This window comes from Bos indicus, chromosome 21 (genome assembly GCF_029378745.1).
Source record: "Bos indicus isolate NIAB-ARS_2022 breed Sahiwal x Tharparkar chromosome 21, NIAB-ARS_B.indTharparkar_mat_pri_1.0, whole genome shotgun sequence".
Taxonomy (NCBI): domain Eukaryota; kingdom Metazoa; phylum Chordata; class Mammalia; order Artiodactyla; family Bovidae; genus Bos; species Bos indicus.
Window position 1 is genome coordinate 30,603,327 of NC_091780.1, and position 234,343 is coordinate 30,837,669.

General features: G+C 49.0%; 4 protein-coding genes and 2 long non-coding RNA genes across 17 annotated transcripts; 4 read left to right on the forward strand and 2 right to left on the reverse strand.

Moving 5' to 3' along the window:
• The first annotated feature begins 5,583 nt into the window (after positions 1–5,583).
• ADAMTS7 (ADAM metallopeptidase with thrombospondin type 1 motif 7) lies at positions 5,584–67,945 on the forward strand. Of its 2 annotated transcripts, XM_070775296.1 has the most exons (24): positions 5,585–5,928; positions 15,042–15,397; positions 17,468–17,633; positions 18,745–18,941; positions 24,259–24,342; positions 24,682–24,806; positions 26,146–26,295; positions 27,422–27,565; positions 51,202–51,346; positions 52,088–52,180; positions 52,569–52,714; positions 54,078–54,247; positions 54,483–54,616; positions 55,543–55,663; positions 57,005–57,249; positions 57,482–57,623; positions 59,666–59,792; positions 60,202–60,415; positions 60,704–62,101; positions 63,062–63,214; positions 63,670–63,843; positions 63,929–64,075; positions 65,088–65,250; positions 67,560–67,945. In XM_070775296.1, exons 1-24 carry the CDS (start codon positions 5,829–5,831, stop codon positions 67,709–67,711), a joined length of 5,046 nt encoding a protein of 1,681 aa, XP_070631397.1. In that variant the 5' UTR covers positions 5,585–5,828; the 3' UTR covers positions 67,712–67,945. The 2 variants fall into 2 exon arrangements, with proteins under 2 accessions (XP_070631398.1, XP_070631397.1); XM_070775297.1 differs by lacking the exon at positions 52,569–52,714 and having other exon boundaries at positions 5,584–5,928; positions 27,498–27,565.
• A 1,577-nt stretch (positions 67,946–69,522) lies between these two features.
• On the reverse strand, positions 69,523–159,663 carry TBC1D2B (TBC1 domain family member 2B). 3 transcript variants are annotated; one of them, XM_070775298.1, is made up of 13 exons: positions 159,271–159,657; positions 138,310–138,463; positions 125,942–126,107; positions 101,655–101,818; positions 98,001–98,233; positions 96,918–97,313; positions 91,865–91,975; positions 90,334–90,527; positions 86,999–87,493; positions 84,099–84,216; positions 78,302–78,487; positions 76,522–76,643; positions 69,523–72,741 (listed from the first exon to the last, which is right to left on the reverse strand). In XM_070775298.1, the coding sequence occupies exons 1-13, from the start codon at positions 159,625–159,627 to the stop codon at positions 72,546–72,548; spliced, it is 2,892 nt and encodes a 963-aa protein (XP_070631399.1). In that variant the 5' UTR covers positions 159,628–159,657; the 3' UTR covers positions 69,523–72,545. The 3 variants fall into 3 exon arrangements, with proteins under 3 accessions (XP_070631399.1, XP_070631401.1, XP_070631400.1); XM_070775300.1 differs by lacking the exon at positions 159,271–159,657 and adding an exon at positions 158,152–158,266; XM_070775299.1 differs by lacking the exons at positions 76,522–76,643; positions 78,302–78,487 and having other exon boundaries at positions 159,271–159,663.
• Positions 95,680–98,324, forward strand: LOC139178204 (uncharacterized). Of its 2 annotated transcripts, none has more exons than XR_011562623.1 (3): positions 95,680–95,965; positions 96,052–96,172; positions 96,897–98,324. It is a non-coding gene; the product is annotated as an uncharacterized lncRNA (long non-coding RNA). The 2 variants fall into 2 exon arrangements; XR_011562622.1 differs by having other exon boundaries at positions 95,686–95,965; positions 96,928–98,324.
• On the forward strand, positions 159,393–167,107 carry LOC139178205 (uncharacterized). Its single transcript, XR_011562624.1, has 3 exons — positions 159,393–159,510; positions 160,734–160,789; positions 165,884–167,107. It is a non-coding gene; the product is annotated as an uncharacterized lncRNA (long non-coding RNA).
• A 183-nt stretch (positions 167,108–167,290) lies between these two features.
• Positions 167,291–182,856, forward strand: SH2D7 (SH2 domain containing 7). Of its 3 annotated transcripts, XM_070775301.1 has the most exons (7): positions 167,291–169,495; positions 170,326–173,637; positions 175,039–175,128; positions 178,323–178,488; positions 178,762–178,947; positions 180,520–181,257; positions 182,674–182,856. In XM_070775301.1, exons 2-7 carry the CDS (start codon positions 173,462–173,464, stop codon positions 182,722–182,724), a joined length of 1,407 nt encoding a protein of 468 aa, XP_070631402.1. In that variant the 5' UTR covers positions 167,291–169,495; positions 170,326–173,461; the 3' UTR covers positions 182,725–182,856. The 3 variants fall into 3 exon arrangements, with proteins under 3 accessions (XP_070631402.1, XP_019839608.2, XP_070631403.1); XM_019984049.2 differs by having other exon boundaries at positions 180,520–182,856; XM_070775302.1 differs by lacking the exon at positions 178,762–178,947 and having other exon boundaries at positions 180,520–182,856.
• Positions 182,857–183,968: 1,112 nt separating this feature from the next.
• On the reverse strand, positions 183,969–206,706 carry CIB2 (calcium and integrin binding family member 2). Of its 6 annotated transcripts, XM_070775305.1 has the most exons (8): positions 202,525–202,630; positions 199,733–199,767; positions 196,157–196,229; positions 195,708–195,803; positions 190,999–191,110; positions 187,714–187,861; positions 185,024–185,219; positions 183,969–184,601 (listed from the first exon to the last, which is right to left on the reverse strand). In XM_070775305.1, coding segments are annotated over exons 4-8 (480 nt in total). In that variant the 5' UTR covers positions 195,710–195,803; positions 196,157–196,229; positions 199,733–199,767; positions 202,525–202,630; the 3' UTR covers positions 183,969–184,579. The 6 variants fall into 6 exon arrangements, with proteins under 6 accessions (XP_070631406.1, XP_070631407.1, XP_070631408.1 ...); XM_070775306.1 differs by lacking the exons at positions 195,708–195,803; positions 202,525–202,630 and adding an exon at positions 206,541–206,693; XM_070775307.1 differs by lacking the exon at positions 195,708–195,803 and having other exon boundaries at positions 202,525–202,629.
• Positions 206,707–234,343: the final 27,637 nt, after the last annotated feature.

The window sequence follows — 234,343 nt, forward strand, 5'->3', positions numbered from 1 at the left end:
TGACTCTCTAGTGAAGGGGAAGTGGCCTATTCCCACATATCTAGCCGTCTGGCAGACTTAGAAACAAATCCCAAAGGTGGAGCCAGGAAGAAGCAGATCCTTTGAGGTATAGAAGCTCAAACTGGCAATCCAGGAGGCAGAGGTACTCAGGGACTTGGGTGCTGGGACCTTCAGCAAACCACCTGACCTCTTCGTGCTTCAGCTTCTCTATCTGTAAAATGAAGATATAATAGTGTCCACTCCCAGTGCTGGGAGGAGGATGATGTGAGACCTTGCATGTAAAAGCATAGTGCCAACACATGGGATTCAGCACTCATTCACCATCACAATTCGCCTCTGTCTAATCATCCTTCTCACTGCCCAGATGGCTGCTGGCGAGAGTGGAAGCTGTTCTTGGACCTTTGTCCCCTGAGCTGACTGACAGTTTTGAAATTTCCATGTGGATAATGTCCATGACTCCTGTGATGTTGTCCCTCATGGCAGTGTGGGGTCAGGCCCCCCTCCTAAGCTGGGTAGTTGGCAGGCAAAGGCCACAGTGCTTTGAACTATGGGACTATATTGAGAACACCCATGTCTCCAGGGCTTCCAGAACAATGGCTAATCAGTCCCATGGCAGCAACTCAGCATCCTCTTTCCAAGTCAATCAACTTGTGCATTTTCAAAGCCAGTTCTTACTCAGCCCAGTTTTGCTGTCCCACGAAAGGATGTGCTTTTTTAGGCATCCCTGTTTAGCAATCTGTACCCTAAATTAGCATTTAAAATTGTGCCCTTAATTTGGCAATTCTTATCTATCAAAGTTACAAACACATATGCCCTTGACAGCAGCCCCAGTTCTAGGACTTTATCCAACAGTTGTACTCACCTATATGCACAGAGGATAGTCACAGCAAGAGAGGAGAAATAATCTAAATACCCACCAGTAGGAGATGGGTGACATACACACGTGATGAAATGTCAACCATCCAACGTTTATTTGGATAACTGACAATAGCTACTGAATGTGTGTTGTATGTCAGCTACTGTTCTAAGAGTCTATTAGTGAGCAAGACAGAGGTTTCCTGCCCCCATGGAGCTTACATTCTGGGTTACGTGCCACATGCTAACAAGCTATTAAAATAAGGCTGCTGCAGGTCCACGAGTAAGGATGCTGGCCCATCTCCCATCTCTGAGCTATGTGGTTAAATGAAAAAAGCCAGGTGTAGAGTGACTGTGCCACCATGTGCGCTCAATGGAACTTTGTGTTTGCCTAGAATTTTTCTCCGAGAAGGCAGTGGCACCCCACTCCAGTACTCTTGCCTGGAAAATCCCATGGACGGAGGAGCCTGGCAGGCTGCAGTCCATGGGTCTCGAAGAGTCGGACACGACTGAGCGACTTCACTTTCCCGTTTCACTTTCATGCATTGGAGAAGGAAATGGCAACCCACTCCAGTGTTCTTGCCTGGAGAATCCCAGGGACGGGGGAGCCTGGTGGGCTGCCGTCTATGGGGTCGCACAGAGTCGGACACGACTGAAGTGACTTAGCAGCAGCAGCAGAATTTTTCTAAAAGGGTTCAGGAGAAACTGAAATAATAATGGCCCCTGGGAGGGAGCACCGAGGGACTAGGGGTCAGTTTTGGGAGGGAAGAGTTACTCTTCACTGTTTGTAAAAGTGTGAATGTTTATCCTGTGCTTGCCTTACCAAAAAATGCAAAATAAAATACAAAAGACCTTTAACTTTGCCAGGTGTTGGTCTGCCCACTCTGAAGGCTGGGCCAGCTCCAGACAGAGTCCTCATGCACCCAGGAGTTGAGTTTCTCAACCTTGGCACTTTGACATTTGGGCTGGATAATTTTTGTTGCGGGGTCGGGGGGCTGACCTGTGCATTGTAAGATATTAGCAGCATCCCTGGCTTCTACCTGTCTGGTGCCAGGAGTACCTCCCCCAGTTGTGACAATAAAAACAAGACAAACAAACAAAAAACACCTCCAGACATTGCAAAATTCCTGGAATCAAAATCACCCCGAGTTGAGAATTACTGCTCTAAAAAACTTTGAAATACAGTAGCAATCACTAGGAAAAGGCAATGGCACCCCACTCCAGTACTCTTGCCTGGAAAAATCCCATGGACGGAGGAGCCTGGTGGGCTGCAGTCCATGGGGTCGTGAAGAGTGGGACTCGACTGAGCAACTTCACTTTCACTTTTCACTTTCATGCATTGGAGAAGGAAATGGCAACCCACTCCAGTGTTCTTGCCTGGAGAATCCCAGGGACGGAGGAGCCTGGTGGGCTGCCGTCTATGGGGTTGCAGAGTCGGACATGACTGAAGTGACTTAGCAACAGTAGCAGTAATCACTATCTCCGTTAGACAGATAAGTAGAAGCCCAAAGAAGTTTTATAGTATTTTTTTAAATTATATGCTTCATTTTAAAATTGCTATCTATTCATTTATGATTTTAAATACATGTGCTCTACTGGCTAATTTTTAAGTGATCTATTAATATATAAGTGAATATATAGAAGTAGAATGAGTCTAGTTTCTTATTTCGCTTGATCTGTTTCTAGTAGTGTTTTAGCTCAGTTAAATCTTACTGGAGATGTTGGGCTACATAGATAACAATCATTTAAAACATAAATTAATTCAGTCAAGATTTGGCAGGGGTTGGAGGGGACTCTAATAGGATACCTGACATTTTGAACAATTATATGTTGAAATATCAAATCTCTTGCTTTGTTCAAAATGTAAACTTTACGCCCCAGAGTTGGAGTTGGCTGGCCTTATTTTTCTGGTTGGATTGTTATTTGTGTCACGAGGGCAGGACTAAACCTCACAATCCTTTTGTATCCTGTGGTGTCCAGGATAGTTCCCAAGGAGGCTTAAAATGAAGGCAGCCCAGCAGGCTGTGGACAGAGTAAAGGCCAGGACCTGGGACACAGATGGAAACAGGTGAGGACTGTTGTTAGCTGACGGGTTTTAAAAACACAGGCTCCTAGGCTGCCTTTCAGAAAAGCCTCTAATCTGTGTTTGGCCTTGGCAGCTCCCCGGAGGAGCGAGGACAACAGATTGTGGTACTGGCCAGGGAGGACCCTGTGTCCTGCCCCACCCCCAGATCCTTTCCAACTCTGGGGCTTCCTGTGCTGGAGGCTGAGATCACAAAACAAAGAAGGCACGGCCTGAGCATCTCACAGTGTGGTGGGCTTGGCAGACATAACAGACAAGAGCAATGCAATGTGATTTGAGCCATGATGGGGGTTGCAAAGATGCTCTGGGGAGCTTGAGAAGGGAGTGGGGGAAGACTTGCTGAGAGGTGATGTGTAAGCTGAGCCTGAAAAGACAGGTCTCACTCAGATGCACCAAGTATGCATCCATCTCTTCCCTTTCACCCTCACATGACTGGTGAATATCACCTCCTTGGGAGGCCCTCCTTGACTGACCCCTTGGAGAGTAGACCCTCTAAACTCCCTGTTTTATCTTCTCCATAGCCCCTCTTAGCAGCTGGTCTTGTTTACATGTTTGCCTACGAGCCTGTGGCCCTCCTCCAGAGAGAGTTCCAGAGACTGTGACCCTCTTGTTCCCTGTGAATACCCAACACCTGTGGGAAGGCGGTCTGCCAGGCGGATGAGGGTGGAGTTGAGAAGTGGAGACGGAGAACACCTCTAGAATGCATTGGGCAGGTCAAGATGAGAAGGACTTGAAGGGTCCTGTGGCTCTGGCACCAGAGTGGAAGATGGTGGAGGGGGTGAGCCTGAGATGCAAACGAGAGGAGGAGAAATTTAGATAACTGCCTGGAGAGGTTAGATTGAGAAAGAGAGCAGAAATATGGGGTGGGAACTAGAGAGGAATCACTCATTTATGGAGGGGTATAATCCATATCTTTACTAGGAAGGAGACCAGAATTGTTTTAAACTAAGGGTCAGGAGCCAATGATGGTTGGATGGCATCACTGACTCAATGGATATGAGTTTGAGCAAGCTCTGGGAATTGGTGATGGACAGGGAAGCCTGGCATGCTGCAGTCCATGGGGTCTCAAAAAATCAGATGCGACTGAGTGAATGAACTGAACTGAACAGGAGCCAATGGAGACCAAGGAAAGAGAGGAACACCTAGAGCAAGGTCCTTGGAGAGGCCTGGCAGAAGCTTCGGTCTCTGACCGCTGGAAGGTGCCTGCTCCACTGTGTCCAGAGGATGGGAAAATGCATGGGTGCCAGTTATAGATGCTTGGTGCACAGCATGGGGGGGTGGGGGGCAGGATGTAGTGTGAATTGTCCCTGTAGCAAGGTCGATGGCTGTTAGGGGCAGGGGAGAAATGGAAAGTGGTTGGGTAAGGGCCAGAAGTCAAGCAATGAGTATAGCTAGGGAGGGAAGTGAGTGGAGCTAGGAGGGGCAGGTGGGGGTGGGGTAGGGTGGGCAGAGGCAGGTGACAAGAGACCGGAGGAAGAAAAGCACATATTGTTCCTGTGACTACTCAGGGAGGATGGGAAAGGCATCAGGATGTGCTGAGAGTGGGGCATCTGATCTTGAGACTTCAGAGTGGGCTGTCGGGGGTGACAGAGCCTAGGCTGTGGCAGTGGAGGGAGGAGGAGCCCAGGAGAGCTGGTGGCTAAGGTGGAGGGAAGGGCCACTAGAGATGAGGCTGTCAAGCAACTGGGTAGCCATGTGCTGCATTTGTCCCCGAGGACAGCAGGGCTTGGGGTGAAGGAGCCAGATGGGAACTTCCAGAATGAGGGAAAGTGCACGTGAGATGGAACAGCGGGGAGGTATGTGGGCGGCAGAAGGCTACACAAAGGCTGGTCCGGGGAAGAAAGCAGACCACCACTGAGAACAAGAGGTGAAGGTCCTCAGGGTAGGGCCAGGTTTAGTGAAGCAGAAGGTGGAGGATGGGAGTGTTCTTTGACATGGGGACAGGCTTCTAGGAGCAACGAGGGAGGGAGCAGGACAGATGGCGGGTGTTTGAGGCTGAGGATGCGAGGCTGGGCTTGGCTGATTTCCAAGCTCCCAGGAGGCCCCTGCTGAGTCTGTGGGCTCCAGCCCATGGGCCAAATGCTGTGCTTCCCTTCAGGCAAACACACTTGGAAAGGAGTCTGGACAGGAGAAATTGAGGGACCCTGCCCCAAGTAGGAAAGAGATGCTCCCTTGGGAAGAGTCTGGGCCTCTCTCCCCAGCTAGCTTTGGAGATCCTGGACCCTCCCGGGGCCTCTATGTCCCTCTTCTTTAGAAGGGCAGGACTGCCTAGCCCCGGGAGTGCACCGAAGGGCGCCACCTCGAGCACAGTTTAGGGACAAGGCAGAAATTCCAGAAATTCCAGATTCTTTGAGGGGCTCCGGCGGGCTCAGGACAGGAGGGCCCTGCTTGGCTCCACCGCCAGACGGCGCCCTCGGCCCGGTGGGCGGCCGATCGGCCGTCGGGGGGCGCTGCGTTCGCCCTGCCCGGTGCTCCGCCCCTGAGCGGTGGGCAGTCGGCCCCGGCCCGGAGTGGCCCGAGAGGGTGGGGCGAGGGCGGGGCGAGGCCGCGCCTGGGCTGGAGGGGCGGGCCGGGGGCGGGGGAAGGAGCCCGAGGGGCGGGGCGGGGGCCCGCGGCGTTTCTCCCTCCCTCCCTCCTTCCCTTTCTTTCTCCGCTTCTCACTCTCCAGTCTTTTCTTTTCCTCCGCAGCCGGCCGAGGGGGCGGGCCCTGCAGCCTTTGTTGCTCGCAGACTGAGCGCAGCCGCCCGCCGGGCGGCAGTCCGGGCCCAGGACGCCGGGAGCTGCACGCGGGTCGGGCATGTCCTGAGCCGGACCCGGGACCGGGCAGCGAACGGACGGGACGGACGAGAGCGTGTGCGAGGGGTCGCTTGGCGGCCGCCTGGCCCCGGCCATGCCCAGCGGCCCGAGTCCCCGAAGCCCCGCGCCGCTGCTGCGCCCCCTGCTCCTGTTCCTCTCGGTCCTGGCGCCGGGCGCCCACGGATCTGCACCAGGTGGGTGGCTGCCCCGCCCCGGCCGGCCGGCCCTGCCACCCCTGCCACCCCTCCCCGCTTCTCCAGCCTAGGTTCAGCCCCTTCTCACCTCTGCAGATTCCGCTCCTGCCAGGCTCTGCCGGGAGGGGTCGCCCCCCACTCTCCTGGTGTTAGGGACAGGGGTGGGCTTAGGGCAGCGAAACCGCGCCTTCAGGGAGCCTTCCCCAGCCCTCGACTCCACTACGCACCCTGCCCATAGCCAGAATAAGCCTCTTACACGCTCTTCGAGCTCCCGTTTCCCCACCTCGGGTGCAGCAGAGCGCGTCTGTCTCTCCCGGGGAATCTCTTCGTCTGAGCGACTGGACGGAGCGCGGCTTGCTCACGATGGATTCAGTTTCTCGCCCTCCCCAGTGTGCCTCGTCTGGAAAGCAGGCTGGCCAGGGCGCTGCGGGCGGAGTCGCGGGGTCTCAGGTCTACGCGGTTCCCTGCCGAGCCCCGGCCCCCCGCCCCGGTCCCCCGCCTCTAGGCAGCCTGCCCGGCCCTCAAGCTCCCCGGGCCGGGTCTTGCGCGGTCCTTGCACTTCCTGCCTCCCCCTCCCCCAAGTGTGAAGGCGCCGGGAGAGCAGCGCGGAGAAGGAGCTTCTTTCCCCGGCCCTGGGCTTGGCTCTCCCCGCCCAGCCCCGCCCGGCTGGCCTCCGACGAGCTTCTGGCCCGCGTCCAGAATCATGCTCCGTCCCGGTCCGCCGGGCCACGGAGCTCCTGGAGCGTCCGGCCTGGGAATTTAGGATCGGAGGGTGTAGAGGACCCCCTGGCCTTGCGCTCTGGAAGCTCCTGGTCTCTTGGGCGCGGGTAGAATAGTGGGAAGCACTGTTGAGGCGAGGCAGTCGGGAAGAAGGCTTTGTAGGAGAGGGGCCCGAGCTTGGAGGGACTGAAAGGATGGGTGAACTTTAGATGGGCTGGAAGGGGGTGTGTGTGTGTGTGTGTGTGTGTGTGTGTGTGTGTTGGGTGAACTTTAGATGGCCTGGAAGGGTGTGTGTGTGATGGATGAACTTTAGATGGGCTGGAAGGGGGAGTGGGGAGGTGGGGGGATGTGTGGGTGCGGATGGGTGCAGCCCAACCGGGCTTGGTGGAGCGGGTCGGGGTGGGGTGGCTAGATTAGGGCTTCGAGCTGGGTTTCGGGGAGACCTCCCTCCTCAGCAGAGGGATTGTGGTTGTGAGGCTGGAAAAGCATATGGGCCGGAATGTAGGGAGCATTTAAGCCAGATCTTAGAGGTTCAAGGAACCGTTGAGGGGTGCAGCTGATGAAAGCCGTTGAGGGGAGCAGTGTTTTAGGGAGGAAGCTCCCCGTCTAGCAACAATGTGTAGGGGACAGAGCAAATATTTAATGAGACCTACCATGTGCCAGCATCCCTACTTCTTATTTCTCATCAGCTCCACAACAACCCTGCAAGGTGTGTGATGGAAAGGTCTTTTATAAATGAGAGGACAGATTCAGAGAGGGGAGTGACCTGCGAGGTTAGACTCCTGGGCTACCTGGGTGAAGCCTGTGTTTTCCCACTGCCCCGGAGCTGGGGACCGATGAGGGTGAACCAGGTGATGGGAGCAGGAAAGTATTCGCCCCAAGGAATTGCCCCTGAAGCCTGAACTTGGGTCCAGGCTCCCTGGCAGCTGTGGGAGAAAGGTTATGTGTGTGTCGGGGGCCGGGGAGTGCCTGTGGTCAGGGTCTCCTACTGCAAGCCAGACACATGTATGAGCTTGCCCATGTTGTTAAACTGGGATAATGGTATCTACCTCCAAGGGTTGTTATGAGAATTCAGCGAGATGGTGAATGTGTTTGCTTTGCACAGAACAGAGAAACTGCCACGTGGTGGCCGTGGTTTTTATGAGTCTGCCAGGTAGACCCAATAAGATTAGGGAGTCCTTGGTGTGTCCTGAAACTTGGACCTGCCATTTGGGGTGGAGGAAAGGCAAGCGCCCCTCCTATCTAATCTGGGTCCCCCTTCAGGTGAGTGTCTGTCTCCAGTGTCCCTATAGATATGTCACATGAGGTCCTCCCCAGTCTCTCCCACTTGGGATCCCTGACACGGAGGCTGCTGAGCTCTTTGTCATTTTCTTCAGACCTGCCTGGGGAACCTAGACCAGGTGCTCTGCCCACTGAATGCGACCCAGTTAGAGGCCAAAGAAAACATCTTGGGCTCACTTTTAGAAAAATGTAACAAACCAAGGGACTTGGGATTGCTGGGACTGGCGCAGGGACCCACCAAAACACTGTTTCACACATGTGAGCTCTGTGTGCGTGTGCATGCACACACGTGCATGCAGGCAAGTGCAGACGGACTGGAGTGGGGGGGGGGGGCATGTGTCACACACACCCTGGTTATTTTTTCTCTTTGTCATGAGCTATGGGTCATTTGAAGAGCTGGACTGTAACTCAGGTACTCGATAAGGAGGTGAGGGTAAACACCATGTTGGCATTTCTCTGGTAGAAGTTCCAGGGTGACAGTTCTGTCACCTAGCAGTGATAGTCAAAGTATTCAACACCCGTTGTGGCAGGAACTCACTCCAATCACAACCGAATAACCTTCCTGGCAGGACAGACTCAGCCATGAACCACTGGCAGTCCCTGCTGCCATCTGCAGTAGCTTTGGCACTGCTGGCTCAGCTCTGATGCACCCACAGACCGGACTGGAACCTGCAATTACCCTTTGCTAGCACTGGGTGGTGGGAGTTTCCACCACCATGATCTCTACCAGCCATCAGCTCTCAGAGACACTGAAAGAGGTGTTTATTTTTTAACTTACTCCCCTCATCTAAAAATATTTTAATGGCAAAACAACACAAATTGACTATTGAATGCAGAATGCATTGACTAATTGACAAATTGACTAATGAATGCAGAATAAAGCAAGAAAATGAAAATTATTGCAGTAAAAATGGTAACATCCTGTAAGTACTAATATTTTTACATTATTAAAATATTAAGTCATTAAGCAAAAGAAGTTTTTAAAGACATAGCTAAGTATACTTGAGAACTTCTCTTGCTAATTTTCGGTCATAACTTAGTCACATTTGCTTTGTGTTATTATCTATTGAACTAAGCGCTTATGTATTGACGCACTGAATTCTCACACAACCTAAGGTATAATTATTATCATGCCCATATTACAGATGGAGGAACTGAGACTGTGTGGTTAGTTTACCCATGGCCTCACAGCTTTTGATGGCAAAGTTGTGATGCAGACCCAGGTGCTCTGACTATAGAGCACATTACTTCTAATGCTTTTTGCCTGCAGCATATTTCTGCTTAGCCCCGCCACATTTTTGAACTTAAGAGGATGCTTCTTTATAACTCACTTGAATTTCTATCTTGCAATAATTTCCCAAGGTCTAGCGCAAGGGTTCTCAACAGGACTGCATACCCCCAGGTTCATGGATCCCTCCCCAGGGACACTGTTGAACTCTTGGGGCCATCTCTCCCCAGGGGATCTGATTCCCCAGCCTTATACACAGTGCCCTCTCCCACCCACATACGGTTGAGGACACTGCCATTGCCTAGAGGTGTGCCATGTAGCTTCCATTTTTCTGGTACACTGAGCACTTCTGGGCTAATTGGCATCAGCACCCCACACCTTCAGCTTGTCTTTAGCAGCCTTGACTGTGATGGTTCATGCCCTGGGAACTGCTTTTAATATTCATTTAAAATAAAACCTTGGAGTATAACTGTTTTCTTATTCTCCATCTATTTGCTCCATGACCCTCCTTAAATTTTCTGACTTGGATACTCTGAGCAGATGAGGAAACTGAGGCTCAGTAAGATGAAGTGACTGTCCAGGCCACACAACTATTAAGTAGCCAAGTTGGCACCTGAACCCAGGTCTACCTGTGTTCAACGCTCACACTTTTGCATTATTTTCTAACTCCATTGTCTCTCATTCTACAAAACACGTGCCTGGGTCAAGCTTTTTATTGCTTGTTCCCCTCACCTGACTTCTTCCTATTTCTCTGGTGGTCTATCACATGATGCCTACCACCAAGCTGTCCTCATCCTCATGCTTAAATATGTACCCATATGTCAAGGGGACATGTCACATGCGCCCCTCTGACAAAGCTCTTCTTCATCCCCGTACATCTCTGGGCTGTCCCCTGCCCTCTCTTGGACTTTCCCAGCGCTGTGCCAGGGGTAAGGATCATGAGTGCCCTGCACCCATTTATTCTCAGGGCTAGGATGGTGTCTTGTACTTTTTCCTGGATGTTAGGGCACTTAGCTCTCCCTCACAACACCAAACGCCATGGGCCAGGCAGGTAACGTAACGAGGCTGATGGGAAGACATTTTTCTTGAATCATAGGGCCTCTTGGCCCAGCCCTTGTTTTCCCGTTGTTGTTAGAGATTCAGCTCTTTACTGAATGAAAGACAGCACAAGTGTGAAGCTGAGGGCAACCTATATTTAGCGACAGTGCTGAGAACACATAGGAAGTGGTGGAGACTGAGGCAGATGGGAAAGCACAGGCCCTCTCTAATGGGCCACTTCTGACAAGTGTGAATTTAGGCCTGACATGGATGGACGATAAGACTTTAAGCTGAAAATTGAGACTTTTGTACAAAATTATGTGATTTTTTTTCTTTTTTACAAAAAACACTGGCAACTGATTAAATACTGTTCAACATTTTTGCCAGTCCAACAAACCACTACCTGCCCCTAATCAATACACTGACAAACAAACAAAAAAAACAAGTCTGCAGGCTATGGTTGTGGAGTTGGCCTCCCAAATGCCCTTATGAGGATGAGAGAGCAAGAAGTCTCCTTCAACTATCCAGCCCAATGGCTTCCAAATGCCAGCCTTGAAATGGTTACTTCAGAATCCCCAGAAGGTTTGGAAAACTGCAGATTCTGGGGCCTCAGAGCCCTGGATCTAAGGAATCAGAATATCTGGGCTGGGTCCTGGGCAGCTACAGTTTTTCAGAGCTTTCCAGGTACTTCTGATGTTCAGCCAGGTTTATGTCCAGTAAGGAATTTCCTAACTTCCCTGATGACCACAATCCCTTGAGGCTTTTGGTAAAAACACAGCTTCCCAGTCCCATTTCCTGGACATGCTGATTCAGTGGGTCTGGGACAGGGCCTGAGAACTTGTTTTTAACAAATTCTCATCCGAGAAGTCTGGAAAATCCTTGCACTTGTGCCCTCCTGAAACTCAGAGACAAGGAAAATTTGCCTAAAGTCACTGAACAAGTCACTCCAGTCCACCCTATGTCCTGCCTCTTGGAGAATGCTCTTAGAGGACTGCCCTAATGGCTGGCCCACTGGGGCAGTTGTGGGCAGTGAGGGATGTCCTCAGCGGGGGTGCGGGGGGCCACACCATGCAGCGCACTCTTCAAGTGGTTTGGCAGGAGACAGATTGGAGGGTGAGTTGAGTTTTTGCAGCCTGGCCTGGAGGGAGCTTCAGGCTGGACTTGGCTTCTTTTCCCACCCCAGCAGCAGCCACACAGAGAGCTCTGTAGGACAGCTGCAGGGCACTCAGGCATTCTTGTGGCCTTGAGAAGTCTTTGTCTTGAGCAGCCAGGATCCCAAGAGCTGGGCATAAAGCCAGGACAAGCCCCAGAGCTAGGCAGGACCAGAGGCTGGGACAAACCTCAGATGGGCCAGTTTCCTACCTGCACCTTAGGGCCTGGGAACTGTGGAGAAGGAAAAGAGAGAATAAGAGCGTGAGCCCTGGGGTTGCTGCCCACTCCCAGCAGTGCTGCTCTTCTTTGTGTGTGTGTCCATGTGAGATTTCTTTTGAAGACTAGGTCTAGTGGTCAAAATAGTTGGAAAACTTTGATCGAGTCCAATTCATGTTCACTTGGTCGTGTCTGACTCTTTGTGACCCCACGGACTGCAGCACACCAGGCTTCCCTGTCCATCACCAACTCCTGGAGTTTGCTCAAACTCATGTCCGTTGAGTCGATGATGCCATCCAACCACCTTATCCTCTGTTGCCCCTTTCTCCTCCTGCCTTCAATCTTTCCCAGCATCAGGGTCTTTTCCAATGGGTCAGTTCTTCGCATCAGGTGGCCAAAGTATTGGAGCTTCAGTTTCAGCATCAGTCCTTTCAATGAATATTCGGAACTGATTTCTTTTAGGATTGACTGGTTTGATCTCCTTTCAGTCCAAGGGACTCTCAAGTCTTCTCCGACACCACAGTTCAAAAATATCAATTCTTCAGCACTCAGCTTTCTTTATAGTCCAACTCTGACATCCATACATGACTACTGGAAAAACCATAGCTTTGACTAGACGAGCTTTGTTGGCAAAGTGATGTCTCTGCTTTTTAACATGCTGTCTAGGGTGGTCATAGCTTTTATGTTAGCAATGGAGAAACTGAGACCCAGCAAGAGACAGACCTCTGAGAATGAAGAAGGACGTTACTGGGAGGTTGAAACCATTTGGGAGACTTTATTACTCTTTCTGTGTGCCTTTAGGCTAGTCTCTGCACCTCTCTGAATGTCTCTCTGCTTTCTCCAGGAGCAATCTGGAGACTCTCCTGCAGGTGTCCTAACTTAGAATCCATAGCCACAGGGACCTGGGTAGAATTCAGAGGATCCATGAACTTGGATGGGACTATATTACATCTTTAATTTTTCTAACCTTGAAGTGAAATTCAGTATTTCCTTCCATTACAAATATTAGCAACAAATCACAATAGTATTAGCAGCATCTCTGATTTAGCTACCAATTGTTGTTCAGTTGCTGAGTCATGTCCAACTCTTTGTGACCCCATGGACTGTAGCATGCCAGTCTTCCCTGTCCTTCACTATCTCCTGGAGTTTGCTCAAATTCATGGTCATTGAGTCGATGATGCTACCTGACTATCTCATCCTCTGCCTCCCCCTTCTGCTTTTGCTTTTAATCTTTCCTAGCATCAGAGTCTTTTCAGTGAGTTGGCACTTCACATCAAGTGGCCATAGTATTGGAGCTTCAGCTTCAGCATCAGTCCTTCTAGTGAATATTCCTAGTTGATTTCCTTTAGGATTGATTGGTTTGATCTCTTTGCTGTCCAAGGGACTCTCAAGTCTTCTCCAGCACCACAACCAAGTATCAATTCTTCAATGCTTAGCCTTCTTTAGGATCCAACTCTCATATCTGTATATAACTACTGAAAAACCATAGCTTTGACTAAATGGACGCAGTGATGTCTCTGCTTTTTAATACACTATCTAGGTTTGTCATGGCTTTTCTTCCAAGGAGTAAGCATCCTTTAATTTCATGACTGCTGTCACCATCTGCAGTCCACAGTGATTTTGGAGCCCAAGAAGAGAAAATCTGTCACTGTTTCCACTTTTCTGCCATCTATTTGCCATATAGTGATGGGACTAGATGCCATGATCTTAGTTTTTTGAGTGTTGAGTTTCAAGCCAGCTCTTTCACTCTCCTCTTTCACCCTCATCAAGAGGCTCTTTAGTTCCTCTTCACTTTCTGCCATTAGAGTAGTATCATCTGCATATCTGAGGTGGTTGTTTCTCCTGACAATCTTGATTCCAGCTTGTGATTCACCGAGCCCAGCATTTTGCATGATGTACTCTGCCTAGACATTAAATAAATAGAGTAACAATATACAGTGTTGATGTACTCCGTTCTCGAGTTTGAACCAGACCGCTATTCCATATCTGGTTCTAACTGTTGCTTCTTGACCTGCATACAGGTTTCTCAGGAGACAGGTAAGCTACCAAGAGGGACAAGAAAAAAAACTTTTTCTTCTTTTTTTAAAATCTCAACACAGTTGCAGGTATCTTGAAATAAGGCTGATGCTCTTCACTACTTTGAAATCATCATAGTTATTAAACTTGCCTTTGGATCTTGTTTAATGCATTAGGAAAGGAACACATGATTTCACATCTACTTTTTAAATTATTTTGACAGCTTTAATTCAGTATAATGAATTTCCTTGGTATTCCTATACATTTAATCTTACACACTTAAAAACATTTTTTTGAGGAGTCCATGGCAGAAAAAGGTTAAGTATCAAGACTTACTGGGAAATCAAGAAGACAGAATGACTAGGAGAGGATTCTGCAAATTTTTCCAGCCCTGGAATCTTTTCATTTAACTCTCAAATGTGAAAGAAATAAACTAGAGCTGCTTGGTTGAAATGGTAGTGATGAGGGGCCAGGGAGCCCTACCTGGGTGGTCCTTCTCTGACTCCCCATCTCAGGAGGCCTGGAGATGTGTGCAGAAGAACCATCAGGCACTTTAAAAAATCCATCAGGCTAATAATAATCTAATAATCATAATTGCCATCATATTCAGTCGTATTCATCGTATTCAGTGGGCCAGGCGCTGCTATATGTGGAGTAGATCAGTTCATTTAATCTTCAGCCCCCAAAGTGCAAGTTACGATCCCCTTTCTACAGATTTTACACAAATACTTACTGAGAAACTACTAGTTTCCAGACATTCTTGAACACTTAAAATCTTCAACAAAGACTAAAGATTCTTGCCCTCTCAGAGTTCACACTGGGAGGAGATGGAGAAAGAAAAATAGAAAAAAGAATGCAGATGTTAAGTGATACAGTATGTGAGACGTGCTATGGGGAAAAATAAAGCAGGGAAGGGGGGATAGGGAGAGGCGGGGAGTTGCAATTTTAAAAAGAAGTGAGTAAGCTTTGGGGAAGGACCTGAAGGAAGTGAGTGTTTTATTGTCATGTGGGAAACAGGGAAGCGTGTTCAGGTGGAGGGAACAAGAAAGCAAAATCCGGAGGCAGGGGCAGCAAGGAGGCCAGTGGCCGAATGGAGGGAATTCGGGAGGTGTAGCTGAGATGAGATCGGTCGTCCCTGGCCATCGCTAGAACAGTTTGCTGCTGTGTGTGAGGTGGGAGCCACTGCAGGGTTTTGAGCAGAGAAAGGCTATGGATCTGACAGCTCTGGAACGAGTCCCTAGGACTACCACGTGGAAAGCTAATCATACTGGGGGAGAGGGACCCGAGATGGTCACTAACGGAAGCAGGGAGACTTGTGAAGAGGTTATTGCGATCACCTGGGTGGAGACTGCGAGGCACGGAGCGGTGAAACAGCACAGGTGGTGGGTGTTTGAATCCCGGCACTCGGACCTCAGCGCCCCCTCGGCCGCTGCCCACTCCGTCTCGGCTCTTCTCCCTGCAGGGCACGCCGCTGATGGCCGGGCGGCGCTGGACATTGTGCACCCGGTGCGTGTGGATTCGGGGGGCTCCTTCCTGTCCTACGAGCTGTGGCCCCGCGCGCTGCGCAAGAGGGACTTGTCCGCCCGCCCCAGCGCGCCCACCTTCTACGAGCTGCAGTACCGCGGCCGCGAGCTGCGTTTCAACTTGACCGCCAACCCACACCTGCTGGCGCCCGGCTTCGTGAGCGAGACGCGGCGGCGGGGCGGCTTGGGCCGCGCGCACATCCGGGCCCGCGCCCCCGCCTGCCACCTGCTAGGTGAGGTGCAGGACCCCGAGCTCGAGGGCGGCCTGGCGGCCATCAGCGCCTGCGACGGCCTGGTGAGTGCGCCGGGTGAGCTGGCGGGACGTGGGCCCACCCCATCCCCATCCCCTGCCTGGGCGAGGACTTGTCTGCTGGTTTTGGCCCGTTGGAGTTCCCCCTTCCAGCCTCAGTATTAGCACCTGTAAAATGGGGTGGACAAGCTCAGGCCTCTTTGTTCTCTAGGGCAGCGGTTCTCAAACTTTAAAGCGAACCAGAGTCACCGAGGCCTAGTGGAAAACCTGATGCCCCATAGGGTAAATGGGGGGAGGGGGTGGGGAACTTGCATTTCTGACAATTTCTCAGATAGTGTTGAAGCTGTCACTCCAGACTTTGAAAACAGCTTTTTGTTTGTGGTGTGTGTGGACTAAGTAACTCAGAAAGCAGATGAGTCCCTCATCTTCAAGGAGTACCAGTTATGACTTTGATCGCGCAACCCCCGCCCCCACCCCGCTTCCCTGGAGAGCAGGCTTTAGCCTCCAGGTTTTTCTGAGTTGAGGTAATGCTGGCAGCCACGTGCAGCCCTAATTGCCTCCCTCTGCTTGAGAGCAGCTCCTCTCCAGGCAGCATAGGGCTCCTTTTGCTCCCAGCTCTGGAGGGTCGGGTGTGGGAGGAGTGGGGGTGGGTGGGGGGATGGGGGCACATTCTCAGCCATCCACTACTCCCTGCAGGGAGCCTCAGCTCAGATTGCTCAGGAAAAGCCATAGCTGTGGCAGGGCATGGGCTCATGACATATAGCCCACCTCACAGGCTCTAGGGCCGTTGGTCCCCAATCTTTTTGGCACCAGGGAAGGGTTTCGTGGAAGACAGTTTTTCCACAGACTGGGGGTAGGGGGTAGTTTCAGGATGATTCAAGAACATTACATTTATTGTGCACTTTATTTCTATTATTATTATTATTACATCAGCTCCACCTCAGATCATCAGGCATAAGATCCTGGAGGGTGGGGACCCCTGCTCTAGGGTATCTGGGCCTTTGAGAGCCCAGCTGCCTGGGAAAGTCTCATTTACAGGAGCCTGTACTTCTCCCTTTTCATATAGTTAAATTAATTTTGTTGCGCCTGAGCGACAAGTACACATATGGGCATTGTTCCCACTTTACAGATGAGGGAACAGGCTCAGAGAGGAACCTGCCCAAGGTCACTCAGTTATCCAGTGGTGGAGTCAACGCAGGCCTCCAGCCCCTAGAGCTGCACTCAGGGCAGTGACCCAACTGGCTGACTTGGAGCCAATGAAGAGGGGTCTGAGGGAGGAAAAACCTCCCATGTTGGAGTCCTGACCTTCCCTAGTAGGTGGTGGATTGCTCAAAGATACTTCCCAAGGCCCCTCCTTCCTCTGGCCTCTCTGAATGCCAGCAAACATCCCCGAGACACCCCTTTCAATTTCCCTTCTCTGGAAGATCCTGGGACCAAGGAAGAGGGTGTCCTGGTGGCAGTGGGTATCTCCATGGTCATCTTGTTAGATTTGGAAGGAAACCCATTTCTTCCTTCCTTTCTTTTTTTTTTCTTTTGGTAATCAAATTTCTTTTTATTGAGATATTATCAAAATATTAGTTTCAGACAATTTGACACCTATTTATTAATATATTGTAAAATGATCACAATAAGTCTAGTTACAAATTTATGTACATATAGTTTTTTTCTTGTGATGAGAACTTTTTATCTTTCTTAGCAACTTTCAAAAACACAAAACAGTGTTATTAACTATAGCACTGTGCTGTACATTACTAACCCAAAGCTTTTTTTCCCCTTGGTGTTAAGTTTTTAATTGTAATTCTTGCTCATCTTTGGAATGTGGGGGATGCAGACCTATTTTGTACTTATGGGCTAAGGGGTGGGCTGGGTGTATGGAGCAGCTTCCTGGGCTGATGGCTTCTGAGCTCAGCCTAGAAGCCTTTGGCTGGGTAAGACGGTAGGGAGGGATGTTCCAGCAGAGGATACAAAGCGAGCAAAGGTCTAGAGGGAGGAAGGCACGGTGTGTCTGGGGTCAGTTGGCCTGATGGGCTCTGCTGGGCAGGACAGGCCTCTGGGCGTGGGGGAGGGCAGCCGAGTGCCAGTCCTCCCCGTGTGACCCTGGTGCTTCTTTCCCAGAAAGGTGTGTTCCAGCTCTCCAACGAGGACTACTTCATTGAGCCCCTGGATGGTGTCCCCGCCCGGCCTGGCCACGCCCAGCCCCACGTGGTATACAAGCGCCAAGTCCCTGAGAAGTGGGCAGAGCCGGGGGACTCCAGGGCTCCAGGCACCTGTGGGGTGAAAGGTGTGTTTCTCTGCTATCAGCTCTGGGGTAGGGGATGAGTCTGGGACATGGAGGGGCCTTTCTAGAAACCTCTATTAACACCCCCACGCCCAGCTCCTCTTGGACTGAAGGGACACAGACAAACCAACAGCCGCATCATCATAGCCTGTGCCCTCTATGTGTGATGGGCCTGAGGCCTCTGCCTGTTGGGCCTGCCCCAGCTCATCCCCTGGACTGACTCCTCTCACCACCAGCTCATCTACCTCCCTACCTCAGGGCTCAGTCTCTCTGTGTCCCCTCCCTGCTCCCTGCCTGTGACACCTCTAGCTGTGGCAGCCATTCTTCCCTGAGTGTCCAGTCAAGGCTGGGCCATACACAACCTCAGCAGTTCAACTAGGCGGGAACCTCCCTCCCCTCCCCACTCTGGTCTTACCCCAGAAAAACTGACCTCTGTTATTGGGGACCTGGAGTGTGGCACCCAGCACCTCTTCTGCAGAGTGGCCAGTCTGTGCTGGGCCAGTCCAGGTAAGGAGCTGCCTGCTAAAGGCTGCTGGGGTCTATGGAATGCTCCAGCTTCACAAGCTGCCCACGGCTACGGACTCTATTTCCTGGGACAGATATTCACCGGGGCTTGCTTCTTGCCCTCAGTTTCCCCAGCTTCATAGATGTGCTTCCTCTTCTGATCTTGTGGGGAGCCTGGGGCAGTGGGGCAGATCTCCAGGGGGGTCAGCTGGCTGGGGTCTTGGCCAGCCTCCCCAGGCTGGGGGTTAGGTTGAGAGGTCTGTGTGTGCTGGGAGGTACTTACCCCGCAGCGGGGGTGGATCAGCATAGAGAGATACAGGCCCAGGAGTTCGCCTAACAGGCTCAGTGCTTCACCATGTTCATAGCCCCATCGAAGTCATCCTCTGAGGCTGCTAGGCTTATCTTTTTATTGTCAGGCAGCCCCAGGGTCAGACAAGGGAAGTGACTAGGTCAGGGCCACACAGCACAGGTCTGGGGCAGAGTCACACTGGGAGTAGGCCCCTTGTCTCCGATCCCGCTTACCCAGAGAGAGCTCACTGGAGAGAGGTCCTTGAGACGTGTCCTGGGCCAACCTCCTGGCAGCTAGCCCCCACCCCTTCTGGGCCCACAGAGTTTCCAGAGCTGGAGCCCCAGCGGGAGCATTGGGAACAGCGGCAACAGTGGCGGCGTCAGCGGCTGAGGCATCGATACCAGCGCTCGGTCAGCAAAGAGAAGTGGGTGGAGACCCTGGTGGTAGCCGACGCCAAAATGGTGGAGTACCACGGACAGCCGAATGTCGAGAGCTACGTGCTGACCATCATGAACATGGTGAGGCTGCCACAGGCAGCGTGTGGTGGGGGGTGGTGAGGGCTGCCAGGAGGTGGTGTTGGTGAACCCCAAAGGTATATACCCCAGGCTCCATGCCTGGTACAGGCTTCCAGCTCCTGAGTCACTGGGAGAGAACCTGGGCAGATGTGAGACACCACTGAAGGTCATGGCACCCCACTGGCTCAGCAGCCTCTGCCCGCTGCTAGGACCAGAGTGGGGGGAGGGGGGATGAAGCAACCTCGACCTTGTGCCTGCCCGGAGGAGCCTGTAGACTGGCTGGCCCATCCACACCACTCTAAACAAGCACCTCCCCACCCTGTGCTGGGACCTGGGCTGGTCACTGGGGATGTGGAAATGCCCAATCAGCCCAGCCCCTGCCTGAGCCATCAGCAGGCATTAGAGTTAGAAGGACCTGTGACCTTGGGCAGGCCACATTACCTGTCTTAGCCTCAGCTTACCTGTCTTAGCCTCAGCTTTCTCCGCTGTGAACTGGGGATGACGGTAGCACTTGGGTGGTACAACAGGGTTGGCATACTTCTCTTGATCCCATAGGACAGTCGAAATAACTAGATCCCATGAGGGTGAGTGACTTTCCCAGGTCACAAGGCTAGGCCAGGACAGACCTGGACAGGAGCCCCAATCTCCCAAGTCCTCCCTGGGGCACTGTGGCAGGTCGAAGCTGGTGATTCCCACTCCTTTAGTGCCAGCCAGCCCCTTCCAGCTGCTGCCCCAGATTGTGCAGGTGGGAGGCCTCAGGCAGCCAAGCTGCTTCCTGCGCCCCTGGGGAGAAGAGATCTCTGCCCTTGGCATTCTTAGCAGGCTACCCACTGAACAGCACGGTTTTCCCTCTGGGCTGGGTGAATGAGAGCAGGCCGGGTGTGTGTGCCCTGCAGCTGGTGTGGCCAGTGTCATGTGTTGTGACCTCCCCCATATCAGCCTTTCACCCCCAAAACACTCAAGGAAGTGTATGCTCTGGGTCATCTAAGGTCTGGCCACTTCTTGTATAGCCATAAAGCCAAGGGTCAGAGAAAGGAAGGGGCTCTGTCTGTGGCCATCATGCCCCCACTGCTTGAGTCTGCATTGGCAAGCTCAGCTCTGGGCCAGTTCCTGCCCGACTTGGCCACCCATGTTGGCTCCCTCCTCCTAATGGAATAAAGGCCATAGCCTTCTGCCTGGCACCTGAGGTCTCTTAAGGCCCAGCCAAGCCTCCATTTAGCCTTGTCTGCCCAGGGAGACAAGCCATTAGCCACCAGGGTTCCAGAGGGGTTGTTGCTGGACAGCAGGGCCCTGCTCCTTGGCTGGGGTGGGGTGGGGTAGGGGGGCAAGAGCAGGTTTCCAGGCCACGAGATCCTCCCCTTGCATGCTCAGCCTGAAAGAGGCCTAGGAGCTTGGCTGGAGTCATCAAGGCTGGGTTCATCAGCCTCACTTTTACTGAGTGTTCCATGTGGGACGGTATCAAGCCCTCCAGGCTCCCCCATGACATCCCCTGTGTGCCAGGGATCAAGGATTTGACCCCAGAGCAGGGCCCCTTCCTGCCTCCCTGTCTAGGCCCACAGGACACGGGCATTTACCTTGTGAGCCCCACCCTGGAGGAGGGAGGGCCTGGCTTTCACAGTCACATGTTCTGGACAGTGTCATAATTTTTGTGAGCTGACAAGTCCAGCATTGGTCTGGACAGGGTGGAGGCACCTATGAGGCTAACAGTGCTGGATACCCAACAGGGAGACTCCAGGAAATGATAGGGGCATGGATGGCAGGCAGCCAGCCTCCAAGGGGGGCTGGACTGGATGTTAGGGCTGAGGCTTCTGAACACCTGCTACTTGGCCAGTGTTCCACACCCAGAGCCTCGTCCAAGCCTCAGCCCCATTTTGTAGTTGGAGGAACAAAGGATCAGGCAGTCTAAGGAACTTCTCAAGGTCACAGAACTGGTGAGTGGCAGAGTTGGGACCGGAGCTCAGAGTTATCTGCTTCCAAAGCCCCACTCGGTCCTCTCTGCCTCTTAGCCTGCCCCAGAGAGGGATAGCTGGATAGCTGTGGTGTCCAGAGTGTGCTAGAAGGATGAGGGAACAGGTTGGTGGGAGTGAGGAGAACTTATCCCTTTTTTCCTCTGGAGCAGATGTTTGTTCATGTAAGGCTGACATGAGTGCTGAGTGTCAGCTCTGTACCAAGGACATGGTGATGGATGCACAAGAATAAGATCCCAGGCTTGGGAAGCTCTGCCTTATAGCATTTCTCAAAGAATATTCTGGAGAGTACTTGTTCCAAGAGATGCTAATAAATGTTCTGTGAAGAAAGATGGCACTTTTGAAAGTTTGGCAACACAGGGTTAAAAAAAAAAGTAACAGACTTTACTGCAGTACTCCTCATTGCCTCCAAAGCTGTACACATTTAGAATCCATCCACCAGAGAGGAGGCAGGCAGCACTTTCCAAACTTAAGAGCAGAAATTTGATGCAGTCAGATCTGGGTTTCTGATCCCATATTTAGCCTCTCTTGGAGCCTCAGTTGCTCCATCTGTAAGATGGCGATACTTATGCCTGCCTGAGAGGTGTGAAGATTAAGTGAGCTAAGGCACGCGATGCTCCCAGTGCGAGGACCATGTGTGTTAGGCTCGGTCAGTGTTAGCTGCTGCTCTTGTGGCTACTGAAGATCTGCTCTTCAGCCCCACAGCCACCTTCAGGACAGCCTCACCCTCTTTACCAGGGCCTCCTACAGGTTACCAGTTTGTCAGTGTGCCAGACCCAGGTCTGAGTCCAGGAGCTCAGGTAGGTCTATTCCAAGCATAACAAGAGAGGTCCCTCCATTTTTGCACCCCCAATTCTGTTCATGTCCTCTGAGGTCAGGGGCCCTTTTTGAATGAGTGGCTCTTGTCATACTGTTAGCTCACTGGGAGCTTGTAGTCACTGGTAACCCCCAGATCTTACTTTCATGAACACTGCCTACCCCAGCTTGCTTTCTGGGCCTGCACCAGAATAGGGGGACTTCCCTGGTGGCTCAGACAGTAAAGCGTCTGCCTACAATGCGGGAGACCTGGGTTTGATCCCTGGATTGGGAAGATCCCCTGGAGAAGGAAACAGCAACCCACTCAAGTACTCTTGCCTGGAAAATCCCATGGACGGAGGAGCCTGGTAGGCTACAGTCCGTGGGGTTGCAAAGAGTCGGACACGACTGAGCAACTTCACTTTCACTTTCCTGGGTATAGTTTATCTAGTTGAGATAACCCAGGCTGTACACCCTGACCTCAGGCTGTAAACAGACACTCACAGGTTGGTTTAGTCAACAGTTAATGACCCTGCCTTCCTCCAGTACCTCCCAGCGTGTTTCACCTCCGTACTTCTTGGGAGACAGTGAAAAATGTTCTAGACAGTGGGGGGACTTTGTGGTGGCAGGAAGCTGTCCTAGCCCTAATTCAGGACATAAGGTGGGCTAGTTGCTAGGACAGGTCTTAGCAGACCCTCAGGGGCTTCTCATCCTTTGGAGCCTCTTTGTTGGGGTCTGCTGCCAAGCTCACTTGCATGTTGTCTGCTGCTGCTGCTAAGTCACTTCAGTCGTGTCCGACTCTGTGCGACCCCATAGACGGCAGCCCACCAGGCTCCCCCGTCCCTGGGATTCTCCAGGCAAGAACACTGGAGTGGGTTGCCATTTCCTTCTCCAATGCATGAAAGTGAAAAGGGAAAGTGAAGTCGCTCAGTCGTGTCCTGCATGTTGTCTAGGAAAACTTTTTTCTTTTAATTTGATTTTCTCCAGAGGACTGTTTGCATTTTTATTTTTATTTTGAATGAGATAATGCATTGGAAAAAACAAGCGCTCGAGCTTCATTCATTCATTCAGCAACTGTTTCTTGAGTCCATAATGTGCTAGGAACCTGGGCAGATCAGAGGGAGCCCATGGAGCTTATGGTCTGGAGGGGAGAGAGATGTTACTGAAACTGATAAATGTGAGTGTGTGATGGAGGGGGTTCTAGAGAAGACAAGTTCATGGTGGTTTGGGAGTGTTGGGTAGAGAAAAAGCTCTCAGAAGACATGGTGGAGGGGTGAGAGCTGCAGAAAGGGTAAAAGATAACTTGGGAAGGTGTTCTAGGCTGAGGGCGCAGCATCTGCTAAGGCCCTGTGTAGGAAGGATCGTGGGATTTTGAGAGAAAGCCAGACAGAGTGGTTAGAGCCAGGGAGTGAGGGAGTTTGAGGAGAAGAGTGAGGCCATAGAAGTGGACAGGGACCGACCACACAGGCCTGTGTACCAGGCTTAGGACCTTCCCTTTACCTGTGGACAGTGAAGACCCACTGGTTTTAAGCAAAGACATAATGTGATTGGGTTTGCATTCAGAGACAAATGGCTGGGCTGCAGGGCTGCAGATGGGCTAGAGGACAAAATTTTGGAGGCAGAATTGGTTGATGTTGGGGAGGAAGGGGGGAGGAAGGAAGTGCAGAGGGGCCCCCAGGACCCAGCATGTGCATGGAGGTGAGGGAGGCACATTATTATATCACTGACTTCACCATTCCTGACCTTGAGCTCTGAAAGTATGATTCATCCCCTTATCAGGGGCTTTTGTGCCCTCTTAACAGTACATGTATTCTCCATTCCTATTTGAATATATTTTTCTCTATGGAATTGCTAAAAGCCAACTCAAAACTGATATGTCCTGACATCTCTGCCTGCTGGGAAATTGACCCCTGTCTCCACTCATGGGCTGGCTTCTTCCTTGTCCTGAGGGAGCTTTAAAAGAACAGACAGCTTTACCTGCCATTTCCCTGCACCTTGGCACACTGTCCATCTTTGGGGATGGGCTTCTGCCTTGGGGCTGAGTGGGGTTAGCTCTGGGGGACTCTGAGAGGCCTGCACACCTGCCCTCTTGGCCCTATGGCTGTCAGCCCCAGGGAAGATGGGCCTTGCCTGCCTCCATCCCTTCCCCAGGCTGTGCCCAGTTCCTGCCTCATGAGAGGGCTCACTCCTGGGATGCTGGTCCCAGCCTCCCCAGGGCAAGAGGGGGCAGCAGGGCCGATCCAGCCCAGGACAGAGGAGGGCCCTGAGATGGGCCAACCAGCCAGCATCTGGAGGTGCAAGCTGGGGAATAGGATTCCAAACAGGTGCTCGGGACCCCAGAGCCTGGGAGGCCCTCTCGTCCCCTCCAGGTTCTGCCGATGCTGGGCTGGGGGAGTGTGTGTTCAGGTGTGAGTACTTGCATGTATGGGATGCACGCACGGTGTGAGCTCCCCTGTGTATGAACGTGGGTGTGCATCCCTCCAGGTGGGTTGGAGGTGAGCAGAGGCTGCCTGTGTTGTATATCTGAGGTGACAGCCTGACCCTTATTTCTTGGGTAGGTGGCCGGTCTGTTTCATGACCCCAGCATCGGGAATCCCATCCACATCACCATCGTGCGCCTGATCCTGCTGGAAGATGAGGAGGTGGGAAGTCACGTGACCTTACACTGCCCCCTGGGATGGGCATCGCCTGCCAGAGTCCTCCTGCCACTCACCCGAGCCGCCTTGTGTGGAAGGGCACAGCCAGGGCCTCCTTGGCCCAAGCAGTGTCATCTGTCACCCCCACCCCTGGCTGACCCTCTCTTAGGTCCCTCTGGCAGGTGCCTCTGGGAGGGGTGGTCAGACCAGAGACTGGCCTGGGACCCACAGGTCTGCCCGCTGCCACCTCTGGGCCTCTGTCCCCTGCCTTCCTGTGGAGGAGAATTTGGCCTGACCCTTCAGAGCTCTGGGGGAGGCTTCAGTGGCTGTGCTCTCTGCCTGCAGGAGGACCTGAAGATCTCTCACCACGCAGACAACACTCTGAGGAGCTTCTGCAAGTGGCAGAAAAGCATCAACATGAAGGGGGATGCCCACCCGCTGCACCACGACACGGCCATTCTGCTCACCAGGTACTGGCAGCTGGGAGGGGAGGGGCCTGGGGTGCAGCTGGGAGAGCCTGCATGGGAGGGAGGTGCCACCTGACCCTTGGGGAGAAGCCCCAGGAGTGGGGCAGACATGGCCCTGCTCTCAGGAGCCTCATCTGGAGGAGGGTTTCCACACCTTTGATCCAAGACAGGATTTCAACAGCACTTGGGGAGAGCTTTTTACTGTAAATATTCATTGTGAGCTGTTCATTGTGAATTCTCATGCAGTTGTCAGAAATAATACAGGGAGGTACCATCTACACTTCATCCAGTTTCCCACAGTGGTAACATCTGGTGTGAAAATGAAAGTGTTAGTCCCTCAGTTGTGTCCAGCTCTTGGCGACTCCATGGACTGTAGCCTGTCAAGCTCCTCTGTCCGTGGAATTCTCTAGGCAAGAATACTGGAATGGATAGCCATTGTCTTCTCCATGGGACCTTCCTGACTCAGGGGTTGAACCTGGCTCTCCCCTGGTGGCTTAGGTGGTAAAGAATCTGCCTGCAGTGCGGGAGACCCAGGTTCGATCCCTGGGTTGGGATGATCCCCTGGAGAAGGAAATGGCAACCCACTCCAGTATTCTTGCCTGGAGAATTCCACGGACAGCGGAGCCTGGCAGGCTATAGTCCATGGGGTCGCAAAGCACTGGACACGACTGAGTGACTAACACTTTCACTCCTGCATTGCAGGCAGATTCTTTACCATCTGAGCCACCAAGAAAGCCCCCAACATCTGGCATAACTGTAGTTATATCCCAAGCAGAAAATTGACACTGATATGATCCACAGACCATACTCAGGTTTCACTAATTTTACATACACTTATTTGTGTGTGTATTTAGTCTTCTGCAATTTTATCACACGTGTAATTTCTGTATCCATTGCCCAGTCTAGATATGGAATGGTTCCATTAGAAGGATCTCTTGTGCTGCTCTTTTATAACCAGAAAATCTTACTGCCATACTTCCCCACTCCAACATGACCCCAACTCTGACAACTCCCAATCAGTTCAGAGGCAGTATTTTTGAACTTGAGGTGGAGTTATTAATATTTCCCTTTGCTGAGCTCCAGCAGCTTCTCACTGGGGTAGTAACCCAAATTGTCTGTGCATGGGTCTGCTCCCCAGGCCCAGAGAGGTGTCTTGTGTGAATAAGGGTCACTGCTTCCCCGAAGGCTCCTGGGCTGGTCTGAGAGCGATGGGAGGAGCATCCTTCTTGCTCCTGCCCTCCCTCAGAGTCAGCAGGGGTCCTTCTCTGGCCCCCTCAGCTTGGGAGGGCCTGGCTCCAGGCCAGGTCAGTCTGAGGGCCCCCCCCTCTCTCTGCATGTGCAGGAAGGACCTGTGTGCGGCCATGAACCAGCCCTGCGAGACCCTGGGCCTGTCCCACGTGGCGGGCATGTGCCAGCCACATCGCAGCTGCAACATCAACGAGGACACGGGCCTGCCCTTGGCCTTCACCGTGGCCCACGAGCTCGGGCACAGGTACCCGGCCACCCCCACTGCCACACTAAGAACCCAGCCTCACCTCCCAACCTGGAGGCACCAGCCAGCCAGGCTGATGGCCCATGCAGTCCCAGGGAAGGGAGCCCTGTCTTGAGGAACGAGCCCAACCTAGCCACATTCTGTCCTTGCCCTGTCCCCACCCCGCAGCCAGGCTGCTTCCCTGTTACACAGGAGAGGACTAAGCCTTAAGTGGGATTGAGACGGGCCGGAAAGTCACCATGGGTCTTTGTCCCTCCCTGTTGCCCTCAGCGCTTGCATCTTTGACTCTTGGTCCCTGCCACCTCCCACCGCATTCCTAAATACTCTGTGACCCTAGGCAAGCTCCCTGCCCTCTCTGGGCCTCTGTATGCTCCCTGTTGGTTGAGGGAGTTGGATTCAGGGATGTGAAAGGCTCCTTCTGTTGGACACTTCTGTGTAAGGCTGTTGTGCCTAAGCATGGCCCCTGCCCTCAGCCATCTGTGCCTGGACTGTTTAGCTGTGAGTATGGCAGCATCTTAGATGGTCTGGGAGCCCACGAGGGCAGGCTCACAGAGAGCGCTGTTGGTCAGAGGGGTTGGCTCGTCACTGAGGACTGAGTGAGATAGTGTTTCTGAAAAGAGCTTAGTGTGATGCCTGGCACATAGGAAGAACTCAGCACACATAATTGTTTTCGTGTCTTTCCAAGGATGGTCTCCGAGACCTTTCCTGTGGCGTGGCAGCTCGGACTCCCTAACTCCACTGCACAGCCTTGAGATAGGACCTGGGGTGGGGAGGAACCCTGTCAGACAGTTCTTGGTGCCAGTGAGGCTGCGGGGGCCACCATGGGCCCCCTGGGTGCCACCTGGCCGGCCATTGTTGGCCAGCTCAGTGCAGGCGCTGGGCTGCTCTGTGGTCCCTGGTGTTCAGTTCAGGATCAGCTGCTGGAGGGCCCCGGGCAGCTGGTTGTCACACTCACGTTTTACCTTAAGGAAACGGAGGCTCAGAGATGGGGTGTGACTTTCCCCCAGCCACACGGTGGTTTGGTGGCAGAGCCAGTACCCGGCACCTCGAAGACCCCTGAGGGAGGGAGTGGGCTGGCGGGCTTCCCGCCGGCTCACCCGCCCCTGGGGCCTGTGCTCTCACACAGTTTTGGCATTCAGCATGACGGAAGCGGCAATGACTGTGAGCCCGTTGGGAAACGGCCTTTCATCATGTCTCCACAGCTCCTGTACGACGCTGCGCCTCTCACCTGGTCCCGCTGCAGCCGCGAGTACATCACCAGGTTCCTCGAGTAAGTCCCTCCCAGCCCCGGGCCTCTTCCGAGCCGCTCAGGTCTAGGTCTGCCGGGGCAGCACCTTGAAGGATGCGCCGGAGCCCATAGAAGTATAGCGGGGAGAGGAGTGGGGTGCTCCTGGTACAGGAGGCATTGGTAAAGGCATTAGGACGCGAGGAGCGTGGGGTGGTTTTCAGAGCACTGCAGGATATTAAGTGAGGCTGCTGCTGCTGCTAAGTCCCTTCAGTCGTGTCCAACTCTGTGCGACCCCATAGACGGCAGCCTACTGGGCTCCCCTGTCCCTGGGATTCTCCAGGCAAGAACACTGGAGTGGGTTGCCATTTCCTTCTCCAGTGCGTGAAAGTGAAGTCGCTCAGTCGTGTCCGACTCTTGGCGACCCCATGGACTGCAGCCTACCAAGCTCCTCCATCCATGGGATTTTCCAGGCAAGAGTACTGGAGTGGGGTGCCATTGCCTTCTCCATAAGTGAGGCTACAGGAGCCAAAGCAGGACAGAAAAGGAAGGTGGAGGAGGCGCAGAGCTGGCCGTGTGGCTGGTGGGGGCCAGTGAAAAGCGGGAAAGAAAGTGCCCTTGAAGGCGCTGAAATTAATGGCTTTACCTTTCTATTGTGTTCTCTTAATTTGCTATGGTATTTCAAATTTTACTATTTAATGTTCTAAGTAAAGACAAATTAAAACATTTAAATGATTAGTGCAAGTTTTTTTTTAATTGAGATATAGTTGATGTGCCATATTATATATTTTCAGATGTACAACAGTGATTCACCATTTTTAAAGGTTATATTCCATTTATAGTTATAAAATGTTGGCTGTATTTCCTATGCTGTACTATATATCCTGGAGGGCATGGCAGCCCACTCCAGTATTCTTGCCTGGAGAATCCCATAGACTGAGGAGCCTGGTGGGCTACAATCCAGAGGGTCACAAAGAGCTGGACACAACTGGAAGCACCTTAGCGTGCATGCACACGCACAATATATCCTTGTAATTTTATGCATCGTAGCTTGTACTTCTTAATCCCCTGTCCCTAACTTGCCCCTCCTCCCTTCCCTCTTCTCACTGGTAACCACTAGTTTATTCTCTCATCCGATTCTTTTTTTGTTGTAATCATTATTTGTTTTATTTTTTAGATTCCATATGTGAGTAATATCATACAGTATTTGTCTTTCTCAGTCTGACATTTCTCTAAGCATAAAATCCGTGTTGTTGCAAATGGCAAAATTTCATGCCTTTTGTGGCTGAGCAGTATTCCGTTATCTGCTACATGTTCTTGATCCAGTCATCTGTTCGTGGACACTTAGTTTGTTTCCATATCTTTGCTGTTATAAGCAGGGCTGCTATGAACACTGATGTGCATGTATCTTTTCAAATTAGTGTTTTCATTTTTTCCCCCGTATATACAGAGTAGAATTGCTGGGTCACACGGTAGTTCTGTTTTTCGCTTTTTGAGCCATACTGTTTTCCACACTGGCTGCTCCAATTTACAGTCCTGCCAACAGTGCACAAGGGTCCGTTTTTCTCCTCATCTTTGCTAACGTTTGTTATTTGTGTTCTCTCTGATGATAGACATTGTGAGGTGTGAGGTGATGCCTTGTTTTGGTTTTAATTTCTCTGATGATTAATGATGTTAAACATCTTTTCATGTGTCTTCTTTGGAAAAATATCTATTCAGGTCTTCTGCACATATTTTTAATCTGGTTGTTTTTTTTTTGACAGTGAGTTGTATAAACTGTTAATATATTTTCAATATTAACTCCTTCTCAGTCATGTCTTACAAATATTTTCTCCCATCCAAAGGTTGTCTTTTCATTTTGTTGATAGTTTCTTTCACTGAGTGAAAGCTTTTAAGTTTAATTAGGTCTCGTTTGTTTATTTTTATTTACTTTGCTTTAGGAGACAGATCCAAAAAAATTATTGCTACAATTTATGTCAAAGGGTGTTCTGCTTATGTTTTCTTCTGGGAGTTTTATGGTTTCCTGTACTACATTTACGTCCTTAATCCGTTTTGAGTTTGTTTTTTGTACATGGTTTGAGACAGATGTTCTAATTTCATTCTTTTACACGTAGCTATCCAGTTTTCCCAGTACCACTTACTGAAGTGACTGTCTTTTCTATTGTATATTCTTGATTCCTTTATTGAAGATCAATTGACCATAAGTATGTGGGTTTATTTCTGGGCTGTCTGTTCTGTTGATCTGTATGTCTGTTTTTGTGCCAATATCATACTGTTCTTTAAAAAATTTTATTAAAGTATAGTTGATTTATGTGTTTAATTTCTGATGTATAGCCCAGTGATTCAGTTATATATATATTTTCTTTTTCTTACTTGGTTTTCTCTTACCTTGGGCGTGGGGTATCTCTTCATGGCTGCTCCACCAAAGCGCAGCCATTGCTCCTTACCTTGGACGAGGGGTATCTCCTCACCGGCGCCCTTCCTGACCTTCAACGTGGGATAGCTCCTCTAGGCCCTCTTGCACCCGCACAGCATCAGAGGGCAGACACACTGAAACTATACTCACAGAAAACTAGTCAATCTAATCACACTAGGACCACAGCCTTGTCTAACTCAATGAAACTAAGCCATGCCCATGGGGCAACGCAAGACGGGCGGGTCATGGTGGACAGATTTGACAGAATGTGGTCCACTGGAGAAGGGAATGGCAAACCACTTCAGTATTCTTGCCTTGAGAACCCCATGAACAGTATGAGAAGGCAAAATGATAGGATACTGAAAGAGAAACTCCCCAGGTCATTAGGTGCCGAATATGCTACTGGAGATCAGTGGGGAAATAACTCCAGAAAGAATGAAGGGATGGAGCCAAAGCAAAAAGAATACCCAGCTGTGGATGTGACTGGTGATAGAAGCAAGGTCCGATGACGTAAAGAGCAATATTGCATAGGAACCTGGAATGTCAGGTCCATGAATCAAGGCAAATTGGAAGTGGTCAAACAAGAGATGGCAAGAGTGAATGTTAACATTCTGGGGATCAGCGAACTGAAATGGACTGGAATAGGTGAATTTAACTCAGATGACCATTGTATCTACTACTGCGGGCAGGAATCCCTCAGAAGAAATGGAGTAGCCATCATGGTCAACAAAAGAGTCTGAAATGCAGTACTTGGATGCAATCTCAAAAACGACAGAATGATCTCTGTTCGTTTCTAAGGCAAAGCATTCAATATCACAGTAATCCAAGTCTATGCCCCAACAAGTAACACTGAAGAAGCTGAAGTTGAACAGTTCTATGAAGACCTACAAGACCTTTTAGAACTAACACCCAAAAAAGATGTCCTTTTCATTATAGGGGACTGGAATGCAAAAGTAGGAAGTCAAGAAACACCTGGAGTAACAGGCAAATTTGGCCTTGGAATATGGAATGAAGCAGGGCAAAGGCTAATAGAGTTTTGCCAAGAAAATGCACTGGTCATAACAAACACCCTCTTCCAACAACACAAGAGAAGACTCTACACATGGACATCACCAGCTGGTCAACACTGAAATCAGATTGATTATATTCTTTGCAGCCAAAGATGGAGAAGCTCTATACAGTCAGCAAAAACAAGACCAGGAGCTGACTGTGGCTCAGACCATGAACTCCTTATTGCCAAATTCAGACTTGAATTGAAGAAAGTAGGGAAAACCACTAGACCATTCAAGTATGACCTAAATCAAATCCCTTATGATTATACAGTGGAAGTGAGAAATAGATTTAAGGGACTACATCTGATAGATAGAGTGCCTGATGAACTATGGAATGAGGTTCATGACATTGTACAGGAGACAGGGATCAAGACCATCTCCATGGAAAAGAAATGCAAAAAAGCAAAATGGCTGTCTGGGGAAGCCTTACAAATAGCTGTGAAAAGAAGAGAAGCGAAAAGCAAAGCAGAAAAGGAAAGATATAAGCATCTGAATGCAGAGTTCCAAAGAATAGCAAGAAGAGATAAGAAAGCCTTCTTCAGCAATCAGTGCAAAGAAATACAGGAAAACAACAGAATGGGAAAGACTAGAGATCTCTTCAAGAAAATCAGAGATACCAAAGGAACATTTTATGCAAAGATGGGCTCGATAAAGGACAGAAATGGTATGGACCTAACAGAAGCAGAAGATATTAATAAGAGATGGCAATAATACACAGAAGAACTGTACAAAAAAGATCTTCATGACCCAGATAATCATGATGGTGTGATCACTCACCTAGAGCCAGACATCCTGGAATGTGAAGTCAAGTGGGCCTTAGAAAGCATCACTATGAACAAAGCTAGTGGAGGTGATAGAATTCCAGTTGAGCTATTCCAAATCCTGAAAGATGATGCTGTGAAAGTGCTGCACTCAATATGCCAGCAAATTTGGAAAACTCAGCAGTGGCCACAGGACTGGAAAAGGTCAGTTTTCATTCCAATCCCAAAGAAAGGCAATGCCAAAGAATGCTCAAACTACCGCACAATTGCACTCATCTCACACGCTAGTAAAGTAATGCTCAAAATTCTCCAAGCCAGGCTTCAGCAATATGTGAACCGTGAACTTCCTGATGTTCAAGCTGGTTTTAGAAAAGGCAGAGGAACCAGAGATCAAATTGCCAACATCCGCTGGATCATCATAAAAGCAAGAGGGTTCCAGAAAAACATCCATTTCTGCTTTATTGACTATGCCAAAGCCTTTGACTGTGTGGATCACAATAAACTGTGGAAAATTCTTCAAGAGATGGGAATACCAGACCACCTGATCTGCCTCTTGAGAAATTTGTATACAGGTCAGGAAGCAACAGTTAGAACTGGACGTGGAACAACAGACTGGTTCCAAATAGGAAAAGGAGTACATCAAGGCTGTATATTGTCACCCTGTTTGTTTAACTTATATGCAGAGTACATCATGAGAAATGCTGGGCTGGAAGAAGCACAAGCTGGAATCAGGATTGCCGGGAGAAATATCAATAACCTCAGATATGCAGATGACACCACTCTTATGGCAGAAAGTGAAGAGTATCTAAAGAGCCTCTTGAGAAAGTGAAAGAGGAGAGTGAAAAAGTTGGCTTAAAGCTCAACATTCAGAAAAAGAAGATCATGGCATCCGGTCCCATCACTTCATGGGAAATAGATGTGGAAACAGTGTCAGACTTTATTTTTCTGGGCTCGAAAATCACTGCAGATGGTGACTGCAGCCATGAAATTAAAAGACGCTTACTCCTTGGAAGGAAAGTTATGACCAACCTAGATAGCATATTCAAAAGCAGAGACATTACTTTGCCAACAAAGGTCCGTCTAGTCAAGGCTATGGTTTTTCCAGTGGTCATGTATGGATGTGAGAGTTGGACTGTAAAGAAGGTTGAGCGCTGAAGAATTGATGCTTTTGAACTGTGGTGTTGGAGAAGACTCTTGCGAGTCCCTTGGACTGCAAGGAGATCCAACCAGTCCATTCTGAAGGAGATCAGCCCTGGGATATCTTTGGAAGGAATGATGCTAAAGCTGAAACTCCAATACTTTGGCCACCTCATGCGAAGAGCTGACTCATTGGAAAAGGCTCTGATGCTGGGAGGGATTGGGGGCAGGAGGAGAAGGGGACGACAGAGGATGAGATGGCTGGATGGCATCACTGACTCGATGGAGTGAGTCTCAGTGAACTCTGGGAGTTGGTGATGGACAGGGAGGCCTGGCGTGCTGCGATTCATGGGGTTGCAAAGAGTCGGACACGACTGAGCGACTGATCTGATCTGATATTCTTTTTCATATTCTCTTCCATTATGGTTTATCAGAGGGTATTGAATATAGTTCCTTGGCCTATGCAGTGGGACCTTGTTGTTTATCTATCCCGTATATATGATAGTTTGTATCTGCCTATCTCAAACTCCCAGTCTTTTCTCCCCCATGTCCCTTCCCCTCTAACCATAAATCTGTTATCTATGTCTGTGAGTCTGTTTCTATAGATATGTTCAATTTGTGTTGTATTTTAGATTCCACATACAAGTGATATCATATGGTATTTATCTTTCTCTTTCTGTATCACTAGTGTAATAATCTGTAGGTATATCTTTGTTGCTGCAAATGGCATTATTTCATTCATGTGTTTAATTTTGCTTTTGTTTCCATTGCTTTGTAGACTGACATAAGAAGACAGTGGTAATGGTTTTGCCTGTGTTCTCTTCTAGGAGTTTAATGGTGTCATCTCTTATATTTCAGTCTGTAAGCTATTTTAAGTTTATTTTTGTGTATGGTGAGAGAGTGTGTTCTCACATCATTGATTTGTGTGTGGTTGTCCAACTTTCCCATCAGCACTTGCTGAAGAGACTATCTTTCCTCCATTGTATATTTTTGCCTCCTTTGTCAAACATTAATTGGCCATGGGTGTGTGGCTTTATTTCTGGGCTCTCTATTCTCTTCTGTTGATCCATATGCTATTGTGCCAATACCACGCTGTTTTGATTACTGTAGCTTTGTTGTATTATTCAAAGCCTGGGAAGGTTATACCTCCAGCTTTGTTTACACAGAATTGCTTTGGTAATTGAGTCTTTCATGGTTCCATATAAATTTTAGGATTTTTTGTTCTAGTTCTGTGAGGAATGTCATGAGTAATTTGATAAGTATCACATTACACCTATAGATTGCTTTGGGTAGTAGAGTGGCCATTTTAATGGTATTCTTCCAATCCAAGAGCTTGGGCTATCTTACCATTTCTTTGAATCATCTTCAATTTCCCTTTATGAATGTGTTTTAGTTTTCAGCATTTAAGTCTTTTCACGTTCTTGGTGAGATTGATTTTTTAAAATATGATTTTAAAAGAAATTTTTGTTTACATTCTTTTTCTGATATTTCATTGTTAGTGTAAAGAAGTGCAAACAATTTCCATTGTTTTCCATACTTTTGTATCCTGCTACCTTGCCAAATTTGTTTATCAGTTCTCATAGTTTTTGTGTGGATTTTCTGTATATACTATCATGTCATCTGCAGATGATAACAATTTTACCTCTTCCCTCTGAATTTGAATACCTTTTATTTCTTTTTCTTATCTGATTCCTGCAGCTGGATTTCCAATACTATATTGAATAGAAGTGATAAGAGTGGGTATACTTGTCTTGTTTCAGATTTCCATGGGAAGACTTTCAGCTTTTCACTGTTGAATATTATATTGGCTGTGGGTTTGTCATAAATATTAATAGTTTTATTATGTTGAGATATGTTCCCTCTATACCCACTTTTGTAAGGACTTGGATCATGAGTGGATGTTGAATTTTATAAAATGCTTTTTTTGCATCTATTATGGTGATCATGTGGCTTTTGCCCTCTGTTGATGTGTGTGTCACATTGATTTGCATGTGCTGAACTATCCTTGTGACCCTGGGGTGAATCCAACTTGACCTTGGTGCATGATGTTTTTTTATGTGTTGTTGGTTTTGGTTTGCTAATATTTTCTTGAGAATTTTTGCATCTAATATTCATCAAAAATATTGACCTGTAATTTTCTTTTTTGGTATTGTCTTTGGTTTTGGTATTGGGTTGATGGTGGCTTCATAGAATGGCTTTGGGAGTTTTCCTTCCTCTTCATTCTTTTGGAAGAGTTTGAGAAGGATTGGCATAAGTTTTTCTTTGTATGTTTGGTAGAATTCACCTGTGAAGCCATCTGGTCCTGCGCTCTTGTTTGTAACGAGTTGTTGTTGGTTTTATAGATTACAACTGCTATTTCACTTCTAGTGATCAGTCTATTCTGTTTCTTTTTGATTCAGCTTTGGTGGGCTGTATTCTTCTAGAAAGTTGTCTGTTTCTTCTAAGTTGTAGACTTTGTTGGCATATAACTGCTCATACTTCTGCAGTATTGATTGTGATTTCTCCCCTTTCATTTCTTATTTTGTTTATGTCTTCTGTCTTCTTGGTGAGCATGGCCAGAGGTTTGTTAATTTTGTTTACCCTTTCAAAGAAGCAGCTCTTGGTTTCATTGATTTTTTTTTTCCCCTACTTTAAAAAATTTTTTAAATTTTCTCTCTGACCTTTATTAGTTCCTTCCTTCTGCTGGCTTTAGGTTTTGTTTGCTCTTTTTCTAATTCTTTTAGATGATGAGTTACATTGTTTATTTGAGAATTGTCTTGTTTCTTTAAAAAGGCCTTTATCTCTATGAACTTCCCTCTAAGAACTGTTTTTTGCTGCATCTCATAGATTTATTATGGTTGTGTTTTCATTGTCATTTGCCTCAAGGTTTTAAATTTCCTTTTGATTTCATTGTTGACTTACTGATTTTCTCAGTTCAGTTCAGTTGCTCAGTCATGTCCCACTCTTTGCGACCCCATGAATCGCAGCACGCCAGGCCTCCCTGTCCATCACCAACTCCCGAAGTTCACTGAGACTCACGTCCATCGAGTCAGTGATGCCATCTAGCCATCTCATCCTCTGTTGTCCCCTTCTCCTCCTGCCCCCAATCCCTCCCAGCATCAGAGTCTTTTCCAATGAGTCAACTCTTCGCATGAGGTGGCCAAAGTATTGGAGTTTCAGCTTTAGCATCATTCCTTCCAAAGAAATCCCAGGGCTGATCTCCTTCAGAATGGACTGGTTAAATCTCCTTGCAGTCCAAGGGACTCTCAGGAGTCTTCTCCAACACTACAGTTCAAAAGCATCAATTCTTTGGCGCTCAGCTTTTTTCACAGTCCAACTCTCACATCCATACATGACCACTGGAAAAACCATAGCCTTGACTAGACAGACCTTTGTTGGCAAAGTAATGTCTCTGCTTTTGAATATGCTATCTAAGTTGGTCATAACTTTCCTTCCAAGGAGTAAGCGTCTTTTAATTTCATGGCTGCAGTGATTTTGGAGCCCCCCAAAATAAAATCTGACAGTGTTTCCACTGTTTCCCCATCTATTTCCCATGAAGTGATGGGACCAGATGCCATGATCTTCTTTTTCTGAATGTTGAGCTTTAAGCCAACTTTTTCACTCTCCTCTTTCACCTTCATCAATAGGCTCTTTAGTTCCTCTTCACTTTCTGCCATAAGGGTGATATCATCTGCATATCTGAGGTTATTGATATTTCTCCCGGCAATCTTGATTCCAGCTTGTGCTTCTTCCAGCCCAGCATTTCTCATGATGTACTCTGCAGATAAGTTAAATAAGCAAGGTGACAATATACAGCCTTGACATACTCCTTTTCCTATTTGGAACCAGTCTGTTGTTCCATGTCCAGTTCTAACTGTTGCTTCCTGACCTGCATACAAATTTCTCAAGAGGCAGGTCAGGTGGTCTGGTATTCCCATCTCTTTCAGGATTTCCCACAGTTTATTGTGATCCACACAGTCAAAGGCTTTGGCATAGTCAATAAAGCAGAAATAGATGTTTTTCTTGAATTCCTTTGCTTTTTCGATGATCCAGCGAATGTTGGCAATTTGATCTCTGGTTCCTCTGCCTTTTCTAAAACCAGCTTGAACATCAGGAAGTTCACGGTTCACATATTGCTGAAGCCTGGCTTGGAGAATTTTGAGCATTATTTTACTAGCGTGTGAGATGAGTGCAATTGTGCGGTAGTTTGAGCATTCTTTGGCATTGCCTTTCTTTGGGATTGGAATGAAAACTGACCTTTTCCAGTCCTGTGGCCACTGCTGAGTTTTCCAAATTTGCTGGCATATTGAGTGCAGCACTTTCACAGCATCATCTTTCAGGATTTGGAATAGCTCAACTGGAATTCTATCACCTCCACTAGCTTTGTTCATAGTGATGCTTTCTAAGGCCCACTTGACTTCACATTCCAGGATGTCTGGCTCTAGGTGAGTGATCACACCATTGTGATTATCTGGGTCATGTAGATCTTTTTTGTACAGGTCTTCTGTGTATTCTTGCCACCTCTTCTTAATATCTTCTGCTTCTGTTAGGTCCATACCATTTCTGTCCTTTATTGAGCCCATCTTTGCATGAAATGTTCCTTTGGTATCTCTGATTTTCTTGAAGAGATCTCTAGTCTTTCCCATTCTATTGTTTTCCTCTATTTCTTTGTATTGATTGCTGAGGAAGGCTTTCTTATCTCTTTGGAACTCTGCATTCAGATGTTTATATCTTTCCTTTTCTCCTTTGCTTTTCACTTCTCTTCTTTTCACAGCTATTTGTAAGGCCATTTTGCTTTTTTGCATTTCTTTTCCATGGGGATGGTCTTGATCCCTGTCTCCTGTACAATGTCATGAACCTCATTCCATAGTTCATCAGGCACTCTATCTATCAGATCTAGGCCCTTAAATCTATTTCTCACTTCCACTGTATAATCATAAGGGATTTGATTTAGGTCATACTTGAATGGTCTAGTGGTTTTCCCTACTTTCTTCAATTTCAGCCTGAATTTGGCAGTAAGGAGTTCCAATACAATATTGCTCTTTACAGCATTGGACCTTGCTTCTATCACCAGTCACATCCACAGTTGGGTATTGTTTTTGCTTTGGCTCCATCTGAGCCACAGTCAGCTCCTGGTCTTGTTTTTGTTGACTGTATAGAGCTTCTCCTTTTTTGGCTGCAAAGAATATAATCAATCTGATTTCGGTGTTGACCATCTGGTGATGTCCAGGTTTAGAGTCTTCTTTTGTGTTGTTGGAAGAGGGTGTTTGTTATGACCAGTGCGTTCTCTTGGCAAAATTCTATTAGCCTTTGCCCTGCTTCATTCCATATTCCAAGGCCAAATTTGCCTGTTACTCCAGGTGTTTCTTGACTTCCTACTTTTGCATTCCAGTCCCCTATAATGAAAAGGACATCTTTTTTGGGTGTTAGTTCTAAAATGTCTTGTAGGTCTTCATAGAACTGTTCAACTTCAGCTTCTTCAGCGTTGCTGGTTGGGGCATAGACTTGGATTACTGTGATATTGAATGCTTTGCCTTGGAAAAGAACAGAGATCATTCTGTTGTTTTTGAGATTGCATCCAAGTACTGCATTTCAGACTCTTTTGTTGACCATGATGGCTACTCCATTTCTTCTGAGGGATTCCTGCCCACAGTAGTAGATATAATGGTCATCTGAGTTAAATTCACCCATTCCAGTCCATTTCAGTTCGCTGATCCCTAGAATGTCGACATTCACTCTTGCCATCTCTTGTTTGACCACTTCCAATTTGCCTTGATTCACGGACCTGACATTCCAGGTTCCTATGCAATATTGCTCTTTACGTCATCGGACCTTGCTTCTATCACCAGTCACATCCACAGCTGGGTATTCTTTTTGCTTTGGCTCCATCCCTTCATTCTTTCTGGAGTTATTTTTCCACTGATCTCCAGTAGCATATTCGGCAGCTACTGACCTGGGGAGTTTCTCTTTCAGTATCCTATCATTTTGCCTTTTCATACTGTTCATGGGGTTCTCAAGGCAAGAATACTGAAGTGGTTTGCCATTCCCTTCTCCAGTGTACCACATTCTGTCAGACCTCTCCACCATGACCCACCCATCTTTGGTGGCCCCACAGGGCATGGCTTAGTTTCATTGAGTTAGACAAGGCTGTGGTCCTAGTGTGATTAGATTGACTAGTTTTCTGTGAGTATGGTTTCAGTGTGTCTGCCCTCTGATGCCCTTTTGCAACACCTACCGTCTTACTTGGGTTTCTCTTACCCTGGACGTGGGGTATCTCTTCACGGCTGCTCCAGCAAAGCGCAGCCGCTGCTCCTTACCTTGGACAAAGGGTATCTCCTCACCGCCGCCCCTCCTGACCTTGAACGTGAAGTAGCTCCTCTAGGCCCTCCTGCGCCCACGTAGCTACCGCTCCTCGGACGCGGGGTAGCTCCTCTTGGCCGCCTCTCCTTGTGCATGGGTCCTCCCAGCTTCTGCCCCTGACCTCGGACATGGGGTAGCTCCTCTTGGCTGCCGCTCCTCGGGCATGGGGTCCTCCCAGCTTCTGCCCCTGACCTCGGACGTGGGGTAGCTCCTCTCGGCCGTGCTTGTGCACCGTCACAGTCGCCCACGCTTAGAGATGTTTAGTATTGCTATATTCTTTTAGTTTTTGCTTGTCTGAGAAATTCTTTATCTTTCCTTCTATTCTAAATGATAATTTTGCTGAGTAGAGTATCCTAGGTTGCAGATTTTTCTCTTTCAGGACTTTGAATATATCTTGCCATTCTCATCTGGCCTGCAACATTTCTGTAGAGAAATCAGTTCACATCCTCATGGGGGTTCTTTTGTAATTTAACTCTTTTTCTCTTGATGCCTTTAGAATTCTCTCTTGAACTTTTACTGTTTTAACTGAAATATGTCTTGGTGTAGGTCTTTTGGATTCATTTTGTTTGGAACCCTCTGTGCTTCCTGAACCTGGATATCTGTCTCCTTCAGGTTTGGAAAGTTTTCAATCATAATTTCTTCAGATACGTTTTCAGGCTTCTTTGCTCTTTCTTCTCCTCCTGGGAGCCCTCTGGGAGTTATGTGTAGATTGGCACACTCTGTTTTATCCCATAGACTCTTATTATATTGCTTTCATTTTTTTCGTTTGGCTTTCTGTCTGCTGTTCTGATTGGGCGATTTACATTATTTTATCTTCCAGATCACATATTTGTTCTTGTGCATTATTCATTCTGCTACTCATTGCCTTTAGCTTAGCTTTCATCTTGGCAAATGAGTTCTGTATATTTTCCTTGATTCCTTTTTATAATTTCTAATTCATTTTTTACTGTAACTTGCACTTCTATCAATAATCCTTCTTAGTTCCTTCAATATTATCATTATCTTCTTTTTAAACTCAGTGTCTATTAGACTGAAGAAATCTGTTTCATTGTTTTTTCAGGAGAACTCTCTTAATTGTTTAATTTGGAATGGTCCCTCTGCTTCTTCATTTTACCTGTATTTCTCTTGCTCTATGAGTTTAGGAGAAACCATAATCTGTTGTAGTCTTAGAAGGCTGTTTTTGTGTGGGAGGCTGTGTAGCCTGGGTGGGTTTAATATTTTTGGTGCAAGGACTGTTTTTAGTATGGATCCCTACCACCTCTTTCCTTAGTATGTGCTGGCCATTATCCCCTTGATAAGAGGTGTGACTGGTGTTGTCTTCAGGGCCTGCACTGGATGTTGAGCTCCTCTGCTCTGTGTTTGTCACTGCCCTGTTCAACTACTCCCTAATTATTAGAGTAGAAGCCAATAATGTTTCTGAGCTGCAGTGCAAGGTAGGTGAGTTTGGAGCACTCGCACTGGCAGAGGAGCCACTGAGTTTTGCTCTGCCAGAACTGTCCACTGGTGGGCATGCTCTATCACGTCACCCATTGTGGGGGATCAAAAGTCCACTGTTGGCACTGCGCTTGGCCCCCCCTCAACCATGGGAATGCCAGCAGTCCACCCTGGTGTTTCTCAGGTGTTGTTTTCACAAGGCCTCCAGCGCAGATCCAAGAAGTCAGGTCCCAGGACTGCAGTAATCATGTACATGGACTCGCTGAGGGAGCTATGGAGGCAACTCAGATCCTGGCCCAGCCCAGCCCCACAGCATGTGCCCACAAAACCCACAACTCCTAAGGCCAGACCTCCCAGCCACAGGAGCACCCACTGTCTGCTTGAATGTCCTGCAGGTGCTGAATTTACCAAGCTGGCAGCAGAGGTGTAAATCTGCAGCTCACACAGCCAGGGAGAGATTTCAGCCCTGCTTTATAAGTTATGTGGTCCCTAGGGCTTACCTATGATTTCAGCCCCACCTCTGCACATGGGAAACTCACTGGCACCTGGGGTGTGGGAGCCCACTGAGGTGGTGGCTAGAGCATCGGAGCCAGCCAAGGCAGTATTTGGGTTATGTGGACTTGCCCAGGCTGGAGCCCACCCAGGTGGCAGCTGGGGCATGGAGAAATAAGCTGCAAGGGCAGCCCTGCCCCTCCCTTCACATGCCACTTAACTGTGGCACATTGCTTCTATGGTGGGCCCAGGCTTTTTCTGCAGACAACCTGGTTGTATCTGTACCACGCTCCAGCCACTTCAGGCTACTTCCACACAGCCAAGACCAGTCCTTTTTCCAGATCTGTCCTCTAAACCCCAAGTTTCAGCACCAGTCCCTGCCCATACCATAGGATGCTTGTCTTCAGGCTGGAGCATGCAGGCTGGTTGCATTGTCTATGTAGGTCTTTCTGTTCTGCCTGCCACAAACCAGTTGTTATACTCTCCTCTGAGCCTGCATAGTTCCCTTTCTGTCCCCATTGATCTTCCTGAAGGTGAGGGGGCTTCCCAGGGTGTGGAACTCTGTCCTCTTTTACTGTTCCCTCCCAGGGGTGCAGGTTGCATCCTGCTTCCTTTTCTCCTCCTCCCCCCATCATCTTACCCAGTTATGTGGAGATCTTTCCTGTCCCTTCAGGTGTTTGAGGTCTTCTGCTAGTGTTCGGGGGGCGGGGGGGCGGGGGGGGCTTCCCAGGTGTCACTAGTGGTATAGAACCTGCCTGCCAATGCAGGAGACATAAGAGAGCTGGGTTCAATCGCTGGGTCAGGAAGATACGCTGAAGAAGGGCATGGCAACCCACTCCAGTATTCTTGCCTGGAGAATCCCAACGACAGAGGAGCCTGGAGGACTATGGTCCATAGGGTTGCAAAGAGTCAGCCACAACTGAAGCAACTTAGCACAGCACAGCTAGTGTTCAGTAGGTATTCTGTGAGAATTATTTCATATGTAGATATATTTTTGATGTATTTGGGGCAGGAGCTGAGTTCCACGTCCTTCTACTCTACCATACTGTTTTGATTACTGTAGTTTTGTAGTATAGTCTGCAGTCAATGAGTATGATCTCCAGCTCTCTTCTTTCTCAAGATTATTTTGGCTATTTGAGGTCTTTTGTGTTTCCATACAAATGCTAAAATTATTCTAGTTTTGTGATAAATGCCATTGGTATTTTGGCAGAGATTGCATTGAATCTGTAGATTGCCTTGGATAGTATGATCATTTTAACAATACTGATTCTAACCTATGAACATGATGTATCTCTCCATCTGTTTGTGTCATCTTCAATTTCTTTCATCAGTGTCTTATTTTATGGGTACAAGTTTTTTACCTCCTTAAGTAGGTTTATTACTAGATATTTTATCCTTTTTGATGTGATGGTAAATTGCTTTCCTTAATTTTTTTGTGATAATTTATTGTTACTGTATAGAAATGCAATAGATTTCTTGATATTAATTTTGTATCTTGCAGCTTTACCAAATTCATTGATGAGCTCTAGTAGTTTATTTGGTGGCATCTTAGGGATTTTTCTGTGTATAGTGTCTTGTCATCTGCAAACAGTGCCTGTTTTCTTTTTTTCAATTTGAATTAGTTTTATTCCTTTTTCTTGTGTGATTGCTGTGGCTGGGACTTCCAGTACTATGTTGAATAAATGTGGAGAGAGTGGGTATCCTTGTTTTATTCCTGATCTTAGAGGGAATACATTCAGTTTTTCACCATTGAGTATGATGTTAGCAATGGGTTTGTTGTTTATGGTCTTCATTATGTTGAGTTATATCGCCAACTCGATGGACATGAGTTACAGCAAGTTCCGGGCATTGGTGATAGAGAAGCCTGGCATGCTGCAGCCCATGGGGTCACAAAGGGTTGGACACGACTGAGCAGCTGAACTGATATTCTCTCTATTCCCACTTTTTGGAGGGAATGTTTGATTCATAAATGTTTGAATTTTGTCAAAAGGTTTTTCTGTGTCTATAGAGGTGATCGGAGAAGGCAATGGCAACCCACTCCAGTACTCTTGTCTGGAAAATCCCATGGATGGAGGGGCCTGATGGGCTGCAGCCCATGGGGTCGCTAGGAGTTGGACATGACTGAGTGACTTCACTTTATTTTTTCACTTTCATGCATTGGAGAAGGAAATGGCAACCCACTCCAGTGTTCTTGCCTGGAGAATCCCAGGGACAGGGGAGCCTGGTGGGCTGCCGTCTATGGGGTTGCACAGAGTCGGACACGACTGAAGCGACTTAGCAGCAGCAGCAAGCAGCATAGAGGTGATCATATGGCTTTTATTCTTCAGTTTGTTAATATGGTGTACCACCTTGATTGATTTGCAGACATTGAATTATCTTTTCATTTCTGAGATAAATCTCACTTGATCAGAGTGTATGATCCTTTTAATGTATTGTTAGGTTCTGATTGATAATATTTTGTTGAGAATTTTTGCTTCTGTGTTCATCAGTTGTATTGGTTTGTAATTTTCTTTTCTTTTTGATGTCTTTGTCTGGTTTTGAGGTTAGGGTGATGCCTTGTGGAATGAGTTCAGAAGTGTTCTTTCCTCCAAAATTTTTTGGAATAGTTTGAGAAGAAAAGGTGTTAACTCTCCTCTAAATATTTGCGTAGTTCTCCTTTGAAGCCATCTGGTCCTGGACTTTTGTTGGTTGGGAGTTTTTTGTTTTTAATTACTGATTCAATTTCATTACTGGTAATTTGTCTGTTCATGTTTTCTGTTTCTTCCTGGTTCAGTCCTAGGAGATTATATATTTCTATATAGGAATTTGTCTGTTTCTTCTGGATTGTTCATTTTATTGGCATATAGTTGTTTGTAGTAGTCTCTTATGATCCTTTGTATTTCTCTGGTATCACTTGTAACTTCTTTTTCATTTCTAATTTTGGCCCTCTCTCTTTTTTTTCTTGATGAGTCTGGCTAAAGGTTTATCAATTTTGTTTGCCTTTTCAAAGAACCAGCTCTTTGTTTTGTTGATCTTTTCTATTGTTTTTATTTTCTTTTTTTTTTTTAGTCTCTATTTCTAAATGATTAGCCTAAGTTTTACCACTCATCTTTACTTTATGCAGTGCCAATTTTTAAATGCAGATATAGGCACATCAAACTAATATGTGGAGTCACCAAAATGACACAATTCGTATTTCATACCTCATATTTATTAGAACTCTTGGTATAGTGCACAAGACTTATTTGACTGGTTTTATTTCACTTGGTAACATGTGCACATTTTCCCAGAACTCTCTGCCTTGGCTTACTGATGTTTGAGGAAGAACTGAGAGGAAATGGATCCATCTTTACATTTCCTTCTAGCCCATCATTTTCAATGCAATAATTGGATGATACAAGGAAGCAACACAAATAGCAAAGATGATGGAGTTCCCTGGTCATTTGTGTTTCCTAAGACATCATACCTTCTTTCTGCATTTGAAGCAAGTTCTGGTTCAAGTGCCAAGTGTGGCCTCTGGGGCTGTCTTAGACATAATACACTTATCTTGCATTTTCTTAGAGTCTCAATGAATTCTCTGCATTGTGAATCCACTGGGACTCTGCTCATGAGGTGGCAAGGAACAGTGGACACGGATATCATGTATCTCCTCACGCAAATGCCTCTTGTCCCATTAGAACCTCCTTAACAAAACACAAGTTCAAAAATACTGAGTTCAAGATGGCAGTAGGAGAGCTTTGAACCACCTGCTGCACTCTTCCCCATCTATGTTCTTTGGGCAGCAACTTTCAACTTTTCATTCTTTTTAGCTTTTCTTACCTTATTTACTTTCATATTTCCAAAAGTCTTCCTAGAGTGCTGTTTCTTGATTTTTCAGTTTAGATATCATCTGATGACTTGTACAATGGAAGGTTGGAATTTAGCCCCTTTGTGTCACTTCCTGCCCACATTTGCTCCCCCACCCCTGCCACCACATCCCAATATCATGCTAGCATATCTTGATTAAATCCATGTCTACTGTTTTCTTTATTGTTGTTGTATAGATAATGCCAAACCAAGCGTTGTAACAAAATGATTTTCTTTTTAAGAACCACTGTATTTGCCTAGTTTCCTTTGCTTCTCTAAGTCTTCCATATCCTGCAACAATTCTGCAAAATGTCTGTGAATCCAGGTTTTCCAAAGGCAGTCCCTCCCGTGTCCTCTCACAGTTCCCTTCTTTCGTGGACATACCCCTCGACATCCCTCTATCCTTCTGCTCTCATCTAACCTGGATGATGTCTACTTCTCTCTTAAAATTATCGTGCAAGATCTTCCTGTTTCCTGGGTCTCATGCTACCTTTTTTAGAGGGGTTTACTTTTTTGTTTTGGTGGAGCATATCCTCAAGTAGCCTTCTGAGAAGAGATGTGTGGATTTGCTTGTCTTAAAATGTTTTCTTTTTTTTTTTCTTCCCTCATACCTGATTGATCTTTTGATAGCAACTTCCAAGTTAAAAGTCTTTCTCCCTCAGAATTTCAAAGGTATTTTTCCTTTGTTTTCTACCTTCCAACACTGCTGTTGACAAGTCTCATACCAGTCTGAGTCCCAAACCTTTTATGTGACCTGTTAAAAAAGTCTGGAAGCTTTTAGGATTTTCTTTATCTCTCTCTCAATATAGAGAATACTCTCTCTCTTTTTTTCCTCTTGGTCTGTGTCTCTCTTTCTTTCTCTTGGTAATCTGAACTTTTGCAATTATGTGCCTTGATTTACCTTGGGGTGGTGATGGGGGGCACTTGCTAGGCCCTTTTAATCTAAAAACTCAAGTCCTTCAGTTCTTGGAAATAGTCTTATTTATTTGATAGTCATCTCTCATTTTGTCCTTCTGGAACCCTTAATATTCAGCTGTTCTCTCCCTTTCCTTTTTTTTTTTTTTACACTTTTTAACTTTTTTTGACTCATTCTGTTTTCTGAAAGACATCCTTATCTTTGCCTTACAAGCTTTCTATTACATTAAAAAATGTTTTTCCTATTGTACTTTTAACTTCATGAAATTTCTTATTTGCTAAATATTCCTTTTTATTATCCTGTTCTAGTTTCATGGGTATAATATCTTACCTTGTTGAAGTTGTTATTTAGTTTTTTCTTTAACTCCCTGAAATATCTGTCTTTTCTTTGAGTTATTTTTTAGAACCTATCTTTCACGTGAAGGATTTTCTTGAGATGGCATGGCTGTATTCCCTCCGTGGAAGGAGGTGCTGGGCCGCCAGTCGGGAGGTCTGTGGACTAGGCAGCACTGTTTCAAGTCACCGCTGAGGGACTGGTTGGGATGGAGCAGTTTATTTGGGGTATCTTCAAACGTCAGTATCTAGGGTCATTTTTCTGAGTGATTTCACTCCAGAGAGGTATTCTCTAGTCTTTTCCTGGAAGGTGTAAGTCTGACTACAGCTTTCTGGCTCCCAGATGGGGAAGGAGCTTGGTGATTATCTCAGCTTTCCTTGTGCAGACTTTCACTTGTTCTTTTCTCTGTGGGCCCCTCTGCCTCGGGTCTTCCACCGTGCCTAGTGTTCCTGGGCCAGGTCTCCTGGATCACCCTCTCCAGAGAGTGACCCCAGTCCTCTGCCAGGCAGGGAGGTGGCCATGGCCCTGCTCTAGAGGGTTGGGAAGGGGATCTGGGGTCTGATGAAGTCTTACAGACTTTGAGCCAGGCTCTAGTCTTCAGTCTCCCTGGCACCCAGGCCTCCAGGGGTCCCTCAGGTTTCTTGAGCGTTTCCAGTGTCCCTCTTCTGGGTGGTCTCTCTCTGCATGACTGGCTGTCAGCATTCAGTGGTGTAGTAAGTCAGCTGCTACTTGATCATCTGCTTTCCAGCTTCTAGAATTTTGCTAACATTTTTCATCTGCCATCATCACCTCTCCCTTGCCCCTTGTCTTTGTGGATTTATGCCTTGTTTATTTCTTTCCTGTCATCTTAGTGGGGTTCTGGAAGGGCATGGAAATAACTCTATATCTGCTCAATGGGCCATGTTTTTCTAGAAGTCCATTCACAGGGGTTTAAGCAGGGACATGACCAGGTTCTTTGTGGACATGAGAGCGAGGACCCTGGCCTCTGATAGAAGAGGGATTATTGGGTGGAGAGGGGGACTAGAAGCAGGGAAGAGTTGACTTTGATGTTTAAGACCCTGGACTCTGACCCAGGCATCTACCCATGTTGGCAGACAAGTTACACTAACCCTTAAGCCTTAAAGACCGGGGATAATGATGGGACTGTGTCCCGGGTTGCTCTGAGGATTAAATGAGGAGGCATGTGACGTGTGTAGCACAGCGCTGGCCACATGGTTTGCATTCAGTGCCTGGTGACTGTTAGCACTGCTACAAGCGATGTGATAAGGAGCTGAAGCAGGAAAGTGGCCCGGCAGGGAGAGCCTGGTAGAAAATTATCCCAAGGGTCCGTCACCTCCCCACTTCGGGGCTGAAAATGAGAGAAGGGCTGGGAAATCAGAAGAGCAGCCACCCCTGCAGCACCCTGAGGGCTTTTTCCAGCTGTCCCCACCCATGGTGCTGCCCAGCACGCTGGCTTCAGGACAGACAGAAACAGGCATCTCTGTCTTCATTTGGCTGCTGGAATGCGTGAGGGACTTGCTTTGGGGCCTGGGGCGAGGGTGGGAGGAGAAGGCCAGAGCCTGAGCCAGCCAGGGCCTCCCAGAACCTTGGCACCAAGAAGCGCTGGACAGAATGCTGGCAGAGAGACAGACACGTGGCCCATGAAGGGAGCTGGGGAGGGAGGGGAAGTTCCTCTTCCCAAGGGTGGCCGCAGTCTCCCCTCTCCATCCCAGAGGGCCAGGCAGGAGAGGGTGCTGGGGTGGATGGTGTCATACCAACCTGACCCCCAGCCCTTCTGCCCTTAGTCTCCTTGCTGGAGGTGGACGGAAGACAGGACAGGCTCCACCTAGACAGGATGGGGGCCGGAAGGGCAAGATTCGCAGAAGGAAGGCACCAATCGGGGTCTGGTGGTGTTTCCAGTATTTGACGGTGTCTCAGAAGCACTGAGACCACCCCCATTCCCCACTGGACACGACATTCCTTTGCTTCCTGCAGATAGATGCTCATCAGGCCGCACAGACCCAGATGTTAGCAAATCCCACTTGGTCTCAAACTGTGCTAAAGGGAAAGTGGTAGAGGAGGCAGTGCCCCTGTCTTCAAGCCCCTCACCACCTGAGGAGGGCAGCCCTGTGGGGTTCTGTGGGAATCTGGAGAGACGCAAGACATCCTCTCTGAGAAGGCACACCAGAGCTGCTCTCTAAGGACTAAGGGAGCATCATGAGGAAGAAGGATGCTCTAGGTGGGTGCATGGGTGGTCCAGGGCTGGCAGTGGGGGAATGTGGGTGGGACGGAGAATCTTCAGGAGGTGGTAGTCAGACTAGAGGAAAGTTTCAACGAGACTGTGTTCAGTGGCCAGTCCAAGAGGTCAACCTGAAGAACCCGAAGAGCCTTTCTGGGCTGAGTGTCAATTTAAAGGACCCTGTGGTTTCATAAGGGACCTCTCTTTTCATGAGCTACTATTTAGACCTGGGGCCAGGGAGGGAAGGCCCTGCTTGCTCATGTCTTTGCAGCCGGGGTTTCCGCAGGGAGAGAGGCAGGCCTGATCAAGTATTGTCCCCAGCATCCGGTGACTCCCCAACCAGCCCCCAGCGGCGGGGAGGGGAGGAGGCACACAGGTCTCTCCCAGGTGATGGGTAGCTCCTTGCAGTCCTTGAGGTTGGAGTGGCACTTCCGACTGGAGCCATTCACTGTCTGCTCTGACCCCATGTGGGGCTGCCCGGCCCTGCTATAATTAGAGGGGAAGGGCTGACGTGTATCAGCAGCCTGGGGAGCCTGGCGGGGAGCCAACCAGAGGAAGGAAGGGCCGGCTGCCGGCCACCCGCCCGTGTAACTTTTCCCAAGTAGATGCTGCTATTTATACCTCTGTTGCTTGGGATCACATAGGCTGCCTCAGCCTCTTGTAGATGAGGTTGTGAAGGCTCAGAGAGGGTGAGGGATGGCCCAAGGCCACACAGCATCTGAAACTGGGCAGAGTGGAACTTGGGTTTCTGACTCCCTAGTCAGCATCTGGGCCAGAATGTGGCTCTGATTCTGGTGTGGGTCCTACAAAAACACCCCCGGCCCCGACCAGAACCCCCCAGCCATAAGATGGCCCTGAGAGGCTATTGCTGCCTGGCTTTCCAGCATCAGGCTCACAGGAGCTTGATACCCGGCACATCAGCACTGGGTGTTGGCTGGAAAACTGAAGGGCTGGGTGTGCCCCAGGACCTACTTGTGTGGAGCTGAGGCATGTTGGACCCAGTCAGAGGAGCCCCCTGGCTGGGTCTGAATCAGCGGAGTGGGTGAACCCCCCAGTCACATCTTAAATTGTGTCCTACCAGACGAAAAGGAGCCCCAGGGCCAGGTTGACCCTACACAGACTCACACAGACACACACACACACCACCCCCTACCCCTACACCCCCTCAGCTGGTGTTTGGCCCCAGGTTGTGGGTTCAGGGAGCCCCAGGATGAGGCTAGCAATCAGAAACCTCCTTGCTCCCTGCCACACCTCAGCTGCCGTGGTTTAGAACTTCTATTTGAGATGAAGTGTTTGAGGCAGGCTCATGATGGGATGGGAGGGGCTTTTCACTTAGGGTAGCCCAGCCAGTGGACACACGGGCTGGCAGCTGGCAGCCTGGCTGGCATCACATCCTGACCATCGCTGCCCACGCACATGACACAGGGCACATGGCGCACTGCCATGGACCCTGGATGTGTAAGGAAACAGTGGTGGTAGAGTTTTCTGCTTGGGGGTTGTAAGGAGCAGATAAGAGAGTTCCCGCTCAGGACCCAGAGCCAGCCTGGCCTGCAGTCATCTAGGGCAGAAGACTGGGTCCCACACCTGCTCGTATGCCCCATGTCCATCCTAGACGGTCTGTTTCCAGCTAACACAAAGGGTCCAGGTGGTTCTGGGTGGAGAGGGGCCCCCAGGGTCCTCAGCAGGAGTCTAGTCACTGAGGCTCTGGGTGGAGTCCGGGCCCTGCCACCAGCCAGGGGCCTTGGGAGACCACATTCCCTAGCCAGGGAATGTGGCTCCTCTGAAATCTGGACTCCTGGATCCCGGGGACTGACTGCCCCCCAGCCTCTCCCCATTCAGGCCTGCACGGTGGCCTATTTCTCGACCCCTCCATATTCTGCAGCCCCTCTGTGGCCTGTTGTGTCTCCTCCTTCCCACCTGGCCAGACCCCAGCATCTATCAGCTCCGCCCTTCTTCCCCCGCCTCCCTCCATCCTAACCTGGACCCTCTGCTCATCCTGGCTCCCTAACCCGGCACCAGCCACCCTCCAGCCTCCCAGACTGGAAGACTAGGGGGTTTCTGCCTCCCCCAAGCTGTTTAGCCTGGGACCCCAAGTCCCATAGATCCTGTTTTCCTCCTGTTGCTACCAGGAGGGGCACAGGAGAAAATAAGGGAATGACAGAGACTGGCAGGCAGAGCTGCCCCTGGGCTCTCTCCCAGGTGGGCAACCAGGTAGGGGCAGCCTGCAGGCCTTGGTCCTTGTACAGATCCCCTTGGTCCCAGCCTGGGGTGGAGGGCTGTCGTATCAGCTGTGATGTGATGCTCTGCAGATCCTAGACTGAGCGGGGGACTGAGGCACTCTGAGCAGGGTCACATGTGGGCCTAGTGTTCCAGAAGACTTCAGAAGGAAGGGCCTCTGGGCTGGATCTTGCAGGGGGAGGCCCCACGGTGGAGGAGTGGGGAGACTGTTGGGAGTAGAAGGGACAGTTTGTGAAGAGGCCTAGCCCTGGGGGGTGGGATGAGTTATTTAAATAGCTGGAGTGACCTGGAGATAGATGGGAAAGACTGGGAGCCTTTCATGCTAGGTTATGTCAAAAAACAGGCTGGATGAGTAAGGAGGCTGGAGTTTTCCTGTTCAGTTTAAAGCTTTAAGCCCCTTCCCACCTCTCCTGCCCTCCTGTACTGGTGAGGCCTCCTTGATGGGTCTCTCAGGCTGCCCCCTTTAGGGCCCCAGAGGACAGGCAGCCCCTTACCCCACACTTCTGTCCCATCTCTGCAGCCGTGGGTGGGGCCTGTGCCTGGATGACTCTCCCAGCAAGGATGTCATCGACTTCCCTTCCATACCGCCTGGCGTCCTCTACGATGTGGGCCACCAGTGCCGCCTCCAGTACGGGGCCTACTCTGCCTTCTGCGATGACATGGACGTGAGTGGAGCGGGTGGGGGGCAGCCCTCAGCAGCCTGCAGACCCCTCCCAGCCAGGCTCGGTCCACACATGATGCCCATGAGACATAAAGTGGCCTGTGGGCAAGGCCTTGGCTTGGGCGGCCCTAGACCCAGGTCTGCATTCTGGGTGGGCCATTCGCCAATGGTGGGACTTCAGGCAAGCCCCTTACCTACTGGGATTTTCTGGTGGCTCAGTTGGTAAAGAATCTGCCTACAATGCAGGAGACCCAGGTTCAACCCCTGGGTGGGGAAGATCCCCTGGAGAAGGGAACGGCAACCCACTCCAGTATTCTTGCCTGGAGAATTCCAGGGATAGAGGAGCCTGGTGGGCTATTGTCCACAGGGTCGCAAAGAGTCGGACATGACTGAGCGACTAATACTTACCTACTGAAGCTGGATTGTAAGAGATAAAATAAAACCTCTACTGTCAGGTCCTGGGGAAGATCGCCCGAAGTGGTGGCCACGGGCATGTCAGCTTCTAACAGGGTGTCTCCAGTTGAGGGGCTGTGGCTGGAGAGCTGTGGGTGATCTGGGGACTGTGCTGAGCCACAAATCCAGTGGTCTGGGGAGAGATAAGAAGGGACCTCTGGGGCTTCCACCTACAGAATGTGCCAGCCCCAAGGAGGGATTCCCAGGGCACTCGAGGAGGCAGCGAGGGGGTAGGGCAGGTGGAGGCGTAGGGGAGGAGGTGAGGGTGTGGCCTCTGTGCTCCTTCTTGCAGAATGTCTGCCACACACTCTGGTGCTCCGTGGGGACCACCTGTCACTCCAAGCTGGATGCAGCTGTGGACGGTACCAGCTGTGGGGAGAGCAAGGTAGGGGAGCCCCAGTCCAGCTGCAGAGCAGGTGAGACACCTGCTGTGTCCATGCTCTGGGCTCGGCCTTGGTTCACAGACTCACCAGTGTTCTTCGCCGACCCCCAGCCCTCTCTGGCCTGAGTCCCCATCTGCAGAATGGAGGCTTTGGGACAGAGCTTGACTGAGCAATTCTCCAAGGTGCCTCCACCTCGGAGAGTCAGCATGTGGGCTCTGTTTTATTCTTTGTTCAAGTCTACCGTGGGGCCTGTCTTGGGTGACTGGAAGGGGGCCTCCCCCAGCCCTTGGGGTCTTCCCCTCTGGGCCCTTCCAGGCCTTCCACCCACCTTGTTCTCACTAGGGTGAGGAGCTTGGAGTGGGCTTGCTCTGCATTTGTCTGTCTTGGTAGTGGTGTCTGAATGGGGAGTGTGTTCCCGTGGGCTTCCGGCCCGAGGCCGTGGATGGTGGCTGGTCTGGCTGGAGCGCCTGGTCCCTCTGCTCGCGGAGCTGTGGCATGGGCGTGCAGAGCGCCGAGCGGCAGTGCACGCAGCCTGCGTGAGTGCGGGGCACCTGGGGCAGGTGGGGTGGGGTGCCCTGAGCAGAGTCAGCGATTCAGTCTGTCCCAGTCTCCCGTTCTCAGAAGTATCCCCATGGAGGCCAAGCCCAGAGTGTCCAGAGCCACTTCGGGTCACTTCTAGGAGTGCCCTGGTGGCTAGTTGAGTCACCACTGCTGACGCTATTGCAGAGAAGGGAACACCAAGGCTTGGAGAGTGGAGCGACTCATTAGAGGCCACACCACAAAGCAGCAGCTGATGGGAGGGAGGCAGGGAAGACAGTGGCTCAGAGCTTAGACCCTGAACCTTGGATGGATAGAGTTCAAATCCCCTCTCCTCTCCTCATGCAGCGGCCCTCTCCACCCCTTCTCAGGGCCTCAGTTTCCCGAGAAAGTATATGATGGGCAGCAGCAGTGCCCATCCGGTAGAGTTGTCATCACGGATAAGTGCACTAAAGCCCTGCAGCTAGTCTGAGTAATTGCTCAGTAAATAGAGCCGTGTAGTGACATTGGAGGGCATGTGGGTCCAAGGTGAGACTGGGGACAGCTGGGAGAACTGGTCAGCCTGGGAGGGGTGCTGTGTCACCTGGGGCGAGTGGCTTCATCTCCCTGGGCCTCGTTTCCCCGTCTCAGAGGGGTGAGGTGAAGATTGAGAGAGATGCAGAGGTCTGCCCTTCTGTGGACTGAGCGGGTGCTGGCACCTTCACTAGGCTGCCTCGGGAGGGGATCATGGGATTCAGAGCCAGGGCCTTCTAGGGCTCCATGCTTATACCCTGCCTTGTCTCCGGGTCTCTAGATCTGAGCAGGGTGGAAGCAGATGGGGTGGAGTTGGGGGTTCAGGCTCTGGGCTGGGCCAGGGCCAAGGGGGCTTCCTTTTGACCTGGATGGGGTGCTGCCACCAAGATCATGTCTGCTGACATATGGGCTGTTAGGACGCTGGGTCTCACAGGCTGGAGATTTGGAGTAGCCCCTCCAGCTAGTGCCAGTCAAGTCTGTAGCTTAGCCCAGCTTCTCAGTAACCCTCTGCAGAGGCAACCCCAGTCCCATTTTAGAGATGAGGAAACTGAGGCCCGGAGGGGTCCGGAGACTTTGCCAAGGTCACATAGCAGGTTGGGGGTAGAGCCCAGGCCTCGTGCTACCACCTTCCCTGAGATCCTTTCAAACAGGGAGACCAAGTCTGGGCCGAGGTGGGGGCGAGGGGGGCAAGGGGGGCTGGTAGGCAGAGCAGTGGGAGCGGAGGTGGGAGCTGGGAATCTCCGGGTATCAGGGTGTGGGAGAAGCCCCTGCTCCAGGGGCCTGCTTCTGGATTCAGGTGTGCGGTTGGCTCCGCTGTCAGTGCTCACTCACCCCCACCCCGCCCCACAGGCCCAAATACAAGGGCAAATACTGCGTGGGTGAGCGGAAGCGCTTCCGCCTGTGCAGCCTGCAGGCCTGCCCCGCCGGCCGCCCCTCCTTCCGCCAAGTCCAGTGCAGCCACTTTGACGCCATGCTCTACAAGGGCCAGCTGCACACGTGGGTTCCTGTGGTCAATGACGGTGAGTCCGGCCGTCCGCGGGGACACTGAAGTCTGGGGGGCGGAGGTCCGAGGGCCCAAGGCTTGCCCAGTGACACAGGTGCCATCTGCGGGGCTGCCGCTCACTCCCTCCTGGCTCCTGGGGGCAGCCTTGCAGACACTACCAGCCCAGTGGAGCCCCCCGCCCGCCACTGATGCTCTTCCGGGTGTGACTCCTGCCCTGCCTGTCCCTCACGGCTCCTCTGCTTGGGCCCCAGTGAACCCCTGTGAGCTGCACTGCCGGCCCTCGAACGAGTACTTTGCTGAGAAGCTGCGGGACGCTGTGGTGGACGGCACCCCCTGCTACCAGGGCCAGGCCAGCCGTGACCTCTGCATCAATGGGATCTGCAAGGTGTGCCCAGCGAGGAAGAGGACCCTCTCTGCCTTCCTCCTGCTTCCCTCTGGCCGCCCTCCCCAGGCTGTGCCACTGGGCTTCCCAGCTCTACCAGTGAAGCCTTTTGAGGGTCTCCCATTACCTCTCAGCAAAGCGCCCCCCAATCCTCCTGGGACTGGACCCACCACACACACCATCAACCTCAGCCTCTGCGACTGCACCCGGCCTGCCTGCCATGGCTTCTGAGATCTGGCCTGGGCTGGCCTGGCCCCAGCCCGGAAACCAGAGCTCAGGCGGAGGTCCGACCTCCCGCTGGTTGAATGACCCCGGGCAAACGTTTCCTCTGCGATAAGGGGACTGTCCGTCCAAGAATCCACGTCACAGGGTTAAATGGGGTCACTTATCAGGGATTGCCGTGCAGGGGCTCGGCCCGGCAGAGAAAGCATCAGTGTGTGCTGACAATACTTAAAGACATTTCCAGCAGCAACAGCGGCGGCAGCGGCTTCCCCTGCCCGAGTCCTCAGCACTTTCTTTCCCCTGCTCCAGACAGGGGAAGCTCCTGGGCGTAGAGGCCAGGGCTCAGGACCAGCAGAGAACATTGATTCATATTTCGGGGAAACTGTTGTCCATGCTGGTCAGGAGCCCCTGTATGCCCGCTGCCCTGCCTGCTGGGGCCATTTACACAGCTTTTCCTGTCTCTTGTCTCGTTTGATCTCACAGCACATCTTCATGGTGTGGGTGGTTCCCCCTGTTCCACATCTGAGGAAACTGAGGCTCAGAGAGGTCGAGGGGTTTACTCGGGACTGGAGGCCACAACAGTGGTGGGCCCCTGCTCCGTGCCCCGTGCACTCTCCTCCCCACCCTGGCAGCCCCTGAGGTGGGGGCCAGAGAGGGCTTGCGGCCAGCGGCCTAGCACCAGGGGCCTCCCCTCCTGTGCGTTACAGAATGTGGGCTGTGACTTCGAGATCGACTCGGGTGCCGTCGAAGACCGCTGCGGGGTGTGCCACGGCAACGGCTCCACCTGTCACACCGTGAGCGGGACCTTCGAGGAGGCTGAGGGCCTGGGTATGGAGAGGGACCACTGGTAGCAGAGGCGGGGGTGCTCTTGGCCTGGTAGCCCTTCTTTGTCTCCCTTGAGCCCCTGCCTGCGTCCTCCTTGGTCCCCACCGAGGCTAGCGGTGGGAAGCAGGCACGCTGCCTTGCTGGGTCCAGGATCCAGGCAGGAGTCAGGGCCCCCAGGCCTAGATGCAGAGACCTGCCCTCCCAGGGAGTCTCTTGCCCCAGGGACTCCAGGCTGGGCTAATGAGTGGCCTTATGAAGCTTCAGAGAACCAACCCCACAGCTCTACTCCCGCACCCCAGGACCTGTTGTGCATACACTGTTTAAGTGCCGACTGTATGCTGGGTGAGGGAGACACGGAGGTGAAGAGCTTACAGTCTCATCTTGCAGTGGAGGGAGACCCAGAGGGGCTGTGAGAGCCCTGAGGAAGAAGGTCCTGACCTGGGGAGGTCAGGGAAGACTTCCTGTGGGGAGTAGAAGTTGAGCTGAATCATGAAAGACTCAGCGGAGATGAGGAAAAACATTACACATGCAGGAAAGAGCTTGTACCCAACGAAGCCTGGAGGCAAGGAGGAGTATGCTGTCTGGGGACCTGACTGTACAGAAGGCAGGGCTGCCATGGGGCTTTGAATGCGTGGCCAAGAAGCTTAGATTTCATCCCCAGAGATGCAGCCCAGCATGGTGGTTAAAGCTCAGACCTCAGAGCTTGATTCACATCCCAGCAGAGCCCTGGGGCAAGTTATGTAAGGTCTCTGTGCCTCGCTGTCCTCATCTGTAAAATGGGGCTAGCAGTAGTACCTGGGGGTACACAGGGTTGTTACACATGTAGGGTTCTTGGGATAATGCCAGGCACGGGTGTTGTGTGCTGTGCTTAGTCAACCAGTCGTGTCTGACTCTGTGACCCTGTGAACTGTAGCCCTCCAGGCTCCTCTGTCCATGAGGATTCTCCAGGCAAGAATACTGGAGTGGGTTGGCATTCCCTTCTCCAGACATGATGGGTACTACTTAACGAAAGAACAAAAACAGGCTTTATAGGCATGAGGAGGACGTTATCAGGAGAAAGGTCAATTGGGTTTTTTAGAAAGGTCATGCTGGCCCCAGGTATAGGGTTAGACCCAGCCCAGTGGTAGACTGACTGAGGTTTCCCAGAGAGGGGCCATCGGGCACGGGGCAGGATTGCAGGAGCCCTTCTGAGTGTGGTGACCTAGAACAGATCTAAGTAGGGAAGTCCGAATCTCAACGACGAAACCTTGGCATCGGCGGGTGGGGCAAGTGGCGAGAGCTGTAAGGGCAGACCACAGCTTACCCTCTTCTTTTCACAACCTGTGCTCAACCCCTGGCTGACAGGGTATGTGGACGTGGGGTTGATCCCGGTGGGCGCCCGCGAGATCCGCATCGTGGAGGTGGCGGAGGCCGGCAACTTCCTGGCCCTGCGCAGCGAGGACCCGGATAAGTACTTCCTCAATGGCGGGTGGACCATCCAGTGGAACGGGGACTACGAGGTGGCGGGCACCACCTTCACCTATGCCCGCACAGGCAACTGGGAGAACCTCACGTCCCCTGGCCCCACCGACGAGCCTGTCTGGATCCAGGTGACCGCCTTCCGGGGCCAGGCCCGGGCGGGGCAGAGGTGGAGTGCGTGGGACCCAGCCCCGTGGCAGGAGTGTGCCCTGGGGCAGTCGCGGAGCCTGGCTCTGAAACGGCCCCATGGGGTAGCCCCAGGTCCCGGAGGTAGCTGAGGTTGGCTCCTTTAGGATGGGTGTCAGGGCTGGGTTGCGGGAGAGGCCATCTCGTGCTCACAGGGCTCCCGCCTGCCTGCCCCAGCTCCTGTTCCAGGAGAGCAACCCCGGGGTGCGCTACGAGTACATCATCCACAGGGAGGCGGACGGCCACGACCACATCCAGCCGCCCGAGTTCTCCTGGCGCTATGGACCCTGGTCCAAATGCACTGTCACCTGTGGCACAGGTGAGGAGAGGGCTGGGCACGGCCGCTGCCCAGCGGGGCCTTTGTCTCTGGGCGGTGAGGCCCAGCTTCAGCCTCTGGCTCATTGCTTGTTTGCGGGGCCTCTCTGAGCTCGGAATGCTGCTTCTGGGCCTCAGTTTCCTCATCTGTATAATGGGGCTAGCAGTGGTCCTGTCTCATGGATCCACTGGGAGAGTAACCAAGGTGAGGCAGGCATGGCACACGGCACTTGGCCAGCCCGTGTGTCTCCCCCAGAGAGGCGCCAGCTGCCCCTCCCTCTTCTCGCTGCTCAGCTCTGACAGGTCCTGTGTGAGCACTTCTCCCCCACACCTGGGACTTGACCACTTCATCCTCCTGGAGCCTTACCTGCATCCCCCTCAGGATGGGCTCCTCCCCTCCTCCAGCTTCCCCAGGGACCCCTCCTCCATGGGGCGCTCCTGTCTGTCCTGGGAGCCTGGAGCCTAACTTGTCTAGGCTGCTGCCCCTCCCCATGAGGAGGGTGGGGGAGGAGGGAAAGAAAGGAGATGGGAGGGGGAGGATGGAGTCGGACAGGGACGGGAGGCCAGGACGCAGCAAGCATCTCCCCACCCAACTCTGAGCCTCTTACCCGATGGCCCCATTATTCACCACATTTATTTATTTCTTTAAACTCTTTCTAAAAGGTGTAACAACTTGACTCTCCCCTCCCCGTGGTTTCTTCCGTATCCCTGCCCATCCCCCCACCCTCAGTGTACAGGGGTCTCCATATCAGGAATCTGGGACAGAGAGAGAGGCGTTTGGACATTCTTTGAAATGCCGTTAGGATTATAAAGTGAACAGTGATGCACTGAAGCTGGAGAGAAACCTTCAGAAGCTATCATAATCATCCTTTCTCACTTAAGTGTTAAATTTACAAGTGCAAAAACAAATACCTTTGATGAACCAGACACGGGGGAACTGGTTTCCAGCAAATTGGTGGCTCCCCACGTGGACAGAATGGAATGTGTTGAGCAGCAAGTGGCAGGATCCTGACGAGGCGTGGCTGGAGCAGTAAGGGTTTACTTGTCTCCTCAGTGAGAAGCCCCAGGGTGCACAGTCCAGGCTGGCGGCATGGCCTGCCGTGTTTTTAGGGACCCCTGTCAGCCCCATCTTCCTCTTGTGTGTATCACAAGATGGCATCCTTGGTCCAGACTTCTTGCCAGCTCTAGGTGGAAGGGAGAAGGGGCAAAGGGAGGGACTTGTGCCTTTTTCTCTCTGGCATGACTGTCCCAGACCCCCAGCTGCCAGGGAACCGCAGTGGGGAGTGTTTGGCATCGTGACCTTAAACAAACCCAGCGTTCTGTTAGGCAGGAAGGAGAGGGTGGGGTGGGGCAGGGAGACCGGAGGCTCAGGGAAGGGGTGAGCCCCTCTTATGTGCTGTAGAGGGACAGGGGGCAGGCAGAGCCTTCTGGAGCTGGTCCTGTCACTGGGCCTCACAGGTGTACTGGGGGGAGGAGCACAGCCGTGCAAAGGCCCAGAGGCAGGCAGTACAGAGGGAGTGAAGGCCAGGAACCGTGACAAAGCTAATGGGGGGCCGTGGGGCCATAGGGGAGTGCCTGGCCGCGTGAACTGATGGATTTCTTCTTTATTGTTTCTGAGCACTGACCCTGCTGGGGGGCGGGGTGTAGACACAGGGTTGCACTAGGCTGTGGTTGGATTTAGCGCTAGTTGTGGTCTCACCAAGGCAGGTGTTATCGTTGCTCCCATTTACAGATGACGACACTGAGGTTCAGAGAGGCCAAGTGAGCTGCCCAAGGCTTCCCAGTTAGGAAGCTGCAGGGCTAGACCGCCCCCCCTCCTCCACTGACCCTGCGCACTCTGCTGCCTCTGCAGGGGTGGGAGTGAACACCAGGAAGGCAGTGAGCAGGGGGCGATGGGGGCCTGCCTTCATCCTGATGGAGGCAGCGAGGCCCAGTTCTGGAAGGGTTCTGAGCAGGGTGGGTGCAGCTGTGTCTTTGGGTGCAGGGTGGTTCGGGCAGGGAGTGCCGTGGGTGCCAGGCCCAGGCTGAGCCCCCATGGCCTCCCAGGCATGCAGAGGCAGAGTGTGCACTGCACGGAGCGGCAGGCGGGGCCTGTAGACGAGAGGCACTGTGACCCCCTGGACCGGCCGGATGACCGCCAGAGGAAGTGCAGCGAGGAGCCCTGCCCTGCCCGGTGAGCGTGCCGGGCGCCTGACTCCAGGTGTCCCTCACCAGAGGCCCTGGAAGAGCAGAGGGAGCTGGGCTCTGGGCCCCACCTCCCAAGGCTGGACCCAGCCTCTGGTTGCCCCTGACCTCAGCCTGGGCTCCTCCTCAATAACCAACACTAGCCAGGGACATCCCTGGTCACTCATGCTTGGGTCCCTGGATGTGGACACAGGCCTTGGGGCTTGCCCAGGTCTCCCAGGGGTGAAGGCGGCAGGAGCAAAGGGGACTGTGCCCGATTGCTGGGCTTTGGGCACCAGAGTGCCATCTCAGGCTTGGAGCTCCGGGGACTCCTCCCTTGGGCTTAGGCCTGACCCTGAGTCCCGAGTGCCTGAGAATGCCAGGCGGCCCCATGTTCATCTGCCCTTGTACGCCCCCAGGTGGTGGGCAGGTGAGTGGCAGCTGTGCTCCAGCTCCTGTGGGCCTGGAGGGCTCTCCCGCCGAGCCGTGCTCTGCATCCGCAGCGTGGGGCTGGATGAGCAGCGCGCCCTGGAGCCGCCTGCCTGTGAGCACCTGCCCCAGCCCCCTGCCGAAACCCCCTGCAACCGCGATGTGCCCTGTCCGGCCACCTGGGCTGTGGGGAACTGGTCTGAGGTGAGCATCAGCACGGGTGGGGTTAGCTCTGCCATTGGTCTTGGGCTACAGGGAGGCAGAGACAGTGTTCAGGGAACCCCTACTGCTGGGCACCATGGTGGGAGGGGGACTGGGACATCCCAGGTCTGGCCCCATCCCCAAAGCCTCAGAGGCTGGGATGTCCTGGGACGTCACAGCCACGGTCTCCAGCGGCCAGGGCGCTATCCGCTGACACTGAGCAGCTGGCCGGGTACCTTGCAAGGCCCTGGCTCCTCCTGGCCTGAGTCCCTCACCCAGCCTTCCCTTTAGTGCTCGGTGACGTGCGGGCCAGGCACTCAGCGCCGGAGCATCCTCTGTATCAACGACACTGGGGTCCCCTGCGACGAGGCCCAGCAGCCAGCACGCGAGGCCACCTGCCTCCTGCCACCGTGCCCCCAGGCCCTGGACACGCTGGGCCCTGAAGGCTCAGGCAGTGGCTCCTTCAGCCCCGAGCTCTTCAATGAGGTGGACTTCATTCCCAGTCACCTGGCCCCGCGCCCTCCACTGCCTTCATCACCCGAGCCAGCCGGCATGGGCAATGCCATCGAGGAGGAGGGCCGTGAGCTGGGCCTGCCAGGGCCCGTGTTCGTCGATGACTTCTACTACGACTACAATTTCATTAACTTCCACGAGGACCTGTCCTATGGGCCCTTCGAAGACCCTGACTCAGAGCCGGTGGGCACAGGGGATTGGAGACCCCCACCCCCGAGCACTGCTGCTGAGCCCCCCACGGGGACCCCCATTCCTCCCACAGAGCCTCCTGGGACTCGGGATGAGGGGGCACTGGGAGATGGGTACTCTGCCCCTTGGCCCAGCCAGGCTGGCCCATCCCCACCCCCACCCTCGGAGCAGACCCCTGGGAACTCCCTGGTCAATTTCCTACCTGAGGAAGATGCCCCCATTGGCGCTCCAGACCTTGGGCTCCCCAGCTTGCCTTGGCCCCCCACTTCCATCAGCATGGAGACGCCTGCTGCCCCTGGGAGCCAGAACCAGTTCCTGGGAGCAGAGGACAGCCAGAGCCTACCGCCTGCTCCCCGGTGGGAGAGGACCAATGAGGTTTCTGATGATGAGGAAGCCTTAGGCCGTGGAGCCCCGCTCCCGCCCCAGAGGCCCAGCCCCACGTCACCCTCTCTGTCCTCCGCTGGCACTACCCACTCCTCCCCTAGTCCCCGCACAGTAGAGCTGTGGACGAGTGGGACGGCGGCCTGGGAGCCAGCTCTTGAGGGTAGCCTGGGGCCTCTGGACAGTGAGCTGTGGCCCACCGTGGGAGGCGCCCCTCCACTTCCTCCTCCCACCACTGCCCTGCCAGACACTCAGGGTACGGACAGCCCCCTGGAGCTGGGGACTGCCACCTTCTCAACCCCAGGACCGACTCTGCAGAACCTGCAGACCTTGGCGATGCCAGGAACCTTCCTTCTCATGGCCCCCACTGGCCTGGGGCACATGCCTTGGGTGACTCCCCAGAGCCTGGGCCCCTTGGGCCAGCCTGAGCCCCCCAGCTCCAAGATGCTCCCAAGCCCTGGGCTGCTGTCCACACCAGCTCAGGATAGTCCGGCCAACAGCAGCAGAGCCCCTGGGCCTCTGGACCCCAGCCCGGTCGAGGAGGGGTTCCCTGTGGACCTGCTGCCTGCCAGGAATGCCAGCTGGGAAGTGGGGAACTGGAGCCAGGCAAGTGCTGCTGGGGTCAGGGCAGGCCGGTGTGTGTGTCGGGTGGGTGGTGTCCTCACTGAAAGTAGGCAGAGCCGCGTCTGTCCTGCCTTCTGGGGAGTGAGGGCTCAAGAACTGACAGCCTGTGGTGGGTGGAGCCTCTGTGGGTAGGAGGAGCATTGCCCTGTCTCAGTCACACTGCCCCCCATGTGCCTCTGGGGCCGGTCTGCCCCACGGGGCCTCAGTTTCCCTTTTGAGCAATACAGTGGGCTGAGGGGGCCTGGGGCCCCTAGAGGCTCATTCCTGAGTAGCACGGGGGCTGCTGGGAGGGCAGGGCCAGGCACAAGTGAGGGGCAGCCAGGGGGAGCAGCTCTCTCATATTCTGGCTTTCATGCCCCAGGGACAAGGAGCTCACCCCCAATAGTTGTGTTGGTGGGGAAGCTTCCTCTCATACTCCCCAGGCCCAGAGCGGCCCACCACGGTTTGCCGAGGCTCAGCCTGGCTCCTCCAGGAGCAGCTCGGTTCCTTGCCACCTGGCTGTCCCCTCAGTGGCTCCCCCTGCTTTGTCAGGGGCCTGTGAGGGTCTCAGCTGCATGGGAAGAAGCTGGCCTGTGTGTACCGCCCCATTCCACCCTCCCCAGATTAGCACTGGAGGGGAAGTGAGCTGCTTCTGCTCAGATCCCTAGTTTTGGTATGGGAGGGATGGGCTGAGGCTGAAGCGCCCAGACTTCCTTCTCCAAGTGACTTAGGGAAGCAGCGAGCCTTAGCAGGACAGCTGGGCCACCCCACATGTGTGAGCAGGAACAGTTGGCTGCCAGGGGATCTGACTTTTCATCTTCTTGGCCCCCTTGGGAGGTGGGTGGAGGAGCCCATTTTCAGATGAGGAAACTGAGGCAGTGTCTGGTCCCTCTCGCCTGGCTGGGGAGCTGGCGGGCATGGGGATCCGCCCACCCTCATGGCCACTGGGTCCCCTGCCCCCAGTGCTCCACCACCTGTGGCCTGGGGGCTGTCTGGAGACTCGTGCGCTGCAGCTCCGGCCGGGAGGAGGACTGCGCCCCCGCTGGCCGACCCCAGCCCGCCCGCCGCTGCCACCTGCGGCCCTGTGCTGCCTGGCACATGGGCAACTGGAGTAAGGTATGTGAGGGAGGCGGCTGGCAGCTTCAGGGCATGGGGCATAGCCCTAGGGCCCGCGGCCTGTGTTTGGGATCAGCCACAGCCACCACCGATCGGCGGGCCAGGGTCCGTGTGCACAGCTTTGCACTTTAATTTCTGGTCTCCGGGATGCCCCATCTGTGTGGGGGTCAGCCTGCCCCAGGCCCCTTCTCTTACTGCCTGTATCCTTTTCTCTGTACTTTCTATAACCCTCGGGATTTCATTTTCTCCTCTGTTCCTCTCTTTATCCATCTGTCCCACCCTGGGGCAGCCCCTGGCCACATCACCCTCTGCCCGAGGCTGGTCAGCCATGGCCTCTCCCTGGGACTCTTAAGGGACCTGCCCTGGCAGTGGGGGTGGTGTGGGAGGGGAGTCCGATGCTCACCCCCACCCCCGCTGGGTTCTGTGTGTGCACACACGGGACCCTCGGCCTCCAGTGCTCCCGCAGCTGCGGCGGGGGCTCCTCCACACGGGACGTGCAGTGTGTGGACACACGGGACCTCCAGCCACTGCGGCCTTTCCACTGCCAACCGGGGCCCACCAAGCCGCCCGCCCGCCGGCCCTGTGGGGCCCAACCCTGCCTCAGCTGGTACACCTCTTCCTGGAGGGAGGTGAGGCTCAGAGATCTGGAGATGGGAGTGAGTGGGGGTGTCCTCGGATGCTGGCAGCCCGCAGACCCTTCCCCTGCCCTCCCAGTGCTCCGAGGCCTGTGGCGGTGGTGAGCAGCAGCGTCTTGTGACCTGCCCGGAGCCAGGCCTCTGTGAGGAGGCGCTGAGACCCAACAGCACGCGGTCCTGCAACACCCACCCCTGCACACAGTGGGTGGTGGGGCCCTGGGGCCAGGTGAGCAAGTGCGGGGGTTCAGGGTGGGGAGAGGGCCTGTGGACAGGAGGCCCTGTGTCAGCAGGCATCCATCAGACCTTTTTCACGTAAAGAGTTGTTGAGTGCGTCCTGCATGCCAGGGTCCCTGTGGCCTCTGCAGATGGCAGTGGTAGCCTGACAAGGTCCATGCCCCACTGGAACTCACGGCCCACCAGGGAGACAAACCAAAAACGAACGGATGTGCGTTGTGATGTCAGGCAAGGCCTTCTGAGGAGGGGATCGTAGAGGAAGACCAGCGGGGTCTGTGCTGTCGAGGGGAAGCACGCAGGGAGCAGCACATGCTAAGTCCTGCGGCAGGAGTGACGGACACGGGGCTGCTTAGGAGACCAAACAAAGGCCAGACGGGCGGAGGGGGTACGGGAATGGCCACTGAGGCCTCAGCTGAGCAGGACCCTTCCTGCCAGGCCTGTTTGGAGCTCGCAGGTTTGGGAATCTCAGTCCTTGTCCCACTGGGGGACCTGCCGAGGGACCCTGGGAAGGTTGCTTCACCTTGCTGGGCCTCTGTTGTCTCATGTGTAAAATGGGGTTGTAAGGATTAGATGAAGTCACACGGTGAGGCGCTTAGCACAGGGCCTGGCACAATCTTGGCACAGATTTAATTCTAGGGCCTTTTAAAAATGTCAGACCCCGACTGACAGGAACAGAGCCTGACTGGGGACGGTGGGCCCTTCCTGAGAAGCTTTGTCTCCCTCCCTTCCACTACCCATGCAGTTCCCCCAGCCCCGGGGCATGTCCCATCCCATGTGAGGGGCCGACAGCTTCCCCCACCACCACCCCCCTGCCCCGTTCCTGCAAGTGAACACTGGTGGCCTCTGGGGACACACCGGACCCTCTGAGGAGGCCAGAGGGTTGGGGTTGGGAACCAGGAGCCAGGCTTCCTGGCGAAGGCAGCCACTGCCCTGGGGATGGCCTGGGATGCCCCCCTGCAGGGCTGGCCCAGGGGATGCTCACCCCCCGCCCCCGCTCCCCGCAGTGCTCAGCTCCCTGTGGCGGCGGTGTTCAGCGGCGCCTGGTCAAGTGCGTCAACACCCAGACCGGGCTGCCCGAGGAAGACAGCGATCTGTGCGGCCACGAGGCCTGGCCTGAGAGCTCGCGGCCATGCGGCACCCAGGACTGTGAGCTCACCGAGCCGCCACGTGAGTGCCCCACGCGGCTCTCTGCTGGGGCTGGGGGCGGGGTGGACGGTGGGGAGATGGGACTCATGGAGCTGTCCCCCCAAAGCACAGGCTGACGGAGGAGGGTGCCACGCAGAGGCTGGGGCAGTGCTGGGGTCAGAGCAAGGGGCCTCCCTCCCTGCAGGCAGCTCTGTCTAGCTCAGGGAGGAGTGGAAGCAGCAGCCTGGCCCCCAGGCGAGCTCCTTTTCCATCTGGGTCTCAGTTACCCCCTCTTCCTGGAGTGAGGCTAGGGATGTCCCTGAGGCTGTGGGGCCCAGGCCTGGGGGAAGCCCCCTCCCCAGCTCTGGCCAGAGGAAGACTGCCCAGAGCAAGCTGTGTGACCCTGGGAAAGGACCTCCCTCCTAGGGTCCTGCTCCCAGCAGCTGGTGGCTTCCTGGCCAGCTGGGTCCTCCTGGAGAAAGAGCCTGAGCCAGAGACACACACATATACACACTTGGGCGCACACACACTTCCTTCCTGCAGCCCAGCCGCCCCCTGCAGTGCTGAGCACAGGAAACGGTGGCCCTGTGGTCACACCTGGCCTCCTCTCACCAGCTGTGTGGCCTGGCGCTCCCTTCCCTGTCTTGTGCATAAAGGGGCAGACAACTCCCCTCCCCCAAGTGATGTCTTGGGCTGAAGAGCCCAGGAGGTGCTCAGGGAAGGCTGGCTTCTTCCTCTCCCTCGTGGACACTGTCATCCCTCACCACAAGGTCTACAGGAGCGCCTGGAACTGCCCCTGTCGGGAACCTAGCAGCTCCTCTACCGTCAAATGTCTGGCCCCTGATCAGGGGACAGAGCCCCCTCCCCAGGACAGACTTGGCCCTCAGCTGCCAGGGTACCTGGCCCAAGCTGCCTTCTGTACCAGCAACTGGCTCCTTGGCAGCCCTTGGGCAGGCCCAGCCTAGCCAGGGCCATGCCTTGCTGCCCCTGCCACTGGCAGGGAAGGCCTTGTTGCCCCATTACCTCGAGGCCCAGCAGAAATCCCACCCGCCCCGAGTGCCCTGCCCTCCGCATTCATCCAGCAAGCACCGCCCCACGGCATGCACACAGCCCTAAGGTAGCTGTTAGCACCCAAGTGAGCCGTTTAAGGGGGGAGGGCAACGAAGTGACCAGGATGCTGAGCCCCTGGAGTCCCCAGGATGTTTTGATGACTTGTCGGCAGGACGTCTGAAAAGTCTGGAAACTCCAGGGTGTGCGGTCATCACACCCTGTGAGGCAGCTGACATAGCAGGGCCACATCCGTTTGCCTGTGGAGGTGGAGGTTACTGGCAGAGGAGGGGACTGGGGCCCCCTGAGAAGTTCAGAAACTTGCCTGAGGTCTCAACGGTGGGAACAGGACGCAGGTTGGCGGATGTGTAGGTTAGAGCCGCTGCCCAGAGCCAGGGTGGGGGATCCAGCCTGCTGCCTTGTGCCCTCAGCTGGGCCCCGGGGATGTCCCAGGGCCAGGGCTGCCAGTTGCCTTCTTGCTTCTCCTCCCACGGGATGTCTGCTGAAGTGAGCAGGGCCGGGCGGCAGCTGGAGGCTGTCACCGGCAGCAGGAACGAGGCCAGGAGGCTGGAAGCAAGCTGCTTCCCTAAATAGCTCTGATAAGCATGGGGCAGGAGGGCCGGCCAAGCCTCAGCCTCAGCCTCGGACAGGCAGCCTCCATCTGTCCCTCCTCAGGAGGCCTGGGCTCTGCTGATGGCCTGACGGCCCAGGTCACACCTCCTCTCCTGGGGCCTCAGTGACTGGCCTGGCTGACGGGACTCTTCCGGTGTGCGACCTGGAGGCTGAGGCTGGGTACAGCCCAGGGGGCAGGGAGGTCTGGCAGGATAGGTGCCTTTGGATAGAGGGTAGGGGTGGGGGGCAGAGGCCACTGTAGGCTGGCAGGAGGCCCCTGGGACTTGAGTTGTGTGCCAGGCCCTTGGGGTCACTCAGGGTCCACAGAGACGGAAAGGGTGGCAGGCTCCTTGGCTTCCCACGAGCCCCTGAGGAGTCAGGGCTGGGGTCTCAGGGTCTTCCTCTGGACATCCGAGCCCAGCAAGCCCAGTTCCCCAGTCCTAGGGTGGTGGGTCCAGGCCAAGGGCAGGAGGGACAGGGAGCCACTGGAGATCTACTCCTCAGGCTGAGGGGAGCCCTTCCAGAAACAGCAGGCTGACGCTCTGGGGGTGGCTGCAGGTCTCCTTAAGGTCTTTGGGGATAGGGAGATGGCCCAGGTAAAATCTCAGGGAAGCTCCTCCCACCTGGCACGGGCAGGGGGGCGTCCGGGGTGCCCAGCCTGCAGGTCCTGACCCGCCCCCCTGCGCCCCTAGGCTGCGAGCGCGATCGCCTGTCCTTCGGTTTCTGTGAGACGCTGCGCCTGCTGGGCCGCTGCCAGCTGCCCACCGTCCGCGCCCAGTGCTGCCGCTCCTGTCCCCCGCCCGGTGTCCCCTCCCGCGGCCACCAGAGGGTCGCCCGCCGCTGACCCGCGCCCCGGCCCCCAGCGGCCAGGATGCACAGACAGACTGACGCACGGACCTCAGCGCCCAGCGTGGGCTGTGGCGGAGCCCCGCCCCTCAGGCCCTAATGGTGCTAACCGGGGATCCCACCACTGGCAGGCTGGGGACCCCTCCCTCTCAGAAAAGGTATTTTTTTATTCTAACAGTTTGCATAACATTATTATTATTATTATTGTCGTAATAAACAGGCATCTACTGTTTCCAAGTGCAGCTTGGCTTCCTCTTGGCTTGGGGGAACTCCCCCTTGCCACGGTTAGAGAGCATCTTTTCAGTCTGCTCCTCTAGGAGGTCTGCAGGGAGAGAGGGGTCCATGGGGACAGGAAGGCTCAAGGGAGTCAAAGCAGAGGCAGGCTTCTAGAGGAGGTGTGTGCTGGTAACAGGTGGTGTGAAGGTTTTTTGGGCACCGGGTACAGCCTGGCAGAGGCCCAGGGGGTGCTAGTCCTACCCCTTACTTCATGGCCCCTGCTCAGGCCCCCGACCCCGCCCTTTCCAGACCCCTGCATTTCACAGGGATTGAGCCACACCCCCTTAAGAAGCAAGGCCCATCTTGTCACCAGCAGGGCCTACCCCTGGAGTGAACCCCACGGACACATCCCTGGCCCCTCCGGCTTCACCTGTCAAGTCCGTCTGTACCAGGGTTGGGGGCAGGAACAGGCAGGTCAGACCCACCCTTGATGGCCCTTTCTTTCATCTTCTCCATGCTCAGGAACGGGGCTGGGCTGGCTCCTTCCTCACTGCCAGTCCCAGGTGCTGGGCTCTTGCTCTGTTGACACGTGGTCCTGCCACCCAGCACCTGCCACACCAGCCCCTCCCTGCCTGCCACACCTCGTTCCACGGAATCAGACTGTGGTGAATACACCAGGGAGCAGATGGGCACGAGGTGTTTTGAAGTGTGTCCTGGGCCCTGGTGAGGGGTGCAGAGGCTGGAGAAGGCCAGGAAGTGACCTGAACAGGCTCCGGCCCTCACCTCTGGCCATGAACCTTGGACTTGACCATTTTACAGTCTGCTCATGAGTGCTGCTCCTGGAAGGGGCTTGTCCCCTTCTCCACTCACATTCTGTTCTGTGGCTCCAGGGACCCCTGCTCTGAGGAATGGCTTCCCAGGGCTTTCTACTGCGGCAAGAGCAAGCCCTTACAAGGCACGGGGAGCAGGGGCCAGCGCTGGTCCCAGTCCCAGCTGGGCCACTGTTGTTGTGCTCTGTGACCCCAGGAGCACCAAGCCTCTCTGAATCCGTGTCTCGGGAGGAGGCAGACTCCCCAGCTCCTCGCCTGCTCTGTCTGGGAATCTCTACTGGAGCTCCCCCACACCGTCACACTGTGGCAAGACATTTGGTCTTAATCATTCTCGTGTGTTTTTCCGATGATGGGGGGTGAGGGGAGTGGCGTCCCCAGCGGCAGCTGGGCCTGAGCTGTCAGCCTAGGCAGGAGGCAAACAACCCGTGACTCAGGCAGGGCACGTCCCCGCTGGTGGAAGGAGGGGTGCCTGCCGCCCGGTGGTTTAGGGGCTGCTCCGGACACAGGGAACTCTGGCTCCTGATCCCTGACCCACCCTGTGCTCCTAGCCCTCAAGTGCAGCTTGGCCATGGCTTTGGGGCCTCCCAGGGCTGAAGGCATTCTGTCCCACCTGCTCAGAGCAAACCAAAGGCAGGGATGCAGAAATACACAGTGGAAGGTCGAGAGCCCCCCGCCCCACCTCCCACTTAAGCCCTGCCCCGCCTTTCAAGCCTTTGGGACTGAGTCCCTTCACAAGTGAATGTAACTGCATTTCAAGTCAGAATGTTATACAAATTAGTTTATTTTGCCTTTTAGTAGGACAATTCCAAAATTTAACTAGAAGATAAGCACAGAAGCTGCTGGGACATGGAAGGAAAAGTCACTTGGCAACACCCCGAGTCCTCCACGGCTGGCATCCAGCCTCCCAGAACACAGGCAGGAAGGCAACGGCGTGCAAAGTGAGGAGTAGGGACTTGTGCAGTAATACATTTAGTTAAAACAACAACAGCAGACTGGCTATTTGCCTAGAGTACTTCCTATATCGATGTAACGTAGAAGCCAGAGCCGTTCCCAGCAATCGACAGTCTTGGCTGGTGTGGGTCAGCTGTCAGCATGACTGCAAGTAGCCCCAAGGCTACCTGGGGTAAGAAGTGGGCCCGTGTGTACATAGGGGAAGTCAGTGATGGTCGAGGCTGGGGGTCAGAGAGGGTACAGACGTGAACAGTGGTTCTGGAGGCTCAGGTTTACATATACACGAGAGAACATGTTATACAAAATAGATGTACGTAATCTAGAAAACCTTGATAAAAATAGCCTATAAAAATATAAACTGTAGTGAAAATATACAAAAATATAAACAAATGTTCAACCCATAAAAAAACAAAGAACTCACCAACATGAAAGCTGGCAGTTCCCACCTGGTGTGATAAGGGCGGCTCCCCTGGCCGTGGTGTGCGCGTCTGGGAAGCTGGCTGAAGGCTGCCCCGCCCCAGGCTGGGATGGAGGCAGCGCCTGTCAGAAGGGGAGGATATGGAGCTACTCTTTCCTCAGCGGCACAAGGAGAAGGGAAGCACTGGCTCGAAGTAGTGGGAACAGCCCCTACAGTTGTGGAGAAGGAGTTGGCCACATCCTGTCCCCAGTGTGGAATCAGGTCAAGCCGTCCCTCTCCCACCGCTGGACACCCAGTGCTTTATTCCAGAAAGGAGAACTTCCAAGCAAGTGTTCCCGGCCCATTCCCTCCACGACCTCTCTCTGTTCACCCATACCCATTGCCTGGCCACTGACAGTGACAGCCTGGAAATACTAACACACCACTGACGCTCGGGGAACAGCCGGCACCAGGGGCTTCAGCCACACGCGGCAGGTGCCCGGGCCCACTTCAGGTGCTTGTAAGATAAGTCTTTTCAAGGCAGGAAGGACAACACAAGCCTATTGCTAAAGGCAGCATTTTAGTCCCCAGGGTGTGACAGTTCCAGGGGAAATCAACTTAGGGGAAACTAAAATCTCAAGGAAGTTGGCGCTGTCCAGCCCCACTCCTGCTGCCGTCCCCTAGGCTGGCGGCAGAGGCGGGAGGCGGTCTCCGCCAGCCCCAGTGGTCGGTCCTGTGGGGGTCTGTGCAGAGCAGTGAGGCTGCAGCCTCGCCTCAGAGTGAACCCACTCACAAGACGACTTCCTGGAGATGTCTGGCCTCAAACAACTGCTCCTGATGACCAAAACAATGATAAAATACATTTTGATACCCACATATAGAGGCCAGCTCCCCAGACACAGTGAAAAATCAAACCAACCAGCTTAACCAAAGACAGAAAAATGGAACTTGGTCTAATATGCTGAAATGCTGTCCTGGCTATGAGACTGCTAGAAGGGTGACAGTAAGAAAAGAAAAACTATGCTTATGAAAAAAAGCACTTCTTCAAGTTACAGTGCTTCAATAATCTGAGTGTGTTTAATATCCACCAAGGATTATTTCCAATTTTTTCCAGGTAGTGTAAAAAAAGAAAAAAAATCCACTAAAAACTTTTTCTTTCCTATTTGACTAATACTGTCCCGGAAAACAGTCTCACATTAATACATCAGGGATGGTCCACAGAATGATTATGCAAAAATAATCTTCCTTGCACAGAGCCTCTTTCCGGGCCTTCAGAAAGGTCATGCTCTAAGTCCCAGAACTCTCTGGGCAGCCTGACACCCTGGGGACGGTGGTGACCCCAAGAGGGAGGACAGCTGCTGAGTACAGGGTGTCTCAACATGGCAGTGGGGAGGGGATGCCCCAGGAGGGCTCACCAAAACTCTGACCTCAAGTGAAGGCGCCCCAGGCCCTGGCAGCTGGCCTCCCACCACCCCAGCCCAGCACACTGGCTGTTCCCAAGGAAGCCATGGCTTCCAGCTGCCCGACAGCAGTCACTCTGCAGCTGCACTGCCACCCTGAAAGCACCCCCGGAACAGCTCCCTGCACCCCTCCACCAAGGCCGGCCCAGGGGCGGGCCTGCTCTGTAGGACGATGATCCGCGGTTTCCTTGGAACCCTATGCACACGTGTAGAATGAGCCCAGGGTCAACTCTCAGATGGAAAGAAAGGCTCTGCACAGACCCATCTGGAGCAGTGTAGGCAGAGGAGCGAGCATGGGGTGTCTGGAGAGCCAGGCCTTCCACCAGCAGGTTGGGAGTTACTGTCTGAAAGGCTGTGCGTTAAAGGGCAGAAGCTATTCCAGAAGTGGGGCATGGCCAGCACCTTGAAGCCATCAGCATGAGGTCTGTGGGCTTTCCACAGGCCATTTCTGAACAAGGGATGTACTTGCTTTCCTAAGAAAATCCCTTCTTTCACACGAGCCTTATGTCACCCAAAGCAGTCAGACCCTGGCCCAAGAGTGTGCAGGCGTGGTGGGCGTCCTCCACGGCTACCATTCAAAACAGTGCCTACAACCACCTACTACGTACCGGAGCTACCACAGGGCAGACGGCACATGGAAGGTTTCCTAAGGGCAGAGACATCAACACGGCTGACAGATACTGTAAACAGGCTCTTGAAACTAGCCAGCTCTAAGCCTGGTGAGGTACCGATCAGGCGGAAAGCATGATGGGACAGGAGGAGCCATCTGCCGCGGCATGCAGACGGCTGTAAACAGAGGAGACCCGAGTGGAAACGACAAAGTGCAGTGTGGCTTTGGATGTCTGCCCAGCAGACTTGCAGAGACCCCGGATGTTACATTCTGGATGTGGAACGAGCGCAGGCGTCTCTGCAGTTCACCCTTTGGCACACTTTGGTTGCAAGGAGAGCAGCGTCCTGGGTGGGGGCGTGGGGCAGCACTCAGGTGTCCTCTTCCTCGTCACTGACCAGCTCGCCCTTGTCCGGGCTGGTGTCCCGTTCACGCAGGAAGTCCTCCCGGATGGCCTCCAACTCCGTCAGCTCCAGCCGGACCTTCTCCAAGTGGTAGGCCCGCCGGTTCCGGATCTGCCGCAGGGGGAACGGGTTCAGGTCCCCAAAGGAGATCCCGATGAGCTTCCTGGCGGAACACGGCAGAGACAGAGCATCGGGGGGTCAGGCGAGAGCTCAGCCTGGCCTGGGGGCCCGGGGGCGTGGGGAGGCGGACCCCAGACGCCGTGCAGAGGGCCTGACACGGGTATGTCACTCGGAGGCCAGTGCCCATGCAGAGGCGCAGGGCAACCCCAGATGACGACCTGGATCCAGCTCCACCACACGCTCCCTGCGTGACATGGACCGTGGGAAGCTCCCCCCTGTTTGGGCCCCCAATTCGTCATCTATACACTGAGGTAACAGCAGTGCCACCTCCCACATGGGTTTACTCGAGTTGCCGCCGGGGGGCACCAGGACTTGCTCAGCGGTGGTGGGCCTCTGCGTCCTCAGAACCGGCATGAGGCCTGGTGCGGGGCGCCCTCAGGAAGGCGCTGCTGCTGGACCGACTGACGGGGTGAACTGACGCACAGATGCCCCAGCAAACCTGGGGACAACTGTCAGGCCCAGTCAGTGGTGTGACAGGTATTGAGATGCAGCGTACAGAGAAGCGGGCAGTTCATAGGTTTCGTACTATCCTCAGGTCTAGAAACCCACCACAGTAAACATTTAAAAATCATGGGTTTTGCCCCTTACCATTGGCCAGCAGTTTAGTAAAAACGGAACTAGAAAGTGCCCAAGGCCTGGCTATGGACTTCTGGCACTAACCACGCCACGTCTCTGCAATTGTCACAGAAGCCAGTCGTCCATCCCTCAGCCCCTGCCCTGCTCCTGCAGGCCCCAGCAGGAGGGACTAAAGGCCTGACACTCTTACAGACCCCGAGAGAGGCTGTGATGAAACAGAAATGTCACTGGACTTCCCCCAGCTTCCTCCCCATCCACTCCTGCTGCTCCTCAGTCACGTGGGCCGTTTTACTGTAAGGTGTACACAGGTAAGAAGACACACCCTTAGCATCCCTCCCTCTTATATTTTTAAACACCCACTTCTTAGACATGCCTCACACCAAGCCAGACGATGCTCCTGCCAGAAGGTAAAGGGTCAGAAGGTCTGGCTCTCAGAGCTGAGCTCCCAGAGCATGTTCTAGAGCCAATGAGTAGGAGCGGCCTGAGCACAGCCACAGCTCAGTGAGGGTCTCGGTGAAACCAGATGCTGGCCGGGAACGGGGATCCAGATCTGCAGGGCCAGCCCCTGTCCTCTGACAGCTGTTAGTCGCGGGTTCCATACACCTGGAATCAAGGTGTCCAGGCCCTTCCTTGCTACAGAAAAACCAAATTAGACTGATACTGTCCGCTGCCTCCACCAGGCCGTCACTACCGCCCATTAATGCAGCCTGCAGCAGCACGGAAACCACACCCCGCTCTGCCTCGGGCCTGGAAGGTCCAAGTGAGAGATGAGAAGTGCCCTGTGTCAGCTAAGTTCAGAAGACGACACTTTGCACGTGAGAGGTCCCCAAGAGTCCTGACTCAGAGACTGGTCTAATCTTGTTTTACCCACCTCCCCTGACCACATCTGACTGGGAATTCCCTGCCTCCTCCTCTGTAGAACCAGTGTACTGCACAGTTGCTGCAACTTGGGACCGCTAATCTGGGGAGCTTATTAAGCACTGGGGCCCGACTACAGAGGTGGGGCTCCACTGCAGGCATCTGCAGTCCTAACAACACCCCCTGGGTGACCCTGCTGCAGTCAGGAACTCTGGGTCCAGGGGACCTTGACTTCCTGCAGGCACTCACCAGGTGGCGCTGCAGGAGCATGCACGACAGACCATGTCCCAGTTCCGCCTGTGTCTCTGCCACCCTGCAGGGCATCACCCACAACCCTCACAAGATTGTCCCGGGCTGGAGCAGGATGCCCTCCACATGCATTAGCTGTCGGAGTGAAGTTCACTTCACACCATTCTTGTTGTTTTGACCAGATGTGGGATTAACGAATACTCCCAAGGTTCACCCCTCGGATATCCTACTGTTGATATAGCAACAAGGCTGAATAAAATCTGAAAACCCACTTCCCAAGCAAAAGATCCTAACAGTAGTGGTGACATGTAAGGATGCCAGGTATGGCCCCAGCCAGTATCTTCTCCCAACATCCACCTCCCTGGTCCCCTTGCCTCACTCAAGAGAACCACAGGGGAGAATGGTCCTCAGGCCCCTCTCTCTGGCTCCACACACCCGCTGTCCCAGGACCCCTCAGCACTGGTGCCCTGCAGCTCCTCCTGGCTGATGCTGCCCAACCACTTCTCATGACATTGGCCAAGAAGAGAAGCCGCCTTCTCTTCTTATGAGCATCAGGAGGGGCAACTGGTGTTTGTCAAGGAGGTGGTCACCCATCAGTGGATCAAAGCGTCAGTTTATATGACGAGCATTTTAAATATGTGATACACAGAGTAATCAGAAAATATCAGAGGGTACAGCACAGGTCTGTACCAAGCACTGAACAACTTCAACAAACAAATTCTCTCGTTCCAGTTACAGACTCCCCAGTATGTGTGTCCCAGGTTGTGAGATAAAATGTTCTTATGGGTGGCAGTCAACAATTCGAAGAACATTAATACACTCCAAATGTTTGTCAGTGAAAGGACTCCTGTGGTTTTCATGAGGCCACAAGTCTGCTACAGGGATCCACTCCCATACAGGAAAGATGGCTCCCAGCACCTCAGTGCAGTGAACATTAACGGGGACTCGGTGGTTCACACGGAGAAGGCAATGGCACCCCACTCCAGTACTCTTGCCTGGAAAATCCCATGGATGGAGGAGCCTGGGGGGCTGCAGTCCATGGGGTCGCTAAGAGTCGCATACGACTGAGTGACTTCACTTTCACTTTTCACTTTCATCCATTGGAGAAGGCAATGGCAACCCACTCCAGTGTTCTTGCCTGGAGAATCCCAGGGACGGGGGAGCCTGGTGGGCTGCCATCTATGGGGTCGCACAGAGTCGGACACGACTGAAGTGACTTAGCAGTAGCAGTGGTTCACAAGGATGTGCACCCCACTTGCCTAACCAACAGCAGCTCCACAGAAACCCTCTGGCGAACACGCCTGGGCCGCCAGGGCCCGAGCACTGCGAACTGTGGTTCAGGGGACACAAGGACAACAAGGGTGGCCCAGACAGGCCCCTGTGTTTGTGGAGCGACGGGGATGCCGGACCACTCGCCGCCCAGGCCAGAAAGCCAGGGCCCTTGCAAGTTCAAGTTCCCTCTCCACTCCTTTCCACCTGCCCACTCCGATCTGCCTCTGGGGGCACCTCGCTCCAGGCTACCACTTCTCTCACCTGGAGCTTGGACCTCCTGCAGCCAGTCCTGCTCCAACCAGATATGCCTTGCTCATGTCCAACCTGCAGGGACTTCCCAACACTGAGGATGAAGCAGCCTCCTGGGGAGAGTCTACAAAAGCCTTAACAACCCTGCTCTGTTCAGGCCTGGCCTCAATCTTGCCGTGCCAACCCCACCCTGGCCGAGCCTCTGGGGCAGCTCCCTAAACATGCTGTACTGTCACGCCCTGCACACGGCTCCTGGGTGCTCTCTGCCCAGTGGGCCCAGGCCCTGCCCCGACCAAGCCCAGTTTACCCAGGCTCCCTTCACCACAGCTCTGAGCAAACCCTGCTGGAACAGCCTCACGAGCTCTCCGAGGACAGGACCTGCTCCTCACCCACCACCCTCTGTGCCTGGCAGAGGCCTGCTATGTGGCAGATACTCAGTAAGTGCTCCTGAGACAAGGAAGGATGTACTTTGGTTGCTAGGATTTATGTTTATTGGGTCAAGGATAAAAGCTCAAGGGCTCTGCTCTCCTGGACATCTGGGGGTCCCCCAAGGACTCACCTAGCATCCAGGATAGTACGTGTGAAGTAACGGAGGTACTTGAATATGGACATTGAATCCTGAAGTTTCAGGATCTCCTCTTCCTTGTATTTAAAAAGTGCCAGGGCAAAGCGGAAGATAACCTGCAGAAGGACGGAATCCATGAGGAGAGAAGCACCAAGCTCCAGGCACTAGCCCCAGGGACGGGAGACCTGCCGGAACCCTGGGAGCGCAGCCTGCGCCCGGGCCGTGGGGCAGACACGACCTCAGGTGCCTGCCATTCTCAAAAGAAAAACGTTTTCAACTCTCTGGTAGCGTTCAGCAACACTTCAGCCCAAACCAAAAATTCCCTTAAGGAGTAGAATCTTTGTGGACTCCTCCATATTCAGCTCACAGTTCTAGTCCATAAGCTATACGGGACTAGAGATACATGTTAAATTAATCAAAACCAGGGTCCTCTGATTTGGAAACTTCAAAAGATTTTGAAACTTCTTCAAAAGCTCCAGAGGTAGTTTTTATCTCACCTACTAAAATTAGGGTCTGAATTACTGACTTCTGAATATGGGGAAAGAAAATGAAAAAAAAAAAAATTTTTTTTTTTCTGATTTGTCTCTGGGTCACTGTGTTGAGAACAGAGGAAATGGACTCCGGGTGCTCCTGCAAGTTCTAGCAGCTCTGGAACAAATTACTTCACCCACATCTAAGGGTGTTGGCTGGTCTGCAACAATGTGAATTTTCTCTTATTCAGAAAACAATACTTATGGAGTTTAAATAGGTAATCCTTCTCTTAGCATCCCTACCTGCGGCCCAGTGGGAAACACTGTTTAAGCCCTGGTTGAGAACTCTTAATACTGACAGACTGAATTTAAAAGGTGATAATGTACTATGTTGGACACAGCAGGGGATTAATATACACACTCAAACTTTGCTGGTGGGAGCAGAAATTGGTAAGGCCCTTCTGCAGGCAATTTGGCATTCTCGATGAAAACTACAGGGTCTTTTGATTCTGGATTTACCCTGGACCCAGCACATCCACCTCTAGGACTAAACCTATGGATGCACTTGTACCTATAGAAAGACAGTTATAAGGAGTTACTGGAGCACAGTTTGAAACAGCAAGAGACTGGAAACAAGGTGAATGTCCATTATCAGGGGCCTATTTGGTAAATTTCTGGTTTATCTGGAGAAGGGGATACTATGCAGAGTTGAAAAAAAAAAAAAAAAAAGAGCCAGATCTATATACCCTGATATGGAACTATCTCCAATAAATAATAAATTGAACAATCATATTTTAGATATATATCAAATACCTTGAAAAAGAGATACAGTACATTGAGAAGAACAGTTAGGAGACTGGGAATCTTTCTACTGCACAATCTGAGTTATATGATTTGAGTTTATCATGTATTACTTAGTCACAAACTGATCTTTTTAAAAGCATACACAGTCTGGGTGGGAGGCCTGTGAACAGTAGGGCTCTGAAGCTGGCCCCGAGTCTGCCCCAATCATCTGCTCACTCTGGGCCTCTAACTCCTCATCCATACAATGGGATAATGCTGCCAGCTGTTTGATAGAGGCTGAGGCTCAGATTGCAAACCATCGAAGCCCCTGTGCCAGGCACAGGGTTTGGCACAGACTTGTTTCTGATGAACAAGCAACTGACTGCAGTCTCCTGGGACCCCTCCGGTGGCCCGCAGTGCTGGATCACTCTGCCCCTTGGTAATCGTCACACGTCCCAGCTAAGCCAACCACTCTGCTGCCTCTGCCACTGCCCACGGAATCATCCAGTGAGCAGACCCACCTTTGGTCCCTCGTAAAGGAACGAGTCCCATATTTTAAAGAGGACGTCGCTGACGACGCTATCCACAAACACCACCAGGAACCAGTTGAATGTGATGAGGGTGTAGTCAACTTTGTATTGTTCAAAGTGGGCGTGCAGTCGAGGCAGCTTCTCGCTCATGAGGTCTCTGAACACCCGCTGGTCCACCTGGAGAGGGAGCCAAGGGGAGAAGTGTATAGGGGCTGCCATAGCACAGAGTGGGTCATCCAGGGCCCCGGGGAGCTGCAGGCCCATCACGATGCACAGCAGCGTAGCCATTCCAAATGCGTGGAAGGCTCACCCCAGAGCGGAGGGCTCTGTGCCCCAGAAGCAGCTGACCCCACAGCAGGTGCTCGCCGAGTACCCGCTGACTGTCATCCTTTCCACAGGGCAGGGCGCTGGGTGCTATGGCCTGAAGCCCCTCATACACTCCAAATGCCCCATGAAAACAGCTGCTGCAGAGCCGGTGGAGCAGTCAGCCTTGCTAATCTGTATGGAAGTACAGAGGGTGCGGCTATACAGGGCCACAAACCTGAGTCCCTGGCCCAAGAGGAAGTGTGGCATCACCACATCCATTCACCAAGTATTTACTAGCTGGGTGGGGCAGTGAGGGAGCCAGGACTTGAGTCAGCAGCACCTGAGCTTGGCTCCCAGCTCTACTATTGACTCCAGAGTGGCCTTGGGCACACTGTATTCTGGAGAGTTGTTCCTCGTCTGGAAAGCAGCAACAGTCACTTTCTCCCAGGGCTTCTGTGAAGACTATAAGAGACTCAGGTAAATACCTATCAACATAGGTGGTTGTTATCTCTCCATTCTCTGTGTCAAGCTGGGGCCAGTGCTGGGCAGAGGCTTGAATCGAGTTCAGCCCTGACCTCTAGGAGCTAAAAGATGAGTGAGGAAGGAGGCGTATGGACTGTTATGCCAGCCATGGCAGGGCTTGGTAAAGATGTGTTTGCAGAGCATTACGGAGCCCAAGACGGGTCCCAGCCAAGTCTGGGGGAGACCAGCCCTACAGCGGGGAGCACAGGACTGTGAGCAGAAGGGGTGTGAGGGAGGCAGCCCGGCCTGGCAGAGGCACCACGCCCGAGGGTCAGACTTCAACTACAGGCCAGGGGCTTTTCCAACCTTTGTCTGTGACCCACAAGAAAACATACGTCAACATCACCCAGTCTGCATCGAACAGAAACAAATCTTTCACAAGCATTACTTAACTTCACACAGTAGGACATACTTTGATGCCTCAATTCTAGTCTATTCAACTTAATGTGATGAAAAACGCTACTGCCAACCCCATATACTGATTTCTCTACTCATGTTTGAAAAACGCAACAGGCAATGAAGGAGAAGCATCAAGAGGCTTTGGGCAGGAGAGTGATGGGGCTGGATTTGTGCTTTAGGTCTGTCTCTCCACCTGGAACAGGGGCTGAGCTAAAGGGGAGGCCCATGGAGGCCCCCCACACCCAGAGCAGAGGGGATGAAAATCTGAGCCAAGGAGAGGTGGTAGGAGGGGAGGAGCACCTAGATCGGAACTACATGGAGGTAACGTCTATAAACCATGCAGACCCTCTGCCGTCAGAGGTGAGGAGGAGGGGTGCTCGGAATACACAGGCCTCCAGAGGGGCGTGGAGAGGGCAGAGTGTGGTCCCCTGAGGCCGGATCACAGGAATGAGGGCTGGGGAGACTGAGACATACTGTTGCCGGGGGTTATCTTGAGCAGGACAACTGCAGCTCACCAGAGATCCGGGCCGAGGCTCCATGGCCTGGGTGCAGTGAGGTCACCGCTCCACCAGCGAGCAGTGAAGCATCAAAGAAGAAACAGACCCGCACAAGAGAGCAAGCGACCGTGCACAGCGGGCCACAACCAGGCTGTCCAGGAACAGGGCAGCTGCGCAGGAAATGTCGGCCTCATTAGCGTGCCCTGGCATACTGAGATGGGAGTGTGAACTGGTGCAACCCCCTGGGAGAGCAATCCGGCAACACCCAGGAGACAGGAAGACACCCTGCAGCAAGCCTGCTCCTAGGAATGGATCCCGGAAAACCCGCCAAACTTTCACCTGCGTTATCAGTCAAGGTAGAAGGTGTGGGAATTCTTGGGATGACTGAGATACTAAAACAACTAGAAACAATCTAGATCAATGTTAAAAAATGACATTTTAAAATATCCTTTTTTTAAGGAGAATCTAAAACTTTGAAAAACTCAATTGTTTACTCTTATGGGAAGGCTTTTTTTTTTTTTCTTTTTAAATATAGAAGTCATTATAGTAAAAAAAAATTTTTTTTTTAAAGAATGTTACACAGGTTAAGTATCACTGGTTGAAATGTAAAAATATTAAAGGCAAAGTAACTTATAAAACATTATTTACTACAGAAATGATTCTAAAGCATTGTAAAGTCACCTTAGGGTATACAAAGGATAAAATGCAGGAATCATGGTTGGAAACATACATTTTTGTCCAGTTTGCATTTTGGCTAGAAGAGACAAAATTTCAAAGACCTGAATTAGCTGAAGTGAATTATAATTAATTTTTCTTAGAAGACTTAAACAAAAGCACATATGTAGTTATAAAACCATCTCATGGTATGCAAAAGTATCACCTTCTCACCTACATCTATTCCCCACTGCTGTAAGATTCTGATAGGTGGACCAGCTACTGAAAAGCAAGTTGTCAAAACATCTTATGGGTGGGTGCGCGATAGCCGTGACAAGCCATACCTGGGCATCCGTCCTCTTTTGTCAGTTTCCCTGGAAGCCCAGACCCTCCCACAGGAAGGTCAGCATCACTCACTAGTGATGGTATTTCTGCTGATACTATTCCATCCCTCAGCATATAAACAACAACTACGCATCTGCACACACTTCACACTTGGCACTGGCCAGTGCTGGGGATGAGAAACAATAGGAGCAGGTGCTACCTTTGCATGCATACTAAGTCGTTCAGTCATGTCTGACTCTGTGACATCATGGACTGTAGCCCGCCAGGCTCCTCTGTCCTTGGGATTCTCCAGGCAAGAATACGGGAGTGGGCTGCAGTGCCCCCTCCAGGGGAGCTTCCTGACCCAGGGATCAAACCTGCGTCTCTTACGTCTCCTGCGCTGGCAGGCGGGTTCTTTACCAGTAGCGCCATTCACATGCATACACACTGCCTTTAAGAGGCTGTAAACAGCCAAGGGAGACAACAGCTGACTATTGGGCCAAGTGATGGAGATGTGATGCCCTCTGCCTAGAAGGACTGGGGTGAAAGTGCCTGAGAGGAAGGGACCAGTCAGCTGGCCTTGAAGTGGGAGAAGACCCAGGCACATGCCTTTCCTGCCAGGTAGGTGGCAGATGGTGCCCTGTTCTTGAGGCTGCCTGGGGCTTGGCAGAGGGCTGGTATGGGGAAGGCTGCCAGGGGACGCCTGCTCAGGCCTCTGTTCAGCTCTCTGAGCTCAAGAGGACGTGGAATGACTATATTCATCTCTGTGTCCCCAGCGTCTAGTGAGGTCCTGGCGCTCAATGTACACTCAGCTGAAGGGACAGATGGAGAAGCTGCTGAGTGTCTGGACCGCGTGCAGCATGAAGGGGCTCAGCACTCAGCTCTGGCAGGAGGCAGCTGACGGTGAGCTGCAAGGCACGGCACTGGGGCTGACCGCACACACAAGGCTATCCCCATTTGAAGAGTGGCCTTACACAATATCCATTACAGAAAAATGGTTCAACACCTCATGTCCAATCAACCGATGGAATATTACCAAATATGACATTGAAAACTAGATAACATCATGAGAAAATGCTCAGGCTATCATGTGAATGTGAACCAGCCAGGATAATCAGCTGTCAATCTGGATACTTGAATGTACTGGGGAAAAGTCAAAAGGAAATATATCAAAACGCTAACTGTGGTTCTCAAGTTGGTAGCGTAACAGGTGTCTTTTCATTTCCCTCTTAATATGCATTTCTGTATTACCTAACTTCAGCGAGCACCTATTGGGCTTCCCTGGTGGCTCAGATGGTAAAGAGTCTGAGGAAGGCTGTGAGAGGCCTGGGCCCAGTACAGGGAGGTCGTGTCTGAATCCGTGAGTGAAACAGATGGAAGGATGGGTGGGTAAAGGCAGAAAGAGAGGAGAGGAGTACCTGCAATGATGCAGGAGAGGGGACAGTGACCTAACAGTGGTGAGAGGACAAGGGAACAGATCTGAGCCACCTGGCAGATGGCAGTGATCAGAAACAGCAACTCCAGGGGCACAGAGGGACAGGAAGGGGGAGTGTGGGCTGACCCAATTCCTGGCCTGGGGTCTATGGATGAGGGAGCAGTGGAGGTGCTAACAGAAGACAACAAGGGGGATCCCTCCCAAGACAGAAATGCAAATAGAAAGTAAAACACAGGGCCCAACCAGGCCAACAGAAACCACATGAAACATTTACAACAGGGATTTTCCCAGGGCAGTGGTCACATTGGTAACAGAGAGGGCGAGAACCCAAATAGTTGATGGTGAGGTGGCCCAGAGGCCAGGGCAGGAAGCCACCCCTAGCCTGGAGCAGGGGGAACCCCAGTGGCACAGACAGGAGCTGGTGCCATGGAGGAGAGAGAGTCACCGGCAGGAAGTGCCCGAGACAGAGAGGGGAGAACGGCCCTCAGCTCTCTGCCCTCCTCCAGGCTCCCCACGTGCCTCTGCTGGCCACGCAGGGGCTGGGAGATGGCCGGAGCCTGCGGACCAGCTGTAGGAACAGAGAAGAGCAGGGAAGGGCAGGGAGCGGCCGTGAGCAAGCAGACCAACTACCAGCACGAGGCTTGAGACAAGGATGTGACAGCCCACAGGCCCAGCTGCAGTCAGGAGACACAGAGCTCTCAGGGAAGAGGAATGGACACAGGTCAGACACAGGAGGAGGAGGGCTGCCTGCTGGGGAGCAGAGAAAGTCCATCCAGAAGCCAACAACAGCAGAAGCCCCAGTCCAGCACAGGAAGAGATGCCCTGGGCTGCAAGGGCCAAAGGTCTGGTCCTGAGATGGGAAGTCACAAGTGGGACCAGAGCCCCTGGCCCTCCCAGCCCACATCATCCTACCAGCCCCTGGCTTCAGATTCCAGGAGCAGTGGGCAGGAACTGTGCTGTTCAGACCTCCTGCTGCGGGCAGTGCTCATGGCCCCAGCGCTGTCCCTCTGGATCCATCACATTGTTCACAGGAGATGTGTTGTCCCTGCTGCTTCCGCCAGTGAGTGAGCAGGGCAGGGGCACGGATGCAGGCGGGTCTTGTGTGCACTTTAACAGGTGACCTTGGCTCGAGGACTCCACACTGGCCTGACCAAAGCTTTCTGAGAACTGTACAGCAGGCTGGGGTCTTCCCCACCACCCAAACCTCCCTCTTTTCGCTGGTCTGGGGGTTCTCCTGGCCTTCCCCAGTCCCTCCCCTTGATCCTTCGTGGGTTTTCCCCTCAGTAGTCTCTGGCACGTCTGCTTCTGCCTCGGCCTCTGCCTCTTGGAGAACCAGAGCTAACACACCCAGGCTCCCCAGGCACCCCTGAACTGTGGCTTTGCCAGCCAGGCAGAGTCCAGGGGAGACAGTGCTGAGCAGTGACCACAGAGCAGATCTGCTGGCTTCCAGGGCACTGAGGGAGCCCGACCAGGCACTCATTGGCTTGTGAGCAGCCTGGCCCAGTCTGGGGGAGGCGGGGGCGGGTGAGGGGGCGGCCTCCGTGTGCACCTTGTCACGCCCATGGAGCCTCCCCGATCAACGCTTAATTCAGGTCACATTTCAGCTCTAATTCTACAAGCTGCTGACTGAAGCACAATATTTTTAGAGTACCTGGGATCCTAGAAGAGTCTTTGTGTAATAGTCCCGAGGCATGAAAACTTCCACTATGGTGACTAGACACCAGAAGGCATCTTCTTGTTCCAGGTACAGGAGGGCCACGGCCACCAGTCTGCAAGCAAACGCAGAACAAGGTGAGCGCCAGCCCCGGCCCAGACCCAGGCAGCACAGCCCATCCTCACAGAGGCCTCTCTCACACCCATGCAGCTGCTATTCTCCAGGAAATAACAATGAGTTACGTATCTTGTGGCAAGGGAAGCATTTCCTAGTTTGAAAAGCAAAGCCACATCCACCTTCCCTTTCGTTTGGTTTTTGTTTAAAGATGATGAAATTATTTCCCAATGATGTCGGCCTGATTTTTAAAAATGTTTTTCATGATAAGATTTTGCTAATGCAGCTAATTCTTTGAGTTTTTTGTTTAAGTTCCAACTAATCCTTTTACGCACAAAAAATTGAGGGGTGAATACAAGACAGAAAGAACATACGATGGTTTAAAAACAACTTTCTTGATACCAATCTACTTGAAATGGGGCTTCACGCAAATGAACCATCCTGGGGGCTTTCTCAAAACACGGCATCCACGGCATGCACGTGGGGCGGGAAAGGCGGCTGTGTGTATCAGCTGTTTCGTCACTCAAGAATGGAAACCTGGGTCACTGTCACCACCGAGAGGTTACTCACCCAGTAACTTCATCAGGTCTGGCTCTGAGCAGGCATTCGGGACAGAAGGATGGGAAGGAAAAGGCAACGGAAAAGCCCTTCTCTACACACCCGAGAACTTCTGCTTGTGCATCACTTAAGGGAGAGACCTGAAGTCATTTCTTAGAATTTGTTTTTGTTTTCTTCCTTGGATAAAATTATAATGAAATCTCAAATTAAGAGGTTAAAAAAAAAACTGGGAAGGGGACGCCTTGAGTCAGCATGAATGGGAAGGAGAGTAGAAAGGTTACAACGAGTAGAGATGGGTAAGGAGGGAGAAACAGGATGAGCTCAGCACCTGAGGATGCCACGAGAAGGGGCAGAGAGACTGAGATCCGAAGAGCCTTCGAAGACATCACTTTAAGCTAACTGATGTTCACGATGGTAGGCGAGAATCACTTAGAAAAGGCTGCTGCTGCTACTGCTGCTAAGTCGCTTCACTCGTGTCCGACTCTGTGCGACCCCATAGACGGTAACCCACCAGGCTCCCCCTGGGATTCTCGTCCTTGGGATTCTCCAGGCAAGAACACTGGAGTGGGTTGCCATTTCCTTCTCCAATGCATAAAAGTGAAAAGTGAAAGTGAAGTCACTCAGTTGTGTTCGACTCTTCGAGACCCCATGGACTGCAGCCCACCAGGCTCTTCCGTCCATGGGATTTTCCAGGCAAGAGTACTGGAGTGGGGTGCCATTGCCTTCTCGGTAGAAAAGGCTAGTGTTCTGCTAAAGTTGTGGGTTCTCAGAATGTGTGTACAAAATAATGTGGATGGAAAAAAATCCAGTAAAATGGTTAGAAGTCCCAATGGTGATGGTGCAGAGAAAGTCTAAATTAAAGCTGGAAGGTGTCCTAAAGTGGGGAAGAGCTGATTCTATACCAGTGTCAGATAAATGGGGTGCTATTGCACCCCTAACAGGCATGCTCAAGTCCTCACCAAGATCCCTTAAGTTTCAGAAGGTTTTAGCTTTCAGGAATTTTTAGACTGAGTATGCAATGTGAACTGTCCATTTAAGCAAAACAAGGCTGCTTTGTTAGGCAATATTTTATTTACAGCCTTTTTTTTTTTTATAAGGGGACCATTGAGGAGCAGTTGAAGTCCCTCTTACCTTCAGGGCACAGAGAGGGGACCCTAGCCTGACCAGCACAGAAACAATGACTTCCTGGAAACCACTGGTTTCAGGTCTTAACCAACTAACATTCCAGCTTAAAAGCTCTTCTTCCTGCAATGCTCTCATCTCAGAGGCAAAAGACAGTCCGTATCCAGAGGTCTGTATCCAGCATGGATGAGGATTAAAAAAGGCCCAAGAGCTGCTAGAATAAATGTCAGCATTCAAAACGCAATGCATGCACTTGACTTACAGGAGAACTGCTAAAGATCACACATGGGGCTTCTTCATTCTTTGTTCATACTGCTAGCAAATACAAACATAACATGAACATAATCCACAATGATCTAGTGGATTATCTACTTTGGGAGGGATACAAATGGACTCTACTGACAGCAGCAAGTAGAAGTGGCAGGAGTGCGCCAGCTAGGTAAGAGACAGACAGAGGCAAAAAGCAGCCACTAGCGTCACAGTCCAGCGACAGGAGCAGCTTCTCAGAGCACAGACCTCAGTGCCTCCCGTGGCTTCATGCCAGGGCAGCTCAGCTCGGAATGAGGGGCCTGGACTGTTCAGAGAAGGTGAGAGGCTTTTCAGTGTCCTTTGCCTATGGAAGCAGGGAAGCATGCCAGACCTGCAGAAGACGCTAGTCCAAAATAAAACATGTTTGGGCTCTTCAAGGGCTACATTTTGACCAGCTGCAAAATTGTTTGGGACAACCTCATGACTGACAAAGATCCTGTATAAACAGGGAGTGCCCTTGGTGTCACATCATGCATTTTAAATGAATGAACACAAACTGCAGATCAAAACCTGAGTGTGAGGACAGCAGCAAGGAAATCTAAATGAGAAACCCAGTTGTTTCAAAGAGTTTAGTGTCTTAAGACTTTTTGAAAGCATGCTTGTTTTTCTCAATTATTCTAGAATTGGTGATGGGGCATAATTAAAATTAGCTTACTGCAGCTATTAATACTTCTTTCCCTTAAAAGACTGGGTTTTCTTGGCTCACGGGGAAGGCAAGGGGGCTATCAGGCAGTCCGTGGAGCTACAAGTTATCTTAAGAACGAGGAGGAGCCCTCCATGGGCTGGGGACCCACCTGTTGAGACCCTGGCAGTAGCCAATGTCTGGATTCCGCCAGGAGAAGGCAAGAAGGACGTTGCGCAGCTTCTGTATGCCTTCCGAGGTGGGGCACGAGTAATGCTTGTTGTTGGGCAGAGTCCGCAGCAGGTCCAGCTCGATCTGCTTGGAGGCCGGGTTCTGTTTCTCCAGCGCCTTCTGAAGCAAAGTCTGGAAGTAACCGGGCTGAGTGCTGTCCTTGAACTTCTTGATGTGACGGTCTACACACCACTTCCACACCTTGGAACGGTGCTCGTGGGGGATGCCCGCACGGACCAGGTTCTTTAACTCCGGGGAACACGCCATCTCCCTGTTCACTGTGCTCGCAAAGTGGTTCTCCCACTTGACCCCAGTGGACACCTCCTGGTTTTCTGTGAGGTGCAGGGTCTTCAGGTCCAACGCCCGGACTCTGGCGACCAACTTCTCTTCCTCGTCATCCTCTGGGACAGTCTTAAACCCATAAATGTCGTATTCACTGTTGAGAAAAAACAAAACGAGAAGGTAAATGATGCAATCTGGCAAAAGGTCAGTGAAACATGAAAAAGAACCTAGAAATCTACTCATATTCAAATGGCACTGTGATACATGATCAGGCATTTCAATCCAGTGAGAAAATAATTAACTTCTCAATAAACAGGTGAGAATAACTGGCTATCTGTATAGAAAAAAACTGCTTTAGATCCCTTCTTGATACTACACGGGAAAAAAAAAAATCCAATTCTAGATGGTCAAAGCACTCAATGTAAAAGGCACAGAAAATACAAGCAAGACTGCAAACACAAGGCTGATAAATTTGGCTACATTAATATATTAATACATGTGCATGTATATTTATATAGCATACATATACACATGCATAACACTTATGCTCAAAAAATACCGTTTTAAAAAGTAGAAAGACAAAGGAGAAAACACTACATTAGGAGGATAGGATACTAGGGATGAAAAAGAATGAAGGCTGTGGTAGGCAGAATAATGGCCCCCAAAGACGTCCCTGGAATCTGTGAATATGTCACATTACGTGGCAAGAGGTAGAGCGTATGTGGAATTTCAGCTATGGCACTTAAGACAGGGAGGTGATCCGGGGTGTCCCAGGTGGGACCACAGTAATCACAGGAGCCCTTCCAGGAAGAGGAAGGTAGGAGAGTGGACCAGAGAGATGTGACAATGGACGAAGAGTCAGGGGGACGTGACGTGGGAGAGGGCTTGGACCCACGGTCGCTGGCTTTGAAGACATCAGAAAGTGGCCACAAGCCAAGGAAAACAGGTGGCCTCGAGGAGCTGGAAATGGCCACACCTGATGACCAGCAAGGAAACAGAGACCTAGCCCTACAACCAGAAGGAACTGCATCCTTCCAACAACCTGAGTAAGCAAGGACACAAACTGTCTCCCAGAACCTCCAGGAAGGAATGCAGCCCCGCTGATACCCTGATTTCATTCAGTAAGACCATGCTGGACTGCTGACCTACAGAACCGTTAGACAGTAAATATGTATCACAAACTTAGCAACTTAAAACACTGATGGTGATGGCAGTCACAGGAAACCAAAAGGAGGCCTTTCACACACTGCTGCTGAGTCTGTAAACCTGTAGGAGCACTCTGAAAATCGGATCCAGCAGAGCTGAAGATAAGCATATCCAACATGGAGAAACTCTCACGCCAACACATGGACACGTGGATACACACACCACGATGTCTACTGTATCACAGTTTGTAAAAAGAAAAAAGGGAACTACTCTTAAAGTGTCTACCATGAGATGGAGGAATAAAAAAGTGATATACAACGAAGCTGTGTAAGGCAGATAAAAAAGTTGCTCAGGAGCTATATAAATCCATCTGTATAATTTCAGAAAACAATGTTGAAAGAAATAAGTCACAAAAAGGTATGAATATGGTAGGATTAGCATATTAAAAAGTGTCTTCAATTAGAGGTGCATATTGAAGTGCTGAAAGTGGAAATGACATGCCTGGTACTTGCTTTAAAATATATCAGGAAAAAAGTTTCAGAGGGGAAGGATAAGAAGAAACAAGATTGGCAAAATGTTAATTGTTAAATTATTGGGTTACACTTACATACGGGGGTGTCATATGATGCTACTACTTTGAAATTCCGTAACGAAAAGTTAAAAGTAACTCAACATACACAGTTATCCTTCTACTTATACATAAAGTTTGAAAACATACAACGTAAACAGTGAAGTCAAACATGTGAAGGAAGACGACGTGGTGCCCGGGGGCAGACAGCTGGGCTCTGCCCTCACGGGAGTCTGTCCCTCCACCTCGCTCTCGGAACACAGCAGGAGTGCACGCGTGGGGAACCCGGCTGGCCAGGGGTCCTGTCCTCGCCACTCCCTGGCTGTGTGACCTGGGTGAGTCACACATCCCCTCCCTGACCCCAGCGTCTGCATTTGCTGAGGATATAAACACCCTCCTCACTGAGTGTCAAACATGAGCAGTGGCACAGCTCCTGGCACACAGACCTCAGTAGAAGTTTTGTGACGACGGCACTGGTTGCATTCCGATAGCATATTTTTTACCTGTCATCTGAGTAGCACGGACAAGGCAGGCCAGTGCTGTAGGCACAGAGAAGGGAAAGGGCGGGTCAGGCTGAGGCAGGGCTTCCCCTGGGACCAGGGCGGGGCAGGAGAAGCCACGCACAGTGGGGGCGGAAACAGGAGGAGACTGGACTGAGCGCATTCACAGACTTCTCCTCCTGCCAATGTTTCATGAATCTCATTTTTTAGAAACTAGGATATGAAGGTTCTTAATCCAAGATACTTTACAGGCTGCCAGACTCCGTGATTTTCTGAAAAACATATGCAATACTGTGTGTGTGTCCAACCGCATTTTGGGGCCAAGCGTGTCCATGGCTTGCATCAGACCCTCAGTGAGTTCTGAACCACTGGATCAGGTTACCCAAGTGTGCTTCCCTTACAGAGAAGGCCCAGTTACCCACTTAGGGGCTCCTTTGCTTTCAAACTCCCCAGGAGTGCAGCTGTACCCATGGGTCTCTGGAGAAGATTCTACTCCTCGGAGGACTGGCTCCTCTTATAGCAAGACCGGCAAGCATCCACGGTGGCACGGTACGTGCAAGAAAAGTCTTGAAATCAAAAGACCTGGGCTGAATCCCAGCTCTGTTACTTGATTATGACAGCAAGATTGATGAGCTTACCTGACTGACAGTCCTTGTTATGAGCATCGAAGGGGACACAGAGAACTGTGTAAAGTTCTTGGTGAGTGGCCACTGTGGTTAAAGGGGGGCTTGAGAAATGGGTCCCCCCACCCCGACCCCCAGCAGTCGTGAGCTCCTTTACCTGACAAGATGAGGTTTAATGAACGCTTGCTCTGGATGCTCTGGACTCTCAACCTGCAGAGCGTCCTCCAGCAGCTGGGCTATGACATCCCGAGCAGGCCCCTGTTCTTCTGAGCAAACTGGGGTCTTCATTTCTTGGAGCAGTATCAAGTATTTGCTTTCTATCTGGCAGAGCTTGGCTTCCAGGCTAGAATACTGCAGAGAATGTGATAGTTACCTCCGTCCAGACAGACACACGGGAAGAGCAATCCTCAAGTACCTCAAGCAATCAACGAATGACAAGCCCAGAACCACCAGGAAGTGAGCCAGAGAGGGACTATATCCCAGGCAGAGATGAATTTATGCCACAGGCCACTTGTCTTATCTAAACGGTCCACTGGGCCCCCTCTTCCCTCTGGGGGAAGTACTGGTAATAAAGTAATAAGCAGAGAAGTACTGGTAATAAGGCTTCTGCGTGTCAACACACGAGTTCTGGACAGCGTTGAGGTGAACAGCAGAAACCAGGCCACACACTCATTACTGAGGTCCAGCTGAGCACAGCTTGGCACACAGGCCCCAGGCAGCCACCTTATGGTATTTCAATACTTTCCTAGGATGCTGTGACCCAGCACCAGCTCCCATCTGCTACCTTTTCAGACAAATCAACACATCCCTTGAAAACATGCAGGAACAAGGCCTGGGAAGATGCTCTGAGGACTGTTCAAAAGGTATATGAGGCATTTAATAGCTGCTGACACAGTGTCACTGAATTTCATTTGATTATCACTGGAATATCTGTGATGTCTGTACACTTTGCAAAGCCCTCTTTGAAAGTGAAGTGAAAGTGAAAGTCGCTCAGTCGTGTCCTACTCTTTGCGACCCCATGGCCTATACATTGCATGGAATTCTCCAGGCCAGACTCCTGCAGTGGGTAGCTTTTCCCTTCTCCAGGAGATCTTCCCAACACAGGGATCAAACATGGGTTTGCATCAAACCCGCACTGCTGGCAGATTCTTTACCATCTGAGCCACAAGGGAAGCCCAAGAATACTGGAGTGGGTAGCCTATCCCTTCTCCAGCAGATCTTCCTGGCTCAGGAACTGAACTGGGGTCTCCTGCATTGCAGGCGGATTCTTTACCAACTGAGTTATCAGCATAGTCACATCTGACTCTCACACCAACCCTATCAGATTCAGAGAAGGCATCATGCTCACCACCCCCATTTATAGATATGGAACTGACTCACACAACTCAACAGCAAAAATCAAAAAATCCAAACAATCTTAATTTGGGGGACCTCAGAACTGTGTCTTTTTTTTCTATAAACTTCACTATCTGTGAATAAAACCCACATCTCAGGGAGCTTCTATTGTCTTCATCACACAAAGTGAAATTAAACAGTGCTATCACTACATTTTAAATATATTCTGGTATCAGTAACCACATCCCTTCAAGCATGGGGGTTGAACTGATTTGAAAGCATGTCCATTTCTGAATTGTTTCTGAATCACATCACTTCCCACCTGAGGACAGAATGTACCCACACTGACCCACCTTTGCCATCAGATCCCTCTCTCTTCTTTCTGCATTTCTCCGTAGAGCTGCAAGTTCCAAGATTTCCTTATTTAGAAATTTATTTTGGGTTTTGTACCCCTGTAGATTATCCTGTTGGAAAGAAAAAAGTTCATCAACTCACACTGGTTGAATGTTGATTATCCTTTATAATTAATATTTTGCTCCCTTACCAATCAAATAGCCCTTTCTGAAAGTGAAAGTTGCTCAGTTGTGTCTGACTCTTTGCAACCCCATGGACTATACAGTCCATGGAATTCTCCAGGCCAGAATACTGGAGTGGGTAGCCGTTCCCTTCTCCAGGGCGTCTTCCCAACCCAGGAATCGAACCTACATTGCGTCTCCTACATTGCAGGTGGATTCTTTACTAGCTGAGCTACCAGGGAAGCCCAACGGGGACGCTGTGGCTAGCCCTTTCTAAGTTAGACCAAGTTCTAAGGAACTGAAAATGATCACTAGGCACTTTCTTTCTTTTTTTTTTTTTTTATTAGGCACTTTCTGATTAAGCTTTATGGCCACCCTTGGCAGGGGAAGGAAAGTAGGGACCACTGCATAATGAAGGAGATGGGGAAATAAATTTACTTGATGGTGGTGATTTTTCTCAACTGACCTTAGGAGAAGTAAGTAGGACTTATGTCCTAAATCTATACAAATATTTTATCTACCCACATTCACTGAGGTGGTACAAAAGGTAATGCCTTGTATTCATCTTGTTTTTTAACTAGAGAAACTGAGCAAATTTTCTGTCCATTCTCATTTTTACTTATCCAGTTTATGTAGAAAAGGCTATACACATATACAATGTTCTTAACTAAAGAATTACACTTAATAATGAATACCTATAGCCTACAGTGTATAAAGCACTTAAAGAAATTACGTTCCTCAATTTTTTTTACATTAAAAAATTTCAAACTTATGGAAAAGTTGGAAGAAAAGTACAATAAACACAATATACCCTTCACCTAAATTTGCCAGTGGTTAACTTTTGACACGTTTGCTTTATGTTTTAAGAGAACATCACAAGGACTTTCCTGGTGGTCCAGTGGTTAAGAATCTGCCTGCCAAAACAGGGGACATGGGTTCAATCCCTGGTCCGGGAAGATTCCACATGCCACAGAGCAACTCAGCCTGTGGGCCACAAGGAGAGCCTGCGTGCTCCAGAGCCCACGCACAACAGGAGAAGCCACCACAGTGAGAAGCCCGCGCACCTCAACTAGAGTCGCCCTCGCTCTCCACAACCAGAGAAGGCCCACGCGCAGCGACCAAGACCCAGCACCGGCAAAACAAAGAGAACGTCACAAGCTCGCGACAAGTTCACCAGGTCCAACGAAAAGCTCAGGTCTGGCAGGAGCAGATGCTGTGTGTTAGCTTCAGCCCTTGACACTCGGAGCCAAGGAAGGGAAAGGTAATCTTTGAGACAATTAGGGCAGTGATTTCTAAATGCTCCCTACAAAATCCAGTCTTTTGCAAATGGGTTTGTCCCCTACTGTGTGTGAAGTTCCCGAGGAATCTCTGATCCCTCAACCTCAGGAGGAGCTAGTCACGATAGGTCCAAGGGTGGTCACCGAGCACCTTGGTCCAAGGCCAGGCAGTCAAGAAAGGCCCTGACCTCTGTGCTGTCCCAGGACAGAGACCACAGCCCTCCCCAGAGATGTGTCCAGAGATGCCCACATCTCCAAACTGGGAACCACTGTGGCGGCATACAATTTCCCTTGAAAACACAGAAGAACTGAAAATGTTCCCACAGTCCCTGTAATCGCTAACACTTACAGAGTCCCTGTAATCGCTAACACTTACAGACCAGCTAAGCATGGGAGAGAGCCTCAGTCTCACTTAAACCTCACAACTCTACTCTTTGGCAACTGCTCATCATCTCCGTTTCCTAAATGAAGAGCTGAGTCACAGGGAGGCCATGCGATGACTAAGTGTGGGTCTGGGAGCCAGGCCTGCTGGGCCCTTGGCCTGGGTGCTTGGCCCCAACTCCCACCTGAGCTCTGATCCGCATCACACGTTCTCGGTCTCAGCAAGAACATGTGTCATGACAAGGACTGGAGACAGCCGCTGTCAGACCCTGAATGAGGTCCACAGACTTCCTTTTCTAATCTAAATCATGATGTTCTCCTTTCTTCTGGTGTCTGGAAGCTCTCGTATTTGGAAACAATGAACAAACATCACCAAAAGGCAGGCTGACTGAAGGAAGGTGACCTAGAGGGCAACTGAGGAATACAGTGGACCGTGATGGGCAGAGACTGGGCACCACAAGGTGGGTTGGGGGAGCAGGACACGTCTTTGAGTTAAACTTCGTGCTTGAGTCTAAGGAAGTCCTGATAGTGCACCTCAAGGATTCTTTCTCTAGAATGACGATCACAGCCTTAACTTAGACTCTAGCAGGGGGACTTCCCTGGTGGTCCAGTGGTTAGGAATCTGCCTTCCAACACAGAGGATGAGGGTTCCACCCTTGTAAACAAACTAAGATCCCACATGCCGTGGGGCAACTAAGCCCACACACCACAGCTATTGAGCCCACTCTCTGGAGCCACGAGCTGCAACTGCTGAGCCCACACACTGCAATGAAAGATCGTGCACGCTGCAAGTAAGACCTGAAGCAGCCAAAAAAATAACGATTAAAATAAAACTCTATGGGATGCCAGGTGTTCTGTGAAGGCTTTACATGGACTACCTCTTTAAACCCTTACAAGACTATAAGGTAAGTGCCATTTTGCAGATGAACACTGAGGCAGAGAGGTGAACCAGCCTGCCTCAGGTCAGAGGTCATCAGTGATAAGGCCGGGTTTGAATATAGCCAAGTTTGGCTTCAGAGCCCATGCTCAATCTAAACCACCTCAACATACTGGGCCACACCCCCTTCCTCATTGGTGTTTATTACAGTTGTGATTCTGCTTTTTCCATTTTTGTGCTTTCTAAACTAAACTCTGCACTCCAGGAGGACAGAGACTGCCTACTTTGTGCAGAGTACAAAGCCCACCACATGGCTGGCTGGCTGGCTGACTGAATGAATGAATGAGTACTAAGCAGGAAAAGCTGTATGTATGAAGATATTCATGGAACAGCAAATCACAGGAAAGAAGAGAGAGGCTGATAAATAATGATGACAGAATCAAAAGATGAACAATCTGGAATCCCCCCGACACACACCTCGGTTCCACTCCCTGGTAAAACGTGCTCCCCTGCAGAGCACCACTCACTGCAGCCTGGAAACGAAACACCCTTGTGCTTCTCTCTAAATACTACAAAAACAGATATGCTTGCAAAACTTAAAATTCAGTTGAGGGACTTCCCTGGTGGTCCAGTGACTAAGACCCTCCCCTCCCAATGCAGAGGGCCTGGGTTCAATCCCTGGTCAGGGAACCAGGTCCCACATGCTGCAATTCAGAGTTCACAGCAGGCGACTAAAACCCCATGTGCTACAATGAAGGTTGAAGATCCCATGTGCTGCAACTAAGACCTGGCACACCCAAATAAATAAATACAAATAATTAGTAATTTAAAAATTCAGTTGACCTTAAATAACAGGCTGTAAAAAGGGATGTAAAAAAAGACTATAAAAAGAGACTCAAAAAATACTGTAAAAAAGGGATGTATATTTAAGGTTGCATGTATACACTCTAGCTTGCATGTATACACAAAACCAACTTTTACTGGCAACACTAACCAAGACCTTTTTTTTTTTTTAACACGGCTATTTTTGTAGCAGTTATAATTATAAAGTAAAGAGATTGAGGGCTGTGATGCTGCTGTTGCCCTTTAGGTTTTTCTCACCAATAAATCCTTCTGGCCTCACATTTCTACTGGGGGCTGTCCCTAAGAAGTGGTCACCATGGGAGACCACAAACATATTCCAAAAAAGTCATCTATTATTCCAGAGTTTTACTTTCCATTTAAGAATTATCTCTAAGGTCCAGGCATGACTATCAGTCAACCAGTCCACTGACGGTGCATGACAGGGACGGCCAGGCGTGAAGCAGGCTCAGGAACCATCTCAAACGCGCAAACCTTTGCCCTTCAAGGATAAACCGCATTTGGGGGACAAAATACCCTCGGTGCCACATTAACTGCAGCCAGGTGAGGAAGACTTTGGTGGGACTGATAGTTGCAGACCTGCGTGGGGACAGCTGGGGTCTGGGTTATACCAAATGCCTCTATCCTAGGGGACACTTCTCCACCTGAAACTTCTCCAAATCGAGAGCTGATGGCAGAAAAACTTCTGGGACCCTCTCGGTGGCCTGGCTGACAGTGGCCCAAGGCTTTTCGGCTCTCCCCTGGGGCCAGGTAGGTTTCTCCACAGGGCAGTTGTCTGCCCCCTGCCTCCCAGCGTTCTCTGTGCTCCTCCTACCTCATCCGCTGGTCACCGCCCCAGGTGTGACAGGGAGAGCCACCTCTGGTCAAGAACCAGCCTCCCATCCCAGGGGCAGCCCAGAGAGGCACACTGGGAGGAGACCCTGCCCTCCCTCCTGGGCGTCAGGACGCTCCTGCCTTAGGCGTGGGGGCAACTGACTCTGTGCAGGCCCTTCTCCCAAGTATGCTGGGAGGCAGGGTCTGCTTCTCTACCTGAGCCCACACCAGCTGTCAGGAACGCTGCTCCCTCACCTGGCCTCCACTGTGTGCCAAGGCAGCTGTGCCAGGGGTGGTCCATGCACAGAGGAGGCAAGAAACAGCTGCAGGAGGTTACATGGAATAATGAAGCTCTAAGGGTGTATGAATAGAGAAGTCACAGCTGCAAGGGAGGGGGAAGATCTGAAACTGTTCTGACCTATGGCGACATCGACGGACTCAGAGTTTCATTTTCCAAGGAAGCTTCTTAGGAAACTAATAGTTCTCTGACTAGAAGTCTTGTGACACTTGTTGTTTTTTTTGTTTTGTTTTTTTTAAAAAAAGGGGGCACAGCTGCTCTGCTGTCATGCCGAACTAGCTCACCAAGGCCAGGTGCTCTAGAGTGCCTGCCATCAATGGACAGACTTGTTAGAGGATTTGGGGTTTCTTGTTCCCATAACAGGAGCCCATGCTCTGCTCTTACTTTCAACCAGTCCAGTTCCAGCTGGTCCCTGCCCGCGGGGGCAGCCACGGGAGAGCCGGGAATGCAGGTGGGAGAGGACGCGCTGCCCTCACACTCGCTGAGCTGCCGGGAGAGCTTCATGATGACCTCGTCCTTAGCCTGGATGGTCTCCATCAGCATCCCCAGCCGCTCGCTGAGCTCGCCCACTTTGCTCTTCAGCATCCTCACTTCCTGCTGAAGACTGTCTTTCTCCTGGTTGAACCTCTCCAGCTGGTTGGTGAGGCCCAGAATCTGTTCGTCCTTCTGGTGCAGAAGCCCCAGTGTGTCCTGTGGGACCCCGTCGCAGAGGCGGCTGCTTGTGAAGTACTTGTCGTACTGGGAGGACCGCACCGTCTGCTGCAGCAGCCGCACGAGCTCCTGGGAGCCAGGGAAGATGGATCAGGGAGCAGGGATGGGAGGAAAAGCAGAGATCATGACAAGTCTACACGGAGCAACCATTAGAGTTTGAGCAAATGCAGAAATTTAATGGAAATACCTTAATACCCAACTTCCTCTTGAAGGATCTCAAAAAATAGAGAAGGAAAAATATTTGTTCCATAAAGGCTGTCTGCAGAGAACAATGATAGGAAGCAGGAAATGGTGGACAGCCAGACTGCAATTAGCAACGGTTCCCAGGGAACATTCATCCATATTAAAACATCTGAGCTCTAAGTTCACTGATCTGCTGAGGAATTAAGTATAATTAGGTGTGATCAGCTCAAAAAAAAAAAAGCTGCTGTTTAACAGGATGTGGAAACTCTTAAAAACTATTCACAGGGCTTGGGCTGGAATTACACTCAAAGAGAGTGGGCGAGGTGCAGACAACACCCTCCCCAACTCACTCTGAGGGTCTTCACTCTCCTCAGAATTTCAAGTATCTATGAATAAACGATCAAGCAGAGCAGCAGTGCCTATGTCAGTGGCCATGGCAACACAGAACTCTTAGGGGAAAAGCACCTTCTGGGAAATAACAGAGTTAGAGAAACAAGAAAGCCGGGTTTTTCTCCTCCGGTCCCTGGCCTGCTGATGTGAGATAAGATACAAAGGTTGAGGAAGGAGAATTACCTTCTGACTGGCTAAGTCTTTTCTTAACCTTTCTAGCTCTTCCTGCTGGTTCTGGACAAGCAGCTGCATCTCAGAGGCCGGCTTGCTGGCGCTGCCACTGCCCGATGGCACCTCGGGTGAAGGGTCACCAATACTGTGACGATTTTTGTATGATCCAATCATTTCTTTCAAAGGGCGCTTTCCTTTATAGGGAATACGTCCAAAATCAAAGGGAAATCCTGAGCCAGTTATTCCTACATTAAAAAAAAAAAAGCTTGTTTTAAGTTCAGCCCCGATCTTCCTTCCAGAAATTCCAGTAAAATACATTAAAATACATTAATATCATCGTCTAAGGAGTTCTGCGTGCATCACTGTGCTCCTACCTTGTTCCTGAAAACAACCAAACTTAGAACCAAAGATGATCTTTCACATGATCACTTTTAAGGAAAACTTTCTCTATTCAATGGCTCAATTTTTGCATTGAAAGAGAAAGTGTTAGTCACTCAGTTGTGTCTGACTCTTTGTGACTCTTTGTGACCCCATGGACTATAGCCCACCAGGCTCCTCTGTCCATGGAATTCTCCAGGCAAGAATACTGGAGTGGGGGTTGCCATTTCCTTCTCCAGGGGATCTTCCCTACCCAGGGATCGAACCTGGGTTTCCCGCATTGCAGACAGACTCTTTACCAACTGAGCCACCAGGGAAGCTAAGAAAGTTTTTCCTGACTAGAAACTGAACCTGGGCCGTGGTGGTGGAACCACTAAACCACCGGCGAGGTTTAATGTTTAATGCTCAATTTTTGCGTTAAGACAGGTGAAAAAAAAGTTAGACTGTACATCAGTACTAATGAGGAATTTATAACAAAACTGTACTATACGTCTCTTAAGATTCTTTTGTAATGTTAAGTTTGTTTCTCCTAAGATCCGTTCTAAGCCTGTATGTTCACATCACCATTTTCCAATTTCAGGTACTTTGAGGACCAAAGAGAACAGAAACAGACAGGGAAAAACCCGGGTGCTCCAAGTTCCTACAGCATCAGCATCCTGAGCACAAGGTATCCCTTCCCCTGGGTACCTCAGTGAGGACAGGGCCGACATCTACAAGGTTAGCGGCAGGACTTAGAGATACACTAGGGATCCCTGGCTGCTTGCTTTCTGCTCATCTGTATTTACTAAAAAAGAAAAAACAACAACAAAAAACCCCACAAAAACCCCCAGTTCATGTTTTCTTAATTGTAAATCCATTTTATTCTCTTTCTTAAAAATACTGAGATAGCCAAATAAATTTTAGTGTAGGTGGATTTGAATATATATTAAAAATGTAAAGAGGAGACACAGGAGTACATACTATACAGATTCCATTTATATAAATTTAGAAAGCAGGCAAAACAAAATCTACGATGTCAGGAGTCAGGAGGGTGATTGTGGGGTGGAGGGAGTGGGAGGTGATAAAGTGACGCGAAGGGGTCTGGGGACGGGGCTGGCCCCGGCACTGTGCTGTTTCTTCAGTAAGTGCTGGCTACATGGATATGTTCACTTTGCGAAAATCCATCAAGCTATACATTTCTGACTAGAGGGCTTCTCTGCATGTATAAAGATTAGCTTGTTGCTGCTGTGGTTGTCCAGTCATTAAGTTGTTTCCGACTCTTTGGGACACCATTGACTGTAGCCCGTCAGGCTCCTTTGTCCTTGGGATTTCACAGGCAAGAATACTGGAGTGGGTTGTCATTTCCTTCACTAGGGTATTTTCCTGACCCAGGGATCAAACCTGCATCTCCTACATTATAGGCAGATTCTTTACCACTGAGCCACCGGGGAAGCCCATGGAGATTAGTTTATTTCCCATGAATAACGTGGACAAGAAGCTGGTGGGCTTGATTCCTGATTCACAGGAAATACCCATGAATCAACAAGATAAAAATCAGAGCCATCTTTGTCTCTCTGTGTCTTTCACATGGGCTGCCTCTCAAAGGGCCAGGGGCTGAGCAGAGACTAAGGCACTGCCCCCAGCAGGGCTGGCAGTTCGTGCCTTGATCGAGTCACTAAGCTTCACTGATTCTTCCTTTCCAGTCTTCTACTGTGCACCCTTCCAGTTCATCCTAGAGTCTCTAGGGGAAATCAGAACCAACAATATTTACCTTCAACAATCCAAATCCCCAGCCCCAATCCCTGTTCCTCCAGGAGGCTTTCCCAGTTCACAAGGAGCCCCTCTACTGGGTGCCCCCCTAGCTGTGCCACACACTGGGTCACAAGGCATGCTCAGCTTGGCCATATCTTCACCACGTCACACTGGACCACAGGCTTCCATGTGACCATCCTGCAGATCACAAGTGAACTCCCCACCAAAGCAAGTCACGGTGGTCCTTTTCCAGGGGACAGAAAAATATTTCCTTTAGTGAACATGTGCTCTCAGTAAAGATTTCCTAAAACTCTGCCTCCTATTCCTGCCAGCCCATGCCAGAAGCGAGTACAAGGAAGAATTTCAAAATTATGTATTCCTATTTTTACATTTAAAACATTGATATTCCCTCAATGGATCCACGGCTGTGGGACCATGAAAGGCTGCTTAACAAAATGCTGATGGAGAAGTGTATGAATGAGTCAGGCTGACACCTTAAATCCTGGTGGACCTTAGTATCACAGAAAGAGGGAAAACCAGATATTACATCTTCCGGATGTGATTCAGCAAGAAATAAACAACATCCCCAGCCCCTACTCCACCCCAAAATATACTCTAGTCATAATTAAAAGTCAACCCTGAATCTGTGCAGGCCTCTGCTCTAGCGACCAGTGTATACAGGAAATACTATGTACAGTGTATACAGGAAATACTGTGTATAGTGTATACAGGAAATATTGTGTACAGTGTAAACAGCGTATGAGCAAATACAGGGATGGAGGAGCCTGTTACATGACCTTACAGAAATACAATCATCAAAATCCAGAATGTGGGCAATTCCTCAGCATGAAGACTGTTTCTTCAACAAGCAGAGCAAGGTAAATGGAAGACAAAAAGAAAACAGAGAGCTGTTCAGCCTGAAAGAGACCTAAAAAGACACACGACTAAACACACCTGGGGGCCCTGTTAGCACCTCATTTGCTCAGGCCAACTGCAAGAATTACAGAACAACTGGGGAAGAAGACGAGCAGGACTTACTGAAGCTGTATTTAGGTTTAATGCTGAAGCTATGGTTCTTTTAAAGAATCACCTCTTAGATATACATACTAAAATGTTTACAGATGCAGTGGATTAATATCTAGAATTTACTTTAAAATAACCCAGCTGGTGGTAGATGCCAGGAGGGGCAGGAGCTCAGAGAAGAAAGAAGCCAAAGCTGTGGAATATGATACTGCATTTTCTACTTTTGTGTGCATTAACACATCTCTATAAATAGAAAGTTTTCTTTTTTTTTTTAAATCAGTATTTCCGTAAAGAGCACCATGACTTCTGGATTTCCCATTTCCTGAAAAAGTCTCAGAACCCAGGACAGGACATTTACTTATTTCTTGTGACATCTCATTTTTAAGCTTTTATATTTTGTTTCCCACAGAGAGAACACACCTCCCATTGGGCCTCATGCTCCCAGCGATACCTGTGACCAAGGGTCTCCCACGGCATCAGGGATTAGCAGGTGGCAGAGGCGAGAGCGGCAGACAACAGGGACCACGTCCATACCTTTGTTGCCTTCAGGGGCCTGCTTCTTCCTTTCTTCCTGCACCATGGACTCCTCCAGTTCCTTAGGGCTTGGCTCTAGAAGCTCCCACTCTTCATTGGTGTAAAACACACTCCTCCGACTATCATTATGCCCTTTCCCGGGACGGAAAGAAGACATTGAATTTCTATGGGGAAAAACAAAATGTTTAACTTTTTAAAAAATGGCAAAGCAAAATGTAATGTCACATATGGGCATGAATTTAAGCAAACTCCAAGAGATACTGAAGGACAGGGAAGCCTAACAGGCTACAGTCCATGGGATAGCAAAGAGTCGGACACAACTTAGTGACTGAAAAACAGCAACAACAAATATCACATATATACGATAGGCAAAAACTAAAATACGATTATAGCAAATGTTGGTGAGGATATGGAGAAATGAGAACTCTCACACACTGCTGGCGGCACGTATAAATTGGAACTATTACCAGGGAGAACAATTCAGCAACATACAGATAAATTGAAGAGGTTTTGACCCGAAGGCCCAACATCTCAGCATGAAGTTCTTCAACATGTGCACAAGGAGACACGAGGAGGAACACCCACTGCAGCGCTGCTTGTATTAGCAAAACCCAAACGACCCGAACATCTACTGACAAGAGGACACATGAACCGGAGCGCATTCACAGAGCCAAATACTATACATCACAAAGTGAATCTGCTCATTCAACAAATACTAATTAAGTGCCTACTACGTGCCAGGCACTAAGTGTTTGGGATTTGCTAGTGAACAAATATTCTGGTCCGTGTGGAATGTACATTCTATCTCAGATTACATGAAGCATATGGACAAATATTCTTTAAATGCTGAACGAGAAAAGAAAGAAAACAGAAGCACGACATGTTTCATGTTATTTTTTTAACTTCAAGATAATACTACGAATAGACATCATTATACATACATATGTAGCAAAACTTTAAAAGTCCGCATAACAATGATAATTATCAAATACAGAATACTGGTTACTTCCATAAAAGGCAAGAGAAGAATGAGATCGTGGAGACAAGAGAAGGTTTGAACTGTATCTGTAATGTTTTAATTTGTGCTTTTAAAAGTGCAGCAGAAATATGACAATGTTACACAGTTTGGTAGTGCTACCCAGGTAGTCAACTCACGACAATCTACACTGGCCTGTATGCTACAATTATTTCATTAAAACTTCTAAAAACTAGGTTGGGATTTCTACTTCCAGTAAAGATGGACTAAGAGGAACTAGATTTATAGTCATCTGAAACAACTGACAAACTGAACAAAACAGAGGAAACAATGATTTTCAGACACGACATCAGGCTGCACAGGGCAGTGGCCCCTGAGCGGTGGAACGCGAACCAGGCAGGCCCTTCCCCTGTCCAAGAGTAGTGCCTAGAGACTTGCAGGCCGCAGAGCTGGCAGGGGGGACGCAGGGGTAGCTCTGCCATGAACTGATAAGACAGAGATGGGACTCCCAAGACAGGTGGAGTTCAGAGGGCATAGTATCGGCGAGAAGGCTGTACAGAGGGCTACAGAAATGTTAGAGGGTTCCTAGGTCTCCAGCTGAGTAGTATCAGGCTTGTGTGTAAAAAAGTTACTTGAAAATGGGGAAAGAACTCGCTACAGGAGCAGAGACTATCCCTGAGGCTCACACAGAGCCAGGAATACTGTAAAGCCCCACCAGCCAGAGTGGAATCTCCTGCAGCATCAGGTTGAGTACTCAGAAAAAGGTTACTGACGTTATCCCTGAGCTAAAGGCTGTTCTTATATTACCTAAAAAGCTTAAACGTGAACTTCTGAAGTTTTAAACTGTTTCTGAATAATTAAGCTACATTCCAGAACAAAGCTTAAGAATATATGTAGGACTTCCCTGGTGGTCCAGTGGTTAAGAATCCACCTGCCAAGGCAGGGGACATGGGTGAGATCCCTGGTCTGGGAAGATCCCACATGCCAAGGGGCAACAAAGCCTGTGCGCCACAACCACTGAGCCCGAGGGCCGAGAGCCTGCACTCTGCAGCAAGAGAGGCCACCACGAGGAGCCTGCGCACCACAGCTAGAGAGGGGCCCCCGTCGCCGCAGCCAGAGAAAGCCCACGCAGCAACGAAGGCCCGCACAGCCAAACCAAGTAAATAAATAAAAGACACATGCACGTAGGAACACATACACCAAAAAATCCAGCACTCAGGTAAAACTCGTAATACTGACATTCAATAAAAAAAATTATCAGGCCTGCAAAGAAGTAGGAAAATAGAACTCATTTTCAGGAGAAAAATCAATAAACAGACTCAGAAATGACAAGTAATAAAATTAATAGAAAGGAATTTCAAAAGTTATTAAAACTGTTTCCCCATGTTTGAGAAACTAGAAGAAAAGCTAAACAGTTAAATAGAGATATGAAAGATGTTTAAAAAATTCAAATCAAAACTTCTAGAGATAGAGGAAAACATAAGCAGAATACTCTGTGACATAAATTGCAGCAATGCTTTTTTAGGTCTGCTTCCTAGAGTAATGGTAACAAAAGCAAAAATAAACAAATGGAACATAATTAAACTTAAAAGGCTTTGCACAGCAAAGGAAACCATACACAAAATGAAAAGACAACTTACAGAATGGGAGAAAATATTTGCAAAGAATGAAACCGACAAGAGATTAATTTCCAAAATATACAAACAGCTTACAGTTCATACAGCTCAGTATTTTTAAAAGCAATAACACAAACAGAAAAATGGGCAGAAGACCTAAATATGACATTTCTCCAAAGAAGGCATACAGATGGCCAACAGGCACATGGAAAGATGCTCAACACTGCTAATTATTAGAGAAATGCAAATCGAAACCACAATGAGGTATCACCTCACACCAGTCAGAATGGCCATGAATAAAAAGTCTCTAGGTAACAAATGCTGCAGAGGGTATGGAGAAAAAGGAGCCCTCCTTCACTGTTATAGGAACGTAAATGGTGCAGCCACTATGGGAAACAGTATGAAAGCTCCTTCAAACACTGCAAATAAAGTGACCATACGATCCAGCAATCCCATCCCGGGGCATATATCCAGAAAACATGAAAACTTGAATTCGAAAGATACATGTACCCCAGTGCTCACGGCAGCACTGTTAATAATAGCCAAGACATGGAAGCAACCTGCTAAATGCCTTTCAATAGATGAATGGATAATGAAGATGTGGTGTGTAAATATACATACACACATCCACACACACACATACACGGGGCTTCCCCGGTGGCTCAGAGGTAAAGAATCCACCTGCAGTGCAGGAGCCACAGGAGATGTGGGTTTGATCCCTGGGTCAGGAAGATCCCCTGCAGGAGAGCATGGCAACCGGCTCCAGTAGTCTTGCCTGGAGAATCCCATGGACAGAGGACCTGGTGGGCTACAGTCCATGGGGTTGCAAACAGTCAGACACAACTGAAGCCACTTAGCAACACATACACATACATACACACACACAGTGGAATATTACTCAACCTCAAAAAAAATAAAATACTGTCACTTGCAGCAACAGGCCTGGACTTACAGATTATCACACTGAGTGAAGTAAGTCAGACAGAGAAAGACAAACATATGGTATCACTTACATGTGGAATCGAAGAAACTAACACAAATGAATTTATCTATAAAACAGAAACAGACTCACAGGCATGGAAAGCAAACTTACAGTTATCAAAGGGGGAAGGAGGTGGGCAGGGACAAATTAGGAGTTGGGATTAACACACACACACTCCTGTATATAGAACAAACAACAAGGACTGACTGTATAGCACAAAGAACTATATTCAGTATCTTGTAATAACCTAAAATAGAAAAGAAACTCAAAAGAGAATATATAACTGAAACACGTAGCTATACACCTGAAACACATCATAAATCAATTATACTTTAATTTTTTTTTAAATCTAGAGATTTTCTATGATGTCTATGGTGAAAATATACTTGATGGGCTTCATAGCAGACGAGACACCACAGAAGGAAAGGTTAGTGAATGTGATGACAGTGGAACAGAAACTATCCAAATAAAACAGAGGAAAGACGAAAGGAAGAAAGTTAACACGCATGGTACAATGTTAAACAAGTAATAATGTCAACTGATGTTCAACAAGGATGCCAAGAAATTCAATGGAGTAAAGACAGTCTTTTCAAAAAGTGGTACTACAATTGGTTATTTGTATGGGGAAAAAATGAACTTCAACCCTTACCTCACATAACACATAAAAATTAGCTTAAAATATATAAATGAGTAAGAATTAAAACCACTAAAATTCTAGAAGAAAAGAGGCAAGAAAATATTTGTGACACTGGGTTATGCGAAGACTTCCTATATAGAACACAAAAAACACAATGTGTAAAAGATTAAAATGACAAAATGAACTTTATCAAGATTAAAAATATTTTCTTCTTTGAAAAATATTTGCAAAACCTATATCTGATAAGAGAATTGTATTCAGAAAATACAAAGTACTCTTACAACTCAATAATAAAAGAACAAACAACTCAATTAAAAACTGGATGAAGGACCTGAACAGTCATTTCTCCAAAGATACACAGATGGCCAACAAGCGCAGGAAAAGATTCTCAACATTATTAATCAATAGGGAAATGCAACTTAAAACTGAAGCGAACCACACCCACCACAATGGCTAAGTTAAAAACACTGGTGATGCCAAGTGTTGGGAGGGATGTGCAACCACTGCAAAGGCCATGTGCTGCTAATGGGAGCACGGACGGTGCGGCCACAGGAGGACGGCAGGGCTGCTAATGGGAGCACGGACGGTGCGGCCACGGGAGGACAGCAGGGCTGCTAATGAGAGCACGGGCGGTGCGGCCACGGAAGGACAGCAGGGCTGCTAATGGGAGCACGGACAGTGCGGCCACGGGAGGACAGCAGGGCTGCTAATGAGAGCACGGACGGTGCGGCCACGGAAGGACAGCAGGGCTGCTAATGGGAGCATGGACAGTGCAGCCACGGGAGGACAGCAGGGCTGCTAATGGGAGCACAGACAGGGCAGCCACGGGAGGACAGCAGGGCAGCATCTTCACAAGCTGAATACACACTCAGCTAAAGAGCTCCACAATCCCGATTCCCCATATTTACCCAAAAGAAATGAAAATACGCCTACACATGGATGTATAACTGCAGCCATGAAATCAGAAGATGATCGCTTCTTGGTAGGAGAGCTATGACAAACCTAGACAGTGTGTTAAAAAGCCAAGATACCACTTTGCTGACCAAGGTTCATATAGTCAAGGCTGTGGTCTTTCCCACAGTCATGTATGCATGTGAGAGCTGGACCATTAAGAAGGCAGAGTGCCAAAGAATTGATGCTTTCAAACTGTGGTGCTGGAGAAGACTCTTGAGTCCCTTGGACAGCAAGGAGATCCAACCAGTCAATCTTAGAGGAAATCAACCCTGAATACTCATTGGAAGGACTGATGATGAAGCTGAAGCTCCAATACTTTGGTCACCTGATGCAAAGAGCTGACTCACTAGAAAAGACCCTGATGCTGGGAAAGATTGAAGTCAGGAGGAGAAGAGGGCAACAAAGGATGAAATGGTTGGATGACATCACTGATTCAATGGACATGAACTTGGGCAGACTCTGTGAGATGGCGAGGGACAGGGAAGCTTGGGTGTTACAATTCACGAGGTCACAAAGAGTCGGACATAATTTGGTGGCTGAACAACTACACATAGGACTTGGATGTGAATACTCAGAGCAAGCATTATTTATAACAGCCCCAAACAGGATATACACCAAAAGTCTATCAACTGGTGAATGCATAACCAAACTGTGATATATCCATACTTACTGCATACTATTCAGGAATGAAAAAAGAAGGACCTATAAAAACACTCAACAGTATAGATGAGTCTAAAAAAGATGATGCTCATGAAAGAAGACAAATACAAAAGACTACACATAGCATGACTCCATATACAAAAAATCCTTAAAAATTTCATACAAAGGGGCATGAGAGAACTTTATAGGGTTGTGGAAATGCTCTATATTTTGATTATAGACGTGTTTACATGACTATGTGTAATTTCTAAATTCCATCAGCCTGTACACCTAACATAGGTAAATTATACTTCAGTAAGGTTATTAAAATAAAGAAGGGGAAGAAATGTGCATCATTCAGAGTTTTCTGAGGCAGATTAAAAGTAAGGGGGGGATGTAGCTCCATCTCTAGTGTGAATCAGATGATATTCTCATGTAAAACAGTCATTTTTTCAATGTTTTACATTTCTGAAAGCATGATTTTTTTGCCTTGTCTGAATTTCATCAAAGCACTTTAAGAATTTAGAACAATGTAGAGAAATTACTTAATACACTTATGTTTCCCTCACTCTACTGAAATTCACAGACAACTGCATAGAGGAATTCCCCAAGAAATTCCCCACTATAACCCAATATGCAATGTTGTGGTAAAGTCCGATTTTATAAAAATTATACCATTGGGGAGAAAGCTATTTCAAAATAGTTGCTCAGAAGAAGGAGAAACTCTAACAAAAGCTGCGTATAATTTTTCTCATTTCTTTGATACAACTGCTGAGTAGAGGCGCCCCTGGACCCTCTACACTATAAAGTTTCCCTGGCCTTGCTAGAGCCAAGGTCTCACAGCAGCTTTCACTCACATGCCACATGTTACTTCCATCATCATCTATTTGAGGAGTTAAGTTCTTCTTGCCATTTGCCTGAGCCTTAGAACTATGCTACTCAGCTCTGGTCCTTAAAGGGATACAGAAGAAGGACTTAGAGAGCAGGAAAGAACTGAACTTGTCTGGGGAGAGAGAAGAGTGATTTACATGACTTAGGACTTCCTCAGCTTGGCCTTGTCATTCCTACCCTGTCTCGGGGCCCACATGTGCAAACACCATGCTCTCACCTGCGGCCAAGGGACTGAGCCTTGGTTGGGGGAGGTACCATCTGCCAAGCCTTATGTGATGAAGAAATGAGATCAGGCTCAAAACGAAAGCCTCTTTAAGCTGAAACACTAATTGCTGCTTTTTGATCTTACGCGGTGAAAGCCAATTCTGTGACCGTGCCACATGGGGGTCAGTAGAGTACACGCTCCTCAAGCCACTGTGTCCTCTCCAGTCAGCAGAGGCCTCTGCACAGTGTCCTGCCAGCGCACTCTTGCGAGTTCACAACCAGTCTAACAGGGTTCTGCTGGCCGATGCTCGGGGCCATTCTCGTTCAGCGCTTGTTCACCTCTGAGCAGAACTTCTGCGTCCTTCCAGGCACCGTACTAGGTGCCTGCTGTTTCATTCACTAAACACTCAGCTACTCTGATCTGAAAGGTAAAGTCAGGGACCACCGGGCAGCCAAATGTCACCTTGATGGCTGCAGTGTGCAGGCTGAACTTTTACAGACGAACACCAGCAACAACACTGCAAATCAACTGAACTCCAATGAAAGTTAAAAAACAAAAAACCCAAACAGCAGCAACTATATAATTAATAAGGAAACCTCTATTTCTAGGTTCACATATTTTAATTCGATTTTTCTACATACAGTTTAAAAGGTTTATCTAAAACGTAATAATTTCAATATTCATTTTGACTCTGATAATCAGCTAGAATTTTATAGGCTGACAGAATGGCTGGAAAAATACAGCATCAAATCCTTCAAGAGCTCAAAACTCCACAAACACCCTGCACAACCAAGCTTGGGGCTCTATCATCACCTTGTCTATGGCAGGAAGACAGCTGCAAAAGGAGGGCAGGCTACCTCCGGAGTGCCCAATCGGCTCTATCCCTCCTGACTACGAGCCCCATCAAGAGAAGGAAAAAGTAGGGGTGGAGGGGCTCTGACCGGCAACAGCTTTCCAATGCTGCAGTGTCTCCTCTTGTACACATCAATTATTCAGAGAGATTCTCACAAGGATATGGAGACATATGTACAAGGACACCAGGACAATGTTATTTGAAATGATTTATTTGGGAAAAGGAGTACATCAAGGCTGTACATTGTCACCCTGTGTATTTAACTTATATGCAGAGTACATCATGAGAAACGCTGGACTGGAAGAAACACAAGCTGGAATCAAGATTGCCAGGAGAAATATCAATAACCTCAGATATGCAGATGATACCACCCTTATGGCAGAAAGTGAAGAGGAACTCAAAAGCCTCTTGATGAAAGTGAAAGTGGAGAGTGAAAAAGTTGGCTTAAAGCTCAACATTCAGAAAACGAAGATCATGGCATCTGGTCCCATCACTTCATGGGAAATAGATGGGGAAACAGTGTCAGACTTTATTTTTCTGGGCTCGAAAATCACTGCAGATGGTGACTGCAGCCATGAAATTAAAAGACGCTTACTCCTTGGAAGAAAAGTTATGACCAACCTAGATAGCATATTCAAAAGCAGAGACATTACTTTGCCAACAAGGTTCATCTAGTCAAGGCTATGGTTTTTCCAGTGGTCATGTATGGATGTGAGAGTTGGACTGTGAAGAAGGTTGAGCACCAAAGAATTGATGCTTTTGAACGGTGGTGTTGGAGAAGACTCTTGAGAGTCCCTTGGACTGCAAGGAGATCCAACCAGTCCATTCTGAAGGAGATCAGCCCTGGGATTTCTTTGGAAGGAATGATGCTAAAGCTGAAACTCCAGTACTTTGGCCAGCTCATGTGAAGAGTTGACTCATTGGAAAAGACTCTGATGCTGGGAGGGATTGGGGGCAGGAGGAGAAAGGGACGACAGAGGATGAGATGGCTGGATGGCATCACTGACTTGATGGACGCTGAGTCTGAGTGAACTCCGTGAGTTGGTGATGGACAGGGAGGCCTGGCGTGCTACGATTCATGGGGTCGCAAAGAGTCAGACACGACTGAGCGACTGATCTGATCTGATTTTTTTTTAAAAAAAAAAAAAGCAGAAATAACCAAAAGGGACTTGCAGACATGACTGAGATCTTGAGATGAGTTTACACTGGATGATCTGAGACAGCCCTGAATGTTATCATAAGTGTCCTTATAAGAGGGAGGCACAGGAAAATACCACTATAAAAAAAGGGGCTGGGTAAGGGACCAGGGAGGAAGAGTAGAGCAATGTGGCCATGGGCCGAGGAATGCTGGCAGCTTCCAGGAGTTGGCAGAGGCCAGCGAAGTGTTCTCTCCTGGAGCCTCCAGAAGGAACCAGCCCACTGACACCTTGACTTTAGCCCAGTGAGACTGATTTGGACCTCTGGTCTCCAGAACTCTAAGAGAATGAATTCATGTTGTTATAACCCACCGAGTTTATGGTAATTGTTAACAGCAGCCAGAGCAAACAAATACAGCTGGTCTCCAACAAGCTATCGCTCTTAGAATCATAGGCTTTGCAAGACTACTTTTTGTTACAGTCCATATTTCAACAGGCATTGAAGTTTGGACCATCATGTCTAAAGTTAAAATATATTTACTGTTGATATAATGACTTGGGAAAGAAGTGTCATCAGAAAGGCCCTCTCCAAATCATCCTATATATTTAATATGGATAATGAGTTCACCAATTCTAAAGTCACCAGAACAAACATTTAATAAAATGTGCACTGCCTCATGTTTAAAAACAACTGGACTATATGATGATCTTTTACTTTTATCTAGTTTGTTTCACTTTTTCTATTTCATATTCAGTGCTCCCATTTCACTTAGTTTGTTTTCCAATTTCCCCATCTCTTCCTTTTTTTTTTTTTTTATGTTCTTTCTCAAGCCTTTACCAAGCGCAGTAGAAAAGCTTTTGTATACATATATATATAATATGCATAATATATACCCTACAGAACTTAACGGATTTTTGCCTAACTAAAAAATTTAAGACATTTTGATTCCACATTTGACTTAGTATGAACAGAATGCTAGATTTCTAATAAAAGTAAATTGATATGCAACAGTTCACTGTATAGCACAGGGAACTACAGTCAATATCTCATAATAACCTATAATGGAAAATAATTTCAAAAGTAATATACGTGTTTCTGTGTAGCTGAATCACCATGCTGTGCACCTGAAATGCCGTAAGGTATAGTTAAACCTGAATACAATACATAAAGTGAGGAAAAAAGAAAAATATATAAACTGGGCTTTCATATGGGAAAGACTGAAGGCAGAAGGAGAAGGGGACGACAGAGGATGAGATGGCTGGATGGCATCACCGACTCGATGGACACGAGTTTGAGTGAGCTCCAGGGTTGGTGATGGACAGGGAGGCCTGGAGTGCTGCAATCCATGGGGTTGCAAAGAGTCGGACACGACTGAGCGACTGAACTGAACTGATGGGGGGAAAAAATGTGCACTGCCTCCAAAAAAAAAAAAGAATCAAAGTGAAAATAATCTCATCGTAGAATTTCCAGGCAGGTACAGCTCTACTGGCTCCCTGCTGCCCATAGGACAGACACTACCCCATCACTTCACCCTGGGCCTCCTGGCCTCTTCAGCAACTCTTCAGTCATCACCTCCGCTCAGCACCCTCCGCTCCCAGCGCATGAACTGGTGAACTCATGAGACCCTGCTCTACCTTCCACACCTTTGCAAAGGTGTCTCTGCACTTGCTCTTTCCTTTGGCAGGTCCCACCTGACACTTCAAGTCCCAAGTTAAAACTCATCCTCCACGGCACATCCTTGCCCTCCCAAACATCTCCCCCGCCACCCACTCAGTGCCCCTAGGGAGGTTCATGCTAGGAGGACATGCCAGGTTCAGCCTTCAACTGCAGCCTCCAGTGCTTTGTGACAGGACTCCTTACCTGCTGTCTGTCTCCCCGGAGGACTGTAAGTACCTCAAAGGCAGGGAGGGACCACCTCTTATCCAAGGGAGCATGCATGCCACACAGGAAGAGGGGAGAAGAAAACACAAAGATGACTGGAGAGTGGGGGTACCCAGCCAGGGGCAGCCTTCAGAGCGGTGTTTCTCAAACTGTGGGTGGCAACCCATTAGCAGGTCAGGAGACTGAATTAAAGAGCCATAAAATCAATTTTGAGGGTCATGATGAGAACTGTTTTAATACACTGGAAGAAAAAACCTTAGCCTTACTAGATGTAATAGTTAAAATTTTATGAAATGTCTGTTTTGTGTGCTTACAAACACTATGCAGTTATGTATGAATAGATATTATTTGCTGTGGATTCCCAATCAAAAAGGTAAATAACGCTTCCTTAGAGAGAAAGCCCTTCCCAGGAGGCCAAATAGAAAATACAGCACCCGAGGAACTGCAGTGCCCAGCAGGAGGGTATGTGCCACCCACACATGTGTTCGGGGCTGAGGGCAGAAAAACCCTGAGGAGCAGGAACAGAGGCTGTTTCTGGGCCGGGAAGGGTACTGAGCCTTTCACTTACTCATCATTCCTTCCTCCAGCAGGCTGCAGACACCTGACACACACAAGGGCCCGTGTGCAGAGCTGGGGATACACACGCCAGGACAGACGGGTCCCTGCCCCTGGAGCTCCCAGCCCCCACCTGGGAGGTGGCCACAGACAAGAACGCAGAGAAACAGAATAATTATAAGTGGAAGTAAGGCTGTGAACAAGAAGCACAGGGGTGAGTAGAACGAGGCTCCTATGAAGGGTGACCAGGAGTCACTAGGAGGAGGGAGTCCTCCCAGCAAAAAGTCAGCCTGAGGCAGGGCCTGTAGGGAAGACAGCGTGTTTCCAGAACTGAAAGAGGCCAAGCAGGTGGGGAGGGGTGGGGGCGGGCGGGGAGGAGGCGGAAGGGGGAGATGAGCCCTATGGCCCTCGAGGCCACGTTCAGCAGTATGGCCTGCAGCCTAAGGCGAGGAGACTCTTCCTGCAAACCTTGAACTAGTGGTGAGAACTGACTGAGATCACTGAGAGTAGGGTTCCTGCCACAGGTGGGCCCAGGCCCTGCAGAGGGTAACAGGAGCTGGCAGCTTCCCCTTCCCAGCCCCCAATTCTAAATACCATGGCAGACGTGGGCCAATCTTGTCCTCCCTTGGTGGCCCTGAATAAGGCACCTAAGTTCTCTGTTTCCCATGTCAAGGAGGATGACCACACATCCCAGCCAGGGTTATATGCCACAGCCATGGCTCCTCTCACAATTGCAGCGATTTTCAGAGTGGTGTCACACAACCGTGCCCCTTCTGACGTGTGGGTTCCTGGAAGTGCGTGGCCAGTGGAGGTGGCGAGGACAGCTGGGACAGAGGTGCTGAGCGTGAACCCCACTCCCAGGAGATGTCAGCAAGGACTGGGCGCTGATGCAGCAGGGCGCAGACAGCCCGACCAGCTTGTGCAATCACTGAAATTCCACCGGCCAAGGAGTTGGCCACCCTCCTCCACACTCGCCTCTCTGGGAGGCCAGGCTTTAAATCATCAGTGTGGGGCAGCAGTATGGTGACTAAATTCTTTCTTGGTATAAACATAGCTCAGCTTTATAGGGAAAACCACAGATGAATACCACGTTACAGCTACTGGGCATGAATGACTTCCCCAAATTCACCAATCATCCCCTTGCTTTAGGCCCTCTGCTACAGACAGGGTGAGCCACCAGCCATGGTCCTAGCTAACCAAACCAGAACAGTCTCCTGAGAGCACCAGCCATTCACGGGAACAACTGTATCTACCTGGCCTGAGGGCTCAAGAGGGGAGCAAAAAACAAAGGGTCAGAGCAGGGCTAGCGGCAGGGCCAGCTGAAGACCCATCAGAGGCAAGACTGGAGGGATAAGGACGCTTTCTTAGCCAACCCAGTCTCCACACCCATCCTCCAGATAGACACCCTCTCCACTGATGGATAATAAAGACCCACATCACTTACTGGCTCAGCGGGGGCAGGGTAACGACAGTGGCAGCAATACCAGCAGCACTGGATCAGGTAAGCACTCTCCACTGAGCACTTACACTGAGTCAGACACTCAGCCAGGCAGTTCTTACTAATAACCTTCACCTTCACACCCAACCAATAGGGAAGGGTATTCACACACACACACAAACACACACACGCCAATTTACTAATGGAGAATATAAGACTCAGAGAACTTAAAAAACTGGCTCAACATCACACAGCTAATGAGTAGCAGAGCTGTGATTCCAAAACCCAGGCTGATTACAAAGAGCACGAGCCGCAGCAAGACCCGACTCCTGCCACTCACTCGTGTGTCAGGCACGGCTGAGCTCCTGGATGGACACCCAGTCCAGACCCACAGAACCACAGGGCCGTGCTCACCGTCATCACATAACCTGTAGCATGGCTGCAGCCCAAGCACCTCCCACGCATACCCACCTCACTCGAATTCTGCACAGCTCCAGGGCACACAGTCACACTCCCACCGCCGAGCATGCACACTCACACAAGGATCAGCTAGAACTACACACAAGAGCCAATTCTTCTACCTGAAGTGATCTGGACTGTTAGTAGATTAATGAAAACCCTGGTTAAAGCAGGAAACCATTTACCAGTAACTTAGACACATGGACCGGTGAAGGCACACAGAAGCGTGCACTGGCGTGCCAGCCCCCTAAGGGAGGCCGGCCAAGGCTTCCTCCTGAGTCTGGGGCTACTGACCATGGCTCCCTGGTATCTTTCCTGGATAAATCACACCCATAAGACATTATCTGACTTTTCTAAATTTGTTCTGCTTCTTTTTAAAAAGTAGTTTAGGGACTTAAAGTTGAAAAACAATCTAAGCATAGAATCTTTATAGGTTTTGAACAATTTTTTTTCTCCTATCTTTCACAACTGTGTCACCCACATCCTGGCTATTTTTTAGTGACTCACCTTTATCAAATTTCCCCCAAGCATTTAACTTGCTTTTTCACAGAAAAAGCAACTGATTTTAACATGTTATGGGTTTACTAAGTATTTCACTCAATTATATAATTACAGTAACATGTACAACTAGTTAGCATTAACTAGTTAGGAACAAAGTCAGCCAGCTCTTGGTAAGTTTGCAGCTGGCTGGTGGGAGTAGGGGCACAGAGTGCCCTGCAGTAGCCCTTAATCTCCTGCAGTCATTGAGGACCACGGCTCTATAGAGACAATTTAAAATACCAGGTAAACAGGGCAGCTGGTGGAAGCTGGTTAGGAGAGTTTCAACTGTATTGATAAACAGAATAAAAACACAGCAGACAAGCATTCAATTATCCCTTAAGCCCTGATGACACTCTAAAATACCATTTAAATTTATATAAAATATATGTAATTTTTAAGCCATTAGTTTATAATACAGAAATTTGTTTTAATATTTCTATGGTCATTAAAACCTCTCAAAAAAACAAACAAAAAAAATCTCTGTGCATCTAAAGCATTTTACTGGATATTTAAACCTTTTTTAAGCATGCTGCAAACAAAAAAAGAAAACAAAAACCATAAACACCTAAGATCCATATGCCAATCAACAAACATCAGGGTTTTTACAGAAAGTGGCCCCCTGGACCACCATGGAGAATGGCTTTGCCATGGGCTGTGTCCCCCCAACAAAGGCAGCAACTAACCCTCATCCAGTACTTAGTGAGGGTCAGGTGCTGCTCAAAGTAGTTTATATGCATTAAATTACCACCACTATCATGCTGATCTCCCAGAGTAAGTGTGATTATTACCCCCATCTTACAAATGAACGTTAAGTAATCTGCCCAAGTTATGCAGCTTCAAGTCATAGAGCTGGGAACTGAACTTGGCTGCCTGGTTCTTAATCACTGGGCTATGGTGGGAAGGCACAGCTGATAGAAGATAACTCCTAGTGTGACCTTCAATCCTGAATGTGAACTGTCGTTGTTAAGGCAAAGGTGACACGTGCTCACTTGCTTAGGGGAAACACACTCCGTAATCAGAAAGCCCCCAGTGTTACGAGTCTGTCTCCCCATTCCATTATCTAACTTTGAGGGCAGATGGAACTAGTCAGGCATGAAAATCTGGCACATCAATCATTTCCTAACTATGTTCTTACAACAAGAGGTGGAAGGAACACTGGGCTCCAATCAAGGCACCACGGTGCCTTTCAGATCTTCCACACACTTGCTATGTGTCTTGAGCAAGTCACCTTACTGACAGGGACAGAGAAAAGGGAAACAGTAGGTGATTGAATAGTTAATTCCAATAAGGGACAGTAATTAAAGAAAAAAGTATGGGAGATTCCTGTAAGTTAATGATCACTCAAGAAAACAGGTCTGCCTAGCAACAAAACCATGGAACAGAAGCGTAAGACACACCGCAAACAATATGTCAATGGTGGAATGAGACCCACATCCTACCCAGTGATGTCAGTAAGCTGCTGCTGCTGCTGCTAAGTCGCTTCAGTCGTGTCCGACTCTGTGAGACCCCTTAGACGGCAGCCCACCAGGTTTCTCCCGTCCCTGGGATTCTCCAGGCAAGAACACTGGAGTGGGTTGTCAGTAAGCTAATGACCCCTAAACATGCTCTCTGCACACATAAAAAACAATAATTTGGGTAAGGTGACATTTCAAAGTGAAAGACCCTCATTAAACTGAGATTTGAAATCATTTTTCCATAGCACCATGACAGTCCTGGATGGGCCATCCAGGGCCAAAAACTCCCCCACCCAACATGTTGGGAGAGTTAAAGACTCAAAGAATGAGGAAGAAGGTGGTCTTATTCCCCTCCCCTCTTTTTCTCTGATTATACAACTGCAGCCCACTAAGTTCTTGGGGTGGCACCCTCTTGCCTGCCTGCGTGTAAATCTCATGAGCATCCTGTTCCAATAAATCACTTCTTCTCTATCACTTTGCCTCTCAATGAATTCTTTCTGTCCTGAGACGTAAAGAACCGAGCTCCTCAGAGCCCCTGAGACACTTTTCTGAGGTTTCTTTACCTCTCTTAAGTGCCAACTTTTTAACATGTAAAATAAAGGGGTCATCTCTTGGCGACTTTCTAACCTTTTTAGGAAAGTAGAACCCTTTCTTTGGTCCAACAGGTTGAGGTCAGTGAGAGCAGTGCTGCTCTAGCTGCAGGCATCCAGGCAGAGAGCCCCGCCTTGCCTCCTCCCTCCCACCTTCCCCTCAGTGCTGGCTGGCGAGGGACTGAATCAGAGGAGATGGGGCACACCAGGCAGAAGGACACACCCTGAGTGATGGTCCTGGGTGAAGAGCAAAGCACAGAATGGCCAGAAAATAGCAGTTCAAGGAGTGAGAACTTGGGGAAACAGTGACTGAAGGAACAAGCCACTTCTTGGATCCATAAGTGAGGGGAGGACACAGGGCATGCCGCTACCCCCAATACTGGAGAGACAGGCCGATACAGGGAGTCACAGCTTACTGGAGCAGAAACTCAACTAGGGAACCAGTGCCAGGGGAGGAAAACTCACTGTAACTGCTGGCTTGCTGGAGGCTCAGTACAGACACCTCTGTGAGTTAAAAACTCCAGGGGACCCAGTCACAAGGGAGCTCACGGTATTGTGAGACTTACCTCCAGGGCTAAACAACGTTCCCACAGTGAATAGCAGAGAAAAATCCCCTCTGATTTCTGGCAGGGAGAGGTGAAAAGGAATAATTTTTAAATATTCCAGAGCTCTCTGCTCTTAACAAGGCCTGCCTTCCAGGAAAACTATTAACCAGAGCCTAACCTGGGTATTACTGGAGCCCAAATGACCTGTGGGAAGGGAAATACCCAACTCTAGCCCATTCTAGCCATCCTGCCCCATCTAAGGGGGAATAAAAATACTGAGAAACGCTTGTGAAGTTCACACTGCAGAGGCACAGGCTCACTAAGAGCCTGAGCCCTAATCACAGGACTATACAACACTTCCTCACCTCCCACACCTCATCACCATATTACTAAACGCCTATTTACAGCAGTTCCTTCAACCCAGAACACTATGTTCAGCTACAAGGCAAAACTGCAAAGCATATCGAAAGGCAAAAAAACTCCACAGTTTGAAGAGATAAACAAGCATCAGAACCAGACATAGCTGGGACGCTGGAGTATCAGACTGGGGATTTACAACTATAATTAATATGCTCAGGGCTCTGATGGATAAGACAGCATGCAAGAACAGCCAGCCAGGGCTTCCCTAGTGGTCCAGTGGATAAGAATCTGACTTGCCACGCAGGGACACCAGTGTGATCCCTGATCTGGGAAGATTCCCACATGCCACGGGGCAACTAAGCCCATGCCCCACAACTACTGAGCATGGAAGCCACAGTACTATGCCCGAGTGCCACGGCTACTGAAGCCTGCACACCCTACAGCCTATGCTCTGCAACAAGAGAAGCCACTGAAATGAGGAGCCCGAGGACCACAACAAACAGCACCCGCTCACCACAACTACATAAAGCCCGCACACAGCAACGAAGACCCACCACAGCCAAGACTCAAAACCAATGAAAAAGAACAGACAGCGTAAGCCAAGATAGAGATTCTAAAAAAAGAACAAAAAATAAATTCTAGAGGCAAAAACACTGCAAAAAAACGAAGAATGTCTTTGATGGGCTTATGAATAAACCGGACACAGTTAAACTGAGTATACAGATATCCCGATAGAATCCCCCAAAACTAAAAGGCAAAGAGAACAAAGGCTGGGAAAAAAAAGAAAAAGGAAGAGAGCACCCATGGGGCAACCACAAAGGGTATAACACACACACAATGGGCATCCAGAAGCAGAAGAAAGAGAGGGGAAAAGAAGAAGTACTTGGCACGATAAATGCCAAAAAGCCCAGGGCATGGCACACCATTTTCAAATTACAGAAAATCAAAGATAAAAAACTCTGGAAGAAGCAAAGGAAAAGAACTTCCTCACCTATAGAAGAACAAAGACAATTACATGTGACCTCTCCTCAGAAACTCTGCAAATAAAAACAGACTGAAATATTTAAAGTGTCGGGAGAAAAAAAATTATCCCACCAATCGAGAACTCTGTAAAGTGTGAAATTATCCTTCAAAAGTGAAGAAGAATTTTTTAAAAAGACTTTCTCAGGCAAAAAAAAAATTTTTGAGGGAATCTATTGCTAGTAGATTTGGCTTGCAAGAAACACTAAGTTCTTTAGAAAGAAGAAAAATAATATAGGTGAGAAACTCAGATTCAACATAAAGGAAGAGTACTGAAGAAGGAATAAATAAAATAAAAACATTTTCCTATTTTCCTTATTCTAATTGATCTGATAACAGTCTATTCAAAATAATAATACTAGGAATGTACACTTATGTATATCTGTTATGCGTATGTTCAGTTCAGTTGCTCAGTCATGTCCGACTCTTTGAAACCCCATTGACTGCAGCATGCCAGGCTTCTCTGTCCATCATCACCTCCCAGAGCTTCCTCACACTCATGTCCATCGAGTTGGTGATGCCATCCAACCATCTCATCCTCTGTTGTCCCCTTCTCCTCCCACCTTCAATGTTTCCCAGCATCAGGGTCTTTTCAAATGAGTCAGTTCTTCACATCAGGTGGCCAAAGTATTGGAGTTTCAGCTTCAGCATCAGTCCTTCCAATGAGCATTCAGGACTGACTTCCTTTAGAATGGACTGGTTGGATCTCCTTGCAGTCCAAGGGACTCTCAAGCATCTCCTCCAACACCACAGTTCAAAAACATCAATTCTTTGGCGCTCAGATTTCTTTATAGTCCAACTCTCACATCTGTACATGACTACTGGAAAAACCATAGCTTTAACTAGATGGACCTTTGTTGGCAAAGTAATGTCTCTGCTTTTTAACATGCTGTCTAGGTTGCTCACAGCTTTTCTTCCAAGGAGCAAGCACTTTTAATTTCATGGCGGAAGTCACCATCTACAGTGATTTTGGAGCCCAAGAAAACAGTCTCGCTGTTTCCATTGTTTCCCCATTTTTTGCCATGTATATGTTATGCTTATATATGTTTTACATATGTATAAACTTATTATGCATATATTGTGGATGCTTATGTATATATTTTTGTATATATGTGCTATTTATGCTTCATATATAAGTGAAATGAATAATAGCAATAATATAAGGAACTAGAGTGGATAATTAGGATTATTTTGTTGTTATAACATACTCACACAACCTGTAAAGTGGAATAGTGTTATTTCAAAGTGGACTTGAATTCATTGTAAACATATATTGGAAACCCTAGGGTAACCACTAAAAAGGTAAAAAAAAAAAACAGAAAGAAGTATAACTGATGTGCCAAGAAAGGAAAGAAAATGGAACCATAAAAAATGTTCAATTAAACTACAAAAGGCAGTAAGGAAGTGGAAGACAAAAATAGCAACAAAGAACAAGGATAACAAATGTTAACAGAAAACACCCTAATGAATGCAGTATACATTAATCCAACTAAATCAATAATCACTTTGAATGTCAATGGTGTAAATGTATCAATTAAAAGACTCAAATTGCCAGAACTGATCAAAAATCAGCTCACAACTATATGTTATCTGCAAGAAATCCGCCTTAAAATAAAGATGCAAATAGATTAAAGTAAATAGAGAAAAATATATTGCGCTAACATTAACCAAAAGAAAGTGGGAGAGCTATATTAAATTCAGAGAGAGTGGACTTCAAAGTAAGGGAAGTTATCAGGGATAAAGAAGGCCAGGACATGATGATAAAGGGGTCAATTATTCAAGAAGACATAAAATTCTTAATGTGTATGCACCTAACAACAGAGCATTTAAAGTATGTGAGGCAAAAACTGATAGCCCTGAAAGGAGAAATAAATGAATCCACCAACACAGACGGAGTCTTAAGTACCCCTCTATCTGACAGACAAATCCACCAGGCAAAAATCAGTAAGGACACAGGTGAACTCAACAACACCATTCATCACTTGTATAAATGACATCTACAAATCACTTCATCCAGCAAGAGCAGAAAATACATTTTCCTCATATGGAACACTCATCAGGACAGATTACATTCTGGGCCATAAAATACACATTAACAAATTTAAAGAACAGAAATCATACAATGTCTGCTTTTAAACCAAAGTAGAATTAAACCAGAAATCAGTAACAGAAAGGTATCAACAACAAGAAAATCAAGTATGTGGAGATTAAACAACACATATTCAATTGACATGTGAGTCAAAGAAGACATCTCAATACAAGTTTTAAAATATTTTTAACAAATGAACACATAAATTATCAAAATTTGCACAATGCAGCAAAACCAGTGCTTAGAGGGAAATTTATAGCACTGGATGTATATAATAGAAAAGATGAAAGATCTAAAATCAGTAATCTAAGTTTCTACCTTAGGACACTAGAAAAAGAAGAGAAAATTAAATCCAAAGTAAGCAGAAGAAAATAAATAATAAGAATTAGAGCAGAAATCAATAAAATTGAAAACAGGAAATCAATACAGAAAAAAATGAAAACAAAGCTGGTTCTTTGAAGAGATCAACTGGTGTGGTAAGTCTCTAGCTGGGCTAACTAAGGAAAAAAGAGATGATGCTAATTACAAATACCAGAGATCAAAGAGGGAAAATAACCACGGATTCTTTGGAAACTAAAAGAATAAGCAAGAAATACAATAAAAAAAACTCAATTCCCATAAATTTGATAACTTAGATGAAATGGACCAATTCCTTGAGAGGCACAATCTGCCAAAACTCACATGAGAAGAAATAAATGATCTGAATAGGATATACATGCTCTTTAAATGGAATAAATAATCTTCCAAAACAGAAAGCACAGGTGCAAATGGGTTCACTGGTAAATTCTACTAAACATTTAAGAAAGAAATTATATTAATTATCCACAGTCTCTTTGAGAGGATAGAAGCAGAAAGAATACTTCCTAACTCATTCTATGAGGCCAGTATTCCCCTACTAAAGACAGTATAAGAAAAGAAACTACAGACCAATGTCTCTCATGAACACAGATATAAAAATCCTCAACAAAATATTAGCATATCAAATTCAACAATGTATAAAAAGAACTATACTTCACAACGAACTAAGATTTATCCCAGGTAAGCAAGACTCATTCAACATTCAAAATCAATTAACATAATTCATCATATCACAGACTAGAAAAGGAAAACCACATAATCGTATCAATTCACACAGAAAATGCGTCTGACAAAATCCAACACCCATTCATGATAAAAACTCTCAATAAACTAGGAATAGAGGGAACTTTCTCAACTTGATAAAGACCATCTACAAAAAATCCTAAAATTAACATCCTATTTAATGGCCAGAAACCTGAAGCATTTTCACTAAGACCAGGCTAAGGCTGAGTGAGCATGTGCCAAGTTGTGTCCGACTCTTTGCGACCCCATGGACTGTAGCCCACCAGGCTCCTCTGTCCATGGGATTCTCCATGCAGGATTACTGGAGTGGGTTGCCATTTCCTCCTCCAGGGTATCTTTCCGACCCGGGTATTGAACCTGGGTCTCCTGTGTTACTTGCATTACAGGCAGATTCTTTACCACTTGAGCCACTGGGGAAGCCCCGACTAAGACCATGTACCAGGCAAAGATGCCTCCTCCCACCACTCCTTTTCAGCTCTGTACTGCAAATCTTGCTAATGCAATAAGGCAAAGAAAAGAAAGTACTGGTAAGGAAGTAAAGATATTGGTAAGGAAGACATAAAACTGTTCGTAGATGACACAACCATCTATGTAGAAAATCTGAAAAGATTAACCAAAACATTCTTGGGACTAGTAAGTGATTATATCAAGGTTGCACAATATGAGATTAACATATAAAATTCAATTGTTTTCCTACATACCAACAATGAACAAATGGAATTTGAAATTAACAATACAGTATCATTTACATTAGCACCAAGAAAGTAAAATACTTAGGTATATAAATCTAACAAAATGTACATATAAGATCTATATATAAGGAAAACTACAAAACTCTGATGAATGAAATCAAAGAAGAACAAAATAAATGGAGAAATATTCCACACTCATGGTAAGAAAGCCTCAGTATTGTCAGTTCTTCCCAATTTTATCTACAGATTCAATGTGTGCATGCATGCCAAGTCACTTCAGTTGTGTCTGACTCTTGGCGACCCTATGGGTCATAGCCCACCAGGCTCCTCTGTCCTTGGGATTCTCCAGGCAAGAATACTGGAGTGGGTCCCAGTGCCCTCTTAGAGGGGATCTTCTCACCCAGCGTGTTGAACCCACGCTTCTTCCATCTCCTGCACTGGCAGGTGGGTTCTTTACCACTAGCACCACCTGGGAAGCAATGCAATCCCAGTCAAAATCCTGGCAAGTTATTTTGTGATTATCGACAAAATGATTCTAACGTTTATATGGAGAGGGAAAAGACTTAGACTATCCAACGCAATAACTGAAGGAGAATAAAGCTGGAAGACTGACACTATTCTACTTTGAGACCTACTATAAAGCTGAAGAATTGATGCTTTTGAACTGTGGTGCTGGAGAAGACTCTTGAGAGTCCCTTGGACTGCAAGGAGATCCAACCAGTCCATTCTGAAGGAGATCAGCCCTGGGATTTCTTTGGAGGGAATGATGCTGAAGCTGAAACTCCAGTACTTTGGCCACCTCATGCGAAGAGTTGACTCATTGGAAAAGACTCTGATGCTGGGAGGGATTGGGGGCGGGAAGAGAAGGGGACGACAGAGGATGAGACGGCTGGATGGCATCACTGACTCGATGGACGTGAGTCTCAGTGAACTCCGGGAGTTGGTTATGGACAGGGAGGCCTGGCGTGCTGCGCTTCATGGGGTTGCAAAGAGTCGGACACGACTGAGCGACCAAACTGAACTGAACTGATAAAGCTATGGTAATCAAGACAGTGTGGTACTGGCAAAAGAAAAGACAAATACATTAATAGAACATAAGAGAGAATCCAGAAATAGAACCGCATAAATACAATCAACTGATCACTGGCAAAGAAGCAAAGACAATGCAACGGAGCAAAGACTACCTCTTCAACAAACAGTGCTGGAGCAACTAGACTCTCACCTGCAAAAGAAAGAACCAGACACAGAGACCATATATGCTTCACAAAAATTGACTCAAAATGGATCACAGATGTAAATGTTAAACTCAAAACTACAGAACTACAAGTTAACATTAACATGGAAGAAACCTACAGAACCTTGGGTATGGTGAAACCTTTTTAGATATAATAACAAAGACATGATCTTGAAAGAAATAATTGATAAGCTGGACTTGATTAAAATTAAAAACTTCTGCTCTGTGAAAGACAATATTGAGAGAATTAGATGATAGTCACAGGCTGGGAAAATATATTTACAAAAGACAAATCTGACAAAGGACTGCTATTCAAAATACACAGAGTCCTTAAAATGCAACAATAAGAAAACAAACAACCCAATCTTAAAAATGGCCAAAGACCTTAACAGACACTCCACCAAAGAAGATAAACAAGCGGCAAATACGCATATGAAAAATGGTCCACCTCATATGTCATCAAGGAAATGACAATTAAACCAACAAGCTACCACTAAACAACTACTGAAACAGCCAGAACCCGGAACGCTGACGACATGAAACGCTGGCAAGGATGTGGAGCAACAGGAACTCTCATTTATTGTTGGTAGAAACGAAGGCAAAGTGGTACGTTTCAGAAGACCGCCTGGCAGTCTCACAAAACTCAACATGCTCTGACCATAGGATCCAACATGTTCCTTGATATTTACTCAAAGAAGCTGAAAAATTATGTCTTCATAAAGCCTGCACACAGATGTTTACAGCAACTATATTCACAGTAGCCCAAAAGTGGAAAGAATCCAAACGCCCATTAACTGAAGGACAAATAAACAAAATGTGGTATACCCACATAACAGAGTATTATTCCACAATAAAGAGAAATGAAATATTGATGAAGTCCTGACACACGCTACAACTTGGATGAAAACCTTAAAAACATTATGCTCAGTGAAAGAAGCAAGATGAGGTACCGTAGGATGTCACTCCTAGGAAATATGCAGCATCAGCAAATCCACTGAGACAAAAAAGTAGATAAGGGCAGGATAGGAAGAAGGTGTTTGGGGGAAACAGGAAGGGATTGCTAATGGGTCCTGGGGTTTCCTTTTGGCATGGTGAAAATTATTCTGAAACTGACTGTGGTGATGCTCATTCAACTCTGCAGCCTGGGAGCCTTGTGACCATAGGCAAGGACTCCTCCTGAGCCAATTGTTGTCTCCATAAAATGTCAACCATATGACCATATGTCAATCACCGAGTATGGTAATACTCAAACAATTAAACCCTGAGTGTGAAAGCATCAGGCACTTAACAGGAGTCCCATACAAGCTAAAAGTATGTGAAAGTACCTTGTGACCAATACCTTCACAAATGCCAGGTGATTTTATAATCTCACATATAAAATTATACATTATCAGAAATAATCCATTTTCAGTTTCACATAATGCTTTCCAAAGACTCACCTGAGCTCCGTCCCCCACTGTTTAAAAGAGAAGTTAATAGAATTCGGAGGCCCTGGGGCGGGCTGATTTGCAGCTTGCTCTCCTACCAGCTCTCCAGGGGCAGCTTCCACAGCTAGGACATTTCTGGCTTTTTCTGCAGAAGCATTTGAGTGCAGGTTAATTAAATCTGAAAGAAAGGCAAACAAGGGTCAGTTATTCAACGATTCCACAGGGAACTTGATATCCTACATAATACACTATCTTGATAAACTATACAAAATTTTACATAATATATATTACAGTATTTTTAAGTGTTTGTTTTTGGTTGCGCTGGGTCTTCGTTGCTGCACGCAGCCTTTCTCTAGTTGGGGTGAGTGGAGGCCACTCTTCGTTGCTGTGCACGGGCTTCTCACTGCGGTAGCTTCTCTGGTTGCAGAGCACAAGCTCTCGGGCGTTCGGGCTTCAGGAGTGTGGTGCACAGGCTTAGTTGCTACAAGGCTCGTGGGATCTTCCCAGACCAAGGATTGAACCTGTGCCTCCTGCACTGGCAGGTGGATTCTTATACACTGTACCATCAGGGAAATCCAATATTACAGAATATTTTTAATGTGTACTACATACAAATACAATCTGTAGATGACTAGGGTGTTCTGTAAACATTTTCATCTAAAGCTGATCCACGTTCCTCAGAGGAAGGTTGTACATACTTCAAACCACCAAGTGTTAACAGCAAAAGCACAGGGAAAATAGCTAGAGCTCATCTCTGCTGTCTTGTAGATCAGTAAACCCAGTATAAAGCTGTGATCATGGTCCACTTACCTATACCAATAAGGAACAATTTCCAGGATAAACTGTTATGTTAAAAAAAAAACTGCAGACCAGATTACACTAATGCCCTTTTCTGTAAGAGGGGAATAGAATATATACATACTTGCTAATTGCAAATAGTGACACTGAAAAAATAAGTTTGTACACAAAGGCCAGCAGTTCAGTAAATTCACAGGCAAATGCATTGATGCTAAAGCCTGATCAAATCCGAAACTATATCTTAAAAATGTAAACATTTGAAATATTTGAGGTTGCAATGATATGCTGTCCAGAATTTGCTTCAAGATAACAATATTTTGTTATTTAACAAATAAATGATATCCACCCCAAACAACATGTTATTTGCTTCCAAATAATAAAATTAACTGGGTAAGTATATCAATGAAACAAAATGAGCCATGAAATACTAATCGTTCAAACTACCTAATAAACATGTGGGTAATATTATGTTATTCTCTCTGCATATGCTTAAAATTTCCCATAATAAAAACTTACTTTTCTAAAGTTCTGGTAAAATGTATCCAATAATAAATATTTTGTATTCTTCCCAACTGTATAATCTCTCTGAGAACATACATGTTTGTAAACAGAGTACATCATGAGAAACGCTGGACTGGAAGAAGCACAAGCTGGAATCAAGATTGCTGGGAGAAATATCAATAACCTCAGATATGCAGATGACACCACCCTTATGGCAGAAAGTGAAGAGGAACTCAAAAGCCTCTTGATGAAAGTGAAAGAGAAGAGTGAAAAAGTTGGCTTAAAGCTCAACATTCAGAAAACAAAGATCATGGCATCTGGTCCCATCACTTCATGGGAAATAGATGGGAAACAGTGGAAACAGTGTCAGACTTTATTTTTTTGAGTTCCAAAATCACTGTGGATGGTGACTGCAGCCATGAAATTAATTTGTAATTAATTTCTTCCAGCTCACTCCTTGGAAGAAAAGTTATGACCAACCTAGATAGCATATTGAAAAGCAGAGACATTACCTTGCCAACAAAGGTTCGTCTAGTCAAGGCTATGGTTTTTCCTGTGGTCATGTATGGATGTGAGAGTTGGACTGTGAAGAAGGCTGAGCGCCAAAGAATTGATGCTTTTGAACTGTGGTGTTGGAGAAGACTCTTGAGAGTCCCTTGGACTGCAAGGAGATCCAACCAGTCCATTCTGAAGGAGATCAGCCCTGGGATTTCTTTGGAAGGAATGATGCTAAAGCTGAAACTCCAGTACTTTGGCCACCTCATGCGAAGAGTTGACTCATTGGAAAAGACTCTGATGCTGGGAAGGATCGGGGGCAGGAGGAGAAGGGGACGACAGAGGATGAGATGGCTGGATGGCATCACTGACTCGATGGATGTGAGTCTCAGTGAACTCCAGGAGATGGTGATGGACAGGGAGGCCTGGCGTGCTGCGATTCATGGGGTCGCAAAGAGTCAGACACGACGGAGTGACTGAACTGAACTGAACTGAACCAGAATTTAACACTGTTTCATGATCATCAATTTGATCCATACTTCCCTGGAATAAAACATCCCTAGATTGGTAATGTCAATCATCACTTTCTGTGGAAACAATCAGAATGGAATGCTGGACAGATATCCAAGAAAACATTTACTTTCTAATCAGATGAGCACACAACCTGAGCTCACTCAGGACAAGTCCCTGTGAAGGTCACTGAGCACAGGAAGACAGAGATGGCAGAGCACAGGAAACACTGGAGTCAGGAGTCCTTGCAAACTGACGCTCCAAGTGAGAACACCTATCGGCGGGCTCGCACTTTGCTGGCAGGTCACTCACTTGACCGTAGTCAGTGTGGGAAGGGCTCCGGAAACACATTGGGAAAAGTAGGCTGGGTGTGACACGAAGTGACTGCTGTGTATCCCTCAGGGGAACTGGGGCCTGGCCAGGAGAGTCAACACCTGGCTCATAGTAGGGTTCTAAGTAGGAAGAGCAAGAATTTGTGTTGGGAGACAGAAGAACTATGGGCTTGGCAATGGACTACAAGATTAAGTCAAGAAGGCCAGAAATTACAAACCACCTGATTCCTGATTCAAATGACGACTGTGTATGAAGCATGAGGTGCTCAGGGGACAACAAACGATCAGACAGAGTTCTTGCCCTAAAGGAGAACACATCTAGGAGAAAGACATAAAATAATAAAATGTTAAGCTCCAAGTCACCACCGAAGGCATGGAGTCCCTGGTATCCAGACCTTCCTCTGGATTTTCCACAGGACAGAAGGAAGGGGTCCTGCCCTCAGCTTCAACGACAGTGGTTCCTCTTTTCACTCTTTTATATCCTGGAGTTCCCCTTGAGATTACATTTGGGGAAAGAAAAAAAGAGTTCCAAAAAACAAACGAAAAAAATCCAAGTTCAAACACCACTAATGGGGTCCAGTCTCCTCCACCTACTTCATCTGTCAGGACATGGAAGACCAGAGTCTCTGCAGCAACAGCTGCATGGCAGTGCAGTGACTGTACCGGGCAGAGGCGGACACCCGACATCTGTGAGCATGTGTCAGTCAGTGGGCACACGGGCACACCTCTTCTTTAGACAAAGGTAAAGTCAACACCCAGGCTTTCCAGAGGCTGGTCTTTCACAGACCCCTCGCAGGCGAAGCATCACAGCTCTAAGCCAAGCCAGGAAATAAGCACAGCACACTGCACCTGTTTCTGCTCGAGCCGAGTCCAGCCCCTTCTTCCTGTGTGGGTCGGCAGCAAGGTGACGCACGGCCCTTCTGCGGGTGAGGCTGTCAAGGGCGCTAGCACAGCCCAGCGCCCATGACCAGGACACCCAGCCCTTGCAGCAGCCCTGGGCTCACGCTGGAAATGCTTCCTGAGGAACTCGGGCCCTGGGGGTGGGGTGCAGAAACAGGACTGGAGCCAGGGAGGATGTTGGCAAAACAGACCATTTCTAAAAGTCATTATCTGACGTGAAAAAGAAGCCATTTCCCAGTTTCAGCTATTATTGTTTTGTCTGGTTTGGGGTTTTTAAAAGACCACGTGGAGGTTTCCTTAATTAAAAGCGGAGCTGCTGGCTTCTCCTCAATACACGTACCAACATTAGCATTCAGGGGACCACTTCAAGGAGGACAGAAACTAGGACAGGACAGTATTTCCTGGCAGCCCCAAGAGATGGACTGGGGTCACAAACATGTGCTTTCCCGTGCAGCTGCAGCGGGGGAAGAGTCTGTGCTTGAAGAGTTTTGGTGTTTAGATCTTTGTGATTTTTGAAAATTTTCAAATGCCTAAATGATACTCCTGAGCAAGTTTTGGACTACAAATTTTACATTCCTGGGTTCTGATTCCAGCAGAGCCTCTATCGTCCCAGTGTGGCCACTCCCAGATCTCCAGGAGTCTTTCCCACTGGACGCAGTCTAACACCGGGGACCCCACACAGGGGAGGCTCCTGCTCACATCTGGTCACCTCCGTGAGTCTTCCCTTCCTCTCCTGCTCCTAGCCCCCCGCCGGCCACCTGAAGAGGGCAGAACAGACAGCCAAGATGCAGCGTCATCCAAGAAATGAGGAAAGAGCTCTGGAGAAAGGCCATTCCCATGTGTGTCAAAGTTACTGCAAAACAGAGCCTGTGGGTCCCCACTGGGAGCTGGAGGAGGTCACTCAGAGTGGGGTTAACCTGAAAAAGCTTTTTTCCCCTTTATCAAAGTGAGTCTAACCCAGCTTGTGGAGGAGTGGTCGGAAGCAGCACAGGCACCTTCCAAGTGAGGGCACAGTGGGCGTCTACCCCCAAAGGAAGCAGAGGCAGCGAGCTGGGGTCTCAGAGGCCCCGGGGTGGACCAGCCCACGTGTCTGGTTAGTGACTTGTCCATCCGCTCTCTCCCCAGCCTCACCAAGGATGTAAATCTTGTGAGAACCGGACCTCTGTCTGATGTACTGATGGCCACATACCCCACAGCAGACTCGATAAACACTGGTAAATGGCTGAAGGAAGAAATGAAGGACGATGGTCGTGGTGTGGAGAAAGGGCCTGCTGCAGGCTGAGGACAGGAGGCAGCGGGCCCTGCCGTTCTCTAAGAATCTGTGCTCACCATCCCTCCTGACTCCCCCCCTCCTGCCACCTCGCCCCTGAGAGACCCCCTGAGTGACATGGGGGGAGCACACCCCAATCCAGGGCTTCTCTCTCTTGCCTTCTCACGCCTCCATGCACTCCTGCGTCATGCCCAGCGCCCCCATCCACCCCCCACACTCACTGACCCCACCCCACCCAAAGCTGGGCTCAGCCCGTCTCCACGGGCACCACGGTCCAGCCCACCGTGGACAGTCTCCTGCGGATCTTCTTCAGGAGGCTCCCATGGGCTCCCTCAGAGATACAGCTGGAATCTAACCCTGCTCGTCGTCTCCCTCCCTGTCACAGCCTGATGTCAGGAATCACAGAAACTCCAATCCAGAAGGAACCTCAGGGAGCATCTTGTTCCCAGGCGGGGAAATGGTGTGTGCCCGAAGTTCCATGCACTTTCTGCACTAGATCAGGCTGCCTCTCAGCCTCGAGGCTGATAATCACCATGACTTACACATCACAACACCACATAGCGTTCTGTAGAATTTTACAAACAGGATTACATAAAAGCACAGCTTCTTTGATGACTTTGGGGAACTGGGACATTAAATGAGTTGGTGGAATTCCTGCAGCTTTGCCAATGTGGGGTCTGCATCCTACCCTATGGTTTCCCTCCCTCCAGTCCCAGCACGTACACAGAGCGCCCAGCACACGCTGGGGGAGGACTGGACGCAGCGGCTACTTCCCTTCCCCTCCCCCGCTCCCACACAAGCCGCCAGCACCACAGCAGTTCCTCTCGCAGCTGTTTCAGAGGAGGAAACGTGCGGTCATCCCTCAAACTGTCCTCACCGTACCGCTTTCTGCAAGAAATACCCCCGAACTCAAACAGGCACTTGGGCACTGAAGCCTCCTGTGATGGTAAGGCCTTCTGTACTCCCGAATTCTCAAGAAGTCTTAAAAAACAAAGTCCTGTTTCCCCTCGCTTGTTCGCCTATTCGTTTAGATGGGAAATGGAGTATACAGAACATGCGGCACGTACATCTGGTAATTGGGTTCTGGCTACCTCTTTCCCAACAGCTCTGCAGGTCAGCAGGTTCTTGATTTTATCTTTGCAAATTATTCCTTTGTGTTGAAACTAGGTCTTTATCTATCCAAACGTGGAAGACATACAGAGAAGCGTCTGAGGCGTGGCATACTTTCAGAGGCCAGGCTGGAGATGAAAGGCGGACAGACCCGATAAAACGGTGACAAAGTCATCCCACTTTATAATATCTGTCTGACTAATATACGGCTGCAAATTTCAATCACACAGATGAACAGATTCTTCCTCTGGAAACATGAACCCTAGAAAACAAATTTAATGTGGGCAATTATGTGACAGTGCCAACTGCCTATCCAAACCCCGTTCCAGCTCTTCCTCACAGACCCTGGTTTTGACGGTGGCCACATGCTCAGCTAGAACACTTGCCTCCTCAAACTCCATTCCAGCGAGGGCTGGTCCTGGGACAGTTCTAGCTAATGAGGCATAAGGCGATAAGAGTTTCCAGGAAAGCTTTCTCCTATTTGATATGGGTGTCACTTCCAAAGGAGGACAGAATGGGTCCCTCAATGGCACTGGTGGAGGGGAGCTTTGCCAACCAGGGACTGCCATCGTGAGACACAAATCTCTACTTGTAAGTCCCTACTAGGTTTTCCATTAATTGCAGCTGAATGGGTCCCTAAGGGATTCAAAATGATAATATCATATATATAGGTATTGTTGTTGTTGGTTTGTTTCTCAGTCATGTCTGACTCTTTGTGATCCCATGGACTGTAGCCCACGTGGCTCCTCTGTCCATGGGATTTCCCAGTAAGAATACTGGAGTGGGTTGCCATTTTTTTTCTCCAGGGGTTCTTCCTGACCCAGGGATCAAACTTACATCTCCCGCACTGCAATCAGATTCTTTACCACTGAGCCACCAGGGAAGCCCACATATATGTACTTACACATGTGTGTACGTTGCTGTTGCTCAGTCGCTCAGTCACGTCCGACTCTTTGTGACCCTATTAACTGCAGCACGCCAGGCTTCCCTGTCCTTCACTATCTCCTGGAGCTTGCTCAAACTCAAGTCCATTGAGTCAATGATGCCATCCAAGCATCTCATCCTCTGTTGACCTCTTCTCCTCCTGCCCTCAGTCTTTCCCACATCAGGATCTTTTCCAATGAGTCAACACTTCACATCAAATGGCCAAAGTTTTGGAGCTTCAGCTTCAAACTTCAGCATCAGTCCTCTCAATGAATATTCAGGGCTGATTTCCTTTAGGATTGATTAGTTTGATCTCCTTGCTGTCCAAGGAACTCTCAAGAGTCTTCTCCAGTACCACAGTTCAAAAGCATCAGTTCTTTGGTGCTCAGCGTCCTTTGACTTCCCTGGTGGCTCAGACGGTAAAGCGTCTGCCTACAACATGGGAGACCTGGGTTCCCCTGGGTTCGATCCCTGGGTTGGGAAGATCCTCTGGAGAAGGAAATGGCAACCCACTCCAGTATTCTTGCCTGGAAAATCCCATGTACAGAGGAGCCTGGTAGACTACAGTCCATGGGGTCGCAAAGAGTCGGACACGACTGAGCGACTAAACTTTCTTTAAACTTTCAGCCTCCTTTATGGTCCAACTTTCACATCCGTACATGACTACTGGAAAAACCATAGCTTTAACTAGATGGACCTTTGTAGGCAAAGTACTGTGTCTGCTTTAGGTTTGTCATAGCTTTTCTCCAAAGAGCAAGCGTCTTCTAATTTCGTGGCTGTAGTCACTGTCCACAGTGATTTTGGAGCCTGAGAAAATAAAGTTTCCATTTTTTCCCCATCTATTTGCCATGAAGTGACAGGACCAGATGCCATGATCTTAGTTTTCTGAATGTTGAGTTTTAAACCAGCTTTTTCACTCTCTTCTTTCACCTTCAAACAAGAGGCTCTTTAGTTCCTCTTTGCTTTCTGCCATTGCTGCTGCTGCTGCTGCTGTTGCTTCAGTCGTGTCGGAATCTGTGCGACCCCACAGACGGCAGCCCACCAGGCTCCCCCGTCCCTGGGATTCTCCAGGCAAGAACGCTGGAATGGGTTGCCATTTCCTTCTCCAATGCATGAAAGTGAAAAGTGAAAGTGAAGTCGCTCAGTTGTGTCCGACTCTTCGGGACCCCATGGACTGCAGCCCACCAGGCTCCTCCGTCCATGGGATTTTCCAGGCAAGAGTACTGGAGTGGGGTGCCATTGCATTAGGGTGGTGTTATCTGCATATCTGAAGTTATTGATATTTCTCCCAGCAATCTTGATTCTAGCTTGTGATTAATCCAGCCCAGCATTTTGCATGATGTACTCTGCATAAAACTTAAATAAGTAAGGTGACAATATATAGTCTTGATGTACTCCTTTACCAATTTTGAACCAGTCCACTGTTCCATGTCCAGTTCTAACTGCTGCTTCTTGACCTACATTTCTCAGGAGGCAGGTTAGGTGGTCTGATACTCCCATCTTTGTAAGAGTTTTCCACAGTTTGTTGTGATCCACACAGTCAAAGGCTTTAGTGTAGTCAATGAAGCAGATGTTTTTTTCTGGAATTCTCTTGCTTTTTCTATGATCCACCGGATGTTGGCAATTTGATCACTGGTTCCTCTGCCTTTTCTAAATCCAGCTTATATATCTGGAAGCTTATATATACTGTTGAAGCCTAGAGCTTGAAGGATTGTGAGCATTACCTTGCTAGCATGTGAAATGAGTGCAACTGTGTGGTAGTCTGAACATTCTTTGGCATTGCCCTTCTTTGAGATTGGAATATAATGTATATTCCAGTGTATATTGGGATTGGAATATAATGTATATTCTAATGTATATTGGGATTGGAATATAATGTATATTCCAATGTATATATATAATGTATATCTTTACACTTAACAACGCAGTTTCCCACCTGATCCACATAAGAGAACTATGGCGGGTGGGGACAGGTGGGGGACAAGGCTATGGTGAGTATTCCTCCCAATCCCATCCAGCCAACTGCCTGGGCCTGGGGCCTGGACAGCACCCTCTGCCCTCTTGCTCCCAGAAAGCTAATCCCACCTTTAATCCTCTAATTCTCTCACTACACAATCTCCAACTCTGCACACTTTTTTCCATCTTTTCTGCTGCTACCCGCTACTGTGATTTCTAGGCTGGACCAGCCTTCCAACTGGTCTCCCTTCCTCTCCTCTTGCTGAGGAATCCATTCTTCCCCCTCTCAGCCATGGTTAATCATCTGAAATTCACATCCAACCCAATCACTGGTCGTGCTGCTGCTTTTCTTACAAGCCCCTCCAGGTTTAGTCCCTGATCATCCATCCAGCTTTCTCTTTGTCACTCCTGCCCACCCTCTCTACATGTGCATCAGGCCCTGATCTCCAGGGCCTCCAGGCCTTTCCACTCCCTGCTTCACCAGGCTGGCTCTTACCTGACTTCAGGACTCAGTTCAGTCATCTCCTAGTCCAGGAAGCCTTCGCAGACACCACCAACATCCTACCCTCCAACACACAAGTGTAGGTAAGCCTCCTGTGCCCACCTCAGGCCCCTACGCTTACCAGACTGCATTGTGCAGGCCTCTTTACCTGTCTGGGTCCCTCTCTAGACTACATACTCTCCAAGAACACGGCCCACAACTTATCTGTCTTTATATCCCAGGCAGTGGCACAATGCCTAGAATATAAGAAGGCCTGGAGTGAAAGACTGAATAAACAATCTCCATTTCATAGTTGAAAAAACTAAGGCTCAACAAGAGGGGGACGCTCAAGACATTACAGGAGGGGTCAGAAAAAAACTTCCTCTTAAAGGGCCAGATAGTAGTAGATATTTTAGACTGGTGAGCCAAATGCTCTTGTGACAACTATTCAATTCTACCACTGGTGTGCAAAAGCAGCCACAGACAATATGAAATAAATAAGTGGTGCTTTGTTCCGATAAAACTTCATTTCCACAGGCTGCAGTCCGCTACTCTTTACTAGAGAGAAAAAAGACTCACACTCATGAGTCTGACAAACAGTAAACATCAGAGACAAGACTCAAACCCAGGCCCACAGGGATTCCTCCACTAGCCAGAGCTGCTGTCCAGGAAACGTCAATTTCGTGTATCTTTCCCCGGTTTGACTTTAGGTGCTAGGCAAGTACTGATGGACCACAACATTAGCAACAAATGAAGACTGTACCAAAAACTGGGTAACATGGAGAGGAGAGTAGGAAAAGTTTCATTTTTTAATGCAAATCAGAGTAATAAAAACGTGTCTTCAATCTTAGCTAGAGTTAGCATGATTTAGGCTGAGCAGATGACTACTAGCATGGCTTCAGAAACATCACAGAGCACCATGACAAACCTTAACACATTTTATCTGTTAACCAATTTTATCTAAAATGATGATTAAAATGGGGGAGGGGGTAAAATCTAGCCTTTTCTTCTCGACTACCTCCTTTAGACTTTCTGTCTTCCTGAATAACTACAGTCTTCCAAATCACCTGGTCATCCAAAGTTTAACTATTTATTCTCAGAAGTTATCTACAAAATTGGCATAAGTTCAAAATTAGTCATTTCTACACATAAAATCTTCAGAGGCATCCCACTGCTCTTAGCAAAGTCCAGAAGCCCAAGCCCACGGTCCAGCCCTCCCCACCCTGGCCCTGGGTGTGCCCCCCAGCTTGGCTCCCTGCCCACTGCCTTCCTCCTCGAGCCTCACCTCCTTCTAGTCCTGGAGGGCACTGCGCTGCTCTTACCTGATCATCCTCAGGTCTCAGAGAGGGTCCCCACCCACCCCAAAGCTGTGCGTAAGCCATCCACGGCCCTTGGTACCCTGTTCCTTCCCTCTCATGTGATCTCACTTTTTTTTCCCTCTGCTGGACTATAAACTCTGTGAGGGGGATCCAGGCCTGGCATGAGCATCTACTTCCTGAATGAGTAAATGCCAGAGGATGCCAACTCTAAATTCCCACACTACAGTCCCCAAACCAAATGCAGAGAGCCAAGGGGGGCTGCAGGTGTTTTCTCCGGCTCCCCGGCCTCAGCACCTCAGCTTAAAAGAAGGCAGGTTGTGTTATGAAGGGATTGCAGGGCTGGGTGCCATTCCTGTGGCTCTCCTCTCAGTCTAATGCCTGAGTCTCCCTTAGATGGAAACACTTGGTGTCCTCAGAAGAAAGGAACCAAGGCAAAGTCAGGCTTGCCTGTGCCAAAGGCTACTGCCTTGAATACTGCCGGCTTCCCGGCAGGGTTTCCAAACATTCCCAGTGACTGATTCTGAGCTATGGAGATTCTTTTGATCTAAAGCTCTAAAACAGTGGCTTTTTAAAAAATTCAGTCATCAATGAGCAGACATGTGAACTAAACATAGAGGGGTTTTGGCCTGAAAAGGCAGGCATCCCTTCAGCTCCTGCTATTGTTGGTGTTAAGTCATCCATGAAAATGACCTAAGAACTCTTGCTGCATAGCATTTTAACAGGTGTGAAGTATACGGTAATTTCTCACTGACCAGAGGGTTAACCTGCTGACTGGTTAAAAACGAGGTAGGCAGTAAAACAGGAATTTGGAGGAAAAATAATTTTAAAAGTCCAAGAAGGCTTTCCACTAGTCAGCTGCACACGTTGCCAGGTCACCGGTAATCTACAGTAGCCTGTGCTCTCCCGAGTGAATGTCTCGAAGGTGTTAAAAAGTTCGCACCACACCTCTTTACAGGCCTGAGAACCACCCATTCCAGCTAAATTCCAAAGTGCACTCCTTAAGAAATGCTGGTGTGATGGCCTGGCCTTCTCACACCTTACCTCAGGGCCCAGGGGCTGGCTATTTCTGGGCCTGCCCTGCTCCCTCTATGAAGAGAGAGCCACAAGTACAGCACCCCCCATCTCCACTTCCACAGTCCCTGCAGGAGCCAGGTTGGACGGGTGGGCTTTGAATAACTATCCGCCTACTCTTCTAATATGGTAATCGCAACCAAACAGTTGTGAGAGGATCATGGGGCTTTAGTGTTTTTGATATTCAAATATAAAACCGCTTTATCTCCACACTGCAACTGGCCAGGGCTTAGCATGAATTGTGAAAATGCCACAGGTCCGAGATAAAACAGAACGAGAGTTTTATCGTCTGGTTTAACGTCTTCCCAAGAAGCATCGGTGAATCACAGTGAGAGCTCTGAGAACATCTTCCCAGTGGGCACACACATCTGTGCGCAGGACTGTGGGTGTTGGTGCTTCACCTTCAGAGGGAGTGGAGAGAAGGCTGGCCCTGGGGTCAGACTGGACTTCAGCACGACGGCGCACTGCCCACTGCCCTCAGCAGTACCATCGCTTTAGGGTGCCAGGCACCAGCTTTGCCTGACTCCTGAGGTGCTGTTGGGCTTGAGTACAGTCTGTACATGAAAGCAGAGGCCCTCAGTAACTACGGGATGCTGCCCTTCCTCAGGCATCATCATCATCATTCTCATTCTCAGTTCTTCTGCTAAGTTGACTTAATACATGGAACGTCAGTGCAAAAAGCACTGACACGGGAGCCCCCGTCCCTCACCCACCTGTGTTATCTCTGGCCACGAGGCCCTGAGAAAAGTCCCCAGGCGTCGGGGAGGTCCTGCTGTCCCACTTTACCACGTCGAGGCTGTTGCAATATTCCCACCTCTTCTGCTGAAGCTCTTGTAACCAGTAAGTCATGAGCTGACGATTAGGGGCCTACAAGAGGGAGTGGGAAAAAGTGTTATGGTCACCAAGAGCATAAACAGCATAAAAAAAAAAAAAAAGTTTTGTGAGGACAGACTGCACACCTTGACACATGGCAGGGAGAGTTAAGAACAACTCAAAGAGGGGTTTCCCTGGGGGCTCAGTGGTAAAGAATCTGCCCGTCAATGCAGGGGGACACAGGTTCCATCCCTGGTCTGAGAAGATCCCACAGTTGGAGCGACTAAGCCCATGCGCCACACTACTCAAACTCAAATGCCCTACAGCCCGTGTTCCGCAACAAGAGAAGCCACTGCAGTGAAAAGCCTTCACACTGCAGCTTGAGAATACCCGCTGCTTGCTGCAACTGGAGAAAAGCCCACACAGCAACAAAGACCCAGCACAGCCAAAAATAAATAAATATACAAAATTATTTTTAAAAAGAACAACTCAAAGAAATTTCAAGATCAGTAACTTTCGTTCACTACAAATGGTCAAGAAAACAGCAACTTTTACATAAAGAATTTAATCCTAATAATAAGAAATCTTTTTAAATTCTGAAATTACAGAATGATACAATTTACTGTCTTCCTCAAAAGGTTTTTGGAAGGCTTGATATTCTCAGTGCCCTTTCGTTCTGAGTACCTATGAATTCTATCTGAGGAAACCACATCTCACATAGGTATGGATGACATCCCTGCCAAATCAAATCTAATAACAGTATTTAAATCCTGTCAGCACCTAAGAAAGTGAGCAAAGAAAACTGCAGATTAAAAACTAGGTGGTGTGCTTCCCAGGTGGTCCAGTGGTTAAGAATCCACATGCCAATACAGGGAACACAGGTTCCATTCCTGGTCCAGGAAGATCCCACATGCCATGGGGCAGCTAAGCCCACGTGCCACAGCTACTGAGCCTGAGCTCTAGACCCTATGTTCCACAAGAGAAACCATCTCAGTGAGAAGCCTGCGCACTGCACCAAGAGAGCAGCCCTTCCTCGTCGCTACTAGAGAAAGCCCGCACGAAGCAATTAAGACCCAGTGAGGCCAAGAATAAACAAATAAATATAATTAATTAATTAAAAAGAAAAAAACTAGATGGAACATCTATGACCATGGCCATATTTTTAAACAGCAGACAATATCAATGGCTGGAAAGGGCACAGAGCAACTAGAACTTTCCTTCCTTGCTGGTGGGGATATACAATAGAGTAGCTTTCTGGAGAACGGGGTGGCAGTTCCTTATACACCTACCAAATGGCCTGGCAACCCCACTCCTAGGTGTTCACCCCAGAGGAATACAAAATACATATTCACACAAACCCTGCATGCAAATGCTCAGAGGCTTTATTCATAATCGCCAAAGACTGAAAACAAGCCAAATGTCCTTTATCCAGTGAACGGATAAACAAACTGTGGAACGTTCATACCATGGAATACTATTCAGCAGTAAAAAGGAGCAAACCACTGATTCACACAACATGGATGAATGTTACATGCATACATCAAAGAAGCCAGCCCCCAAAGGCTACATACACATTCCATTTACATGACATTCTTCTAAAGGCAAAATTATAGGGACAGACGACAAGCCTGTGGTTGCCAGGGCTTGGGAGAAAGGGCTGGCTGACTACAAAGGGGCAGCATGAGAGGATGTGGTGGGGGGAGGGTGACCTACTCTGCATCATGACAATGGGGGCAGATACCCGACTCTACTTATCTGTCCAAACTCAAAGAACTATATACCACAGTGACCTTCACTATATACGTTAAAAAAAAAAAAAAACAAGATATAGAGGGAACTCAAAATGATGAACCTAGCTATTAACTAACAAACTAGATGGCAAGTGTGGGTCACAGGTCTCCAGGCTGCCCCCACAAAGGAGCCCCAAGGAGAAGGATGCCATGGCACAATTATGGTGGCAACCACTGGCATCCAGTAAGGGGTACAGACATCAGACCCCATGGTTTTAGAACCTATAAATTCTGCCTCAGGGTCAGAGGCAATCTGGACAACTGCTCTATAGGCTTAAAGCAAGTGACAAGTCAGAGATCAAACCTCTACCGTCCACAAGCAAAGGACGACCTCCAAGTGCTCTGGCTACAACCTGGATTCTTTTTAGTGACACTTGCAGGCATGGCCCTAGGAAGGAAAACCACTCAGTATATGACTGCTGGTATCCTACAGAAAATCCCTCCAACTATCAGCCAAGTCATCATTTCATCCATACATTCAGTCAACATTTACTCTTAACATCTATCAGGAACCTGGAATCAGGGCTTGTGAGAAAGATAGGAAAAATAAATCAGTGATTTCAAGAGTGTTTTAAGTGCTATGACAGAGGTCAGAGAGGGTAAGGTGGGGCTGGTGTGACTGGAGATGCTGAGGGAAGATAATTAATCAAGCAGAGGAAATGGGACAAGGGTCAGGTACTGAAAGTTTAAGAAAACTGCTACCTATAGATTCAAAGGTTCAAACTGTGAGCTTAATGTCTTTCTTGTCCAATAAACATAAACTCTGAGATGTCTCCATTTTTCTAGCATCAAGCTCAGTGCCAGACACATTTTTGTTGAATAAATAAGTGAAGAAATGAATGAACAAACAATCATGAAGTGATGCATGATCTTGGTCTTAAAGGGGAAGCAGGTGGTGGCCAGAAGGACAAGATAGAAAGAAGAAGCTCCAGGCAGAAAGAAGAGTGTGTGCAAAGGCCGAGGAGAGAGAGCACAGACAGGGAGGCTGGCAGGGGAATGGAGGGAGGGGGAGGCTGGGATAAGCAGGGGGTGGGGCCAGGGTTCAGGTAGGGGAGGAGATTAGCTAGAGCCCAAGAGCCCTCAAGCTGGAGTCTGAGTGGCAATCTGGTCGCAGGGTGCACAGCAGGGGCTCAGCCTGGCTCTGAAGCAAGACAAAGAGAACGCAGCATTCCCAGAGAAGAGGAGAGAGTGACTGGAAGAGTAAGGGGCTGGGACAAAGCCCAGTCAGAGCCCAAAGCCCACCCAGCCCCTCCCCCTTCCCTCCTTTCACAGAGTCTATACTGAGCCCCTCGTCTCCCAGCCTCCAGCTTAGGGGAAAGTGTGTGTGTTTTGACAGTGTGTGCATGTGCATGTGTGTGTTCTGGTCCTCACACCAGTTCCCATGCCTGGCCCCCAATCCTGTCCCAGGGAGAAGTCAGATTAAGCACTGACCTCTCTGGCTGTTTCCTGAAATGCTGGCACCATGAGAAATATGCCTGTTACAAGAAAGCTTTTTCCCGACTTCCCTGGTGGCACAGCGGATAGGAATCCACCTGCCAATGCAGCAGTCACAGGTTTGGCTTGCAGAGCACCTAAGCCCGTGAGCCACAACTACTGACCCCGTGTGCTCCAACTACTGAGCGCACGTGCTCCAACCATGGACGCCAGCGCTCTGCAACGGAAGAGACCACCACAATGAAAAGCACACACACCGCAACCAAGAGTAGCTCCCTCTCTCCGCAACTAGAGAAAGCCTGTGCGAAATCAACGAAGACCCAGTGCAGCCAACCGATCACTCAATTAAAGTACAAGTTTTTTTAAAAAAAAGAAGAGAAAGCTGTTCCCCCTTTAAATCTCTGAGTATTAAATCTGACTGAGGAACAATTAGTAACCTCTTAATCATCTCTTACTAAATTCCTGGGGCTAAACTTTCAGATCACATGCTTTCAATATCTGGCATATTATTCATGTTACAGAAATCTAGTCAATAAGGCAATTAAAATTATCTCAAGACAAAGATTAACTGGGGTTTGTTTTCTTCAAAAAGAAAAAGAAAAAAACCTAGAAATCAGGAAAAGTATCTTGACTTCAATCCCCAAGCAGCTGTGAAAGGCTGCTGGGGGCACATGGCTCCCAGGCATGTGCCAAGATCAAGGAGGCAGAAAAGCCCCCAGAGGTCCTCCCCTCAGGGAGCTGAGGCCCAAAGACAGACGCACACACAGGTTGTAAGACAGGATAGGATTAAAAGTAAAACAGCAAAATCAGCAGAAATCCACAAAGCCTCTGTGTTTCCCCTTGATATCTTTTAAACAGACTGAACTGAGATTTGGCCTTGTTCAGTCCTAACTAAATGCAGAATCACAAACTAGTCTCTTCATTGCTCCAGTCTTAGTCGGTCATGCAAAGTCAGTCTGGTGATCTGCCCCGCCAACTCAGTAGCCACTAGTCACACACAGCTTGTGAGCATGTGAAATATGGCTAGTGCCACATGATAAAATATAGGTACACTGGATTAAATAAAGTATATTAGTTAAAATAATTGCACCTGTTAAACAGTGGAATTCCACTGTTTAATGTGATTATCCAAAAACTTAAAAGTATGTATCTGGCTCACATCGTATTTGTATTGAATGGGGCTGTTCTAGATAATGATGGCAAGTACCATTTGGGAGAGCCAAGGCTGGCAGGAGATCTGGCGAGGTGGGAAACCCAGCAGGTGGGAATGCCCTCAGGGATGGCCATGGGCATGGGGCTCCTGACAGTGGGGCAGCCAACATTCTTCAGCTCCCACAGAACTTTATGACTCAAACAACTTTCTTCTTTAAGTACCCCCCATATCCCCAACCACCTCCTGCTCTGTTAATATCCATGGAGATGCCAACATTATTTGGAGACCTAAAAGAATGAGTCTGGCTGGCCTAGCTGATGGCTCACATTTCAGAATCTTCCCTGCCCTCTCCCAGAGGAGGGCAAGTAGGACCCTCGAGGGATCTGTCTTCATTCACACAGGGCACCTGAAGGAGTCCATCACCAGAACTCCCTCCACTGAGCTATACCCACCTGGTGACAAATGAGCCGGACAGTGCTGAGGCTTATCACCACCACCAGCATGACCCAGAGAGGATCAATCGCTGCCACACCCTACCCAAATCACCATTTAAAATGCTTTAGTCCCACATTCTGGAGAACCAGACAGACATTCAACCATGCTGGAAAAAGCAGAAATGAGGCAAAGCTTCACAGCTCAGAAGAGAATAAGAGCAGATGCCAGACAAGCATCCAACAGGCCACATGTCACATCTGTTGTCTGAAGGCTCACCAGGGTCATATCCTGAGTCTCCCATAAACACTGGTCTCTTCATCTCCTACTCAGTCTGCAAAACCCAATTCAAAATGCAAATAAGGCTTACTGACCTGAGCCTGAATGTTCTCTGCACACTCAGAATGGGGAACTCAGAACACTAGACAGCCCAGGACAGCTTCCCACGGCAGTGGTGCCCTCCCTGTGTGTTCTCATTAGTCTAAGTTCCTTGAAGGCAGAGGCAAAACCTTCTGGCCTCAGTATGGTCCAAGATGCCTAGCACAGTGCCTGGAATACAGTTAAACACTCAAATATCTGACTCATCCTCTCCTACGTTCAGCTACTGCTACTGCCTCAAAACGGCTAAAACTCTAGTTCAAATATGGCACCAATCCCAACATGAGAAATCAAGCCAAACATATGGGAAAGCCATTCTGGTTGTCCCTACACAGCTGCAGGAATGTCCTGGGGAGCTGGGAGGGCAGACAAGGACTGCGTGATGACAGATTTGAGATGAAAGACATCTGCTGCATTTAGGCGCCATAACCTGAGATGCCAGTTCAGAGAATGGAAACCAGGCCATGCCATGTCCAGCTTGAGGTGGAATTCAGCCCTTGACAGTTGGCGAGGAGAACCATGTGATGCCCCAGCTGTTCCCACAAGCCTTTGTGCCCAGACCACCAAAAGCCCAAAACCCAGAAGTCAACTCTTGGGGAGATGGACTCCAGACACCTGTCCCTGCCCTTGGACCCCAGGGACTTCCCTCTCTCCAAGCCTAGCTCTTTCCTTGGTGCTCTGAAAAGTCCCACAATAAAGTTAATTCATCTCAAGATATGTTTATTAAGGGCCTACCCTGGCAGGCAAGCACATTACTGGGCACAGGGGCCAGAGCTGCAACCGTGCACATACACAGGAGTCAGGCCTCATCTCCTAGCTGCATTCTCACTGCACCACAAACTGACCCAAGCCCTCTTACCATCTGGGTCTCCAGCCCTTTGGTAAAGAACCTCCATCTACCAAGACTCAGCACATTTTAGAAGCTATAATAATGCTCATCTCCTTTGATCCAAAACTCCATTCCTAGGAATCTATCTAAAAGAATCCAAAAGAAGAAAACACCACATACATAGAGATGTTTATTCATTCACTTGGCAAATACTTATTAAGAGCCTGACTTAGGCCAATGCAGCAGTCAACATTAGGGGCAGAGTATTGGGTGAGACCTGGTCAATTCTTGGCTCTTAGACCCTCCCGGTGGGCAAATGGCTTCCTTTACACCTGCAGGAGACAGTCAAAAACATGTGCACAATACAATCAAAATGTAAAACGTGGAACTTCCCTGGTGGTCCAGTGGTTAAGACTCCAAACTTCCAGTGCAGAGGGGCACGAGTTCAATCCCTGGTCAGGGAACTAAGATCCCACATGCCACACAGTGCAGAAAAAATTTTTAAGAATTAAAAAATTTAAAAAAAAAACAAAACATAAAATGCATAGGTATATATTTAAGAAATCCTTATGTATCAGTAGAAAGTTAAAAAAAAATCCAGCCAAAATTCTAAAAAGTTCTTCAAAGCATACCAAAGAGATTACAAAATTAATCTGAAGTTTAACCTTTGAGAATTCTGAAAAAATAAACAAGTTGTGAGGCTTTGACCTACCAAATGGGTAAGCATATTATAAAGTCACAATAATTAAACCAGTACTCTACTGCCAGAGAATCAAAATACAGGGCTAAGTAGGTATAAAAATATTTATGCAGCATTTCAAATCAAATCAGTGGAAAAAGTATTAATTATTAAACAAAGGCATTATGACAATTGGCTAAAATTTTGGAAAGAAAAGTATTAAGAATTATGGCATAGGTTTGAAACCTAGGCCACAACATAAAAGAAAATAAAGTCAACATTGATTCAAGATTTAAATGCAAAATAGAAACCCTTTAAATTAGTAGACGATGCCTTTGTAATCAAAGTTTCTGTCTCTTTCTGTATCTTGTTAACAACAGGTGTGTAGATTTCTGCCAAATTTTCAAGCCACACAGGGATGATGTGACTTTTGATCCAGCCATCGGCACATCAGAAACTGACAAGGAAGATCTGTGCAGAGAACTCCTGAAGAGCTCACGCTGAAGCACAGCCAGCAGCCACGACGAATGCCGTGCGCCCTGATGCTGTGGACAAGGAAAACCAACGCCCTCTCAGGACTGAGCCCCACGTCCTCAGAGGGCAGAGCTTCAGACTGTAAGCCACACAGCTGCTTCCTGCACAGGCAATTCAAGGGACCTGACTCCAGGCTGAGCAGCAGCAGGGAGGCATTGATTTCTACAGGCTTGATCACTCACCCCAGCAACATGGAAATAATCCCTGCTGTAACATTTCTGTTCTCTAGGAATGTAAACACCTGTCTAAACTCCAAAAGAAAGACAGCAGCAAAAAATGTCTGTGTGTCCAAAACACCATACAAAATTAAAAGACAAAGTGAGAAAAAGACCAAACAGCCTCCAAGCTGCTGAGCACAGTGTGGAGTTCCATAGTCTTGCAGGGACACCTCACTCTGTTGGCGCTTAAAGAGCTCCTGTATGCCTGGGAGTGCCTCCGTAGCTTTAAAAAACAAAAACAAAACCCAATAACAAACCGTAGACTTTTATTTCAAATAATAACAATACCCACGTCTGCTGCGGAAAATCTCAAAAACACAGCAAAACAAAGAAGAAAATAAAATGTACATAACCATATCACCAGTAATAACCTCAGTCAGCACTTTGGAGTATATCCTTTCAGATACTTTTCTATCCATAAATACACATGGCAATTTTCTTTACAAAAATGGAAAAAAATTATATAGACTATTTCATAATGTTTACATTCATATTACTAACAGTATTAGATACTATTAAGTAAATGATTACTATGTGCCAGACATTGTACTAAACACTTAATACACGCTATCATTTAAAGCTCATAACAAAAAAATAAAGCTCATAGTAATCTCACAAGATGGTATCATCCACTTGCCCAAAGTATCACCTACTGGATTCTGGAGCCTACTGCTGCTGCTGCTGCTAAGTCGCTTCAGTCGTGTCCGACTCTGTGCGACCCCATAGACAGCAGCCCACCAGGCTCCCCTGTCCCTGGGATTCTCCAGGCAAGGACACTGGAGTGGGTTGCCATTTCCTTCTCCAATGCATGAAGGTGAAAAGTGAAAGTGAAGTCGCTCAGTCCTGTCCAACTCTGAGCGACCCCATGGACTGCAGCCTACCAGGCTCCTCCATCCATGGGATTTTCCAGGCAAGAGTACTGGAGTGGGGTGCCGTCGCCTTCTCCGATTCTGGAGCCTAACTGAGTTCAAATCCCAGCTCGGCCATTTGCTGGCTGTAATAGCCAAGCTACTTAATGTGCCTCAGATTTCTCATTGGTAAAATATGAATAACAGGAATCTACTTCGCGTTATGCTGTTATGAGGGTTAAATGAGTTGATGCGTGTTAAGTTCAGAACAGTGCTTGGCACACACTAACTACTCATTAGGCATCAACTGTCCATATTATCATGATCACTCATGATCTCACAGCCAGTTGGCACAGTCAAAATTCAAACCCAGGTCTGTGTTCCCTACTATCAAGGGGAAGAAGGAGAAGTGCATGTCCAAGACAAAGTCCATCCTCTCAACATTTCAGCAGAAATCTAGAAGTTCCTCTATGGTTTTTCTCAGATACTGAAATGCTGCTGACCTCAACAACAGCCAAGTTCAATTTAAAGTGTGTTGCCAGACTTCCCTGGAGGTCTAGTGGTTAAGAATCCACCTTGCAATGCAGGTGACACGGGTTCAATCCCTGGTCTGGGAAGACTCCACATGCCATGGGCCAGCTAAACCCATGTGTTACAACTACTGAGCTTGAGCTCTAGATCCCTTGAGCTGCAACTACTGAGCCCACACACCACAACTCCTGAAGTCCACGCATCCTAGAGCCCAAGCTCCACAACAGAAACCACTGCGATGAGCAGCCTACGCACAGCTTACTGCAGAGTAGCCTGGACTCACTACAACTAGAGAAAGCCTGCATGCAGCAACAAGGACCCAGTGTAGCCAAAAATAAATAAGCAAATAAAAATAAAGCTTTCCAGGTGGCACAGTGGTAAAGAATCCGCCTACCAATGCAGGAGACGTGGATTTGACCCCTGGGTTAGGAAGATCCCCTGGAGTAGGAAATGGCAACCCACTCCAGGATTTTTGTCTGGAAAATTCCATGGACAGAGGAGCCTAGAGGAGCATAGTCCATGGGGTGGTAAAGAGTCAGACATGACTGAGTGAGCACACATGCACACTAAATAAAAATAGTATGTTGGTTTCCTGGATAAAGACAACTCCCACATCAGAGGCTGGGCTCTCTGACAGTACAGGAGGTCCTCAGGACATCAAAGGAATGGGTGGGGTCAGCACAGTCCTACTGGGTTGGAGACAGCATGACCATCAATTGGCTATAAAGTTCTCCCACTGGATGCTCTGAGCCACAGTTCTGCTCTAAAGACATTTCTTTTAAAATAGACTACAGTGAGCAATAACAAGACTAAACATAAACAAATATGCAGAAGAAAGGAACTGTTCTCCAACATAAAAGGATCACAAGGTCTCTAAGTCTGAAAGACCCTTTCGTCAGTCTCTCAGATTCTCGCTCCCTGTCATTCCTCTGGTTCTTCAACCTCGGGCCTCTGCGAGACTATCCTACCTGGTCTTGCTGTCCTCAGCCTCCCTCCCCAAACTCTCTTACATGCAGCCAACAAAATCATATGTTTGTCCCAGGCTTAGAACTCTCTAGTGGCTCCCAAGTGCTGAGCAATGTGGCATGGTCACCTGATCCATGCTGCCCCACACTCCACGGGACGAGAGCCTTTCTTTCCCCACCCAACAGGCGCACAGAAGCCAGCTGAGCTTCAATGACCCCTGCTCCTATTGCACTAAACCCACATGCAAATGCCTACTCACTCCTCAAGATCTAGTTCACACATCCTATCTAGGAGGCCATCTGATATCTCTTACAGAACCTATCTTGCATACATGACGATGACACAGCACTTCAGTTGCCCACTTAGGTTGTGAACTCTGGGCTCCTCCCCAAAGGCTCAGGGCCGACTGCATAACCGACAGTCACCACGGAGTCACAAGGAGAATACAGACTAAGTCTGCTAAGTCGTATAAAGCAACTGAGACTGCACGGATAGTCTGACTCAGTCATATCTTAAAAGGATGTGCAATGCCTGTTCATAATGAAGGAATTTTCATTCCTTAAATCTAAAGAAGGGTATCTGGGGTCTCCCTGGCAATCCAGGGGTTAAGACTCGGCACTTTCACTGCCATAGCCTGGGTTCAATCTCCGGTTGGGAAACTAAGATCTGGAAAGCCCCAAGGTGCAGCAAAAAAAAAAAAAAAACAGAAAGACAGAAGGTTATTTTGGATTTCCAAGGTACTTCTTCCATAAACAATAAAAAGCACAAGAATATCATAAATAGCCTGATCATGCAAAACACATCTCAGATGAAAAAAAGACTACAATCTCATATCTGATAAATAATTTTAGGTTCCAAATTTTCTTCTGAACATTTCAATATCATAAGCTTGCAAACAATCTCAAGGGATCTGGCCCACTACCAATGGGGGGGGGGGGGGGGGAGCGGGAAGCAGTTTTTTTCAAAAACCCCTGGGAAGGTTTTGAAATCTCATTTCAGCCCAGCGACAGACAGTGAGAAGGGAAATAATACTGAGTCTCCTGGCTCCTTGGAAAACGAAGTGCGACTATAGGGACCTCCACTCTTTAGTAACACCCTAAGTTCTTACTGCTTTGTCTTTTTAAACTGCTATCCTGAAGTTGGCATTTTCATATAACTTATTACGCAAAATAATTACATGAATTCTCATCTAAAGAACCTAGACCTCCCACCATCACTTTCCCTAAACGGTCTGAGAGGGAGAGGGCAGCCTCTCCCCCGAAGCTGCCCCTCTTCTCCTGCATTCTGGGAGGTGGTAGTCTGAGGAGTTTTGCCATTTCTAACTCTCAAGCATCTTCTTTTAAAAAGCAAACACCCTGAGAGAACAGATACTCCTTAAACCCATCCTTAACAGTTTAACAGAGATTAAACTAGGAAAAGAGTGCCTACACACACACAAATGCGTGTTACAGGAAAAGAGGTCAATAAAGTTAACTGGGCTTGCGAGGGGCCTGGCCTAGATGACAGATTTCACCAAGACACCGGCAAGGACAAGGCCACTCTCGGGGCCTGTTCTTCCCTGCAGGAAATGTGGAAGCCTGTCAAAACGCTTTCTGTTTCAGACGGAAGGCGAGCATGTGGCCTCCGAGTGGCCACAGGGCTGCATTCCTACAGCTCCCTATCAGCTCTGCCATTGCACAATAAGAGAGTGCCAGGGTTTTATGAGCTCAGGATAAACAAGAACTCCTGTAGCAATGGCAAGCAAACGGGTGAACAGCCCCACGCCACCTCTGCCTGCGATGATTTCCATACACCATGCAACACTGCAATGTTCTGGCTTGATGTTTTTTAACTTAAAAGGAGGACACAGGAATGACTGACTTAATATGAAGTTTTATGATCTGGGGTTTGGGAGGGGCAGACTCCCAGGCTCCACCCATCGGAGATTACGGGGAACATGGGAGCCTGGTACCAAAAATCTACTTGAACTTTCAGTCAATTTACTGGAGTGTTTGGGAAGCATGTTGATTTCTAAGTCTTTTTAAGATAGAGCTGGTATCTCAGGAAAGTGCCAGATGGTTCTCCTATATCAAACCCCTCTCTGGGTGAAAAGCCGGAGGCTCTACAAGTCTCCTTACCAGTTATTTGGTGGTGGTGATTATTAAAACCCCTTCTCCCAGAAACACCCTAAGGATGGCCTCCGGGAGCTTCCCTCTGAATGGCCCAGGAGGAAATCTTGGCACATGGTGGTGTGCCAGCAACTAAGTGATCAGCATGGGGGGACAGAAACGTCAGGGCCACTGGGGAGAGGGAGTCACAGGCCCCAAACCATTGCTCTGGAGCAAAGAAACTCAGAATGCAAAGAAGGTGGGCAGATATAAACCACAGAGTGTCAACTTAAGGATAAAGGGCTCACACTTCACTGGTCTCCACCCACGCAGTTTAGTTATTTCTAGTCCACTCAGAAAACCATCCTCTCATAGGGCCAGTCTTTACTTCATGGTCAAAGAGGACATTCATTCATGATCTAGAAGAGAGCAGTGTTTCTCAAAGAAAGGACCAGAGGTCTGCAGCAGAAGGGGCGGGACAGTGGATAAGGAAGCAGATTCCTGAGGTCCACCCTGGCCAACCAACTAAACCGGAATCTCTGGGGGGAACCCCCACCGCCTGCATTTTAGCAGGATCCCAGGCGGCGCCTTCCCCACACTAAATTTGAGAACCACAATTCTCCAGGAGATGTCCTTTAAAGGACAGAAAGCAAAGAGAGCCTTATCAGCATGTTACCTCCAGGACAGTAAATGTAAGAGAGCTGTAAACTGTGAAGCTTAAAAAACTGGTTCACTTCTGAGGCCAGAGGGCATGGCTGACAGAGCAGAAAGAGAAAAACACACACATGAAGGGTTAGTTTTCCTCTGCACAGAGGAAAGGCGCCAAAGAGAAGGCTCCTGAACAGGAATGTGTAAGTCTAGTCCCTGCCAGGGAAACACCACTAATGTCTATTATCAATCAACCCCCACTGGAAGTTTATCATCTGTATTGTTAATTTCCAATCTCCATATGACTGAACATCTTACATCTGTACCACAGTACCTAAGACATAAATGTGTAATTTTACAATCTGTGTACAACAACTAAAAACAGAAGAAGCCCTATTTCCTACTAAGGGAGTAAGATGGAAATGTGAAGCAAATAGCATAAAACCACTGGGTTTAAAATAGCTAAATATCACTCAGGTGTGTGTGTGGAGGGGGTTGATTAGTGCCAGGGCTGCAGCTAACTAGCTATGGGACTCAGTTTCTTACTCGGTCATACAAGGAGCAAGACAGGCTGATCTGAGGGTCTCGTCAGTACTGACTCAGGGATAATGACCCTTGGAACACAAACACTGATGACCTCCTCCACCTCACAGAGAGACTTGATGACAATGCTCTAATGACACCCAGGGCTGGACAGAACAAGCTCCCCAAGGCCAGAGGCAACACCCGATTTGCACTGGATGCCCATCAGGGCCTTGCCCAACCAAGGTTGTTAAGTGAATGGCCAGTGGCTGCATCAGATTTCCAAATGCAGGCCCCTTTTCTGCAAGCACAGTCTCCCCTGGACATCAGAGAGCTGGAAAGGGAAATGAAAACTGGGCTCACTGCCTAGAGATAATTCCTATAACCCAGGAGCAACACCTCTGATAGCACTGGCCTGTCCGCCTCCAGTCTACCTCTAGGCCTGACACCCCGACAAGTTCTCGCCTGAGGGCAGACTGCTCAAGGAACGTCTGCTCTTCCCAGGAGGGCTGACCTTGGAAAGGGCCAGTTGCTGTTTAGTCCCTAAATTGTGTCTGATTCTTTCACAACCCCACAGACTGTAGCCTGCCAGGCTTCTCTGCCCATGAGATTTCCCAGGCAAGAATACTGCAGTGGGTTGCCATTCTCTTCTCCAGGGGATCTTCCCAACCCAGGGATTGAACCCGCATCTCCCGCATTGGGAGGCAGATTCTTTACCACTGAGCCACCAGGGAAGGAGGCCAAAGGATCTCAGCTCCTGACTGTTCCCTTCTCCTCCAGATTCCAGTTCTCCCACACAATCAATCAAAAAAAAAGTTAAGCAATGGCCTGGCATACAAACTCATGAAAAGATGCTGATTCCCATTCAACTGGGAATACTTCTCACTCACCCAAAATGAACGAAATCTTTGAACAGCTATACAATTACACCAGAACTTAGCCAACTCTTCAGCCCATTTCTCCAGGGATCATCTCGATGTTCAGTCATACAGACCTCCCCAATTCGGCAATGCCCAGAGAAATCATGGTACGAACCACAGATTTCTGTCCCCGGGTGATATCCAAATCTGTACTTTACCTTCAGGCTTCCCTGCCCCCCCTCTTCATTTACTATGGAAAGATTCCAGACCTCCCTCACAATCAAAAAACTTGCAGACACTTGATGTTTACTCCCAGCGATTAATACTACAGACAAATATGGTTTCTCTCCAAAGTTTTTTTTTCAAAGCTATCAGGTGCTAATCTATTTTTAAAGTCTCAGCACTGTAGTTTCTTAAACAGAAAATTTTCACTGCTCTATCTGCAGAGAAAGCATGATGCTTATGACATGGTGGATGCTCAAAAGTATTTTCTAAAGGGAGAAAAGAACATTGCAAACTTCCTTCTGACCACGCAACACGAGCACACCACACTCCCACCCCAAAAGGAAATAAGGGTCTGAAGTGTTCATTCAATCCAACCAATATACACAGGGCATCTAATCTGTGGCTGACACTCCGCTAAGTATTAAGGCTGATGTGGTGACCAAGAAGTATAAGTTCTCAGGAAACCTACACTCTAGCAGGACATAGCATCAGATGCTCAAAAACCAAAACAGGACAAGACCCATTTTAGGGAGGAATGCCATCCTGAATCTGTCCATTTGGGGTTTCCTATGCTGCTTGGTGAGCTATTATTTACTGGGTGATCATGAAACCCACAGCCTCTCCAGAGACTGCCTTAGCCTCCTGACTCTTGGGGCTTCCCTCACACATACAAGCGCCCAGCGTGTTCACTTCACCAAGTTCTCTAAGTACAGTATTTAGCAGAACATTAGTCAGAAGCGTCACTACTTCCTAATTCACCATATTGTAATATTCACTCTGTGAAAGTGAGCAAAATCCACTGAGGACTTGCCCGGCCAGGATGCAGGTAAACACCCACTCAAATGTCATTAAGACCCTACTACAGCAACCTCCAACCTTGTGGCACCAGGGACCAGATTCTTTGGTGGAAGACAACTTTTCCCTGCACTGGGGTGGTGGCGGGGGTGTGGATGGTTCAGGCAGTGATGCAAGTGATGGAGCGGTGGGAAGCAGCAGATGCAGTTTCACTCACCCACCGCTCACCTCCTCTGTGCGGCCTGCTTCCCAAGAGGCTGCAGACCAGTACTGGTTCACAGACCGGGGGCTGGGGACCCCTGCCCTACCATATACATCTCTAAAAGAACTGAAAATTCCTAGTCAAAACCCCTTCCGCTCCCACAACTGGAGAGTCATTTCTACAATAATAGGGTTCTTTTCTTCCTTTGGACAGAGGGTTATTACCTATATTTTGTTCTATGGGAAGGCTGATGGGTGAAGGCAGCTGAACAAGGAGACTGTCTGCCCCTCAACAGCCTCAGTGAGATGGGAGCACTGGTGCTCACCAGCTCTCAACCTGAATGCACGTGGCCCCTCCCTCCATGTCTCAAGCAACAGGTCCCTCCACAAGGGAAGTAAATTGGCAACATGCATGCCTGTGAGCAGAGCAAGTGGGACAGGAGAGAAGGCAAGGAAGGCGGCCGTGAGGAATGCTGCAGGAAAGGCAGCCCAGTGCAGCCAGGGAGCCCTGAGCCAACAGCCCCGGCTCATTTCTGAGCTTAAGTGCTGCTTTAAGAGGCAACGGACTACCAGATCTTCAACTCTGCATTTATCTTCTTTAAAACCTGTCTGCCGGTGCGTAACATATTAATATTTCAACTCTTAATACACAAGACATCTTCCAACATTATTAGATGAAAATACTGGACATGATCCAACCATCAGTTTGGGAGGGAAAAAAAAGAAAAACATAACTATTTGTCAAGCCCAGCTGAAAAGTCTTTGCGTATTCCTACAGCGAAGGCCACAAGGCCCTCCCCGCCACCCAGCTGCCATTGGGCATTCCTTGAATCCCCTACACACTCGGACGCGCCCGAGGGTCTCTGCTCCTGCCGTTCCTCTCCTTAGAACACTCCGCTGCTCTCTCCACTCCTCCAGTTAACATCAATGTGCCTTTTATACCTCAGCTCAAAAGTCACTTCCTCAAGAAGTCTTCCCTCCTCCCTTCAAACTAGATCCAGAGCCCCTGTTACACAGGCATCCCATCTCTTTACTTTTAAACTTCACAGAACTGGTTGGTGTTGTTTTATTTTAATTAAAGCCTGTCTCTGGGCAACCCAGAAAACTCTTCAAGGACAGGAACTATGCTCACCTTGTTCAATCTATACCCACAGTGCCTAAGCATAGCGCGTGAGAGTGAGTGAACAAATGAATGAGAAGTGCCCGGCCAGGCCTTCCTAAAACACCAGTGTCAGTGCACTATGGCTGAGGATCATATCTAGCCTAATGCATGTCTTTACACAGTTATAAGCCAAGAACGGTTTTTACATTTTCAAATAGTTAAAAAAAAAATCAAAAGAACGGCATTTTATGATGTGAAAATTACATGACATTCATATCTCACAGTCCATAAACAAAAATGATGGGAACACATCTACGCTCATTCTACAGCTGTTTCTGTACTAGAACATCAGAGCAGAGTAGTCCCAGAGTCGGCACTGGTGCAAGACCTCAAATATTTACCACGTAATCACTCACTCACTGCCACAACAATGCCCCCAGAGTCTAAGCTGCAGGCATGAAATACGAGAGACATGAAAATTAAGGACTGATGGTAATCCCCCTTCTGGATCCCTGATGCCTGTTATATTCACTGAGCATTCCCTGAATGGCAGCCACCTCCATGACACGTGGTGAGAATGTCATTTGAGACATCTGAGAATTCTGGCTGATCACTTCTGAAGGGTTGGAGCTCACATCAAAACCAAGGCTTACTGGGTAACCACCTTCTACTCATTCATTCAACAAACGTCTACCTGGGCACCTACTTTATACAGGCGCTGTTCTGGGAGGCGAGGATACAAACAGCGGCCCTTGGGGGTCCTCCTGAGCAGGAAATAGTGGGGCAGCTACACTACAGTGAGGCCTGCATGACAGGCAGTGGGAGACAGAAAGACTCTGTGATTCCACACCCACGAAACTGTACCTACTTTTAAGGAATATACTCGTTGGGAAGCCACGACAAACCCATGAAAAGTTACGTCTTGATAAAAGATTTAACTAACACTTCAAGACCCCTGAGCAGACGCCCCAGGGACAAACAGCTTAGCAGAACCGTTTAGCCAAGAATGCCGGTACACCCCACCTATTTTGTACCGCACACACTATGATTACCCGAGCTAACAAATGTTTGTCATTAAACTGAGAGCAGTTTCAACACCAGAGAATGTGCGTCCTTCCCACAAAAGTGGGTTAAGAATAGGCATGCATGATTGTTCGGTTACGTGTGGCTCAAAAACCAACACACATGTCCATTTGTGCACCACATGCCTTCAAGAAACAGAGCAGGGGGAGTGGGGTGAATCTGCTGACAGTCTGATGATGCTCCTCACTCTGGGGACTGCAGAAGTCAGGCAGGCCAGGGCCATTCAAGCTTTCCTCCCAGTCAGTCACGTGCTCTCCTTCTCTGTGGGACAGCTCACTCCAGAATTGACTCCTGTGTCTCAGATCCCAGCAAAGCTCAGTGAGTAGCCTCTAGTACCTCTACACACACACACACAGCACCACAAGAAGCATCAGTTTCTATCTGACTGTTGTAGCAGTTTCCAAATGTCCAATAACAAGTACCATACATCCTGGTAAAGAATCAGTAGGTACAATGTTGCTGGTGCTTTCATTCTGTATGAAAAGGACAGAAATTTAATACATTACAAGAAAAAACCGTGACTTCTAATCCCAAGCCACTGAAATAGAAGTTTAAAAAAAAAAAAAAAAAAGACTTGTCAAAACAGATAAGAGAATTAGATATCTGGCATTTTGGACACTCACTGTTCCTAGAGCCTACTATCCAAGAAGGTCTCAGTCTATCTTCATGATCTCAGACAAATCACATTCCCTCTCTGGCCTCCATTCCCTCATCGGTAAAATAAGGCATGGACCACATCTCTGAGTTTAGGAACAGAAAAGTTTACTAAGAAATTCCAATATCAGCTTTCATTAAGACTCAAGCAGTAAAACATTTTGGAAAAGTTCAACAAAACCACAGCTCTTCCAGAGTAGGCAGAAAGTCACTTTAAAATAAGAACCATATGATAATACAATGAGCAAACTGATTTTTTTTCTTTTTAACCCATCAAAAGAAATGGTATCTATAAAATTATATACATTAGCTAAGCCTTGAGTAGGGATTAATCCTCACTAACCTACAACCCCCTTAGAAATCAAGGTCTGCACTACAGCTGAGCAGCCCTAAACCGAAGCATTAAAGTTCATGGGAATCAGTTCTTGGATGTGAAAGGTGAAAAGAAAGATAAATTGCTAGTTTCCACTTTTACCACCATAAAATTTTTACTCCCACAGCTCGGAAGGAATCACCGTACCCTAAAATTCATCTTTCTTAAAAGACACTCCTTACTCTGAAACCCTGCAGTCTGACTGCTCTCTTCTTTTGAAGAGCCTAGTCTGTGTTTCCATTTCCACTGTTTTTACAAAGCAGACCCTTGGCCTCAGACACGCTCTCTTATTCTATGACTAATTCAGCTTTACATACCAAAATGTTCCATAGTCAGTAACCTACGTGAAGATCCATTTCATTTAAAAAAAAAGAGAGAGAGAGAGAGAAATATTCTGAACATAGAAAAAGAAAAATAGAACAATAAAACAAACACCACCTGGTGCCAGAAATAAAACACTGCTTAGCAGTGGATGCCCCCGGGCACCCATTTCCACTCACACTCCCCTCTCTTCCCAAGTGGGAACCACCATCCTGAATGCAGGGCTCATCACCCCAACAGAGCTCTCCCATTCCCACACAGCATACGCATCTACATGATCTCAATTTTTCCATGAATCATACCTCTGTATGCGATCTGTAACTTTGTTTTTCCTTCTCTATTTTATGTTTATGGGAGTCATCCATGTTGACACTTACGGCTCTCATTCCTATATGTTTGCTGCTGCATAATATTCCACTATACGACCATACTACATAATGGCCCAAAACACTACTTGTTTCTCATGGATGCCATGTACTGCCTACTCTGTGCCGGCCATTTTCCAGAATTCTCAAAAGTAACCAGTGAGGATGGCAAGATTCCCATTAGGCTGAAGAAGAAACTGGGACAGAGAGGTTGTATAATTTGCTCAACGCCTGTGAGCGGCAAATTCAAGCCATAAGTTTAAGTCCACCCAACTCTAAAGCCACACTCTTGATACTGCATTTTGTAGCCCCACTTATGTAGATACCTCCACCATTCAAAAAATTGTAATGAAAATATCTGATAGAGGGCTCCAAAGTCATCTGAGAAAATCTGAAACAGGATGCTCTATTTTCTGTTTTGACAAACAATTCTACAGGAAATTCAGCTGTACAAAGGGACAGTCCATGATAGTGAGGACAAGTCTCTCTTTGGCAAAAAGTCCCTGTGTACTTGCTGTGTACTCCCAAGTTTACACAAATGCTTCTAAGTAAACCCCAGTTGAACTACAACTCTGCTTGGCTTCCTCTGGAGAGCCAGGCTGTCTGCACCCCCTTCAAGAAGGGACGGAAGAATCTGAAAGGATACAAGCACACAAGTCGTCAGACTCTGCTTGCAACAGCAAGAATTCAGTTGACAGAACTCTGAAAACCGACCTCAGGGAGCAGCTCCAATTGCTGCTGGCTTCGGAGATCCCGGGAACGGCCCTGTGCTTACAACGCCAAGGGCGCTAGGCTCAGCCCACTCTGCTCTCTACTTGGCCGGCTTTGCAGAGAGTTTTCATACATCCCAGCCCAGCCCTGCTGCTCTGGAGAAACCCAGCTTGTAATACGGAAGAGGACAGAGACAGAGAGGAGTGAGGGTGGAGGCTCACAGGAACCAGGCAAGGAGGGAGGCTGGGAGAGAGACCAGACTCCAGGGCAAGGCCCAGACACTCAGGTGCTGGAAGCAGGAGGGCCCCTAGGAGATGATGGGAGCCCCCCAAGAACGAGGGGGGAGGAGGGGCTTCTAAGCACCAGGGTGACTCCTGATGCAAGTTCCATGCTTCAACACAGGAAGCTTCAAATGGGCAAGGCAGGACTGGTTGAAGGAACCCTTTCCCTCCTCTCCCAGCCAAAGCAGGGAGAAGCAAACAGGCTCTGCTACTGACTGACTGAACTTAGCAGCAGTGTCCCTGCCCACTCTGGAGGGGACTGCAGTGGATTCTCTCTAAAAGCCCTGCCATCTCTGACTGTCTCTGTCTATAACCTTGGATGTCATCACATTTACCAGTGGTTAGCGTATATTTCATGTAATCCCAACTCCCCCAAGAAGTAGATACTACTATATCCCCATTTTACAGATGAGGCAGCTGAAGAGAGTAATAATTTGGTCAAGGACAGGAAGCCTACAGTCATGAATGCCTAGGAGGGTTACACAGGACATCCACAGGAGAGGGGTGAGGAGGGGAGGGGAGGTGGACAGAGAAGGACCCGAGGGAGGGCGCAGAGGGTGATAAAGGGTCAAGGGCTGAGGAGCGCCCAGCCATTCTGGTCTAAACTCAGGTGAAGAGCTTGAGATGGGGACACGGGGACAGAGTCTGAGAAAGAAACGGGGAAAGGCTGGCAGACGGGCTTTAGAAAAGGGAGGGTGGACGGAGAAAGTCAGATGGGCAGAGGAGCTGGGCTGAGCTGGGTGCCAGGGGGCAGTCCCAAGGCTAAGCAGGGGGAACCGAAGAAGGGCGTGCGCGCGCGTCCCCGGGAGGCAGGTGCTGGGCTGCAGGGGCGCGGTCCCACCTTGAGCACCGTGACGGCTCCCGCGCTGTGCACCTGGAAGTGAGCGGGCGGCTCCGCGCCGGGCTCGGCCGCCTCGTCGGGGCCCGAGTAGCTGAAGCAGGCGTCTGCGATGTCCAGGTGGCCGAGGGGCAGCGCGTCCTGCGGGGTCTTGAAGTAGTAGAGGTAGCAGCGGCGCGCGTCGAACACGAACCAGCGGTTGCGGTAGCCGCGCAGCGGGCCCTTACCGGACAGCTTCTGCAGGTAGCCGCACAGCCGCGCCGGCTCCCGCCCCGGCCCAGCCCCAGGCTCCGCCGCGGTCCCCGGGGCCGCGCCCTCGCCACCGCTGCCCTCCTCCCCGCGGGCCGCGGGCCCCGGCATTGCCAGCCAGCGCGCCAACCGCCGGCGCCCGGGCCCCCAGCGCCTCGGCGCCACCGCCGCCGCCGCTGCCGCGCCCCCTCCCCTGAGCCCCGCCGCTCCGCACGGCTTGCGAGCGCGCAAAGCAATCTGGGACTTGTAGTCCCACCTCCGCCCGCCCCCAGGAACGCCCGCTTCGACCCGGGGCTCTCCCGCAGGCACCCCAGAGGCAGGTCAGGTAGCGTCACCGCCTGCCCTCTGTGCCTTCGTGTAACCTGGGCTCAAAACCCCGCGTTGCCAAGCTGTAACATTGTTCTGTTTCTTTATGGGAGTGTGAACTTGCAGTTCTCAAAAATCCATCAGTGTCCCCTTGAAATTGTACATTTCTCTCTATATAAATTATAACCTCAGTGCAAAACTTTGTTTTTAAATTTCTGCCCTGCCAGATTCATAGGCTAGTATTGCACAACCGAGAGAGCTTATTGCTTGGCGCCGAGTGGGTGCTCAGTAAATGTTTATAGAATTGGTGAATGAAACCCAAAACTTTTCCCACCTCTCCAGACCTCAGTGGGTTCACGTTCTGAATTCAACAAATATGTACTGAGCCCTTTCTATGTGCCAAGTACAGTTCCAGATGCTGGAGGACAAGATAGTGAACAAGCTGCAAAATCATTCCCCTGCCCTCATGGAGATAATAGTCTAGTAAGGGAGAGAGAGGATACCCACATAAAAAGGCATATAAAAGTATACTGTGTTGTCTACATGCCAGTGATGTAACTTAAAAAAGGATTACCACTTAAATAGCCCTTATTGTTACCAGTGTTTTATATATTAGCTCATTTGAACTTTCACAGTAACTTCAAGAGGCAAGTGCCTTTGTTTCACAATAATGTAAGAGGAGGGCAGGAGGGTCAGGCTGCGTTTCAGAGGATCAGGGAGGCCCCACTGAGGAGGTGACCTGGAGCAGAGACCTAGATGACGTGAGGGAATGAGTCATGCAAGTTTGTGAGGGAAATGTGAATACTAAAGCTCACTTTACTTAATGAAAAAAGGAAGGTCATAGCAATATTTGTGAAAGGGCCAGATCAAAACAATATCTCACCTTCTTCGGTTTGCATGTTTTTACATAGGTGGAAAACAAACTTTCTGAGATGGATGGGCCCTGAATTAGACTGCTTACTTGGAGGTAGGTTGGAAGAGTGAGCTCACACAGCCAGCCAACCAGCTGTGGGCTCTGTTAGCTGGCCCTGTGTTACCCCACCTCTCCCCAGGCCCCTCAAGGATCTGCCTGGGTGGCCATGGCAAGGGCGCCTCCATCTTAGCACCCTTTGGATCTCTTTGAGTGCAATACCGCATCGAGTTAAAGACTGGACTGTGAATCCAGACTGATGGAATCTGTCTCCTAGCTCTGCTACTAACCAGTGGTGTGACTTTGGTTAAGTTGTGTTACCTCACTGAACCTCAGTCTCGTCGTCTATAAAATGGGGATAGTAGGAGTTGTTACTTCCATTGTTCTTATAAAGATTACGAGATCATGTGAAAGTGCTTAACATGGCACCTAGCACAGTAAGCACTCAGCATATCGATTATTACTGTCGTACAGTTAGCACTGATATCCTCTGAAATCAGCAGATTCTGAGAGGGGGATCTCGCATCCCCAATACATAGGAGGCCAGAGAATGCACTGCAGGAATGGGATGGGCCACCCTCGAGAGTAAAGAAACCGTGTTTCATTTGTGCCTTGCCGTGATCAAGAGGGACTGTGATTAGTTGAGTTGTGGGCTAGGAAGCCAGAGTAGGGTGTGACCAAGAAGTCCTATGGAAAGGGGAAGAGCTGGGAGAACTGGGTCTGTACAGCTACAGTACACAGCTACACAGGAGGTATACAGGAGGCCACAGGGCAGGAGCAGGTACAGCCCCCTCCATCCTCCACTCTGGCAGTGAGTTGGCCAAAAAGTAAGGATGGCAATAGCCTGCTGTCACAGAGGACAGACTAAGCCCGTGGGGTATCTGGTGGAGGCAGATATCTGCTAGGCGCGAGGAAGGCGCCCTTCACAGGTAGCAGGAGTGAGCCCCCTCACCCTGGGGCGTGGGTCCGGCCTGGCTGGCCAGGTCTCTGCAGCCCCTGGCAGAGCTGGAATCTGTGCTTCTCAGTGGGCAAGCTGGCCTCAAGCCTGACCCTCCTGCACTTGAACTTCCACTCTCCCTGTCATTTTAACACGCTCGCAGGCCCTCTTTCTCATGAAAGCCATACCCCACATCATATCAAACATATTACAGTGCCCCACATTCCATAGTAAACATAGTCATAATATTTGCTCTAAAAATGTTTGAAGGAGTTTCTAGAATTATGCTCTGGAGAGTATCTATAAGGAATCCTTTTTAATATACATTTGGCTACTACATCTTGGCAGATATCATGTCTGTGTGGGAATCCTGGCCAAGTGAGAAAAATCCAACATATAAATTGTTTTCAAAGGGAGGAATGTTTTTATGACATTTTAATGAAGTAGACATAATGTTACACTTTTCAGACATGTAATGAAATGTTTATTAATTTTGACTTTCCTCTTTTCCTGAGGTTTACAGCTGGTACCTTTTTTCTAGTCTACAGACATTTCCTAGGTCCCTTGAAACTTGGCAGATCCAGGTGCTGGTACTGGTACTGGTACTGGTACTGGTTTCGTCGCTAAGTCGTGTCTGACTCTTGTGACTCCACGAACTGTAGCCTGCCAGGCTTCTGTTTCCATGGGATTCTCCAGGCAAGAATACTGGAGTGGGTTGCCATTTCCTTCTCCAGGGGATCTTTCCCACCCAGGAATCGAACCCGAGTCTCCCGCATTGCGAGCAGAATCTTTACTCACTGAGCTACAAGGGAATCCCTGTGGTGCTGAGCCTACACTATCTAAAAACTCTATAAACTCTCCTGGCCCTTGCCAGGGCCAGAATATGGCCCTCTCTGAAGAGGCGCAGTTGCAAGCCCAGAGACCCCAGTGAGACAGGCAAAATGTGGAGGCCTCAAAACTGGGGGCAACATCTCAGCAGGGACCTCTGGAGGGCCCCACATCTCTGCAGAGCCAAGCAGAAGTGGCCCAAGCATTCCAAGGCTCCCGCACCAACCCCGACACCCTCTGGACTCTCCAGACTTCTCCCAGGCCCCTTGCCCTGCCAGTTCTCTCTGGGTCACCCTGGGATGCTGGTTATTTCATGAACAAACCCTGCATTGTCTCACCCCACCCCCCTCTTTTCCTAAAACTAAAAGCTGAAGGGCCTATATGGAGGACCTTCATCTCATCTCCCTTAGCAGCTCTCTCCCAATTCATTTTGGACAATTTTCTATTTTATGTAAAATGCTAAACAAATGCAGCTTCATTTCCCCCCCTTTTCTAGCCAGATCATCCCCTCAAGGTCCTCCCACATGGTCATCCTGGGGCTGCCCCTGGTGGTTCCTAATTGCTTGGCACTCTTCCTCAATAGCTTCTTGACATTTTTCAGTTTCCAGTCTTGTAGATTAAAGGTCAGTGTCCTATGGTCGGGGCTTCCCTGGTGGCTCAAGCAGTAAAGAATCCACCTGTGATACAGGAACCACAGGAGACTCTGGTTTGATCCTTGGGTCGGGAAGATCCCCTGGAGGAGGACATTGCAACCCACTCCAGTATTCTTGCCTGGAGAATCCCATGGGCAAAGGAGTCTGGCAGGCTACAGTCCATGGGGTTGCAAAGAGTCGGATACCACTGAAGCAACTTAGCATGCACACATGGTCAGACACCAGCTTTACACAGCCTGTGTGCTTGCCTGGTGTCCAGTACAGGCAAGCTTGGTGCCAGAAGGTCTGTCCTGCCTGTCCATGTGAGTCCCTGCCCCTCGAGCCTCTCAGGAACCCAGTGACCAGAAGGAAGTGGGCAACCCAGGAGGAAGTGGCTGCTGTTTACTGAAAAGAGGAAATTTGGGCAATGAACTTGCTCCCACATGGCCAGCCTCTGGGCAAACCCCGGGGGAACACAGAGCTAGTGACTCATCCTAGTCAAGTTTCCCTAGCAGGGAACAGGGTGAAAGGCCTCTAAGGAGCACCCAGCCACCCACCGCCTTTTTAATTCCCAGACCCCAGGGTATGGAATTGGCTAAGACCCAAACCTGCCACAGAAGCAGCCCGCAGTCCTGTGGGGAGCCCAGAGAGAAAGTAGACCTTACCACCTGATATGCTGTGTGTCCTTTGGCATGTCTGTGCCCTCTATGGGCTACAATTTCCCATCTGTTCCACGAGGGACTGGATGGCAAAGTGATCTGTAAGGGCCCTGCCCACCTGCTCTGAAATGTATCAGTGGCATAAGGCACAGCTGTGAGGGCCTTTGGTCATTCTCCCTACAGGTCCCCAGACCAGCAGAGGCTCTGTTTTGTTTTTTGAGCCTTCATGCTCAAAGGCCTCTTGATTCTTCTAGCTATTACAACAGACCTGACCCTTGCTTTTAGGACTCTGTCTTATCCTGCAAGCTTGGCCGCCCGCTCTGGTTAGTGCAAGCCTGACCACTTCGCCTCTCCCCTGGCCCTGCTGGAGAAGCTGTCCTGACACAAAGGGCACACATGGAGGCCTTCTGTGCCTGAGGCAGAGAGGACCGGCAGAGATGGCTCCACTGCTTGGGGCTGGGGGACACAGTGCAACTTTGGTGGGGCTTTGTTCAACCCAGAGCACATCTGGAGGAAGTTGGCCTCGATGGGGAGGAAATTGGAGTTCATGGGTCAAGGCTGAGGTACTGCAGCTGTGAATGGGCTGAGCACCAGAGGGTGTGAGAAGGAACAGGGAGAGGCAGACCATCTTCAGAGTGGGGCTGAATTGACCACTGGGAGACGCCACCGCCACCACCCATTGAGAGTGCTGGCTGAGTGCTTTCATACAGCTCAGTACCACGCCACCTGCCCTGATAGAGGGTCAGTGGAGAAATGGATGAGGCGCTGGAAGCAGTGGCAGTGGGGGAGGGGGCTCCCAAATAAAGGAGGGGCTGTATGACATTGGGTGGATCTCCCAGCCACCCTGTGCCTCAGTTTCCTCATCTGTAGAACAGGACATAATGACCACTTTACCTCCTAGAGCTGTTACGAGGCTTAAACGAGATAAATGCAAAAGTGTTTGGCACAGTCCCTGACATGTGGTAAGGCCTCAGAATGGTAGCTGATTCATTCAACAAACATCCCCAGCCCCTGCTCTTTGCTTCTGCCTGGTTTTGAGTGATGCTGAAACTCCGAAAAGGAGTGTGGGGGAGCTTCACAGAGAAGAGCCCCACCAGGGGACCCTGTCAGCCTGGATTTGCTATCTCCAGCTTCCAGGAAGCCTCGTTTCCCTACCAAATTGGCAGGCAAATCTAACACACCTGTGGTTCTCTTTCCTAGAGGGAAGGCATCTGGGATGCCTGCCAAGCTCCCAGTCCCAAGGACAAGGGAGCCAGGATTCAGATAGGTAGAGGCCTGGATGCACTGGAGGGTGGGGTGGAAGGCTTGCAGGGGCTGGGTGCACATAGGCATTACAGAGCCATACTGCCCAGGAAGCAGGGGAGGGCTGGATCCCCAGGAAGACAGTGGGGCTATAGCTACAGAGGTCCTGTCCTTTCCGGTCACTGTCCTGCTTCTGGGCCTGGCACTGCGCCCAGGACACTGTAAGCCTTTCTGCTTTCCCCACTCTTTCCCAAGGGCCCTCTTGCCATCCCCTTCCCAGGACCCCCTATCCCTCAGCCGAACTTGAGCTCAGATTCTTCCTCCCTGCTTACACAAGCCCTGGGACTTCAGCCCTCACTGTGAGGCCCAGTCTGGGAGGTAAGGGCATTTTAACTAAAATCTTGAAGAGTTGCTGTTCTAATGGTAGAAGTACAGACATCATCTTGGTTGGACAAAGGGGTCTCCAAAGGAGTTTAAAAGGTGCTTGTGCAGGGGGTCCAGTGGGTAAGACTCTGCGCTCCCAACGCCCAGGGCCCAGCTTCATTCTTGGTTGAGGAACTGCATCCTACCTGCTGCAGTGAAGATTCCATGAGCCGCAACTAAGACCCAGCACAGCCAAAATAAATAAATAATTTTAAAAAAAAAGGTGCTTGTGCAAGCAAAGCAATAAGGGGACACGACCTTGGAGCAGGGGTCCCCAACACGCCCAGGTGGTGCCTGTTAGAAACCCGAGCTGCACAACAGGAGGTGAGCAGCTGGCAAGCCAGAGCAGCTTCATCTGCCTCTCCCATCGCTCCATTACCACCTGAACCATCCCCCTCAACTCCGACGGTGGAAAAACTGTCTTCCACAGAACCATGCCCTGGTGCCAGAAAGGTTGGGGACCGCTGCCTTGGAGGGACGGCCACTGTCTTGGAAGGAAGGTCCCAGAAGGCAATCAAGATGTGATACTGGGCAGTAAGGAGACCTGGAAGGAGCTGATTTGGTGAGAAAAGGAGAGCGTTTTCAGATTGGTTTTGTATTTTGGAGCTTGAATATATTAACAAAATATTAATCAATTTTGATTTAGTGCATTTTTTAGGTACTTACAGAGTTTGAGTAGCAAGGAAAGGAGCCCCAGGTAGGGGAAGGGTCAAGAGCAAAGGCATAGAAGGTGGATGCAGCATATATGAGGAAGTGGGGTAGGACCCCCAGCTTCTGGTCTCGGCCCTGCCAGTGACTTACTCTTTGTCTCGAGCAGCCCGTTTTCAGCCCTGAGTCTCTGTTTCCATCTTTACAGTGGGCACAAGTGGAGACAGTAATGCTATCTCATCTACCTGTTATAAAAGGGAAAGGTAATCACATATGTGTATTTGAAATGTTTGGCACACGATAGGGGCTCAACATCGTTACGGAGCTCCTATGGGCCCCCATTTCCCAGCAGTGAGGGGCAGCCCCGGATGTCCAAACTGGCAGGTGTGCCATGACCCATGGCAATCCCCTGGCCTCCAAGAAACTGTAGAACAAGCTTTACAACATATGGTCCTCGGCTCCTGATCTCCTCAACAGGTTCCTGTATACCTGTCTCTTCTTTAGTTCTCATGAGCAAATGGCATGTAATTCTGTAGCTTTTCATTTTTGCACAGGACTCAGAACTACTCACCGGTGAGGTCAGATAATATATAGAGAAACTAATTTACGTCTTGTTCTTGCTGCCAAAACTGAGAGGTACTGCTGATGGGGGAGACCCTCTGATCTGAGGGGTGGGTTTACTTTCCTCTGGGATTGTCAGGAGCCCACAGGCCCAGAGCAAGGATACTCTATGGAGTGGGACCTGCCAGTGTAGGAGACACAAGAGATGTGGGTTTGATCCCTGGGTCAGGAAGATCTTCTGGAGTAAGAAATGGCAACTCACTCCAGTATTCTTGTCCGGAGTCCATAGACAGAAGAACCTGGCAGCTACAGTCCATGGGCCTGCAAAGAGTTGAACATGACTGAGTGCACCTGCAAAGGTCCAGGGCACTTTGGAGTCTGCATCTCACTACATAGCACATAAATAAATATATACAAATATATATATAAATATATAAATATAATGGCATAGTCACATTTTAAATTATATACAATATAATATTAACATTTTATAGTATATATATATAAATATAGTCACAGTCACATTTTAAATTGTATACACTATAATATTAACATTTTATATTATATATCATTAATATTAATATGACATGTATATATGACATAATATTCTATATCTTATGTATACAACATATATAATTTTTTTTACTTTGAACTCTTTTGGAAATGATTACTTTTATAATTTTGCTTTGAAATGATTTGGCTTTGAGAATTCATTTAATTAACAATTGGTAACAATCTGTTGGCAGTTTTCCTGCACACTTGGGGATTCTTCTGAGATTAAGACAATCTGACCTCCAAACCATTTTCAGATGTGGTGAAACTTTTATGAATACTGAATGAAGTTGATGCAACGATACATTGTATAGACATTTGCTTATACATTTGTTGTGATTTTGCAGCTTTCTTCTTTTGGATTTGGGAGCAAATACTGGTAGGGTTTTTTGATGTTATTGTTTTTCAGGCCTCAGACATTTTAACCAGCCCTTGTAAAGTTCTCAGTACCTGGCCATTGTCCTGTAAATATTACTAAAACAGAACTGCCTGTTTGGTGGGATGATTGTACCGCCCTCCTACCCCAAGAGCCATGCTCTACAGATGAGAAGATGAGCTTTCTCAGTGACATCAAAGGGGCAAAAAAAGTCAAAGTAACATTGGTGACTTCTCTGGAGCAACATCGGCCCCCTCCCAGTTTTTCTTGCTAGCTGGGGGCCCCCAAATGACTGAGCTTGGATATATTATCTATTTGTCTATTCATTCACTCAGTATTTCTTGAGTGTAAATGACTACAACTCCAAAAGAAGACAATTTGGCAACATCTATCAAAATGGCAAATGCAAATACCCTTTTGATTGAGCCATCTCTTCTGAGAATGTGTTCCATGGATGTACTCACCCTTGTGCTTAATCAAATCTGTATAAGGTTATCCACTGCTGCATTGTGGGAAATATAAAAACACTGGAAGCAACCCAAGGGATCGTCACTAGGGGACTGGTTACAAAAATGATGGTGCAGCCATGTAGCTGTAACACGAAGAATGGCATCCCTCTGTGTATTCTTATGAAAGGAACTCAGATGTATTACTAAAGAGCTTTACAAAACAAAGTGCAGGACACTGCATAGGATTCTACCCTTATATAACAAAAGGAGGAAAATAAGAATATACATATTTACTTGAATATGCATAAAGAAACCCAGAAAGAACATGCGAGAAATGAATAAGAGTGGGTTTTTGTGGGAATGAGGTGGCACTGGGTGGATGGGGTTTTAATGCCTGGAGAAAGAAGATTGTTAGGGATATCTTTTTTATCCTTTTTATTATTTATTTGTTTGTTTTTATTTCTGGCTGCTCTGGGTCTTTGTTGCTGCATGTAGGCTTTCTCTAGCTGCAGTGAGTGGCGCTACTCTCTAATGGCAGTGTGTGGGCTTCTCCTTGTGGTGGCTTCTCTTGTTGCAGAGCACGGTCTCTAAAGCGCGGGGCCTTAGTGGCTGTGATACGTGGGCTTCGTTACCCCTCAGCACATGGAATCTTCCTAGACCAGCGATGGAACCCGTGTCCCCTGCATTGGCAGGCAGACTCCCACCCACTGGACCACCAGGGGAGTACTACACTTTTCATTTTTAAAAACCATGTGGATGTATTACACATTTGGATGATAATTTAAAATATACCTATGGAGCATCTAACTATGCCAAACATGGTTCTAGGCACAGAGCACAGTGGAGAATAAGGCAGACAGTCTGAGAAAAAAAGAAATAGGGTTGTTCATTCTGCACTCCCTACTATTGTGGAACAAATTCTAATGGAATAACCAACTAAGGGGCACAAGAATGCAGTGTTCATAAACTAAAGCAAACCTATGACTAAAATGTACTGAAAAGCCCCCTTTGGCATTCTGCATGGAGGCTGGCTGCCAGCAGCACTTGGCCGTGTGCTGGGTTCCCACAGCAGAGGCTCAGCGAAGGAGGAGTGGAAGCGGCAGTGCTGGGGTGCGCCATACTCAGCCTCGGTCAAAGGACTGGAAAAACGCCACCTCTGAGCACCTTTCTGGAGAAGTCGAGGGCTTTCTGCCTGAGAAGGCACAGCGGACTGAGCACCCTCGGGACAGAGTAATTTACTGGATAATCAGTTACCATCTATTTGTCCTACAGCAGAAGCACGGCCTTGATGGAGAACCCAGGAGAAGGAAGTTTTGATGAGACAGACAGAGAATTCTGGGGACTTCCCAGTGGGGAGATGACTTGGAGCTGGGGCTGATGATTATTGCTTGTGCCCCGTGCCTCCCGGCCTCTCCTCTGCGTTGGATCAGCTCACTGGATCCCCAAACCCTGCTAGGTGCGTACTTTTTATGAGTACTTTTTATCCCTTTCATTTTTACTGATGAGAAACTGAGACACACGGAGATTAAGTACCTCCCTCAAAGTCACCAAGCCAGCAAATGGGGGAACCAGGATTGTAAGTTGCTTAGTCTGGCTGCAAAAGCCTGAATCTTCTCAGTTCCTCTTCCTACACCTCTGGGCACCCAGGGATGGAGAAGCAGGGCGGGCGTTCTGGAGTCTTCTCTCCGTCCCAGGGCCCAGCTCCCAGCAGGTGACACGGCCATGAACGGAACAGTGGGTTATGGAGTGCCTTCAAGGAAAACCAACCCCTCAGTCTCTCACAGAGCTCACTGGATGCCCCCAAACCTGGCCTCACCTCCTCCTCACCCCCATTTCCTCTGAGTGTAAAAATAGACTCCCCTTTATTTGCCTGCCTTTGGAATCTTCATATCTGGCCCGCAGCCATCCTGGGCTCCCCCTTCCCCTACACAAAACCTTTGTCGCCTTATGCAAATAGCCAAGTTCTGCTCATAAAAGTACCCCACCTAAGAGGGAGCTGGAGAGATAACACCTCATGGAAAATTACAGAAACACATTTCTTTGTATTTGAATACTTCCAGGACTTTGTGTTGGCAGCAAATCAACTCTGGGTCTAACCCCAGTTTCCTTGGCGTTTTTTGGACGGTGGATCTCTCTGGTATCTGATGAAGTTCATGAACTTTTTCTCAGAATAATATTTTTAAATGCATGAAATAAAATACATAGAATCACAATGGAAATCAATCATATTGATATAAAGTTATTCAAAAATCTGTGATGTAGTAATACAGTGTGCTTCTCTTTTAGCATGTTAAAGAACAAGATCCGGCTTAGTTATTTTGAAGTAATGGTGAACAAAATCAATATCTGAAGATGTCTGCCACAGCTGTAACGTGATATGAGAATATCTGTAATTTCCATTGGTGACCAAGTCACAAGTTCTATGAACACTAATAAGGTTTGTTCTCCGCACTCGTCACGGAAGGAAATGCTGAATTTCAGTTAGAGATTGGGGAAGATAAAGATGTAATCCACCTTGTTCCTCCCCCACCTCAACTTAGGAAATTCCAGTCTTTGCCAGTTTGGGCCTGTGATTTCCACTGTGACCCCAGTGTATCCCTGGCTTACAGCTGTGACCGGAAGATAGTTTCACAAGTACATGAATCCCTCCAGGATCCCTTGGCTGGAGTTGACTCCTCTCTGTCAAGGCTGGAAATTGTTTATAAAAGTGGTGTTCCCAGTAGCTGACCCTGGGGATCCTTGCTGTGTGCCTGTGGGCCTATCCCATGTGAAGAGCATGACCTGCAATAGCTCACTCCATCAACAGGTGAGGCAAGTAGATGCCTCGCAGCCCTATTCACAGATGTGAGAAATGAGCCTCAGAGACGGGGAATAAGCTGTTCAGGTGGAGGTTGCAGGTGTGTGGCCTGCCCTGGCCTTTCCTCTAAGTTGTATGTATTACATACTTGCCATCGATCACTTTATCTTGATTTGAGGTGACCGTGATGAAATTGTAATAATAATAGTAATAATGAAAATAATTACCAATGGGAGGGCCCACTGTATTTTAGAGTCATTACATTATCATCAGAGCTGATCCTAATAGCTTGTGTTCCAAACTCTGTTCTAAGGACATAACTCATCTTACCTTCCAAACAACAGGTCATGTTCTTGTCCCTGTTTCAAAGATGACGACACTGAAGGCCAGAAAAATTAAGTCATTTCCTCAAGGTCCCATAGCTGGTCAGCTGGGATTGGAACCAAGGAAATATGACTGCAGCATCCTCATTTTTTAGTAAGTGAGCTGTTTTGTTGAAGTAGAACATATACATAGAAAAATGCATAGGTCATGAGCCCACCTCAACGAATTTTCACAGAGTGAATACATTTACCTAACACACCACCCAGATCAGGAAATAAAACATGATCACCACCTGGCAGCCCCTCATCCCTTGCTTATCATATACTCCCCAAGGCAAACATTATCCTAACTTCTATTGTTATTGGTCAGTTCTACCAGTTTTTGAGTTTATACATACATTCCCTCATTGTTAAGCAAAGTGAAAGTGAAAGAAGAGAGTGAAAAAGCTGGCTTAAAACTCAATATTCAGAAAACGAAGATCATGGCATCTGGCCCCATCACTTCATAGCAAATGGATGGGGAAACAATGGAAACAGTGAAAGTGTTTATTTTCTTGGGCTCCAAAATCACTGCAGATGGTGGCTGCAGCCATGATATTAAAAGACATTTGCTCCTTGGGAGAAAAGCTATGACAAACCTAGACAGCATATCAAAAAGCAGAGACATTACTTTGCCAACAAAGGTCCACCTAGAGAAAGCTGTGGTTTTTCCAGTAGTCATGTATGGATGTGAGAGTTGGACTATAAAGAAAGCTGAGCATCAAAGAATTGATGCTTTTGAACTGCGGTGTTGGAGAAGATGCTTGAGAGTCCCTTGGACTGCAAGGAGATCCAACCACTCCGTCCTAAAGGAAATCAGTTCTGAATATTCATTGGAAGGACTGATGCTAAAGCTGAAGCGCCAATACTTTGGCCACCTGATGCGAAGAACTGACTCATTTGAAAAGACCCTGATGATGGGAAAGATTGAAGGCAGGAGAAGAAGGGGACGACAGAGGATGAGACGGCTGGATGGCATCACCGACTCGATGGACATGAGTTTGAGCAAGCTCCAGGAGCTGGTGATGGACAGGGAAGCCTGGTGTGCTAGAGTCCATGGGTCGCAAAGAGTTGGACACGACTGAGTGACTGAACTTATTCTTAACCATTGTGCTATCTCCTTTAGTTGTCATAATGGCCCTAGAGTCTAGAAGGTAGCTTTTTAAAAATCATTCCCATTCTACACATGAAAAAACTGAGCTATGTGCAGCCACTTAGTAACTGCCTTCAGGCCGCGGCCAGTGTAATGATTCTAACCCAGGTCCTTGGGGCTGGCTCGCTGCAACATCCCCTGCCTCCCCATCACCCAAGCCTGGATTTCTGCTATGACACTCGGAAGCACATTAAAAGTTCAGGGATGTTTGCATGAACAAATATCCCGGGCCCTACCTGGTTCACTGCTTCCTCTCAAAGGCCTTATGGCAGCCCTGCTAGGGGATCAGAGGGCAGAGGCCCACTTCATAGTCTTTGCACTTGCTTCTGTCTCTTCTGGGAGCAGCATCTCTTCCCCAGCCACCAGCCTGGCCTCCTCCTTTGCTGCTCCAGTGGCATATTCTGGACAAGGCTTCCCCCAACCCTGACCCCCCATCTAAGTAACACACCCATTCATCTTCTTCCTCTCTTTCCTGGAATGCTTATTACACTTGGTGCCATATTCTACATATGTATTTGTCTATTGCCTGTATCCTTCCACTAGAATGTATGTGCCACAAGGCAAAATGCTCTTTGGAGTACTGCTTTATTCCCAGGACCCACGAGTATGTGGCACACAGTAGACAGTAAAGCTTGAGTGGAAGGAGAAATTCACCAGCACGGAACTTCACCAAAATGCAAGTGGCCTCCATGGAGGAAGGACAAGTAGAATTTAAATTCCCCACTTTGCTAACAGTGGCAGTGCCTGGCCCTTAGCCAGAGTCTGGTCTTTAGCCGAGACAAAGACCGGAGGTTGGGGGAAGGGGCCAAACCCAGTGCTGCGCCTCATCTGCTAGCCAGGAAGTCAGAGATACCCCCCCACCCCAGGCCTCTCTAGCTGCTAATGTGACCCTCCCCCAGCGTCCCCAGCCAGCCAAGGTGCCCCGCCTCAGAGCATCAGAGAGGGGAACCAGCCCACACATTGTCAGAGGTGACAATGGGGCTCCTGTGTGCCATGGGCGGTTGGAGAGGGCATGGACTCAGGCAAATGAGGCGTCAGTCCATGGGGCGCACACAGATATAGAGGCGTGCGGGTGGTCTGGGCTCGGCTTCCACCTCAGTGCTCGCCAGAATGGAGGCCCACCTTAGGCAGCTCAGCCTGGGCAGGGGCCCCAAGGGGGCTGGGGACAGACAGGCCCTGGCTGAGCTGCAAGAGCTGGCCCTGAGCTGGTTCATGGAGACGCAAGCCCCCCTCATTCTGCAGAATGGAGTCCTGCCCGCCTGGTTTCACGGATTCATCACCCGCAAGTAAGGCTGCCCCTGTCCACACACCCAGCATGGCCGATAGCCCCTCAGGGCCGAAAAAATGGTCTGGGACCAGATTGGTCCCTGCCTTCTCCATGGGGGAGGCAGGGACCCCAGGAGGTAGTGGGTGGGGAAGCAGACTTAGGGGCACCAAGTTCTCTGACAGCTGCTTCTGTGGGCAAGGTGGGTGAAGGCATTGGCCCCCCACTATGAGTCTGCTGGGGCTGCCAGGTTGCCAGAAAAACAGAGGCAGGGGAGGGTGGGGGCGGCAGGCCGGATCAGAATGCATTCAGACCAGCTCTGAATATCTTGATGAATTACTAAGGGTGCTGTTTCATTTATCATCCAAACCAGAACACTATTAGTAAGTGGAGAATTTACTAGGAGACCTGTTTTAAGTGGGAACTGTTCCAGGCAACCCTGGATATACAGTTACTCTAGGAATAGACGCCAAAATGTGGGGTCTGGCTTTCTGATTGGGATGGGTCTCCAAGCTGCCAAAGCCCTTGCTGAAGGAATAACAAATGCAGCCAGCCTTTGGGTCCTCCCGGCCCAGCACTTAGCATTGAACCAGGGCCGGCTTCACCGGCATCAACTCGCGTTGTAACACGGGGCCCTTTGCTCAGAAGGGCCCTATTCTTGGCTGAATACACTGCAGTCCCCATGTTGAAATTCTTACTTTTTTACTGACAGGCTCCAGGTTTTCATTTAGTACCGAACTCTGCAAAATTTGTAGTTGACCCTGCATAGAGCAGGCACTCAGCGTTTGGTGAATAAGTGGGTGAGGAACTATTTGGTCTATGTACTGCCAAATCAGAAGACAGCTGGAATTTTCCACCATGCCTCCAGAATACTTGGCATTATTTAGCAGTATCCATAGCTGCCTGGGGTTGAAGGGGATGTGCAAGGGAGGAAGATGAGAACCTAAGAGTTGCTATCATGGTCAGCCTCCAGATATAATAGCACCTTCTCCCTGCAGAAACTCTTGTGCAGTACACATCCTGCACAAGTGTGCAGCAATTGTACACATTGCTGTACACAGCAATCCTGAGGCAAGGATCCACAAAACTGAAAATCTCCAGCTATATGGAATCCTTCTTGCTATAGGGCCATTCAGGTGGAGGGCGGTGGCTATTGTGCCCACTGGTGAGGCTGTAAGTGGAGCAATGTACGTGATTTCAGGACTCCAACCCAGCGCCAGACTGAGTCTTGAATTTGCTTGACTGAGCCCAGACAGGCCACAGAACCAGCCGAAATACTGAGGGAGTTCTCTATAAAGGTCTGGAGGTCTCTGCTCTGGGTCTGGGGCATGGCCAGCAGGGACTCTGAGGCGGGTCTGACTTAGGCTACTCCTGCTGCTGTTGGGGGTGCCCAGCCCTGACTAATGGCATGTCCTCTGCCCAGGCAGACAGAGCAGCTGCTCAGGGACAAAGCTCTTGGCTCCTTCCTCATCCGCCTCAGTGACCGGGCCACCGGCTACATCTTGTCCTACAGGTAAGAGAGGAAGCCCTCTGCAAAGGACAGGCAGGCAGGTTCTGGATCCCACAAGCCAGCCTTGCAGATAAGCTCCGAGTCTCCACCAGCCCACACTGCTGGGATTTCCCCAGGCCCTCACTCCCTGACTCCCTCACCCATCCACCATGTCCATCAGGCATGCTAAGCAGCGCCGGCCATACACTAGGAGAAGCCTCTGCCTTCAAGGGGGTGAGTTAGAGGGGCAGGCAGGGGAAAACCTCCTCCTGATGGAAGACTGGGGAAGGTTCACAGAGGTGAACTTTGAGTCCAGGATAGAAGGAAAAAAGCAACTTGCTGGGCAGGAAAGGAGGTGTGATTGGGGTTTAGGAAGGCATTTCCAGTAGATTAAACTGCATGTGCAAAAGAAGAGAGACAAGGCAGACTAAGGTGTTGGGGAGTTGCTGGGTGCAGAAGGATGCATGGTCCCAGTGGAGCAGTGCCTGGAGAGGAGGGCAGGGGGCAGCTCAGGATAGCCTTGGATGCTGGGCTATGTCCGTAGACAATGACGGGTCATCGGGTCAGACTTAGGTTTTGCAAGGAACCTGCAGGCAGCCTATGGAAGGAGGACTCAAGACAGATACTGGGGGCAGTGGGAACCACGAGGGGTGAGGTCTGGGCTCGATGATGAAATCTAGACTAGTGTAAGGCAGTGGTCCTAGAGACGAGGAGACAAGATAGGCAGGATGAAGTCAGAGGTGGTGATATCAGAGCCTGACCCAAGAGTAGTTTGCGAGGGGGAAGGCAGAAAAAGAAAGAAGTTCCCCCCACCACCAACCCCCAGTTAGGGAGGGAGGCAGGCTGGGGCTCTAGGGAAACTCTCAAAGGTCTCAGATTCAGATTCAAAATTATCATCTGTTCTGACTGTCTCAGTTCAAATCCTGACCTTGAGCAAGTTGCTTTGCCTCTCTGCACCCATGTTTCCTCATCTGTAAAATGGTAATATTGCAGTATTTACTGCATAGAATTGTTGAATGGGTTTGATGAGTTTAGACCTTTAAAAGTGCTGGTACTCCAGAACATAGTAAATAAATAAATGTTACTCATTACTAAAATAGTTATTGTTATTCTGAGTCCCTGATACAGTTCTCAGCATTTTAAAATATACAAACTCAGCAGTTTTCAATGTCTTTTCAGCATCAGGGCTTTTTTTATTATTATTATTATTCAAACATGATCTTGGGTGGAATGCCAACTCATTAAAGAGATAAAAGTGGGGTTCCTTGCAGATACACAAATAGACCAACACGAATCCAGAAACAGCCCCCCACATTTGCTTTACCTGATTTGCAACAAATGTCCACATTTGGTTTACCTGATTTGCTACAAATGTCCACTGTAGTTCAGGGGTGAGGGATGGGGATGGGCTGGTCTTTTCAATAAGTGGTGTGGAAGTAATTGGATAACCAAATGGAAAAAAATGACCCCCACCTCACATCATACACAAAATTTAAATAATTCTAGATGGATCATGAACTCAAGTGAGAATAGCAAAACAATACACTTATAAAGGAAAACATGGGAAACGTTTTTCATGATCTCGTGGTAGGCAAAGATTTCTTTAACAAGACCCCAAAGTACTGACAGAGAAGCTTAACAATTGAGTTTCTTAAAATTGAGAACTCTTATTAATCAAAAGATACCATTCTGTGAATAAAAGGACAAGCCACAGTGCCGGAGAGGTTTTGTATTGTAATACATACACCTAATAAAGGATTCATATCGAGAATATATGAAGAAGTCCTGCAAATCAGTAAGGCAAAGACAACACAGGCAAAATAGAGGCACTTCAAAAAGAGGGTCCAAAGAGGACGGTTCAGCAGCTTTAGTGATCAGGGAAATAGAAACTAAAACCACAATGACGTGCTGGTTACAGTAGAAAGAGGCTACGAAACAGTTTGTGAAGACACGGAGCAACTGTAACTCTCATACTTGGCAATGATTTTAGAAGACAATTTGGCATACTACTAAAGCTAAGCAAAAGTGTATCCTGGACCCACCAACTCTCTGTCCTGGGATATTCTCAACACTAGTGAATACACGTATTCAGCAAAAAGCCATGTATAAGAATGTTCAGAGTAACTTCATTTATAATAGCCCAGGTGTAGAAATAACCTAAATGTCCATCAGCAGAATGGATACATTGTGGATATTTAAATTAAACGGAATACTACCTATCAGTGGGGGAAAAAAGAAGCTAATTCTACATGGACATGAAAAAAAAATATGATTCTATTTATGTGAATTTCCATAATGAGTAAAACTGATCTGTGACAATGGGGGTCAGGGTGATGGCTACTCTGGAAGGGGCCATACGGGAGTCTTCTGGGGAGCTGGAAATATTGTCCATTTTCCTCTAGGTGGTGGTTACATGGGAAATACATTGAGTGGCACAATTAGGACGTGTGCCTTCACTGTGTTTACCCATATTGTTTAGTTACTAAGTTGTGTCTGCCTCTTTGTGAGCCCATGAACATTTTTGGGACCCCATGCAACCGCGCCAGGCTCCTCTGTCCATGGGATTTCCCAGGCAAGAATACTGGAGTAGGTTGCCGTTTCCTCCTCTGGGGGATCTTCCCCACCCAGGGATTGAACCTGCAGTCTCCTGCATTGGAAGGCAGATTCTTTATCACTGAGCCACCAGGGAAGCCCAATACTCTTCCATAAAAAAGGAAAATGAAGAGAGTGGGACTTTACAGGCTGGGGGAGATGGGAGCTGGAATTCCATCTTTTCCATGTGGCTGGAATTCAGGTGAGGGGAGTGAGGCCGAGGTGTGCAAGTGTGGGGTCGGACCTCATCTTTAAGACAGAGGTTTTACTCATCATGGATATTTTGGTATTAATTTTGACTTTCTAAAATATTGCGTTATCAGTTGTCCTGATTACTGAATTTGTGTCATCCCTTTACATCTTGCATCCGAGCCCCAAGCTGAGTGCCTCACTTCCCCTGTCCTTTCTTCCCTGACTGATGCTGCAGGGGAAAGGGGGTGGGGGGGATGGAGGGGGAGGTGGGGTGGAACGCCACTCCCCAGCTCCCCGTCACCTGCAAGGCTGGGCTTGTTGGATGTCAAGTCCTACTTTCCAGAGGGGCACGTCCAGGCCCCAGAGGACAGCGTGGCCCCGGGTCAGCTCTGGCCCTGGGCCAAGGCAGGGCTGCTGTTGTCCTTGTGTTGCAGGGGCAGTGACCGCTGCCGGCATTTTGTCATCAACCAGCTCCGAAACCGGCGCTACCTCATCTCAGGGGACACCCAGAGCCATGGCACCCTGGCAGAACTCGTGCACCATTACCAGGAGGTGCAGTTTGAGCCCTTCGGGGAGACCCTGTCTGCTGCCTGCCCCCGGGTAGGTACCCCTCTTCCTGGGGGGGTGGGGGATGGGGCAGAGTGCCCAGGCCAGGGGTGTCCACCACTGGACCACATGCCTTTCTTTGCCTTTTCTATTTCCTGCCACCCACGGGCACTCAGTGCAGAGTCCTGGGAGAAGGAGACAGCGTTCTAGCTGAGGTCTGGGACCGGGTGGGGATGTTTCTGGCTCTGGCCAGCAGTCTCTGGCAGGAGGCTAGAGGCCAGCCAGGGGTGTATGACGACATACTTGCTGTGTCTCCACCACCCCCAGATGGAGGACAATGATCTCTATGACGCTATCACTGTGGGCCTCCACCAAGCTGATCCTAGCCTGGAATACCCACCAGAGGAGGCCAGCAGCCCCCCTGCCTCTCCAAAGCACCAGGTCTCCTCCCTCCACAAAAGGAGGAGCCTGGATGCAAGTCCCCGGAATCTCTCCGAGGAAGAAAGCATGGAGGTGAGAAGGATTCTGGGCCACTGAGGGTCAGGGTTGCTAGACCAGGAATGTGGGTGCCACGCCCACAGTCAGGCCTGGAGCGGCCACCGCAGCCAGCCCCTCAGGCTGAGGAGGCTGACTGCCAGGCCCTCTGGGAGAGGAGTGGCGCAGTTTGGAGTTACCCAGTGGTTCACCCATGCCTGCCTCTGCTAGCTGGATTTGATTCAAACCTTGGCTTGGCCTTTCTGGCTGAGTGACTTTGGTCAAGTCACATAAGCTCTCTAAGTCTCAGTTTACCAATCCTGAGATTCCACTGAGGCTTGAATGAGGGAACGGATGTACAATGTCTGAAAGAATCCCTTTGTAAACTATAGAGTGGAGTGCCTGTGAGTCAGTACTTTATTGTCCCTAGCATCTTTGCAGGAGGGACTCATAGAGACTTCTTTTTTTAATGTATATCAGATCACAGAATATCAAGGGCTTCTCCTCTTGTTTAAAATCTGAAAGCTTCACCAGGGTTCACAAGAGCCTTTTCAGGTGCCCTTGCTCCCTCTCCTCCTTCTTCACTTTTCTGGATCTTCCTTAAACACACCAGCCTTGTTCCCACCTCAGGGCCTTTGCACTTGCTGACCCACTGCCTGGAATACTCTTCCCACCAGATACCCACATGGCTGCTACTCTCGCTGCATGCCATTCTCTGCTTAAATGCCCTCTCCGCAGAAAGGGCCGCCTAAGCTATGGAAAATATCCCCTCTCCCACCTGCCATTGTCCCGATCCCTTTCCTCAGCTTTGTTCTTCTTCACAGTACTGATCCTGAGCTGACAGTATATTATCTTGTGATACACTATAATATGGGGTTGCTTCCCAGGTGGCACACTGGTAAAGTATCCACCTGCCGATGCAGGAGACGCAAGAGATGCCGGTTTGATCCCTGGGACAGGAAGATCCTCTGGAGAAGGATATGGCAGCCCACTCCAGTATTCTTGCTGGAAAAACCTGATAGGCAGAGGAGCCTGGTGGACTACAGTCCATAGGGTTGCAGAGAGTCGGACACAACTGAGTGACTGAGCATGCATGCTATTATATCATGTATTACATCAACCACATTAAACAAAAACAGAGTAGTATGTTGCCCATCTCCAGGTTAGAATGTAAATTCCCAAGAGGTGGTCTTGCTCATTATGGAGCCCTTGACACCTGGGACAGTGTCTACACAGTTCTTACTAAATATTTGTTGAATAAATACACAATTGATGGACTTGAGCGTGGCCTACTCTGAAGGTGAAGGGAGTAGTGAGTGGGTGAATGCAGGGGTCTCTCTGAGGGGCAGAGGGGAGAGGAGCAGAACAGAATGATCTCCGGTGGGAGATAGAGCTCACGACCTCTGACCTTGAATGCCAATGTAAGGACCATACTCAGGAGTCCTAGAATATGAAGCTGCAGGGACCCCAAATGTCCACCAACCCCTGCAAGTAATGGTCAGGTAAATGAGTCCAAGGCCAGGGGCCTTAGCTTCTCTGAGAAAGCTTCATTTTAGCTGAGGGCAGCCTGGTGGCAGGGTAACCTTTCAGAAGTTCTGTTCCTCTCTCTAGGCTCCTGTCAAGGTGCCCCCGCTCCCAGAAAGGAGAGGTTCCCTTCTGAGCAACTCTTTTGGAGGCTCCAACGACATCATCTATGCAGACCTGAGAAAGATGAACCAGGCCCGGCTAGGCCTGGGCACAGATATATCTGGCTGGCAGGGGCCAGTTCCAGGTGGCAGCCAGGCCTGTTCCCCAGGCAAGGAGGCCCAGAGAAGACTGTCAGATGGAAGCCAGAACAAGCCTGATGGCCCAGGACCTGCCCTCTCTGGCGTGAGCCCAGACCAGGGCCCTAGGGTGTCTCCCATTTCTTGGGGCCTCCTCCTGCCGTCCAGCTCGGAGGCCTCGGGATCCTCAGGGGCTACCTGGAGCCAGGGGTCTCCAAAACTGAGCCGTGGGGCCCAGCCCTGCTTCCAGAGCAGTTGTGCAGACACCTACGAGTCCATCTGGACAGAAGACGTCCCCGAGGACACCAGGGATGTGCCACGCCGAGAAGATGGCAGTGCCCATGAGCAGATTGCAGTCTGCTGGGGGAGCCCAGCCAGGACCCCCTATCCTGGGATGGGCCCTACATACAGCAAGCTTTCGGGGTTCACAGACAGTGGTTATGAGAGGATCTCGGAGGTCCCGGAGCTCCCAGAGCCCAGACACACCTATGAACAAATCCCAGGAGCAAGCAGCCAGGAGCAAGGAGGCTGGACAGACACACAAATCCAAGCAGCCAGGAGCAAGGAGGCCGGACGGACACACAAGGTGGGCTCCAGAGTGGGGCGGGGTGGCTACCAGCCAGCAGAGAGCTACTGGTGAAGGAGGGAACCTGTGGCCCTCAAACACGGGTGGGTCAGGTCAGCACCACACCCAGAACTTCCCAGCTCCGACTTCTGCTAGGAGAAGGTGGGAGAGGAAGAGGTTAGATTTGGATATAAGATGGGAACTTTCAGGCCCTTCTGAAGTCTTTCTCTGGGGCAGGACTCCTGCCACTGCAGGTGTCTCAGAGCCTCAGAGAGGTGGACAAGGACCCTGGCTCCAGGTTTGACTTGCCTTGTCCCTTTTCATGACTCAGGCACTCCCTACCCATGTGGCTTTGGGCAAAATAGTTTCCCATGCAACTAAGATCACCAGATTCAGCAAGATAAAATACAACACACCCAGTTAATCTGAATTTCAGATAAACAATGAGTAATGTTTTTTTAGCATAGTTACCAGTACTGCTATTATTCCTTATTTATCTGAAGTTCAAACTTAGCTGGGCATCCTGTACTCTTATTTAGCATCTACCCAGTATCTGGCTGCATTTCCTCATCTGTAAAATGGGCTGGTCCTGTGCTGTGTCCAGGGGTGGCTGCCCAGGAGATGATACTAGCCATCCCCATGTGCTCAGGATACAGCCCAGAGACAGCTGTCAAAGGATAACTGTTATTCCTGGGGGTTTCTAAGAAAGGAGAAAGGGGGAAGCAAAGACCAGGAGGATGGAGGGAGGGGGTCAGAGTTCCCAGGGAGGCAGAGGAGCCCTGCTGAGGGTTCACCCCAGTGTGCTTGCCTGTACCTGGAGCCCATGAGCCAGGTGACCCCCTCCCCGAGGTGGCAGCCTCAGATCTCCAGCATATGCAGACCTCCTCTCCCGGCCTGAACAGTAAGACCCTGAGCTCGCAGATGAAAGGCCTTCACCAGAAGCTCTGCCAGCTCCCCCCTCGCGGCAGGGTTGTACCCACACACCCCAGGACAGGGAACTCCCCTGGTTCAAGCCTCTGAGATCCTGACTCCCAGGACCACAGATCCTGCCTGTGGACAGTCCTTCTAAGAACTACATAAGCTACATCCCCCATCTGCTCCTCCTCCAGCTGCAAAGTCCTTCTGGGTACTGAAGGCACCACATACACCCCACCCCCCCATCCTACCTAGGGCGTGGCTGAGGCAGAGAGGGCTGGGGTGGGGACCCCCGGAGACCCAGTGAGGGAAGGGGGGCGAGAGAGAAGTCCTTCATCCAAACCAGAGGGCTGGAGTTTCTGGCACTGTGAGGGGCTGTGGAGCAACTAGCCATCTGCATTCCAACCTGGTCTTTCTCTGGCCTTGGCCTCAGCTCCCAGTCCCTGTAGAGGGACCCTCTGAGCCTGGGTCTCCCTGCCCTGTCCTGGGACCCAGGCACCAGCATCCTGTCCTTCCTTGCAGCCTGACAAGCTCCGGAGGATCTTCTTCACAGACAAGAAGCACAAACCCTGAGGAGGTCTGGCTTCCAGCAGCCCACCAGCGGGTTTCCTGGGCCTGGGGCCACACCAGAGGTTATTGGGAAGCTCTCAGCTTGCTTGAAGGCACCCCTTGGACCCTCAAACCCAACCAGCCTGCTCTGAAACCAGGCTCCAAGACAGCCTAGGTGCCCACCAGCGACAGGGTGGGAGGGGACCTTGCAGTCTCCTGCTGCTCAGGACTGAGTCCCACTCCCCACCCCAGGGCCTCCCACCCATCCAGAGGAAGTCACAGCCTGAGAGGAGGGGGGACCAGCCAAAGGCAGGGGTGAGCACCCCCTGCTTCCAAGATGAGCAGGCTGGGGGGGTCCTGGACGATTGATGGAGCTGGCCTCCCACCACTGAACACTTACTGAGCATGGGACAGGCCCTGTGGCATGGCTGGCATTTTCTTAGCTGAGTGATGTCATACAGTTGCTCCAGAGACCAAAACCAGTCCCCCTCACTGTGGCCCTAGCAGAGAGCATAGGGTGGGAAGTAGCAGTAGAGTGCCACCTCAGAGGGGATGGTTCTGACCCTGGGGCAGCTGAGCTCCTGGGGGCCATCCCCTCTGCCCCTCTCCACCCCCACCTTTATGCAGGCCTCATAATGCAAGCTAAGCAGACCCTGATCTGACCCTTTTGCTGCAGATGAGTGGGCGGGGTGGGGGGCAGGGAGGGACAGAGACCCAGAGAGGAGCAGCAACCTGCCTGAGGCTGCACAGTCAGTCAGCCTGGGCACTGCTGGGCAGTTTCTGGAGTCAGCCAGTGGGTGCTTGCTGGCCTCCCTATATGACCAGGTCACCCTCATCTATGCTCTGCCTCCAGCCAGTGATGGCCTTTAGGGGTGGCTCTCAGACCCCTCCTAACGCAGGCCCAAACCTGGCTGGCTGCCTGGGCTCAGCCTGGGCACTGCTGGGCGGTTTCTGGAGCCAGCCAGTGGGCGCCCACCGGCCATCCCTATGTAACTGGTCACCATGGACCTAGGCCCATGCCTGATACAAATGTTCACTGGAATGGTTCTCACTATGAGGGACGTGGAGATGATTTTTCACCCAACATCGGCTCTTCGCGGAGCTCCCTAGGATCTGGGGCACAGATATGTCTCCTCCCAAGGACACAGGTACTGAAATAAAGTTGGTGCCGAAGCTGGGAAGGCAGCACTTAACCTCAAGAGGTGAGGTGCTCATGGGGAGATTTCAAGGAGAAAAGGGATCAACAAACCTTTCCTAACCTCGGCAGACACAGAGAACATGAAAGTGTTTTACTATCAGGAGTTCACAAATCTGTGGACAGCACACACCACTGAGGATTCCACGTCGTTGGGGAGGGCGGATGGGGTGGTGCTCCGGACCGGGACAGGGGCTGAGTCCTTGCACCCATGGTTCCCACAGCTTCACACCGGGAAGGGCCGGGGAGAAGAAACAGGCGGGCCCGGGGTGCAGCCCAGCTGTGGGCTCTAGAGAAAGATTGCATAGCTTGTTAAACCTTGTCCTCTGTTTTTCCATTTGCCCTGGGCAACCCGGGTGCCTGCCCAGCACTTGGACAAGTCCGTACCCCAGCCCTGTTAGGGGTTCCTCCTTCCCCCTCCCACTGGGGCCATTTCTGATGGGAGTAGGGAAGGTGGGGGAACAGAGGGAGGGCCTGGGGAGGGCCCACAGGGGGACTAGGAAGGGCCGTGCTCCTCACATCCCCCCTTCCCTGGTTAAGGTTTTTTTCTTTTTTTTTTTGCTGAAAGGGCCAAAGAAGTGTTCGTGGGTGTAAACCCCAGAGGCCACGGCTCCGCTCCTGGGGAGCTTGGAGGTCACACTCATGCGGGGACCGGGCCGGATGGTCGGCTTCTGGTCACTGTCCTCAGATCCGGATGTGGAAAGTGCTGGAAAGAAGGAAAGACCAAGAGGGGGTGAGCAGCTCTGGACTGGGTGGGTAAAGGTCCTTGCAGAAAGCCAACCAGGCCCCATGTCCAACCCTGGACAGTCCCTCCAGGAGGACGCAGAGTTCATGAATAATCCACGTGAAGGCCTGGAGGGCCAGCCGTGCCTTCGTGTCCAACCCCACCCAACCAAAGGGCCCCCAGGTCTTACCCTTCCCCCGAGAGTCTGGCCCTGCTGGGGACAGCGGGCTCACCAGGCACACGCTGAGGGCAGCCGGGCCTGGAGCCTGGCCTGCCTCCTGGGCCGCACGGGGCCTGCGGCACCACCGCTCTAGGAGCATCGAGGGCCCTTAGCCTCGTGGGGTCTTCCAGCTGCGGCCCCTATTAAGGCCCACCCCACCCAAGCCAGCCCCTTGGAGCCGCACCTGAGGAAGTCCGGGGCCTTGGCAATCATGTCCTCAAAGTCTGCAAAGCCCAGCTTGCCGTCACCGTCGAGATCGGCCTCCTCGATGACCTTGTCACACACCAGTACCACTTCGTCCTCGTCCAGCTCCGACTTGGTGAGCCGGGCCAGCGTCAGCTGCAGGTCCTCCTTGCAGATGAAGTTGTCTGTGTTGAAGTCTGCAGGGAGCGGGTGGGTTTATCTCCACTCTCACACCAGACACCTCCCCATGCACCCTCTGGGGACGCTGGATCCTGGTCTTCAGCCGACCGGGACCAAGGGGGACTCACCCACAAGGCACCTCTAGACACCACGTTCAACAAACCCACATTCACCATCTGCACAAACCCCCAGCATGACGGCAAGCACAGACTTAGCCTGAGACACTTGGAATGTCCAAATCTGAGGCTTCCTGGGAACGTGAGACCCAGGCCAAATGGCCCTCCTAGCTTTGCCCCACAGTGGACTTCGTGTTCTCTCTAGAGCTAAAGAAACCAAGGCCCAGACAGGCCAAGTGACTGAATCAAGGTCAGACGTCTGCTTGGAGGGGAAGCTGGGATGCTGACCAGGGCCTGGTTGATGCTAAGACCCACATTTTCTAAACTGCACCATGTTGCCTCTGGCCTCTAGCCAGACAAGGAGGTCAGGAGACTCAGAAGGCCCTCAGAGAAAAGCCCCACGCCTGGCTTCAAAGAGCAGGGAACAATTTGATTCTAATCCTTGGCAAAAGGCACTACTGCTACCCACAGCCCAGCAACATGTCCAGAGGACCGAGCCACGCAGGCTCATAGAGGGAACGTGAACACCCTTCTGACTGCTTTGCAACCCAACTATCAACTCTTTCTTCACCTGTGCTGTTTCTTCTACCTGGAGGGCACTTCCCATGTATCTGTGTAGCAGACTCCATCAAGTTTTAGCTCAAACGCCTCCTCCTGGTTGGTTGGCGGCCGAGGCCGGGGTAGGGGGCAGCGCTTCCTAGACATAAGGGCTCCTCTTGCCAACTGGCCAAACCCTACCATCAGTGCTAGTGATGAAGAGCACAATGCTCATGTAAGCACTTCAGGCTCCATCTCATTTAATTTTCACCACAAGCCTTTTCAGTGGGTACAATTGGAACCCCCATGATACAGATGAAGAAACAGGCTCGGAAAGGACAAATCACTTGAGGTCACATCCCCGCTCAGTGTTGGACCCCAGAGCCCAAGCTCTTGTCTGGGCACCCTCCATGGCACATCCCCACACTGGCCTATGAAGGGGCCCTGGGGCAGGCACAAGAAAGGATACTTCTCTGCCCTCTGGTGGTGCCTCTCTGTAGGGTTGGCAAGAAGGGGAAGCCCCTGCCCATTCTATATGAGGAAACTAAGGTCAAGGGAGGGGGTGATCCTTGCTAGAGGTCAGGCCCCAGGTCCCCCCAGCACCAAACCCCAGGTCCCAGTTGCCTTTCTCCATTCCACACTCCCATCCAGGGCAGTTGGGGAGCCCTGGTTCTCCCTTCACCTGTTCCCATGTCTGCCTGGCTGTGTGCCCTGCACTTCCCCTCTCTGGCAGACGATAGCCTTTCCCAGGAGCAATGTCCTGGGGTCCAGCATTAAGGGGACGATGGGTGGAATCTGTTAAGTTTTTTCCTTGAAGCTTGTGGGTGTAGTTTGTGGAGAGTAGACAAGTTGGATACCATGCCTCTGCTGTGCAAATACAATGTGGGTGCAGAGATGTATGTAGACGAAAGTTCCCTGAAATAAACAGGAAAACTAGAAAATGAAAAAACAGCCCAGTGGACCCCACTGCCTTGGGATCTCCTGGCTGATCAAAGATGCGGGGGACAGGAGGTTTGTCCGTGGGTTCTCTTTTCCAGGACGGGTTCCAACCCCTCCTTGGGCCTCAGAGTTCCCATCTGAGCACTGTCTGAGGGTTTGACCCCAGTCCCAGTCCTCTGGAGCAGAAACCAAGGGCTTCGTGGGTGCTTGGCGCCCTCTGGTGGCCACTAGGACAATGGGTCCTGGGCTGAGCTGGGCTGGGGTGAAATGAGGTCACCCTATCTCTTTCAGCAGTTGCTGGAGTCAGGGTCTGAGGACCAAGGAGCCTACCTCTCAGCCCAGCCTCACCACTTGCAGAGGCCTCCTCTCCAGAACCCTAGCCTCTGCCAGTCTAGCTCTTCCAATTCACACCTCCAGGATGCTAAGAGATCTTTCGAGAACACAGGGCTGCCTGGCCTCACCTGAAGCCCCACAGTGACCCCCAAGCTCCTTGGCTGGCTCCTCAGAAGGCCAGTCACAATGACCTCTCCAGACTTCCACTGTGCTCATCCCACCACGGTCGTCTCCCCGTCAGCTCCCCAAGCCCTGTGCTGTGTGCTTCCCTGAGCTCTTCATAGGCTGCTCCCTCTCCTGGGTGTGCCTGCCCGCATTCTCCTGTGAACGAACTCCAGGCCCTGCTGAGAGGTCGGCACGTGTGAACTCACCTCAGGCTAACTGCCCACTCTCCCTCCTCTGATCTCAGGACCCTACGGGTATCGCTCGTGTACGAGTTGTCCCCTCTGGCCACCGCACTGGACAAGCACTCTTCAAAGTGTTCTTGGTGCCCCAGTGTCCCCAGGGTGGGAACCAGCAACAACCAGCTGGCCTATGGAACCCCACCACACACAGCGTCACAGCCCCTGCTCCAGGCCCGGGTTACCGTAGATCTTGAAGGCGTAGCTGGCCTTGAGCTCGCGGGGAGCTGACTCACAGAGCACAGAAAACATGTCAACAAAGTCATTGAAGGTGAGGTTCCCCTCACCATCTTCAGAGAAAGCCTCCACGATCCTTTCCTTGAAGGGATTCTCCTGAAGAAAACAACCACAGCAGTCACCATGGGTGCAGGTTCACTGGCAGGACCCTGGAGCCCATCTGTTATGCCTCTGTGACCTAACCCCTCTGGGCCTCAGTTTCCCCATCTGTAAAATGGGAATAATAATCACACCTACTTAATTGGGTTGCGAGAGGGTTAAATGAGTTAAAAATAAGGTGTTGGTACAAGGTCCGGCACATCATGAGAAATGCCAGGCTGGATGAGTTTACAGGCTGGAATCAAGACAGGCGGAAGAAACAAGAACAACCTCAGATAGGCAGATGATACCACTATAATGGCACAAAGCAAAGAGGAACTAAAGGGCCTCTTGATGAGGGTGAAGGAGGAGAGTGAAAGGCTAAATATGAAAAAAACTAAGATATGGCATCTGGCCCCAATGCTGCATGGCAAATAGAAGGGGGAAAGGTGGAATCAGTGACAGATTTCCTCTTCTTGGGTTTCAAAATAACTGCAGATGGTGACTGCAGCCATGAAATCAGAAGACAGCTGCTTCTTGGCAGGAAAGCAATGACAAAGCTAGACAGGGTGTTGAAAAGCAGAGACATTACTCTGCCAACAAAGGTCTGGATAGTCAAGGCTATGGTCTTCCCAGTTGTACCGTTGTGAGAGCTGGACCGTAATGAAGGCAAAATGCCAAAGAATTGATGCCTTTGAACTGTGGTGCTGGAGAAGACTCCTGAAAGTCCCCTGGAAAGCAAGGAGATAAAAGCAGTCAATCAAGGGAGATCAATCCTGAATATTCACTGGAAGGACTGGTGCTGAAGCTCCAGTATTTCAGTCATCTGATGCAAACAGATGACTCATTAGAAACATCCCTGATGCTGGGAAAGATTGAGGGCAGAAAGAGAAGAGGGTGTCAGAGGATGAGATGGCTGGACAGCATCACCGATGCAATGAACATGAACTTGGGCAAACTCTGGGAGATGGTGAGGGACAGGGAGGCCTGGCGTGCTGCAGTCCATGGCATCACAGTGAGTCACACACGACTGGGCAACTGAACAACAGCAGCAACAAGGCCCAGCACTAGTGAGAGCTCCACAGGTGTCACGTTCTGTTATATTGTTTGGATGAGCAGGGGGAGCTCAGCAGAGCCCAGTGTGCCCACTGGAGGCATCGCCTCTTCCAGCAGGAGCAGGGCTTAGTCCCATTACCCAGGGAGTACATGGAGGCTCCTGCCTTGACATGCAAGAGAAGACAATGTTCCCGAATCCAGACTCATACTGATCACAGCACAAAAGGCCAGTGTATCAACAGACAAGTTGCTGGGGCAAGGGCTAGCAACTTTATTCATAAAAGCAGCAAACTGAGAAGATGCTGGACTTGTATCCCAAAGAACCATCTTGCCCGAGTTAGAATTCAGGCTCCTTCTACACTAAAGCGGGAGTAAAGTGAAACATTTCCTGGTTCCCATCAGCCTCCAGAGTGAGTGAAATGAAGTTGCTCAGTCATGTCCGACTCTCTGCAACCCTGTGGACTGTAGCCTACCAGGCTCCTCCGTCCATGGGATTTTCCAAGCAAGAGTACTGGAGTGGGTTGCCATTTCCTTCTCCAGGGGATCTTCCCAACCCAGGGATCAAATCCAGGTCTCCCGCATTGTAGGCAGACGCTTTACCGTCTAAGCCACCAAGGAAGTCCAGAGAGGAGGCGTTAATTCCTTCCTCCCTGCAGTCATTCACAGGTGGGCCTGGTCAGGATGTTACCTGTGAGCTAAACACAGATATTTTAGCTTAACGCTCACTACCTGGGAGGCAGGGTTCCCAGAGATGGGCCATTATGTGTGATTTAAGCTTAGAGGCAATATCCCTTTAGTGACTAATTTGGAAGAGACTATAAAGGTTGTTCCCTACTACTACAGCTCTCAGCTCAGACCAAGATCATGGGAGGCAGCAGTGGGGCTCCGGGGGTTGGATAACTGGGCCAGGATCAGAGAATCACTCAGATCCCAGGCCAGCAGTCACCCAACTCCTATGAATTTTCCTAGGCCAGCCCACAGGGAGGTGAGAAATTATACCAGCAACTCCCTCCTCTGATCCCAGCTCACTCAGGGCCCATCTCTCCTGGAGTCCTCTACCCGCAGCTGGGCCAGCACTGGGCCACTCCACTCTGTGCCCAGTCCAGCAGAGGGGACTAGAGACAACCCCATGGTTCCTCCCAAGTGTCTCCTACCCTCAAATGATCCTCTGAGCCTGGGCTCAAGCCCCCGCTCTAGACCAGGCTGGCTGCTTGTCCAGGGCTGAGCCTGTGACCTACTATCCCTCAGGACTTAAGTCATAGCCCGATACAGCCCCCAAGTGGATGCCATGTGGACCCCAACTGCATACCCTGACCCCAGAGTCACACATATGAGACCTGGAGAGGGGCTATTTGCAAAGACCCACAGCAACATGCTCTAAAAACCCAAATGCTTTCTTACTATCAAAGTGCACTTTCTGTGTATTATATTAATAAGTAAGGAACTCGGGAAATGAAACTCTTAGGTCAAGTATATAAATGGTTTGAGGACCAGCAGCATCAGCCTCACCTGGAAGCTTGTTAGAAAAACAGATCCTTGGGCCCCACCCAGACCTACTGAACCTGGACTGGGATTCTGACAAGATCTCGAGGTGATTCCTGTGCACATTAAAAGTCTGAGAGGGGATGCGATGGATGAATGTGCTGTGAGAGGCTACAGCCACGCAAGGAGGCGGCTGGAAGAAAGTTACCTTCAAAAGCAGACACACACAAGGTGTGCCAAGGACAGCAGCTGGGCCGCCTAACAAAGGGGTGAGCAGGTGAGTGCAGGCTAACCGCCTGCGGCCCAGGGGCAGCACCAGTCACGGCACCCGGTGGAGTCCCACACATGGGACTCACGTCCTCAGAGTGCAGGTGAGGAAACTGAGGCACGGCGGGGGGTTCAACTCCGGTCTAGGTGGCTCGCACCCGATGGAGTCCCACACACGGGACTCACGTCCTCAGAGTGCAGGTGAGGAAACAGGCACGGCGGGGGGTTCAACTCGGGTCTAGGTGGCTCCGCTGCCCCGCCATCCGGAGCGGCACACTCCCCCAGCCCCCCTGCCCAGCCTCCTCTGGCTCCTCCCGCGCTCTGCCTGGCAGCAGCGGCCGCTCGTGTACCCGGAGCTCCGGCATCTGGATGATGAGGCTCATGGGCACGTGGACAATGGGGCTCTTCCTGTAGTCCATCGGGACGAGGTTGGGGGCCAGCTCATAGAACCGTGCATGGAGCCTGCAGGGGAAGCACAGAGAAGGGGCTGGAGGGGACGCAGGCCCGGGGGCCCTCAGAGGCCCAGTGCTGCCCTGCCTGCCCCCTACCTCCCATGCTGGAGACCCACTTTGGCCAGGAGCCTGGGGAGACCATCTCCTCTTCCCATGGGGTATGGCATCTGTGGGGAAGGCAAGTTCTGCCCAGACCCTGTGCTGATACCTGGACAGGGTCCTGGCGTTCCCACCACTGCTGCTGCTGCCGATGCCCAGCCCCCTCCCTCAAGGGCCTGCAGTCCTACCTTATTTTTCCCTCTTTAGACTCTCTTAAGAGCCTATGTGCCAGGCATGTCACCGCTTTTATTCTCCTATGACTGTGTGGACAGATACACTGTGACCACAGTTCACAGCTCAGCAAACTGAGGCCTAAAGAGGTTAAGGGTGACTGGTCTACCGCCACACTAGAAGTCTCAGCGACTACGGAACCCAGGACCAGAAGTCCAGAGCAGAAGCTCTTAACGCCCCCTCCCCACACCATTTCCACTGCTCCCCACTCCTGACCTGCTGAAGACCTGGCCCAGGTTGCTACTGCCCCCAAGCTAGGCCCTGAGGGTTGCTGGGTCTCTGCAAGAGCTTCCAGAAACCCTCTCATCCCGGGAAGCCCCTGAGCCTGGGCCACTCACAGCCTCTCTCCAGCTGGGAGCTATTGGGATGGAGCCCACTGCCCTGGGCCTGGCCCTCCCCACTGACGGGTCGGGTCCCCAGCTCCCTCCCATCCTCCCTCCTGGCTGAGGACTCCCTGGAACACAAGCCTGCCTCCATGTTGCATGGACCCTCAGTTTGCTGCCAGACAAGGGGATAAGTGTCAGGGGCATTGACTGGGGGGCTGTGGTAGGTAACCTGCCCAAGGTGAGGCCAGGATTGCAGGGGCCTGGATTGAAGGGGCCCATATCTCCTGGGGCCCATCTGCCCCGCTACCCCCAAAGCCAGAGCAACGTTGGTCTTCTTCTAAGCGGCCTGACCCAGTGACACACTCGTAGGCCCATCCTTAGCAGGCCCTTCAGCATCCACCCAGTCCCCCGTCAGGTTCCACCCAACTCTTGTGGCCCCGCTCCCCAGCCCTCTCCATCAGAGCCCTCTCCATCAGGGCAGCTAACTGCTTGCCCAGCACACACACACGATGTCAGCCACCATTCAGCAAGTGCTCACTCCGTGCCCAGCTCTAGGCTAATCCTGTGTGCACTGCTCTACAGTAAGTCCCCAACACATGAACCTTCAAGTTGCGAACTTTTAAAGACACAAACGTGTGTTCCCAGGTCCAATCACCTACGTTAGTTCACGAGACTGCTGTGTATTGTCACACGTGTGTGTCCCCTACAAGCGGTTGTGTGTTTGCGTCCTTTACTGTACAGCACCGTATAGAGTACATGAGTGCAGAATCTGTGTCAAGCTAGGTCTGCAAGAGGATGGACCTCACTAAACTCCTTGCTCTGCGACAATACTCATTCTGATACTAACGAAGGCCTGACAGAAGGGAGGCCCAAAGGAAGGATAGAGAGAGACAAAAGGAAAAAGTAACTGAAGAACTGGAGAGATTCCTGACTCAGGAAATGGCAAGGGGATTTTCTTTATTTGAGGAGGCACTGTTGGCTGCTGAGGCACAGGACCCGATGCAGAACAGTCCAGCAAGGTTGCGGCGGCTGTTCAGAACGCAATCCGGTGCTTCCGTGTCATGAGAAAAAAAGAGCTACTACTCAGACATCACTGGATTGTTTTCCAAGAGGGTAGATAGAACTGAATCAGCTAGGAACAAGGCATCTGTGCCATCAACGTCAGGCATGAGTGAAGCTGCAGGTTGCCCTCCATCTCCTATTGCTGATGACCCTTCAGCTCTGCCATCTCCCACCTCCTCTCCTCCAGTCAGTGACTCTTCTTACCTGTTTGCTTGATGCCAGCCCCTGCATGCCAGCTATTGTACCATGCTACTGTACTTTTCAAGGTGCTGTAAGATTAAAAATGTCTTATTTTCTGTATGTATTATTTGTGTGAAAAGTATTATAAAGTTACTACAGTACAGTACTACATAGCCAATTGCTGGCTGGGTACCTTCTTTGCTCTCACTTTTGGCATCAAGGAAAAATCGGCCCTATTTTATACTGTCCCCAAACATGGAACCAGGGCTCTGTATCACCATTTATGTGTCTAGTTTCATATGCTTTCAAGAGGACCATCACATTTCCCATCTGACCCGGGCATTTGGGATGTGTTGTTGGGGTGTTTCTGGGGGTTGGCTTACACCTCCAGAATTATGTGGGGTGGCTGCAGCAGGAGTGTGAAGTCAGACTGAGGCTGGAGCCCTGCCTAATCCTCTCATTAGCTGCGCGGCCTTGGGCAAGCAGGTTAACCCCCTGGAGAACACACTTCCGAATCACTAAGACGGGGATTGTGCTACCCTCCTCACGCCTGGGAGGATTAAAAAGGATGGCATTAGTAAAACCACCTTGCCTCAACAGATAGCTATTAGCACACTGCCTGCCATGTCAGGGGCTACCTGGAAAGGGGGGGTTTGGGAGAAGGTCTCCAGGTACTGGTGGAGTTGAGGAGGTGTCTTCCGGGGTGCGAAGGCTGCCCTGGGACATGGATCTGTTCTGATTCCATGACTGGAATACTGGATTTTTTTTTTTTTTTTTTTTTTTAAGAAAATTCAAGGAGAATTTGTAAAGGTGAATCACTGTGGGAGAAACTTCAAAACTGTCTCAGAACTGCATTCCTATCACCCACCCTCCCAATAAAGGGCACTACTGAATTCAAGATGTATGTATCAGTCCCCTCCTAAGTCCCAGGAGTAGAAATGACACCTATGCTTGATATCTCTGCTACTTGAACTGGTCCAGAGCATGAGGCACAAAAGCAAAGGCCTCCCAGTTTGTTTTAAGAAGTTAATAATGCTGTATGACCCTTACACATACAGATGCAACAGTCTTATAAAATAACATTAGTAAATCAGGTCCAACAGCATGTGAAAGAATAATACATTGGGACCAAGCAGGACCTATTCCAGGAATGCCAGGCAGGGTCAATGTTTAGAAATCTGTGACTACAAATTGCATTAGTAGGCAGCAAACAAATATTTCAATCAACTTCATGGCTGCATTTATGATGAGACAACTGTATGGACACAGAAAAATATCTGAAGAGCATATACCACATGTTTACATGGATGGTCCCTGTGGGGGAGGAGCAAAGTGATAAGAGGGAGGCCAACTTTCACTTACCACTTCACATACTTGTGAACTGCTTCAATTTTTAGAGTATTAATAAAAAGTATTTTAAGGTACATATTAATTTTCATCAATAAAAAAATTAAAATCCTTGGGACTTCCCTGCTAGTCCAATAGGTAGGACTCAGTGCTTTTAGTGCTGAGGGCCCAGGTTCAATCCCTGGTCAGGGAACCAAGATCCCACAAGCCACGTGGCATAACCAAAAAAAAAACTTTAAAAATCCTTAGTCAAACATAAACAAAAGGATACTCTCTATCTCAAATCAACACCCAACATTAAACTTAAATGACAAAGTAAACATTCCCATGTAAGTGGGGTTCCTAACCATCACCACTGGGGCCTCCCTGGTGGCTCAGCAGTAAAGAATCTACCTGCAATGCAGGAGACACAGGTTTAATCCTTGGGTCAGGAAGACCTCCTGGAGAAGGAAATGGCAACCCACTCCAGTATCCTTGCCTGGGAAATCCGATACAGTAGCCTGGCGGGCTACAGTCCATAGGGTCGTGAAAGAGTCAGATGTGACTTAGTAAATAAACACCACCACCAGGATCACCATGATTATATAACATTTCCCCCATGCGTGCCAGTCAATGTAATTAGTCAGCAAAATAAAATAGTGTGCTTAAACTTTAGAGAGGAGGAGGTAAATTATTATTTGCTGGAAAACCAAGAATAACCAGTTTAAAAACTATGTGAATGAGAAAGAGCTCAATAGCTCTTCTATGCAATAGTTTTCTTATCAGTATTCACCTATTCAAAAATACTATATAAAAAAGATCTGATTCACAATACAATCCCCCAAAAAACTCAAAACAACTACACATAAAATAATTGAAATGCGTACAAAGAAAACCATGGAACTTTACCAAAGGATGTAAAATCGTTAAGGATTTAGATAACATTCCTGATTGGAAAGGCTTATTACTATAAGGATGACAATCTTCTCTTCATATTCCTATAAAATGAATACAGTCTTAATTGAAATCTGAAAAATATTTGAGAACTTGTCAGCCTGATTCAAAAGTCTGTTCAGAAGAATAAATGTAGAAGAGTTGTGGGGAGACCTTGAAAAAAGAGTAATTGGGCAGATATTTGCCTCATTGGATGTGAAAACTGCTTAAAGCTACAATAAATAAAACCGTATGGAACAGACACTGGTATAGAAGAGGCAACCCAAATACAGTATAAATGAGATTAGTCCATGACAAACAGCATTTGAAATTAGTGAGGAGAAGATGAATTCTTCTCAAAGTCACAGATGGGTTGGTGGTCCACACTCATGACTAGCTTTCATGTAATGTTTTAAAATTTAGTTGATAACACTTACAAATTAAACTTACATGACAAACCTTGATTCCCTGATCACACTGTGGCTTGATTTCCCCAAGGTCACAACCAGCTGGGGCTTAGGAAGAGCTTTTCTGCAGATCCTGGTCCTAAAACATTCCCAGCAGGGTACACAGGTTCATTTCATTGCAGTGCATGTTGGCCCAGGTAGGCAACAAAGTTTGAGACCCTTGGGATATTCAGTAAATGATTTGGGGACAGAAGACAAGAAAGACATAACAGCGAATGTGATTGAGGAAGCAGGGAAATGGGGACTCAGGCATGGCTGCTAGAGAGCGATTAGAAATAAAAATCAAAAGCCTGAAAAACGTCCACATCTTTTGATCCAGAAATCTGTTAGAAATGTACCCTAAGGAAATAATCCCAGCAGTGTGGGTTACACGTCAAGGTGTCCCAAGAATGTTCCCTATGGTGCTAATTGTAACAGTGAAACTTTGCAAACCTGTATGTCCAACTAAATGAACTGAAGAGGTGGTGAGATCATTTTTTAAATCTTATCTATCTTCACAAGTCGCCTAAAAGGAAAAGAAATTTAAAGCAGATTACAGAACAACCTGATCAAAATTTCCAATAAACACACACACAAAGGGAAACTACCTGCACACTATGTACCTAAAGGTCAAATACATCAAAACGCTAATAGCTGCTGTTCCTGGGCAGCAGGACTGCAGATAATCTTTTGTTCTCTCATGATCGGCTTTATTTTCTAATTTTCTACCATCATCTCATAGCACAGGTGAAGTAAAAATTAAAAGTAATTAAAATAAATTATGCAGAGTTTTTAAATTGTTGAGAAAATACAACAGAAGATGAAGTAACCCATAGGCAAGCACCCCAGGTGCCAGCTGGGTCTCCGTGCTCAGGAGCACAGGCTAACGAGGCTGGGGGAGCCCCCAAGGCAAAGAAGGTGGCTGAAGGTGGGGCTGCCCAGTCAGGCTCAGCATCAGGGTGGAACAGCTGTGCCCCGGGGAGCAACTGGATCCACTCTGGAGTCAGGGGGTGTTGTGTATGTGAGTAGGGAGGAGTGGGGGAGGTGAGAATTCCCCAATGGGTATCTGAGACTCGGTATCACTGACCCGAGGCTGCCAGAGAGCTTAGTCCCGAGCTGCAAAGAACCTACTGCTCACGTTTCCTCCTCACCATCTGGTCGCTACTCAGGGTGCAGCTCACCCAGAAACCCATCCAGGTGGGGGTGGGGATACAGCCCTGGAAGGCCCCTGAAGCCCTGGCAGCAGGACGCCTGTGATCTGGTCCCCACTGTGTGGCACCTGCTGTGTCTCAGTTGCCACCTCTGCGGCGTGGGGATGAGAGTGCCCCCGGCCCTGTTTTTCCATGGGCCCCAGTGGCTGGGAGGGCAGGGCGACAGCGTAGTTCAGCGTAACACAGGCTGCTTGGAGGGCCCTGGGCCCAGGGCCTGGCTCTGCCGCTGGCCTGGCTTGGTGTTGCCGGCCAGGGCCTCTCCGCGCCCTCTCTGGGCTCGGGCCCTCAGTCGTCCCACCTGGACCTGAGATGTGAACAGTGTGGACAGGGCGCGCCTGGCAGGGGTGGTCAGTCACACCGGCTCTTGCTGGGGCTCAGAGAGAAGGCTGAAGAAAAGTCAGGGGACTGAAACTGGAATTGAGCCATCGTGGCCACGCCTGGACAAGTAATCCCACACGCTGCCTGGCCTTAGCGCCCTTCCTGAGGGTGGACGGGTAAGCGACAAAACTCTAAGCAGCCTGTGTTATGCTGAACGACGCTGTCACCCCTGCCTTCCCAGCCACTGGGGCCCATGGAAAAACAGGGCCAGGGGCACTCTCATCCCCATGCCGCAGAGGTGGCAACTGAGACACAGCAGCTGCCACACAGTGGGGACCAGATCACAGGGGTCCTGCTCCCAGGGCTTCACCCCTCCTCCACCCCACTCGACCAAACTTTGCAGAAAAAGCACCAGGTCTGGTCCCCCAAGAGTGCTAACACAGAAGTGAGGCCGGAAGGAATCAGAACAAGCAGACAGCGGGGGACTCAGCGAGGGTGTCCAGCTACCAGAAAGGGTCCTTTCCCCACTTTGTGGATCCCGGGCCTGGGTTGAACTACAGAGGCTGGTATAGAAGGATGCAGAGCTGGGTGGGCCAGGGCTGTAGGGAGCCAGGAGACCCCCTACCCCTGCTCAGACCACCTACCTGCCTGGGACTGATCATCTGCCAAGAGATCAGGGTCCCCACACAAAAGCCTATCAGGTTGAATCCAATTCCTGGCCTGGCCTGTCAACCACCCTCTTCCCCCCGGCAACCCTGCTACTCTCAGTGAGACCCCTGTGGATGGGGAAGGTAGCAGGTCTGTGCCCTTGACCCCACTGCTCCTAGCCTGGAATGTTCTCCCCTTGGCCAACCCTACCTATCCTTCATCCACACATTCTTCAAGTGCTTCCTGGTGCCGTGCCCAATGCCAGGCATGAGGAGCCTGTATCCTGAATGACTGCAAGTCCAGGGGGAAATGGGACCGGAGCCATGAGCCCACAGAGCCCGCTAAGAGACTTGCAAAAGCATTTGGGGGAAAGATAGCTGGGAGCTCACAGAGCAGATGACTCTGGAGTGGGTCCTGAAGGATGTGCAGGAACACAGCAGGGCAGCCTGTGCAAAGGCCTAGGGACAAGCTTTTGTTGCCCGAACAAAAATGGTGGTGGGCCTCACAGGACAAGCAACCTGGGCCTGGCATCTACAGAGGTGGGGGTGAGGATGGTGGGAGCTCCCTGCAACAGAGGATTAATGTGGTGAGGCTTAAATGAGGATCTGTGCCAAGAACTGTCATAGGTAAGAGGTGCCACTGGAAGGGCTGGGGTGACCACTGTGTGTGACAGTTCTGAGGACCATCTGTCCAGATGGGAACCCCAACCCACACATCATTCAAGCTACAGACCAAATTCCGTTATCAAAAAACATACCCTGGCATTCCTCCTCTCAGCCATGCTATGAGGAGAGGTATCATTACCTCCATTTTACAAAAGAATTAGAGGCTCAGCAAGGCTCCACGCTGGTCTGAGGCCAGAGCTGCAAAGTGGAGCCCAGGTTTCTGTTGATGCCAAGGGCTGCAGGTTTTTCCCCTGACCCTGTCTCTCCGAGGTGGTAGGAGTGGGTGTCCTCACCTACCCAGGGTACATGCTGGAAAAGCAGCCTGGGCAAAGGAAGGGACAAGGGACACTGGGCAGAATGGTCATGGCAATGATAGACCACATCTCCCTTGGGTAGTGTAGACAGGATTGAGCCCAGCCTGCCCATTGACCTCCAGGGAAAGCGGTCCTGAGACCATGCTGGCTTTTAGTGCCACCTAACAGTCCAGGGAGGGGGGCCCGGTAAGGCCTGTGGGACCAGGTTTCCTGGCATTCTATGAGTCCTGCCCTCCATCTGGTCCTGGAGCTCTGAGGCTGCCAACAACCTTCATCTCTCCTGTCTAGGCCCACCCCACCCCCAAAGAAAGGGACTGTCCTGGAAAGAGATTCTCAGTGGACAGCTCAAAGGCAGTGAGGGCATCCTGCCATGCTCCTGACTTCTGGACCTCCCAGGAATGGAAGGACATCAGAGCCTGAGCGTGGGGGCTCTTAGGGATCCCTGTCTAATGACAGGGACCTCCTAGTCAGATAGGTTTCAGGGGGGCAGTGAAATAGCGAGCAGCCTAGAGTCAGAGGCCAGGTCTTCAGTCCCTGGCTGGGCGACTTTAGCCAAGCTGCTCAGCCCCATCTGTAAAGTGAGGATAAAAGGATTCTCCTGTTACAAGGGCACAGTGAGGATTAAATGAAAATGTTCCTGAAACCACCCACCATGGAGCCTGGCACGCACTCGGTAGACGTTTGATTCCTGGCAGAAGGATGTGGGCCAGTTCCTGAGTTCATACAGCAGCCCACACTAGGCTGCTGATGGAGGCGGAAAAGCTTATCTCCAGCTTGGGCGGCCCCTGCACACCCCACCGCCCTGCACCCCCCACCCCCAGGGTGGCCGGCCCCACCCCTACCCCTAGAGAGGTGAACAAGAGCCACACTTACTTGAGGATGTCCTTCTTATTGAAGAAGGTGCAGTCCTGTGGAAGGAAAACACGCATACAGTCGGCTGTATGGGCCTTGGGCTCCTTCCTTCCTCGCTCAGAGCCGCACAGGCACAGCCACCAGCCCTGCTGCCCGGGCCCATTGAGGGGAGCAGTCTCGTGGGGCCACCAACCGCCTCCTGAAACTTCTGACCTGAGCCAGGGAGCTGAGTGTCCAGCATGCGGGGCTGGGAGGCACACATGGGGGAGGGCATTTGGGTGGGGGAGCCGATGGAGAGTTCCAAGGTGGATGCCATTGATTTGAGGGGCTGGGGGATACCCTGCGGGAGAGGGGAGTGGCTGGGAGACGCTCAGGAGACCAAACAGGAGTGAGGACCGACAGGGCATCGCACTGCCCAGCTGCAGGGCCAACATCCACGTGGCAGCCTCCAAGGATGGTGCCGCGAGCAGTGGGTGGTGTGTGTCCTGAGTGGCCGTGGGCAGCAGCCCCCTGCTCAGAGGCTGAGAGTTTCAGGCACACAGACTGGGGAAGCCCCAGCATCTAACTGCATCTGTAGCCACAGGAACAGATGGGGCTAGAGAAGGCAGTGGAGAGGCTGGCCTGTGGGGGAGGAGGATGGTGGGCAGGGGGGAGCTGGCAGCATCTGGACGGAGGCTGGGGTGGAGGCTTCTCCAGGTAGGCATGGGGTCCCCCAGGTAGGCATGACTCAGGGTGGGGGCAGGACTCGGTCCAGAGGTCACTCAGATTGTAAACTCTTCTTGGGGGTTCTGCCTTTGTCTGGATAACCTGACCCCCCAGTCACGCCTCCGTCCACAGCTCAGCCAGCCTGGTGATGACCGCTACTATGCCAGGCCTGGTGGGAAGTATGGAGGGGAAAAGGACCTAGCACTTCATAAAACGCCCAACCATGAAGGGCTTTTGTGCTTATCCCCTGCCGTCTGGCTCCTCTGCCTTGGCCTGTTGTTGGAGCACGAGGGAGCCCAGAGCTGGGGGCCTCCTGGGCAAGCTGACCACAGCTGGCTCTGATGAGGGGCTCATGGCCACAGCCCAGGTGTGCAGACAGCCCGGCTTGCACCGGGTAAGGCCTGGAGCCCAGGGGCAACTATACAGCACATTGAGAAGGACCCAAGGAAGCAGGCCCACAGGAGCACATCTGGGGTTTCCAGTGGCACCTGAAGGAGAGCCAAAAAGGGAGGCTTGGTGGTAATTTCCAGGCCCCACTAGTCTGTCCTGAGCCACTTGCTGTTCTGCATGAGTTACACTAAGGACCCTCACGCTGCCTGGCCCTTTTGAGAAACACAGGAGCTTCTGCCGGGGAGGTAAGGCTTTGCTTTCAGCGATGGCTCCTCTGTAGGGTCTAGAAGAGGCTCAGGCTAGGGAAGCAGTGTCCCCTCTGCACCCTACGTGGGCAGAGAATTCCCTGCCCCACAGGCCTAAGACTCAGACAGGATGGAAACCACGTGGGCTGATATTTCAGGAGCCCCCAGAAACCTGAAGCAGGCAGCAAAGGCCGCCCAGCTGGGTCTTCCAAGTACAGACTTCTCTCAGCCCCACGGCTGCTTCTACGGCCTGAAGCTGCCCAGCGAGAAGGGTCGGGGTGCTTCCAATCAGCACGGTGGGGGTGTCAGGGATGAATGTGGAAGAGGCCGGCTTCTGCTCTCTCTTCCCCTGCCTATCTTCTTCTCTTCCCCTCCCCTCTCTTCCCCTCCCCTCCCCTCTCTTTTCTCCTCTCTCCAATCCCCTGGGTTGGAAAGGAAGTATCTGGGTCTTGATGTGTGAGTTTTATTGGCAACAGATGGGAAAGCTTCTCACATGACCCTAGTCCCTTACTGCAACTACTTCCATCTGTCCACATCAATGGTCCTCAAGATGTGGTTCCTGGACCAGCAACATCACCATCACCTGGGGACTTAGTGGAAATTTATATTCTTGGGCTTCTCTCCAGACCTACAATCAGCAACTTTGGGAGGGTGGGGCCCAGAAATCTGCATTTAGAAAAGTTTCTTCTCATGATGCTGATGCTTGCTAAAGTGTGAGGGCCTCTGCTCTAGAGCAGAATCACTTGGGGACTGCTTAACTCCCTGCGTCCTCTCCCATCACCACCAACAGACCCCAGATCAATTATGACAGAGTCCCTGAGGGTGGATCCAGGCATCAGCAGTTTTCAAAGTCATCAGGTGACTGCAACGTGCAGCTGAGAACCACACCACAACCAGTCCGTGATTATCACGGGCTGGTCAGTAGGCGCTCTGAATGTCCAGTTTTGTTTCATTCTCATCACTAGCATGCATGGGGCGGGGAGCAAGGCATTGCCTTCCCATTCTGTAGATGGGAAAACTGAAGTTCAGCAAAGTTGAAGAGCTTGCCCTAAGTCGCACACACAGACCAAGGGCTGGGCTGGAACTCAGGCATATGTGCTTCTTGACCACTGCCCGCTGACAGGAAATAGAGCCGCAGGCCACCCAGGCCAGTCCGACACCCACCTCTCCATCTCCTGCTTCCGCTGTGTATTCCCATACGATACACGGTGCATGCGCAATACAGACGAGGGGATGAATGACCAGACTTTTCCACATAAACCTTCCTTCCACAGCAGTTACATTAGCAATTCACTGGCTGGGGAATATCTCACTGAAGGCATCGGCCCTGCCTCATCTAACCTTTCTCCTCTTTCTGAACATTTAGACACGGCCATTTCTAGGTTTTTACCATTACCATTAAAGCTGCCATGAACCTGCTCACGGAGTTATATTTTGCTCTTCCGTCTGTTGACTGACTTCCCTGGAACTCACCCCAGGGAGGCAGCTCATGGAGGAGGAACACAGCAGGTGCCTTAAAAGCTTCTCAAGGCTCTGAGCAGTCTGGCAGCGGAAAAGGGTTAATAGTCAGATTCAACTTCTCATCTTGCTTTGGATCCTTAGGCAAATCAGTTTCCTTTTGGAACCTCAGTGTCTGCGTCTGTAAAATGGGATACTGCCTCTCTGAAAGGGGCAGTGAGAGAAGCAAAGAAGCTAAGGTGCAGGATACAGGCCACAGTTTATGGGGCTTCCCTCCCCATTTTGGACACTCCATCCAGTGTCCCATGTCCCAAAGGCATCCCTTCAGAGCCCACAGCTCTGTCTGCTCTCATCCTGAAGACAAAACAAAAACCCTGCCCACCTCCATCTGCTCAGCTACCCAGGGGGTTAGCTCTGCAGGACCTCTTCCTTATACTCCACCGAGAACAAATGTCACTGCTTGGCCCCTGCCAGTTCACAGGGATGGGTCTTTCAGGGAAGAGTTCCAGCTCAGGTTAGGGTCACAAAGGGTAGTAGTGAGGGATGGAGGGGTGTAATTCAGGTGAGCTGGGCCCTTATGACTCTGGCAGCAGAAGGCAGGGCAGGCCGGGCTTTCATAGTAGAAGTGCAAATGTTAGGACAGTTAAGGCTGGAGTTCCTCCTCCAAGCCTCTATTCACGCTGCTCTCCCAATCTGGACTGCCTTCTCCACCTTGTCCAGCTTACCCAAATCCTTTCCATGTTCCAGAGCTCAACTCAGGAGTACTTTGTCCAGGTAGCCTCCCTGCTGGTCTACCTACGCCAGTGGTCCCGAGCCAAACCACAGCCAGTCCCAGCTGGAGTGGGTTCTCCATAGGGCTCTGCCAATGCAAGCCTGGGCACCACCCAGCCGACCACCACACAGCTCAACTAATCCCCACAAAAACCCTTGACACGAGCACAGCAGAGCTAGTATCATTCCTGTTTGAGAGCTGCAGACACTGAGACCCAGAGGACAGTGGCTTACTAAAGTGTACAGAACTATAGCCCCTCCATGACTTCAAGCCAGGACCTCAGAATCGCTGGAGTTCCTTCCCTTCCTTAGAGCTATGCTTTAACAAGTATTCGTCCAAACATCCATTCATTCAATGTTCTCCACTGCCTTTTCTGTACCTGAGCGGAGGAGACACAGGAAATGGGGTGGAGAGTAAACACTGATAACTGGGTATAAACCACTCTGTGGCCACAAGAAGGACTGGGGGGAAGGCATCAGGGAGCCTGTCTCAGGAGGGTGAGGCCTAGCATGGACAGAAAGATGGGTCATACCGGGCTGCTGAAAAAGCGAGGGGAGGGCACCAGGAGAACAAGGCCAGAGGTGAGGCCATGCTTGGCTAGAAGCCCTTCGGTGTGCCTGGAACTTGGGGTGCTAGGGGAGGGGTGAAGAATGAGTCTGGAGGCCGGCTGATCCCAGACTAGGCCGGGGTGAGCTCTGCTCTGCACTCTGCTTATGCTATTATCCCAAGACACTGCGGAATTCCAGGGGGAGGAGAGGGTCACACCCATGTTTTAGAAAGATCCAGCACATCCTTGACCCTGCATTTCTGCTCCAGGCATGCACAACCGAGAGATGGACAGCTCCCTAGGGCTTCCCACAGCAGTAGAGGGTTGGATAATATGTGTACAGTGCAACTCTGAGCCCAGGAATTCTTTTTCAAAGAAAAACTTGCTTTACAATGGGGATGCATGCTGTGTCTGCTGAAAGAAAATGAGAAGGAGGGAAGGGAATGGAGTAAGAACCTGAGGGATTGTGGTAGCAGCGTGTGGATGGAAATTACATCTTCAGTTCACCTGAAACTGAGAGGCTTGGCCCCTTTCCGGCCGTGGAGATGGAGGAGGGGGTCCCCAGGTGAGCCCCCAAAGAGGCTGAGTCACAGGACTTGTTCTTGACTGAAAACATGGGCCACAGCAGAGCAAAAGTGTCAGACAAGCTGGAGGGGCAGTGGAGGGTCCTGGGGAAGGCAGTGGGCCCTTGGCGGTTTGAGGAGTCAGGGTAGAGGGTTGGATCTGGAAGGCAGAGAGGTGGTCTAGGGAGACACCTGAACTTTGGGGGTCAGGACTGGGGAAGAGGGCAGGAAATGCTGGGGATCAGTTGGGGAGGGATGGCTGTTACTCGGGGTCACCCCCAGCGGCCCTGGCTGGCCCTGGCCGGTTGGAGAGTCTCAGAGAGGGAGACGCGGGGCTCTCGGGTTTCACAGCTCTCACTTTTCCCACCGAGCTCAGCCTCTGGCAAAGGATCAGAACCCAGCACTGATCCTGACTCCGAAGGGTAACTCAATGCCAGGCTGGACTGAGTGGGAACCCAGGTTCCCCACCCCCATGAGGGGACTCTTCTGAGCCTGGCCTACCTGCTTGCTTAGCCCCACCTGCAGGTCTTTACCCAAGCGGTCCCCTGGGCCTGGAAGGCCTCTTCCGGCCCTGATGAGCAAAATCCTACTGATCTTTCAAGGGTCTGTGCAAGTGCTGTCTTATTTCCAGACCTACCATTCTAAGCAAAGCTCCCCTTCCCTCCCTCCCACTGACCCCTAGGGCGCTCCCCTAGAGCACACTCACCGCCTGCCTCTTTGCAGGTGACGGTCTGTTTCTGCAGACAGCGAGGGCCTTAAGGACAAAGAGTACACACAGCCCCCGGCCCCAGTGAAGGACTGAGCCTTGAATTCACAAGTCAAATTCTTGTGTGAACTTTGACTGCGCAGGGTGCTGACTGAATGGCTCCTCAGCCTTTGTTTACTCTCCTATAAAACAGGGCTAATAATCCTGCTCTCAGTGATGATCAAATGACTTGATGCATAGAGAGCATTCATTGCAGCTCTAGGTACACCGAAGGCATTCCACCAATGTGGCGCCCCCCACTCCTTCTCAGGACCTCACGTGGAGCTGAGAAAGTACTGTTATTGACAACCAGCGCTTCCAGGAGCAAAAGGGCTGCCCACATCAGAGGACCCATACTTCAAGCTTGATTCTGAAATGTTCACGAAGGCAAGGGGCAGTCATGGAGACCCTGCTGGTGTTCATCTCCCCCAGTCATGCTTCACATAGGCTACAATACTGTCTAGGCCCCTCTCCTGGCAGAGCCTGGAAAGAAGCATCAGAGTTGGGCCTGGGAGGATAAGCGAGATCATCTGAAGACTGAGGAGCAGCATCCCAGAGAATGTGCAAAAAAGAAGCAGGAAAGAGCCCAGTGTGTCAGAGGAGGAGGATAGCTCTGCTGTGGCTGCAGTGCGCAGGGCAGCAAAAGAGCCTCAGCAGGCTGGCCAGGATTCTGGGCAAGTCAGGAGTTTGTGCTCCATCCTGCAACCACAGAAAAGTTTGCACATAGGTGGGAGGGCACTGGGATATGATCTGGACAGCTCCCCAACTCTGGAAGCAGAGGGACCTAGGAGGGGTCTAAAGGGGTGGTTGCTGGGGCCTAAGGGAGCTCGGAGAGGTGACCATATAAGACTGGTACCTGGCTTGACTTCTTGTGCAATTATTTCCATGCTGGGGCCAGAGGGAAAGACCCCAATAGGTAACAAGACATCCTCAACCCAGAATTGTATTTGGGTACTGAGGCGTTTCACTTCCAACCCAGCTCATTTCTGCTGACAGACTCACTCTCCTCGGCGGCTTCCCGGGTTTTGAGGGGTGGGAGAGTCCTCCCTCCAGCCCACGTTTAAGGACTCCACCTCAGCGCCAATGTGGGCTCTGGGATGAGTGGTTGGGAAGGGGTCTGGGTCCAGACTGGGGCCAAGAGCAAGAAGTCTGAATGAGAGAGAGGAAAGGGGAGCAGAAAGAGACACGCCTGCGAGAATCTTCTAACTGGAAAGCTCTCTCATACCTTGAGTGGGGAAACTGAGGCTTGGAGAAGTCACCGGCCCAAGGTCACGCGTCGAGCTGAAGGCAGAGCAAGGTCTGAACCTGGTAAATCGGTTTCCGGGAGGCCTCGGCAAACGACGGGAAAAAGAAGGGAGGGAGACCAAGGGCGCCGCTTCGGGATCCGGGGGCGGCCGGACTCACCTGGTAGTTGTCCAGCTGCTCTTCCGTGAAGATGGTCTGCTTGTTCCCCATGGTGGCCGCGGCGGCGTCGCTCGCCCGCCCGGGTGCCGCCTCCCATCCGCGGCCGCCGGAGCCCCGAGCCCGCGGCCCTCGCCAGCCCCGCGGCGGGCAGCTTTCGACGGCCACCGGACCCGCCGCCCCGCCCCGCCGCGCCGCGCCGCGCCCCGCAGCCCACCGGAGGGGGCGGGGCGGGGGCCTGGGAGGCGGGGAAGCGGACCCGGAGCGCGGCGACTCCGCCCCGCGGCCGGGAGAGTGCGGGCGCCCGGCTCCCGGCTGCCGCGCGCCCCGGGCCCGCCAGGGGGCGGCCTGGCCTCGGGAGGCGCTGCCCGGCCCGTCTGGCGCCCGCGCCCGCGTCGGCTGGGCGGACCCGGGAACTTCCGGCCGCCGAGAGTCCAGGGGACGCGGGGCTGAGGGTGGTGGGCCCGGACCGATCCATTTGAGGGATGCAGTGGGGGCAAGTGGGTGATCTTGGCTGCCCTGCAGCTGGGGCGCAGGGTGTCAGCGCGGAGCAGGGGAGAGCCCTGGATTGTGAGTGCGTGCAGGGCCCAGTTCTGCCAGCATCTCATAGCCTGACCTTGGGCCCAGCCCCTCCGGGGAAAAGGAGGGAGTCTATCGAGATGACCTCTAAGGTCTCTCCTGGCCTGATCTGGCCTTTGACAATGGCCTGGGCAGAGTGTCTCAGGCCTTCTGGGTCCCTTAGGAGGACAGGATTTACTTGTCTTTCTTTGAGCCTTTGGATCCAAACGTGGGACTTGAGGGGGTTTAAAAGACTGTGTTAGAGGCTTATCGTGACAAAGGCCATGGTGTCTTCCGGGGCTTTTAAAGAAATGCCATCCACCGCAGCAAATGGAGCCATCGCTGACTAGTGACCTTTTATGGGTCCAGCTCACACGTTGGTTATTTCTAATCCCAGGACAGCTGATTCTGTAGGTACTATCTCCATTTTACAGGTGAGGAAACTGAGGCTGAGAATCGTTCAGTAACTTGCCTAGGGTTCCACGGCTGGGAGGTAGCAGAACCTGAGTTGGACTCCAGCACTGGCTCAGCTCACACCTGGACTTTGATGAGAAGGCCAGGACTTCATGCTTTAAAATAGGTGGTTTGTTTCTTTAACCACTGAGAGCAGTGCAACAGAACCACTTGGGAGGCTCCACCCCCAGAGTGTCTTGATTTAGTTCTCCAGGGGTGAAGAAGGTGGGCGGGCAACCAGTTTCCAGGTGATGCTGATGCTGCTGGCCCTGGCTTTGAGTTGCTAAAGCTGAAGGTCCGGGTTCCAATTGGAGCAAGGATCTAAGTTAGGCAGATGACCCCTGGTATTTCTACATTTTCCTTTTGTATCTGAGGTTCCTGGTTGGGGTTTTCTGACACTATTTTGCCACCTCTGGTGAAAGTAGCAGCCATCAGCTAAACAGACAAGCCTCCCTGTTGATAGGGTAAGAGTCATCAGAGGCATAATCAATTGCTATCAGATGGGCAGGAAACAATTCAGAAGCCCAGGGGATGGCTGACCAGCCTTCAGAGACTGCCTCACCATCCATCATTTATATTGGACATTTATAGTGGACAGCTGTGGGAAAGAAAGCCATATCTGTGACCAGAGATTCAGAGAATGTGGAACTTCAGAGCAGAGACAGGCCTTTATAAGATTCTTTCCATCTGTAATTCCTCTTTCTCCCACATTAGCGTTGAGGAAACGGAAACCTTTTCTGAACCACACAATCACTATTAACAAGCATCTTAGATTCCCCCTTGCCCACCAAGAGGCCAGAATTCTGGGTGCTCACATCCTGCTCTGATACATTCTTTTACAGTTGTGAACATGATACTCATTTGTATGCCAAATATTCCTGGCAGAAAAGCCAGAACTTCTACAAAGAGGACTGTGTTTTCAGTTCTGGCAGTCCCTCCTCTCACAGGTGATAAATAGAAGCAAGCAACCTGAGGAGAATACTCCATTAAATCCTTTGTGATCACTATTGCCATTGCCCTAAAAGAGGCCCTCTCTTTTGAACTATTACAGCAATGATGGGAGGCGGGGCATGGCATATAATTTCCTAGTTACAGATGGGAAACCCAAGGCTCAGTAAGGCAAAGTGACTGGCCCAATGCCACTCAGCTGGGAAGGGGCAAAGCAGGACTCTCACCTCTTTCTCTGATTCCATATGGTGCTTCTGCTGCTTCCAGCTGTTGGGTGTGGTCCCTGAAAAAAACTGTGTTTAAGGGGAGGTTGGAGGGAGGGAGAAAAACTGATTATCTACTCTGCATCTAGGATAGTGTTGGATACTTTACTGAATAGGATTATCCATGAACACCTCTTAAATCTACAGAGTTTGACGTTATTATCCCATTTCACAGATGAAGAAATAATCTCAGAAAAGGTGACTTGTCCAAGGTCATGCAGCTGGTGATGGGTGGATTTAAATGTGGGTCCTGGCTGTCTTGATCACACTGTCTAGGGGCAGGGGAACACGTGCTTCCTGAAGTTTAAAGGGGGCCAAGTCCTAGGCAATTGCAGTCTTTGTAAATGATGTAACATCAGAAGGTAGCAACAAGGAGTAGTTTAGGGGTTCTTGGCACTTTGTAGAATTTGGAAGGAAAACAGGAGGGATAATTGCTACAAAATGCCCAAGGAGTAACTAGACGGGAGTTAAAGGTCTGAGTAAATACAAGAAAACATGGATTTCTTTCCTTCTTTCCAAGGTCCTTCCCCATTGACTAGCTATTCTTTATGCTGAAATGTCTTTGATCTGCAGGTTGTTAATCTATTAATAGGACTTAGAATCTAAGTAGGTCTTTATGGCAGAGATGAGGTGCTCTGGGCCCAGGGCCGGGGCAAGAATATCTCCTACAGTAAATTATCCCTCTACAGTAAATCTTCCCATGAGCCCAGTGAGTCACTCTATTCTACACTCAAATCTTTTGCTAACCTACCTCTAAAATTTTTATCAGCTTCAGGTCATCTACTCTACTAGTAACCTCTAACTATCTTGGCTCATCTGAGTCCTTTCTATCTTAGGGATAATTTAAACCTCATTCCTCCTGGAATCTTATCTTTGTTTAGAGAGCACTTACCCTGGCCTCTCCCCTGACATAGCTGCTGTTTATATTCCGTGAGCTGTTACTTGGTCGATCTCATCTCCTACGCACACAGATGCCTTGCCTGGAAAATCCCATGGATGGAGGAGCCCGGTAGGCTACAGTCCATGGGGTCGAAAAGAGTCGGACACAGCTGAGCGACTTCACTTCACATATTCTAGCAGTGAACAGCATGTCTTGTAACTTTCCTGTGTCTCCCTCATTTTACATATAGTAGATTCTTCATGAATATCTGGTGGATGAATGCATACATAGCTTGGGGTCATCTTTTTTGAAGGAGGGTTGTGTGCTTGAGAGAAGGGTGAGGAGAAGGAGAAGCATCATTGATTACTTACTCTGTGCCCAGAATTGTGTTGGATCCTTTATGTTTACTGAATAGGATTATTCCATGAACACTTCACAAGTCTGTAGAGTTTGGTATTATTATCCCATTTCACAGATGAAAAAATAATCTCAGAAAAAGTGACGTGTCCTCTCAAATATTGATTCAGGAGGACTGGCACCACATTTTTCTTTTCTTTTCTTTTTTTGGTTCTATCCCCAGGCTCTAGGACAAGGTCCTAGTACATACTGAATCAACTTTCTTTAAAAGAATACATTTTCTGGACCTGTTTACACATTGAATCAAATAGCTACCCAAATGTACCTGACTTGAAATAGATTTTCTTCCTGGAGGATTGAATGACCAAGCCCTTTCTTTTTGGGGGGTGGGGGGCAGGGGATGGCTGCACAGCATGAGGGATCTTATTTTCCCAACCAGGGATTGAACCTGTGCCCCTGCAGTGGAAGCTCGGAGTCCTAACCGCTGGACCTCCAGGGAATTCCTGCCCAAGCCCTTTCATACAGAGCAAGCTGAGTGAACCCACTTTCTCCCTTCCTGAATCACCTCTTTGGACCTGTTCTAGACCCTTGTCCAGAAGCTACTCTGGATGTTCCTGCATGGCTTAGAAGGAGACCCCCAACCTGATGGTGACTGTCTTATTGTTGAGGGAGGAGGGATCAGTCTCACCAACCAACCTATTTCTCCTGCAGGCTGCTCCATTGATCCCTTTAAGTACCTTTAAAATCCTTGGAGGCATCCTCGATTCCTGTCTTCTCCTCACACCCCATTAGCACATTAGCACAGCCTATTATGTCTAGAAGCCAGCCTGTCTACAGCCAACTCTGTGGCACTTCATCACTATCTCATTGTCCAAGTCCCCCTCATCTCTCTCCTGGATTACTGTGGTAGGTTACATCATGACATGAGTAAGCCAGTTCATCAAAACCAGGTTCAGTGTTGCAGTGGGTTAATTATTTTTTTTAATTACTTACTACATATTTTAAAATACTTGTAGGAGATTGCATGCACATTTTTTAAAACTTTTTATTTTATTCTTTTTTAATTTTATTTTATTTTTAAACTTTACAATATTGTATTAGTTTTGCCAAATATCGAAATGAATCCGCCACAGGTATACCTGTGTTCCCCATCCTGAACCCTCCTCCCTCCTCCCTCCCCATACTCTCCCTCTGGGTCGTCCCAGTGCACCAGCCCCAAGCATCCCGTATCGTGCATCGAACCTGGACTGGCGACTCATTTCATACATGATATTATATATGTTTCAATGCCATTCTCCCAAATCTCCCCACCCTCTCCCTCTCCCACAGAGTCCATAAGACTGATCTATACATCAGTGTCTCTTTTGCTGTCTCCTACACAGGGTTATTGTTACCATCTTTCATTTTATATTGAGTATGGCCAATCAACAATGTTGTGACAATTTCAGATGGACAGAAAAGGGGGCTCAGTAATATACAAATACATGTATCCATTCTTGCCCAAACTCCCCTCCCATCCAGGCTTCCACACAACACTTAGCAGAGTTCCCTGTGCTTAAAAAGAATGAAGAAATGCCATTTGCTTCACTTTTAATTTCTAAATGGTAAATCTTGATAACCTCTATGAACAAAATCTGGAATCCTCAATTTTTAAGATGAAAAATAGTCCTGAGACCAAAATGTTTGGGAATTGTTGCATGGTTCAGCAATTTTTTTCTGTTAAGGACCAGATGGGAAGTATTTTAGGCTTTGCAGGCCACACAGTCTCTTGTCCCTGTTCCATCTACTCACTTCTGCTGTGAAAGCAGCTATACACACACTGGGCCTGGAAGTGTTCTAGTAACACTTTACTTATGGACACTGAAATCTGACATTTCATATGATTTTCATGTCTCACGAAGTATTATTCTTTTGATTTTTGTCAACCATTTAGAAAAATGTAAAAACAATTCTTAGTTCACAGGCTGGCCAAAAATAGGTGGTGGGCTGAATTTTACCCCCGGCCCCCAGGTTATAATTTGCCAACCCCTCCCCATTCTGCTTCCCGGGTGGCTCAGTGGTAAAGAACCCACCTGCCAAGGAAGTCCCCACAATAGCTCCTTTGCATGCCCATGCAAAATTTAGAGTCATCTAGTCAGGGGGCTTCCCTGGTGGCTCAGTGGTAATGAATCCACTTGCCGATTCAGGAGATTCAGGTTCGATCCTTGTGTGGGGAAGATCCCCTGGAGAAGGAAATGGCAACCCACTCCAGAATTCTTGTCTGGGAAATCCCATGGACAGAGGAGCCTGGTGGCCTACAGTCCATGGGGTAGCAAGAGTCGGACACATCTGAGCGACTGTGCATGCACACACTCCCTATTCTAGCGGGTTCAAAACTGTAACAGACGTATATCAGTTCAACTGGAATGTTCAGACAATATAACAACTTTCTCATGGCTTCTGTACATGACCCCTGAAGGCTACTCTCAACACAGCAGCCAGACTGGTCATCACATCTTGGCCCTTCTCTGCTCTAAAGCCTCGAGTGACTTATCTCATTCAGTAGAGAAGCCAATGGCAACCCATTCCGGTGTTCTTGCCTGGAGAATCCCAGGGATGGCGGAGCCTGGTGGGCTGCCGTCTATGGGGTCGCACAGAGTCGGCCACAACTGAAGTGACTTAGCAGCAGCAGCAGCAGAAAAGCCAAAGTCCTTCTCATGGCCTGGAACACCCTACATGACCTTCTGCCCCATCCCTCTGACTCACCTCCTGCTGTCCCCCTCATCCTGCTCTAACCTGTCACTTAAAAGCTAAGCCTGCTCTTTCCTCAGGGCCTTTGTACTTTCTGTTTTCTCTGCCTGGAATGCGCCACACCCCCCAGCCACTTAGCTCACTCAAATACCGCTTCTCAATGAAGTCTTTATTTTCTTTTTTCATAACAGTTTTATTACTGTAATTAATATACCATGCAATTCACCCATTTAAAGTATACAGTTCAGTGGGCTTTAGTATATTTACAGAACTGTGCAACCCTCACAATGGTCAGTTAGAACATTTTTCATCACCCCAAGAAGAAACCTCAGACCCATTACCAGTCACTCCTCATTTCCCCCTGGTTTCCTCAACCCTCCCCACCTGTCTATTTTCTGTCTCAATGTATTTGCTTATCCTGAACATTTCGTGGAATTAGATGGAATGGTTAAACGGAATCAGATACTATATGCTCTTTGTGACTGACTTCTTTCACTGAGTATAATGTTTTCAAGATTCATGTTTTGGAACTGCATTCCTTTTTAGGGTCAAATGATATTCTCTTGAATGGACATACCACATCAATTAAAGGACATTTGGGTGTTTCACTTCTTAGCTAATAGGAATAATGTTGCTATGAACATTCATGTACGAGTTTTTGATGGACATGTTTCCATTTCTCTTGGGTAAATACCCAAGAGGGAATTGCTGGGTCATATGGTAACTCTGTTTAACTTTTTAAGAAAGTGCTGGACTGTCTTCCAAAGTCCAGCACTTTGGAAAAATGCACCATTTTACGTTCCCACAAGCAGTGTTATCAGGGTTCCAATTTCCCACATCTTCTCCAACACTTGTTATTACGTGTCTTTGTGATTACAACCCTCCTAGAGGGGGATGAAGTTGTCTCTCCTTGCATTTTCTTGAAGGCTAATATAAATAAAGCCTTTCTTGATCATTCTATTTTATTTTTTTTAATTATTATCATTTTAATTATTTTTTATTTTTGACTGCACTGGTTCTTGGTTGCTGTGTGCAGGCTTTTCTTTAATTGTGGTGAGTGGGGCTACTCTCTAACTGTGATACATGGGCTTCCAACTGCAGTGGCTTTTCCTGTGTGTGGAGCACACACTCTAGGGCCCACAGACTTCAGCAGTTGCAGCACATGGGCTCAGCAGTTGTGGCCTATGGGCTTAGTAGCCCCATGGCATGTGGCATCTTCACAGAGCAGGGATTGAACCCATGTCCCCTGCATTAGCAGGCGGATTCTTAACCACTGGACCTCAAGGGAAGTCCTGATAAACCTACTTTAAATGTCAACCTCTCCTTCCTTCTCTAACCTGCTTCCCTGCTTTATTTTTCTAGAGCACTTATTTCACTTGTTTATTTGTTGTCTCTCTCCTCCCCAGGGGTAAACTCCAGGAGGGCGTGATTTTTGTCTGTTTTGTGTTCTGCTGTATCCTCAGTGCCTGTAGAAGCTCTATCCAATGTGCAAGCCACGTATGTCATGTTAAACTTTCTATTAGCCACATTGTATTTATTTTTCTTTTTTTAATATAAATTTATTTAATTGGAGGCTAATTACTTTACAATATTGTAGTGGTTTTGCCATACATTGACATGAATCCGCCATGGGTGTACACGTGTTCCCCATCCTGAACCCCCCTCCCACCTCCCTCCCCATCCCATCCCTCTGGGTCATCCCAGTGCACCAGTCCCGAGCATCCTGTATCATGCATTGAACCTGGACTTGTGATTCATTTCACCTATGATATTATACATGTTTCAGTTGCCATTCTCCCAAATCATCCCTCCCTCACCCTCTCCCACAGAGTCCAAAAGACTGTTCTATACATCTGTGTCTCTTTTGCTGTCGTGCATACAGGGTTATCATTACTATCTTTCTAAATTCCATATATATGTGTTATTATACTGTATTGGTGTTTTTCTTTCTGCTTACTTCACTCTGTATAATAGGCTCCAGTTTCATCCACCTCATTAGAACTCATTCAAATGTGTTCTTTTTAATGGCTGAGTAATTCTCCATTGTGTATATGTACCACAGCTTTCTTATCCATTCATCTGCTGATGGTCATCTAGGTTGTTTCCACGTCCTGGCTATTGTAAACAGTGCTGCGATGAACATTGGGGTACACGTGTCTCTTTCAATTCTGGTTTCCTCAGTGTGTATGCCTAGCAGTGGGATTGCTGGGTCATATGGCAGTTCTATTTCCAGTTTTTTAAGGAATCTCCACACTGTTCTTCATAGTTGTTAGCCATATTTTAAAAAGTGAAAAAATAAGAAAGAAACAGGTGAAGTGAATTTCAATAATAGTTTTATTTAACCAGATATATCTAAAACACTGTAATTTTAGTAATTAATATAAAAATTACTAAGGCAATATTTTACATTTTTATTCAGACTAAGCCTTTGGAATCTGGTATGCATTTCACACTTAACACTGTTCTCAGTTTGAACTTGCTACATTTCAAGTATAGCCATACATGGCCAGTGGTTTCAGCACTGAATGTGGGTCTAGAATATTCATTTCTTCACTGTATGAACAACTCCCTCTTAGTGACAGTTCACTTAGTCACTGCCCTGGGGACAGGGAAGACTTTCACAGATATATTTATGTGTGGTTTTGCATGCCAAGTGTTGACTCAAACGGTAAAGAATTTGCCTGCAATGCAGGAGATGTGGGTTTGATCCCTCAGTCAAGAAAATACCCTGAAGAAGGAAATGGCTACCCACTCCAGCATTCTTGCCTGGAGAATTCCATGGACAGAGGAGCCTGGCAGCCTACAGTCCATGGGGTCACAAAGAATCGAACACAACTGAGTGACTAACACACTTGCGTGTATGTGATAAGCCTAGGCTTGGGTTTCCAATTCCTACTTATTCACTGTGACCTTGGGCAAGCAATTGTCCTTCTCTGAGCGTCAACTTCTTCACCTGTGAAATAATCTTTATGGTCCCTCCCAAACTTTCAGTATCAGAGAGGGAGGTGCGGGTGTCTGTGGGGTAAAATGATGTCCAAGTGCCTTAGGTCCCACACTGCTTGAAGTCAGGCTGCTTTCACTGTTGCTGCGAGGAAGATGTAATCACATAGAAAGATGGTTCAGGAAGACCTCTTGGAAAGCCCCAGCAAGCTGTAAAGAGGCCCTGGGATGATGGTTTATACAAAAAGAACAAAGGAATCTGTCTGGGAACCCCAACCCCTCTCAAACCCCGTTACCCTAACATGAACTGTCTCCCAGAATTCTCTGTGGAGCTACCCAGCTGATGGTGCAGCCCTGAAGGATCCAATATTCATGTCTGTGTTTGGAGGACTGTTTGGAAGTCTGTGTAGGAAGACTGATTTAGTTCATTTCTGTGCATTTTTCTGATTAATCCAGGAGGATGGGGGAATTCAACAGATGTTTTGCCAATATACTAGCTTCTGCTTGTTCAAGCATATTAAAAGATTTTGTAGGGTGCCACATTAAATCACAGAATCTTCAGAACCCTTTGTGGGGTGAGACTGGGGACCAGGTTTGCCTGGGGATCTTGCCTTTATTGCCCTGGCACCTTCACTGAGAGGGGGCACTGTCCCTTATAAGCGGTCATGAGCTCTTCTGTCCCCCGTGGGGACTGTGGGAATGGGCTTTCTGGAGCCTATGCTGTTAACCTCGCAGCCCACAGGCTGGGTTTTGTAGGGGGAGGGCTGTGCTGGGAGTCATGATCTGCTTCCAGGGAAGCTTTATCACTGTTTAAATAGCTTCTCAGAACTTAACCTACAGACGGCAGATGGAGCAAAGCCAGGCCCTAGAGTAAGCAAATAGGAATAGGTCAGGTCAGTTTGGTTCGATCAGCACCTTTGGTTAGATCAGCACCTGCATTTCCAGGCCTTACTTCTGGAGAAGTAAGATACTATCCCCAAAATGGGCCTCAAGGGGACAACTCTTTTGATCAGAGTTAATTAAAAAGTAATACACTCATGAGTAAAACACATCATACATGAGATGTGTATCCTCCACAGAACAGAGTCCAAAATGCTTTCTGAGATAGATGTGGGAGGGTCTAGACCCTGCCTCTTCCTCCAGCCTCTCACCACCTGACCCTTTGGGCTCTAATCCTTGTATTTCCCACACACCTCATGGATTGTCATTCATCTAAAGGCTTTCTGCCTGGCCCCCTTTTCCTTCCCGTCTTTCTGCCTGCAAAATTGGCCTCCCTTAAGTTTTTTGAACTGTGGTGTTGGAGAAGACTCTTGAGAGTCCCATGGACTGCAAGGAGATCCAACCAGTCCATCCTGAAGGAGATCAGTCCTGGGTGTTCATTGGAAGGACTGATGCTGAAACTCCAATACTTTGGCCACCTCATGCAAAGAGTTGACTCATTGGAAAAGACCCTGATGCTGGGAGGCATGGGGGCAGGAGGAGAAGGGGATGACAGAGGGTAAGATGGCTGGATGGCATCACCGACTCGATGGACGTGACTTTGAGTGAACTCTGGGTGTTGGTGATGGACAGGGAGGCCTGGTGTGCTGTGATTCATTGGGTCCCAAAGAGTCAGACACGACTGAGGTACTGAACTGAACTGAAGTCTTATCTGCTTGTAACAATCTGTCTGCTTTAAACCCGCAGTTGCTGAGATATCCCAGGTTTGGCACTCTCATAGACCCTGCAATCTATATCAGAGCACGTGTTATACTGGGTTGGGATCAACTGTTTGCATATTGACCCTCTAGACCAGTGTTCCTCATGGAAGGGATACTTTCCCCAGGGAATGCTTTAAACTGCATGGGGCATTTCAGTAGATGCAGTGACAGGGGTCACTGGCTGGGGATGCTGGCTGTCCAGCAATACTGGGACATTCCTGCCCAGCAGAGAATGTTCCCACAGGACTATGAGAAGTCCAACCAGCTGTTCCTGTAGGTAACACGTCTCTCGTAGTTAACTGAGCTTGGAAATGAACTCTTTCACAAATAAACTCAGTATTTTCTTTGGCTTAGTTTTAACATATGCTGACTTTTCCAGGAATGCAACCACTGTATAAATCAAGGGGAGACCAAGACTTGCTTTGTTCAGACTTATCTTTGCTCTTTCAGACTTTGCTTTGCTCTTACTTATGATAGTAAGGACTTATCACCACTTTGGAAAATCACATCCGTGATGGCAACATTACTTACGATTGAGAAAGAAGAAATTCACCCAAATCTAACTGCTTGAGGATTTTGCTTGACCGGGGGCTGTCTGGATCTGTCTGTTTGTTGTGGGACTCTCTAGTTGTGACGTGGGGCCTAGTTGCACCACAGCATGTGGGATTTTAGTTTCCCAACCAGGGGTGGAGCCATGTCCCCTCCATTAGAAGGTGGATTCTTAATCACTGGGCCACCAGGGAAGTCCCTGTCTTCCCTCTCTTAAGTTCAGACTTCTTTGTTCTCTGTAGGTGTAAGCACGTGACTGTTTCCTTATGTTTTCTGGTATATTTATTGTTGTCATTGTTTAGTTGCTAAGTGAAGTCCAACTCTTTTGTGACTCCATAGACTGTAGCTCACCAGGCTCTGTCCATGGGATTTCCCAGGCAAGAATACTGGAGTGAGTTGCCATTTACTCCAAGGGATCTTCCCAACCCAGAGATCAAACTCGCGTCTCTTGCATCTCTTCCATCTTTACCATTGTGCCACCTCCTGAGCATTTACAGATTGAAGCCCATTTTATTCTCTTGCTCCTTTTATTCCCCTTTTATATTCATTATCTTATATTGACTTTTCAACATATGTAAAAGTGGGTTATATTATCTATGAATTTAAAGAGGAGAATATTAAAATATTAATTAAAAGGGGGTGGTCCTATCTGACAGTGTTGAGAACCACACTAAAGCCCTAGAGGGCAGGGACTTCACCTCCCCTGTGTCACTGCTTCCTCCCCTGTGCCTGGCAGGGACCTGGAATATAGTAACTGCATAGAGAATCTCTTTTGAATGATGAAGGGGTTGAGGGTAACACCTTGGCTGCGATGGGGCACACAGCGGGGAGGGCAGTTTAGGGGAGTGAGTGATGAGTTCAGTTTTCAATGTAGAAGTTTGGAGAGCCCTGGAATTTGAGGGGCAGTGGCTCTTCAGGCCTAGACTGCTGCCACTGAAGAGTAGGAAGTACAGTTAGAGTGTGAGTTCATCCCTTTGATGAGTAAACATTTCGAGTGGCTCCGTGGGGGATGGACAGATCCACAGGCACTGAGAGGCTCACAGTGTGGGTGTGTGTCCCCTCTGTGGCGATCTGTGTACCTGCCCAGACCCTCAGAGGGTGGGGGCTCCCTCGAGGTAGGGGATGGGACTCATCTCTAGTCCCCATCAGTTAGAGCAATCAGCAATGGCGCTCCTTTCTATTTCCTAGATGGGATGCCGCTCAGTTCATTCATCACTGAATAGAGTCAATTACATCTTCAAATTTCCTCTGGTGAATTTTATATTTGGGTACTATGGTTAGTGCTTGGAATTTTCAGCCCTGCTCCCCATTCTCTTGGGAAGGGAGAAAGGCTGGAAATGGAGTAAATGACCCATCATGCCTACATGATGACACCTCCAAACAAATCCTGGAGGTGTGGGGATCACAGAGTTTCCAGGTTGGTGAACGCATCCATGTACCAGAAGGGTGACACACCCCAAATCTCTTGTGCTCGGGACCCTCCCAGACCTCACCCTATATGTCTCTTCACCTGGCTGTTCAACTGTATCCTTTATCAGATCCTTTAATAAACTGGTTCCTAAACTGGTTAATTTAATAAACTGGTAGTAAGTGTTTCCTGGAGTTCTGTGAAGCTGCACCAGCAAATTAACTGAAACTGAGGGGGAGATCTTGGGAACTTCAGATTTAAAGCCCATTGGTTGGAAGCACAGGTGAAAACCTGGACTGGCGACCAGCATCTGAAGCGGGATGGGAGCAGTTCTGTGGGACTGATGCCGCCTGCAGGTAGGTAGCATTAGAATTGAGTTAGATTGCAGAACACCCAGCTGGGGTCTCAGAGAATTGCTTGGTGGGGAAACCTCCCCCTACATTTTGTGACCGGAAGTGTTAGAAGTGTTGTGGGTATGGCACTAGTGTAAGAGTTAGGAGAGGCACAGGAGGGAAAGGACCGAGATATTTCCAATAGACATGGATAAATCTTAAACACATTATACTCAATTTCTAAGTGAAAGACGCCAGTCACAAAAGGCACACAAACTGAATGATTCCATTTATATGAAATGCACAGTGTAGGCGAAGACATAGAGACAGAAAGCTGCTAGGGACTGGAATGGTAGTGGGATGAGGCGTAACTGAGGGAGCAAGTCATGTGGAAGAGCATTCCAGGCCCTGGGAACATCAAGTGCAAAGGCCCTGAGGTGGGAGGAAGTGTGGTCTGATCCAAAAACAGCAGGGAGGAAGGTGTCCCTAGAAGAGAGTGATGACAGGGACAATGGTGGGAGATGAGAAAAGAGATCGGGTAGTGAAACCCAGCAGGACCCTGTGGAGCTCCTGGGCACAGAAGCCTTTCTATGCCTCCTGTTCCTTGTGTGTGGGGACTGGCCTATAGCCTCCATGACTTTCCCTGAGTTCCAAAGGGCAGATTCGAACAGTTACTAATCAGGGAAGGAAGGGGCTGCAGAGACAAGGGAGGAGCGATCTAGAAACAGTAGTGCAGATTGGGGCAGGGTACTGGGACTGCCTCAAATGATTTGGTGTTGTTGTCGTTCAGTTGCTAAGTCATGGCCAACTCTTTGCAACCCCATGGACAGCAACGTGCCAGGCTTCCCGGTCCTTCACTATCTCCCAGAGTTTGCTCAAACTCATGTCCATTGAGTCAGTGATGCCATCCAACCATTTCATCCTCTGCCATACTCTTCTTCTCCTGTCCTTGATCTTCCCCATCATCACTATCTTTTCTAACGAGTCAGCTCTTCCCATCAGGTGGCCAAAGTATTGGAGCTTCAGCTTCAGTATCAGTCCTTGCAATGAATATTCAGGGTTGATTTCCTTTAGGATTAACTAGTTTGATCTCCTTGCTGCCCAAGGGACTCTCAAGAGTCTTCTCCAACACCACAGTGCAACAGCATCAATTCTTCAGTGCACAGTCTTCTTTATGGTCCAACTCTCACATCTGTACATGATTACTGGAAAAATCATAGCTTTGTCAGCAAAGTGATGTCTCTGCTTTTTAATACACTGTCTAGGTTTGTCATAGCTTTTTTTCCCCCAAGGAGCAAGTGTCTTTTAATTCCATGGCTGCAGTCACCATCTGCAGTGATTTTGAAGCCCAAGAATATAAAGTCTGTCACTATTTCCATTTTTTTCCCATTTATTTGCCATGAAGTGATGGGACTGGATGCCATAATCTTAGTTTTTTGAATGTTGAGTTTTAAGCCAGCTTTTTCACTCAAACAGGAGATGGCAAGAGTGAATATCAACATTTTAGGAATCAGTGAACTAAAATGGACAGGAGTGGGTGGATTTAATTTATATGACCATTGTATCTACTACTGTGGGCAAGAATTCCTACTGTGGGCAAGAATTCCTTACAAGAAGTGGAGCAGCCCTCATAGTCAACAAGATAGTCTGAAATGCAGTGTGTGGGTGCAACCTCAAATACAACAGAATGATCTCTGTCCCTTTCCAAGGCAAACCATTCAACATCACAGTAATCCAAGTCTATGCCCCAACCCCTGAGGCCAAAGAAGATGAAGTTGAACAGTTCTATGAAGACCTACAAAAACTTCTAGAATGAACACCAAAAAAAGATGTCCTTTTCATCACAAGGGACTGGAATGCAAAAGTAGGAAGTCAAGAGACACCTGAAGTAACAGGCAAGTTTGGCCTTGGAGTACAAAATGAAGCAGGGCAAAGGCTAACAGAGTTTTGCAAAGAGAATGCATTGGCCATGGCAAATACCCTCTTCCAACAACATAAGAGATGACTCTACACATGAACATCACCAGATGGTCAACACCAAAATCAGATTGGTTATATTCTTTGCAGCCAAAAATGGAGAAGCTCTATATAGTCAGCAAAAACAAGACTGGGAACTGACTGTGGCTCAGATCATTAGCTCCTTATTGCAAAATTCAGAGTTAAATTGAAGAAAGTAGGGAAAACCACTAGGCCATTCAGGTATGACCTAAATCAAATCTCTTACAATTATACAGTGGAAGTGAGAAATACATTCAAGGGGTTAGACCTGATAGAGTGCCTGAAGAACTACGGACAGAGGTTTGTAACCTTGTACAGGAGGCAGTGACCAAAACCATCCCCAAGAAAAAGAAACACAACAAGGCAAAATGTTTGTCTGAGGAGGCCTTACTAAGAAAAGAAGTGAAAGGCAAAGGAGAAAAGGAAAGATATACCCATCTGAATGCAGAGTTCCAAAGAATAACAAGAAGAGATAAGAAAGCCTTCTTAAGTGAACAATGCAAAGATATAGAGGAAAACAATAGAATGGGAAAGACTAGAGATCTCTTCAAGAAAATTAGAGATACCAAGGGACCATTTCATGCAAAAACAGGCACAATAAAGGACAGAAATGGTATGGACCTAACAGAATCCTCAAGTGATACACATAACAATATCTTTAAGCTCTTTGTGGAAAATTCTTAAAGAGATGGGAATACCAGACCACCTGACCTGCCTCCTGAGAAAACTGTATCCAGGTCAAGAAGCAACAGAACTGGACATGGAACAATGGACTGCTTCAAAATTGGGAAAGGAGTACGGCAAGGCTGTATATTGTCACCTTGCTTATTTAACTTCTATGCAGCATACATCATGCAAAATGCTGGGCTGAATGAAGCTCAAGTTGGAATCAAGAGTGCCGGGAGAAATATCAACAACCTCAGATATGCAGATGATACCACCCTAATGGCAGAAAGTGAAGAGGAACTAAAGAGCGTCTTGATGAAGGTTAAATAGAAGAGTGAAAAAGCTGGCTTAAAACTCAACATTCAAAAAACTAAGATCATGGCATCTGGTCCTATCACTTCATGGAAAATAGATGGGGAAAAAAATAGAAACAGTAGCAGATATTATTTTCTTGGGCTCCAAAATCACTGAAGATGGTGACTGCAGCCATGGAATTAAAAGATGCTTGCTCCTTGGAAGAAAAGCTATGACAAGCCTAGACACAGTATTAAAAAGCAGAGACATCACTTTGCCGACAAAGGTCTATATAGTCAAAGCTATGGTGATAGCTGGACCGTAAGGAAGGCTGAGGGCTAAAGAACTGATGCTTTCAAAACTGTGATGCTGAGGAAACCCGAGCTGTCCGCGAGAGCGGAGCCGGGCTCGACGGCGGCGGCGGGAGGCGTGCAGCCTGGCTGGTCGCGCCATGAACGCAGGAGCGGACGCGAAAGGGGGCGGCGGCCCCGCGGTCCCTGAGGACCCTGCGCGCCCCAGCCTCCCGCAGCTCCCGCGCCGCCCGCAGCTCCTGGAGGAGGACCAAATGTCCAGCGAGGAAGCGGCCGCCGCGGACGGAGGGGACGCCGAGGCGCCAGAGGGACCCCCAGGCGACCCCCCGGCCGAGGCGTCCGCGGCGCGCCCCCAGCCCAGGCCCAGTCCGTGGCCGCGGGCGAGGCCCTGCAGATATTTATTTTCTATTAAAACAAAACAAAACAAAACAAAACTGTGATGCTGGAGAATACTCTTGAGAGTCCCTTGGGCAGCAAGGAGATCAAACCAGTTCATCCTAAAAGAAATCAACCCTGAATATTCACTGCAAGGACTGATACTGAAGCTGAAGCTCCAATACTTTGGCCACCTGATAGGAAGAGATGACTCATTGGAAAAGACCCTGATGCTGGAAAAGACTGAGGGCAGGAGAAGAAAGAGTGACAGAGGATGAAATGGTTGGATGGCATCATTGATTCAATGGACATGAGTTTGAGCAAACTCTGGGAGATAGTGAAGGACCGGGAAGCCTGGCATGTTGCACTCCATGGGGTTGCAAAGAGTCAGACACAACTTAGCAACTGAAGAACAACATAGAACTAAAAATGCAAGAAATGGAAGATGTCAGCATTCTTCACACCCCAGAAGACCACCTGAGGCCAAATTAAGTTAACCAGAGAAGCTCATCAAGAGATTACCTGAGGGACTTCTCTGGTGGTCCAGTGGTTAAGACCCCATGCTTCCACTGCAGGAGGGCTCGAGTTTGATCCCTGGTTGAGGAAGGAAGTTCCCACATGCTGCAGAGCCAGTTTAAAAACATAAATTACCTGAGACCAGATTGAAGGAGTGCAATCCATGCACACTCCCTCATCTTATCAGCAAATCACCCTTGAATCACTGCTATGAAACTCCTCACCCAATCTTTCTGGTTTGGGACACACAGTTTTCAAGGGCAGGAGCCTGCTGTGTCTGCTTTTGCCTGGCAAAGCAATAAAGCTATTCTTTATTCTACTTCACCCCAAACTCATATACAAGATTCGATTTAGCATTGGTGCAAAGAGGCCAAGTTTTTGGCATCCACAGTAAGACTAGATTGTGTAAGGCCTTATGGACCACTTAATGTCACTGGCCTTTTTTTGAGCAGTGGAGGATGTATTTGTCTTATGTTTTAACAGAATCCATAAGGCAGGAGATGGACTGTAAGAAGGCAAGAGTGGAAGCAAGGAGACCAGTTTGGAGGCTACTGTATTGACTTGGGCAAGAGGTGACTTTGATATGGACCAGGGATTCCCTGGTGGCTCAGATGGTAAAGCGTCTGCCCACAACACGGTAGACCTGGGTTCGATCCCTAGGTTGGGAAGATCCCCTGGAGAAAGAAATGGCAACCCACTCCAGTACGCTTGCTTAGAAAATTCCATGGGTGGAGGAGCCCAGTGGGCTACAGTCCATGGGGTCGGAAAGAGTCGGACACGACTGAGCGACTTCACTTTCTTAGGGTGGGAGCAGTGGAGGTGGGAAAATTGTATGATTCTGAATCTATCTTGAAAATAGAGCTCCCCGTCAAGTCTTGTGGTCTGAGCAACTGGGAGACTGCTGCTGGATTTTATTAAGAGAGGGAAGACTGTGGGAGGAAGTAGTTGCCTGCTAGTCTTTGCTCCCTCATAAAAAGACATTATATAGAACAGAACAAACATTTTCAATTTGATATTTTTCCTGAATGCTAAACCATAAACACTGAGATACTAAAAAGAGTCCTCATAATGACCACTTTTGAGGGCTGTGTGCTGTTCCATTCAATTCATTTACCCTAAATTACAAAACCATTTCCTTGTAATTCTCTGGACTGTTTCAGTTTACTTTTAAAATGATAGATAATCCTATAATGAATATCTCTGTGCTTTGTGGATTTTTCTTAGATTTCTCAAGGGATTAATTCTCAGAAGTAGATTTACTAGATGAAAGAGTAAGAACACTTAATAGCTCTTAAAGACACATTGCTAAACTGTTTTTACAAAGATTGTGGCAGTTAATAAGGCCAGCCAAAACTTAAGAGTGTGACAGTTTCACCATAAATTATATAGTAAAGGATATTAGTATTTTATTTGCACTTTCTAATAAAAAGAGTAAAAGCTTCAAATTTAAAAAATTTTTGCATGTACTTGATTATGGTTAGGTTGGACTTTTAAAAAGTTTATTTATGGGACTTTCCTGGTGGTCCAGGGGTTAAGAACCCTCCTGCCAACGTGGGTCAAACCTCGAGTTCAGTCCTTGATCAGGGAAGATTCCACGTGCCAGAGAGCAACTAAACTCATGAACCACAACTACGAGCACAGCTAGAGCTGGTGCTCTGCAACAAGAGAAGCCACTGCAATGAGAAACCCCTACTCATAGCAACTAGGGAAAGCCTGCATGTGGAAATGAAGACCCAACACAACCAAAAATAAAAAAAATTTTAATTAAAAATTTTAAAGTTCTGCTGACCACTGCCAAGGACAGACCCTCTAGTCATCTGTTGCAATCCAAGGAGGCCTGTCCATGTGGCAGGCAATATCGAGTTTCTACTGAGTCAGAGATCTCTGTTGTGTTCTTGTGCACTGGCGTTTGGAACTCAAGTAAAGGCCCTTTTATTTCAGGTGAAATTCCTCTTGGTAGAGTGGACCTACGCTGGTCTTTGGAGAGAGGTTAAGCCCTGAGCCTTTGGAGTGGGAGCACTGACTCCAAGATCCTAGACTACCAAAGAACTAACCCCAGGGAGTATCAAATAGTGACAACTCACACAAAGGAAACCACTTGAATACAAGACCTGGCATCACCCAACCACCAGTAGCACCCTGTGCAGGACCCCTCATGTAAACAACAAACAAAACAAAACTACAAACCGAGTCATCAGCAGACAGGATTACCACCTCACTCAGCCTTTCCCATCACAGGAAAAGCAAACAAACAAACAAAAACTCAGCACAAATCTCACCTTATATGAAGCTTACACAAACAACTGGACCAATCTTAGGAGGGCAGAAACCAAAAGGAAGAAAGAATTCAACTTTGAAGCCTGGGAAAACGAGATCTCAGACACAATAAGTTAAAAAAATAATGAAAAGGCAGAGAAATACTGCACAAATGAAGGAACAAACTAGAAACACAGAAGTCCAAATAAATGAAGAGGAAATAAGCAAACTACCTGAAAAAGAATCAGAATAATGACAGTAAAGATGATCAAAACCCTTGAAAACAAAATGGAGAAAATGCAAGAATCAATTAACAAAGACCGAGAAGAATTAAAGAATAAACATACAGAGACAAACAACACAATTACTGAAATTAAAACTACTCTAGAAGCAATCAATAGTATAATATCTGAAGCAGAAGAACAAATCAGTGAGCTGGAAGATAAAATGGTGGAAATAACTTCTGGAGAGCAGAATAAAGTAAAAAGACTAAAAGGAACTGAGGATAGTCTCAGAGACCTCTCGGACAATATTAAATGCACCAACATTCAAATTATAGGGGTCCCAGAAGAAGAAGAGAAAAAGAAAGGCTATGAGAAAATTTTTGAAGAGATTATAGTTGAAAATGAAAATTTCCCTAACATGAAAAAGGAAATGATCAATCAAGTCCAAGAGGCACAAAGAGTCCCATACAGGATAAACCCAAGGAGAAACATGTCAAGACACATACCAATCAAACTAATAAAGACTAAACACAAAGAAAGAATATTAAAAGGGGATGGGGAACACATGTACACCCATGGCTGATTCATGTCAAAGTACAGAAAAAAACCACTACAATATTGTAAAGTAATTAACCTCCAATTAAAATAAATAAATTAAGATAAAACCAGCAGGGGAGAAGCAACAAGTAACATACAAGGGAAACACCATTCACTTAACAGCTGATCTTTCAGCAGAAACTCTGCAGGCCAGAAGGGAATGGCAGGATATATTTAAAGTATTGAAAGGGAAAAATCTACAACCAAGATTACAGTACCTGACAAGGGCCTCATTCAAAATTGATGGAGAAATAAAAAGCTTTTCAGACAAGCAAAAGTTAAGAGAATTCAATATCACGAAACCATCTTTACAACAAACGTTAAAGGGATTTATGTAGTCAAGAAATACAAGAGAAAAAAAAAGATCTACAAAATCAACCCAAACAATTAAGAAAATGGCAATAGGAACATATATATCAATAATTACTTTAAATGTAATCACTGCAGATGGTGATTGCAGCCATGAAATTAAAAGATGCTTGCTCCTAGAAAGGAAAGTTATGACTAATCTAGACAGCATATTAAAAAGCAGAGACATTACTTTGCCAAGAAAGGTCCATCTAGTCAAGGCTATGGTTTTTCCAGTAGTCATGTATGGATGTGAGAGTTGGACTGTGAAGAAGGCTGAGCACCAAAGAATTGATGCTTTTGAACTGTGGTGTTGGAGAAGACTCTCGAGAGTCCCTTGGACAGCAAGGAGATCCAACCAGTCCATCCTAAAGGAGATCAGTCCTGAGTGTTCATTGGACGGACTGATGTTGAAGCTGAAACTCCAATACTTTGGCCACCTGATGCGGAGAGCTGACTCATTTGAAAAGACCCTGATGCTGGAAAAAGTTGAGGGCAGGAGGAGAAGGGGACGACAGAGGATAAGATGGTTGGATGGCATCACCAACATAATGGACATGGGTTTGAGTGGACTCTGGGAGTTGGTGATGGACAGGGAGGCCTGGAGTGCTATGGTTCATGGGGTTGCAAAGAGCCAGACACGACTGAGCAACTGAACTGAACTGAACTTTAAATGTAAATGGGTTAAGTGCTCAAACTAAAAGACACAGACTGGGTGAATGGATACAAAAACAAGACCCGTATATATACTGTCTACAAGAAACCCACTTCAGACCTAAAGACACATATAGACTGAAAGTGAGAGGATGGAAAAATATATTCCTTGCAAATGGGAAGCAAAAGAAAGCTGGAAAAAAAAAAAAAAAGAAAGCTGGAGTAGCAATCCTCATATCAAACAAAATAGACCCTAAAATAAAGAATATTACAAGAGATAAGGAAGGACACTACATAATGATCAAGGAATCAATCCAAGAGGAAGATATAACAATTATAAATATCTGTGCACCCAGCATAGGACTGCCTCAATACATAAGACAAACACTAACAGACATAAAAGGAGAAACTGACAGTAACACAATAACAGTAGGAGACTTTAACACCCCACTCACACCAATGGACAGACCATCAGAAGAGAAAATTAATGAGGAAATACAAGTCTTAAATGATACATTAGATGAGATGGATCTCATTGATATCTTCAGGATATTCCATCCAAATTCAGAAGAATACACCTTCTCAAGTGCACATGGAACATTCTCCAGGGTAGACCACATCTTGGGTCACAAATCAAACCTCAGTAAATTTAAGAAAACTGAAATCGTATTAAGTGTCTTCTCTGACCACAATGCTATGAGACTAGGTATTAATTACAAGAAAAAGCTGTAAGAAACACAAACACATGGAGATTAACAACATTTCTAAATAACCAACAAGTTACTGAAGAAATCAAAAGGGAAATCAAAAAATTTCTAGAAACAAGTGACAATGAAAACATGACAACTCAAAACCTATGGGATGCAGCTAAAGCAGTTCTAAGAGGGAGGTTTATAGCAATACAATCCTACCTCAAGAAACAAGAAAAACATCAAATAGACAGCCTAACTTTATACCTAAAACAACTGGAAACAGAAGATCAACAACAACCCCCCCCACACACACACACAAAATTAGTAGAAGAAAAGAAATCATAAAGATCCAAGCAGAAATAAATGAAAAAGGAACGAAAGAAACAATGGTAAAGATTAATAAAACTAAAAGCTGGTTCTTTGAGAAGATAAACAAAATTGACAAGCCTTTAGACAGACTCAAGGAAAAAAGAGAGAAGAATCAGATCAACAAAATTAGAGATTAAAAAGGAGAGGTTACAGTAGACAATGCAGAAATAAAAAGGATTATAAGAGACTATTACGAACAACTGCTGCTGCTAAGTCGCTTCAGTCATGTCGGACTCTGTGTGGCCCCACAGACGGGAGCCCACTAGGCTCCCCCGTCCCTGGGATTCTCCAGGCAAGAACACTGGAGTGGGTTGCCACTTCCTTCTCCAATGCATGTAAGTGAAAAGTGAAAGTGAAGTTGCTCAGTCGTGTCTGACTCTTAGCGACCCCATGGACTGCAGCCCACCAGGCTCCTCCATCCATGGGATTTTCCAGGCAAGAGTACTGGAGTGGGGTGCCATTGCCTTCTCCGATTATGAACAACTATATGCCAATAAATATCAATAACTTCAGATATGCAGATGACACCACCCTTATGGCAGAAAGTGAAGAGGAACTAAAAAAGCCTCTTGATGAAAGTGAAAGTGGAGAGTGAAAAAGTTGGCTTAAAGCTCAACATTCAGAAAAAGAAGATCATGGCATCCGGTCCCATCACTTCATGGCAAATAGATGGGGAAACAGTGGAAACAGTGTCAGACTTTATTTTTTGGGGCTCCAAAATCACTACAGATGGTGACTGCAGCCATGAAATTAAAAGACGCTTACTCCTTGAAAGGAAAGTTATGACCAACCTAGATAGCATATTCAAAAGCAGAGACATTACTTTGCCAACAAAGGTTCGTCTAGTCAAGGCTATGGTTTTTCCTGTGGTCAAGTATGGATGTGAGAGTTGGACTGTGAAGAAAGCTGAGCACCGAAGAATTGATGCTTTTGAACTGTGGTGTTGGAGAAGACTCTTGAGAGTCCCTTGGACTGCAAGGAGATCCAACCAGTCCATTCTGAAGGAGATCAGCCCTGGGATTTCTTTGGAAGGAATGATGCTAAAGCTAAAACTCCAGTACTTTGGCCGCCTCATGCGAAGAGCTGACTCATTGGAAAAGACTCTGATGCTGGGAGGGATTGGGGGCAGGAGGAGAAGGCGACGACAGAGGATGAGATGGCTGGATGGCATCACTGACTCAATGGAAGTGAGTCTGAGTGAACTCCGGGAGTTTGTGATGGACAGGGAGGCCTGGCGTGCTGTGACTCATGGGGTTGCAAAGAGTCGGACACGATTGAGCGACTGAACTGAACTGAACTGACTGATATGCCAATAAAATGGATAACCTGGAAGAAATGGACAGAGTTCAATCTTCTAAGACTGAACCAGGAAGAAATAGAAATTATGAACAACCCAATTAGAAACACTGAAATTGAAGCTGTGATAAAAAATCTCCCAAAAAACGAAAGCCCAGGACCAGATGGCTTCACGGGAGAATTCTATCAAACATTTAGAGAAGAGCTAATGCCTATCATTCTAAAACCCTTTCAAAAAATTGCTGAGGAAGGAACGCTTCCAAACTCATTCTATGAGGCCACCATCACCCTAATACCAAAACCAGACAAAAGTGAAAGTGAAAGTTACTCAGTCATGTCCGACTGTTTGCAACCCCATGGACTATACAGTCCATGGAATTCTCCAAAGACAACACAAAAAAAGAAAACTATAGGCCAATATCACTGATGTACATAGATACAAAAATCCTCAACAAAATTTTAGCAAACAGAATTCAGCAACACATCAAAAAGCTCATACACCATGATCAAGTTGGGTTTATTCTAGGAATGCAAAGATTCTTGAATATATGCAAATCAATCAATGTGACTTAATTGTCACATTATCATATATAATTGTCAATATATTAACAAATTGAAAGATAAAAACCATATGATCATCTCAATAGATGCAGAAAAAGCCTTTGACAAAATTCAGCCCCCATTTATGATTAAAACTCTTCAGAAAATGGGCATAGAAGGAACCTACCTCAACATAGTAAAGGCCATATATGATAAGCCTACAGCAAACATTATTCTCAATCATGAAAAACTGAAAGCATTCCCCCTAAGATCAGGAACAAGACAAGAGTGTCTGCTTTTGCCACTGTTATTCAACATAGTTCTGGAAGTCCTAGCTACAGCAATCAGAGAAGAAAAAGAAATAAAAGGAATCCAGATCAGAAAAGAAGTAAAGCTCTCGCCGTTTGCAGATGACATGATACTGTACATAGAAAGCCCTAAAGATAGTATCAGAAAATTACTAGAACAGTGAATTTAGTGAAGTTGCAGGATACAAAATCAATACACAGAAATCACTTTCATTTCTGTATACTAACAAATAAAAATCAGAAAGAGAAATTAAGGAATCAATCCCATTCACCACTGCAACAAAAAGAATTAAATATCTAGGAATAAACTTACCTAAGGAGACAAAAGAATGGTATACAGAAAATTATAAGACATTAATGAAAGAAATAAAAGATGACATAAACAGATGGAGAGATATTCCATGTTCCTGGGTAGGAAGAATAAATATTGTGAAAATGACTGTATTACCAAATACAATCTACAGATTCAATGTGACCTCTATCAAATTACCAATGGCATTTTTCAAAGAATTAGAACAAAAAATTTCACAATTCATATGGAAACACAAAAGACCCCGAATAGCCAAGGCAGTCTTGAGAAGAAGAACGGAGCTGGAGGAATTAGCCTTCCTGACTTCAGATTATATTACAAAGCTATAGTCATCAAGACAGTATGGTACTGGCACAAAAGCAGAAATATATCCCAATGGAACAAGATAGAAAGCCCAGAAATAAACCCATGCACCTATGGGTACCTTATTTTTGACAAAGGAGGCAAGAATATACAGTGGGGAAAAGTCAGTCTCTTCAATAAATGGTGCTGGGAAAACTGGACAGCTACATGTAAAAGAATGAAATTAGAACACTTCCTAAACCATACACAAAGATAAACTCAAAATGGATTAAAGACCTAACTGTAAGACCAGAAACTATAAAACTCTTAGAGGAAAACATAGGCAGAACACTCGATGACATAAATCAAAGCAAGATCCTCTATGATCCACCTCCTAGAGTAATGGAAATAAAAACAAAAGTAAACAAGTGGGACCTGATTAAACTTAAAAGCTTTTGCACAGCAAAGAAAACTATAAGCAAGGTGAAAAGACAACCCTCAGAAAGGGAGAAAATAATAGCAAATGAAAACTGACAAAGGATTAATTTCCAAAATATACAAGCCGCTCATACAACTCAATGCCAGAGAAACAAACGACCCAATCAAAAAGTGGGAAAAAGACTTAAACAGACATTTCTCCAAAGAAGACATACAGATGGCTAACAAACACATGAAAAGATGCTCAACATTGCTCATTATTAGAGAAATGCAAATCAAAACTACAATGAGCTATCACCTCACACCAGTGAGAATTGCCATCACCAAAAAGTCTACAAACAATAAATGCTGGAGAGGGTGTGGAGAAAAGGGAACATTCTTGCACTGTTGGTGGGAATGTAAATTGATACAGCCACTATGGAAGATGGTATGGAAATTCCTTAAAAAACTAGGAATAAAACCACCATATGACCCAGCAATCCGACTCCTAGGCATACCCTGAGGAAACCAAAATTGAAAAAGACACATGTATCCCATTGTTCGTTGAAGCACTATTTACAACAGCTAGAACATGGAAGCAATCTAGATGTCCATAGACAGATGAATGGATAAAGAAGTTGTGGTACATATATACAATGGAATATTACACAGCCATAAAAAGGAACACATTTAAGTCAGTTATGATGAAGTGGATGAACCTAGAACCTATTATACAGAGTGAAGTGAGTCAGAAAGAGAAAGATAAATATCATATTCTAAAGCAAATATACGGAATCTAGAAAAATGGTACTGAAGAATTTATTTTCAGGGCAGCAGTGGAGAAACAGACATAGAGAATACACTTATAGACATGGGGAGAGGGGAGGAGAGGGTGAGATATATGGAAAGAGTAACATGGAAACTTACATTACCATATGTAAAACAGATAGCCAATGGGAATTTGCTGTATGGCTCAGGAAACTCAAACAGAAGCTCTGTATCAATCTAGAGAGATGGAATGGGGGTGGGAGATGGCAGGGAGGTTCAAAAGGGATGGGATATATGTATACCCATGGCCGATTCATGTTGAGGTTTGACAGAAAACAACAAAACTCTATAAAGCAATTATCCTTCAATAAAAAAAAAATTTTTTTTTAAAGAAGAAAAGAAAAATTTTTTTAAAGTTTATTTGTGAGATTTCCCAGTGTCCAGTGGTTAAGAATCCACCCTCCAATGCAGGAAATTCGGGTTCAGTCGCTGATTGGGGAACTAAGATTCCACATGCAGTGGGGGAGGTAAGGCCCTGCCAGTTACTCAACCCATGAACCTCAACTAGAGAACCCATGCACCACAACTAGAGAACTCCTGTGCTGCAAATACTGAGCCGGTGTGCTCTGAAGCCCTTGCCACAACTAGAGAGAAGCCTGAGCACCGCAATGAAGATCCTGTGTGCTACAAGTAAGACCCGATCCTGCGGCTGCTGCTGCTGCTGCTAAGTCGCTTTAGTCATGTCCGACTCTGTGCGACCCCATAGACGGCAGCCCACCAGGCTCCCCCGTCCCTGGGATTCTCCAGGCAAGAACACTGGGGTGGGTTGCCATTTCCTTCTCCAATGCATGAAAGTGAAAAGTGAAAGTGAAGTCACTCCGTCGTGTCTGACTCTTAGCGACCCCATGGACTGGAGCCTACCAGGCTCCTCTGTTCATGGGATTTTCCAGGCAAGAATACTGGAGTGGGTTGCCATTGCCTTCTCCAAGACTCGATGCAGTCAAAGATAAATATATTAAGTAAGTAAATATTTTAAAAATAAAATGTTTGCATTTCTTTGACTGTGAACTGGTTATTCAGAACCTTTTTCCATTTATTTACTAAAGCCCTAATAGGAAAATAAACTAGGGATATTCTGTTGAAATAGATTTGTGTCCCTTTGGTAAAAATTTTTTGAAAAGCTTTTGGTATGTGAATAATCATATTCCAGTTTTACCGACTAATTTAAAAATTGCCATTTTGGCTACAGAAATTTTACTTAAAGTAAAGCACACCTGGATTGGGTAGTGTTGTTGTCACAAATAAGGGCACACCTTCCAGATCCTCCTGGAGAAGGAAATGGCAACCCACTCCAGTAATCTTCCTGGAAAATTCCACGGACAGAGGAACCTGGTAGGCTACAGTCCATGGGATTGCAAAGAGTTGGACATGACTGAGCGACTTGACTTTCACTTCCCAGATCCTTCT

Bases quoted from the DNA above. Each gene is read 5' to 3' on its own strand.
- SH2D7 (XM_019984049.2), top strand. From the start codon at position 173,462: ATGGAGGCCCACCTTAGGCAGCTCAGCCTGGGCAGGGGCCCCAAGGGG. The intron at 178,489-178,761 runs GTAGGTACCCCT...CACCACCCCCAG, and splicing joins TGTCTGCTGCCTGCCCCCGG to ATGGAGGACAATGATCTCTA. The intron at 178,948-180,519 runs GTGAGAAGGATT...TCCTCTCTCTAG, and splicing joins CCGAGGAAGAAAGCATGGAG to GCTCCTGTCAAGGTGCCCCC.
- CIB2 (XM_070775303.1), bottom strand. From the start codon at position 206,591: ATGGGGAACAAGCAGACCATCTTCACGGAAGAGCAGCTGGACAACTAC. The intron at 199,768-206,540 runs GTGAGTCCGGCC...TTCCTTCCACAG, and splicing joins AGCAGCTGGACAACTACCAG to GACTGCACCTTCTTCAATAA. The intron at 184,602-185,023 runs GTGCGGCTCCAA...CCTTCTTTCCAG, and splicing joins AAGGCCCCGGACTTCCTCAG to CACTTTCCACATCCGGATCT.
- ADAMTS7 (XM_070775296.1), top strand. From the start codon at position 5,829: ATGCCCAGCGGCCCGAGTCCCCGAAGCCCCGCGCCGCTGCTGCGCCCC. The intron at 18,942-24,258 runs GTGAGGCTGCCA...TTTCTTGGGTAG, and splicing joins TGCTGACCATCATGAACATG to GTGGCCGGTCTGTTTCATGA. The intron at 26,296-27,421 runs GTACCCGGCCAC...GCTCTCACACAG, and splicing joins GCCCACGAGCTCGGGCACAG to TTTTGGCATTCAGCATGACG.
- TBC1D2B (XM_070775298.1), bottom strand. From the start codon at position 159,627: ATGCCGGGGCCCGCGGCCCGCGGGGAGGAGGGCAGCGGTGGCGAGGGC. The intron at 138,464-159,270 runs GTGGGACCGCGC...TCCCTCTTGTAG, and splicing joins GAGCCGTCACGGTGCTCAAG to GCCCCTAATCGTCAGCTCAT. The intron at 98,234-101,654 runs GTATGGACGTGG...TTTTTAATGTAG, and splicing joins GGCCCCTGAAGGCAACAAAG to GAATAACTGGCTCAGGATTT.